This window comes from Dreissena polymorpha, chromosome 16 (assembly GCF_020536995.1).
Source record: "Dreissena polymorpha isolate Duluth1 chromosome 16, UMN_Dpol_1.0, whole genome shotgun sequence".
Taxonomy (NCBI): Eukaryota; Metazoa; Mollusca; class Bivalvia; order Myida; family Dreissenidae; genus Dreissena; species Dreissena polymorpha.
The window spans coordinates 8505141-8770943 of NC_068370.1; the positions used below are offsets into that span (position 1 = coordinate 8505141).

General features: G+C 34.6%; 7 protein-coding genes across 22 annotated transcripts; all 7 read right to left on the reverse strand.

Moving 5' to 3' along the window:
* Positions 1-13171: 13171 nt before the first annotated feature.
* Positions 13172-94348, reverse strand: LOC127863027 (leucine-rich repeat-containing protein 40-like). 10 transcript variants are annotated; one of them, XM_052402437.1, is made up of 15 exons: positions 94249-94348; positions 29124-29364; positions 28441-28622; positions 28084-28157; positions 27601-27730; positions 25005-25128; positions 19509-19651; positions 18983-19155; positions 17872-17962; positions 17048-17223; positions 16585-16692; positions 15786-15896; positions 15110-15187; positions 14268-14453; positions 13172-13972 (listed from the first exon to the last, which is right to left on the reverse strand). In XM_052402437.1, exons 2-15 carry the CDS (start codon positions 29266-29268, stop codon positions 13867-13869), a joined length of 1827 nt encoding a protein of 608 aa, XP_052258397.1. In that variant the 5' UTR covers positions 29269-29364; positions 94249-94348; the 3' UTR covers positions 13172-13866. The 10 variants fall into 10 exon arrangements, with proteins under 10 accessions (XP_052258397.1, XP_052258398.1, XP_052258395.1 ...); XM_052402438.1 differs by lacking the exon at positions 94249-94348 and adding an exon at positions 35525-35612 and having other exon boundaries at positions 29124-29287; XM_052402435.1 differs by lacking the exon at positions 94249-94348 and adding an exon at positions 30718-30768 and having other exon boundaries at positions 29124-29284.
* LOC127863038 (hippocalcin-like protein 1) lies at positions 44042-157587 on the reverse strand. 4 transcript variants are annotated; one of them, XM_052402458.1, is made up of 2 exons: positions 156946-157515; positions 44042-44694 (listed from the first exon to the last, which is right to left on the reverse strand). In XM_052402458.1, the coding sequence occupies exons 1-2, from the start codon at positions 157351-157353 to the stop codon at positions 44518-44520; spliced, it is 585 nt and encodes a 194-aa protein (XP_052258418.1). In that variant the 5' UTR covers positions 157354-157515; the 3' UTR covers positions 44042-44517. The 4 variants fall into 4 exon arrangements, with proteins under 4 accessions (XP_052258418.1, XP_052258419.1, XP_052258416.1 ...); XM_052402459.1 differs by lacking the exon at positions 156946-157515 and adding an exon at positions 47266-48023; XM_052402456.1 differs by lacking the exon at positions 156946-157515 and adding an exon at positions 47260-48010.
* LOC127863037 (neurocalcin-delta B-like) lies at positions 62951-84340 on the reverse strand. 3 transcript variants are annotated; one of them, XM_052402454.1, is made up of 2 exons: positions 83443-84340; positions 62951-63643 (listed from the first exon to the last, which is right to left on the reverse strand). In XM_052402454.1, the coding sequence occupies exons 1-2, from the start codon at positions 83848-83850 to the stop codon at positions 63461-63463; spliced, it is 591 nt and encodes a 196-aa protein (XP_052258414.1). In that variant the 5' UTR covers positions 83851-84340; the 3' UTR covers positions 62951-63460. The 3 variants fall into 3 exon arrangements, with proteins under 3 accessions (XP_052258414.1, XP_052258412.1, XP_052258413.1); XM_052402452.1 differs by lacking the exon at positions 83443-84340 and adding an exon at positions 65955-66679; XM_052402453.1 differs by lacking the exon at positions 62951-63643 and adding an exon at positions 77559-78250 and having other exon boundaries at positions 83443-84327.
* LOC127863040 (hippocalcin-like protein 1) lies at positions 134446-142167 on the reverse strand. The gene is made up of 2 exons (XM_052402461.1): positions 141613-142167; positions 134446-135098 (listed from the first exon to the last, which is right to left on the reverse strand). Exons 1-2 carry the CDS (start codon positions 141703-141705, stop codon positions 134916-134918), a joined length of 276 nt encoding a protein of 91 aa, XP_052258421.1. The 5' UTR covers positions 141706-142167; the 3' UTR covers positions 134446-134915.
* Positions 157588-171547: 13960 nt separating the features above from the next.
* Positions 171548-215477, reverse strand: LOC127863031 (neuronal acetylcholine receptor subunit beta-2-like). Of its 2 annotated transcripts, XM_052402444.1 has the most exons (3): positions 215297-215477; positions 202716-202823; positions 171548-173708 (listed from the first exon to the last, which is right to left on the reverse strand). In XM_052402444.1, the coding sequence occupies exon 3, from the start codon at positions 173699-173701 to the stop codon at positions 172349-172351; it is 1353 nt and encodes a 450-aa protein (XP_052258404.1). In that variant the 5' UTR covers positions 173702-173708; positions 202716-202823; positions 215297-215477; the 3' UTR covers positions 171548-172348. The 2 variants fall into 2 exon arrangements, with proteins under 2 accessions (XP_052258404.1, XP_052258405.1); XM_052402445.1 differs by lacking the exons at positions 202716-202823; positions 215297-215477 and adding an exon at positions 174189-174313.
* A 12469-nt stretch (positions 215478-227946) lies between these two features.
* Positions 227947-232209, reverse strand: LOC127863029 (tripartite motif-containing protein 2-like). The gene is made up of 2 exons (XM_052402442.1): positions 231111-232209; positions 227947-230659 (listed from the first exon to the last, which is right to left on the reverse strand). Exons 1-2 carry the CDS (start codon positions 232018-232020, stop codon positions 229812-229814), a joined length of 1758 nt encoding a protein of 585 aa, XP_052258402.1. The 5' UTR covers positions 232021-232209; the 3' UTR covers positions 227947-229811.
* Positions 232210-256393: 24184 nt separating this feature from the next.
* LOC127863030 (neuronal acetylcholine receptor subunit alpha-2-like) lies at positions 256394-259295 on the reverse strand. The gene is made up of 2 exons (XM_052402443.1): positions 259141-259295; positions 256394-258171 (listed from the first exon to the last, which is right to left on the reverse strand). Exon 2 carries the CDS (start codon positions 258162-258164, stop codon positions 256776-256778), a length of 1389 nt encoding a protein of 462 aa, XP_052258403.1. The 5' UTR covers positions 258165-258171; positions 259141-259295; the 3' UTR covers positions 256394-256775.
* Positions 259296-265803: the final 6508 nt, after the last annotated feature.

Here is a 265803-nt window from a genome sequence, read left to right on the forward strand (position 1 = left end):
TTGCATATATTTTATATATAAAATGGTATATCTACTTGCGTTATTTATAGTGTGTGTATCGTTATGTCACCTATTTTCTCGTTCTTTCGATTTCACATCGCGAAATTGTATTACCGTATATACTGAAAATATGAACTTTTTTCAAGTAATGTAATATACCAGTCGTTATATTTTAATCAATATAAACTAATAATTGTAAAAGAATACGGTATATTAGAACTTTTCTTTTTCGTAAATCTGGTTGACGACCCCTTTAACTTGTAACTTTTTCTTCAAAGTGCACTTGAGTCTGTTTTGTGTCGTGGTCGTCTTGCGATATTTTAAGACTCTTTACGGTTCGAATGTAGAGTAAATTTATGTATACTTCTTTTATAGTGTATGAATGCGTGTTATATTTACCTTTAATATAGATCTATAATTAATCAAAAATACTTGAATTGCGAGTCTGAAGTTTGCCATTGATCATTGAATTTTGGGTTTTGAGGTCAATGCTCTTTTGCATTGCAGATCGCGATGAAAATGTCTATTTTCGTAAATCGTAAATACAGCTCATTTTGTCCGTATGTTGTAATTTTATCCACTTTCTTACAATCGAAAAAATCCTTACCCAGGGAGTAACTGAAGTTTAAACATACAATAATGCAGTCACCAATCATGCATCGTTAATGTTTATCTTACCGTTATCTTTACCACGGTTCAAATGTATGACACCAAACCGTCATATCGTCTACGTAAACAATAGATCATTTAGGGACAATTTTACTGGAGGTCTACAGTTCTTTTAAGGCGTTTGTATCAGTGCTCGTACAATGCGGATAACATGACATGTCAATATCATGTCTTGATATTAGACTTTTTTATTTCAATGTCTGCTGTCATGATACGCAAATAGTATTATAGATTCGAATCCAATATAGCTTCGGATAGACATATTCACAAGCTGTGTAGATCGAATTTTTGTCACCAATGTGGTTTTGTGGACTGCATTCTTTTAACAATTTTAAATTTCAAAACGCTCTAAAACTTAATTTTAAATTGCTTATTCACAACATCATCAAGTTAAAATGACTGTGTAAACTAGGGCGTTACATGTTTTTTCTTTGGTTATGTCATATTGTTTTTATTCAAGTTTCGCTAAACCGTAACCAAATATATAAGAGAATATTGCAGAATCCTTTGATAATGACCTAATATGTATACAATCTTATTTTAACAACCGAATAACAGGCGTCAAAACAGACATTTGGAATGACTGGATTTAATAGTTTATTTCTTAAGCTCATAGCTTCGTTGGGAACTAGCTAGATACAAATATCCATTACATTTACAATATGTCTATAAACATCCGGATAAAAATACAGTTCAAACCTTCGAAATTTATTGTATACAGCACAACACTTTCATTTATATAATATCGCTTCTCTTTGAAATACTGTGTATAAGTGTATAAAGAAATCACATCTAGTTAGTATGTAGTAATTTAGTGTTCACTATGTGGCGAAGTGTTCAACATGCCTTGGTGTGAAGACCCTTTGGAATATACCATGCAAATACAAAAGACACAATGATATACATCAAACTGTCTGGGAAATAAAGAATGCTTGATTATGTCACATGTCGATGTACACTAACAAAGTGTCCAGATAAAGCTATTATAGACCTGATTGTGTTCATATGAACATACTACAAATAATAATTTAAAAAAACATTGGGTTAGTTCTGATGAATTTTTTTTTTCGAGATGCTTCAAAATAGCACGTATGTTAACATATATATATGTAGACCAATTGTTTGAGTTAATACAGCCAACTTAAGTTGATTCCGGTGGAGTTATATCCTTATGTGATATCGAGCATTAAATAATCTTAAAACGACTCATTTATACAATTAATCAAAGTACACATGCACGAAAACCCATACATACATTAACCAGCGTGGCAGAGCAAATATATAACATGTTCAGGTTGATATGAAGGAAAAGTCATATATCCGGATGGACAGAATCCTCCGGTCGGCACCACATGTAGACCAATATGAAGATGACGACACCGAGGTTGATGATGCCGGGCAAGGTAAACACGAAGGCAGACCAACCAATCCTGTCGTACTTGGCAGATATCGTTATTATCATTGCCAATGTGAGGATCTCTGAAAAAAAATGTTTTCATCACTCTTTTTTATTGTTATGAAATTATCTCTAAACAAATGCAAATACATTTTACGTCGATTGTTATTAAATTTCACGTTAAAATTATCAAGATAACTTAAAAAACATTTAACAGAATTACATAGTTTTATAAATTATTTTATAATTATATATACAAATAGCTTAAACGTATATCTAACAATGTAACTTTCATGGGTCGGTAAGAAATGCTGTTAACAAACCAAAAACTCAAAACGCATTAAATATATATGAATTTCACTAAATCTCAATCATGTTAACGAATGTATGGGATATAATTTGTGTTGTTTCAATCATTAAATTACAAAAAAACTATAACATAATTTTGCATTTGCTTTTCAATTTACTAATACCAACATGTTTGAACCCAAGAAAAACACATTATATGCCAAGTTCGGCGTACCTTGAATTGAAAACCACGCGCCAAGACCGAGCGCGAGCCCCGGTGTGAGCGTCTTGTACCGGAAGTGTGAGCAGCAGAATATGCAGCAGGACAGGAAGAGAATGGTACCACTGGAGACGAGCACGATCACCGCCAGCGTCAGCATACTGTTGTCTGGAACTGGAATACGTACAATAGTGTTAGAATAAGTTTTGTTAATAAGTAAAACAGGATATTGTGGGTGCGGTTGCTTAGTGGATATAAAGTCCGCCTGGCGATCAGGAGTTCATGGGCGTGATCCCCACTCTTCAGAGCTCTCGTGATCTTCTCGTAAAACACAGAGTACTAGTTCTATCTTGGAAAAGAACGCGAGAATGTCTCAGTAAGCCTTAGGCGTTCGATGCAATCGAAGTTAATATTATGTATATACTCAACTAAACGGACATTCAGTAGAATAAATCTTAATGAAGAGATTGAAAATGCTCATGTACAAATCAAATTATGAACTTGTGTACAATACCAGTAATTTAGCTTTTTAATAGTAAGTGGTGAATTAAAAATATAAACAATAGGCTATAAGAACAGTGCAGTGGGCTGTTAGTGCAACTCTTTAACTACAAGCGCAAGACCTCGACATCAAAGACTGATTTTGTTGGTTGTACATATAAAGAAACTAAAAATGTAAGTATGTTGGTGTAACGCGTCATATTTAATCAAAGCGGCATGTCTCGACATTTGCGTTGCATTACGCCTGTATACTTTATTTTTAAAGTTATACCAAAAATTATCAACAGGTGAATGTTAATCTCGTTAAATGTAGACATCTTTAGATTTTTTAATCATTCAAATATATTGAAAAAAAAGAATTACGCGGGAGAAATCGAATACATTAGGTTTTAAGGTAGACAAAACACAGTGTTAAGTGTGCATGAAAATAACACATTTCATAGCACATTTAAACAAATAAAACGCCAATAGTAATAAAAAATGAACATTCACAAAACCACTGTATCAATAAAAATGCACTTTCTCAAATTTAGCCTGCATTCACTACCTGGCATGTGTTCAATTCAGTTGCGCTCTGGAAAAACCGCGCTTAATACATGTCTTTAAAGTGTCATTCCAGATTAGCATGTGCATTTCCTACAGTTTAATAAGGGACGAAACTTTGCGCTTTTATGGACCTTTTCTTTTAAGAAAGTCCAGTCAAAGCGGACAGTGTCGTCCATAATAAGCCTTTGTATAAAGCACTTCACGCATATGCATTAGGCCCTGTATTCCCAAAGCGCGACTCATTTATCTCCGTTCTATACCTCCCCTGTAGCATGAGCTGTCCATGCACGTGTAAAAGAGACCCATGTGCTTGCAGTCTATACCACTACAGAACCAGATAGGGCTCACTATCCCGAACGACTGCGAATAATAACAACGTAAATACTGGTAAATTGCTTATTATTATGTATCTTGCTTATGTCAATTGAAGTTATTTGATAAACGGTAAAATGATAAACGCGTGTTTACACCATATAAGTTTAAAATAACTGTAGACATTTTTTTGTATAATGCGTTTTTGTTAATCATTAATGACATTTTTTTACAGAACAAACCGATTATACTGACATGTTGCCATGGCGTACATTAAACTAGGCGGAAATGGCTTACGTGGAATGAGAACGTGATGCTGATGACGAAGCTTAGCAGGTTGGAGCAGAAGCCCGAGCCGCTACACGAGATACACAGGCACACCATTACTTCCGGATGCCTCGAGTCCGCGTAGCAACAGTGATCTCTGGGTGTGAACTAGGCTAATGTATGATAACTGCAAGAATGATCGTATTTGTTATATGATTTAAATCGTATGATAATCGTTTTCTCATAACTACAATCATACTAAAACAAATATTAATATCGCTGCAGCAATTCCTGCATCTGCAATACTTAAACTTCTATAATTACTATTAAGCGTACCAAGTAGAACATTTTTTTGGACAGAAATTACCGAATATGGAAAGCTAGTCATTATTATCTTCCATTATATTCAAACTTTTTTGTTCTTGGAATGTGTATGAGAGCGTCCTGGTGCGAGGTCGACATTTAAAAACAAAAATAAATTACTAAATAAAAACAACATGTCGTTATAACATCGTAGGATCCCCTAATGCACCTCGTAATACGACATGGTATACAGTAATTACGAATACGTATCTAGAAATTACGACTTATTATCTTGTAATTATGATATTTTATTTCTTAATTACTACTTTTAATTTTTTAATTTCGACTAAGTATCTTGCAAATGCGACGTTCATCTCGTTAATACGACTTTAAGACATTGACGGTGTTACATGCAACACGTGATTGTGCATTATAACATTCATACACCCATTTATTTTATATGTGAAATATGTAATGACAAGTAGACGAACAAACAGATAGACGGACAAACAGACAGACAAATGACTAAACAGAAAGACAGACAGAATGACAGACAGACATACATAAAGACAGACATACATATAGACAGACAGATAGACAGACAGACATACAGACAGACAGACAGACAGACAGACAGACAGACAGACAGACAGACAGACAGACAGACAGACAGACAGACAGACAGACAGACAGACAGACAGACAGACAGACAGACACAGACAGACAGACAGACAGACAGACAGACAGACAGACAGACGGACAGACAGACAGACAGACAGACAGACAGATATAATAAGTCAGTTTGACAGACAGACAGATAGATGGATAGACAAACCGACACAGGCGTGTATAATAAGTTTAAGATCATATCTTATGCAGTTGTTAAAGAATAACGCTAATAAGTTTTGTTCATTTTTGTAGCAATGACATTACCTCCGTTCATATTAATCGCATTGCTCTATATACGTTTTACAGCCAGCCAGCCAGCCAGCCAGCCAGCCAGCCAGCCAGCCAGCCAGCCAGCCAGCCAGCCAGCCAGCCAGCCAGCCAGCCAGCCAGCCAGCCAGCCAGCCAGCCAGCCAGCCAGCCAGCCAGCCAGCCAGCCAGCCAGCCAGCCAGCCAGCCAGCCAGCCAGCCAGCCAGCCAGCCAGCCAGCCAGCCAGCCAGCCAGCCAGCCAGCCAGCCAGCCAGCCAGCCAGCCAGCCAGCCAGCCAGCCAGCCAGCCAGCCAGCCAGCCAGCCAGCCAGCCAGCCAGCCAGCCAGCCAGCCAGCCAGCCAGCCAGCCAGCCAGCCAGCCAGCCAGCCAGCCAGCCAGCCAGCCAGCCAGCCAGCCAGCCAGCCAGCCAGCCAGCCAGCCAGCCAGCCAGCCAGCCAGCCAGCCAGCCAGCCAGCCAGCCAGCCAGCCAGCCAGCCAGCCAGCCAGCCAGCCAGCCAGCCAGCCAGCCAGCCAGCCAGCCAGCCAGCCAGCCAGCCAGCCAGCCAGCCAGCCAGCCAGCCAGCCAGCCAGCCAGCCAGCCAGCCAGCCAGCCAGCCAGCCAGCCAGCCAGCCAGCCAGCAGCCAGCCAGCCAGCCAGCCAGCCAGCAGCCAGCCAGCCAGCCAGCCCAGCCAGCCAGCCAAGCCAGCCAGCCAGCCAGCCAGCCAGCCAGCCAGCCAGCAGCCAGCCAGCCAGCCAGCCAGCCAGACAGACAGACAGACAGACAGACAGACAGACAGACAGACAGACAGACAGACAGACAGACAGACAGACAGACAGACAGACACAGACAGACAGACAGACAGACAGACAGACAGACAGACAGACACAGACAGACAGACAGACAGACAGACAGACAGACAGACAGACAGACAGACAGACAGATATAATAAGTCAGTCAGACAGACAGACAGATATATAGATAGACAAACCGACACAGGTGTGTATAATAAGTTTAAGATCATATCTTATGCAGTTGTTAAAGAATAACGCTAATAAGTTTTGTTCATTTTTGTAGCAATGACATTACCTCCGTTCATATTAATCGCATTTCTCTATATACGTTTTACAGACTGACATGCAGAAGAACAAAAGGACGGACGGACGGAGGGTAAACCTAACATACCCTCTATTAAAACTTTAATAAGAAGTAATAACGAGAAAAAAAGTCGTTATTACATCATTCAAAAGTCGTAATTATGAGACAAACAGTTCTAATTGGGAAATTTCGAGATACTAAGTAGTAATTATGGGCTAAAAAGTTGCAATCAACAAAATTCAAAGTCGTAACTTGGAGTTAATGTTTAATATTTAGGCATTTATTTTAGTTTTTAATTTTAACCTGGCATCAGGACGCTTCCTGTATTTGACTAGAATGCTCGCATAATATTGTCTTCAGAAAAAAAAAGAACAAAATTTCCTTAATTCAACTACATACGTCATTAACAACGCAAACGGACGTTAGCATAACGTTGATAAACTCAAATGTATATCTCATTGCAATTGCTTAAATATAAGGTTCTCTGTTAGAATCGAAATTTTCGAATTGCCATTATCTTTCTTTTAAGTGACTATTAAACTAATTTGGAATATTAAAATACGACCTTGTGGTTAAATTGGTACGCATAATAACAAATTATTTTTTAAACATTTAAAAACGATAACGTGAATATAATTTTAGACATTAGAAATCTCATATTCAGAATACCTGTTATAAATCTGACTGCAACTGCAAAACCATCGTTTGTATGTCACTCGCGAATGTGTGGATGCTCCCTACAGGCAGTCATTGAAACGGATTGTATATATCAGATTGCACCGAAAATCCAAAAATAAATACTAGGAATTGCCTAATATAGTAATTAATTCCACGAACAAAATAATACACTGTCGATCGTGTATCGCGAACACTGCTCGATAGTATGGAAGCGTATTCAGCCAGTTGTTAATTTAAAAACTTAACTAAATTTCTAAATATTAAACAAAAAATCCCTTAATTACGACATAGTATCTCGTATTTACGACTTAGTATCTCGTAACTAGGACTTACTATCTCGTTACAAAGACTTGTTATCTCGTAATTACTAATTTGTATCTCGTAATTATGACATATTATCACATATCACGTAATTGCGACTTTAGAATATACAAAGAGACGTAAATACCGGATAAAAAGTCGTAGTTGCGAAATACTTAGTCATAATTACGATATAAAAAGTCGTAAGTACGAAATACTAATTAAAATACTAACAACTAATTAATTATGATTTAAAACGTTGTAACAACGACTTAATTGATTCCTTTTTAATTTATACCTGGCATCAGAGCGCTTCTATACCCCCATACGATATTGAAATAAAGACTATTGTTTAAAATGTTTAAGACACCGTTCACGTATTTGGCAATGATTTTATTGAAGATCTGTTATATGATCTTCAGAATGAACAACTGATTAAGTTAATGAACTTAGTACTTATTTAAAAGGAGCGTATTGTAAACAAACATATTACAGTAAAGTTGAGCATTTGTTTATTTACGTGTCATGTAGCGGGCGCTTTAGAGAAAGGCGATTGGTATCGCTGGAATATACCGGCTGCCGAGTGTGCTAACAGCCATATCACGGTGCCTATACCACGTGACTTTTTAAGATCTGTGTGGGGAGTAAAATATCAACAAAAGCGCGACGAAGGTAAGCATTTTAAGGATAACTTTTTTAATATGTCACCATTTTTAATTGGATAAAGTGGAGAGCCCGCTCATTCATGAGAGTTTTCTATAGGTATCATGATTTTATAAAACAAATAAGTATTTTTTCAGTAAAGTGCAACCGCGCGTTTGAACGGTAAGAAAAGGGTAGGATCAGTGTGGGGACATTAATTTTTTTTACACAAAAACATCACCTCTGGTGCAATTAAGAAATAAATTTTATGGGCGGAGCTTACACTATATCATTTTGCATCCATTTTCAGGTCTCTGTTATTTATTTACGAAACAAAATTCAAGAAAACTATTCTTACAGTAATATGATCTGTGTGGTATACGCTTTTCAACGGATCTGTGTGGTATACTGTTTTTAAGTTTTTCAGTTCTATTTAGTTGTTTAAAAAAATGCTTGTCAACAATGTATTTTAAACTGGATTTTTAAATGCGCTAGCTTGTTAAACACATAATGGCTATACACTACGCTTGCACCGCTTGTTGAACTAATACATAATTATGATTTACAGGCATGCTGTACAATCCCCATTATAATATTAAAATCTTACGCTGGAGCATCTTAAATCGATGACAAGTCCATGCTTACCTTAAATAAGTGTACACTTTATTTTATTGTATCAAATTCCATTTTTATTTTGGCGCCAAACACTACTGTCAGGTGAAGTAATGTATCGTATATTATTTTTGATATTATATTTACTTTAAGGTATGGCTCAATGCTCCGAATGCGGAAAAATGTCGAAGACCAGAGCTGGATTGTTGCGCCACATTAGGGGACACGCTAACTCTGGAAACTATAACTGCTGTGGGAAAGCATTGCAGGTAAGATTAAATACCTTAAAAATAGTTAAATTTTTATACAGTTATGCTAACAAACAGATGAACGGATTTTCTTGAAACAACACAAATATACAATATATCTCATCTCTCAGGTTAACATATATTTTGAAATAACTCAATTATCGTCTAATCGTTTGTAATTTTAAACTAACGAACGCGTGTCCTAAGATACTTACATTTTTGAAATAGCGTGTGTACGCATTGAAATGTCACGTGAATAAAATATGTTATTTTTTTCTCAGGATGCCTACAATCTTAGAAGGCTTCAACGAACAAAGAACCCCAATGTCACGTGTGTGTACAGTGCGGCAGGAGCTTTGCGGACAAGTACCTACATGTACTCGTGGCTAGAGAGAAAAGTGCAAAAAAGAGGGATTGGTGAAATGTAACCAGTGTGGGTTGGCAGTTAGGAGTGAGAATGACCTCAGAGAGCACGTCAATACCCACATGCATGACAAGTGTTACAGTAGTGAGGAGTGTTTCAAAACGTACAAATGCAAAACAAACCTTTCTCGATACGTAAGGACTTCACATAAATCCGTGAATACTGATTATAAATCATTATAGTTTACAGTTTGTCTGTGTAACTTCATTATCGTTTTACGTTATTTTATTCGTTGTTTTACTTTTACTTTACTTTTCAAAATGATTCTAAAGTTATCCGAATTTGATTAATTTTTAGGTTTCGTTTAGTTCGTTTGTGTGTTTGAAATCATTCTCAAATAATTGTGCAATAATTTGGATTTACGTTATTCATTAATATATCGCATCTGTGATTTGTATTATCGAATCTGTGATTCTTTTTTAATTATAACTTGATTAAAGTTTTGCGATGTTTTTTCGTGGTTTCAATTTTAAATACCGCTGTCACGAGCTAGTTTGATAATCATAAGCAGCCAGGGTTTCTAATTCTAGGGATTTTCACGATTGCTTTACATAATTAACTGCCTGCTTATAATTACTCTAGCCCGTGGTTATTGACAGTAAACAATGTATGCAATGTGGTTGTGTATACAATACAATACTCTTTAATTCGAAATACGTCTTGACATTCTTCAGAGCTGCATCCATCCACGACACAAGAGGAGAATCGTACATATATAATCATATAATATAATATTTATTCATTAACTTTTATGTTCTCTTCAAAATAATTAACGCTAAAGATAAGCATACACTTGTTACACTGAATACAACGACATAATTTATAACATGACATTATCACCAACACATGGCGAATGATTGTCAATATCTATACTATGTAATAAACTAATGCAACAATATAAATTCCATATATGAAATAAAACACACAAACACACACATATATATATGTTTCTACTATGACCAGTATTTTGTTTTTAATAAACATACCGTTTACCTTAAACTTTAAATAACAACAAAATGACAAGCCAATACGACTGGCGGATTCTGTTTTATCAGTTTGTATTTCAAATTTGATTTTAAAACATACGTATTACTCAGGTCAACCTGTGTAATATTTGACACAATTTCTATTGCAGAATTTGTGTCAGAATTAAAATGTCCATTGTGTTCGTCTATCCGCATTCTTATTGTTGGCAACAGTTTGCTATCGTTTCGTCTCACCCGCTCCCACCTTACTCCTAGTGTCCCCTTCTGTATAGCATTCCTGTCTCGTGAAACTGTTTCCTCTATTTTTTCTTCCCTTAACCCTTGTCCGCTCACTAGTGCCAAATAGGTGATTACTGAAATGTATGAATTTTTAAATAATAATAATAATAGATCTACTACTACTACTATTACTATTAGCAGAAATAGTAGTAATAGTAGTAGTAGTAGTAATTGTTGTATTGGAATAATTGAAATTAATTTAAAAATATATATATTGTCGTTATTAACTCAATTTATCCGTAAATTGTAGAAACACGGATACCACACAGATCCTTCTAAACACGTATACCACACAGATCATATTACTTTTAGAATATTTTTCGTTATTTTGTTTTCATAAATATATGAAAGAAACCAAAAAAAAAGAATGCAAAATGATATAGTGTAAGCTCCGCCCATAAAGTTTATTGCTTTATTTCACGAGAGGTGATGTTTCTGTGTCATAATAAAATAATGTCCCCACACTGATCCTACCTTTTTCGAACCGTTCAAACGCGCGGTTGCACTTTACTGAAAAAATATTCATTTGTTTTACAAAATCATGATACCTATAGAAAACTCTCATGAATGAGCGGGCTCTCCACTTTATCCGATTGAAAATGATGACATATTAAAAAAGTTATCCTTAGAAATGTTACCTTTGACGTGCTTTTGTTGACATTTAACTCCCCACACAGATCTTAAAAAGTCACGTGGTATAGGCACCGTGCATATCAGAAGGAGCTCTGTACGAGACTGACTCTAAGGGCTTAACATGCTTTCATGAAAGCTTTGCTTGAATCAATTGCGTGGTGTCAGTAATTTAACCTATTCACACATTTCTCAGCCATTTATTATCAGTTTAACCCATTTATGCCTAGCGTCTAGAAAAAAGGGCCTTTGCAAACAGCGCTGTTTGCATAAGGAATTTCTGTATGAAATATTCTAAATATAGAAATAAATATACTAGACATCCCCAATACTGGAAATAAATTGCTCCAATTTAGATGAATGGGAGTCCACTAGGCATAAATGGGCTAACAGTACTACTTGCACATGTGATTCCTAGAGATTCCGTTTAAGGTTCTAATTGCTGTTTTATGAAAGAAGTGGAACATAAACTTTGATAGTGATAAATAGTGACCATGTTAAATGTTCAGTCGGATTAACTCATGAACAATTTGAATTGCGCTAAATATAATTGAATGAAAAAGAGCATGTTTGTATCTGTATTCATCAATTGCTTGATTCTATTTTAAAGGTCAAGTTATAACATGTGTCGTGTTCTGAGAAAACTGGGCTGAATGCATTTGCGTAAAATATCGTCCCAGATTAGCCTGTGCAGTCCGCACAGGCTAATCAGGGACAACATTTTTCGTTGTTATGGTATTTTTAGTTTCAAGGCAGTCCCTTCTTACCGAAAATCAAGTTTAGGCGGAAAGTGTCGTCCCTGATTAACCTGTGCGGACTGCACAGGCAAATCTGGGATGACACTACGCACATGCATTAAGCCCAGTTTTCTCAGAACGCGGCTCAAATAATTTCATGATGATTGTGTTACAGTCCGAACAAGCTGTTTATCGCCAGTGTCGAGACGGGTGTTACTCGCGACAAGAGTTCACATCATGGTAAAATTTTGTGGAAAGTTATTTACCAAGAGCACCGCATAGCGGGTGCCAACGCTCGGCTGTGGGTGCAGTTTTGAATAAATGAAAGCTTGTCAGAAGTGACCTTGACCTTTGACCTAGTGACCCAAAAATGGGTGTGGTGTGTAGAACTCATCAAGGTGCATAAACATATGAAGTTGTTTCAAAGTTGTATGTGGAAGCACTATGATTTTAGAGCCTATGTTAAGGTTTTAGCACGACGCGGAAGGCAGACTCCGGACGACGAGCTGGCAATGGCAATACCTCGGGTTCTCTCCGAAAACAGCCGAGCTAAACATTGCACGATGAAATTAGGTTTCACACACGCACATACATAGATATGACTAAATTAACCCTTGACCCCTAAGGTTAACCTTGAATTTTGAGGGAGACGGGTGTTAAACGTTACACGTCGTCTAATGATTGTCAACATTGGTAGCCAGTTTTTTTATTGCAGATGAATGAAAAAGTAACAGTTCAGTTCAGTAAAAGTCCAGATAAGGTTTGACACACGCAAACACATACACTCAAACATTGCGGCTGCTATATTGAGTTTTCCCCATGCGGGCTCGACAAGTCATTGAAAAGCAGCAGGCCAAATGTACGTAAGTATATCAAGTATATTCACAATACTTTTTCAGAGAATGTCATGCATTTTGGTATTGTAACAAGAATTCAACCAGTAAAAATGCGCAGCCTTGTTTATAATAGAATACACACACATATTTTATCACAACAATAAGAAGACTGTGTTCGTGCAAGAACAACTTTATTATGCAAAATTTAAAACTTTGAACACAGTGATATTTCATAATGATTTATATAAATATAAACTGGTAAATTGAAAATCACATAACAAGTACAAACAGAACACATGTGTAAGATAAAATAACAATAATTCAATCAGTGGATTCGAACAACATCGTTTCTAAACAGCAGAATTAATCAGTTTCGAAATTTCAACTAATACAAGCAGCTCATTTACATATGCAACTAAATTTAATACATAACAACTGCATATTGATACTGCAATGACTTTATGGAAATAAACACATAATAACATTGCAAAATAGCAGAAACAATGTAAGGAAAGTAGCACTTTTAACAGGCAAGTCACCCATGGCAAAGAACTGTTTAAAATTCAAATGAACATTTTATGAATGTACATAATGTATAGAGCTTTTATCACATGGACAATTATTGAATAAAGAAAACAAATCATTTACCCGCTGTCATGTATTAATTCAGCCGTATGCAGTCTCAACTATACAAATTAGTTGATAAATTAAACAACGCAAAATAATGTGAAAATGATTTCCTAGTAAACCTAGATTCACAATACATTACATTAAATATATAGAGTTAGAATATAAATTCACGACAAGTTTGCATGCTCTGCACCTGTTCGACTTCGAAAGTGCCCCCCCCCCCCCAAAATGATTTTTTTTCTTGTTTGGTTCTTGATTTCAAAAAGAATACACGCAATTTCCAAATCGCATGCCTGTCAATGGTAGAAATTTATATAGAGCTTCATACTTTCTAGGTAACGATCTCATGCTATGCAACAATTCTACTCCTTAAGTGCTCCAGTATGGCATTTGTTCCCTTGGCAAGAATGGCTGGACTTGGTATACGGAAGAGATTGCCACTTAATTGTAAGGACCTGAAATAATAAACATTTTGAAGTACAGCCAGGGTTTACAATTAAGCACATGTAATATTTAGTATTAAAACGCATAATGGTTGATAAATCATACAAAGTGATATTTGTGTTGATTGGAATAGACAGTCTTTTTTAAATTAGACTTAGTTTGTAAAACCTCATATGAATTTCTTTATGCAACAGATTGTACAGTACTTAAATAACCCATACAAATACATGGCTGTGCAAGTCAAATTTTCAACCATATAAATTCAGTCTATGGAAAATAACATAACCATTCACCAACTCCACTCACTTGATGTGTGTACAGTTGCCAAGCTCTGGGGGCACCTGGCCGATGCTGTTGTTCTGTAGATCTAGGGTTGCTAGGCAACTAAGGCGATTAATGCCGTCTGCTTCTATTGACCCTAGCTTGTTGTCGTTGGCAAAAAGGATCTCCAGCTTGGGAAGTGAGTAGACAACACTGGGCAACTTTGTGAACCTACAAGTCAATGAAATTAACAAGTGTCATCGTTTGGAATAGCTGTTTAGCATACAACATGAGCTTTTTCACAAACATGACAAATACTCTTAAAAGATTTTTCAGATATGTTCAAGGACAAATACCTCAGGAATGTAGATCATAAGGAGTAAATATTGTGTCTTGTACTTCTACATTTTAAGGTGATGACATATTTGAAATGTCAATTCAATCACTTGACAACAGTGATTTCCTTCACAAACTTATAACAATTAACGCATACTGACCAACCAACAACTCAAACGACAAACGGAGCAGTTTCAAGGGTATACAAAGGACATGTAACAAGTAAGTTCCTTATATGTTAGACCTTTTTCCACTTCTCTATAGTTCAACATCCCTTGTTATGGTAGATCTATTACAAAATCAAATCAATGTTGTTTTTTTCAAGCAAAAGTATCTTAGATCCCAGATAAAATGGATAACAAAAACGGTGATGACATACTTGAAACAATAAGCAATCAATCACTGAAAAAATAAATTAGTAAACCATATTGTTATAAACATTTTACAAAGCTCAATTAAAGAATTGAACATAAAACAATAAAAACAATTAAGTCAATGGGCCATATTTCCCCATAAATTCTGAAGATTATATTACATAAACTATATGATACCTGTTGAAAGACAGTATAATTTCTCTTAACTCCTTTAAAGATGACATGTCACTTGGTAAATCTGTCAGCAGGTTGTTCCTTTAAATAAAGAAAGCACATATTTTCCAGTAAATATGGCACAATCATAATTAACCAAGTGAGGAAAACGTCCAACACCTTCATGTGATTTTAAAGTATAATAGAAAAAGAATGTTTACAAATAATCATCATTTTCTTGAGATACAGGAGTACAGTCATAAACATTTATGAAAGTGACGTCAATTTATAGTCGGTGGTGCATTTTAACTCAGGACAAAAAAGTGTGTGTATTTGGAAATTGTAAAAGTCTTCCCACAATAGAGGCTGCTGTATGTGAGGACCCTGAAATTTTTCCTAGTTTGCCTCAGAGTCTAACTTTCTACACATACTATAGGGGAGATTTTTTTAGTTGTAGCTACATTACAGAATAATTAATTGGCAGGCATTCAATTTTGATGGTTTCTTGTGCTATGAGGAAAGTTGTGAGAACTTTAAGGACACCCAAACTTCCAGTACAGCGACCACCAAACAAACTTACATGTGCTGGGATAAAAGGATAGAGGGCCAGTCGCATAGGTGTGAAGCAGGTGTACCAATCATCGCTAACATTACAGTTTTGCCTTGTATTTACAGTGCCTGCAGTGTATCGAGTAAATACCTTAAATCCAGGAAGGTAAGCCTGAAGTAGAGACCAATGTCTGGATGCAGTTTGGGCAGCCTATTGAAGCCCAGATTTAACTCCTTCAGGTGGTCCGACACCAACATGATCCTGAACATCAGAATGGTCAGATAATCAACAGGGACATATGCAATGTTATATACTGCAGGAGTTTCATTAAGTTTTAAAGTAGAGGATGATTTCCAAAAGGTTAATAATGGTTAATTTATAAACAAAGCTTAACAGAGAAGCTGAGAGTTTTTAAATTTGATAGTCAAAATACAAGGGATAATAATCCATCTCCTGGGTCTTCATAGAACCTCTAAAATTGGTGAGTATAGTTAGCATTTGAAATGCATCTTGGTCATAAAACAAGCATACTGATGTTCTGGACCGGAATTGTCATTAAATCAAGGTCATGATGTCATTTGTTAGGTATTTGAACAGCATGAACAGAAAATGATGGGATAAATAAAACACCATGTATGTATTTAATAAAGCTCGAAAAGTAGAATTATTTTCTTGGCATGAAAACCTGAACAACTTGCCAAGGGTCATCATTTATGTTTTACAAAGCCTCACAAAATAAATTTTTCTGCATTTTACTCCAACCAGGCATTTTTTCTCAAATCTTTTACACCATCAGATATTTTACATACCAGAGTTTGGTCTGTTTTTTTATCAGTATAAAATTGATACATACTTTAAAATCATAACCTAGCTGCACAATTGCATGACTAAGATTAGAAACATAAAATATTCTTAACATTATTGACACAAGCATGAACAATGTATTCACCCTTCAGGAAGTTCAGTGAAGCAGTTCTTGCTTAGATTCACAGAAGTTACCTCGCCCTCGGCAGCCACTTTCAGCACATCCTCAGGAATAAGTTTACACTGTTTATTGCTGAAATTCAGATATTTAAGAAATGAACTTTTGTCTGACTTGCTCTGTGAAATTGTGCCGGCACACAGCAAAATCTTTTTCACAAAACATTCATTGTTAAAGGTTAGTTTAATAAAATCAATAAACAGCACTGTCTTGTATTCTTGATTTTATCATGTTTCCATATATAGCATTTACCCGTAGAAGTTATTGAACAAAACTGAAACACATCAAAGGTCCACATAGTTCTTGCACAGATCATGTTATGTTAAGACTTTTAAATGTCTCAATTAGCAGGCCAAAATAATGTATTACCTAAATCAGATGCAGAAAAAACACATAACATGAAAAAGAGACACAAAAATGTTTGATGCACCTGTAGTCTAATAACTTGAACTGTTTGACATCATGAGCATTGACCCCTTCTCCGGAACCTCCTATTACCCCTGATTGACCTTTACTAGACTGAACCCCATTAGACGTCCCGTTATTAATGGTGACAGGCTCCTCTATGCGACTTCGCAGGTACTTCTTCACCTCCTGTGTTCCTCGCTGGTTTAAAACAAGATATGTGTTTGTCAGAAACACAATGCCCCCTAATGCGCCGCTTTTGTTGTTGTTGACCTTTGACCTTGAAGGATGACCTTGACCTTTCACCACTCAAAATGTGCAGCTCCATGATATACACATGCATGCCAAATATGAAGTTGCTATGTTTAATATTTCAAAAGTTATTGCAAAACTTTACTGTAATATTAAAGTTTTTTTTTTTTACCTTTGACCTTGAAGGATGACCTTGACCTTTCACCACTCAAAATGTGCAGCTCCATGAGATACACATGCATGCCAAATATGAAGTTGCTATGTTAAATATTTCAAAAGTTATTGCAAAACTTTACTGTAATATTAACGTTTTGGGACAGAATGACAGACAGACAGGCCAAAAACAATATATATCCGATCTATCGATCCGGGGGCATAAAAAACAAAGGTAATGCTATAGACAATACTGATAACATGAAAAAATATCACACACATTGTTCTGTTAAATGAGAATCAGCTAGCTTAACTGGGATATGTGTAAACTATATTTTAATTTGAATATAATTATTTTGAAGTTTTGAAGACTGAACAATATGTTTTACACAAGTAAGAGCTATAGTTGAAACAATACCAACTTAATACATCTATGGCTTTTACCATGACTATGTCTCGCCTAATTGACTTCATAGGGTTACCATCCACTACAATGGATTTCAAAGAAGTTATAGCCCCCAATCGGAATGGCAGTCTGAAAAAAAAGTGTTATTAAAAGATTTCTCAACATCTGAAGAAAACAACACAAAAGAAAACTAATATTGCTATAAATACATCAAATTTCAAAGCATTGAAGGCAAGATATGTGTTTGATTAACACCTTTCAGTGCGGGAACCGAATTTTGAAGACCTTTGCAAACAGTTTGGATCCAGATGAGACGCCACAGAATGTGGCGTCTCATCAGGATCCAAACTGTTTGCTATTCTGATAATATTCTTTGAAAAAAATCGAAGAAAATGCTAATTTTAGAAATTCAGCAGACGACATTTTAGCAGACGACAAATTTCCCAGCATGCAAAGGATTAACACCTTTGCCATCTGTGGAACCCTTAGTACAAGAGTAGGTGAATGTCAAGGCAAAAATGAGGTCCAGTTAGTGTGCTTAATGTTTATAAATAGCATTGAAACAAGTGCCAAAGCTTTGTAGCATGTGATATTGATGTTAGATGAAAATAGTTGTTTTGGATTTACCAAGAATTTGGACATTCTCAATTAGTCTAGTAAGTCAAAAAGAACTTCAATGAAAAGATCAAAATGAGGTCAGATGATGTTGGTGTGTTTAGAGAATGTATAGATATCACCATTCAGAAATCAAATCTTTGTATTTTTTATTTTAGACAAAGCTTGTCATTTTGGGTTAACCAAGAACTTTGACCTATTAAATGCGTCCGAAAGTTTGTCATTCTCAAGGTCAAAATTTGGTCAGAGGATGTGATTAAGTATCCAAGCTAAGTATAAAGCATAAATGGCGTTATACAAAATCATATCATTTTGGGAAAACCTTGAGGGGATGAAAGAATGAACAAACAGACAGACCAATCGCAAATTGATTCCAAGCATGAACAGATGCTGGGGATATTAAAAGAAAACAGGCTTTATAAAGAGTAAGGAGGAAAGAAAGTCCCTGCATAGGCATATTGTGATGCAAAAAGTTGTTACTTATATGACAAAGATATACATTTAAACAAAATGAGCATCTGTTAGGAGTGTTACCCAGTGAGGTCATTATTAGTGACATCCAGCCTCTCCAAAGATTCTAGGTTGCCCATTTCCTCTGGCAGGGCTGTGAGCTTGTTGTCTCGCAGGTCCAGGATGGATATAGCAGGCAAGTGGGCGACATGGGCCGCAGTGATCTCTGAGATCTGGTTGTTGCCAAGGTGTAACTCCTGAAGTGGTTGGCATGGAAACCAAAAATGTTCAATCCAATCTTTGGATATAATAAAGGGAAAATGTAATACAAACATTTGTCAACAAGCATTGTGATTTTCATTTTCAACATCAGATAATTAATTTTCATCATCAATATTGCATTCAGTATTACACATTTTCATCCTGAATTTATCAAAACAGTAATCAAAATACTTGAGTACTAAGTGGCTGGTCCAGCATTCATTTTACAGACAGCATACTTCATATCAATAAAAGTGTTACAAACCTCTTATTTAAGGACAACGAACACAAACACTTGCCTTTGTGCCTGACACCAAATTTATGAATTAACACTTTTCAAAAACATTACCTTTAAGTTCACACAATTTTTCAGGACCGGTAAATGTAACAGCCTGTTATGTCTCAGGTAGAGCTGTTCCATGCTCTGGAGTGACCCAAACTCTGTTGGAAGCTCTGTCAGCTCATTGTGTGTTGCATCAAATTGTTTTAGAGCTAAAAAAGAAAGTATAACATAGAGCCTGGATAATTCAAAGAAATAAATATAATTGATTAATATACCATGATAAGATTGACAGTTTTCTAAAAAAAAAATTCTGTAGAGAAAATAAAAAATAAAGTTATTTTGTTCTTATTAATGACAAACCCTTTGCATTGTTGATGAAATCATTTAAAGTATATTAGATCTTACATACACATTTAACATGGCCAGACAAATTTAGGCAACCTATCAGTAACTGTATTAAAAAAAACTGAACCCGAGCACAATCATAATTTTGTAAGCAAATCTTAACATGAAACATACAGATTCTCCTTATTTATAACTGGTTCTTATTGAATCAGGAAGGCAAAAACCATATTAAAACAAGACTATTGGCAAGCAATATGGTCCCCTACCGGTGAAACTCCACCATTGTCAGATTTTTTTTTATTTGTTGCCATAGCAACCAGAATTTTAAACGTAGGAACAAAATGAAATGACGTGCATAATCTCCATATTGCCATCTATCCATGTTTTAAGTTTCATGACAAAAAAGAACTTTTAAAGTTATCGCAGGATCCAGAAAAGTGTGACAGACTGACTGACTGACGGATGGATGGACGGACACAGAGCGCAAACCGTAAGTCCCCTCCGGTTTCACCGGTAGGGGACAATAATAGTAGTATCGAACGGGCATTTATATTTGAAGAAAACGAGATACACGTCCATAGAGCACATCACCCTCATCCAACTTTTGTCTCAAAACTCCACATACATAAAAAACTCAGCTTTTTTAACAACTCTAATTGTAAATAAATTTTGAAGACCCAGGTTATATCTTTACATCATACCAAATATAAGATCAGAATCTTAAAGCATTTTGAAAAAAATCCTAAAAATTCATATGTTCAATGGCTGTCACTTTGTAAAAGGATGTGAAAAAAATGCAAACTTGATCTGTAAATCATGCAGGTTTACTAACATACTAAATCTCAGGTTGATATCTAAAATTGTTTAGAAAAAGACTCAAGAAATGAAATGCTTCAACAACAGACAAACCAACTGACAGACTATTCTATTATACGACGTCAAAAAGCTTTGAGTCTGCCACTTAGAACTCAAACTGGAAATATGCTGGTCAAAATATACCACTACATGAACGTTATTGCCTTTGTTGTAACTAATTGGATGACGAAGATTAGTTTCATTTCGTTTGTAAATGTCCTTTTAAATTATACACTGATATGAGAAGAAACTACCTTAAGAAATCTTATAACATTAGAGCCTCTGTTTATAAATTCCACCATTTGCTGAATACAACAAATAAGATTGAACTTATTGAAGTAGCATACAAGTAATTTGCAAAAGAAGCTCTGAGTAAAAAAATAAATATTTCTAATGTTGTAACTAAACTTCAAATAGAAATCTCCCATATATAACAAGACTATTGCCAAGCAATTTAAGTCCCCTACCGGTTCCACCATTGTCAGAAATTCCACCATTTTCAGATTTTTATATATATATATAATTGTTGCCATAGCAACCAGAATTTTAGACGTAGGAACAAAATGAAATGACGTGCACAATGTCCATATTGCCATCTATCCATGTTTCAAGTTTCATGAAAAAATAACAAGAACTTTAAAAGTTATCGCAGGATCCGGAAATTTAGGGAAAACCACCATTTTTAGCAGTATTTCTAGCCTATTTGTTGCCATACAACCAGAATTTTTGACGTAGGAACCAAATGAAATGACGTGCATGATGTCCATATTGCCATCTATCCAGGTTTCAAGTTTAAGTTAAACTTGAAGTTTCATGAAAAAATATTGAGAACTTTAAAAGTCAGGGGTTTTTCGGCGTAAGCTGAATAAGCCAGCTTTTCACCCTGACTTGACCTTTGTAAGTGTCCAATAATACTCAAATAAAATTTCCCGCGGCTAGGTACGAATGAATACACTTCATTTATTCCATTGGCTGATTTGAGTATAACACCAGAACATTGGAAACATATCCGCGTCTTTGTAACACTGTTTTACTGCATGAAACAATTTTATCTCTAATTAAAAGGCCCAATAGATAGAACAGTTTTACAATCAATTTTCGACATAAATACAGTTTGTGCGTTCACCTTTTATTTTCAGAGAATTACCAGCGCAAAAACGTTTAACTAAAGGCTATGTTGTCATATTTAGTACTTACTTGCATTGCATTTCAACCCGCGAGGTTTCGGGTCAATACGCGGTCATTTTGTGAAAGTCAGAGTTTATATACAGTTCATCACCGGAGTTCGCAAAAGGGGTTGCGATCATTGTGTCTTACTGACAATAACGTAGTGACTGTAATGCATTGCATTCCAATCCGCAAGTTATCAAGGTCAGTTTGCGGTCAGTTGCAGAAATCTTTATATAAACGCCGTCTCGTAAACTTTGTGCACTTGAAGTCTGTTTTGATCAGAAAGATACTAAATAAAGATATTCGGCGATATTATTGTGGTATGTCAATCATCGATTTTTAATATGGTTTCAAAATTTGATAAGGACCAATTTTGATAAAATTAATTAGAAATATTTATCCATTTAGACCAGTTTATTAAGCATGACCACAATAATTCGCTATACTATAATTATGCAATTAAATAAGATTCGAGTATTGCCGGCTGACCTATATGCACTCGTTTATTTTCATGTTTCTTGTGTTTTTCTATTCTGTAAATATAGATATCTGAGTAATAATATCACATAAAGCAAAATAAGCCACGAAATCTGGCGCAACCCCCCGTAATTGATTTGCTTATGATGTAGCTAACAACTGCGCAGAAAAAAGGCATCCGCTACTTTTTATCTCATAGAGATAACTTTTGATCGTTCATAAACATCGACCACAATCAACGCCGTATATCTTTTTTAAAGATATTTCTTGTTTTTACTAAGAAAGTGACGCCGATATCCGGCGTCTTCCCCTACCAGAATTTTTCCCCTCAAAATACAATTTCCCCACCAAAAATATCAATTTTTACCCAAAATAAAATATTTTCTCTCAAAGAAATGTTTATTTTTCCTTTGGGCATTCGACAATTATCCAATTTGCACCATGTACAACGATCTTTCTCTCTCTCTCCAGACGAACACAAAAAATCTGGGAATCCCAGTTATTCTAAATATAGCTCTTAAATAACGTTATGTAAACTGGGCAACTAACGTAATAATCATGTGACTATTTAACTGGTTACCGGTCTTGCGCGAGAAGGGTGTTTCGTCAATAAATTACCAGAAACCAGTCGAATTTTCATCCGGGCTATGTGCAAGCCAAGATATAAACGTGAAAACAGAAAAAAATGTCTCACAATTGGCGTTCTTACACAAACAAAATAAAACATTCGGACTCGGAAGATATTGAACGCATCAAGGCATTTTTTAAGAAAGAATCATCGAAAACCGTTATAACCCATCAGGATTCTGAGGTAATCAACATCGAACATTGTGAAAGTGAAAGTAGACAATCGGCAGCTGCTGCTCCTTTCCCTTCCAATACTGTAGCAGATCAAGATCGTCAACCCATTCATCATGAAATTGAAATCACAAAATTGACATCGTCCCCCGGCCCAAGTACAGAAATATAGTTGAAAACATTTCCCATAATTAGATCTACACCTGCAACTTAATTAAGGACTTTGACTTTAATACGTGTTAAATGTGTTTTAGAACAAAAAGGACAGAGACAAGCCTCTTTTGATGAGTTATAGACATTGAAATGAACAGTTTTTATTTTTTCCCCTAATATGTCTCTTTCGCACTCTTTTTTCCCCTTTCACCCAGCGTCTTCCCCTTTCTCTAAAAAAAACCCCTGAAAGTTATTGCAGGATCCAGAAAAGTGTGACAGACTGACTGACTGACAAACGTTGCAAAAACGTCCCCTCCGGTGAAACCGGTAGGGGACTAACAAGTATTTTACCTAGCCAATGATAAAATACATGAACAAGAAACCGTCGGAGACAGGTGATGCTCCCCAAAGGTTTTTTTTGGTCACAATATTGCATTATATATTCAGATAAAAGGAAACCTCTTGAGGGCACAGTAGTTGGGGGGACAATAATTTTTTTTATAGAAAATTTCAAAGGGCCATTCCTCTGTGAAAAATCATCCAACCAGAACCCGCTGATAATATGAACATCTCCTCTTGGTAGTGAAGCTTCCCATAAAGTTTCATTGAATTCCGGTCATTAGTTGCTGAGAAATAGCCCGTTCAAATATTGTGCACGGCCGGAGAGACAGACACACACACGGACAGACAAAGCAGCGACTATATGCTCCCCCCAATTTTGGGGGAGCATCAAAACAAGGGACAAAATATTCACAAAACCAGGTTTTCAATTTCAAAAAAAGTCTGATAAAGGGAGACAAGTCAAACTGAATGATTGTTTAAAATTAACCCCCTTTGTTTCAAAATAAATTTATTTTTAGTTGTGGTGACCTTGACCATGGAGATATTGACGTTATTCTTTCGTGCGACACACCGTCCAATGATGGTGAACAAATGTGCCAAATGATTTTAAAATCTCACAATGAATGACATAGTTATGGCCCAAACAAACTCATTTATGGCCATTTTTGACCTTTTAACTCAGTGTGACCTTGACCTTGGAGATATCGACGTAATTCTTTCGCGTGACACACCGTCGAATGATGGTGAACAAATGTGCCAAATGATTTTTAAGATCTCACAATGAACGACAAAGTTATGGCCCTGACAAGCTTGTTCCGGCCTCCCGCCAACATTCGCCAATCTAATAACCAGTTTTTTCCTTCGAAAAACCTGATTAACAACCTTACAGTGTTCAAGACGAATGTTGATTCTATATATAACAGAATATTAGTTTAATCTTCAGGTTGCCATGGTATAGTGCATATAATGTCCACCTAGCAACAGGGAGGTCGTAGGTTAAATCCCCACTCTGGAAGCATTCTTTAGATCTCACCTGACAACACCAAGTACTGGTCCTAAACAGGAAACAGACGCAAGAGCCTTTTAAGTCTTAGGCTTAATACAAACAAGAACAAGAAATGTGTTTGTCAGAAACACTATGTCCCCTTCTGCGCCGCTTTGACTTAGTATTTTTGACCTTTGACCTTGAAGGATGACCTTGACCTTTCACCACTCAAAATGTGCAGCTCCATGAGATACACATGCATGCCAAATATCAAGTTGCTATCTTCAATATTGCAAAAGTTATTGCAAATGTTAAAGTTGGCGCAAACCAACAGACCAACCAACCAACTAACAGACAGGGCAAAAATAATATGTCCCCCACTATAGTGGTGGGGGACCTAAAAATTAATTGGTTAAAACAAATCTTCATATATCTACCATTCATGGACCCTAGTTGAGCCGGTATGGATACGAGTTTGTTGTTGGAGACATTCAGTTTCACTATCTTGCTCAGGTATCCAATACTGGCAGGCAGTGCGGTAAGCTGATTGTTGGAAACCTCCTGTGGTATAAATAATCATAAAATTATCATACCTTGAAACTGATATCGACCTTTTACAAATGTTCCTATCAGTTTGTATAACAGGTAAGTAGTTGTTGATATCAGTTATTGGTCGGATGTACAATTCTAGGGCCATTATTTATCCTAAGCCTCATCTGATAAATTACAAAACAGTAATCTGCTATTTTCTATATCATATGTGTATTGTTCATTCAGGTATGCATACTGCAAGAAACTTAAACAAAACAGCCATGTATCATTACATATATATTGATAATGTGAAAATCGTCCCGTACATTAACTACAGTAACAATGCATCCAAGAGACAGCTATATGCCCATACATTATTCTTTTGACCATCATGTTTTTACCTTGACTACGAGGTGGCTGGCACCCATATACTCAAAAAGAGAAACATTTTAGGCTTAAGAGATAAGGTATAGACTTTAAGATAGAAGCTCAACTATTTAACTGTCAAAGACTTATACATTTGAGCATAATTCATGAGTGAATAGATATTGAAAAACAATGAAGTTGTTTCTCTGTTTTATATTTATAGGTTATTAGACGTTTCACTGTACAATACGGAGATATATTTGGACCAGCACACAGTTTGACGTCATATTTGACGAGCCGTTAGGCGAGTCCAATATGACTTCAAACTGTGTGCGAGTCCAAATAAATCACGTATTGTACAGTTTAAACGTCTAATAAGCTTTTTATTCTATATCCCTTTCTTCAGCTCTTTGTTTCATTTTAATTTTGATTTTAAAATGCTTTAATTGCATCTATGCTATTTTCAAGACCGTGTGAGTCGATCATAGTACATTCGGATACTTTTTCTCGGTAACGGCTTTTATCGTTATAAAACAATTGCTTAGTGCACTTGTACTCAATTGTCCAATATGGAAAAAATACAGACTTTTTGGATCCAATACCGGAATATATTGGACGGTCACGTGGTACATATGAAGAATGCCGATTGGATGAATTTATTGGATATAGAATAAAATTATTTATTGAGCATAATTCATTGAAATTCCTACAGGGTATGGAAAATGTGGAGAGGACACAAAAAATTAAGCTCAAACTTTTGATTTTCAAGAACGACCTATGACCTTGTTCATTAGCTGGCGTGACGGACTTGTTTCTTCTGTAAATCATCTTAATTACCGTAACATGTCCACTTCAGTTTCAGGATATTGTTTCAAAGGGTATAAGAGATATGGAACGTAAACAAATATGGAATCTTAAACAATAGACCTTCAACTGTGAACTTCAGCTTAAGTTGACTTAACAGACTTGTTTTTGTGCACATCAACGTCATGATCTTAACCATTAGCAAAGTTTCATGAAAAAGGTTCAAAGAGTGTAGGAAATACGGAGCAAATACAAATAAAGCTAAAAACTTTTGACCTTAAAAAATGACCTTGATCATGGGTTAGCATGACTGTCTCATGGTTTCTGCTTATTGTCTCAATGAACAAGATGTGTGAACAGTTTTATGAAAATCTTTCAAAGGTTATAGGAAATATAGAGCAGACACTAAAGTATTAAGTAGACATATGGACTTATGGACAAGCAATCCTATAAAGATCCTCTCCCACTTATCTGTGCTGGATTAATTATTTAAAAGATAATTTGTATGCTCATGTTTAAGAAAGTAAGTGTAACATTAAAGGTTTACATAATTAAAATGTCTTGGCCATAAGGCCATTTATCTATTGCAGCACTTTTTTCGGAAATGCATTCATAAATGATCCCACCATACCAATAGAGGCTCTAATAAAGAAAATTTGTGAAAATAGAACAGAAATTATGAAGAAAGTGGGTTTTATTAATTTTTTAATTACACATGTGTTACTTTTATGGAAATACAGCAATTCAAAATGGATGTACATTGTGTATTCCTCTTAATTGGACGCCAATATATATAACCATAAGACATTACTTACCAAGAGGACCTTTAAAAGTTTTGACATTGTGGAAAATGAAAAAAACAACACTATTGGTGAAGAGTTAATTTACACCAGATTGTATAAGTTATTATTTAAACAAGCAAATTCGTTGAATTGATATCCCCCTCTAATATGCTTCTGGACACTCATACCAAGTTTTAACGAAATCCACCAAAGCACTTCCAAGATATGGCTCCAGACACACAAACAAGCATTTTTTCAGTATACAAAGAGCCATAACTCTGTTATTAACATATGGTGTACAATGCCATTTGGCATGCATCATCCTATTATCAATACATACATGTATACTCATACCAAGTTTCAATGAAATCCACCAAAGCACTTCCAAGATATGGCTCCGGACAGACGGACGGATGGACAACACAAAAACAATATCCCTCTGCCCATGGCGGGGGATAATAACTTGCTTTCAGAATATTATAATTTACTGAATCACCAAATACATTACAATCCCCAAACACCCCATTTGTGACCTCCCTTTTACACTAACCAGTTCTTCCAGGAACATGAGAGTTCCTATGTCCTCTGGTATGGAGGTCAGCTGATTGTGCTCCACATGAAGGCTCTTCAAGCTCTGTATCTTGGCCACACAGATGGGAATCTCGGTCAACCTGTTTCGGCTGTAATAATTGAGATGTGTTCTGAGAAAACAGGGCTTAATGTATGTGCGTAAAGTGTCATCCCAGATTAGCCTGTGCAGTTCGCACAGGCTAATCAGGGACGCAACTTTCCGCTTCTATGGTATTTTTGGTTGAAAGGAAGTCTCTTTTACACGAAAATCCAGTTAAGGCGGAGTGTCGTCCCTGATTAGCCTATACAAACTGATAATACAACCAAACAACAATTCTTAAAATTAGCAGATTTAAGAAAATAATTTTAAATAGACTGAGGTTTCATATAAAAACTGTATCATTAGCAATCCTTTTTAAAGATGTACAAATAGTCCATATGGGTGTTATTAAACTACAGGTACCTCACATCAAGTCTTTGAAGGTTTTGTAAAGTCCCCAATGCCTGAGGAAGCCTCTCCAGCCTGTTGTCATGAACCTACAAACAGCATGCATCTTTTTGATTTTAAATAAACACATCAATAGTAAAAACCAGTACACTTATGTTCTGACATGTTCATACTATTGGTGTAAAAGTTATTTACAAGTACATGTTTTCAACAAATGCCACAAAACCCTGCATTTTATACTAAACCCAGTCTATTTCATAAATGCTGATCAAATATGGTCATCAAGTGATACATAGAAAAAAAAAACATATCGAAATTTTTCTACAGAATCCCTTTAAGGAAACAGAATATATTATGGACATGTTTGCTTACATCTAGAACAGTGAGAGCTGGCAAGTTACTGATGTCTTCTGACAGTTCTGTCAGCCAGTTGGAGGCCAGTATTAGTTTGGTGAGGTCTGTTTGCTCCCACCATCTGTCGTCAGGGTCGTCCATGGACACTGTCTTACCTTCCTCAGGTGTGTCAATGTTGATTCTCCACACTGTTTCTGGAACTATGGACAAAATTGATGCCAAAGATTAAGAAACATTCAGGTTTGTTTTCTGCCATTTTATTCTATTTTGAAGAAAACATAACATAATGATTCCAAAATTTTCACTCTGTATTATTTTATGGAGGTGGGAAAAAACACTTTAAATGGTGTTATGTTAGGTAATATTTCTAGCCTCAATAATTTGTACACAAGGTACATGTACAAAGATGCACAGGTAGCTTAAAAGGAAATAGACTTGTTTTAAAGGAATTGTTGCTAAAATAAAAGGCAATACCTGTAAATGTCTCGCACCATGCAATAATGAGTCTTTAAATATACCATAAGCCATTCTTAAAGGTCCTGACCAGACTGACCAGCATATGCTTGTTTGGATCAAAGTCATTGGCATATGGAATAAGACACATTTGCCGATGCCACGACTCTAAATAACCCTTTTTTATGTATATAATAAGTAACATTCATCAGCATCATGGTATTAGTACTCTAAGAGATGACTCCTACCTGATGTTAAACTGCGACCAGAGATGTTCAGCTGTCCTGATTTTCTTGCTTGTTTTAGGATACTTGCATGCACACCATCACTGGCTTCTTGTTTGGCTCCAAAACCTGCTTTGGGTGGGATTGGTCTTCTGCCTCTTGCAGCCATGGTGGACTAAGGATCTCTGCTGATGAATTCATTACTATTCTCAGAAATGACTACTCAATTAAATAATTTTTATGGGTTATTTTATGGTATAAAAACCTGTACATGGTGCCTAATTAAATCATGTAAATAAAGTGTTTTCCCTAACTACTTTGGGAATGGTACCAGAAGCAGTCAAACTGAGTGCAAGAGCTGCCCCAAGACATCATGCTTGACTTTTATTTAGCTTTGACTATATAATGTACAATTTCTGCCAGTCACCTGATTTCATACCACCAAATGACATAATTGGCCTCTAAAAATGTAAAAAAAGTTTATTGAGGGGACAGTCCTCCATCTGTGGTATCGGCCCTCTTAATGAATACATATGAATTTTGGAAGTGAACAAATACAAAAACACGCATGCGTTACATGTCAATCTATTGTAAACTGTGTATTCTTGGACATAACTACGAACACTGAATTTAAATCAGTAATGTTTTTACAAAATACTGGCTAGACTAACATCCATGTAGAACATATGTTTCATGTACAATTGTCTCATAGCTAGTATTTGCCCTTCTGATTGGTTGCTAAGATTTGTTGCTATGCGCATGCGCTTTTTCTTAAAAAGTTACTCTATTGAAAAACAAAACTCTTGCTCATGTTGTTTTTTTAATATTTTTATATTTTATTCAAAAATAAGTGGCATACAAAACATTTGATAAAGCTACTATTAATCCATAAACAAACTAACATAAGTGTGTGTTACGTAATTAAAAATCATAGCATCATCCTGGAATAAACATAACCTACTTTCCACGAACACCGGAAATCATGACAATGATCGTCTTAATAGTCATGGATAACCTTCTAAAAATTGAAAACACATTAACTTTCCACCACTTCTTGAAGGTTTTCGTTAGAGGCACGATACTATGTGGAGGACCGATACTTAGTTCTGGCTACCATAACTTTAAATGTTGCTTTTTATAATTTTCAACTGGCGCGACATTAAAGTACAGGTCTGTCAATACTTTATAAACTGTACGCTGAAGTTTCTTTAGCTAACCTATACTATGAGAGTAAGGGATATAAATATTCCTGTGGAAAGCGCTGGCAAAAACATATGCTGCTAGTCAGTTGCTTGTCAAGGAAAAGGTCTACGAAACTGGTGAGCTAGATTTTAGCGACAATCATTTAATTCATTGACAGATCGTGTTTGCTATTTCTTGTGTAAGACGGGTCCATAGGCAATCCGAATACCGCTTATCCGAATAAATATAGCACACAACGTATTAATGAAAAACAAGTAACGCTCGTACTCAGCAGACATAAATAAATATAATTTTTGTAGATGGTTATTATAAAAAGTAATAACTTAAAAAATATTTAGTAATAAGAAGTATGGTCATATGAAATTCATCGTCAAAATTATGCAGACCGTTGCGGGGGATTACTTTACATACGCACCGTTTATTTTGTTGGACTGTTGTCGACAAGCGTGTTGGAAAAGCACACACATTCGCGTAGCGCCCCATACTCGTACAAGTAAACCAAAGACCTATAACATTTTATAGGTCTTTGAAGTAAACATTGAAAATTAGTCTGAAAAAAGAGTAATTACTTTTATAGATGAATACACATTTTGTGCCAAAACACGGTAGAGGTAAACTTACTCTCACAAATCTACACATTGTTTTTTCTCTCCGCTCCGTGTGTGTGTATTTTTACAACAAGCTAATATTGTATGCTCAGTTTTGTAAAGATTTATTCACATTTTGTTTCCAAACATCAATCGATCACACACATCAAATATTATTAAAAGTTTTCAAATAAATAATATCGCGGGAGCGGTTGATTTAGTTCTTGGCAATTATGTCCTACCAGTATGTCATTGAAACAAAAACATAGTGGCATGTTTATAACAGACTTTAATGTATTTATAAAATAGATTGGTTATTTCATGGCATACAGATGTTTTTTTTAAATAAAATAATATTCTTAAATTACCAAATACATGAAAACCAATTTGAAAATATAAATTAATTCCGAGTGTCCCATTCTGGTCGACACTCACCAAAATCTAGCTCTTAAACGCAGCTGCATTTATGGACAGACCACTCTCCCTTGACGGATGTGGTAGTAGACGAACTTGCAAAGTTATTCATATACCCGTGTGTTGCCCTCTCCCTGATATGACACATTTTAGGTATAACGAAACACTTGCAAAATTGAGGGTTTAAAAAAATAAATATTGAAAACAATAAAGCGCCATGGATACCTATCCGTATGTTTTTTGGTCAGCATGACCTCACCGGAAATACGGCTTATACTTCTGGATGGCTGTTGCCTTGTCCCATAACCAGACTCTGGAGTGATGGAAAAAGTCGCGAAACAAGCTTTGCGTAACACCACCGGTGCACCGAGTTCAACGCTTATAAGGAATATTAAAAAAAACACGGGAATTCGTCGACTAGATAAAAGAATGGAAAGCAAAGCCTGAATACAAATACCAGATTCTCATATGTTCACCTGACGCGACTGAACAGATCGACCTTTTTCCAAGAGAGCGAAAAAATGACGAAGAAGCATCAATATTAGTTATCGGCAGCTGTAGAGACCCTGGTCGACCCGTTCTGACGATCTGTCCAATCTGGAAAAATACGCAGAGAAGCATTACCATCGGTAACACAGTCCCCTATCTCACTACAATATACAAGCTCAAAGACGCGAGCAGCAAAGCCATGATGCTGGCCACGATTGAAGGATATGCTATACTCATATGGTTATGCTACCCATATGAGGCCTAGGTGAGTGCCTACACAGCTGTTTCAGCAAAAGGTGCAGTCGTGAAAGGAAAGCTGGAGCTTTCATGCAAGCGTCTACTTCACAAATTCTCAGAGATACTGTAGAAGCGTTGATCAATCCTGCAAATGATTTCAGCAGCAAGCGAACGAAACCAAACCTCAAAGATAGATTTTCTATCAGATGCTTTCTCTCACCTGGAAGCAGCAACATCCAACAAACAGTCATGCCTCACAGTAGCACCACAAAACATCGAGTGAATCAGAATCGTACTGCAGTGGTTCAATTTTCATATAAATGGTGAGATTTACGGAATGGAAACGCTGGGTTTAAAAAGACCATCAGAAGAACATAGTCAGTCTGCAAAAGAAGAAAAGCATCATGAAGTTTTTATTCCGAACTAAAGAACAGCTATATCATAACCTGCACAAACTTGACCAGTTGGTGATCAACTCCAGACTACGTACAGGGAACATTAGACTACACCGGTATGTGTCGTTTTGTTTTAGAAGTGCCCATGTGGAGAAGCCGACTAAAAAGCCAAACACAAACTCCAGAAATTCAGGCAGCTAAACCGCACGAAAGAAAACATATGGCCAGAACATGTGAACATGAGAGAGAAGCTTTGCGGGCAGGTGGAGGCTCTACAGAAGACCACCTGTTTCGCCCTTAGCCTCCGGTCCCCATATATATAGGCGATCGTTAAGAAGAAGTTTGTTCGCCTGTCTGTCCGAGACATAAACTCCGTTCTTCTACACGTTTCAACGGTCATATTTCAATACGTCAGGCATTGTTTATTTTGATGATATGTAACTTATGTGCGATTTGTATTTTTATCGAACGTAAACATTACAACAGTTATTATTCTACAATAAAAAAAACAAAAGGAATGTTCAAATTAGACATTATATAATAACAACATGGTCATTTAATTACTATAAGCAAAATAACTATTCTGGAAAACAAGGTCAACTGGTGGTTTATGCTATTTGGTATGAAACATCATATTGTAGTGAATATGGTAAAAACCGGCCAAGCCTTAGGAAGAAAAAGATTAATATAGACTTAAATTATGTTCACAATAATTTTAGCATATTTTCATCTGCAAACCATGGGCAAAGAGGTTATTATCTGGTAAGTAACATATTTTGAACGTCCTTTTTGTGAAGTAATGCTCTTATATTTGAAAAAAATAGAACGCGCATTCAGACCCTGGTTTGCAAGTACGCCATCGGAGGCTTCTAGGGTTAGAAGCCTAGGGTTTCACGCGGACACAGAATGCAGGGTACAGGCATTTATACATAAATATCTCCGAAGACTGCTCCGCATCTCCGTCTTATACTTAGCACAAGACCAACGAGTTCGTCCGAAACATGACTGCAACACTCGTTGGTCCACAAGAGCCCCGGCCTACGACGAAAGTTGGCTTTGATTGGGCACGTCACAATGCACGATTCTCTGTGCAAAACTGTTATCCAGGGCACGCTAGAGGGAGGTCAACGTCGAGGCCGTCAGAAGAAAAGTTGGATGGATAATGTACCCAGTGGGCATCCAACGTTGCTGCAACGTTGTATTTAGGTTGCATTCGAACGTTGCAGTTTGGTTGTACGAAGGGTCTAAATGAAAGTTTTCCCGACGTTTTTTGCAACGTTGTATTTAGGTCGCATTAAAACGCATTATTTTTTAAATTCTATTTGTTTTAATAATATAAAAATTGAAAACTATTTACTGCCAACCGTTCTTTCGATTATTATCGGCAGTTATATAACATTATCGAGTTCGTTTCATACAAACAACCATTATTTGATGTCTAGAGAAAGTTACCTGAAACGCTCACCGAGTGGGAGTCGAACCCACCAACTCCCGATCACTCGGCAGATACCTCATCCACTACACTATGGCGACAATTGAAGACAAAAATGTTGACTATTAATTTTTGGTTGAAACTTTGAAACTAGATTCTACCATTTTAATGCATAATACAACTTAAGTAATATATTTTATCCGGCGATTTTGAGTTAGTTTATATTAAGCATCGTACAGTTTAAGCAACTGATATGTTACATTAAAAAATAAATAATTTCTAAAATGTACAAGAAATCATATGCATGAACTGTATTATTATAAAGTACGATTCCTACTCGGGGAGCGTTTCATTATCCCCTCTGTAGACATCAAGTACTGGTTCTTTCTAGGAAACGGACTCGACAGTGTGCATATCTGCCGAAAATACTCGAAAGAGCGGTTGGCAGTAAATAGTCTGTTTATTATTTTTTATATTATTGAAAACAGAAATACTACGTTTGAATGCAACCTAAATACAACGTTGCAGCAACGTTGGAAAAAAACGTTGAAGCAACGTTGGAAAAAAACGTCGAGAAAACTTTCATATTGACCATTGGTACAACCAAACTGCAACGTTCGAATGCAACCTAAATACAACGTTGCAGCAACGTTGGATATTTTGACAACCAAACTGCAACGTTTGAATGCAACCTTAATACAACTTTGCAGCAACGTTGGAAAAAAACGTTGCAGCAACGTTGGAAAAAAACGTTTGGAAAATTTTCATTTAGACCATTGGTACAACCAAACTGCAACGTTCGAATGCAACCTAAATACAACGTTGCAGCAACGTTGGATATTGTGACAACCAAACTGCAACGTTTGAATACAACCTAAATACAACGTTGCAGCAACGTTGGAAAAAAACGTTGCAGCAACGTTGGAAAAAAAACATCGGGAAAACTTTCATATAGACCATTGGTACAACCAAACTGCAACGTTCGAATGCAACCTAAATACAACGTTGCAGCAACGTTGGATGCCCACTGGGAAACTGCAGCGTTTGAATGCAATCTAAATACAACGTTGCAGCACCGTTGGAATAAAACGTTGCAGCAACGATGGAAAAAAACGTCGGGAAAACTATCATATACACCATTGTGACAACCAAACTGCAACGTTTGATGAAGCCTGAGGCATAGCCATTTTTGAACCCCGTGGGCATGATTCGAACAAACGTTATATTGAACAGCTGTACGATATTAGACACCAAATTAATAAATGACCCTTTGCATTCCCCCTGTCCGTTTCAGAGCTTGTTTTTATTGTATTTTGTTAAGCGGAGCTTAAAGATTTGGACACATTTTAAAAAGGGTCTTAATAATAATTCATGTAAATTTTCGTCCTTAAGTAGGAGCTGTCGTTTAATTAAGACGTTTACGCATGTAGGACGACGCATGATGCTAGAGGAACAAATCTCAACCCGTAAATATCGCATGCGAGTTAAAAACTAACTTTGTAAAGGGAAATAAATTCAAATGTTTTGCACCAATGTAAGACAGGATTGCTTTCCTTAAAAAATCAGTATATTGGTTCGAAACCACCTGATTAATAGATGACTTATAAAGAACTTATAAAACACATTTCCACTAACTACATTTTACATTAACAACACATACAAATGTACCTCTTAATTACTCTTCCTGCGTCGCTGCGTTATTTGCACAAGCGTTTGTTGAGGCGTAATTTAAAATGTTTGTTTCAGTTTACTAGACCTACTATAGCACAAAAAACAGTTTTTTTCCATTTGCACATAAAAATAGCGTTAGTAGGTCAGCCAAACTTTTTTTATTGCGACCGTTTTTGTGTGTGCTATACACGAGATAACTTTAATAAGAACATTAAATGCAGATATCTTCCGAATTTCTGTGCAACATTTAGTATAAAAAACGTTTTATTTAACAAGCATTATTCCCGGAACCTAGAAAACGTCATTGAATTGTTCATTTTTTTCCATACGGTTAACTAATAATTATACTCATTTCGATAGAATTCACTTCCAACGAATGCTTAAGGGAATACCCGATATGTTTATAATGTGTACTTATGTGTAATAACAACATGCAGTAAACATTTTTTTTAATACTACTGATAAACGTACCATCGGCGCTATGAGTAAAGGCCCCTTTATCTGAGCTCCATATAAACAATTCACATATACAAACATCATGTACATAAGTGGCAAATATAATCCCGATATTTAAGTGTACATGTACCAATGTGACAGAATCATTGCATTAAATGACAGCCGCGAGAACAAATAAAAAATGAAGATCAGTAATGTCAGAACCACTTATTAAAATACAATGAAATGCATTATTAATGCACGTCAGAAACTTAAAATCTTCACTGAAACCCGTATGAAAGGCAGATGTCATGTAATACCGCACAATACACCTTAGGGTGGCGCCATGATTTATAACGCAATACTGTCAGGATATGAAATTGAATGGAAGCGTGTGGAAGGTAAGCTGATTAAAATACCTTTACTGACATAAGCCAAAAACACTTAATAATTATCTACTTCAAACCGTTTAAAGGCGCCTTTTCGCGTTTTGGTAAATTGAGAAAGTTAAAAAATGTTGTTTCAGGTTCGCAAATTTTCGTTTTAGTTTTGATATTTGCGAGGAACTAGTAAAACTGAACATTAACCATACTTTAAAATATCCATTATATGCATCTTTTGACGATTTGAAAACCTGAAAATTATAAAGCGTTGCAACGATTGAATAATTTGGAAAGTTCTGTTGTTGTCGTTATATTTTGGGAAACTACGAGGATATCTTATATAAGTAAAAAAAATACATCCTCTCATAGCCCGAGCAGGTTTGGTCGAGTGGTCATATTACGGAAAAGCTATGTTAAAAAGTCATCAAAGTGGCATGTATGCACGATTTTTTCACCACCCTCGTCATCATTCCATCTTCGATAGAGTTTGTGATAAGTGTTTGGACCTGCGGAATACTGTGAACCTGTAGCTGGATATATGCTTCAACTCATGGACCACCTCTTTTTATGCACAAATGTGTTTAAGGGTTTTAATTTTAGATTTTCTTATCTGTTTTGTGATTTACGATCATCCATTTTTCATGTTTATAACAGAGAGGCAGCCGAGAACGAACAGAGAGGCAGCATTTTGACAGAGAGGCAACCGATATGCGTCTACACCGTGTATACGAGTTCCACATCGTATTGTTTACGTTTACAAAAACAAATCCTACAAAACTGTTGGTTCCTATGCAGCTATACAATACGCACATCCAAAGCAAATTTAAATGTATTCGCAGTTTTACATCCGACTGCCTTCTGGTTGTGTTTTCAAATAAACAACACACAGACCATTGCCAGACACCAAATGCAGAGCAACCGAATCGATGATTCATTCGACGACATTATTTCACTGTATGAATAACATTCGCTTTTCTTATTGTTTTTTTTTTAAACTTCAAAATGGTCTTTGCGATATCCATACAGGTGCGGGGAGTCACACTCACAAGCGCCACGTTGGGTTCGGAAACGTTTCGGAGCTCCTCGAACGTTATCTTGCCATACTTGTTTTCGTCTGCTTCTTCTTGTAGATTTTCCGCAAACTCGTCTGGCGGCTCGCCATCAAAAACGCACTGAATGTAACCACGCGTGCCACGGCCTGAAAGCATAACGAAAGGGGATTTTTATACCCAATTATTAAGAAAAAAAGCACGTTCTATGTTTAATTGTTGATTTGAAAACTAACCAATGATTTAACTTTTTCATGCGCATGAATAAAAAACGAGAACATTATTTTGGAATGCATATTAAAGGCCAGTCAGATAAAAACTCGTTGTTGATTGAATTAGATAGAACTCATTTAGAGTTGTTGAACGAGTGAATGCTGTGCCAGAATGTTCAATCTAACTCGAAACTTGCAGGTCATCCAATGCCAAGTATAGTTCTCGTATTTTTCAGATCATGGGAGAAACGAAATAGTGCAAACTCGAGGATTACGTGGTTATTACGTGGTGGTTATTTAACAGCTCTGGCTAACGGATCAGAACTTCAAATTGTTGTTAATTTGCCATTGTATGAATCCGTGTGTACTCATTTAACAAACGATTAAACGTAATTGTATAGTACATTCGTATCTTCAAAAGCTAGCTGATACTGCCGTTTAAAATTTCTTCTCGTCAACAATGAATTCGACCATATGACAACGCAACACTTATTAAATTGCACATTTATTGACCTTCATGGCATGCATTTTCATAACGCCTTTTATATTTATTATGCGAGCGTAAATAAGAAAGATGTGTCATGTCTTTTCGTGGAAAAGATGTAACGATTATTTTTGCGAAATTTTCTTTTATATAAACACGGAAGCGGTGTTTATAAATTGATTTTTAAAGAATGATTTCATAATTCACTGTATGGGGAATACATAACTGTATTTTTGTATTTAAACCGTATATGATCAATCCGAAACTTAAAGAAATAAAGGGTGAACTTATCGTAAAGTTAAAACACTAAACCACATACACGAGTAATTACTAGCATATCATGCCTTTTAATAGAGTCGCTGTGTCTCTGTCATACACGTTGAACACTCATCTCAGTGTTAAAATCTGCGTCAGTCACAATACACTCGTAGACTTTAACAACACATCGCAGTCATCTCAGTTCGCCCCCCTCCCTCCGGTTCTTCTCTGCTCATACTTGCATAAGCGATACTCAGTCAAACAAAAAGCACTCCGAAGTCAACAAAACCGATGCTGTGCGAATAAAACGCTTGGAATATGTTCTCATCAAGGATCGTTACCGCGGTTTTACTATGGACTGTATTCTTTTAAACTTAAAGTCCTATTCCCAAATCTTTCCTGTTATGGCATGGTGCGCGTTGAAAGTCTGTATGAATAGAAAACACTTCACCCATATGCAGGTATGGAATTTCGGTTAAAAGTACTATTGGACACCTGCCCTTTATGCTGTCATTATAAATACATACACAAACAAACCAAAAACAAAATAAATTAATAGGAAAACAAACACAACGGAATTGGACATACAGATTAGGAATGTTCTCGTGAAGACATAAAAGCAATCTCTGACCTTACCGAGAATATAGAGAATAACAGGTTACTGTCCCATCGTTTTGTAATTTATCATACCACCGCATTGATATCTACCTGATATAACGTTGCCTTATATATTTTTTATATCATGGTCAACAGGAAATTCTTATATAAGTCAATGTTTGGAGTTACGTGGGATTTGCAATAAAGTCAACACTTTCTGTCAACATGAATCAGGTTCAACAAAACAACCAATTTGATACCAAGAACGTACATATTTTATTCAAGTCGAAAGTCATAAATCACAAAAAAACGTTTAGTTTTTTAAAATCACCACAGCCCGCACTACAGAAGTTAAATAACGTCACTAATGGGCCAATAAATCTTAAATATCGATATAATCATTACATTCGGAAGTGTTGCACTGAAAGTCAAGACAAATGCTAACTGTATGCTAATCCTCAACTATTTAAACAAACGATTAAACACGCTTATATCAATATTAACACCATCATCAAAATGCCAATGTCAATACACATCTCCAAAATGGCGTCTCCAAACTATTAGGTGAAGCATGTTCGTCGATTAAATTAATCGCTGCAGTCAATTCCTGATCTCCAATTCAAGACGTTTATAATTTAAGCGGATGTACTCTTCCCATTCGTAGTGCAAACAACTTTTTTTCTCATACGATGTTGAAAAAAAGCGATTATTCATGTCGTCTTTTCGAACGCCGTTGTTACATGTATGCCAACGTGTAAAAGCCGGATCAGCAAAATCAGCGGGGATCCATACAGTTTAAATATAAAAAATGGATTGGTTTGCAGATTTTTAGGAAAATGTGGTATTATAAACAGAAAAACAGATTACTGTCCCATCGTTTTGAAATATATCAGGCTCGGCACGCACAAAATAACCCTTGCCTGATATATTACAAAAAGATCAGGCAGTAACCTGTTATTCTCTGTATATCAGGCGAGGCTAAGAATAATATGACGGCGATGCTTGCCGAGTCGATATTTTATTCGTGCCGAGCCTGATTTATTGACTGATATAAGAACTTCCTGTTGACCATGATATAAAAAATATATCAGGCAACGTTATATCAGGCATATATCAATGCGGTGGTATGATAAGAATACTTCCTTGTTTTGTTTTTACCATTTTTAAAAGTATGAATGTATGAATTAATGAACGTTTTAATGCATGGATGTATTAATGAATGAATGTATTTATGTTTAATGTATTAATGTTGTATTAATGTATTCATGTTTTAATGTATTCATGTATATATGTATTAATCCATTTATTTACTGATCGATTTTTCGATTTATCAATTTATTTATTACCTATTATAAGAGATAGCAGCAGAATATAATAAACAAATGATGTATTAAAAGCATAATAATGATAAGGTTCATATAATGTGTATGTATTTACATAATATTACTTTCAATTAACGAATATAACGCCAACTGGTTTATGCATACATGCCAGTAATTTTGACTTTTTTCAGTCGTTCAAATATACGTATCTACTTTAATCTTTTATTCAACAGTGGTTTATTTTGTATGTGCATGATTGATCTTTGTTCAGATAGGAATTTGGTATTCGAAAATACAAATTGAGTTTTACCATTAATAACATAATCGGTTCCCATGATAAATGTAAAATAAATATTTCAATTAGCAACACTTTGGTTATAAAAATATAACGCGATCGACATCCGCATTGATAGTATAAATACATTTTGTATCAGTCATCTGATAAAAAGACCACGGCGATGTATTTGAAGTCGAATATCTGTAGTAGTTATAAAAATATGTAAACTTTATGCTGAACATTTATAAATTGAAACAATAAATGTGACAATGCCAAGAACGCAATTTTTTTTTTTTTTTAATTAAGTTTAATTTGATAAACTTTAAAGCAAGTTTTGTATATAAGTTACATTTGTACATTTTCTTCATTGACGCTTGCGAACCAGTAATGTCCATAGCATTGGATTTAATTACAATTAATCTTGTATGTGTTTAACATTTCTATATGAGATACACAAGTTTCACACGAAACCCTTATTCGCGCAAAGATAGGAGTTTCATTTGAAGTGAGTAGCGATAATCAAAGTTTTACATTTTGAGTTTGATTAAAATGTTAAGAAGACTTTAATTTTTATTATTCGTATGGGTTAATCTATGAAAACATTCAGCGGCAACAGAAACTTTATAGCATGGATGAATGACTTCAAAACAGTGAGATACAAAACGTTCAAGTAACGTGGTCAAACCTTGAGAGAATCATCAAGCGATTTTACATAACAAAATTTGTGTTAAAAAGTTCCTTATACGTGGAGATAAGAATAACCGTTTTGATATGATATAATATTTCAAACGCATGAATCGTTTTGAGGAGGAAGTTGATTACGCTTTAAAGGGATCTTTTTACGGTTTGGTAAATAGACAAATTTGAAAAAAGTTGTTTCAGATTCGCAAAGGTTCGGTTTAGTTATGATATTTGTGAGGAAACAGTATTACTGAACAGTTACCATGGTCTAATATAGCCATTACATGCATCTTTTGACGATTTAAAAACCTAAAAATTATAAAGCGTTGCAACGCGAAACGATTGAATAATTTGGAGAGTTCTTTTGTTGTCATTTAAATTTGTGGAACTACGAAGATTGCTTATAGAACGTATAAAATACTCATCTTATGTATGCTTGGCAGGATAGCTCAGTTGGCTAATGCGTTTTTATTTCAGAACTCCGGGGGTCACTGGATCGAGCTTGTAACGGGCTACTTTTTTTTTCCTTTTTTAAATTTTATTTTTGATTTTTCACCGGAGCTTTTAAAATTTAATGTTTACATTTATCAATATAAAGCGTTTAATGACAAACTTAAAAACATGCGAAAATCAGTGAAAAGGCCCCTTTAATAGGTTTAAACAGTTTCAATATAATTTTTTTATTGATTTGCGCGCATGCTTTACTTTTAAGTAACAATAACTGAAATTATACAATGCTGAGATCGTCCGCTCACTAAATCATTTAGTCATTTACGTTTAGTCGATGAATGTGCTGTTTACATAAGGTAAACACAGGTCATACCTCTTTAATATTCATGCTGAGACATGTGCTTTGAATTAATACATTAAAGCAATTGCATTTTAATACATGTTGACAGTCAATGTTCGTTGTACACATACAATAGTGTTAACGAATTCGAACTTAAGCAACACTATTGAGGTCAGATAAATTTAGTTACGCATGACTTAGGTAAACATTAAGTTGCCATCGAGGCGATTCATTTAATAGAAATGATTAGATATATGAACGATTGTTTGTATTAAGACATGTAAACAGTTTACTCAAATTATAACTGTTGAACCGCAAGTGCATGATTTAACAATTATTCATGGATGAAAGTAAAGAATGTATTGAATAAATACACTGCACAGATTGTATTTAAAAGCAATAGCTGAAACGAACCCCTCACCATTTTAGAATTTAATTTGTATACGTTTGTGCTACTTTTGCAAAAAAGAATGGTGTCAACACAACCTTGATGCTCGTCTCCCATTGCTTTAGGGAAGCGCTTTGCTTTCAACCAGATTTTGGTATTTAACACGTGTACTGTAGTCGATGTTTGGTGTAACTGATCGTAAAATATTAAGCGGGTCGAAGTGGTCAATTATCCATCTTTTCAACATCATCATTTTCTTATCCTTATCCTAATCACAGCCATCATTTTCATCGTCATCAGAAGCAATAATTCAGAAACTTGACATCATTATTCCTGATATGTTCATATCAAAGTGAAGGGATATTGATATTGATCGATTATTAAAATATTGAAAATCTAGTGATTAGAAAATTGCTTTTGTCAATGATGATGTTGATGACGATGATTATGATGGAGGCATTATGGTATGATGACGGTGAAATTATTGATTATGATACTCATAAAGATGATATAGACATTGATGATGATGATACTAATGTTGAATTATGACATAGACGATTATAATGATTACGACGACTATGATGATCATGACTGTACTGTAAAAATGAGGATTACTAGACACGCCCAACGTGCGTTTTGTTTTAAATACTACTTAAACGCAATTTGGTGTTGACCAAGCAGCTAAAGCACTTCGGGTTTGAAGACCGAAGTTGTGTTTACACCAAAGTACAGTGTCTCTGTTTATACGCAAGTAAACAACTTCAGTGCATTCAGCGCTTTTATGTTAATATATGCGATAGATAGAGAAACTTAAGTTGTTGCACGCAATCGTAAACTTGAAGTTACGTAGACAAAAAGGCGAATAATTGTTCTGATTGGCAGGAGAACGTAATGAGCCAAAATACATGTGCAGTCTTTTCAATTGCAAATCTGTTGTAGTAACAGAGATATTTACGTATTGCATATGGCAGTGGTTTCGATTGCAAATCTGTTATAGTAACAGAAATATTTACGCATTGCATACGGTAGTGTTTTCGATTGCAAATCTGTTGTAGTAACGGGGATATTTACGTATTGCATATGGCGGTGATAACAATTGCAAGTCTGTTGTAGTAACAGAGATATTTACGTATTGCATATGGAAGTGTTTTCAATTGCAAATCTGCTAAAGTAACAGAGATATTTACGTATTGCATATGTCGGTGTTTTCAATTGCAAATATGTTGTAGTAACACAAATATTTACGCATTGTACACGGTAGTGTTTTCGATTGCAAATGGGTTGTAGTAACAGGGATATTAACGTATTTTGCATATGGCAGTGTTTTCAATTGCAAATCTGTTGAAGTAACAGCAATATTTACGCATTGCATACGGTAGTGTTTTCGATTGCAAATCTGTTGTAGTAACAGGGATATTTACGTATTGCATATGGCAGTGATTACAATTGTAAATCTGTTGTTGCAACAGAGGTATTTATGTATTGAATCAGAACTTAAATCTAAATTTCAACTAACATGAACTTGCTTAGTACAAATGGGGTATACTGCTTCTAAAATGATGCTATTTATCGTGGTCAGTAATTATTTATAAAGTCTAAGAACACATTTGAAAATTTATTTGAAATGGAACACTTATTACACACAAATAAACACCGAAAATGAACACATCTGACGTTATCGAATTGGAACGGTCAATGCAAAAACACACGGAGGCCTGTTTTACAGAATTGTCGTCTAACGCGTTGAACATCACATGTCATCCATACATACAGCATTAATGAAATCAAAACATTTTCAGATTGCATGATTGTCAAGTATAATAAGACAATATAAGAATACAATACTTGTACGTCTCTCTGACCAGGCTTTTGATCTAGAAAATCTGTTTTAGGTCAAAATTGTTAGCATGAGATACAAACAACTTCAATTTCAATTTTGTTTTCGTTAATAAAGTGATCTTTAGATTTATAATGGTGAAAACTTGAGGAAGTGTACGGTCGTTCATTGCCGGTTCAAATACTAATTTGTGAGATTATGTCACATTTTTTTTGCTAAATGGTCCTGTGGCATTGTTCTCTTCCATACGGTCAAAGTATCAAATGGTAGTCTCTACTCATACTGGTGCGGGAAGTAACATGTTCACAAGCGTGTCGTTGTGTTCGGCAGCTTTTTGGAACTCCTCGAACGTTATCTTGCCGTCCTTGTTTACGTCTGCTTCTTCGAAGAGGCGATCAGCAAACTCGTCTGGTGTCTCGTCACCGAGAAACAATTCAACCACGTCTGCAACGGCCTTAAAAGTCAAGCGGAAGGCGGTATTTATACCAAATTGCACTACAGATATTGATAGACATAGAAAATAATTATAGTTGCCAAACACCTCATGGGCGTTACCGGAACATATGTTCAACCTATTTATTTCAGCTCAATTTAATTTAAAGCCTAAGACGTTTTTTTTAATGGTCTCGAGTCCATTTCTAGGATAGAACCAGTACTTTGCGTCCTTTGGTACAGATTAAATGAACACTCCTAGAGTGGGGATTGAAATCGTGACCTCCGGTATCTAGGCGAACATCATATCCACTACGTTACGGTGATTATATATCCAATAAGTCACGACGACGAAAGTTGTTCTCAAACTTTTAAATATTTCAAAAGGGTCATTAAAATAATAAACTTACAAAACATTCACATTTAGACTAATATAAAATAATACAAATATCAAGGAAAAGTTGAAAGATATTTTTTTTTTAAGAATTCAAATCCGGATCCTTTATGAACAAATCTTACGCGATACCACTGTGCCATTTAGAATGTTAACGTCCTATTACATAAATTAGAACCTGCATCCTCCTTTCCTGTCAGTACAACTCGTTTGTTCCAAATTATATTGAAAGCGTTGAAAACTCAAACATATGTTTATTTATTTTAATTGCTGATTTTTTAATGAAAATCTTTTTGGAATACAACTTGGTCCAGAATGTTATCTATCAATAAACATGATCCTTTGAAATAAATCTCTTACCCGTAAGCATGGTAAATAAAGTTCTCAATTCAATACAAACATATATTTCTCAAATTCTGTTTGAATATGTCCACATTATGATTGTTTACAGGAAAAAAGTTCGATACGTGGTTATTAAACAACTGGAAATACCGCATCAAAGCGCCAAATCGTTGTTAACTGATCCAATAATTTATTAAAAATCGAATGCTTATTCTTAAATAAATGCGTGTCGAATTTTCTAATTCCTTTAAGACTTTGTAATAATGAAACCAACAGTTAATGTTCAACATATCAACGCAGTCGACGCGACGACCCTACTTATTTATTAACAAAAATTATCGATGCTAGATATAGCGTTATCAAGAATAGGGCAACTTTTACATGTCGAAATTCGTATGGCCATGTGTATGCTATGGGCCCGCAAATCAGATATTTTGTCGTTTTGTAACGAGTCATCTTTCACGAAACGAAACACGTGCATTTAAATACAGTTTTCGCAATATAGAATTTATATGCAAAAACAGTTAAAGCATTCTGATGCATTTGAAGCAGAATTTTACATTTATATCATCCTGTATAGCGAGCGTGCCGTTTTGTATGATAATATGTAAAAAGGGATGTCTCGGCATGCGTTTACTTTAAAGATATATACGTGTTTCATACTGTGCATCGAAAGGTTCTATGCATATGTTTGCATAAATGTGTGCATTTACCTCCATGTCGAGTCGCAGCTCATATGATGCAGTAACTAACGATAGGTTGAATATATTTCATTCTAAGATATGAACGTTATAACAATGATTAAATAGTACCGCTAATCTTCAGTGATATTATCATTTTAAAGCATTCATTATTATTTTTATAACAAAATACAAAAAAAACAACAAGAATCATGTGGACACCTGATATGTGTTAGTAACACAATCTTAAAAAAGAAAGATCGAAAGAAAGTAAACACGTAAGTATGTGTTCATTTTAAATGAAATTAGCTAGTTGATGTAGAAAGTATATGTGTACATTTCGTGCTATCTATTGTAATATCTAATTGCAATTAATTACAGCTGATTATTTTATTAAGGGAAGTTTTTAGAGTATAGATAGATAGTTTTTTTATATACGATTCAGCAAAATTTATTTTTGTCTCTCTACAAGTGTAAGGTGCTTTAATATGGTAGTTTATTTTGAATACGCATACATGTTGCAAACACATAGCGCTTCGATATCTACGTATATACCATATGTGTAATAGCATGTAACAAACTATGTTTGACTTTTATTTGCATTTCATTTAATAATTCGTATTTTTTAATTACGCTTTTAAATTGAATTACAAATGTGTGCTTTCTTTAATGTTCATTTGGGCATATATTAACACAATTAGTTTACGGTTTGTCAATATGGCAGATACAAATTTACACATATACATGCATATTTACAAAAGTATGGATAACGCACTCATTAGAGTAAAAACTTGTATGTTATACACTCAGCTTAACATGAGACGATAACATTTTAGCTACGATTGTGAACGGTGTGATTTGGTTTTTAACTCGTAATATTTTTCACTAACAACGAACACATTATAACGTTTATGTCATTATGAAGGCAGTTCGACCGGCCGTGTATCTATTTGTACGATATTAATTACACATAGACTACAAGCAAAGCACTTTTTAAAACTGAATCTATACTTTTTATTGTGTTGCGGAATCCATGAGCCGAAGCGCATAATGAGAATAAATTAAAATAATTTGAGCATAATGAACAACTTCACATGTGTCACAAATGCCATGTTATTTAACCCGGTGTGAAGTATATACAAAAATAACAGACACAGGAAAAAGTTGTTACCCGTACGATAAGACGCATCTCATGGCGGTCTATAGTGTTACTCCTGTCCTTGTCATAAACGTCAAAGGCCCATTTCATTTTCTTTATTCTCATCTCTTGGTCCGCTTCCACAAGACATGCTTCCGTGACGCTCAGCCCGACGACGAATTCCTCGAACTCCACGAAGCCATTATGGTTTGTATCGAAAGCATGGAAGATGTTTCTGGCAAGAGCGGAAATTTCGCTCTTTCCATTAAAAGCTTCAATGTAGACTGTAACAAAATCGTCTTCACTAAGCTTGCCTTTCCCTCCTGATTGCCGCTGGAAATCCTTGAAGATTTGAAAGGCATCGTCAGTTTCCAAGTTCGTACATTTTGAAATGATTTCGTTTAAGTATTTTCCCTTTGGTCGCGTACTTGCGTTACCCATATTTATAACCTTAAAAATATATACTCAATGTACAAAGTGTGTATTTCAATAACACAAATGGCCTTATGCTATAGAAGCGTTCAGCGTCCTCTTTAAACGGATAGACTGATATCGCAAACACAATCCTCGTAAGCCATTTAGTTGTATAAACCCCCTGCTATTTAACTGTTTTCTTCTGTCAAGTTTTACCGATGTGATGTTATAACTCTTTTACTTCCTGATCCTAAAATATCGGCGTTTCCTCTGTTAAGATTTTACATAATATGCATGTTCAAACTAGGCCTCACCCGCCCATTAAGACTCATCAACTCTTCTATTTGGTAAGTGAATCTTTCGGTTTTCGGAACTGTACTTGTTTCGAAAAAGAATACGCCCAGTATATAGTCAAATAAATATCACAAACTATTCAAAACTGTTAGAATTAGGAATGCCATTACATTAATAATTTACAGAACCGTTTCACTATATGCATGCCTGCCTTCAGACGTTACAGGCAATGTTCGTGCTAATGTTTGAACCATAATATTAAAGTTGTAATTATCTGTTCGTTCTGTACTCCATAAGCTCCGTAATATTTTTTTGTAAAAGAACATTTACATATTGTCAATATACAACACTGATATATGTTTTGTAATATGTCAACCTTATATATTATTGATTTTTCTTAAAATATGATATCGCGAATTCCAAACGTATTTGCATCGCATGAATAATAACCGACAAGGACAATCAATATTATATTAATTTCTAAACAGTATTACTTGTACACACAGGCGATTGAGCTTCGACTGTATTCAATGACTGTTACCGGGAAGCAAACATATACAAACTCTGTCCTTAGTCAGTTCAAATGCTTCATCATTTGAGTTTAACAGCAAGTGAAATTGCAAAATCGAGGGTTATCATTTACAAATATCACCTAAAGGTTATGGTATTTGCAATTTATTTAAGTATAGGTGTTCACAAAAATATATAACATTTTTGAAAAGGGAAGATATCGGTAAGAGTTAAGGTTGGTATTTGCTTTCGTTTTTTACGACTAAAATCCAAATGTGTTTTAAAGATAACCACATTAAAAGAAACCAAAACATTAATTATGTCTTGTTGAACTCGTTGTATTATTCAATTGAAGAGGACACATCGTAGTGAGATAAGAACTAATATCGTATACAAATAAATATCACATTTTACAAATAAAGAGGATACGTTCGTTTTTTTAGGATACGAATGGTACGTTCCAAAAAAAGACTCGTATCCGTTATAAAAGCTAATTGGATCTTTACAGTTAACAAACTATGAAAGTTTAAAACGATGTATACATGTAGCAACATTAAAATGCATGATAAATTGTGCGTTTTATACATGCAATTGGTTATATTTTTGTGTAGGAAGCTGAAGCGAATGATGAGACATTCTGAAAGTTAACAGCCTGTGTGCCTTAAGTTAGAACTTAAGTATTATTTTGCCGGTCTGGTTAATCCCACGACCCAATGCCTGAAAAACATCCATCCACTTAGCACATATTGAAATGTTTTAATACAATGTATATCTAAGCAAAGAGTGACATGATCGAAAAGATGTCTTCAACATCGTTTTATATCATGATGCATTTTTTTAATTGCTTCTAGTTTGAAAAACTATTTTCCGCGCTCTTTAGTTCTTTACAACATAGTTAGCAGCACATACGTACACGTTGTTATACATTTATTATTTGAAAAACATGGGAATAGCACAAATTGTAAATCAATATTGTTACGTGAAATTCCAGTTTATTTGAACAGAACTTCATTCATATATTCGCATCACTTACTCTCGCATAATGAATTTCAATTTGGAGACTATTTAAAGGGGCCGTCCAACAGATTTTGGCATGTATTAAAGCTTGTCATTAACTGCTTTAAATGCTTTATATTGGTAACTTTAAACATTTGAACTAAAAATGTCCATTAAAAAATAAGAATACAATTTAAAAAAAAAAAGAAAAAACGTTAACCTCTACAGGGCTCGAACCACTGACCCCTAGATTCATGGAGTCTTGGAGTAAAATGTCTCCCGACTTTACCACTCGACCATCCACGCTCACGTCAACTTCGAAGGTATTTTTTGCTATCTAAGCAATCCTTGTAGTTTCCCAAAATATCGATTCGCGTCGAACGACGCGTTAATCTGTTGGACGGTCCCTTTAATAGTGACGTTTTAGTATTTCAGCATTCATTAATGTATTGTTTGCAAAACCGGAGATTAAGCAGAGACGTAGATGTTATCTACGTCTCTGGATTAAGTAAACACTTCCTCAAAACTTATTTATCAGCAAGCCTGAATATGTCAAACATTAAATACAACATTAGTGGCATATGCATTATTCAAATGAAATATATGTTTTTAATGCCTTTAAATGTACACATGATGTTCCCCAATATCTAGACGGTTGATAAAACGTTATTTCATTACAATGTATCCGTTGTAAAGCTTTCCAATGACGATATACACGATTATAGAAGCGTTTTAAAAATGTATTCGGATATTTCTTTATAGAAAGTTGACAGTTTGCCATTTATTTAATGCTTTACGTAAGGATATAATACGGATTTTAAAAGAGTACTTTTGTCGTTAAAACCTTTCATAAAGTAAACGCATATATTGTAATATTTTATATCTTGTTTAATGTGCGTACAATCTTCGAGGCTAATTTGAGAACGTGAATAGGAGATTGGTATCTTGACTTTTTGTTGAAGTACCTTTTATAAAATAAATGTGCGAACGCCTTTTTGAAAACAAAATGAAACGATGTCTGTATGCTGGTATTCTACAGTTCCGATGTTACAACTTACAATTGAAGACACTTACTGACGAGCTTTCGTTCAATTAGTCACAGCAAACTTTTTACGATAATCACCGTGTTGATTCAGATAACGAGATAGAAAAGACATAACTCTTTAAGCACAAATGTTTAAATGATAATCGATATGCTTGTTCATAGAAAAAATTGAATGTCAAGTATCGTTATAGGGTTGATTGTTGAAAAAAGGAAGTGACGAGGTAAATAAATGTGTTCAAGGTCGGCAAAAAAGAAAAAGGTCTGTCATCGTGAAGCACGTTTGTGTGAATAAAACATGGTCGGTGTTTCCCCGATATGATGATAATCGAAGATAATTAACAGGTCTTAAAGACATACGGTAATAACTTGATCGTCATTTAATTCGCAAAATACATGTGCAATGTTCGAGGGACTTGTTCACAGTTTTAAAAAGAATGTATGTACTATATTCAAACAAAGAAAATTAACACACCTGACATAAATTAAAAAAATATGTTCGTTGATAATAATCAATCGAAATCGTAAATAAAAATGTATAGCATTTCACCGCTGTTCGTCCATAATTTATCCAGAACGTGTATTGCCTATATATGAGGTTTGACCTACATCAACACTTGTGTAATCCCACGTGCGGTCGTGGTAACGAGTTGCTCCTAGAGGTCCCGCTCTTTGTTGCGCACGCGATAGCCATGACGTGGACACGCGAAAGCCATAACATGGAGTAGCGATAGCTATTACGTGCGCAAGCGATGTTTATTACGTGCTAAATCAATAGCTATTACGTGTGCCCGCGATTGCTTATCAATAATGATAAATTGATTAATTGATGACGTATAAATAACTTATAAAACACCTTTGAGCTATTTCATTTACAACATAAACACGTGTACCTCTTAATAACTCTTCTTCGAGGTTATTTGCACAAGCGTTTGTTGATGCGTAATTTAAAATGTTGGTTACAGATTACCAGACCTACTACATGTATAAGGCTTAAACATGTATATATTTGTTTCCGATAACACAACAAATAGCATGCGTAGGTCAGCCAAACTTTTTTATTGCCACCTTTTTTGTCTGTGTGCTATACACGAGATATCTTAAATAAGAATATTAAATGCAGATATCGTCCGCATTTCTATCCAACATTTAGTTTAAACACACACGTTTTATTTTATTTCCATTATTCCCGAACCTAGAAAACTTCATTGAATTGTTCACTTTTTTTCATACGGTTAAATAATATACTCATTTTAGATAGAATTCACATCGAACGAATGCGTAAGGGAATACCCGATATGTTTATAATGTGTACTCTTTTCGAGAATCGTCAATGTCGCTATAGTGGCTAAATAATAAAAACATGCAGTAAACAAAAACTTTTGAAATACCTATGATAAACGTACGATCTGCAATACTGAGTAAAGGCCCGTTTATCTGATCATTATATAAACAATTCACATGTGCATACATCATGTATAAGTGGCAAATATAATCTCGATATAAGTGTACATGTACCAATGTGACAGAAGCATTGGAAGAAATGACAGCCGCGAGAACAAATCAAACATGAAGGTCAGTAATGTCAGAACAACTTGTTTAAATACAATGCAATGCATTATAATTGCACGTCATCAACTATAAATCTCTCTTCAAACCCGTATGTAGTCATGTTATACCGCACAATTCATATAAGTTTGGACTGGCGCCAGAATTAAATACGGAATACTGTCAATTATATGAAATTGAATGGAAACGTCTTGAAGGTTTGAAGATTATAATACCTTTATTGTCGTAAGCCCGAAACACTTAATTATTATCTACTTCAAACCGTTGAACTGATTACAAGATGGCAATAGTTTGCCTCCCGATCCAATGATTATTCACAAACATACCCTAATAAAAACGTATACGAGTTCCACATCGTATTGTTTACGTTTAGAGAAAAAAACTACAAAACTGTTGGTTCCTGTGCAGCTATACTTCGCACATTCAAAGCAAATTCAAATGTATTCGCATTTTACATCTGACTGCTTTCCGGTTGTGTTTTCAAATAAACAACAAACACACAGACCATTGCCAGACACAAAATGCAGAACAACAGAATCGATGATTCACTCGACTAAATTATTTCACTGTATGAATTACATTCGCCTTTCTTAATGTTTTTTTGTTTACTTCAAAATGGTCTTTGCGACACCCATACATGTGCGGGGAGTCACATACTCACAAGCGTGGCATCAGGTTCGGAAACGTTTCGGAACCCCTCGAACATTATCTTGCCATACTTGTTTTCGTCTGCTTCTTCTTACAGACGATCCGCAAACTCGTTTGGCGGCTCGCCATCAAAAATGCTTTGACCGTAACCACGCGTGCCACGACCCGAAAACACAAGTGAAAGGGGATTTTGATTCCCAATTATTAAGAAAAAAATCACGTTCTATTTTTAATTGTTGATTTTTAAAAATAACCAATGATTTTACCTTTTCATTCGCATGAATTAAAAAAAAACAAGAATATTATTTGGGTATGCATATAAAAGGCCAGTCAGACAAAAACTCATTATATATTGAATTAATTGGCAGTGATTTTAAAGTTGTTGAACGAGTGAATTCTGTGCAAGAATCTAACTAGAAGTTTGCAGGTCATCCAATGCCAAGTATAGTTCTCGTATTTTTCAGATCATATGAGAAACGAAATAGCGAGTGCACTATCGATGATTAACAGCCAGTAAAAAACATTCCGATACGTGGTTATTTAATACTTCTGGCTAACGGATCAGAACTTCAAATTGTCGTTTATTAGCCATAGTATGAATCATTATGTACTTATTTCGCAAACGCTTGTCTAATTGTATAGTACATTCGTATCTTCGAAAGCTAGCTGATACTGCCGTTTAAACTCTTCTCGTCAACACTGAATCCGACGAGCAAAAGTTATTGATTTGCACATTTGCACAATTCTCATAGCACGATTTGAAAAAAAACCTGTTAATTTGATGTTGTATTATCGCGGATAATAACAGGATGTCAAATGTAACCGGTAAGATGCAGATTCCGTATGGATCATATATACAGTCATTGCGTTGAAAGTCATATTTTACGAAGCGAAAACATTAAATATAGTCACTTGGTTACAGTCTTCGCTGAACAGAATTTAAATAGAATATTATTTAAGCATTGTGTTGCAACAGCAGCGGAAATTCACACCTTTAACATCCATAATTGCTGAATTGGTAAAAAAACATTTTGCATACATATGTTGTTAAATGAGAAAAGATTGTGACTAGGTGTGTGCAAATGCATGTGTTTTATCATCATTTACAATCCCCATCAATATGATAAAATTTGTTTATATAGGTTGAATTCGTATTAATTCAAGGATGCGCATGCTATTTGTATGCTATTTATTTTAAGTATGGTTAAAAAATTGTTTTTTCTTTTCATTTTTTGAGCGAATCACCGAGTCGACGTGTTTGTTTTAAAACAATAAATGCAGATTCGATTTTTCTGTTTACAACAAAAGCACGATGCATTGACAAAGTCTCATGTGGACCTGTGTATTTCACAAATAACTTATCTAAATCTAAAGAAAATTAACAATGAAGTCTTTGTTGAAATCGAAAGTAATTGCATATGTAGAAGCTAACAAAATAAAAACTTGCGCCGTTCGCGTTGTGCTACAAACTTAGAAGCAAAGTTTATACCTTACTGAACTATAGACATATGATTTAATTGTTAAACACATACATTTCGTGGCTACGGCCAAACATGTTATAAAAATTACTTAATTTCAATTTGAAACTAATTTGAAATTAAACTACAATCAGGGTCTTTTAACTTTGAAAAATATGCAGAAATCGTTTTAAAACATCTTGCCGAGCAAAGTCTTAAATCAATGAAAACGGACTAATACTGTCGATTTGGTGATAATTAACCACAGTCTTTCCATACCTGCAATAGCGTCAATAACCTTACTAAATCAACATAAATCTATAAATCTATATAGTATACTACGTACCAAACGAACCGTAAATTATACTGGTACTTGGTACATTCGAGCATATTTTTTTATGTATTATTTACAATCGTAATAGTGTTGAGCGGAATAAATAAATCATCATTCGTTGAATTATCCTCAAAAGACAAGGATTTTAAAGTGTTGCAACTTTAAAAAAAATAACGTTTGAGAAACTGAAACATGAGCATTCGCCCTCTATAAGCCGCTTAATTTTTCTCAACGTCCCCTTGAGTAATAAAAAGAAAAGAAAAATGATACACGTTATATTTTTATTATTTAAATGAATTGCCTGTTCAAGTTTTGTGATGCTAAGTTGTGTTGATACAGAAACCCAAACAATATTGTCTCCAATTTCGAAATTGAATATATCACGTTATCTTGTTACAATTTATGACTTGTCAGGCATTGAAATAGCGAAATTCAATATTAAGGCAATGTCAATTACATGTTATGGAACATATCTTTACAAGCGGTTGACACCTTGTTATAAAATGATTCAAGCTAGTAACTTATATGACTGCTCAGAAGACCCTTTTCTATTCTAACAGCACGATCTTGTAAATAGCTGTCAAAAAGTAAACACATATATTGGCCTTCATGGCCTTCATGGCATTCATTTTCATAACGCTTTTTGAATAACTCCTGTTTTGCGAACGTAAATAAGAAAGAGGTGTCATTTCTTTCCATGGAAAAGATGTAACGAATACGAAATTGTCTTTTATATAAAAACGGAAACGATGTCTATAAATGGATTGTAAAAGAATGATTTCATAATGCACTATATGGTGAATAAATAACTGTATTTTAATTTAAACCGTTTATGACCAATCCAAAACTTAAGGAAATAAAGGGTGAAATTATTGTATAGCTAAAACACTTAACCACATACACGAGTAATAACTAGCATATCATGCCTTTCTATGGAGTCGCTGTGTCTCTGTCATACGCGTTGAACACTCATCGCAGTGCTTACATCTGCGTCAGTCACAATACACTCGTAGACTTTGACTACCCATCGCAGTCATCTCATTTTCCCCTCCGGTTCTTCACTGCTCATACATCAGCGATACTCAGTCAAACAAAAAACTCGTCGAAGTCATCATAACCGATGTTGTCCGAACAAAACGCTTGGAATATGTTCTCAGCAAGGATCGTTACGTCAGTTTTACTATGGACTGTTTTCTTTTAAACTTAAACAAAGTCGTATTCCCAAATCTTTCCTGTTATGGCATGGTGCGCGTTGAAAGTCTGTATGAATAGAAAACACGTCACACATATGCAGTTATGGAATTTCGGTAAAAAGTACTATTGGACACCTGCCCTTTATGTTGTTATTTTAAATACATACAAAAACCAAAAACAAAATAAAGTAATAGGAAAAAAACAACGGAATTGGACATAGAGATAAGCAATTTTATCGTGAAGACATAAAAGCAATCTCTGACCTTACCGAGTATATAGAGAATGACAGGTTACTGTACCATCGTTTTGTAATTTATCATACAACCGCATTGACATCTGCCTGATATAACGTTGCCTTATATATTTTTTATATCATGGTCAACAGGAAGTTCTTATATCAGTCAATGTTTGGAGTTACGTGGGATTTGCAATAAAGTCAACAATTTCTATCAACATGAATCAGGTTCAACAAAACAAACAATTTGATACCAAGAACGTACATATTTTATTCTAGTCGAAAGTCATAAATAAAAAAAAAACTTTTTTTTTTAAATCACCACAGCCCGCACTACAGGAGTTAAATGACGTCATCAATGGGCCAATAAATCTTAAATATCGATATAGTCATTACATAAGCAAGTGTTGCACTGAAAGTCAAGACAAATGCTAACTGTATGCTAATCCTCAACTATTTAACAAACGATTAAACACGCTTATATCAATATTAACACCATCATCAAAATGCCAATTTCAATACACATCTCCAAAATAGCGTCTCAAAACTATTCGTTGAAGCATGTTCTTCGATTAAATTTATCGCTGCAGTCCATTCATCATCTCCAATTCAAGACGATTATAATAAAAGCGGGTGTACTCTTCTCATTCGTAGTGCAAACAACTTTTTTTCTCCATACGATGTTAAAAATAAGCGATTATTTATGTCGTCTTTTCGAACGCCGTTGTTACATGTATGCCAACGTGTAAAAGCCGGATCAGCAAAATCAGCGGGGATCCGTACATTTTCAATATAAAAAATGGATTGGTTTGCAGATTTTTAGGAAAATGTGGTATTATAAACAGAAAAACAGATTACTGTCCCATCGTTTTGTAATATATCAGGCTCGGCACGCATAAAATAACCCTTGCCTGATATATTACAAAAAGATCAGGCAGTAACCTGTTATTCTCTGTATATCAGGCGAGGCTAAGAATAATATAACGGCGAGGCTTGCCGAGTCGATATTTTATTCGTGCCGAGCCTGATTTATTGACTGATATAAGAACTTCCTGTTGACCATGATATAAAAAAAATATATCAGGCAACGTTATATCAGGCATATATAAATGCGGTGGTATGATAAGAATACTTCCTTGTTTTGTTTTTACCATTTTTAAAAGTATGCATGTATGAATTAATGAACGTTTTAATGCATGGATGTATTAATTAATGAATGTATTTATGTTTAATGTATTAATGTTGTATTAATGTATTCATGTTTTAATGTATTCATGTATATATGTATTAATCCATTTATCTACTGATCGATTTTTCGATTTATCAATTTATTTATTACCTATTATAAGAGATAGCAGCAGAATCGAATAAACAAATGATGTATTAAAAGCATAATAATGATAAGGTTCATATAATGTGTTTGTATTTACATAATATTACTTTCAATTAACGAATATAACGCCCACTCGTTTATGCATACATGCCTGTAATTTTGACTTTTTTCAGTCGTTCAAATATACGTATCTGCTTTAATCTTTTATTTAACAGTGGTTTATTTTGTATGTGCATGATTGATCTTTGTTCAGATAGGAATTTGGTATTCGAAAATATAAATTGAGTTTTACCATTAATAACATAATCGATTCCCATGATAAATGTAAAATAAATCTTTCAATTAGCAACACTTTGGTTATAAAAATATAACGCGATCGACATCCGCATTGATAGTATAAATACATTTTGTATCAGACATCTGATAAAAAGACCACGGCGATGTATTTGAAGTTGAATATCTGTAGTAGTTATAAAGATATGTAAACTTTATGCTGAACATTTATAAATTGAAACAATAAATGTGACAATGCCAAGAACGCAATTTTTATTTTTATCAATTTAATTGAATTTGATAAACTTTAAAGCAAGTTTTTTTTTTCTATATAAGTTACATTTGTGCCTTTCCTTCATTGACGCTTGCCAACCAGTAATGTCCATAGCATTGGATTTAATTACAATTAATCTTTTGTATGTGTTTAACATTTCTATATGAGATACACACGTTTCACATGAAACCCTCATTCGCGCAAAGATAGGAGTTCCATTTGAAGTGAGCAGAGATAATCAAAGTTTTACATTTTGTTAAGAAGACTTCAATTTTTATTATTTGTATGGGTTAATCTATGAAAACATTCAGCGGCAACAGAAACTTTATAGCATGGATGAATGACTGCAAAACAGTGAGATACAAAACGTCCAAGTAACGTGGTCAAACCTTGAGAGAATCATCAAGCGATTTTACATAACAAAATTTGTGTTAAAAAGTTCCTTATTCGTGGAGATTAGAATAACCGTTTTGATATGATATAATATTTCAAACGCATGCATCGTTTTGAGGAAGAAGTTGATTACGCTTTAATATGTTTAAACAGTTTTAATATATTTTTTTTATTGATTTGCGCGCATGCTTAACTTTTAAGTAACAAGAAATGAAATTATACAATGCCGAATTCGTCCTCTCACTAAATGATTGAGCCATTTACGTTTAGTCGGTGAATGTGCTGTTTACGTAAGGTAAACACAGGCCATACCTCTTCAATATTTATGCTGAGACATGTGTTTTTAAGTAAATACATTAACACGATTGCATTTTAAAACATGTTGACAGTCAATGTTCGTTGTACACATACAATAGTGTTAGTGTTAATTCGGATTTAAGCAACACTATTGAGGTCAGATAAATTTAGTTACGCGTGACTTAGGTGAACATTTAGTTGCTATCGAGGCGATACATTTAATTGAAACGAATAGATATATGAACGATTGTTTGTATTAAGGTTCATGTAGAGGCTTCATTTTGAAAAATGTGGGACCCCTAGCATTGAACTCAAATTTGACTAAAGGAAGAGTGCCACATTGAACATGTATACATATATGCTTTAAAGGATGTTTTTCCTTCAAACAGCTACCAATTTTGTACATCAACGTATCATAACATCCACAAAATCAATCAAAATACAAAGCGATTTTAACACTAAAATATACATTATTTTCAAAAATCTGAATCATGTTTATTCCACGTATTTCGGCGGAAAATTATATAACTAGTGAATAATATCGACATTGACGAGGGCAAGTTACGCTTAAATAGTAAAAAAGGTTACATATCTAGAAATATCAAAACTCGAACACATGTCATTTCATCACCATGGGGGCAGCCATTTTTGAATTAATAAAATAGAAAGAAACATGCTAAAAACTCACTCATCGCCTAATTGACATTCCAAACGGTATACGATGACAAATGCATTGGATTGTAATCTTTCCGTTGATGTTTGCAAATTTCACGATCAGACCTCATAAACACTCAAAAGAATAACTATGTAAGAAGCATTTCACCAATGTTTACAATCGTTGTCGAATCACATGTATTATATTATTGCGCATAAAATAGTACGCTTACAGACTGACAGAAAGATCGATACGTAACTCCGTTCAATTCATCACGGTATACTATTCTATTGATAATATATAATAATACATCGCTTTAACAATCTAAAAGTAGAAATAATTCTTTTAAACGGAGTTTTTAATAACGAAAGTGAAAACAACGGAAGTTGGGTGGGTATTCTGTGAGATGCACTACGGCTCCAGAAAAGCAATACAAATAAACTAAAAAAGACGTGTGGGGGACAATTTTCAGCTGGAAAATATTTGAAATAGGGTAAGTGATGATATCTCTACGTGGTCATTTCTGTTATTTAGTGCGATCTCTTGCTGATTAATGTGAATAGTTTTTTTACTAGTTGCCACCCAACTATCAAAATAAGTATGTGTTTTGTCAGGTATGTGTATACACATACCCGGTTTACTCACCACTGCACGTGGTTTCGACCGATTTGTTTTGCACGTTTTTCTACGGATCACAGCGATGGCCACGCTTTCAAAATGGGTAGAATGAATCGAAATATAAAATCAATCGTTTTGCCAATTTCTTTATATCTTTACAATTTTATATGTCGTCTGCAATCTATTTCAATTTGAGATGGTTTAAATTTGCAATTTGGTTGAGAGATAAATAACAAATTTGTTAAGCCTTTGAAATAGAATTGTGACTCTTATTATCCACCATACCTGGATTTTTAAAAAGTAGTTATTTTTAGAACTTTGTTTAGGATATTTATCCTAAAAAGGCAGTTGAATAAAAACTCATTTGTTGTTTTATGACAATAATTTTCTGTGAAATGTTGCTAACTTGACCTTGTATATGTATATAGCTTTGTATTTATTCAACTTAAGGTAGTGCATATCCTTCCTAACTTTAGATTGAGATTTTGTAAATTAGTGTAAAAATGTATTGGTTTTAAACCAAAATATGAATAAAGCACACAAATATTGAATGTCAAAAATGTGTTTATGTTATTCTATCCGTCTTTAGCTTTAAAATGATATATAGTTTGACCATATTGTACCACATTCAATGAAGAAAAACCAAAGCGAAGTTTTAATGAATTTTATCCCCCCCCCCATGAACCTTAAAACATGTAAACAGTGTACTAAAATTATAACTGTTAAACCGCAAGTGCATGATTTAACAATTATTTATGGATGAACGTAAAGAATGTATTGAATAAACACTGCGCAGATTGTATTGAAAAGCAATAGCTCAAACGAACCCCTCACCATTTTAGATTTTTATTTGTATACGGTGTTGATACTATTGAAGAAAAAAAAAGAATTGTGTCCTGTTTAACCGCAAGCCAAAATTGATGTTCATCTCCTATTACTGAATGGAAGCACTTTGCTTTGAACCAGATTTTGGAATTTAACACGTGTACTGTGGTCGGTGTTTGTTGTAAGTGATCGTCGACTATGAGCGGGTCGCAGTGGTAAATAATCCATATGTTCATCTTCACAATTTTTCGGCATAGCTGTTTAACGTCATTTTGACCTTAGATGACCTTCATTCATGATAGATCCGAAATGAATAAACCCGAATTGTGCATTGGCTAATAATACAAAAATCACCGTAAACATTGGTAGTCTGGTTCCCAGACTAAAACATTGGATGCATATCATTTGAACTGAAATATGAATATATTGTAAATTACTTGTAAATTACAATAAATTAAAACTGCCATGATACAAAACATTACATCGAAACGTTTCTCCTTAGTTTACGAAGCAGTATAGCATTAATCACATTTCTCTACAACTAAAAGAATCTATTGTTTACATGCCGTAGCGGCCACACTAAACAGTAAAAAAACAAGCTAGATTGCACTTTACCGGCACGCAGTTGTATGCCACTATCGACAAAGCGGGTGTTTGGGGGCGGTAGCCCGCGATACTAAGGAAATATATAGGTGTTGGAAATATATCTGTCTTTGATTTATTATAATCCATAGTTGCGTTTATTAGTGTAAATATGTTTCTTTGTACTTTGTTTTGTTCATTTTTTAAGTTCTGTTTTTCTGCAAAAATTTCATATCACTATGATGCTTGCAATATTGAGTCTTTTATGTTTACATTCTACTAACACCTGTACACATTATAACACACTATCTTTTATTTCATTCCAACATTATGTTCATAGTATTTCAGTGGCGAATATGTTTTCTTTTCCTATTGAAACTAATGTATTACTCGTTCAATTATGAAAACCTAGTCATTACAATACTTATTGACAATGAAACAGACAATCTCACCTCTTCTCGTTCTTCATTTGTATTTGTTAATACATTACAATATATTATCTTAATATCACTCACTACTTTCATTAAAATACATGGTCGCATCAACGCCGTATATCTTTTTAAAGATATTTATTGTTATTGTTATCCTTATCCTTATCACAGCCATAATCTTCATCGTCATCAGAAGCAGTTATTCAGAAACCAGAATGATTATTCCTGAAATGTTCATATCAAAGTGAAGGGATATTGTTCATCTTTCTTTATTAAAATATTGGTAATCTAGTGACGGGAAAATTGCTGTTGTCAATTACGACGTTGATGATGATGATGATGATGATAATGATGGAAACATTATGATATGATGATTGTGAATTTAGTTATTGTGATAATCATTAATATGATAGGGACTTTGATGATGATGATGATGATGATGATGATGATGATGATGATGATGATGATGATGATGATGATGATGATGATGATGATGATAATGGTAATGATGATGATGATGAAGATGAAGATGATGATGATGATGATGATGATGATGATGATGATGATGATGATGATGATGATGATGATGATGATGATGATGATGATGATGATGATGATGATGATGATGATGATGATGATGCTGATGATGATGATGACGACGAGAATGATAATCATGACTGAACTGTCAAAATGAGGATGTAATAGGCATATGTGTGTTTAACGTAAACGCACTGTGGTGTTGACTAAAAAACTAACGCACTCCGGGTTTGAAGACCAAAGTTGTGTTTACAACAAAGTAAAGTGCCTCTGTTTATACGCAAGAGAATAACTTTAGTACATTCAGCGCCTGTATTTCAATATATGCGATAGATAGAGAAACTTCGAGTTGTTGATCGAAAACATAAACTTGAAGTTACGTAGACACAAAAAGACGTATAATTATTCTGATTGACAGTGTTTTCAATTGCAAATCTGTTGTAGTAACATAGATATTTACGTACTGCACATGACAGTGATTACAATTGCAAATCTGTTGTAGTAACATAGATATTTACGTATTGCATATGGCAGTGATAACAATTGCAAATCTGTTGTGGTAACATATATATTTTCGTATTGCATATGGCAGTGTTTTCAATTGCAAATCTGTTGTAGTAACATAGATATTTACGTATTGCATATGTCAGTGTTTTCAATTGCAAATCTGTTGTAGTAACATAGATATTAACGTATTGCATCCGAACTTTAATCTAAATTTCAACTTACATGAACTTGCTTGGTACAAAATGGGGTATAATTCTACTAAAATGCTATTTATCTTGGTCAGTAATTACTTATAAAGTCCAGGAACACATTTGAAGGTTTATTTGAAATGGAACACTTACACCACACAAATAAACACCGAAAATGAAGACATCTGATGTTATCGCATTGGAACGGTCAATGCAAAAACACATGGAGGCCTTTGTTTACAGGAGTGTCGGCCAACACGCTGAGCATCACATGTCACCCATACACATAGCATCAATGAAATCAAAACATTTCCATATTGCGTGATTGTCATGGGTAATAGGGAAAATAAAATAATAAGATACTAGTACATCGCTTTAACAAGACTTTCAGTCTAGTAAATGTTTGTCAAAATGGTAAGCATGCGATACAAACACATTCATTTTCCATTTTGTTTTCGATAATTAACCAATCTTTAGATTTAAAATGGTGAAAACATGAGGAAGTGTACGGTCGTTTAATTTCCGGTTCAAGTGCTAATATGTGAGATTATGTCACATTTATTTTGCTAAATGAGCTTGGGGCATTGTTCTCTTCCATACGGTCAACATGTTAAATGGTAGTCTCCACTCATACTGGTGCGGGAAGTAACATGTTCACAAGCGTGTCGTTGTGTTCGGCAGCTTTTTGGAACTCCTCGAACGTTATCTTGCCGTCTCTGTTTTCGTCTGCTTCTTCGAAGAGACGATCAGCAAACTCGTCTGGTGTCTCTTCACCGAGAAACAATTCGACTGTTACCACGTCTGCAACGGCCTTAAAAGTCAAGCGGAAGGCGGTATTAATACCATAATTAATAAATATAGTTCTCAATTCTATACAAAAATAAATTAAATTTGTCAAATTCTGTTTGAATATGTTCGCATTTTGATTTTTTACAGAAAAAAGTTCGATACGTGCATTAAAGCCCCAAATCGTTGTTAATGGTTCCAATATTATATTAAATCGAAAATCGAAAGCTTATTTTTGAATAACTGCTTCTCGAATTTTCAAAATCCTTTAATACTTTTTAATCTTGATTCCAACTGTTTATGTTCAACATATCAACGAAGTCGACGAAACGACCCTATCTATTGATTAACAAAAATTCTCGATGCTAGATCTACCGAAAACGGAAGTTGAAATGCAGCATTCTCAAGAATATGGCAACATATGCATTTTTTAAATACAGTCTTCGGAATGTAGAGTTTTAATGTAAAATAGTTTAAGCATTGTGATACTTTTAAAGCACACTTTTACATTTATATCATACTTAACAGAGAGCGTGCCGTTGTGTATGTTAATTTGTAAAATTAGCGATGTCTCGGTATGTGTTTACTTTAAAGTTATACATGTGTCATACTGTGCATGGTGAGGTTCTATGTATATGTTTGCATATATTTGTGCACTTACCTACATGTCGAGTCACATCTCATATGATGCAATAACTTACGATAGTTTTTTTATATAGATTTCGTTCTAAGATATTAACGTTATTTCAATGATTAAATAGTACTGTTAATCTTCATTGATATTATCATTTTAAAGCATTCACGATTATTTTTACAGCAGAATAAAAAAAATTACCACGAATCATGTGGACACCTGATATGTGCTAGTAACAAAATCATTAAAAAGAAAGATCAAAGGAAACACATAAGTATGTGTTCATTTATAATTAAATTAGCAAGTTAATGTAGAAAGTATATGTGTAAATTTCGTGCTATCTATTGTAAAATCTAATGGCGATAAATTACAGCTGCATATTTTATAGATGGAAGTGCTTAGTGTAAGTTTTTCTTATATACAATTCAGGAACATTTTAGTTTTGTCTCTCTACAAGTGTAAGGTCCAATAGTATGGTAATTTATTTTATATACACATACATTTTGCAAACACACAATGCTTCGAGATCAACGTATTAATTAAATTTGTAATTTCGTGTAACAAACAATATTTGAATTTAATTAGCATTTTATTTAAAAAAATCATATTTTTCATTTTTTTTCATCGAATTACAAATGTGTGCTTTATTAAATGTTCACTGGGCATATAGTAATACAACGTCGCTGTCGTTCTCAAACCTCGTAGCTCCAAAATTTTCAAAATATTTTTATCGTCTTTTCCGAATATATGAAGTCTGGCGCGTGTTTTGTGCTATATCTCGTAGCTCTACGCCAATCAGAGCCCTTGAAAAAGCCACGTGACGAAATGTTGTAGAATGATTGTTGGCTTTTTTCCTGGCGAAAAGTCGTAGCGACGCCATTTCACATATAGGTACGTCGTTTCGTTTTGACAAATTTACAAAAACGTTTTTATATATTTTTTTATTTGCAACTACGAGGTTTCCTATCAGGACGAATTGTCGTACCTCATAAAAATGACAAAACTGTGGTGACAAAATATCGTAGCTACCATGTCTGACTGTCAGTATGACTTATCAGTATGACTTACGCGTCTACGGCTTATACCGTATTTTGCAGCTTCATTTGTTTGGTATTTTTTACAGAATTTCAATTTATACAACATCGTTATAAAAAAATGAGAAGGTTTTTTCTCTCTCCTGAAAAGTTGGCATTTTGTAGCTACGAGGTTTGAGAACGACAGCGACGACAATTAGTGTATGGTTCGTCATTATGGCAGATAAAAATATACACATATACATGTATATGTACCAAACTATGGACAAAGCACTCGTTAAAGTTAATAAATGCCGGTAATATATATTGTACAACAGGAGACGATAACTTTATACACACGATTACCAACGGGGGTATTTGGTTTTAAACTCGTAATATTTCTTATTCACAGCGAACACATAATCACGTTGTTTTTTTGTCGTAATGAAGGCAGTTCGACCGGCCGTGTATCTGTTTAAAGATATTAATGACACGAAGACTACAAGCACAATACTATTTTACATAATCTATATTTTATATTGTGTTGCGGCATCCATGAGCCGAAAGGCATAATTACAATAAATTAACATAATTTAAGAAAAATGTATCAACTTCACAGGTGCAGAAAATGCCATTATTTAAGCCGTTACAGAATTAAAAAAATTACAGAAACATAAAAATTTCGTTACCCGTACGATGAGACGCATTTCATGGCGATCTATAGTGTTACTCCTGTCCTTGTCATAAACGTCAAAGGCCCATTTCATCTTCTTTATTCTCATCTCTTGGTCCGCTTCCACAAGACATGCTTCCGTGACGCTCAGTCCGGTAACGAATTCCTCGAACTCCAAAAAGCCATTATGGTTGGTATCGAACGCATGGAAGATGTTTCTGGCAAGAGCAGAAATTTCGCTCTTTCCATGAAAAGCTTCAATGTAGACTTTAACAAAATCGTCTTCACTTAGCTTGCCTTTCCCCCCTGATTGCCGCTGGAAATCCTTGAATATTTGAATGGCGTCGTCGATTTCCAAGTTCGTACATTTTGAAATGATTTCGTTTAAGTATTTTCCCTTTGGTCGCGTACTGGCATTACCCATATTTAAAACCTTAAACAAAAATAATCAATATACAAAGTGTGTATTTCAATAACACAAGCGTTCAGCGTCCGAACATCTAACACTGCAGTCCTCTTTTGACGGATAGACTGATATCGCAAACACAATCCTCTTTAGCCATTCAGTTGTAAAAACCCACTGCTATTTAACTGTATTCCTCTGTCAAGTTTCAAGGATATGATGTAATAACTCTTTTACCTCCTGATCCTAAAATATCGGCGTTTCCTCTGTTAAGATTCTACATAATAGGCATGTTCACAATAGGCCTCACCCGCCCATTCAGACACATCAAAGCGAGGCAAAGTTTATATTTCGGTTTCCAGACCTGTATTTGTTTCGAAAAATAAAACGTCCAGTATCTAGTTAAATAAATATCACAAACTATTCGAAACTGTTAGAATTAGGAATGCCTTTACATAAATAATTTAGTGAACCGTTTCACTATATGCAAGCCTGCCTTCAGACGTTACAGGCAATGTTCGTGCTAATGTTTGAACCATAATATTAACCCATTTATGCCTAGTGGACTCTCACATCCTTCTAAATTGGATCAATTTATTTCCAAAATTAGGGATGTCTAGTTTATTTATTTCCATATTGAGAATATTTCTTACAGCAATTCCTTTAAGCAAACAGCGCAGACCCTGATGAGACGCCGCATGATGCGGCGTCTCATCAGGGTCTACGCCGTTTGCCAATGCCTTTTTTCTAGACGCTAGGCATTAATGGGTTTAAGTTGTAATTTTCTGTACGTTCTACTCGATAAGCTCCGCAGTATTTTTTTGTGAAGAACATTTATATATTGTCAATATACAACACTGATATATGTTTTGTTATATGTCATCATTCTATATTCTTGATTTTTCTTAAAATCTGATATCGCGAATTCCAAAAGTATATGCATCGCATGAATAATAACCGACAAGGACAATCAATATTATATTAATGTAACTAAACAGTATTAATTGTGCTTACAGGTGATTGAGCTTCGATTGTATTCAATGAATGTTACCGTAAGCAAAAATATACAAACTTTGTCCTTAGTCAGTTCAAATACTTCATCATGTGATTTAACCGCAAGTGCAATCGTACAATCAAGGGGTATCAATTACAAATATCCCCTACAGGTTCTGGTATTTGTCATTTATTTAAGTATAGGTGTTTTTTAAAATATAAAACATGCTTGAAAAAAAGGAAGATATCGATTAGAGTAAAGGTTGGTATCCGCTTTCGTATTCTTACGACTAAAAACTAATTGTTCTGGTATTTGTCATTTATTTAAGTATAGGTGTTCATTAAAATATAAAACATGCTTGAAAAAAAGGAAGATATCGATTAGAGTAAAGGTTGGTATCCGCTTTCGTATTCTTACGACTAAAAACTAATTGTGTTTTACAGATAACCACATTAAAAGAAACCAAAACCTTAATTATGTCTTGTTGAACTCTTTGCATTATTCAATTGAAGAGGACTAATCATAATGAGATTAGAACTAATATCGTATACAAATAAATATCACATTTTACAAATAAAGAGGATACGTTCTTTTTTTAGAATACAAATGTTACGTTCCTAAAAAAGACTCGTGTGCGTTATAAAAGCAAATTGGATCTTTAACAATTAACAAATATGTAAGTTTAAAACAATGTATATATGTAGCAACATTAAAATGCATGATAAATGGTGCGATTTATACATGCACTTTGTTAGATTTATTTGTGTGGGAAGCTGAAGCGAATGATGAGACATTCTGAATGTTAACAGGATGTGTGCCCTAAGTTAGAAATTAAGTATTATTTTGCCGTTCTGGTTAATCCCAGTACCCAATGCCTGAAAAACATCCACTTAGCACATATTGAATTGTTTTTATACAATGTATATCTTAGCAAAGAGTGACATGATCGAAAAGATGTCTTCAACATCGTGTTATATCATGATGCATTTTTTTGCTTCTAGTTTGAAAAACTATTTTCCGCGCTCTTTAGTTCTTTACAACATAATTAGTAGCACATACGTACACGTTGTAATACATTTATTATTTGAAAACATGGGAATATCACAAATTGTAAATCAATGTTATTGCGGGAAATGCCAGTTTATTCGAATAGAACTTCATTCACATATTCGAATCACTTGTTCACGCATACTAAATTTCAGTTTGGAGTCGATTTAATCATGACATTTTAGTATTGCAGCATTCATGAATGTAATGTTTGCAAAACCGGAGCATAAGTAACAAATTACTCAAAGCAAATGTTTCAGTTAGTCTGAATATAACAAACATTTAACAAGACATTAGTAACATAATGCATTATTAAAATAAAACGTATTTTTGTGATGCTAATTGGTTTGCATTAATAGCACGCATGATGTTCCCCAATATCTAGACGGATGATAAAACGTTATTTCAATACAATGTATCCTTTGTAAAGCTTTCCAATGACGATACCCACGATTGTGGAAGCTTCTTTTAAATGTAATCGGATATTTTTTTTATAGACGGTTGACAGTTTGCCATTTATTTAATGCTTAAGGTAAGTATGTAATACGGATTTTGAAAGAGTACATATGTCGTTGAAACCTTTCATAAAGTAAACGCATATATTGTAATATTTGATATAATGTTTTATTGTGCCTAAAATCTTTGAGGTTAATTTGAGAACGTGAATAAGAGATGTGTATCTTGACTTTTTGTTGAAGTGCCAATTATAAAATAAACAACTTAAAAAAAAAAACAATTAAACGATGTCCGCATGATGGTATTAGACAGTTCCGATGTAAGAGCTAACAATTTAAGACCTTTCTGGCATGTTTTCGTGTAAACTTCAAACGATATTCACCTTGTTGATTCAGATAACGAGATAGATTAGACATAACTCTTTAACCACAACTGTTAAAATGATTATCGATACACTTGTTCATAGAACAAATGGAATATCAAGTATCATTAAAGGGTTGATTGTCGAAATAGGAAGACTAATAAAACTGCCAATGTTTTCAAGGTCGGCAAACAAGGAAAATGTCTGTCACCGTGAAGCATATTTGTATGCATAAACATAGTCGGTGTTTCCCCGATATGATGATAATCGACGATAATTAACAGGTCTTAAACACAGGTAAACAGGAAATACATTGATCGTCATTTAATTCGCAAAATACCTGTGCAAGGTTAAAGGGACTTGTTCACAGTTTTAAAAAGAATGTATACACTATATTCAAACAAACAAAATAACACAACTGACAAACATTTTTATAAATATATGACTATGTTCGTTTATTGATAATCCTCAATCAAAATCGTAAAAAATGCTTAGCATTTCACCGCTTTTCGTCTACAATTTACCATAAACGTGTATTGCTGATATATGAGGTTTTACCTACATCATCACTTGTGTTATACCACGTTTGGTTATGGTAACGAGTTAGCTTTTGTTTCTAGAGTTCCCGCTTTTTGTTGCGCACGCGAAAGCCATGACGTGGACACGCGAAAGCTATTATACGCCAAGCGATGTTAATTACGTGCTTACCCGATAGCTATTACATGAGCTCGCGATTGCTGATCAATCAGGATAAGTATCAGAACAGCAATTATCAAACATTCCAATTTTATCTTACAGAAGAGACTCGTACCCGTTATAAAAGCGAATTGCATTATTAAAATAATTATAATATGAAAGTTTAAACAGATATATACATGTAGATACATTAATGTGCATGATAAATGGTGCGTTTTATATATGCACTCGGCTAGATGTATTTGCGTGGGAAGCTGAAGTGAATGATGGGACATTCTGAACGTCAACAACCTGTGTGCCCTTAGTTAGAAATTAAGTATTATTTTGCCGCTCTGGTTAATCCCACGACCCAATGCCTTTAAAACATCCACTAAGAACAATTTAAATTCGTATAATACAATGTATATCCAAGCAAAGAGTGATATGATCTCAAAGATATTTTCAACATCGTGTTAATTCATCTTCTAATTTGACAAACTATTTTCCGCGGTCTTTAATTCTTTACAGCATAGTTACTAGCACACCGAACACGTTTTAATACATTAATTACAGTCGAAACCCGATGGCTCGAACTCGGTTGACTCGAATTTTCGGTTGGCTCGAACTCTCCTCGAAGCACAGATTTTTTATTGCTATATATTCATATAAATTTATGTCGGATGGCTCAATTTTGCGAGGGTCGAATTATAGGATGGCTCGAACTGTTTTCACAAAACTGTAGTAAAGCATCGGAACCAGGTAAAGGGATGTAAGCATCATAAATATATTTAAACTGTACATAAAGAGTTGTCTTCCTTCCTGAGATCTAAAGGTCATAGGATTAAATTTTATCAGCGAGGATTTAGTATTTGTTTGTTTTGTTATATGCTGTATTAGGTTGTTTGGCCCTTTTTTACAAATAAACTATTATCTTTTCTGTATATATAGCATGTGAGCCAGTCATGATTTGAACAATTGTTGTTGAGGACCGCATTACATGCCCATTACTAAATCTTTATAATTTGTGATTTCCGAGTACTAATTACAAACTTTTAGAGCTATATATAAGTTTATATAAGGCGATGTCCTATTTTCGCCGAATGCATAATTTGAGAAGAAGTTTGGAGAGCAACATTATACAATTTTACATGCCAAATATATTACATGTAGCGGCTCTAGTGTTTTTCCCAGGATGGCAAAGGGGCATGGCGCATTACTTTCAAAAAGGGCATTTTAACGCGCAGTTTATGCAAATAAAGGGCAAAACGTTCCGTGAATACCTGGTTTAGGGAGAAACATTTAATCGCATCAGAGGCAGTTGTGGAGACAATATAAACACGCACATTAAATGGTAATTGATGCATTAAACTTAATTTAATTAATATAAATATATTTACCTTGCAATGACCATTTAAGTTCCATGCTGTTTCAGTTAACTATACAACACGACAAACATAATAAAACAATATATGCATATGAATCTGATTATACACAGATTGACTAACATACAAATGAAACCATGTTTGTCTTTTCCCATTTTCCAACGATAATCTTGTCAGATGTATTTACTTTGCGAGTACACTGAACACTAACAATTTACAAACACTCGTTTCCGTAACATGCATCCACTGATAAGATTACTAATTTATAAATCGTAATGCATGTGAAGTAGCTTATAAAATAAAGACTTGCGCAGTAAGCATTTTGCTACAAACTTCGAACAAAAGTTTTAACTTAACTATAGACATATGCTTTAATTTTAAAACACATACATCTTGTAGCTACGGCCAAAAAGTTATAAAATATACTTAATTTCAATATGAAGATAATTTGAAAGTAAGCTTAAAGTTAAGGTCCACTAACTTTGAAAAATATGAAGAAATCGTTTAAAACATCTTTCCGACCAAAGTCTAAAATCAATTAAATTGGAATTATACTGTCGATTTGGTGATAAAAAACCACAGTCTTTCCATTCATGCAATAGCGTCAATGACCTTACTAAAATGACATAAATCAATAAAGTACACTACGTACCAAATGTACCGTAAATTATACTGGTACTTGGTACATTCGAGCATATTTTTTATTGTGTATGTATCATTGACACTCGTAATGAGGTTGAGCGGAATTAACATACGTTTCCTATTTAAAAGAAATGTTATTTCATCATTCGTTTAATTATCCTCAGTAGACAGGGATTAAAAAGTGTTGCAACTTTCAAGAAAATAACGTTTGAGAAACTGAAACATGAGCATTCGCCCTCTATAAGTCGCTTATTTTTTCTCAACGTCCCCTTGAGTCATAAAAAGAAAAGAAAAATGGAACATGTTATTTTTTTATCATTTAAATGAATTACATGTTTTGTGATGCTGAAGTTGTGTAGATACAGAAACCCACACTGTATTGTCTCCAATTTCTAAATTTATTGTATCACGTTATCTTATTACAGTTTATGACTTGTCAGGCATTGAAATAGCGAAATTCAACATTAAGGCAATTTCAATAAAATGCTATTTGACATATCTTTACAAGCAGTTGACACCTTGTTATTAAATGCTTCAAGCTGGTAACTTATATGACTGATCAGACGACCCGTTTCCATTATATCAGCAAGATTTTTGTACTTAGCTGTCAAAAATTAAACACACATATTGACCTTCGTGGCATTTATTTGCATAACGCATTTCCGATTATTTTGCGAACGTGAATAAGAAAGGTGTGTCAGGTCTTTTCGTGGAAACAAATGTAATGAATATTTTTCGAAATTTTGTTTTAAATGAAAACGGAAACGATTGATATAAATGGATTTTATAAACATAATTCACTGTATGGGTATTTTAATTTGTATTTAAATTTAAACCGTATATGATCAAACCGAAACTTAAAGGGGCCTATTCACAGATTTTGGCATTTTTTAACTTATTCATTAAATGCTTTATATCGATAAATGTAAACATTGGATCGTAAAAGCTCCAGTAAAAAATCAAGAACAAAATTAAAAAAAGGAAAAGAACATTGCCCGGACCAGGTTTCGAACCAGTGACCCCTGGAGTCCTGCCAGAGTCCTGAAGTAAAAACGCTTTAGCCTACTGAGTTATTCCGCCGAGTACACATGCTGAACGTATTTTATACCTTATATAAGCAATCTTCGTAGTTTCACAAAATTTAACGACAAAAACAGAACTCTCCAAATTATTCAATCGTTTCGCGTTGCAACGCTTTATAATTTTTAGGTTTTAAAATCGTCAAAAGATGCATATAATGGCTCTATTAGACCATGGTAAATGTTCAGTATTACTGTTTCCTCACAAATATCATAACTAAAACGAAAATTTGCGAATCTGAAACAACTTTTTTCAATTTTGTCAATTTACCAAAGCGTGAAAAGATCCCTTTAAAGAAATAAAGGGGGAATTATTGTATAGTTAAAACATTATATCTCACCTCCTACAAAAATGACCTTAGAGCGGTCACGTGCCCATGGACTATTTTCCATTCACCCCGAGTAATTTGCATACTGCTCGAGTAGTCGGTTGAGATATAATTGTTACACCATTAGTAACTGACGGTGTATGGGATATAAACTCTCAGTAATTTAATACCATACTCGAGCTTCGCTCTTGTAATGTATGAACTTACTGAGGGTATATATCCCATACACTGTCAGTTACTAACGGTGTACCTAATAATACCACATATACGAGTAATTACTAGCATATCTTGCCTTTCTATGGAGTCGCTGTGTCTCTGTCATACACGTTGAACACTCATCGCAGTGCTTACATCTGCGTCAGTCACAATACACTCGTAGACTTTGACTACCCATCGCAGTCATCTCAGTCCCCCCCTCCGGTTCTTCACTGCTGATACTTGCATCAGCGATACTCAGTCAAACAAAAACTGTTCGAAGTCATCATCACCGATTCTTTCCGTATGAAACGCTTGGAATATGTTCTCAGCAAGAATCGTTTTGTCAGTTTTACTATGGACTTCTTACTTTAAAACTTCAACAACGTCGTATTTGCAAATCTTTCCTGTTATGGCATGGTGCTCTTTGAAAGTCTGTATGAATAGAAAACATTTTAACCATAGCCAGGTTAGGAATTTCGGGGAATGGAACTGTTAGGCACCTTTCCTTTCAAAATAACAACAATAACGAGGAAAAATCAACGGCATTAGACAAACAGATAAGGAATGTTCTCGGGAAGAAACAAAAGCAATCTCTGACCTTATCAATACTTCCTTGTTTGGTTTTCACCATTGTTTAATGTATTAATGTATTATGAATTTATATATCAATGTTTTAATGTATTGATGTATTGATGAATTAATGTATTAATGTATTAATATATTAATGTATTAATGTATTAATGTATTGATGTATTAATGTATAAATGTATTAATGTATTAATGTATTAATGTAGTAATGTAGTTATGTAGTAATGTAGTAATGCATTAATGTATTAATGTATTCGTATATTCGTGTATTCGTGTATTAATGTGTTAATGTATTAATGTATTAATGTATGCATGTGTGCATGTAATCATGTATGGATGTATTTATGTATTCATGTATTTATGTATGCATGTATGGATGTATTCATGGATTCATGTATTCATGTATTTATCTATTTATCTTTCTATCTATCGATATATCAATCTATTTATCTATTTATCTATTTATCTATTTATCTATTTATCTATTTATCTATTTATCCATTTCTCTATTTATCTTCTTATCTACTTATCGATTTATTTATTAACAATTATAAGAGATAGCAGCAGAATATAATAAACAAATGGGTATTATAAAAAGATAAAATGATAAGGTAATGTACATTTAATATGTATGTATTTACATAATATTATTTTAAATTAACGAATATAACGCCCACTTGTTTTTGCATTCATCACAATATTCTGTTACTTCTGCACATTTTATTTTATCATTGATATACATGCCAGTAATTTGGACTTTTTTCAGTCGTTCAAATATACGTATCTGCTTTAAGCTTTTATTTAACCGTGGTTTATTTGTATGTGCATGACTGATCCTTGTTCAGATAGCAATTGGGTTTTCGTACATATAAATAGAGTATTACCATAAATAACATAATCGGTTCCAATGATAAATGCAACAAAATTCTTTTAATAAGCAACATTTTGGTTATAAAAAATATAAAGCGATCGACATCCGCATTGATAATATAAATAAATTTTGTATCAGTCATCAGATATAAAGACCACGGAGATGTATTTGAAGTTGAATATATGTTGTAGTTATATAGATATGTAAATTTTATGCTGAACATTTTTAAACTGGAACAAGAATGACAATGCCAAGAACACAATTTTCATTTTTTTATCAATTTAGTTGAATTTGATAAACTTTGAAAGCAAGGGTTGTATATAAGTTATATTTGTACCTTCCCTTCATTGACGCTTGCGAACCAGTAATGTCCCTAGCATTGGATTGACCATTCATTTTTTTTATGGGGTTAGCATTTCTATATGAGATACAAATGTTTCACACTAAACCCTTATTCGCGCAAAGATAGGAGTTTCAATTGAAGTGAGTAGAGATTATCTAGTTTTACATGTTGAGTTTGATTTAAATGTTAAGAAGTCTTTAATTCTTATTATTCGTTTGTCTTAATCTAAGAAAACATTCAGCGGAAACAAAAACTTTATATCATGGATGAATGACTGCAAAACAGTGAGATACAAAACGTCAAGGTAACGTGGTCAAACCTTGAGAAAATCATCAAAAGATTTTACCGTACAAAATTTGTGATTAAAAGTTTCTTATACGTGGAAAAAACAATACCGTTTTGAAATAATATTATATTTCAAACGCATGAATCGTTTTGAAGACGAAGTAGATTACGCTATAAAAGGTTTAAAACAGTTTTAATATAATCATTTTATTGATTAGCGCGCATACTTAACTTTTAAGTAACAATAACATAAATTAGTATCGTACAATGCTGAGGTCGTCCTCTCACTAAATGATTTAGTCCTTGACGTTAAGTCGGTCAATGCGCTGTTTACGTAAGATAAACACAGGCAATACCTCTTCAATATTCATGCTGAGACATGTGTTTTTAAATTAATACATTAAAGCGATTGCATTTTTTTATTACATGTAGACAGTCAATGTTCGTTGTACACATACAATAGTGTTAACGAATTCGGACTTACGCAACACTATTGAGGTCAGATAAATTTAGTTACGCGTGACTTAGGTGAACATTTAGATGCCATCGAGGCGATTCATTTAATTGAAATGTTAAGATATATAAACGATTGTTTGTATTAAAACATGTTAACAGTGTACTAAAATTATAACTGTTAAACCGCAAGTGCATGATTTAACAATTATTCATGAATGAACGTAAAGAATGTATTGCATAACATTGCACAGATTGTATTTAAAAGCAATAGCTCAAACGAACCCCTCACCAGTTTAGAGTTTAATTTGTATACGTTTTAGCTACTTTTGCAAAAAATAATGATGTCTTGTTTAACCTCACTTGTGTCAACGCAACATATATGTACATATCCCATCACTGTAGGGAAGCACTTTTCTTTCAACCAGATTTTGGAATTGAACACGTGTACTGTGGTCGGTGTTTGTTGTAAGTTGTATGAGCGGGTCGCAGTGGTAAATAATCCATCTTTTCAACATCACCATTTTTGTTGTTATCCTTATCCTAATCACAGCCATCATCTTCATCGTCATCAGGAGCAATAATTCAGATACCAGACATGATTATTCTTGATATTTTCATATAAAATGAAGGGATCTTGGTCGATTATTAAATATTGATTATCTAGTGATGAGAAAATTGCTGTTGTGAATGACGATAATGAGTATGATGGAGACATTATTATATGATGATGGTGAATTTAGTGATAATGATAATCATAAAGATGATATAGACTTTGATGATGATGATAATTATGTCGAATTATGACAGAGACGATTATAATGATGACGACGACTATGATAATCATGACTGAACTGACAAAATGAGGATTGCTAGACACACCCAACGTACGTTTTGTTTCAATATACTACTTAAACGCACTTTGGCATTGACCAAACAGCTAACGCACTTCGAGTTTGAAGACCGAAGTTGTGTTTACACCAAAGTACAGTGTCTCTGTTTATACGCAAGTGAACAACTTCAGTACATTCAACGCTTTTATTTTAATATATGCGATATATAGAGAAACTTCAAGTTGTTGCACGCAAACGTAAACTTGAAGTTACGTAGACACAAAAAAGGCGAATAATTTCTATGATTGGCAGTTCAACGTAATGAGCCAAAAGACATGTGCAGTGTTTTCAATTGCAAATCTGGTGTAGTAGCAGAGATATTTTTACGTATTGCATATGGCAGTTATTACAATTGCAAATTTGTTGTAGTAGCAGAGATAATAACGTATTGCATATGGCAGTGTTTTTAATTGAAAATCGTTTGTAGTAACAGAGATATTTACGTATTGCATATGTCAGTGTTTTCAATTGCAAATCTGTTGTAGTAACAGAGATGTTTACGTATTGCATCCGAACTAATATAAATTTCATCTTACATGAACCTGCTTAGTACAAAATGGGGTATAATTTCACTAAAATGCTGTTAATTATCTTGGTCAGTAATTATTTATAAAGTCCAGGAACACATTTGAAGTTTTATTTGAAATGGAACACTTACACCACACAAATAAACACCGAAAATGAACACATCTGATGTTATCGCATTGGAACGGTCAATGCAAAAACACATGGAGGTCTTTTTTACAGGATTGTCGGCTAACAAGCCTGAACATCACATGTCACCCATACATATCTATGAAATCAAAACATTTCCATATTGCGTGATTGTCATGGATAATAGGGAAAAGAAAATAATAAAATACTAGTACATCGCTCTGACAAGGTTTTCAGTCTAAGAAATCTGAGTTTTGTCAAAATGGTTAGCATGCGATACAAACACATTCATTTTCCATTTTGTTTTCGTTAATAAATTGATCTTTAGATTTATAATGGTGAAAACATGAGGAAACGTACGTTCGTTTATTCCCGGTCCAAATGCTAATATGTGAGATTATGTCACATTTATTTTGCTAAAATATTCTTAGCATTGCTCTCTCCAAACGGTCAAAGTTTCAAATGGTAGTCTCAACTCATACTGGTGCGGGAAGTAACATGTTCACTAGCGTGTCGTTGTGTTCGGCAGCTTTTTGGAACTCTTCGAAAGTTATCTTGCCGTCCTTGTTTTCGTCTGCTTCTTCGAAGAGACGATCGGCAAACTCGTCTGGTGTCTCTTCACCGAGAAACAATTCAACTGTTACCACGTCTGCAACGGCCTTAAAAGTCAAGCGGAAGGCGGTATTAATACCATATTGCACTACAGATATTGATAGACACAGAAAATAATTATAGTTGCCAAACACCTCATTGGCGTTACCAGAACATATTTTCAACCTAGTCATTTCAGCTCAATTAAATTTAAAGCCGACGGCCTTTTTGAAACGGTCTCGAGTTCATTTCTTGGATAGAACCCGCATATGATGTCCTTTGGTTCAGATCGAAGAAACACTCCCAGAGTGGGGATTGAAATCGTGACCTACGGTATCTAGGCGGACACCATATCCACTACGTTACGGTGATTATATATCCACTAAGTCACGACGACGGAACTAGTTCTCAAACTCATACCGGTATGTATTTCAAAAGGGTCATTAAAATAATAAACTTACAAAACGTTTATGTTTAGAATAATATAAAATAATCATAACATCAAGAAAAAATTGATAGATAAATTTTGCTTTTCGCGAGGATTCAAATCCGATTCCTTAATAAGCAAATCTCACGCGATACCGCTGTGCCATTTAGAATGTTAACGTCGTATAAAATAAATTAGCACCTGCATCGTTCTTTCCTGTTACTACTAGTCATTCGTTCCAAATTATATTATAAGTGTTACAAACGCAAATATATGTTCTTGTTTTTCTATTTTAATCGCCGATTATTTAATGAAGCTTTATTTGGAATAAAACTTAGTCCAGGTTATTCAGCCTGCATGAATGTTACGTTTTATTTCACTTAAGAATGTATGTTTTTTTTGTTTTTTTTGGGAGGGGAAGTTAATTAATAATTTAAACAATTTGTGAACATGATCATTTGATATAAGTCTTTTACCTGGCAGCATGGTAAATAAAGTTTTCAATTTAATACAAAAAAAATATTTGTTCAATTATGTTTGAATATGTTTGCATCATGATTGTTTACAGGAAATAAGGTTCGATACGTGGTTATTTAACATCTGGAAATACCGCATCAAAGCCCCGAAGCGTTGTTAATTGTTCCAAGAAGAATTTAAAACTGAACGCTTATTTTTAAATAACTGCTTGTCGAATTTTCAAAATCCTTTAATACTTTGTAATCATGATACCAACAGTTTATGTTCAACATATAATCGAAGTCGACGAAACGATCCTACCTGTTGTTTAACAAAAATGTTCGATGCTAGATCTACCGAAAACGGAAGTTGAAATGTAGCATTCTCAAGAATATGGCAACATTTACCTGTCAAAATTCGTGTTGCCATGTGAGCTAGCAAATCAGATGTTTGGTCGTGTTGTAACTAGCCATTTTTCACAAAACGAAACATATGCATTTTTAGTTTTTCGCGTAGCGAACAGCTAATGTTGTTACTGAAAATTTCAAGTCAGTTCGGCTTATCTACGGAAAGCCTACTACCCGCCACACCTGCCGTATCCGCGCGAGAAAGAGTTGTATAATTTATGCAAGAAGTTTGAGTACTCCAATTATATCGATTCACAAATGGAAACATTATTTGAATATCGTGTTAAATGGAATATTTTTGAACGGAGCTTATATAGAAAAGAATCAATAAACAATGTTTGTATACGTGTCGCGGAAGAAATTATTTATGAATGATTAAAATAGTCCACTATCTGCTGCGTCTTAATGACGTAGTACAGGTCATTCATGATCTGAGGCTATTAATAGATTCCGGAAAACAACGCAATTGTATAAGGTTACGCTTGTTTATATTCTCAATTAATAAAACGTTGAACATAAGTTCAACAATAACTTCAGAGATACGACAGACAACAACAAAAATGCTTCATAATCGCTTAAACCGAATATAAAAAAAAACAATTAATTATAACAAGAATTATCTGTTTCGTAATCTCGTTCATGCTTCTAAAGCGGGGTTAAATTTGCTATTTCTGAGAAACGTTCTTTTGTTCTCAACAAATAGCGGCGATCTTTTGTATTTACGGGTGCTAACAACGCAATAGTAGAAGGTTAAGCTTGTTTATATTCACAGTTCTCAATTTATAAAACGTTGAACATGAGTTCACCAATTACTACAGGTATACTATAGACAACCTCAAAAATGCTTTAAAATCGATAAAACCGAATATTTAAAAACAACTAAATATAACAAGAAATATCTTTTAAAAAGGTAGTCGGCGTAAATGCTGAATTTGAAATAAAGTTTGCAATTTACGTTTCTAAATAAATAAACTGAAAAAAAAGTTTAACTATTGTTTGGTTTTGTTTTTCACTTGTAAGTCGCATATTCACCGCATGAAATGTGTGTCATCATTGTCAAACCACAAATTAGTGTAAGTAGATAAAAATTATACTACGGGAGTGCACATCATATGTGTCCTCACATGCCTTATTATGAGTATATTTCTTCACTTTCGAAATATATCGTATCTTAATATTTGATTTAAACGCAGTTTTCTTTCGACACATTTAAATCCCACTTTCATAGCCGCGTCATGCGAAAATGGGTCTTATGCGTTTCGGCCAGCGTATCTTAAACCTTACACGTGCATTTGCACAGTCTGGTCAGAGGCGATGCTGTTCGCTATAAAATCACTCAATGTGTCATGGTCTCATTATGTATCACCTGACCAGACTGAGAGATGCGCAGGCTGAATAGGCTATATATATGATGGGCGCATATGGAAACAGACCCATTTTCGCATGACGAGGGTCATTAAAAATCTCATTGCGAATTGTAAATAGCACATTTTCGAACAATGCTTTTCGATACAAAATTGAATTCATAATAGCAAACTTGTAAATAAGGACAGCCTATCAAGGCGTTCAGGAACGATTTCCAGACGTGCTGACCGAGTACGGCAAACATTGTGGTTGGATAATTAAACGATTTTTCTCTTATCGTGACACTATACTTTTCAGGTAATGTTTGTTTTCTCATCTTGAAAACAAAACTGTGTTTAGCGATAGTCAATTATATATTCCCCGGACGATTTAGTGAACGAGTACTGACCCTGAAATTCTGCGAGATGGGTTTTAATGCGTAATTGTAACTGGGCCACAATTTGTGTCGTTTGAACATACAGAGAGTAGACCGGAATTCCTTACACTGAACAGTGCTACATCATTTGCGCTGAGCACAGCCACTGTGATGTAGTCAAAATTCAGAGGTTTTATCTCGAATCAGCATATGAAATATTTGAAAATATTCACGCGTGTCTGCTGGCGTTATGTAAAAGTCATTTAAGGTGAAAAGCTGGGTAAAACAGCTATGCCGAAAACGCGCATTAGTGCTCTATACCTATGTTTAGGTCAGAGTTATTGACACCGTGTGAACTGCTAGTGTAACAAGTATATGCATAAACAACAAAGTACGGATCAACAGGGCTGTCTTTATGACTACCTAATTCGCGAGTAAAAAGTATTGCTCGCAGATTTATGTTTTATTTATTTTCATCAATTATCTAATTGTATATTTTGAATTTGTATATGGTGTCAAAAATCAAAAGTTTTGTAAAGGGAATTTTTATCATGAAATTATATTCTTAGTAAGATATTTATTCGATATTCCAACAATATTCATTTAATATGATGGTGATTGCAAATTGTCTTTATATTCAGTTCTCATTTCCATTTTCATCATACTTTCTATGCTTTCAGAACTTCCAAAACGAGCCATGTTTTTGTTATTTTATCTCTATAAAATGAATAGGATGGTACAAAGTGCACACAAATCTCGACCCGTGCGTTATGACACACTCTTTATAAATTTGAATGGCGTGTGTTCATTTCAAACTTGTGATTAATTTTGAAAAATGAGTTGCGTCTTAAATTAAGCAATAGCGAACAACTTCAGTGCCTTCAGGCTTTGATTAAATACAGTCTTCGGAATGTAGAGTTTTAATGTAAAATAGTTAAAGCACAATTTTACATTTATATCATCCTTTACAGTGAGCGTGCCGTTGTGTATGTTAATTTGTAAAAAAGCGATGTCTCGGTATGCGTTTACTTTAAAGATATACATGTGTCATACTGTGCATGGTGAGGTTCTATGCATATGTTTGCATATATTTGTGCATTTACCTACATGTCGATTCACAGCTCATATGATGCAGTAACTTACGATAGGTTTTATAGATTTCGTTCTAAGATATTAACGTTATTTGAATGATTAAATAGTACTGTTAATCTTCAGTGATATTATCTTATCATTTTAAAGCATTCACGATTATTATTTACAACAAAATTAAAAAAAAATAGCCACGAATCATGAGGACACCTGATATGTGCTAGTAACACAATCATTAAAAAGAAATATCGAAAGAAAGTAAACACATAGGTATGTGTTCATTTATAATTAAATTAGCAAGTTCATGTGGAAAGTATATGTGTAAATTTCGTGCTATCTATTGTAAAATCTAATGGCGATAAATTACAGCTGCATATTTTGTAAATGGAAGTGTTTAGTGTATAGTAAGTTTTTTTATAATCAATTCAGATTTTTTTTTAGTTTTGTCTCTCTTGAAGTGTAAGGTCCAATAGTATGGTACTTTATTTTATATACACATACATGTTGCAAACACACAATGCTTCGAGATCTACGTATAAATTAAATTTGTAATTTCGTGTAATAAACAATGTTTGAATTTAATTTGCATTTTATTAAAAAAAAATCATATTATTCATTTTTTTTCATTGAATGACAAATGTGTGCTTAATTAAATGATCACTGGGCATATAGTAATACAATTAGTATATGGTTCGTCATTGTGGCAGATAAAAATATACACATATTCTTGTATATGTACCAAACTATGGACAAAGCACTCGTTAGAGTTAGTAAATACAGGTAATATATTTTGTACAACAGGAGACGGTACCTTTATACACGCGATTACCAACGGGGGTATTTGGTAAAACTCGTAATATTTCTTACTAACAGCGAACACATAATCACGTTTTTTGTTTTGTTTTTGTCGTTATGAAGGCAGTTCGACCGGCCGTGTATTGATTTTAAGATAATAATTACACAAAGACTACAAGCAAAGCAATTTTTTTTACATAATCTATATTTTTTATTATGTTGCGGAATCCATGAGCCGCAATGCATAATAAGAATAAATTAACATACTTTTAGCATAATGAATCACTTTCACATGTGTCACAAATGTTATTATTTAAGCCGTTTTGAAGTGTTAACAAAAATAACAGAAACAAAAAATGTCGTTACCCGTACGATAAGACGCATCTCATGGCGGTCTATAGTGTTACTCCTGTCTTTATCGTAAACGTCAAAGGCCCATTTCATTTTCTTTATCCTCATCTCTTGGTCCGCTTCCACAAGACATGCTTCCGTGACGCTCAGCCCGACAACGAATTCCTCGAACTCCACGAAGCCATTATGGTCTGTATCGAAAGCATGGAAGATGTGTCTGGCAAGAGCGGAAATTTCGCTCTTTCCATGAAAAGCTTCAATGTAGACTTTAACAAAATCGTCTTCACTTAGCTTGCCTTTGCCCCCTGATTGCCGCTGGAAATCCTTGAAGATTTGAATTGCGTCGTCAATTTCCAAGTTCGTACATTTTGAAATGATTTCGTTTAAGTATTTTCCCTTTGGTCGCGTACTTGCGTTACCCATATTTAGAACCTTAAAAATATATATTCAATATACAAAGTGTGTTTTTAATAACACAAATAGCCTTATGCTAAAGAAGCGTTAAGCGTCCGGACATCTAACGCTGCAGTCCTCTTTAAACGGATAGACTGATATCGCAAACACAATCCTCTGAAGCCATTCAGTTGTATTTACCCCCTGCTATTTAATTGTATTCCTCTGTCAAGTTTAACCGATGTGATGTAATAACTATTTTACTTCCTTTTCCTACAATGTCGGCGTTTCCTCTGTTAAGATTCTACATAATATGCGAGTTCACACTAGGACTCACCCGCCTATTTAGACACATCAACGCTTAGGCAAAGTGAATCTTTCGGTTTTCAGAACTGTACTTGTTTCGAAAAAGAATACGCCCAGTATCTAGTTAAATAAATAACACAAACTATTCGAAACTGTTCGAATTAGGAATGCCATTACATTAATAATTTAGTGAACCGTTTCACTATATGCAAGCCTGTCTTCAGACGTAACAGCCAATGTTCGTGCTCATATTGAAACATAATATTGAAGTTTTCATTTTACGTTCTACTCGACAAGCTCCGTAGATTTTTTTGTAAAGAACAGTTATATATTGTCATTATTCAACACTGATATATGTTTTGTAATGTGTTATCATTATATATATTCTTGATTTTTCTTAAATCTGATATCGCGAATTCAAAAATTGTTTGCATCACACGAACAATAACCGACAATGACAATCAATATTATATGAACTGCATGTACTAAACAGTATTAATTGTGCTCACAGGTGATTGAGCTTCGACTATGACTGTATTTAATGAATGCTACCGGGAAGCAAACATATACAAACTTTGTCCTTAGTCAGTTCAAATACTTCATCATTTAACCTCATGTGCAATAGTAAGGACTAAAAACCAGTAATGTTTCACAGATAACCACATTAAAAGACGGGCCAACCAAAACCTTAATTATATCTTGTTGATCTCGTTGTATTATTCAATTGAAGAGGACTGATTGTAATGAGATTAGAACTAATATCGTATTCAAATAAACATCAAATTTTACAAATACAGAGGATACATGTATTTTATTTTATTTTTTATGAGATACAAATGTTATGTTCCAAAAAAGACTCGTACCCGTTATAAAAGCAAATAAGATTATTAAAATTAACAAAATATGAAAGTTTAAACAGATGTATACATGTACAAACATTACAATGCGTGATAAATGGTGCGTTTTATGCATGTAGTCGGCTAGATCTATTTGTGTGGGAGCTGAAGCGAATGATGAGACATTCTAAACGTTAACAGCCTGTGTGCCCGCAGTTTGAAATTAAGTATTATTTTTCCGTTCTGTTTAATCCCACGACCCAATGCCTGAAAAACATCCACTGAGAATAAGTTTAATTTGTATAATACAATGTATATCTAAGTATAGAGGGACCAGATCTAAGAGTTCTTCAACATCGTGTTATACTAGTATCATGGTCATCTTCTAATTTGACAAAACTATTTTCCGCGCTCTTTAATTCTTTACAAAGCACATCCGAACACGTTTTAATACATGAATTATTTGGAAAACATGGCAACAGAACATATTGTAACTCAGTGTTGTTACGGGAAATGCCAGTTTATTCGAATAGAACGTTATTTACATCTTCGCATCATTTATGCACGCATACTAAATTTTAATTTGGAGACCATTTAATAGTGACGTTTTAGTATTTCAGCATTCATGAATGTTATGTTTGCGAAACCGGAGCTTAAGTTAAAACTTCCTCAAAGGTAATTTATCAGCAAGCCTGAATATGTCAAACATTAAAAATGACATTAGTGGCATATGCATTATTCAAACGAAATATATTTTTGTAATGCTTAGTCGTGTGCCATTAATAGCACGCATGATGTTCCCCTATATCTAGACGGATGATAAAACGTTAGTTTATTACAATGTATCCTTTGTAAAGCTTTCCAATGATGATTCCCACGATTATGGAAGCTTCTATTAAATGAAATCGGCTATTTCTTTATAGAGGGTTGACAGTTTTTTGAATAATATAGAGAGTTCTGTTTTTGTCGTAATAATATTTTGTGATACTACGTGAATTACTGATATAAAGTATACATCACATCACTGATCGTATAAGCACGGATGGCCGAGTGGTCTAAGCGATAATGTTTTACTCCAGGTGTCAGTGGTTCGAGCCCAGTTGAGCGTTACTTTTTTTTTTTTTTTTTATTATTTTTTTAATGGAGCTTTTTAGATCCAATGTTTATATTTATCAATAAAAAGCATTTAATGACAAACTTCAATACATCCCAAAATATGTGACAGGCCCCTTTAATGCTTTAGGTAAGTATGTAATACGATTTTTAACAGAGAACATATCTCGTTAACACCTATCATAAAGTAAACGCATATGTTGTAATATTTGATATAATGTTTTCATGTGCGTAAAATCTTCGACGTAAATTTGAGAACGGGAATAAGAGAGTGGAATATGGACCTTTTGTTGAAGTGCCAATTAAAAAACTAAATGTGCGAACACCTTTTTAGTAACAACAAACTTAATAAGATATTCACTTTGTTAATTCAGATAACCAGATAGAAAAGACATAACTATTTAAGCATAAGTTTTTAAGTGATATACCTGTTCATAGAAAAAAATGGAATGTCAAGTATCATTGAAGGGTTGATTGTCGAAAGAGGAAGTGAAGAGATAAATAAAAAATTCGATTATGATCCGATCTTTATAAAACTATCAATGTTTTCAAGGATGGCAAACAAGGAAAAGATCTTTCACGTTTGTATGAATAAAACATGGTCGGTGTTTACCCAATATGGTGATAATTGAAGATAATAAACAGGGCTTAAACACAGGTAAACAGGTAATACATTGATCGTCATTTAATTCGCAAAATACCTGTGCAAGGTTAAAGGGACTTGTTCACAGTTTTAAAAAGAATGTATACACTATATACAAAAAAACAAAATAACACAACTGACATACATTTTATAAATATATGACTATGTTCGTTTATTGATAATCCTCAATCAGAATCGTAAGAACATATAAAGCATTTCACCGCTTTTTGTCAGTAAATTTTGAAGTGCAAGGTTATATCTTTGCCATACATCAATGGACAGGAAAGAAACTTAAATATGATCTGTAAGTCATGCAGGTAGACAACATACCAAAAATAAGATCAGTATCTTAAAGCATTTTGAAAAAAAAAACATGAAAATTCCCATTTTCAATGGCATTCACTTTGTAAAAGATCAATGGACCTGAAAGAAATGCAAAATTGATATGTAAGTCATGCAGGTGTTCTCACATACCAAATATCAGATAGATATTTAAAATTGTTTAGAAAACGACTCCAAAAATGAAATGCTTCACGTACAGACAAACCAACTGACAGACCACTCTATTATACTAGGTCAAAAAGCTTTAAACTTTGAGTCTGCCACTTAGAATTTCAACTGGAAGATATGCTGGTCAAAATATACCACAATATGAATGTTATTGCCTTTTTTGTAACAAATTGGATGATGAAGATGAGTTTCGTTTTGTTTGTAAATGTCCTTTACACACTAATATGAGAAGAAACTACCTAAAGAAATCTTATAATATAAGACCATATGTTTATAAATTCCACAAATTGCTGAATACAACGAATAAAGTTGAACTTATTGAAGTAGCCAAATTTGAAAAGAAGCTCTGATTTTAAGAAATAATATTTCTAACGTTGTTACTTAACTTCAAATAGTAATCCCCCATACATAACAAGTATTTTACCTAGTCTTTTCGCAAATGCTACCAATAAAAAAAACAACCTTACAGTGATTTAGACGAATGTTGATTCTATATATAACAGAATATTAGTTTAAACTTCAGGTTGCAACGGTATAGTGCATATAATGTCCACCTAGCAACAGGGAGGTCGTAGGTTAAATCACCACTCTGGGAGCATTCTTTAGATCTCACCTAACAACACCAAGTACTGGACCTCAACAGGAAACAGACGCAAGAGCTTTTTAAGACTTAGGCTTAATACAGCCAAGCCAAAATAAATAGGTTAAAACAAAGCTTCATATATCTACCATTCATGGACCCTAGTTGAGCCGGTATGGATCTGAGTTTGTTGTTGGAGACATTCAGTTTCACGATCTTGCTCAGGTATCCAATACTGGCAGGCAGAGAGGTAAGCTGATTGTTGGAAACCTCCTGTGTTATAAATTATCATAAAATTATCATACCTTCAAATTGATATCGACCTTTTACAAATATGCCTATCATTTTGTATATCAGGTAAGTAGTTGTTGATATCAGTTATTTGTCGGATGTACAATTCTAAGGCAATTATTTATCCTAAGCCTCATCTGATCAATTACAAAACAGTAACCTGCTATTATCTATATCATATGTATATTATTTGTTAAGGTATGCATAGTGCAAGAAACTTAAACAAAACAGGCATGTATCATTATATTGATAATGTGAAAATCGTCCCGTACACTAACTACAGTAATAAAGCATCTAAGAGACAGCTATATGCCCATACATTATTCTTTTGAACGTCATGACGTTGTTACCTTGACAAGGACGTGGCTGACACCCATATACTCAATTAAGAGAAACATTTAGGGCACAAGAAATAAGGAATAGACTTTAAGATAGAGGCTTAACCATTGAACCTTCAAAGACTTACACATTTTAGCATAATTCATGGAAATCCCTATTAAAAGGGTATGGAACATGTGGAGAGGACACAAAAACTAAAGCTTAAACTTTTCATTTTCAAGAACGACCTATGACCTTGTCCATTAGCTGGCGTGACTGACTTATTTCTTCTGCAAATCATCTTGATGACCTTTACATGTCCTCTTCAGTTTCAGGATATTTTTTCAAAGGGTATAAGAGATATGGAACGTACACAAATATGGCATCTTAAACAATAGACCTTCAATTGTTGACTTAAGCTTATGTTGACTTAACAGACTTGTTTTTGTGCATATCACCGCCATGATCTCAACTATTAGCAAAATTTCATGAAAAAAGTTCAAAGAGTAAAGGAAATACGGAGCAAATACAAATAAAGCTAAAAACTTTTGACCTTAAAAATGACATTGACCATGAGTTAGCATGACTGTCTCATGGTTTCTGCTAATTGTCTCAATGAACAAAATGTGTGAACAGTTTCATGAAAATCTTTCAAAGATTATAGGAGATATAGAGCAGACACTAAAATGTTAAGTCGACTAATGGACAGGCAATCCTATAAAAATTCCCTCCCACTTATCTGTGCTGGATTTATTGTTTAAAAGATAACTTTATGTACGTGTTTAAGAAAGTAAGTGTAACATAAAAGGCTCACATAATTAAAAAGTCTTGGCCATAAGGCCTTTTATCTATCGCAGCACCTTTTTTGTAAATGCATTTATAAATGAGCCAACGATACCTCTAAAGTGTGTATAATAAAGGGTAAGTTGTGAAAATAAAACATAAATTATGAAGAAAGTGGGTTTTATTAAACAATTTATTACACATGTGTTACGTGTAGGGAACATTCATTGTGTATTCCTCTTAATTGAACGCCAATATATAATATATATATATAATTGAACGCCAACCATAAGTCATTACTAACCAAGTGGACCTTTATAAGTTTTGAAGTGGTGGAAAATAAAAAAATAAAAACTAATTGATGATATTGCTAGTATGAAGAGTAAATTTACACCAGATTGCATAAGTAATTATATAATTTATTTGCTTTCAGAATATTATTATTTACTGAATCACCAAAAACATTACAATCCGCAAACAACCCATTTGTGACCTCCCTGTTACACTGACCAGTTCTTCCAGGAACATGAGAGTACCTATGTCCTCTGGTATGGAGGCCAGCTGATTGTGCTCCACATGCAGGCTCTTCAAGCTCTGTATCTTGGCAACAAAAATGGGAATCTCCGTCAATATGTTTTGGCTGTGAAAATAATACATTGCAAGTGTGCACATGTTACATTTAATAACTTACTTTTATAAATAGGTGAAATAAAATATTCAATGTTTTTTTATTTACATCTTCCAAAGCCTGACCACTACACATGGCTTGCTTCATATCTGACATAATAAATTGATTCTTACACAATAAAAATAAAGAAAAAAACATATGTAAGCTAATTTTATTTTCAAAACATTTAATCAATAAAATGATAACAATAAACAACCTGATTATACAACCAAACAACAATTCTTAAAATTAGCAGATTTAAGAAAATAATGTAAAAAAGACAGAGGTTTCATATGAAAACTGTATCATAAACAATCACTTTTAAAGATGTGCAAATATTTTGTATGGTTGTAATTAAATTACAGATACCTCACATCAAGTCTTTGAACGTTTTGTAATGTCCCCAATGCCTGAAGAAGCTTCTCCAGTCTGTTGTCATGAAGTAGCATGCACCTTATTTGATTTTAAATACACACATCAATAATAAGAACCAGTAAACTTATGTTCTGACATGTTCATACTATTGGTGTAAAAGTTATTTACAAGTACATGTTTTCAACAAATGCGACAAAACCCTGATTTTATACTAAATCCTCTATTTCATCAATGCTGATCAAATATGGTCATCAAGTGATACATAGAAAAAACAAGAGATGTGTTTGTCAGAAACACAATGCCTCCTACTGCGCCGCTTTGATTTATTAATTTTTGTTATTGATTATATCCCTTAAAAATATATTACTTCCCTTATACAAATGATCTGTGCCTGCCAAATGATAAATAAAAATTATCTCCCTTTAAAGCTTGTTACTTCCTTTGGATTTGATCTTTGACCTTTGACTTTGAAGGATGACCTTGACCTTTCACCATTCAAAATGTGCATCGCCATGAGATACACATGCATGCATCAAGTTGCTATCTTCAATATTGCAAAATTTATGGCCAATGTTTAAGTTTCCTGACGGACGGACGGACTGACAGAAAGTTCAAATGCTATATTCCACCCTACCTGGGGCATAAAACAAACAATTTGAAATTTGTCTACAGAATCCCTTCAAGGAAACAGAATATATTATAGAAATGTTTGCCTACATCTAGTACAGTGAGAGCTTGTAGGTTACTGATGTCTTCAGACAGCTCTGTCAGCCAGTTGGATGCGAGTATTAGTTTGGTGAGGTCTGTTTGCTCCGACCATCTATCGTCAGGGTCGTCCATGGACACTGTCTTACCTTCCTCAGGTGTGTCAATGTTGTTTCTCCACACTGTATCTGGAACTATGGACAAATGACGCCAAAGATTTAGAAACACATTTTTTTCTGCCCTTTTATTCCATTTTGAAGAAAACATAATGACTCCAAAATTTTCACTCCGTATTATTTTATGAATGTGGAAAGAAAACTTTAAATGGTGTTTGGTTAGGTAATATTTCTAGCCTCAATAACTTGTATCAAGGTAAAACGATGCTCAGGTAGCTTAAAAGGAAATATACTAGTTTTAAAGGACTTGTTGTTAAGATAAAAGGCAATACCTGTAAATGACTCGCACCATGCAATAATGAGTCTTATACCATAAGCCATTCTTAAAGGTCCTGACCAGACTCCACATTAGCATATGCTAGTTAGGATCAATTGTAAACAGACTTCTGCATTTTTAATGACCTCGTAATAGGTGGCACCATCTACCCCCACGGAAGGATCCACAAGACCACTTGGACTTCACCTGATGGGAAGACGGAAAACCAGATTGACCACTTCATCATTGACCGAAAAAGGTCCCGGAAGTCAGAGTAAGACGCGGCGCTGACGCAGCCTCCGACAATCAGTTGCTAGTGGCAACACTAAGGACCAAGCTGAGTTCCTTCTGTGACTCTTCAGGAAGAGCATACCACACATACGACATACAGTTTTTAAAGGACTAAAAGAAAGCGGAAGAGTTCAACTGTGAAATCAAGAACAGGTTCGGGCGCTGGTACAGTTGGGCGAAGAGACATTAGAGTTCCACTGGACAGAGTTACAGAAGACCTGGAAGGATGCATGCACCAAAGTTCTGGGGAAGAAAGTGAGGGAGCAGAAGAACTGGATGACGACGGGAACATGGAAGAAGATAGAGAAGAGGAGGGAGCTGAAACAGAAAATTTACAGATGCGATGACCAACAACAGAAAACCAACATCAGAGCACAGTATTGGAAAGCGAACCGAGAAGTGAAGAAGAGCGCAAGACATGACAAAAGGCAATTTGTACACGACTTGACAGAAGAGGCAGAAACAGCAGCTAAGCAGAACAACATGAAGAGAGTCTACGAGATTACCGGGCCTTGTCAGGGATGATTCTCAATCCGAGTAAGCCAGTCAAGGACAGGAATGTGAGAACCATCACAAGTGATAAGGGGCAAAGGAAAAGATGGACGGAACATTTTGAAAAAATTCTCAACAGACCACCGCCGCAAACAGTTCCTGGCATACCATCAGCAGTAGAACCCATATGCATCAACACAAACCCACCAACCAAGGCAGAAATCATCAAAGCCATCAGGTCCCTGAAGAACGGCAAGGCACCAGGCCCTGATGGCCTCCCCCCGGAAGCCCAAAAGACAGATGCGACAGCAGCAGCAGATATGTTGCACCCCTTCATGGCGAAAATATGGGAGCAGGAGAAAGTGCCAACTGACTGGAAGCTTGGGTACTTGGTAAAGCTTCCAAAGAAAGGTGACCTTTCTCAGTGTGAAAACTGGCGAGGAATCATGCTGATGTCCATCCCCAGCAAGGTTCTGACCAGAATCATCCTAGAGAGACTGAAAGAGGCTTTAGACAAGAGGTTGAGAACAGAACAAGCAGGATTGAGACAAGATCGATCATGTACAGACCATATCGCCACTGCGTATCATCATTGAACAATCCATCGAATGGCAGTCTCCTTTGTACACGACCTTCGTTGACTTCGCAAAAGCGTTTTACAGCGTCTACAGGGATACCATCTGGAAGTTGATGGATCACTACGGAATCCCGCAAAAGCTCATAAACATCATCCATCAGCTTTATCAGGACTCATCTTGCCAGGTCATCCACAATGGGAAGCTGACAGACACCTTCATAGTAAAGACAGGATTTAGGCAACGTTGTATGCTCTCGCCGACAATTTTCCTGATCGTCATAGACTGGATCATGAAAAGAACCACTGAGGGCAGCAACACTGGCATCCAGTGGACCTTTACCAAACACCTAGAGGAAATGGACTTTGCGGATGACATCGGTCTCCTTTCGCACAAGCAACAGCATGCTCAGTCTAAGCTAACGCGGCTAGCGGAATAGGCAGAGAAGACTGGCCTGAGAATTAACACCAAGAAAACAGAGCTGATGAGGATGAACAATCGACAACATCAGCCACTGCAGCTACGGGGAGAAGATCTGGTAGAGACCAAGGAAGTGTGGTCAACATTGATGGCGGCGCAGATGAAGACGTTAAGAACCGGGTTAACAAAGCAAGGGTAGCTTTCAACATCCTGCGTCCCATCTGGAACTCCAAGGCCTTATCCCAGCGCAGCAAAGTCCGCATCTTTAACACCAACGTGAAAGCAGTCCTCCTCTATGGATCCGAAACATTGCGGAATACCAACACCATCACCAACAATATACAGACATTTGTCAACAAGTGCTTGCGCTACATTCTCAACATCAGGTGGCCTGAGAAGATTTCTAACACAGACCTATGAAACAACCAGAATCCCGTCGGTCAGGACATCAAGAAAAGAAAATGGGGATGGATAGGCCACACACTTAGAAAACCAGTCAACAACGTCACAAGGCTAGCACTAGACTGGAACCCACAGGGAAAAAGGAAAGTGGGACGGCCCAAACAGTCGTGGAGAAGGTCAGTCGGGGGCGAAGCGAGGGACGCCAGAGTGACATGGACCCAGCTTAAGAGAGCAGCCCAGAACAGAGTGCGTTGGCGTGGTGTTGTTGCAGCCCTATGCTCCAATAGGAGTCTCACGGAATAAGTCAAGTAAGTAAGTGATGATCAATGTAATTGGCATATGGCGTAAGACACATTTTTGTCATGCCGCGGCTCTTATTGCCCCTTTTTATATGTACATAATAAGTAACATTCATCAGCGTCATGTTACTAAGACTGTAAGAGAAGAGAAGATATTAAACTGCGACCAAAGATATTCAGCTGTCCAGATTTTCTTGCTTGTTTCAGGATACTAGAGTGCACACCATCACTGGCTTCTTGTTTGACCCCAAAACCAGCTTTGGGTTGGATTGGCCTTCTGCCTCTTGCAGCCATGGTGGACTTAGGATCTCTGCTGATGAAATCATTACTATTATCAAAAATGACTACTAAATTATATAATGTTAATGGAAAAGTTTATGGTATAAAAACCTGTACATGGTGCCTAATTAAATTATGAATAATTTAAAACAGTGTTTTCCCTAACTACTTTGGGAATGGTACCAGAAGCAGTCAAACTGAGTACAAGAGCTGCCCCAAGACATCATGCTTGACTTTTATTAAGCATTGACAGCATAATGTACATTTTCTGTCAGTCACCTGATTTAATGACCCAAAAGGCATATGTCATACTGAACATCTGTAGTAGTTGTATAGTTTTATTCTGTAAAAAGCTAAAAATGTATTATACGTGAATTTTTTTTATCATACAATGACAGGAAAGTATATTTTCAACTTTGTAATAATAACTTTAGTTGAATGTAAATACATTTGAAAGAAAGGTCTGCTGCTAAGCTACTTATGAACACAATAAAAGTATAATACCTTCATCCAAATGCAAGGTATTGAGTGAATACTATTTTCATATTTTCAGTAAAAAAAGATCTTGACCCATTACTGGCCCCATATTCAATCCAACCCTAGTTGAAAGCAACTAACAAACAAAATTCGAAGCAGAATATCCTCCATCAAAAATGAAAGTTATTGTAAAAAAAGTCTTTTCTATTCTAAGTAACAATGACATTGGAATGACTGTAATGGAAACAAATGTAATACCTTGTTTAATCAGCCTGTTACCCACCTTCACAAACATTTTCTGCAAAATATCTCTTTTTCTTACTAAAGTTATTGATGGCATTTTTTTCTATTTTTTGCAAAAGTGACTTTTTTTTTATAAATAAACTGCAACATTTAGTTAGTTTCCCTATGCATCTCTATGGCTTGAACCTAAGTTAATATAATATTGACAACTTGACAACAGTTAATTATCAATTTTAAAGTATTTGGGAGCAAAGGGTCCGTACATGCAATCCAAATAACGCTTATCCGAATGCATATAGCACTAAACGTATTAACAAAAAAAAAGTAACGCTCCTACTAAGCAGATATAAATAAATACATTTTTGTAGGCGGGAATTGTCAAAAGCAATAACCTAAAAAATATATTGAGTAATAACAAGTATGCTAATATTAATGCATCGTCAAAATTAAGCAACTATAACGCCGTTGCGGGGGATTAAATTACATACGCACCGTATATTTAGTTGGACTGTTGTCGACAAGCGTGTTGGAAAACCTCACACATTCGCGTAGCGCCCAATACTCTTACAGGTAAACATTGAAAATAAATCTGAAAAAACTGTAATAACTTAAAGAGATGGATAAACATTTTGTGCCAAAATGCGTTAGAGGTAAACTTACTGTTACAAATCTACACAGTGTTTTTTTCTCATCGCTCCATGTTCGTTTAGTTTTAAAACAAACGAATGTCTTATGATCAGTTTTGTAAGGAGGTATACACACTTGGAGGTATACACACTTTTTTTTCTAATATCAATCGGCCCTATCAAGTATTATTATAAGTCTTCAAATAAATAATATCGCGGGGGCGGTTCATTTACTTCATGGCAATTGTGTCCTCCCATTATATGTCATTGAAATCAAAGACCTATTCTATAGGTCTTTGTTGAAATGAAACATAGTGTCATGTACATTACATACTTTTTATCTATATATAACATATATTGGTTATTTCATGGCCGTTTCAAAAAATGTTTTTTTACACACACTTCATAAAAGTTCAACAGATCCGTAGACATTCTTTTTTAACAAAGCATTATCAACACTCTTACAACCCAGTATACAGTGTAACATTATTCTTCATTTCAACCTATTTGCTATTAACATCATCAAGATTGGTAGCCGGCAGTATATGCGAATTATATTTCATGTGTCTAGGTTTCTTCTGTATCCCTAAATTTTATATGTTGGGCAATAAGGGTCTTTGTAATGCTCATAAGCTTAATATGTACACTTTCAAAGTGAAAGCATGAACTTCATGAACTCATTAGACTAGATTATGTCATAAATTTAAATATGTATGTGGTAAAACGTTGCTTTTATGTTAAATTAATTTATATTTATAGCGTTGAATATATATTTGTTGTGGGTCAAGCAGATATCACTGTACATTTTATATTTACATGTTTGACGATAAATGTTAATTAAAAAAAACGTATGATCGAGCTCTGGCTTCTTTCTTATTTACATTGTAAGTTACGTTCATAATGAAGCTTTATCAAATTTGATTACACAGAAAAATATGCTAAACATATGATACTAAAGTACTGAATCATTTAAAAGATGTTTATTAACGAACACGAGTATTGGAATATTAAGTGACACTCCAAACTTCTCAATGAATAAACAAGTCTGTATGTTAGGAATAGCGTTTTGAGGGTTATACAATGTTAAATTTTTGATAGTTGCCTGGAGCCTCCAGAATCCCCCTCAACCAGGGATTAATATTTTGCTTCATGAAATAGTATTCTTAAATAACAAATACATGAAACCAAAATGGAAAATGCATGTAAGTTAATTTCGAGTGTCCCTTTCTGGTCGACTCTCACCAAAGCTCTAGCTTTCCAACGCAGCTGCAGTTATGGACAGACCATTATCCATTGACGGATGTGGTAGTATAAAAACTTGCAAAGTAATTCATATACCCTTTTGTTGCCCTATACATAGTATGAAACATTTTAGGTATACCGAAAAACTTGGTTCATCAGTTTTATTAACGTTCATATATGTGCGAAAAGCTTGCAAAATTAAAGTTAAAAAACATCCCAACAATAAAGTGCCATGGACGTCTAACCGTCTGTCTTTTAGTCAGTATGACTTAAACTGAAATACGGCTTAAACTTCTGGATGGCGGGTGCCTAGTCATTTAACCAGACTCTGGACTGATGGAAAAAGTCATGAAACAAGCTTTGCGTATTTTCACCGTTGTACAGAGGCCCACGCCAATAAGGAATATGGAATAGACCACGGGAATTCCTCGACTAGATAAAAAAATGGAATGCAAAGCCTGAGCACAAATACCTGTTTATTATAGGTTCACCTGACGCTCAAAAGAGTGAACAGCCTCGGAGTAGGAATAGATCTAGCTTTTTCCAAGAGAGCGAATAAATGATAAAGAAGCATCAATATTTGTTGTCGGCAGCTGTAGAGACTCTGACCTGTCCTAACGATCTGTCCCATCTGGGTAAATACGCAGAGAAGCATCACCATCGGTACCACAGTCCCCCATCTCACCACAATATACAACCTCAATGACGCGAGCAGCAAAGCCATGATGCTGGCCATTCTTGAAGTAAGGTACCCATACGAGGCATGGGTGAGTGCCTACACAGCTGTGTCAGCAAAAGATGCAGTCATCAAAGGGTTAGCTGGAGCGTTCATGCAAGCGTCCACTTCACAAATTACAGACCTAATGTGGAAGCCTTGATCAATCCTGCAAAGCAGCAGCCTGGGAAGGAGACCAAACCACCACGAAAGTTTTCCTAACAGATGATGTGTCACTCCTGGAAGCAGCAACATCCAACAAACAGCCTACCCTAACAATAACATCACAAAACATCAAGTCCGTCAGAATTGTACTGCGGTGGTTCAATGTTCATAGAAATGATGAGATTTACAGAATGGCAAAGCTGGATTTAAGAAGACCATCAGAAGAAAACGATCAGTCTGCAAGAGAAGAAAAAACATCACCGAGCGTTTATTCCGAACTAAAGAACAACTATAACATCACCTGCCCAAACTAGAACAGTTGGTTATCAACTCAAGACCCCATACAGGAAACAATAGACTAGACCAGCAAGATAATCCGCTTTGTGTCGTCTCAAAAATGCCCACGTGTAGAAGCCGACTAAAAATCCAAACACAACCACTGGGAATTCAGGGAGCTGAAACGCAATAGAGAAAAAATGTATGACCTGAACATGTGAATCTGACAGAGAAGCTTTGCGGACAGGTGATGGCTCTACATAAGACCACCCATTTCGTCCTTGCTTCCGGTCCCCATGTAAATAGGCGATCGTTAAGGAGAAGTCTGTTCGCCAGTCTGTCCGAGACAAAAACGCCGTTCAACTACGCGTTTCAACGTTCATATTTCATTCTATCACGAATTGTTTATTTAGATGATATGTTACTTATGTGCGATTGTTTTAATCGAACGTTAAAATAACAAAAGATATCATTCTACAATAAAAAAAAATAAGATAAGTCCCATTTTTAAATTAGATATTATATAATAACAACACGGTTTTTTATTCGCTATTAGAAAATTAACTATTCTGGAAAACAAGGTCAACTGGTCGTTTATGCTATTTGGTATGAAACATCATATTGTAACCATCTACAACATTTTCTTAAATAATGTGAATAGGGTAAAAACTGACCAAGCCTTAGGAATCACAAGAATAATATAGACTTAAATTATATTTACAATAATTTTAACATGTTTTCATCTGCATCTCATGGGCAAAGAGGTTAATATCTGGTTATTAACGAATTTTGAAGGTACTTTATATGTAGTAATATTGTTTATATTTTTAAAGAATGGAACGCTTATTCAGACCGTGGTCTGAATGTACGCTATTGGTGGCTTCTAATTGATTTTGATTCTTAAAGGCGGTATTGAACATAACCAACACCAACTTGACCTCCTCCACAACTACATTTACTTTAAGAAAGCTTGCCTATGGCATGTTATGAGAGGATTTAACATTGACATAGGACTGGTTCAAGTCATTCAAGAACTCTATGTTAATGCCAGCAATGCAGTACTTCTCAACGGACAGCATGAGGACTTCTTAAGAACTTAAGTGGGTCAGGGATGTCTGCTCTCTCCCTTTCTGTACAACATTTTCCATAAGAAGATAATGCAGGAGACTCTACATGACCACCACACCTTTATTTCCATCGGTGGAAGACCCATCTCGAACTTGGTATTCGCTGATATTGACCTCATGGGTGACATCGGCAATGAACTTTAAGATCTCACCAACAGACTCTATTAAAGAGCTAAAGCATACCGGATGGAGGTCAGCACGGAGAAGTCGAAGATCATGGTGAAAAGCACGACCAACACCAGCGCAGACATCACCATGCACGACGAGAAGCTAGAAGAAGCGACCCGCTTCAAGTACTTGGGCGCAACCCTGTCCAGGCATGGTACCAGTACCACTGAGGTCCGAATAAAATTGCCATGTCGACCGCAGCGATGGCCAGACTGAGCAGGTTGTGGACGAGCAGTTCCGTCAGCTTCCCCACCAATTACGGGATCTTCAAGTCCCTCGAAGTCTCCATCCTACTCTACGACTGCGAGACCTGGACGCTTCACGTTGACACAGAACGCAGGATACAGGCATTTGAACATAAATGTCTCAGAAGACTGCTCCGCATCTCCTATACAGAGCACGAGACCAACGAGTACGTCCGTAACATCACTGCAACACTTGCAGGCCTTTAATAGTCCCTTCGACGAAAGTTGGCTTTGTTTGGGCATATCACCAGGCACGACACTCTGTTCAAGACTGTTCTCAAGGGCAAGCTAGAGGGAGGTCGACGTCGAGGCCGTTAGAAGAAAAGCTGGATGGATAATGTAAAAGAGTGGACATCCCTTCCAATGAATGAATTACTCTCAGCATCACACAAGAGACCTGACTGGAGGAGGATTTCTGTATCGTTCTCCCCCATTCTTCATCCCCCCTTCCTAAACGGCAAAACAGGTCAATGGATTCATGATTATGATGCGGATATCAATAATGAAATTGTTTGATGATGTGCAGGTGTTCGACCAATAAATATACCGCTATATTCTATGCCCACCTATATTCTATGGTATTTCGAAAAAATAAACAAAAAATTAAAATCTTCGTTAACCCCTTTTTAACAAATAAGATGTTACTACTATGGTGATAGCATCTCGGGCTAAACAAATACATGTACGCTCTGTTTTAACGTTTTATTGTATTGACCATTGGTATGTTTAGCGAAGTTGTAATATGAATGCAGTAGGTAAGCACTTTTCGTGCAAATTTTGACGGGCAGTATGTATTTTAGCGCTAGTTCCGTCTTTTGCATTTGCACTACGTGACATTGCTGAGACAATATTTTCGTTAAGAATCCAGGGGCAGTTTTGACACCTGGGTCATTATTTTAACAATCTTGTAGAGCGGAAATATCTGTTGGCAGTTACTACAAAATAAAAGCTTTGCACATTCTGGGTTTAATTGCATTCTACATAAGTCTTTATAAATCATGTGACCCATGGAGAATGGTCAGTTTTTACTGTTCGAGCAAAAAGTAAACAAGCTGTGTACACGACCATATTTTAATGTTACAAACCAAGAATCAAATATCTGAGACGTATGGTTTCGGGGAAGATGATGTCAGTTATTGGCTGTTAGTCTTTATAAATCATGTGACCCATGATGACCCATGATGCATGGACAGTTTTAATCCACAGGGGCGTGATTAAAAAAATACTTGACCAATACATGTATACAACATTACCCGCTAAATATTTAACAACTGGGGGTTACAAAGAATTTTTGTTCTATATAAATGTATATAAATTGTGTGTAGCCGGAGGCATAGTCAGTTTTTAACCCCAGGGGCATGATTCGAACAAACGTAGTATTGAACAGCTGTACGATATGAGACACCAAAGTCTTCACACAACTAAGCTCAAAACACAACTCGTTTTGCATTGGGCAAGACTTGCGATCAGTTTATCGACAACATACATCCACGAATATTACATATTCGTAATATATAACAAGCAAGTATAATCGTAGAATAACATGACAGTACAACTTTGATCTATAAATTTTATAACACAGTATAACTATGATTTGTATACATCATCCATTCTTAATCCTTAAATGGTGTTTTCAAGGCCAGGGTAAAAACCAGAGAAAAAAATTCATCAGAAGCCCAATGTAAAATAACTCTGGAAAACTGTACCTAAAAACAACCAATATTAAGATGTAACTGTGAACTGTAACACAAACATAACGTGTCATTTTAGCCAACTTATTAATGCGGTTCGAATTTAAACTAGAACTCCGCGAGTTGGATGTGTCGCCTGATGGTAGCATACCTGTGTTACTTGTTTACTATTATATCGGGGATGGGACATTAATTCTTAATGTTGTTACAATCAAACTTTTACCCTTTTTGTCCTATTTAGCAAAATATTGAATAAGCAAAACTTTTTTTAATGAATGACCAAAATAATTTTGTATGAATATTGTATATCTAATAGCAAACAGACAAAAACACACAGACAGACCAAACACAATATGCCCTCCTTTGTGCTATAATTTGTGAATTCTCTTCAATTCTAAACTGCTATCCACACAGGTTTGAGGTGGCTGAAGTACGTTTCTAGTTCACCAACATCTTTATAACTGTCAAAGTTCACAAATATCAAATCGTTTATTATTATTATTATTAAAAATGTTTAAAGTAAAGCTCAAAACATAGTTGTTATGAACCTTTTTAGGGTTGAGGTCGCAGATTTCGAAATCTTAACGCAGACCCTAAGTTCAAGGTCAAGGTCACAGGGGTCGAAACTTTTATGCGCATGGAAAGGTGTTGACCAGATACACATGCATACCAAATATGAAAGCAATATCTGAAAGGACACAGTAGTTATGAGCCCTTTTCGAATCGCGGTCGCAGATTTCGAAACCTGAACGCTGACCTCAAGTTCAAGATCAAGGTCACAGGGGTCAAAAAGTGTATGCGCATGGAAAGGTGTTGTCCAGATACACATGTGTACCAAAAATTAAAGCAATACCTGAAGGGATACAGAAGTTATGAGCCTTTTTCGAATCGCGGTCGCAGATATCAAAACATGTACGCTGACCTCAAGTTCAAGATCAAGGTCACAGGGGTAAAAAATTGTATACGCATGGAAAGGTGTTGTCCAGATACACATGCATACCAAATATGAAAGCAATATCTGAAGGGACACAGAAGTTATGAGCCTTTTTCGAAAAGTGTGACGCCGCCGCCGACGCCGACGCCGCCACCGACGCCACCGCCGACAAAGTAACACCTATATGTCCCCTGACCATAGTCATGCGACACAAAAAGTAAAAGTTTACTGATCGATGTCTAGCCTTAAACTGACCAAACAATGAACACCCCGTGCACATTCCCACCTTTGTCCGCCTGAGTGACCATCACTCACGTGACAACCACACGCATGAATGAACCGCACATATACCTGTTTTGTGCGGTGCGTTATATTTAGACATACGTTCTGTGCTATACTCCGTAACACACAGAACTGAAAATTAATACATGACCCTTTGCTGTCCTCCTTTCCGTTTCAGAGCTTGTTTTTATACATAAACTGAAAGAACTTACAATGACCGAACTTGTCATTTACCGAAACTTCCATAACTCGGTTGTTAACATGCTATTTGTATTACGTAAAAAGTACACTTTTATAACAGCATAAAGTACTAGTTAGCAGTAGTGCAATACTTTATGCAGATAATTTTAAAAATGTGTTATTCTAGTGACTATATGAATTAAACTGCCATAATATTTGAGGTTTTAAAAACAGATCATCAAAATTAAATAGCACTGTATATTTGAAAAGTTATCAATAATACTTGTCCATGAAAAAATAAGCGAATATCATGTTTTTATAAATTAAAAATCTTGGGATATTTAAGCATATGCATTTAAATGATCATATAATAATAAACCTAAACTTGTACTTTTTCAAAAGCCGTCAAGCAAGTCTTTCTGAACACAAACAGTAACATGGAGTTTTTCATAAAAGCATTGCTTCGAATGCCAGTGGCTGCCATGAGGGAGGGTGCATCAAGTCTTCGACGATGACATCAGCCATGGCCAAAGAACATTATGATGATTAGTTAACTTGCTATATGACTGTCAATTGTGTTAATAGTTACAACTAATAAGGTTTACAATTTTAATTTTACCTTATACACTTTAAATTATGACTTTTATTGTGTCATCCTCAAAATAAGACTGCCTTTGTTTCATTATATATATATTCTTAAATATTAAGGCGTTAAGTTAATATAATAACATGAATAGAATTTAAAATAGTTAAGTATTAAGAACAACTTTTGCCGTTATCGGGACTCGAACCATTGTATGTCATTATATTGATTAAACAGTTATTGCTGTTAACACTCGGCAAGCCGGACTGCTATACAAAGTCTGCTTTTGATACTTTATTTATATAAGTGATGTACGTGTACTGTTGTTACACAATTTAAAGGAATTTTCAGAAACTAGCTACTTTACAAATTTTAACGGAATTAACAGAAACAAGCTATTCCAACATATTCAATCGTTACGAGTGTGTAACACTAGTTTCGAGTGTGTAACACTTTATAATTTTATCAATTTCATATGATCACTATTAACAAACTAAACTTTATTTCCATCATCATTCTACGCCATATAGTGTCATTTTGCCAATCTGTGAACAATGCCCTTCAAGGCTTTCCTTTCTTTAGCCAAATTTGCATCAATATATATTATACAATCTTGTAACTTTTGCTATTTTATGATAAATGGATTTTAATGAAGAAAATGATGCAGCCAAATATAAATTCCTTAAACAAAGTGTTTCAACTTGCAGTCGTTGGCTAAATTTGGTAAATGTCAGAGTTAGCCCTGCCCTTTTTGGCTGTAGACATTCGTTTTTCCAGTGACCCGGTTTACCACACATGCATGGTCGATGCCTTACGAAACCCGTCTACGCAGACGCCTCATGACCAGTCGATCCTTCCGGGCGGCGATACGGCCAGTTTCGACGCGGCTTCTTCCCCTTGTCGGATTTTGCTTTGGGGATAGCGCGCACCTCCGCCTTTTAAATGCGTTTTTCATCCTCGCTCTCACTGGCGATGGGATTTGTGGTATACTCATTTACCACACGCCAGCCTAGCTCTGACGTGTCTGCCATCAAGATGAGTGTCTGTCTCTGGCGTATTGTCTTTACCGCTTCGATTAGAGCTGCTTCTTTTGCGGACTGAATGGTGTTTGATTCGATTGCTGTGTTTTCCAAATCAATGTTTTCCAATATTTTGGAATTGCTTTTATACTGCTCTTCATAACTTTTTCGTTTAAACGTCTAAAAACGAACATCGTGATTTTCTACTTATCTCATTTATCATTCCGCTTATGCTGCTCAATAACGTGTCGTTGTTGGATTTCACTGCATCCTTTATTCTCTCTTCTATGTAGCACTGTATGCCGGTCGAGTCGCTTGTCTCCATTGCTGAACACGATGTTGGATTTGTACACGAATACAAGTGTACTGATCCAATTAAAGCGTAAAACTGACAGAACAATGAACACCCCGTGCACATTCCCGCCTATATCCGCCCGAGTGACCATCACTCACGTGACAACCACACGCATGAACGAACCGCACATATACCTGTTTTGTGTGGTGCGTTATATTTAGACATACGTTCTGTGCTATACTCCGTAACACACAGAACTGAAAATTAATACATGACCCTTTGCTGTCCTCCTTTCCGTTTCAGAGCTTGTTTTTATACATAAACTGAAAGAACTTGGGTTTTAAGGAAATATTATTGCGTGGATATCCAGCTACTTGTCCAAAGATCTTAGAAAGTTGTTATCGGCTCGTCGTTTTCCCGATCATTGAATATCAATGCAGGCGTTCCACAAGGCTCTGTATTAGGGCCTCTTCTTTTTGTAATTTATGTACCCAGCCAGTACACCACTATCGGATAGATATCGGTAGGAAAACGGTATATCGGCAAATCGGCACGATGTCTATCCGATGTTAATCCGTTTCGCCGCCCGATATATGTAACTACCAAAAAAGTCATTTTACAGGCAACGTGTTTAATGAAATAATACAAAATACATATATTCGTACCATAAAACATAAATATGGTCAATAATTAATATGCAACTTGTACTTGTTTTTGTCGATAGCGAGCCGACAACGGCCCGTTGTGGTTGTAAATGTTTTCGTTCAAAAACGATAATTTCGTTCGGTTAAGGAAATTTTCTGGCGGCCATGTTAAATGAGGCTTTCGAACACAAACATTGCGTCTTGCGTTTTGTTTCGGAGATCTTCATTAAAGTTCAAGTTAGTATTTGTTGATTATAATATATAATTAACTTTAATTTTTTACGCACATGTAGATTTGTTCGTAAATAACGTGATGGTACATAAAGAATTTGAATTATCGATTCGTAATATATATTCGCGAGGTAGTTTTTACCGCGTGTTCATACTTAGCTGTTTTTGTTACTTGGACACTCACTTAAATTGGAAGTGTATACAGTAAAAATGTATTTGTACGAATTTAGAATATTTGTGTTTCGTTGTTTCATTGAAAGATTCACCACTATTTTGACAAGACCCAGCCCTCAACAGCCAACCCACATTTCTAGTGCCGTGGGGAATCGGCAAGGTTGTCTTCTGACTAGTTGCAATAATTCAATTATCAGCTTTATAACCCAATGGGTTGCTGATAGTTGCAATGCGCTCTCTCTTGGCCACGGGTGCAAAATGTTATCAATAATGCAAGGGTTAAGGAACACTGAAACTACAAGAAATATACAACTTTACCTATCTAAACCACAAACTCATCCAACTGGTACCATTAAAGCAAGAAATAATTGATTTTATTGACTTAGGTTTTGTTTTGTACGCTGTATCCGCCATATTGGAAAATTTACCCAATATTGGTTAGGTCGCAGTACACCATTATTTTGCACGTCGGGTTATGTGCTCCAGCCTATAAAGTCGATAACGATGTGGTATTCGATACAGAATACACTGTTTCAAATTTAAACATAAACATGTCAGCGAGAAAAGTGTGTTGAAACATCGTCGTTTTTATAGGGTGCATGCAAAGGATGACATCCGTAGGTTGCCATTCAGGTAAATGTAACATGTTTATGAAGTTTATTCATTATTTTCCTCAATTTGTCTCGAACGACGTCTGTTTAGTGAAGCGCACGGATTCGCTGCGCTGAACTGCACCCATGTTTATGAAGGGTGCATATGGACTGCCAGAGACGCCATAGCAAAAATTATCAAAGGCTCTGGGAGTCCGTTTATATGGACTATCTTCTGACAGACCACACAGACACGATAGTTCCAGGTTACGTACTATTCCTGAAGTTTTTTCCTTGGTTGTTAAGGGTGCTGGAAGTTTCGGTAAATGACAAGTTCTGTAAATTGGATTTATTTAGTAAATGCCGTGGAGGTTTCGGTAAATTGGTTTTTATATAGGTGGTATACCTACAATGGGGTGTTAATGACACCTATTATTGGCTTACAATAACATCAGGGGCATATATTTGCAAACTGTGGATTAATTTTGAGTAGAGTAATTAATGCTATGCCTACGGTAAAGAATTAAGGGGCATGAATTAGCTACATGTGAACTTTTAAAACGAATTCTTTTAGAAATTGTAGGTACCAAACCAAAGAAAATATAGATTGACTTTAACATGTAACTCTATTGAAAGTAAATTTACGACTTAAATAACTCAATTCTATTTTTTTAATAGTATTTTAGACCACCGAAAAGCACTCAAGTTCTCAATATATATACATGAGGTAGTTTGCCAACATAATGAATAGGTTGCCCAGCTCTTGCCACGTGGAGGCAACCTCTTGTAAGAGCCAAATGTTGAATTTTATATTACATATTACAATACACCATCAGCGACAGAGCGCAGACTACGCTACAAAAATGGTGGATTGCTTCAAATTAATGGTCAAATTCCGAGTGCGCTTTATATATAACAATGTTTTATTATTTCTTTCTGGTTGAGAAAAACACAAGAAAAAAAAACAATATATAACATATAATACGTGTACGTAATTTATAAAAAGAAATAAAGAAAAGTCTATGCCAACCTGTAATTATAATAAAAACAAATGATTATACTTAATAACATTATTATGTCATTTGTATCAGTTTTTAATAACATTATTATGAAACACATGCTTAATACCGATATGTTATACTATGAAAGTATAATATTAATATACTAATAATATCCAATGTGAAATTGTAAATTGTATTTTAAAACAAAAAAAATCATGACCTAGAGATAAACTTTTAATTACAATATATAAATAACCTCACTTGGTTAGAATATTGCAAGCCTGGATATTTAATATTAATGCTTTGCAAACATCTCTTAATTTATAACATCAACTCGGTACATTTTAATCAGATGATTTAATTAGTGCCAAACAATTCAATTAATGTACACGCTTATCGACTTAAGGTGCGATAATCCCTATTTATACCAATTTACCGAAACCTCCACGGCATTTGTTATATAAATCCAATTTACCGAACTTGTCATTTACCGAAACTTCCATAACTCGGTTGTTAACATGCTATTTGTATTACGTAAAAAGTACACTTTTATAACAGCATAAAGTACTAGTTAGCATTAGTGCAATACTTTATGCAGATAATTTTAAAAATGTGTTATTCTAGTGACTATATGAAACAGATCATCAAAATTAAATAGCACTGTTTATTTGAAAAGTTATCAATAATACTTGTCCATGAAAAAATAAGCGAATATCATGTTTTTATAAATTAAAAATCTTGGGATATTTAAGCATATGCATTTAAATGATCATATAATAATAAACCTCAACTTGTACTTTTTCAATAGCCGTCAAGCAAGTCTTTCTGAACACAAACAGTAACATGGAGTTTTTCATAAAAGCATTGCTTCGAATGCCAGTGGCTGCCATGAGGGAGGGTGCACCAAGTCTTCGACGATGACATCAGCCATGGCCAAAGAACATTATGATGATTAGTTAACTTGCTATATGACTGTCAATTGTGTTAATAGTTACAACTAATAAGGTTTACAATTTTAATTTTACCTTATACACTTTAAATTATGACTTTTATTGTGTCATCCTCAAAATAAGACTGCCTTTGTTTCATTATATATATATATTCTTAAATATTAAGGCGTTAAGTTAATATAATAACATGAATAGAATTTAAAATAGTTAAGTATTAAGAACAACGTTTGCCGTTATCGGGACTCGAACCATTGTATGTCATTATATTGATTAAACAGTTATTGCTGTAACCACTCGGCAAGCCGGACTGCTATACAAAGTCTGCTTTTGATACTTTATTTATATAAGTGATGTACGTGTACTGTTGTTACACAATTTAAAGGAATTATCAGAAACTAGCTACTCTACAAATTTTAACGGAATTAACAGAAACAAGCTATTCCAACATATTCAATCGTTTCAAGTGTGTAACAATAGTTTCGAGTGTGTAACACTTTATAATTTTATCAATTTCATATGATCAATATTAACAAAATAAACTTTATTTCCATCATCAGTCTACGCCATATAGTGTCATTTTGACAATCTGTGAACAATGCCCTTCAAGGCTTTCCTTTCTTTAGCCAAATTTGCATCAATATATATTATACAATCTTGTAACTTTTGCTATTTTATAATAAATGGATTTTAATGAAGAAAATGATGCAGCCAAATCTAAATTCCTTAACTTGCAGTCGTTGGCTAAATTTGGTGAATGGCAGAGTTAGCCCTGCCCTTTTTGGCTGTATATTGTTCCAAATAGGTAGTTGAGATTAGATTGTTGGTGAAAAGTGCATTTTTATACTAATTATGTACATTTTGTTAAAATCAATTGTCCTTAATTCCTGTTTCATGCAAGCTGTGTGTTATACTTAATTACACACAGTCGCTTTTTTACACATTTTATACATCAGTACGTTTAATAGGTTACTTTTAAACTGCTAAAAATTAATATTTTTAATATATCAGCAGGATTGTTTTTGTTCCTTTTTGTATTCAATCCTGTTGTTGCCTAAAGAAGGCACATTGTGTCAACATATTGCTGTTTTTCAATTTCAACCATACCTGAATATTTGTCATGTAAACAAATTTCGATTAAGTTTATCAAACGTATGCATTTTATCATATAGATTAAATATTGAGACAGGTAGATGGCTAGACCTGTGTCTATTCCATTAGATCAAAGAAAGTGTATTTATTTGTTGTAAACTCGAAAATGAGTTTAATTTTATTCTTGAATGTAAATTACCGGTATATATGGAACTGAGATCAAAATTATTTTTTTTAAATATATTCAATTGTATTACAGACAAAGACCAAATATGTACACATTTATCGAGCTAATTACATCAATTATTGGGCTATAAAAGTCTCTATAACACTCAAAATCAACGAAAATTTCGTAAAGTATTTCGTCAAATAAAGTTAACACCTAAACAATCAGTGTTTCATATAGGTATAGCCACAATTTCAACGCAAGATGTGGTAGATTACATAGATTTTTGTAGATACAAAATGCTCGTTTTTATTTATTTGTGACCACAATTAAAGCGGATATATACGATTTTTATATGTGCTGAATTGTAAAATATTGATACAAATATGTTATAATAACACACAATATGTAAGAAAAATGATACATTTAAGACGAATTTCATAAAATACAGCAAATACAAATTAGGGCCCTGAGCCGATTGTGACGAAGATAATTCGTAATTATTTTCCTACAATAACCGATGCATTCGTCTTTTTAGTAAGTGTTTGTGTGTCGTATGAATCGATATCGCTGCAGGAATTTCAAATGAACCGTTAAACTAAATTTAGATTCACATCGTACATGCATGATATACATGCTGGCGAATTCGGCTGTACAGCCTTTTTCGATTTCAGAATTAAATATCTGGCTTATTTAGCATTTTTCGACACATGTTCTTCTTAACTTTTATTTTAGTTCATATTGAAATATATGTATAATAAATTTTTACACATTTTATATTAATAAATAAATATTTCACAAGATCGTATATACCCGCTTTAATTATATTTGAATTTCCTGCGAATATATCTATTCATACGACACACGAACACCATGTAAGTGTTCATGTGTCGTATGACTAGATATCATTGCGGGAAATTAAAATGGAAAAACAACGAGCATTTTGTATCTACAAACATCTAATTGACTTGACCACATCTGGCGTTGAAATTTCGGCAATTGCCATAAGGAACACTAATTTTTATTTGGTTAAGTTTATTTTAAGAAATATTATAAGAAAATTGTCGTTGATTTTGAGTAGTAATGTTACTTTAATAAAAAAAATTGGGCTGTTATATTTATCACTCTTCAGGTTCAATCACATAATTCCTTTGTACCATCAACTTAATGTATTCTGGTGTGTTTTGTACCGCATATATCTTCTTGTTACTGTAATTGTATTTGTTATGTACAGCATACATAATGTTGTTACTTACACATTTTAAAGTGGGACCCAATGTGGACTTTATGGATTGTTTGCGATTTTAAAACTGTAAAAATACTTGCTGTCAATTATACTTAAACACCTGTATCAAGAAGGTTATATAATCTATGTTCTAGTCTTATGTTTTGAATTGCAGTGAAGTAAGCCTCAAGACTGTTTATTGTTTCGTTAAGGATTGACAGTCTATACGTGGCGTTAATAGACTACATTTAAATGGTTGCGATTATTTTATTTATTGAATATTATCATATATTTTTTTCTGCTTTACCACTGTCGATTGTATGTGAAATGTTGTTTTATTTTGATTTTTTTAAATGGCTAAGCTATTAATAATGTATGATATTTATTATTATATCAACTTTCAGAAATTGTTATTTTTTATAAATAACTATAACCATAATCCTCGTATTGAAAAACAATGTAATTTGATTTTTAATTATTTCTATAACTTGTTGCTGGATACTAACTTAATTTTCAGTGAATGAATACTGTACTTCTTAACATAACATTGTTGTCAATGTTGAATATATTTTTTTCAAACGAATATATTATATATTTTTTGCACTAACACCATGTGTTCAATTTAACACTTAAGCCATGACTTGTATTACTTGTATATATAAAATGTATATGTGTAGGCTAAGAGCTTGTATAAGCTTTATTTGCTGAAATAAATGTTGTTGTTGTTGTTGTTGTTGTTGTTGTATAGAATAGGTAGTCTTAAATAAGGCGTTAACATCAGTTTATAAACATGTAATTGCTATAAAGTATAATATGATACATGTTCTGTATATTGTTTTACCCCTTAAGTATTATGGTACAGAATAAGTAACATTTCTTCATCTATGTATTTCTATTAAGACTCTTTGAAATAACAGATAATTTAAGAAAACTAGTTATCTGTGATTGCATTGAAATGTATGTTAAATATGAAATACAATTGATATCCTACACTGTCATTAAAATTGTCAAATTGTAATACTCCACTTTCTATTGTTTGTCCATAGTACATTCTGAGGATAATTTAGATTTTTATTTGGTTAAGATTTTAATTGCCATAATTAAATTGTAAACGCAAATGTATGATATATGTGTGTTCATATGTTTTCCATTTGTAAACACTGATGTAAAACTTTGTCCACTTGGGTTATTGGCCTTCTTGGTAGAATTTGTAATAAACCATAAACCTTATATGGTAAAGAAAAACTTCATTCAAATAAAAATAATCATGTAAGTGAATAAATAAAATATTTGTTTTAATGTTATTATGACATAATGCCTTTTGAAAGTAAATGTTTATAAGATAAATCAGTGTTGTTTGTTATATTGTAACACATGTAAACCTTAGTGGGAGGGGTAATATTTATTTACTATTTGATATTTAACCTATGTTTCGAATGCTGTCTGCAGTTAAGTTATAGTATTGTATGAGACTCTAATGATAACAGACTTAAAAAAAATTACCTGGATTACCAGCTACGCGATTGTTGGAGTTTAAATCCAGATTCTTGTAAATTTATTGTACACATGTTCACTTAGTGTTATTTAACCCTAGGTGGCGTTGTAGCTGAGAATGACGTCACTATTACGTAAACAATCTGCTGTAAACTGTTTTTATACTGCATCAATTTTTATTGTTTTAAAATACTATTTGCATTTAAAATAGCAAATATGCAGGTAATTTATGTAGTAGTATATATTATATTGTTAATACATATTGAAATGTTATATTTTTCATTGAACAATCCAAAGTTATTGGTGATTCTGTCAGTCTTCTGCTGTTCACGTTATGACATTCTAATACTTAGTAGAATTCTGCGGTAACATAATTTCTGAGAGTATAAAAGGCCGTGAGTTCTGAGTTTGAATCACTCTAACCAGAACGGTTGGGTCGGTAGGTGATAACGCAAGAATATGAGAATAAAAGAAAGACAAAGGCTTTGAAAGTTGATGGTTTGTAATTGACAACCTCATAAGAAAAAGAAATATAAAAATACAAATATAACAGAAAAACTTGCAGGATTTTAACAAAAAAACTTGCGGAATTTTAACAGAAAACTCACAGAATTTTAACAGAAAACTTGCAGAATTTTAACATAATTATTAACTTATAACTCTTAATTTTCTCATGTAATGTTATCATTGACATAAATGTATTATGTTCATAAATGTGTGATATGATGAAAATAATAAATGATACGTTTGACAAAATTTATAAAAAGTGTTTATTTTTCACTTCTTAACTAAAAGAAATTTATCTTGACACGATTCGCTACCGCTTCCGAAGATATTTACTTTCACAAAAGTCAGAGTCGTGACATATTTTGGTAGCAGCGAAAACTCCATACTACTAATTTTGTATCATTTCTGCAGAATTTAAATGTTCAGATTTAATGGATTTGCATTAGAATAAATGGATAAATTATATTTGGAAAATTATTTATTTTTTTAAAAACCGTTCTCAATCTTTTTTTAACTATGGACAGAGATATGGTGTTAACACGACATAGAGCTCGTGAAGAAAATGATAACATTCAAATTAGGAATGAGAGGCAGAATGTTGAACATTCAAATAGTGAAGAATTACAAATTATTAACACAGATGAACAATGTTGTTCTTCTTATAATGGACAATCACAGTGTATGACTAGTTCAAAGTTACATATGAGTGCTGGCGACACTCATGATAATAAAACAATGAGTCAAAGTATTTCAAACATTGAGGCAAAAGTTGCAAGCCTTGAGAATTCTTTATTACATGTAACCCAGGAGTTAACAAATGCTTAAAAAAATCTAGATTTGCAAAATAATAGGGATAAATCTCTTTACTCGCATAGGCAAAACAGACTTCAAAGTCACAGGTTGGCATACAGTGAGAGTGATACTGATAGTGATAGTATTCCTGACCCAGATAATCTTATGTCCAATTCATCAATGCATGTTAACAGGGGAAACAAACATTATCCGAAATTTCCTCCCTTCACAGGTAAAGAATCATGGAATGTTTGGTTTAACCGATTTGAGGATGTTGCAAAGAGGCAAAGATGGACACTTGATGAAAATTTAGATGAAATATTACCTAGATTACAGGGAATAGCTGGTGAATTTGTTTATGGTCAATTGAACCGTGACACTAGGTCAGATTACAAATATTTATGCAAAGAACTCTCAAACAGATTCAGGATAGTTGAAACCTCTAAAACATTTTGGGTACAATTCAGTCACAGAAATCAAAAATGTGGGGAAACAGCAGAAGAGTATGCTGCTGAATTAAAAATGTTGTATGACAAAGCCCATGTCAATCGTGATAAAGAAACAAGAAAAGAGGATCTTTTAAGAAGATTCCTTGATGGTTTAATTGATGATAAGGCTCGTTTTCATGTAGAATTCATAAAAGAACCAAAAAATATCGATGAAGCTGTTTTTCAAACAGTATGTTTCCAAGAAACAAAACAAAAGAAAAGGTCATATAATGAAAATATTCGACACATATTAACTGATTCAGATAACAGTGATATAGAATGTGATGTTGCAAGAATTGCACCAGGTAAAAATAAAACAAGGCTCATTAAGAAAGAGGTTAACAGTGTTCATGAGAACCTATCAAATAAAATAGAAACCAATGACATGGACAAATTGAGAGAAATTGTCAGAGCAGAATTAAATGCATTGACTGCCAAACAAAACCAATTAGAATTTCACAAAAGTTGCAACACCGCACCAAAAGCCCAATTTATGAAGGATAGGTCACATACAAACAGTTACATTAAAAGCAGAATGAACAATGACAGGAAATGTTTCTATTGTCATGACCCATCGCATATAAAAAGAAATTGCCCAGAATTACAAAACATGCAAAGTCAAATAACTGAACAGTGTAAAATGCCATCAGCATTCCCATCCCAAAGTAATATGCACAAAGTGAGAGAAAAGCATGCCTACACCAATGGCACACAACTGATGAGTCAAAATCAAAGCAATAAAGGCAGTGAAAATCAATGGCACCATCAAAACAACACCAATAGCTACAGTTATGCTACCCCTGGCTCATGTTTAAACTAGATAGGACTGACTTAAATGGCCAAGAGACAGTCCAAAGTTTTGAAGGCCAAAGTAATGTTGCTATTCCAGCAAATAATCCTATTAGGCGAGGTTTTCCATTATCAGAAAGTATATATATTGCTGGATGTGTTCAAGGAGTGCACGTTAATTACGTTGTTGATACTGGTGCAGAAAAAAACTGTAGTTTCCAAAAATATTCATAATAGAATTGATGATTCATGTAAACCATCTTTACAAAAAAAAGGCAAATTACTACATGCAGGTGGGGAACCATTGACAGATTTTGGAAAATGTTATTTAGAATTGCTAATTGATGGATATAAAACACAATTAGAAGTCATTATTGCAGATATAAAAGATGATGTTTTACTGGGTATGGACATTTTAAAAGGAAGTAACGGCAAACCTGCTGATATTATACTTAGTCAGAACAAAATTTTACTCAATGGCGCAGAAATTACATGTCATCAGTACAGTGATAATACTGTACGGAAAGTTAAGTCTGCAGATCATTATTTTATTAATGGCTATACAGAACAAATAATTGATGCATATGTAGACAGATATGAAATGGATGACAATAGAAAGTGTGCTGACATTTTAATTGAGGCATCAGCTAGTTTTAAAAACAATTTCCCTGTTATGATGGCCACAAGTTTAGCAAATATCAATAGTGCCCCAACAGTTAAAGTTAGACTGATAAATCCATTTCCTAATGATGTTTCAATCAATCAAGACACAGTGATTGGTACAGCAGAATTTGTAGCAAATGACCCAGTACAATTACTTGAGTCAGAAAATATGCAGGACCTCAATACAAATTCAATAAGGAGATTACAATTTGTTCAAACACCTGAAAACAAAGTCCTAAGAAATGTTTCTCAGGACAACATTAAAATAGCAAATGATAACAGCATAAGTGAGCAAATACCAGAACATTTAAAAACACTGTACACTGACTCAGTTAAAGACAAAAATCAGTCTGATATTAAAAAGATTGCAAATGTTCTTATAGAATACCAGGATGTTTTCTCTAAGGATGAAAATGACATTGGCCTTACCAATTTAACTGAGCACACTATTGACACTGGCAATGCACGGCCAATCAAACAACCTTTTCGGCGTGTTCCAATTGCTTATCAAAAAGAAGAAAAAAAGGCCATTGATAAACTTCTTGACTAAGGGGTAATAAGACCATCAAACAGCCCTTGGGCTTCACCGCTTTGTTTAGTTACCAAAAAGGATGGCACAATAAGGCCATGCATAGATTATCGTTTGTTAAACAAGGTCACTAAAGTAGATGCATTTCCAATACCAAAAGTGGATGAATGTATTGACACAGTAGCAGGATCTAAATATTTTTCAACACTAGATCTTACATCAGGTTATTTTCAAGTTCCTTTGCATGAAAATGACATTCCCAAATCAGCATTCACATCAAAGTATGGGTTGTATGAGTTTACCTCTATGCCGTTTGGTATGACCAATAGTGGAGCTACTTTTCAAAGAGTTATGGAACTTGCTTTAAAGGGTCTACAATGGCAAACATGTATCATCTATATTGATGACTGTATTGTATTTGGAAGCACAGTGGATGACCACATAAACAGGTTATCTGAGGTTTTAAACAGATTTAGACAGGCAAATCTAAAGCTCAAGCCTAAAAAATGTGAGTTGTTGAAAGATGAGGTTACATTTCTTGGATACAAGGTGTCTGCTAAAGGTGTCAAACCAGATCCATGTAATGTAAGTAAAGTTTTACAATGGAAGGTCCTCGAGAATGTAACAGAGGTTAAACAATTTCTTGGTCTTTGCTCGTATTATCGTAAACATGTAAAACATTTCAGTACTATTGCAACACCTTTGTTTGATCTCACCAAAACTGATAGTTCTTTGAAATGGACAAATGAATGTCAAATAGCGTTTGACAAATTGAAACATTGTCTTACAAATCCAGATTTCATGACTTTACCAATAAATGATGGAGAATTCATTTTAGATTGTGATGCTTGTAATTTTGGTATAGGTGCTGTATTAAGTCAAATACAAGGTGGAAAAGAAAAAGTAATCGCATACGCTAGTCGTACATTGAGTAAAGCAGAACGAAACTTTTGTGTGACAGATAAAGAATTACTTGCTATTCGATATTTTGTCGAATACTTTCGTCATTATTTACTTGGTAGAGAATTTAGAGTGAGATCAGATCATAGGGCGTTACGTTGGCTTTTTAGCCTGAAATCGCCTACAGGCAGAATAGCACGTTGGATAGAAATCCTATCAGGATACACATTCCAAGTTGAATACCGGCAAGGTCAAAAACATGGCAATGCTGATGCTTTGTCAAGGTGTTCCAATCCAAAAGATTGTAATTGTCAAGATATTGATACCGAGGAAATGCTTAAATGTGGACCATGTTTCACGTGTAGAAAAAGAGCGTTAGAAATGGATTCAAACATCCATGATATTTCAAGTCAAAATGTATGTACAAACAAAATATACAATGAGCCTTTAAAGACTTGTTCAGTTACTGATTCAAAGGTCAACGACATACATGTAGTAAATGAGTCTATGTCAAATGTCAAAGTTACAAATACTGGAACAAATATAGATTCAACAAGAAGTGTTGATTGTTTATTATTATTACTGTTGTTCAGCTGTTGTCTGAATGGAATATATTTTTTGTTTGGCCTAATGAAAAGGTCAATGTTTGAGACAATAAGTCTTGTTTTAACAGTACTTATTACAGTGACTGTTTACAGATTGAAATTCAATTCTGTGTATCGTTCAGTGTGTAGATCAATGACTACAAGGTCAAAAACTGGTTCCTTAGATGATTACATTACATGGTCAAACAGTTTTACTATACAAGACATAATAGATTTGCAAATGAAAGATACAGATATCGGGCCTATATTAAAATGGCTGTCATTGGGTAGCAAACCTAATGGGAATATGTCCAATTTAGAAAGTGTGGTTACACGTCACTATTTGCATTGCTGGGATGCATTGATTATAAAGGATGGTTTGATTTTTAGGCGTTTTCATAAGAAGGATAATTCAGGAATATTTTTACAATTATTAATTCCTAAGATATTACAAAAAGATATTTTGTATCAGATGCATAACAGTATCTTATCTGGTCATTTTGGTCGCAAAAAGACACAAGAAAAGTTGTTACAGAGATACTATTGGTATGGTGTTAGGGAAGATATTCATTTAAGGATTGAACAATGTGACAATTGTGGTGCTAACAAGACACCTACAATAAATCCAAAAGCTCCGTTAGGAACACTCACAGTAGGCAATGTTTTAGACAGATTATCCACTGATTTTTTAGGTCCACTGCCTTATACTCCAAGAGGTAATAGGTACATTTTAACAGTGGCAGATCATTTTTCGAGGTGGGTGGAGATAATACCTGTACCTGATCAAACAGCTGAGACAACAGCTCGAGTGATACTAAATGAAGTTATTGCAAGATTTGGATGCCCTATTTCTATTCATAGTGATCAAGGAAGCAATTATGAAAGTAAAATTTTCTCAGAATTATGTGAAATGCTCGAAATTAAGAAAACGAGAACGACAAGTAGAAACCCAAAAGGCAATGGTCAAACTGAGAGATATAATAAAACATTAATACGCATGATCATGGCTTATCTGTCTGATAATCAAACTGACTGGGATTTAAATTTAGGTTGTTTAGCAGCAGCATATAGAGCTACTCCCAATGAAACTACAAAATTGACTCCAAATTTATTAATGTTGGGTAGAGAGGTCAGACTACCTGCTGAGATTGCTTTTGGTAGTTTTGCAAACAGAAAAAAATAAATTGATCTCCTCGTATGGTGATTATGTCTTGAAACTCAAAAATAAAATGCTAACTTGCCATCAAATTTGTAGAGAACATTTACAAAATGCTGCTAAAAGACATACAGATTTGAACGGGTCAGGAAAAACATTTAATCAGTACAATGCTGGTGACATTGTTTGGTATTTAAATGTGAGAAGAAAAGAACCATACACCATACTCCGGTCCATATCTCATCCAAAGTAAAATTAGTGACCAAAATTATATTTTACAATTTTCTAAATCTGTGGCTGATGTGAAAGTTGTACATCATGACAAATTGAAACCTTACAAGGGTACTTGTCCCCCAAAATGGATTTCCAAATAAAAGAAATTCAATGTAGATAAATTCTGCCAGTTTTTCTGCCAGAAACAGAAACTATTATTTGCATGCTGTTTAAGCTCATTAATAACAATGATTGTCATGGTAAAAAGATTAAAAATAATTGTATTACAATATTATAACATGTATTAAAACAAAATTTTGTGTATTTTCAGAATGTCTTACATCAACAATAGAGGCAGGATATTTGAATGCCAACATTGCCTTCCAAAATATCAAGGCGAAAAATCAAAAGTGTTTGATCATTTTTACAAAAAAACACGTCGCTTTGGACAAAGTTCCATTTTATTGTGCAATTTGCAAATTTGTGTGTGCATCCGAAGTGGATTTATATCGTCATGTTAAAAAATGTAACTTTCCTCCACATGAGGCAACTGTAAATGCCATGTTGGCTAATAATGAAAACGTAAATGAAAATGCTTCATTAATCAAAAATGTCAATCCATATGTTCCAACTTCCTTAGACATTGTTCGCTTTTCAAAAGAAGATTCGTGTTTGATTTTTAACAGTCGTCGTAAGTCTTCAGACATTTTGAAATCTGCAATGGAATCGTCCGGCTTAAAAACGAATTCCATTCACAGTACCCCTACTGTTGACATTTTGCCCGAGATGTTAGGTGAACACGATTTGTCACCTTTTGACTTTCCAGAGTCACCATTACATTCTTCCAATAAAAGAATTTTGTGTCCTACAAAATCTCCATGGAGTGTATCTTCCATGTCTTCGTCTTCTTCATCGTTGACGTCAACTTGTTACACTTGCATAAATGATCTCAAATCTGAGATTCTTGAACTGAAATCAGCGGTTCATACGATGGACTTAGCGCTGGGCCAATTAGTTGATGAACTCCGTGAGTTCAAAGCGGAGAAAAGGGCTGTTGTTCCAGCTTTTGTTGTTCCTCCCATTCAAAATAGAAAGGAGAATGAACCAGTGATTGTTCGAAGGCCAACAATCACTGAAAGGTGTCATTACCAGCCATCTCCTGCGAGTTCACGTGGTCGAGGGTATCATCCTTACCGGCAACAAATGCGGAGGCCACCACTGTTCCCGCCAAAGCCAGTGAATACCCACATAAGATTTTGATACAACGTGTTTTGCACAGCACTTATTTTGCACTGGTTTCCTGAAAAAACATAATAAGCTAACCATAAGTAACTTCTTTGTCATTTAAGATCATAAATTTATACTAATTTTCATTGTAACATGCATATGGAAATAATGTCTTAAATCCGAATATGCAAATGCATCCAAAATTACTAACTTAGTGGTCGGCTACATTTAGAAACAGATTCAAGATATAACTAGAATCTTGCCATAGAAACAATTAACGCACTTTAACATTAAATACTAATGAACTGTTAACATACCGAGTTTTGGTATCTCTCCTTCCATTACATGTAAATAATCTAGAAAAAAACGAATCGAAATTTGAATAGAAATTCTAACGGCATGGCTGGTAAAGGGAAGTAACTCTTAAAACCATGCAAACTGTGTAAAACTCGGATCAGCAAAGGTCGTAATGCACTAAATAATTCCGACGGTTACAACCTTAATTGTCATTTTTGTTTTTGGCAACCAATAATTGATACTATGAAATGTGAAGTAAACATAGTCATTTTATTTATTAAAAAATTGCTGCATTATAACAAGATTAATGATAGTCAAAGAGTTTATTTAACATTTGATGTGTTGTTACTGCTGTTGTAGTTTTATTGTTTATGTTGATGTTCAAAGGTAAATTTAAAGAGCATTGGCTCTTTGCATTGTTGTAAAATTGATCTTTAAAAAGATCGGAATTTCCTCCAAATGTTTTAATCACTTTTGACATGCTCTGTTGTTTGAGATGCTTGTGATAGAGGAGGAAACATTCTAGTCTTATCCATGCTCAATTTTGATATATGTACTTAATTTGTTGTTATAAGTAAAATGTCATGAGCATAACAATGTTTAATATATTTGTTTAAAACCCTTGCTCATAACTTACTTGTTAACATGTTTGTTCCTATTATTGTCACTTGTGTTTTACAGCACTAGGTGATAAGTATTGTTATTATCGGAATGTTATATATGCTGAATATATTATCCATTTGTTAATTTGTATTGTATTAATTGTTCAATGTCGATAGTTAGACATTAAATTTATAAATTTTATTTATTGAAAAGGAGTTATTTATTTATTGTGATTGTTTAAATGATTCTATGAACTTAATAGTTTTGTGAGGACACAAACAATCTTAAGAGGGGGGTAATGTAACACATGTAAACCTTAGTGGGTGGGGTAATATTTATTTACTATTTGATATTTAACCTATGTTTCGAATGCTGTCTGCAGTTAAGTTATAGTATTGTATGAGACTCTAATGATAACAGACTTGAAAATTTACCTCGATTACCAGCTACGCGATTGTTGGAGTTTAAATCCAGATTCTTGTAAATTTATTGTACACATGTTCACTTAGTGTTATTTAACCCTAGGTGGCGTTGTAGCTGAGAATGACGTCACTATTACGTAAACAATCTGCTGTAAACTGTTTTTATACTGCATCAATTTTTATTGTTTTAAAATACTATTTGCATTGAAAATAGCAAATATGCAGGTAATTTATGTAGTAGCATATATTATATTGTTAATACATATTGAAATGTTATATTTTTCATTGAACAATCCAAAGTTATTGGTGATTCTGTCAGTCTTCTGCTGTTCACGTTATGACATTCTAATACTTAGTAGAATTCTGCGGTAACATAATTTCTGAGAGTATAAAAGGCCGTGAGTTCTGAGTTTGTATCACTCTAACCAGAACGGTTGGGTCGGTAGGTGATAACGCAAGAATATGAGAATAAAAGAAAGACAAAGGCTTTGAAAGTTGATGGTTTGTAATTGACAACCTCATAAGAAAAAGAAATATAAACATACAAATATAACAGAAAAACTTGCAGGATTTTAACAAAAAACTTGCGGAATTTTAACAGAAAACTCACAGAATTTTAACAGAAAACTTGCAGAATTTTAACATAATTATTAACTTATAACTCTTACTTTTCTCATGTAATGTTATCATTGACATAAATGTATTATGTTCATAAATGTGTGATATGATGAAAATAATAAATGATACGTTTGACAAAATTTATAAAAAGTGTTTATTTTTCACTTCTTAACTAAAAGAAATTTATCTTGACACGATTCGCTACCGCTTCCGAAGATATTTACTTTCACAAAAGTCAGAGTCGTGACAATATACATGGCAAAGTGCTGTATTTGTGGTATTATTGAGGGTGTTACAAAAAAACGACGACGGGCCGACGGCAGGCCGATTTGCCATTTTGCCGATATTGGGCCGACGACGGGCCGATAAATAATTTTGCCGATATCGGGCCGATCAATTGCCGATGGGCAAGCCGATTGCGGCCCAACATCGTTTACGATATCGGCCCGATATAAAAACTATATCGGGCCGACGGCGGCCCGATATAGGTTTGCTGGCTGGGTAAATGATATCTCTGAATCACTTCGTCGCTTTTTTGCTGACGACTCTTCACTATCTGTTTCCTCAAATGATACAGCTATTATTAAGAGTGTTTTAAATCATGGCATAGACTAATTCAACCAATGGGCAAAGAAAAGACTCGTCGAGTTTAATCCCTCGAAAACGGAAGTAATGTTTTTCAGTCTCTTGAAAAGTCAAAACCGTCCAAATTTAACTTTCGACCAAACCCATTTATCCTTTGTAAATGACCATAAACATTTCGGTATTACGCTAAGTGAAGACGGTTCGTGGCACAAACATACAATATTACAAAATCAGCTTCCCAAATACTTGGATCCAAGAGAATGCTAAAATTCAAACTCAAGCGGGAAACACTAAATCAAATATACGTCTATTATCTAAGACCTTTGTTAGAGAATGCGTCCATTGTCTGGGACAACTGCGCAAAATACGAAAAAGAACTGTTCAATAGGATGCAGCTCGTATTGTAACAGGATTAATAAGACCAACTAAAATTACTCTACTTTTAAAAGAAATTGGTTGGGTTTCCCTCGATGACAGACGGAAAATTCAAAAACTTGTTTTCGTTTATAAACACAATAAAGGTGCCTTACCACAATATTTAAACGATATTTTCCCAGCCACAACAGATAACATTCCTTACTTGTTACGTAATCGTGGCGACTATGCAACAATTGCCCGCAGACTTGCGATTTACTCAAATTCAACTATTCCGTCGTCTCTTAAGTTATTGAACGAACTTGACATCGATACAAGGTCTTTACCAACGCATTCTAGTTTTAAAAGTGCCTGTAAAGCGGAAGTACAATCCTCCTATAGTTCCTTCGTATTTCCTTGTTGGCAAAAGAAAGCAACACATTCTACATGCTCGGCTAAGAAACCACTGTAGCGACTTAAATTCCGATTTACACTTAAACCACCTACGTGACCATCCAAAATGCGCTTGTATTAGTGCTGTCGAAGACGTAGATCATTTCTTCTTCAAATGTCCTCTTTTCTCCGAGCAACGTATCGTGCTTTTTACCAACACTCGTCCATACCACACTCTTAATGCAAACAAACTGTTATACGGTATCCCAGAACTAACTGATAACCAAAACAATATGTTATTTTTGGAAGTTCAACGATATATTAAGACTTCGAACAGGTTCATATAAATATTTGACTGTAAACACATTTTCAATGTTGTTCGCTTGTTCATCTTATGCAACAGAGCTAAAGCATTTTCGCTGCAGATTATGTTCTATATTGTTGTTTGTAGAGCCGGGTTGTGTGGAGCAATTTATTGTAATTTTGTATTCTTTGTTGTGGAGCTATTACTTAATTAATTAATTATTTATAAAAAAAAATAATTGTTTTCTCCTCTTTTGTGTATATATATGTTTAGTTTAGTTAAATATAATAATATAACATTCTCTTTAAACTTAGTTTACATTTTTCTCTTAACCATTTTGAGTGTAAAACTGTGAATGACACTAAACCCCTGGTTAATACATTTTCCTAAATGTTTTTGTCGTCAGCTAAAGTCTATTTATTTACTTACTGAATTGTTAATACACTTACTTTGTTTACTTTGAATGTCCCTATTTACCGAATCGGAAATACTGGGAAGGGTCGTCATCTAATGTTGTTAAAACTTGTAACCCAACCCTTTTGCTTTTTTTATACATTTGATAACATCAATTTGTATTATATCTACTCTATGCACTATGCACTATATGTATATTTGTATGAATGCATGTACGAAAGAAAATGCAATAAAATATTATTCAAGTAGAGCTTGTTTTTACTGTACTTTCTTAAGCGGAGCTTAAAGATTTGAACACATTTTAACGAGGGTCTAACAATAATAATTCCTGTAAATTTTCGTTAAAATGTGTCAAGTCCTTATGTAGGATATGTCGTTTAAATAATATTTTTTGTTCCATTAACACATTAAAAATAGCATTAGTAGGTTGCAACCGATTTTTTGTGTGTGCTATACACGAGATATCTTTAATAAGAAAATTAAATGCAGATATCTTTCGAATTTCTATAGACAATCCCGTTTTATTTAACATATATTATTCCCGGAACCTAGAAAACTTCATTGAATTGTTCACATTTTTTCCATACTGTAAACTAATAATTATACCCATTTCGATACAATACCCGATATGTTTACAATGTGTACTAATGTGTAGTAAAACATGCAGTAAACACAATTTTTTTAGAATACTACTGATAAACGTACCATTGGCGCTACGACTAAAGGCCCCTCTATCTGAGCTCCATGAAAACAATTCACATATGCAAACATCATGTGCATAAGTGGCAAATATAATCCCGATATTTAACACAGTGTATTAACAAATTGTATCATCCCAGGATGTTGCGGTGTGATTACCGTGGCGTAACGGCAATATTTACATACCGCTGTAAATTTTGATACAAATCAATGGATTAATACTGAAAAAAAGTAAGTAAACTCTGTACTTGAGATGTCGTAGAGAATTAAGTTTCCCTTGAGAACGTAAAAATACGCTTCGAAGAAGATGTTGTTTATGAAAACATTGAAAATCACCGTAGAAAACTGGAAAACACCTGTTGATCTATGCCAAAATATCCTTTTTTGTCTAAAATCTGTTTTGACTAATACATATTTTTGTATGTAATATATTGCAATTGAAGTCAAATAACTGTTATGGTACATATAATCTATCGGCATTTGAATATACTAAGATATTTATTAAAATACACAAGATGTTTTTAAAATGACTGTTGACTATTGCAGTGATGCTGTATCATTGATTGCGATTACATTATATGCATTCTGTATCAATTATTGCGATAAATCTATGCCGATTTTGCTGATTTTTTATCATTTATTGTGATTAACAATATTTGATTAAGTCTTGTATTTTGTCTGTTTTAGGCACAATGGAAGAATTCCAATGCATTTACTGTGATTTTTCAACAAGCGTTTTCGGACACACAATTAATCACTGCACATCAAAACATGAAAGTAGAAACCTGAAAATAAAAATCTCAACATGATGTGCTACCAACAAACAATTATTATCGTATTCAAAAAACTTTCAAATCATACCAAAAAAGTTAAAATCTTCAAGTATTATTCCAAATAATGAAACAAAAACAATACGAATTTCAAAATGTGAAAAAGAATCACCACTGAAACTTTGGTTGGCTGATGGGGGACATGTTTTACTCAGGTCAAGTGGTGTTTCAGCAGAGATAGTTTTCATAGGGGGTGACGTGCAATTTACCGTAGCAAAACTACCGTCCAAGCCAAAAACTTCTTTTTACTCGTCCTCCATATTTCTGTAAAATAGCAATAATTTAGTTCTATATTAATGTTTTCCAAGAAATGCAGAGAGTTAATATAAATCACCAAAATAATCATTACTATCACTCCAATCATGATGATCATCATCATCGTTATCATCAGTAAAGTTGGTATCATCATTAGCAACAGCAACACCACCAGCAGCAGCATAAACTGTTCGTACTGGCAATCTGTGTAAAATAACGTATTACCTGAGAGAGAAACAAGAAACGATATTTTCTTCAACTTTACAATAAAGGGTAACCTTGATTTTGGATGATTTAGAATTCAACTTTATAATGAAAGGGTAACCTTGATTTTGGATGATTTAGAATTTGCATTATTTTTCCAAAACATAGGAAAATGTATATAATGTACACTTACGTGTGCGAATTACTGAAATCCCGTATTACTATAGGCCATGCAACAGCGGCTATATCATGAATGCATATAAACATAGAACGAATTTTCAGCTTAATAAATAATGTACAGAAATACCTGCAAATTATATTCCTTAAACCGAAAAGAGTAATACCAATTCTCCACAGTCTCTTCACATTTATTAACCAACACGTAAGCATGCATGTGTTTGCCAGCTATCTATTTATAGATAACACATTATATCGTTGTTTCTTACCAAGACTAACCGCCAGTGTTAAACATAGGTAATTAATTAAGTGAATGAAACTGTTCGTATGTGTTTAAAACATTTAGGAGGACGAAATAATGACATGTTTACTTCAATCACATATTTAAATCCCATAAATTGATACATAATAATCGCTATTATCATACAAATGATTGATTCAGTTTATGCAATAATTGATACAGACGTAGAAGCACACGTGTAAAGTATTAAATGCATATATCTGATGTAAGAAAGAATCACAAAAATACGTTGTACTGATCGAAAGTGCACATTCTTAATCTAACATCTGATGTATAAATAGTTATTGTTATTTGTTAAAACGCCAGTACAACAAAGATTTCAAAACTAGATCATGACAATCTGACGAGATGTTCGGTGATCAGTAACGCATTTCATCCTTATTTCAATATATACAATGCATAACAGCATGCCCGAGAAATCTGCATTCAAATCTGAATATTAATTACTGTTTGAAGACCATCATAATGACAACAAAGGAAAATAATTGACCTTTCTAGCGACGCACTTATGTCAAATATTCATTTCGCCATGGCAATCACATCGCAGCATCCTGGGATGATACAATTGGTTTATACACTGTGTTTAAGTGTGCATGTACCAATGTGCCAGAATCATTGGATTTAATGACAGCCGCGAGGACACATCAAACATTAAGGTCTGTAATGTCATAACCACGTGTTAAAATACAACGAAATGCATTAAAATTGCACGTCAGCAACTTTAAATCTTCCCTCAAACCCGTATAAAATGCAGATGTCATGTAATATCGCACAATACACCTTTGGTTGGACTTGCGCCATGATTTATTACGGAATACTATCAGGATATGAAATTGAACGGAAGCGTGTTGAAGCTTAGATGATTAGAATACCTTAATTTACTGTCGTAAGCCCGAAACACTAAATAATTATCTACTTCAAACCGTAGAACTGGTTACAAGATGACAATAGTTTAGAGTCCCTATCCAATGTTCACAAACATACTCTAATAAAAACTTAACAAACTGTTGGTTCCTATGCAGCTATACAATACGCACATTCAAAGCAAATTTAAATGCATTTTTACATCTGACTGTTTTATGGTTGTGTTTACAAATAAACAACAAACACACAGACCATTGCCAGACACCAAATACAGAACAACCGAATCGATTATTCACTCGACTACATTATTTCACTGTAAGAATTACACTCGCCTTTCTTTTTTATTTGTACTTCAAAATGGTCTTTGCGATATCCATACAGGTGCGGGGAGTAACACACTCACAAGGGTGGCGTTGGGTTTGGAAACGTTTCGGAACTCATCCAACGTTATCTTGCCATACTTGTTTGCGTCTGCTTCTTTTACAGACGATCCGCAAACTCGTCTGGCGGCTGGCCATCACACATGCCTTGACTGTAACCACGCGTTCCAAGGCCTGAAAACACGAGCGGAAGAGGAGTTTGATTGATTTCACATTGTGGTTAATTGATAAAATTAAAAAAAAATGTTTCACATTCGCAAATTTTCGTTGTAGTTATGATATTTGTGAGGAAACAGTAATACTGAACATTTACCATACTCAAAAATATCCATTATATGCATCTTTAACCTTAAGGTTCTAAAAACCTTAAAATTATAAAACGTTGCAACGCGAAACGATTGCATAATTTGGAGATTTCTGTTGTTGTCGTTATATTGTGTGATACTACGAGGAGTGTTTATATAAAGTATAAAATAAATCACTTATTGTATGAGCCTGGATGGCCGAGTGGTCTAAGCGATAGACTTTTACTCCAGGGGTCATTGGTTCGAGCCTACTTTTTGCATTCTTTAATTGTTTTCTTGCTTTGTACTGGAGCTTTTTAGATCCAATGTTTCCCAATATATAGCATTTAATGACTAACTTTAATATCTGTCAAAATCTGTGAAAAGGCCCCTTTAAGAAAAAACACGTTCTTTTTTTAATTGTTGATTTGAAAAATAATCAATGATTTTAATTTTTCACGCGCATGAATAAAAAACGAGGACATTATTTGGGTATGCATATTAAAGGCAAGTCAGACAAAAGCTCGATTTTTGAGTTGTTGAAAAACTCATTTAACAAACGCTTGTCTAATTGTATAGTACATTCGTATCTTCAAACGCTAGCTGATACTGCCGTTTAAAATTTCTTCTCGTCATCAATGAATCCGACAGTATGACAAAGCAACAATTATTATATTGCACATTTGCACAATTCACATCGCGAGATCTGAAGCAAACGGTTGATTACATGTCGCATTGTCACGAATAATAACAGGGCTATCAAATGTAATCGGTAAAAATGCAGATTCCGTATGGATCAGATGTACAGTCATTGCGTTGAATGCCATATTTTACGAAGCGAAAACATAAAATTTAACATAGTCATGTAGTTACAGTCTTCGCTGAAAAGAATTTAAATAGAACATTATTTAAGCAATGTGTTGCACCTGCAGCGGGAATTCACACATTTAACATCCATAATTGCTTAATTGGTAAAGACATTTTGCATACATATGTTGTTGAATGATAATTTTAAGTTTGTGACTAGATGTGTGCACATGCATGTGTTTTATCATCATTTACAATCCCGATCCATATCATTAAATTTGTTTAGATAGGTTGAATTTGTATTAATTCAAAGATGCGCATGCTGTGTGTATGCTATTTATTTTAAGTAAGGCCAAACATATTTATTTTTTTAGCGATTCACCGAGTCGACGTGTTTGTTTTAAAAACAAAAGTTGAAGATTTGATGCTTCTGTTTACAACAAAAGCACGATGCATTAACAAAGTCTCATAAGGAGAGAGTATTCCTGAACTATCTTATCTAAATCAAACGAAAATAATCAGGGAAGAATTTGATGAATTCAAAAATAATTCCATGTGAAGTAAATTATATTGGAACTAGGTACGTTGGAGCATATTTTTTTAATTTATTACTCACAATCGTAATCGTGTTGAGCGGATAAAAATAATTTTCCTAATAAAAATAAATGGTATTTCATTATTCGTTAAATTATCATCAGAAGACAGGGATTTAAAAGTGTCGCAACTTTCAATGAAATAATGTTTGAGAAACGGAAACATGAACATTCGCCCTCTTTCAGCCGCCTACTTTTCCTCAACGTCTCCTAGAGTAATAAAAAAGAAGAGAAACCTGACACATGTTATATTTTTATGATTTAAATGAATAACATGTTTTGAGTGGATACAGAAAACTACACACTATTGTCTCCAGTTTCTAAATGGATTTTAAAACGTTATCTTATTACAATTCATGCCTTTTCATGCATTGAAATAGTGAAATTTAATATTAAGGCAATGTCAATTAAATGTCGTGGGACATATCTTTACAAGCGGTTGGCACCATGTTATTAAATGCTTCAAGCTGGTAACTTATATGACTGATCAGAGGACCCTTTTCTATTCTATCAGCAAGATCTTGTACTTTCAGATTACTCCTATTTTGCGAACGTAAATAAGAAAGAGGTGTCATGTCTTTTAATGGAAAAGATGTAACGATTATTTTGCGAAATTTTCTTTTATATAAAAACGGAAACGATGTCTATAAATGGATTTTAAAAGAATGATTTCATCATTCACTGTACGGGGAATACATAACTGTATTTTAATTTAAACCGTTTATGATCAATCCGAAACTTAAGGAAATAAAGGGTGAAATTATTGTTTAGTTAAAACACTAAACCACATATACGAGTAATTACTAGCATATCATGCCTTTCTATGGAGTCGCTGTGTCTCTGTCATACGCGTTGAACACTCATCGCAGTGCTTACATCTGCGTCAGTCACAATACACTCGTAGACTTTGACTACCCATCGCAGTCATCTCATTTTCCCCTCCGGTTCTTCACTCCTTATACTTGCATCAGCGATACTCAGTCAAACAAAAAACTCTTCGAACTCATCATAACCGATTCTGTCCGTATGGAACGCTTGGAATATGTTCTCAGCAAGGATCGTAACGTCAGTTTTGGACTGCTTTCTTTTAAACTTAAACTAAGTCGTATTCCCAAATCTTCCCCGTTATGGCATATTGCGCGTTGAAAGTCTGTATGAATAGAAAATACTTCACCCATATCCAGGTAAGGAATTTTGGTTTATTTTACAGACATACAAAAAAAAAATACTAGGAAAAAACAACGGAATTAGACAAACAGATTAGGAATGTTCTAGGAGAAATAAAAGCAATCTCTGACTTTACAGAGTATAAATACATCCTTATTTGGTTTTCACCATTATTTTAAATGAATGTATGAATGTATGAATGAATGAATGTATGAATTTATTAATGTATGAATGAATGAATGAATGAATGAATGAATGAATGAATGAATGAATGAATGAATGAATGAATGAATGAATGAATGAATGAATGAATGAATGAATGAATGTATGAATGTATGAATTTATTAATGTATTAATGTGTTAGTGTATTCGTGTATTCGTGATTTTTAATGTATTTATGTATTTATCCATTTTATACATTTATCCATTTATCCATTTATCTACTGATCAATTTTTCGATTTATCATTTTATTTATTAACTATTATAAGAGGTAGAAGCAGAATAGAATAAACAAACGATGTATAATAAATAATAATAAAAATAAGTTTATGTACATATATTATGTATGTATTTACATAATATTACTTTCAATTAACGAATACAACAACGCCCACTTGTTTAAGCATACATGATAGTATTCTGTTACTTCTACACATTTTATTTTATTATAGCTGTACATGCCAGTAATTTTTTGTTTGACTTGTTCAGTCTTTCAAATATACGTATCTGCTTTAAGCATTTATTTAACCGTGGTTTATTTTTCTGAGCATGACTTTTCCTTGTTCAGATAGAAATTTGGTTTTCGTAAATATAAAGAGAGTTTTACCACAAATAACATAATCGGTTCCCATGATAAATGTAAAATAGTTCTTTTAATTAGCAACACTTTGGTTATACAAAATATAACGCGATCGACTTTTCATCCGCTTTTATAGTATAATTTAATTTTGTATCAGTCATCTGATATAACGACCACGAAGATATATTTGAAGTTGAATATATGTTGTAGTTATACAGATATGTACATTTTATGCTGAACATTTATAAATTAAAATAAAAGATTGACAATGCCAAGAACACAATTTTCTTTTTTTTTTCATTTTTTTTATCAATTAAGTTAAATTTGATCAACTTTGAAAGCAAGGTTTGTATATAAGTTACATTTGTTCATTCTCTTCATTGACGCTTGCGACCTAGTTATGTCCCTAGCATTGGATTTAATAACAATTCATCTTTTGTATGTATACAAATGTTTCACACTAAACCCTTATTCGCGCAAATAAATGAGTCTCATTTGAAGTGAGTAGAGATAATCAATTTTTTTCATTTTGAGTTTGATTAAATTGTCATTATTCGTATGTCTTAGTCTAAGAAAACATTCATCGGAAACAGAAACTTTATATCATGGATGAATGACTGCAAAAAAATAGTCTGGATTACATGCCCCTTTGTATACAAAGATTTGTTTACAATAAAAGCTGGGAACCAGACTATGCAAAACAGTGCGATACAAAACGTCAAAGTAACGTGGGCAAACCTTGAGAGAATCATCCAAAGATTGTGCAGAAAAAAAATGTGTTAAAATGTTTCTTATACGTGGAAAAAAGAATAACCGTTATGATATGATATTACATTTCAAACGCATGAATCGATTTGAGGACGAAGTATTTTACGCTATAATAGGTTAAAACAGTTTTAATATAATCGTTTTATTGATTTGCGCGCATGCTGAACTTTTAAGCATCAATAACTGAAATTAGTATTAAACAATGCTGAGGTCGTCCTCTCACTTAATGGTTTAGTCATTGACGTTAAGTCGGTGAATGTGCTGTTTACGTAAGGTAAACACGGGCAATACCTCTACAATATTCATGCTGAGACATGTGTTTTTAAATTAATACATTAAAACGATTGCATTTTAATACATGTTGACAGTCAATGTTCGTTGTACACATACAATAGTGTTAACGAATTCGGACTTACGCAACACTTATGAGGTCAGATAAATTAAGTTACGCGTGACTTAGGTGAACAGTTACATTTGTAGTTGCCATCGAGACGATACATTTAATTAAAATGATCAGATACATGAACGATTGTTTGTATAAAAACATGTACACGGTGTACTTAATTTTATCGGTTAAACCACAGTTGCATCATTTAACAATTATTTAATGAATATAATGAATAAAGAATGTTGAATAAACACTGCACATATTGTCTTTTAAAGCAATAGTTCAAACAAACCCCTCACCATTTTAGAGTTAATTTATATTCGTTTTTGCTACTTTTTCAAAAATGAATAATGTCTTGTTTACCACACTGGTGTCAACGCAAGATTTATGATCATCTCCCATTACTGTAGGGAAGCGCTTCGCTTTCAACCAGATTTTGGTATTGAACACGTGTACTGTGGTCAATGTTTGGTGTAAGTGATCATAAAATATTAAGCTGGTCGCAGTGGTCAATAATCCATCTTTTCAACATCATCATTTTTTCTTATCCTTATCCTAACCATAACCATCATCTTCATCGTTATCAGAAGCAATAATTCAGAAACAAGACATAATTATTCCTGATATTTTCATATCAAAGTGAAGGGATCTTGGTCGATTATTAAAATATTGATAATCTAGTGATGAGAAAATTGTTGTTGTCAATGATGATGTTGATGGCGGATGGCGATGATGATTATGATGGAGACATTATGATATGATGATGGTGAATTTAGTGATTATGATAATCATAAAGATGATATAGACCTTGATGATGATGATAATAATGTCGAATTATGACAGACGATTTGAATGATGACGACGACTATGATGATCATGACTGTACTGTAAAAATGAGGATAACTAGACAAGCACAACGTGCGTTTTGATTTAATGTACATTGTACTACTTAAACGCACTGTGGTGTTGACCAAACAGCTAGCGCACTTCGGGTTTGAAGACCGAAGTTGTGTGTACACCAAAGTACAGTGCATCAGTTTATACCAGAGAGGGTAATCACGTGACAAACAAGATGGCGACGTTCATGCCGAGGCAGTTATTTTTCGTCGTTTTATACCCTGTATTACTCGTATTATTATTTTCTTTTCCGCTCACTTTCCAGCCATATTAGGAAGACAATTACTTGCTTTCATTTCATAGTAATATTCGCTCTATATATCAACTTTACTCGGTGCAAAATTTCTAAGCTGGATGACTTAAGTAGGGCTCTACTAAGAAAATTTGCGGGGAGTAAAGTCGAGATATAAAGCGAATTTAAATACGAAAACAACGCTAACACCTTTTACTGATATGGCTGGAAAGTGAGCGTCATTTGGAAAAAAAACAACAGAAGTAATAAAGGGTATAAAACGGCGAAAAATAACCGTCTCGGTATGGACGTCGCCATCTTGACTATCACGTGATTACCCCCTCTGTATACGCAAGTGAACAACTTCAGTACATTCAGCGCGTATATGCCATAGATAGGGAAACTTCAAGTTGTTGCACGCAAACGTAAACTTGAAGTTACGTAGAGAAAACGGCGAATAATTGTTCTGAATGGCAGGTGAACGTAATGAACCAAAAGACATGTGCAGTGTTTTCGATTGCAAATCTGTTGTAGTAACAGAGATATTTACGTATTGCATATGGTAGTGTTTTCAATTGCAAATATGTTGTATTAACAAAAATATTTACCTATTGCATATGGTAGTGTTTTCAATTACAAGTCTGTTGTAGCAACATAGATATTTACATATTGCATATGTAGTGTTTTCAATTGCAAGTCTGTTGTAGTAACATAAATATTTACCTATTGCATATGGTAGTGTTTTCAATTGCAAGTCTGTTGTAGCAACAGAAACATTTACCTCTTGCATATGGTAGTGTTTTCAATTGCAAGTCTGTTGTATTAACATAAAATTTACGTATTGAATCCGAACTTAAATCTTAAGTTCAACTTAAATGAACTTGCTTCGTACAAAATGTGGTATAATTCTACTAACAGGCTGTCAGTAAATATTTATAAAGTCTAGGAACACATTTGAAGTTTTATTTGAAATGGAACACTTACACCACACAAATAAACACCGAAAATGAACACATCTGATGTGATCGCATTGAAACGATCAATTCAAAAACACATGGAGGCCTTTTTTACAGGATTGTCGGCTAACGCGTTGAACATCACATGTCACCCATACATTAAGCATCAATGAAATCAAAACATTTCCAGATTGCATGATTGTCATGGATAACAGGAAAAAAATAAGAATAAAATACTTGTACGTCGCTCTGACCAGGCTATCGATCTAGGAAATCTGATTTGGGTCAAAATTGTTAGCATGCCATACAAACAACTTCATTTTCAATTGAGTTTTCGTTAATAAACTGATCTTTAGATGTATAATGGTGAAAACATGATGAAGTATACAGTCGTTTATTCTCAGTTCAAATGCTAATATGTGAGATTATGTCACATTTATTTTGCTAAATGGTCCTGGGGCATTGTTCTCTTCCATACGGTCAAAGTATCAAATGGTAGTCTCCACTCATACTGGTGCGGGAAGTAACATGTTCACAAGCGTGTCGTTGTGTTCGGCAGCTTTTCGGAACTCCTCGAACGTTATCTTGCCGTCCTTGTTTTCGTCTGCTTCTTCGAAGAGACGATCAGCAAACGCGTCTGGTGTGTCGTCACCGAGAAACAATTCGACTGTTACCACGTCTGCAACGGCCTAAAAAGTCAAGCGGAAGGCGGTTTTCATACCAAATTGCACTACAGATATTGATAGACACAGAAAATAATTATAGTTGCCAAACACCTAATAGGCGTTACCGGAACATATGTTCAACCTTTTCATTTCAGCTCAATTTTATTTAAAGCCTAAGACGTTTTTTTAACGGTCTCGAGTCCATTTTTAGGATAGAATTAGTACTTGGCGTTCTTTGCTACAGATTAAATGAACACTCCTAGAGTGGGGATTGAAATCGTGACCTCCGGTATCTAGGCGAACATCATATCCACTACGTTACGGTGATTATATATCCACTAAGTCACGACGACGGAACTAGTTCTCAAACTCACATATATTTCAAACGGTTCATTTAAATAATAAACTTACAAAACGTTTATGTCTAGAATAATATAAAATAATTATAACATCAAGAAAAAAGTTGAAATATAAATTTTGCTTTTCGCGAGGATTCAAATCCGGGTTCTTTATGAGCAAATCTTACGCGACAACGCTGTGCCATTTATACGTTAACGTCGTATAACATAAATTAGCACCTGCATCGTTATTTCCTGTTATTACTACTCGTTCGTTCCAAATTATATGATAAGTGTTACAAACGCAAATATATGTTTTTTTCTATGTTAATCGCCGATTCTTTAATGAAGCTTTATTTGGAATAAAACTTAGTCCAGAAGATTATTTAGCCTGCATGAATTTTACGTTTTCTTTCACTTTAGGATGTATGATTTATTTTTTTTATTTTTTTTTGGGGGGGGGATTATTCATTTTGACAATCTGTGAACATGATCCTATAAAATAGTCCTCAAACCTGAAAACATGGTAAATACAGTTCTCAATTCAATACAAAAATATATTTATCCAATTCTGTTTGAATATGTTCGCATTTTGATTGTTTACAGAAAAAAAAGTTCGATACGTGCATTCAAGCCCCAAATCGTTGTTAATGGTTCAAATATTATATTAAAGATCGAAACATTATTCTTAAATAACTGTTTCTCGAATTTTCAAAATCCTTTAATACTTTGTACTCTTGATACCAACAGTTTATGTTCAACATATCAACGAATCGACGAAACGATCCTACCAAACAAAAATTATCGATGCTAGATCTTCCGAAAACGGAAGTTGAAATGATGGAGAGTAGGTTGGTTCCTTTTCCCTAGTTCCTTATTCCTTATTCACCCGTTACAAATTTGTTACAGAGTTTTAAAGAAAAATAATGCAAACATTTATGAAGTAAAGCAAAACAAAATAACTCGAATACATTTACTTTATGTATTACGTTACATATTCATGTTTTTTCTTCTCGCTTGCATAGGATTTCTTGTTTAAACCGAACCGATATTTTCTAATTCGAATACTAACTTCACATCAACAAAACCTTAAGCATATACTACTTTTTTACTTGTATGTGATATAAAAGTGCAATCTTGAACATTTAAACATGTTTGTTTTATTTATAATACAGTTCCTTATGCGCGGCTGAATAAGGAAAAAGGAACCAGTTCTTTATTCCTTATACAATCCGAATAAGGAACTGGCATTTTCTTACTTAAACATCAATGAAATTGATTAAAAGTTAACCACATATAAATTAACATATTATTTATATATTGGTTGTATATGTAAAATACAAATTGCAATACATTTCTACTATGTTTTAAGTAATGATAATCCAGTTCCTTATTCAGTTTGAATAAGGAATAAGGAACTGGTTCCTTATTCCTTATTCAAATCAAATAAGGAACTGGAATGTTCTTTCTATAAATTATATATCAAAAATAACCAACGAGTCGACGAAAATTATTGTAAATGTATGTAGGGTGTAAAAATATTAATTGCAGTACATTTCTACTTTGTTTATTTAATGATAACATAGTTCCTTATTCGGTTTGAATTAGGAATAAGGAACAAGTTCCTTATTCCTTTTTTAATCCAAATAAGGAACTAGGTTATCATTAAATGAAATTTAGTAGAGATGTACTGCATTTAATGTTTTTGATACCTAACCTATATTAACAATGATTTTCATTGATTAATGGTCTCTTTGGTTCATTTTAATATTTTGTTTAGTATGAAAATGCCAGTTCCTCATTCAATTTGAATAAGGAATTAGGAACCAGTTCCTTATTCCTTTTTCGATCCGAATAAGGAACTAGATTATCATTAAATGAAACTTAGTAGAGATGTGCTTCAATTGATGTTTTTGATACCCAACCTAAATTTACAATGATTTTCATGATTTATTGGTCTCTTTGGTTCATTTTTATAGATTGTTTAGTTTGAAAATATCAGTTTCTTATTCGATTTGAATACGGAATAAGGAACGAGTTCCTTATTCCTTATTCGCACTGAATAAGGAACTGTGTTATTATAAAATAATACTAGGTAGAACTATATTGCAATAAATATTTTTAACTTCTAACCTACATTAACCATGATTTGCACCGACATTTACCAAACTTAGGTAAATTTCAATTTATGTTTGAGTAAGGCAATATCATTTCCTTATTATCGTCTTAATAATACTTGTTTTAGCGTGTATCGTCAAATAGAATATAAAAAGAAATGTGACAGAATACGTCCATATAACATAATCATGCTTAACTAACCCACACGCCATCTAAAATATAACATATCCGAAAGTGATTGACCGAAATACAGGCTTCCGAATAAAGAACTAACTTAACGTCCAATTCCTTATTCGGAGGCCATAATTTCGGATAGTTAAATTCGGATCATTCTAGAATAGCACAGCTTTATATTCGTTATTATTGGCGATGTTTAGTGTAAGATTTGTTATTTATATCTCTGATACAGCTCTTGGGGTCTTATCTGACCCTGAACTTTGGTCAAGCCTATATGATAGCTGAAAACTTAACATGTTTTAGATATCTTGTTCCGATTTCATATGAAAACTGTTACGAAGGGAAATGATTAAGAATGCAAAATGATTTCAACACGTCTCCATAAAAGAAAAACTGCGCCGGAAGCAGCGGTCCAAGTGCCTCTTGAAAAGTTTCATCGAAATGCCGCATTATTTTATTTTATTTTATAATTGAAACGAAAAAGCGCGCATCCTAGCTGTAAACATGTGTTTTCGTCTGATATATTTTAGTGCGAATACGCTTTTTTTTCGCTCATGCAGACCAACGGTACATTCGGCGACTTTCAACCTCGGCACATGACGAATGCAAATGTTCCGGACAGCATTGTCATCAGTGCGACGTCACTGATGTCACATTAAAGTGAGACTGAACCGGAAACAGCGGCCAAGGTGCCTCTATTAGACAGGAAAGTTTCATCGAAATGCCTCTGTATTTCGTTGTTGCAGTTGTGGTTTGGTTTCTTCAGTTAAAAACGGTAACCCAAAACTTACATAGCTGCAATTGGGTGGTTTTATTTCAATAGATTTTCTATCTCAGGAAGCGCGTTTTCTATCTCTAGGATGCCTACGTTACATCCGGCGACCTTCAACATTGGCGCGCGATTAAAAGTCGTGGGAACCGACACAATTGCAACTGTTCTCGGTAGTTATAATTGATATTTTTAGATATTGCAGCTGGTTGCGCTTTCCTTATTCAGCCGCGAAAACGGCACTATGTTATCATTACAAAAGAATACTAAAAAGAAATGTACTGTAATAAATATATATTTTTTCTGCCCAACCTGCATTTACGGTGATTTTCCTTGATTTACGCGTCTCTTTATTCATATTAATTTATTTGTTAAGTAAGATAATGCCAGTTCCTTATTCGATTTAAATAAGGAATAAGGAACCAGTTCCTTATTACTTATTCCAATCGAATAAGGACTATGTTCTAATTAAATACAACATAGTAGAAATGCACTACAATTAATATTTTTATACCCTTCCTACATTAACAATAATTTTCGTTGAGATATTTGTCTCGTTGGTTCATTTTGATTTATAATGTATAAAACAAAACATGCCAGTTCCTTATTCGATTTGAATAAGGAATAAGCAACCGGTTCCTTATTCCTTGTTCAAACTGAATAAGGAACTGGATTATCGTTACTTAAAACTAAGTAGAAATGTATTGAAATTAGTAATTTAAATATGCAACCTATATATAATGATGTTCATTTATTTGTGGTTAACTTTGGATCAATTTCGTTGATATTTAATTAAGAAAATACAAATTTCTTATTCGGCTTGAATAAGGAATAAGGAACTGGTTCCTTTTTCCTAATTCAGCCGCGAAAAAGGAAATGGATTATTAATAAAAACAGACACGTTGAAATGTACAAGATTGCACTTTTATATCACATACATATAAAATAAAAGTATATGCTTTAGGTTTTGTGGATGTGAAGTTGGTTTTCGAATTGGAAATTATGTATCGGTTTAAACAAGAAATCCTATGCAAGCGCGAGGAAGAAACATGAACATGTAATGTAATACATAAAGTAAATGTATTCGAGTTATTTTGTTTTGATTTTCTTAAGAATTGTATGCATTATTTTTCTTTAAAACCCTATATCAAAAATGTTAAGCTTGAATAAGGAATACGTAACAGTTCCTTATTCGAATAAGGAATAAGGAACAAGGAACAAGGAACCAAGTTACTCTCCATGTTGAAATGTAGCATTCTCAAGAATATGGCAACATATGCATTTTTAAATACAGTCCTCGGAATGTAGAGTTTTAATGTAAAATAGTTAAAGCATTTTGATACACTTAAAGCACAATTTTACATTTATATCATCCTTTACAGCGAGCGTGCCGTTGTGTATTTTAATTTGTAAAAAAGCGATGTCGCGGTATGCGTTTACTTAACAGATATACATGTGTCATATTGTGCATGGTGAGGTTCTATGCATATGTTTGCATATATTTGTGCATTTACCTACATGTCGATTCACACCTTATTTCATGCAGTAACTTACGATAGGTTGAATATTTCGTTCTAAGATATGAACGTTTTTTGAATTATTAAATAGTTAATCTACAGTGATATTATCATTTTAAAGCATTCAAGATTTGTTGTACAACAAAATACAAAAAAATAACCAAGAATCATGCGGACATCTAACATGTGTTAGTAAGACAATTATTAAAAATAAATATCAATAAAAAGTAAACACATAAGTATGTGTTCATATAAATGAAATTAGCAAGTCAATGTTGAAAGCATTTTGTGTAAATTTCGCGCTATCTACTGTAATATCTCATTGCGATTCATCACAGTTGAAGGTTTTGTAAAGTGAAGTGTTAAAGGGGCCTTTTCACAGATTTTGGCATGTATTGAAGTTTGTTATTAAATGCTTTATATTGATAAATGTAAAGATTGGATCTAAAAAGCTCCAGTAAAAAAGGATAAAATTAAAGAAAGAAAAAAGTAACCCTCAACTGGGCTCGAACCACTGACCCTGGAGTAAAAGTATATCGCTTAGACCACTCGGCCATCCATGCTCATACAATCAGTGATGTATTTTACACTTTATATAAGCAATCCTCATAGTGTCACAAAATATAACGACAACAACAGAACTCTCCAAATTATTCAATCGTTTCGCGTTGCAACGCTTTATAATTTTCAGGTTTTTAAATCGTCAAGAGATGCCTATAATGGATATTTTAGAGCATGGTAAATGTTCAGTATTACTGTTTCCTCACAAATATCATAAGTACAGCGAAAATTTGCGAATCTAAAAGATTTTTTTATATTTTGTCAATTTACCAAAACGTGAAAATGTCCCTTTCAGTGTAAAGTTATGTTTTTTTTTATATACAATTCAGAAAAATTGTTTTGTCTCTCTACAAATGTAAGGGGCTATAGTATGGTAGTTTATTTTGTATACACATACATGTTGCAAACCCGCAACGATTCGAGATCTACGTATTAACCAAATTTGTAATTCTGTGTAACAAACTATGTTTAAATTTTATTTGCATGTCATTTAATAATTCGTAATTTTTATTGATTTTGTTCACGTTAAATGACAAATTTGTGCTTTATTTAATGTTCGCTCGGCATATATTAATACAATTAGTATATGGATCGTCATTGTGAAAGATACAAATATACACATATACATGTATTAGTACCAAACTATGGACAAATACCTCGTTATAGTTAATAAATGCCGGTAATATATTTTGTTTAACAGGAGACGATATCATTATACGCACGATTACCAACAGGGGTATTTAGTTTTAAACTCATAATATTTCTTACTAACAACGAACAGATAATCACGTTTTTTGTTTTTTGTCGTTTTGAAGGCAGTTCGACCGGTCGTGTATCTATTTTACGATAGTAATGAAACAAAGACAACAAGCTTAGCACTTTTTTTTTAAATAATCTATACTTTTTATTTTGTTGCGGAATCCATGAGCTGCAGGGCATACTAAGAAAAAATTAACATAATTTTAGCATAATTTATCAACTTCACATATGTCACAAATTTCATTATTTAAGCCGTTGTTAAGTATTTACATAAATAACAGAAACATAAATAATTTTACCCGGACGATAAGACGCATCTCATGGCGGTCTATAGTGTTACTCCTGTCCTTGTCATAAACGTCAAAGGCCCATTTCATTTTCTTTATTCTCATCTCTTGGTCCGCTTCCACAAGACATGCTTCCGTGACGCTCAGCCCGACGACGAATTCCTCGAACTCCACAAAGCCATTATGGTTTGTATCGAAAGCATGAAATATGTTTCTGGCAAGAGCGGAAATTTCGCTCTTTCCATGAAAAGTTTCAATGTAGACTTAAACAAAATCGTCTTCACTTAGCTTGCCTTTGCCCCCTGATTGCCGCTGGAAATCCTTGAAGATTTGAATTGCGTCGTCAATTTCCAAGTTCGTACATTTTGAAATGATTTCGTTTAAGTATTTTCCCTTTGGTCGCGTACTTGCGTTACCCATATTTAGGACCTTAACAATATATTCTCAATATACAAAGTTTGTTTGTAATAACACAAATAGCCTTATGCTAAAGAAGCGCCCAGCGTCCGGACATCTAGCACTGCAGTCCTCTTTAAACGGATAGACTGATATCGCAAACACAATCCACTTAAGCCATTCACTTGTATAAACCCACTGCTATTTAACTGTATTCCTCTGTCAAGTTTTAAGGATGTGATGTAATAACTCTTTTACTTCCTGTTGGTACAATATCGGCGTTCCCTCCGTTAAAATTATACATAATTTGTATGTTCACAATAGACCTCACCCGCCAATTAAGACACATCAAACGCTAAGGCAAAGTGAATCTTTCGGTTTTCAAAACTGTACTTGTTTCGAAAAAGAATACGCCCAGTATATACTTAAATAAATAACACAAACTATTCGAAACTGTTAGAATTTGGATGCCTTTACATTAATAATTTAGTGAACCGTTTCATTATATGCAAGCCTACCTTCAGACGTTACAGGCAATGTTCGTGCTAATGTCTGAACCATAATATTAACCCATTGATGCTAAGAGGACTCTCCCATCCATCTAAATTAGATCAATTAATTTCCAAAATTAGGGATGTCTAGTATATTTATTTCTATATTTAGAATATTTCTTACAGAAATTCCTTTAAGCAAACAGCGCAGACCCTGATGAGACGCCGCATCATGCGGTGTCTCATCTGGTTCTACGCTGTTTGCCAAGGCCTTTTTCTAGACGCTAGGCAGAAATGGGTTAAAGTTGTTATTTTCTGTATGTTTTACTCCATAAGCTCCGTAGTATTTTTTGTAAAGAACATTTATATATTTATATATTGTCAATATACAACACTGATATATGTTTTGTAATATGTCATCATTATATATTCATGATTTTTCTGATATCGCGAATTCCAAACGTATATGCATCGCACGAATAATAACCAACAAGGACAATCAATATTATATTCATAATTTAACAGTATTTATTGTCCACACAGGCGATTGAGCTTCGACTGTATTCAATGACTGTTACCGGGAAGCAAACATATACAAACTCTGTCCTTAGTCAGTTCAAATACTTCATCATTTGACTTCAACCGCAAGAACAATCGTAAAATCGAAGGGTATCAATTACAAATATCCCCTAAAGGTTCTGGTATTTGTCATTTATTTAAGTGTAGGTGTTCATAAAAATATAAAACATACTTGAAAAAGGAAGATATCGATTAGAGGTTAAGGTTGGTATCCGCTTTCGTTATTTTACGACTAAAAACCAATTATGTTTTACAGATAACCATATTAAAAGACGGGCCGACCAAAACCTTAACCCATTTATGCCTAGCGTCTAGAAAAAAGGACTTTTCAAACAGCGTAGACCCAGATGAGACGCCGCATGATGCGACGTCTCATCAGGGTCTGCGCTGTTTGCTTAAAGGAATTTCAGTAAGTAATTTTCTAAATATATAAATAAATATACTTGACATCCCTTATTTGGGAAATAAATTGATCCAATTTAGAAGGATGGGAGAGTCAACTAGGCATAAATGGGTTAAATTGAAGAGGACTAATCGTAATCAGATTAGAACTTATATCGTATACAAATAAATATCACATCTTGCAAATACAGATGATACATGCCATTCAACGTTCTTTTTTTGAGGATACGAATGTTACGTTCCAAACAAAGACTCTTGGGTCTTTAAATTTAACAAAATATAAAAGTTTAAAACGATGTATACATGTAGCAACATTAAAATGTATTAAAATGCATGATAAATGGTGCGTTTTATACATGCACTCGGTTAGATTTATTTGTGTGGGAAGCTGAAGCGAATGATAAGACATTCTGAACGTTAACAGCCTGTGTGCCCTAAGTTAGAAATTAAGTATTATTTTGCCGTTCTGGTTAATCCCACGACCTAATGCCTGAAAAACATCCACTTAGAACAAGTTAAATAATAATAATAATAATAATAATAATAATAATAATAATAATAATAATAATAATAATAATAATAATAAAGCCCAAATGGGCTTTATCAAAGTTTACAAATATGAATTTACCACATAGTTATAAAGACAAGACAAGACAGTTATAACTATGTAGTAAATTCATATTTGTAAACTAAGTTTACAAATATGAATTTACTACATAGTTATAAAGACAAGACAAGACAGTTATAACTATGTAGTAAATTCATATTTGTAAACTTTGATAAAGCGCATTTGGGCGAAATATTAGAATAAAAGAGTGTTTTTTACTATGATATACTTGTTCATAGAAAAAAATGAATGTCAAGTATCATTATAGGATTGAAAGAGGAAGTGAAGAGATAAATAAAAAAATTCGATTACGACCCGATCTTAATAAAACTACCAATGTTTTCAAGGTCAGCAAAAAAGAAAAAAGGTATGTCACCGTGAAGCACGTTTGTATGAATAAACATGGTCGGTGTTTGCCCGATATGATGATAATCGAAGATAATGAACAGGTCTTTACCACATACGGTAATACATTGATCGTCATTTAATTTGCAAAATACCTGTACAAGGTTAAATGGACTTGTTTACAGTTTTAAAAATAATGTATACTATTTATTCAAACAAACAAAATAACACACCTGACATAAATTTAAAAAAAGATATATTCGTTTATTGATAATAATCAATCGAAATCGTAAAAAATATATAGCATTTCACCGCTTTTCGTCCATAATTTATCCAAAACGTATATTGCCTATATATGAGGTTTAACCTACATCAACACTTGTGTAATCCCACGTGTGGTCATGGTTACGAGTTGCTCCTAGAGGTCCCGCTCTATGTTGCGCACGAGATAGCCATGACGTGGACACGCGAAAGCCATGACATGGACACGCTAAAGCTATTACGTGCGCAAGCGATGTTAATTACGTGCTAACTCAATAGCTATTACGTGTGCACGCGATTGCTGATCACTCACGATAAATTGATTTATTGATTACTTATTTAGAACTTATCAAACACATTTCAGCTATTTCATTTACAACACATACAAGTGTACCTCTTAATAACTTTTCCTGCGTCGAGGTTGCACAAGCGTTTGCTAATGCATAATTTAAAATGTTGGTTACAGATTACTAGATCTGGTATATGGCTAAAAAATATATATATATTTGTTTCCAATAACACATTAAAAATAGCGTTAGAAAGACAATTTTTTTTTTTTGTGACCGTTTTGTCTGTGTGCTATACACGAGATATCTTAAATAAGAGAATTAAATGCAGATATCGTCCGAATTTCTATCCAACATTTGGTATAAACAAACGTTTTATTTTATTTCCATTATTCTCTAACCTAGAAAACTTCATTGAATTGAATGCGCATTTTGATAGAATCCACTTCGAACGAATGCTTAAGGGAATACCCGATATGTTTATTATGTGTACTCTTTTGTTAACACTTCGAAAATCGTCAATGTCGCTATAGTGGCTTAATAATAAAAACATGCACTTAACAAACACTTTTGGCATACTTATGATAAACGTACCATCTGCGCTATTGAGTAAAGGCCCCTTTATCTGAGCACCATATAAACAATTCACATGTGCAAACATCATGTGCATAAGTGGCAAATAAAATCTCGATATTTAAGTGTACATGTACCAATGTGACAGAAGCATTGGAAAAAATGACAGCCACGAAAACAAATCAAACATGAATGTCTGAAATGTCAGACCCACTTGTTAAAATACAATGTAATGCATTATAAATGCACGTCAGCAACTTTAAATTTTCCATCAAACCCGTATGAAATACAGACGTCATGTAATATCGCACAATTCACCTTAGTGTGGACTGGCGCCATGATTTATTACGGAATACTGTCAGGATATGAAATTGAATCGAAGCGTGTTGAAGATTAGATAATTATAATACCTTTATTGTCGTTAGCCCGAACCACTAAATAATTATCTAATTCAAACCGTTGAACCAGTTACAAGATGGCAATAGTTTACAGTCCCGGTCCAATGGTCATTCACAAACATACCCTAATAAAAACTTATACGAGTTCCACATCGTATTGTTTACGTTTAGAGAAAAAAACTACAAAACTGTTGGTTCCTATTCAGTTATACAATATGCACATCCAAAGCAAATTTAATTGTATTCGCATTTTTCCATCCGATTGCTTTTTGGTTGGGTTTTCAAATCATCAACAAATACACAGACCATTGCCAGACACCAAATGCAGAACAACCGAATCGATGATTCACTCGACTGCATTATTTCACTGTATGAATTACATTCGCCTTTCTTATTGAATTGTGTCTACTTCAAATGGTCTCTGCGATATCCATACAGGTGCGGGGAGTCACACACTCACAAGCGTGGCGTTGGGTTCGGAAACGTTTCGGAACTCCTCGAACGTTATCTTGTCATACCTGTTTTCGTCTGCTTCTTCTTACAGACTTTCCGCAAACTCGTCTAACGGCTCGCCATCAAAAATGCCTTGACTGTAACCACGCGTGCCACGGCCTGAAAACACAAGCGAAAGGGGATTTTGATTCCCAATAATTAAGAAAAAAAACACGTTCTATGTTTAATTGTTGATTTGAAAAATAACCAATGATTTTACATTTTCATGCGCATGCATAAAAAACGAGAACGTTATTTGGGAATGAATATTAAAGGCAAATCAAATAAACACTTGTTTATTGAATTTAAAAGAACTCATTTTAAAGTTGTTCAACGAGTGAATTCTGTGCCAGAATGTTCGATATAACTCGAAACTTGCAGGTCATCCAATGCCACGTATTGTTCTCGTATGTTCCAGATCATGCGAGAAACGAAATAAGTGCAAACTCGAGGATTACGTGGTAATTTAATAGCTCTGGCTAACGGATCAGAACTTTAAATTGTTGTTAAATTGCCATTGTATGAATCCGTGTGTACTCATTAAACAAACGCTTGTCTAATTGTATAGTACATTTGTATCTGCAAAACCTAGCTGATACTGCCGTTTAAAAAAATTCTCGTCAACAATGAATCCGATCATACAACAAAGCAAAAATTATTGAATTGTACATGTGCACAATTCTCATAGCAAGATCTGAAGAAAACGGTTGATTTAACGTCGCATTGTCGCGGATAATAACAGGATGTCAAATGTAAGCGGTAAAAATGCAGATTCCGTATGGATCATATGTACAGCCATTGCGTTAAAAGTCATATTTTACGAAGAGAAAACATAAAACATAGTCATTTAGTTACAGTCTTAGAATTTAAATAGAACATTACTTAAGCAATGTGTTGCACCTGCAGCGGAAATTCATTAACATCCATATTTGCTAAATTGGTAAATAAAAACTTTTTGCATACATATGTTGTTAAATGATAAAAGTTTTTGACTAGGTGTGTGCACATGCATGTGTCATCATTTACAAACCCCATCCACATTATTGGATTTGTTTAGATAGATTGAATTTGTATTAATTCAAAGATGCGCATGCTGTTTGTATCACATTATTTTGTTATTGTTTTTTGCATTTTGCACCGAATCGACGTGTTTGTTTTAAAACAAACGTTGAAGAATCGATGTGGCTGTTAACAACAAAGCACGATGCAATAACAAAGTCTCATGTGGACACGAGTATTCCTGAAATATCTTATCTAAATCAAAATAAAATAAACACAGAAGTCTTTGATGAATTCAAAAATAATTACATGTGTAGTAAATTAAAGTGGAACTAGGTACGTTCGAGTATATTTTTTATATGTATTATTCACAATTGTAATCGTGTTGAGCGGATAAAAATATTTTTAAAATAAATGTTATTTCATTATTCGTTAAATTATCATTAGAAGACAGGGGTTAAAAAGTGTTGCAACTTCCAAGAAAATAACGTTTGAGAAACTGAAACATGAGCATTCGCCCTCTATAAGCCGCTTACTTTTCCTCAACGTCTCCTAGACTAATAAAAAAGGAAGAGATAAATGACACATGGTGTATTTTTATTATTTAGATGAATGACATGTTTTGTGTGGATACAGAAAACCACACAATATTGTCTCCAATTTCTTAATTGAATATATCACGTTATCTTATTACAATTTATGACTTGTCATGCATTGAAATAGCGAAATTCAATATTAAGGTAATGTCAGTTATTGCAATGGGACATATCTTTACAAGCTGTCGACACCTTATTATTTAATGCTTCAAGCTGGTAACTTATGTTACTGATCAGAGGACCCTTTGCTATTAGATCAGCAAGATTTTATACTTAGCTGTCAAACACACACACACGCACGCACGCACGCACTCACGCACGCACGCACGCACGCACGCACGCACGCACGCACGCACGCACACACACACACACACACACACACACACACACACACACACACACACACACACACACACACACACACACACACACACACACGCACACACACACACACACACACACACACACATATTGACCTTCATGACATTCATTTTCATAAAGCCTTTCAGATTATTTTGCAAACGTAAATAAGAATGGTGCGTCAGGTCTTTTCGTGAAAACAAATGATACGATTATTTTGCGCATTTTTCTTTTATATAAAACAGAAACGATGTCTATAAATGGATTTTGCAAGAATTATTTCATAATTCAATGTTTGTGGAATACATATCTGTATTTTAATTTAAACCGTATAATCTATATGATCAACCCGAAACTTAAAGAAATAAAGGATGAAATTATTGTATAGTTAAAACATTATACCACATATACGAGTAATTACTAGCATATCATGCCTTTCAATGGAGTCGCTGTGCCTCTGTCATACACGTTGAACACTCATCGGAGTGATACTTGGTCAAACAAAAAACTCCTCGAAGTCATCATAACCGATGTTGTCCGAATGAAACGCTTGGAATATGTTCTCAGCAAGGATCGTTACGTCAGTAATTTGGACTTTTTCAGTCTTTCAAATAAACGTATCTGCTTAAAGCTTTTATTTAACCGTGGTTTATTTTTATGTGCATGACTGATCCTTGTTCAGATAGGAATTGGGTTATAAAAAAATATAACGCGATCGACATCCGCATTGATAGTATAAATAAATTGTGTATCAGTCATCTGATATAACGACCACGGAGATGTCTTTGAAGTTGAGTATATGTAGTAGTTATAAAGATATGTTAACTTTATGCTGAACATTTATAAATTGAAACAAGAAATCTGACAATGCCAAGAACACAATTTTCATTTTTATCAATTTAGGTGAATTTGATAAACTTTAAAACAAGGTTTGTATATAAGTTACATTAGTTCCTTTCCTTCTTTGACGCTTGCGAACCAGTAAAGTCCCTAGCGGGTTTGATTACAATTCATCTTTTGTATGTGTTTAACATTTCTGTATGAGATACAAAAGTTTCACTCTAAACCCTTATTCGCGCAAAGATAGGAGTTCCATTTGAAGTGAATAGAGATAATTAAAGTTTTACATTTTGAGTTTGATTAAAATGCTAAGAAGACTTTAATTTTTATTATTCGTATGTCTTAGTCTAAGAAAACATTCAGCGGAAACAGAAACTTTATATCATAGATGAATGACTGCAAAACAGTGAGATACAAAACGTCAAAACATGTGGTCAAACCTTCAGAGAATCATCAAACGATTTTACAGAACAAAATTTGTGTTAAAAAGTTCCTTATACTTGGAGATAAGAATAATGATATACTATTTCTGATGCATGAATCGTTTTGAGGAAGAAGTTGATTACGCTATAATAGGTTTAAACTGTTTTAATATTATCTTGTTATTGATTTGCGCGCATGCTTAACTTTTAAGTAACACTAACTGAAATTATACAATGCTGAGGTCTTCATCTCAATATATGATTTAGTCATTTACGTTTAGTCGGTGAATGTGATGTTAACGTAAGGTAAACACATGCAATACCTATTCAATATTCATGCTGAGACATGTGTTTTTGAATAAATACATTAACACGATTGCATGTTAATACATGCAGACAGTCAATGTTCGTTGTACACATACAATAGTGTTAACGAATTCGGAGTTACGCAACACTATAGAGGTCAGATAAATTTAGTGACGCGTAACTTAGGTGAGGCGATACATTTAATTGAAATGATTAGATATATTAAATAATTAGATATATAAAACATGTACATGGTGTACTAAAATTATAACAGCTTAACCACACAGGTGTCAACGCAACATTTATGCTCATCTCCCATTGCTGTAGGGAAGCACTTTGCTTTCAACCAGATTTTGGTATTGAACACGTGTACTGTGTTCGATGTTTTGTGTAAGTGATTGTAAAATATAAGCTGGTCGGAGTGGTCAATAATCCATCTTTTCAACATCACACTTTTTATTCTTATCCTTATTCTTATCACAGCCATCATCATCGTCGTCATCAGAAGCAATAATTCAGAAACCAGACATGAATATTCATGATATTTTTATATCAAAGTGAAGGGATTTTGGTCGATTATTAAAATATTGATAATATATTCATGATATTTTTACATCAACGTGAAGGGATATTGATCGATTATTAAAATATTGATAATCTAGTGGTGCGAAAATTGCTTTTGTCCATGATGATGTTAATGACGATGATGATAATGGAAACATTATGATATGATTATGCTGAATTTAGTGATTATGACAATCATAAAGATCATATAGACTTTAATGATAATGCTTATAATAATATCGAATTATGACAGACACGATTTTAATGATGTAGACGACTATGATTATAATGACTAAACTGTCAAAATGTGGATTACTAGACCCGCCCAACGTGCGTTTTCTTGCAATATGCTACTTAAACGGCCTGTGGTGTTGACAAAAAAGCTAACGCACTTCGGGTTTGAAGAAAGAAGTTGTGTTTACATCAAAGTACAGTGCCTCTGTTTATACGCAAGTGAACAACTTCAGTACATTCAGCGCTTTTATTTTAATATATGCGATAGATATAGAAACTTTAAGTTATTGCACGCAACCGAAAACTTAAAGTTACGTAAACACAAACAGGCGAATAATTATTCTGATTGGCAGGTGAACGTAATGAGCAAAACATACATGTGCAGTGTTTTCAATTGCAAAACTGATGTAGTGAAATAGATATTTACGTATTGCATATGGCAGTGATTACAATTGCAAATATGTTGTAGTAACATATATATTTACGTATTGCATATGGGAGTGTTTTCAATTGCAAATCTGTTGTAGCAACATAGATATTTACGTATTGCATATGGCAGTGTTTTCAATTGCAAATCTGTTGTAGTAACAGAGATATTCACGTATTGCATATGGCAGTGTTTTCGAGTGCAAATCTGTTGTAGTAACAGAGATATTTACGTATTGCATATGGCAGTGTTTTCAATTGCAAATCTGTTGTAGTAACAGAGATATTCACGTATTGCATATGGTGCTGTTTTCAATTGTAAATCTGTTGTAGTAACAGAGATATTTACGTATTGCATATGGTGCTGTTTTCAATTGTAAATCTGTTGTAGTATTAGAGGTATTCATGTATTGCATATGGCAGTGTTTTCAATTGCAAATCTGTTGTAGAAACAGAGATATTCACGTATTGCATATGGTGCTGTTTTCAATTGTAAATCTGTTGTAGTAATAGAGGTATTCGTGTATTGTATATGGCAGTGTTTTCAATTGCAAATATGTTGTAGTAACATAGACATTTACGTATTGCATATGACAGTGTTTTCAATTGCAAATATGTTGTAGTAACAGTGATATTTACGTATTGCACATGACAGTGATTACAATTGCAAATCTGGTTTAGTAACAGGGATATTCACGTATTGCATATGGTAATGATTACAGTTGCAAATCTGTAGTAGTAACCGTGATATTTACGTAGTGCATATGGCAGTGATTACAATTGCAAATATGTTGTAGTAACATAGATATTTACGTATTGAATCCGAACTTTAATGTAAATTTCAACTTACATTAAGTTGCTTATTACAAATGGAGTATAATGCTTCTAAAATACTGTTATGTATCGTGGTCAGTAATTATTTTTTAAGTCCAAGAACACATTTGAAGTTTTATTTGAAATGGAACACTTACAACACACAAATAAACACCGAAAATGAACACACCTGACGTTATCGAATTGGAACGGTCAAAGCAAAAACACATGGATTTACAGGATTGTCGGCTTAAGCATTGAACATCACATGTCAGCCATACATAAAGCATCGATGAAATCAAAACATTTCCAAATTGCATGATTGTCATGGATAATAGGAAAAACATAAGAATACAATTCGTGTACGTCGCTTTGACCAGGCTTTCAATCTAGGAAATCTGATTTGGGTCAAAATTGTTAGCATGCGATACAAACATTTTCATTTTCAGTTTTGCTTTCGTTAATAAACTGATCTTTAGATTTATAATGGTGATAACGCGAGGGAGTGTACGGTCGTTTATTCCCGGTTCAAATGCTAATATGTGAGATTATGTCACATTTATTTTGCTAAATGATTCTGGGGCATTGTACTGTTCCGTACGGTCTTAGTATAAAATGGTAGTCTCCACTCATACTGGTGCGGGAAGTAACATGTTCACAAGCGTATCGTTGTGTTCGGCAGCCCTTTTGAACTCCTCGAACGTTATCTTGCCGTCATTGTTTTCGTCTGCTTCTTTGAAAAGACGATCAGCAAACTCGTCTGGTGTCTCGTCACCGAGAAACAATTCGACTGTTACCACGTCTGCAACGGCCTAAAAGTCAAGCGGAAGGAGGTATTACTACCAAATTGCACTACAGATATTGATAAACATAGAAAATAATTATAGTTGCCAAAAACCTCATTGGCGTTACCGGAACATATGTTCAACCTATCTATTTCAGCTCAATTAAACTTAAAGCCAATGGCTTTTTCAAACGGTCTCGAGTCCATTTCTAGGAAAGAACCAGTACATGGTGTCCTTTGGAACAGATTGAATGAACACTTCCAGAGTTGGGATTGAAATCGTGACCTCCGGTATCTAGGCGGACACCATATCCACTACGTTACGGTGATTATATATCCACTGAGTCACGACGACGGAAGTTGTTCTCAAACTTTTATACATTTCAATAGGGTCATTGAAATAATAAACTTACAAAACGTTCAAATTTAGAATAATATAAAATAATACAAATATCAAGGAAAGGTTGAAAGATTAATTTTGCTTTTCTCAAGAATTCAAATCCGGATCCTTTATGAGCAAATCTTACGCGATACCGATGTGACATTTAGAATGTTAACGTCGTATTTCATAAATTAGAACCTGCATCCTCCTTTCCTGTCAGTACAACTCGTTTGTTCCACATTATATTGAAAGCGTTGAACACTCAAATATATATTCATCTATTTTAATTACCGATTTTTTAATGCAGCTCCTTTTAGAATACAACTTGGTCCAGAATGTTATTTAGCCTGCATGAATGCTGCGTTTTATTTCACTTTAAAATGATTGATTGTTTGGGGCGAAATTTTTCATTTTGACATGATCCTTTGAAATAAATCTCTTACCCGGAAGCTTGGTTAAAAGAAGTTTTCAATTCAATACAAAAATATATTTCTCAAATTATGTTTGAATATTATCGTATTTTGATTGTTTACAGAAAAAAGTTCGATTCGTGCATTAAAGCCCCAAATCGTTGTTAATGGTTCCAATATTATATTAAGAATCGAAAGCTTATTCTTAAATAACTGTTTTTCGAATTTTCTAAATCCTTAAATACTTTGTAATCTTGATACCAACAGTTTAATGTTCAACATATCAACAAAGTCGACGATACGATCCTAGCTATTGATCAAAAATTCTCTATGCTAGATCTACCGAAAACGGAAGTTGAAATGAAGCATGCTCAAAAATATGGCAACATAGGGCCTATGCATTTTTAAATACAGTCATCGGAATGTAGAGTGTTACTGTAAAATTAAAAGCATTGTGATACACTTTAAGCACAATTTTACATTTATATCATCCTTAAGAGCGAGCGAGCCGTTCTGTATGTTAATTTGTAAAAAAGCGATGTCGCGGTATGCGTTTATTTTAAAGATATACATGTGTCATACTGTGCATGGTAAGGTTTTATGCATATGTTTGCATATATTTGTGCATTTATTTACATGTCGAGTCACATCTCATATGATGCAGTAACTTACAATAGGTTTATAGATTTCGTTCTAAGATATTCACGTTATTTGAATGGATAAAACGTACTGTTAATCTTCAATGATATTATCATTTTAAAGCATTCACAATTATTTTTAAAACAAAATTTAAAACAAAACAACCAAGAATCATGTGGACACGTGATATGTGTTAGTAACACTATCATTAAAAAGAAAGATCGAAAGAAAGTAAACACATAAGTATGTGTTCATTTATAATTAAATTATAAAGTATAAATTATTCGAGTGCGCTTAATGAACACCTTTACGCAAAAAGCATAATCGCATCCCCATTGTGCTCCTGTGGAGATAAAGAGTATAATTACCACTTCCTTCTAGAATGTCCTCACTTTAACACTTTACGTATTAAATCAATGAACAGCATTACCAGAATATCCAGCTATGTTGAGCTTGATACTCTACTTGTCGGAAATATACATCTTAACGAAACTGAAAACTCACTCTGAAATTTTCCTACATGTTCATCAATGTATTAAAAAAATCCCGGCGATTCGCTTAACAATCCGGTTACGATTAGTCGTTGTTGTTCATAATCCCTGTCCTCCCATCAACCATCCTTCGTCATTATTCGCTCATTGTTTTTCTTATTTTATTTTTTTCTCTTTTTTTCTTTTTTCTATTTCTTTTGAAACCTTTGTATATTTATCACTCATATTTCCTATGTCTAGCATAAACTAAGTTATATTGTTCTTAATACACTGCGTATAATGTGTAAATATAATCCCAAGGAGAGAAACTATTTAAGAATCATTTCTTTCGTTTCAATCCTTATCTGATATCTATTGTATTGTGTATTTTGATATAATGTACTTGCCAAAAGAAATCAATATGTTTAAACTAAATTATAAAGTAAATGTATAAAGTATATGTGTAAATTTTGTGTAAAATATAATGGCGATAAATTACAGTTGCATATTTTATGAATGGAAGTGTTTTGTGAATAGTAAGTCTATTTATATGCAATTCAGAACAATTTAGTTTTGTCTCTCTACAAGTGTAAGGTGCTAAAATATCTCAGGTTATTTTATATACACATACATGTTGCGAACACACAATGCTTCGAGATCTACGTAATAATGAAATTTGTAATTTCGTGTAACAAACAATGTTTGAGAAAATTTGCATTTCATTAAACAATTCGTATTTTTCATTTTTTTACATTGACTGACAAATGTGTGCTTTATTAACTGTTCGCTGGGCATATATTAATACTATAAGTATATGGATCGTCATTGTAGAAAATACAAATATACACATATACATATATATGTACAAAACTATGGACAAAGCACTCGTTATAGTTAATAGATTCCGGTAATACATTTTGTTTAACTGGAGTCGATACCATTATACACACGATTGCCGACGGGGGTATTTGGTATTAAACTCGTAATATCTTACTAACAACGAACACATACTCATGTTTTTCGGCAAAGCTGTTAAACGTCACTTTTGACCTTAGGTGACCTTTAGGTTACATTAATAAAATGCCCGCGGCTACCCACGAATGAATACACTTCATTTCGTCCATTGGCTGATTTGAGAATACCACCAGAACATTGGAAACATGGCCGCGTCTTTCTAACACTGTTATACTGCGTGTTTAGCATGAAACAATTATATCTCTTATGAAAAGGCATGATAGATAGAACAGTTTTACACTCAAAACTTCACACCAATACAATTTGTGCGTAGATTCTCCTACTTCGTCAGTGCGCGGTTAGTGTGTGTGAATGTCAGAGTTTATATACAGGTCATCGCTGCGTCTTCACGACTACCTTATGTGCTGACCGGAGTTCGCGGCCAGTAAAATAATTGTTATATAATAAAGACGCTATTGCGTGAACTAGGTGAACTGGAATTTTCTTTAGACCAGAAAGATGTTAAATGAAGATATCCAGCGATATAATTATGGTATGTCAATAATAGATTCTTATTGTGTCAACAATACCATGATAAATATTATTTTTAATTAATTTAACAAGAATTATTCCACCATATTGACTAATGTTTTAAGCATGAGCGCGATGATTCACGATACTGTTAATACTCGAATCAAATAGCAATGCCCGACAAAGCACTAAAACAGGTTTGTTCGAAGAACGCGCGTATAAATATTAAAAATAGTTACGGATACTTTGCGTGTGGCCGGTTGACTCATATGTTTTAATTTCACTTCCATTATTCTTTTGGTTTTCTGTTTTGTATCTATAGGTTTATGACCAGCAATATGTAAAAATGTAAAATAAGCCGCAAAAACTCCGCGTAACATCCCGTACTGTGTGTGATGCAGCTAAGAACTACACAGAAAAAGACATTCTCTATCCTTGATCTCATTCATTGAACTCTTTACCTTTCATAAACTCCAACCACAATCAACACCGTATATCTTTTTTAAAGATATTTCTTATTTGTTTGTGTCGTTATGAAGGTAGTTCGAACGGCCGTGTATCTATTTTAATATATTAATGAAAGGAGGACTAGAAGCAAAACACCTTTCTCTTACATAATCTATATTTTATATTGTGTTGCGGCATCCATGAGCCGCAAGGCATTGTTACAATAAATAAAAATAATTTTCTCATAAGGTATCAACTTCACATGTGTCACAAATTCCACTATTTAAGCCGTTGTGAAGTATAAACAAAAATAACCGAAATATAAAACTTTCGTTACCCGTACGATAATACGCATCTCATGGCGGTCTATAGTGTTACTCCTGTCTTTGTCATAAACGTCAAAGGCCCATTTCATTTTCTTTATTCTCATCTCTTGGTCCGCTTCCACAAGACATGCTTCCGTGACGCTCAGCCCGACAACGAATTCCTCAAACTCCACGAAACCATTATGGTTTGTATCGAAAGAATGGAAGATGTTTCTTGCAAGAGCGGCAATTTCGCTCTTTCCGTGAAAAGCTTCAATGTAGACTTTAACAAAATCGTCTTCACTAAGCTTGCCTTTTCCCCCTGATTGCCGCTGGAAATCCTTGAAGATTTGAACGGCGTCGTCGATTTCCAAGTTCGTACATTTTGAAATGATTTCGTTTAAGTATTTTCCCTTTGGTCGCGTACTTGCGTTACCCATATTTACAACCTTAAACAAATATACTCAATATCCAAAGTATGTATTTCAATAACACAAATAGCCTTATGCGAAAGAAGCGTTCAGAGTCCGAACATCCAATGCTGCAGTCTATTTAAACGGATATACTGATATCGCAAACACAATCCTCGTAAGCCATTCAGTTGTATAAACCCCCTGCTATTTAATTGTATTCCTCTGTAAAGTCTCACCGATGTGATGTAATAACTCGTTTACTACCTGTTCCTACATTATCTGCGTGTCCTCTGTTAACATTCTGCATAATATGGATTTTCACAATAGACCTGACCTGCCCATTAAGACTCATCAACGCTAAGGCAAAGTAAATCTTTCGGTTTTCAGAACTGTTCTTGTTTCGAAAAAGAATACGCCATGTATATAGTCAAATAAATAACACAACATATTCGAAACTGTTAGAATTAGGAATGCCATTACATTAATAATTTAGTGAACCGTTTCACTATATGCAAGCCTGCCTTCAGCCTACAGGCAAAATTATATTTAAAACTAAACAGTATTTATTTTCCTCACAGGCGATTGAGTTTCGACTGTATTCAATGCATTTTACCGGGAAGCAAACATATACAAACTCTGTCCTTAGTCAGTTCAAATACTTCATCCATTGAGTTTAACCGCAAGTGCAATCGTAAAATCGAGGGGTATGATGTACAAATATCCCCTAAAGATTCTAGTATTTGCCATTAATTTAAGTAAAGGTATTCATAAAACTATAAAAACGTACTTGAAAAAGGATGATATCGGTTGGTATCCGGGTTTTTACGACTAGAAACCAATTATCTTTTACAGATAACCACATTAAAAGACGGGCCGACCAAAACTCTAATTGTGCCCTGTTGAACTCGTTGCATTATTTAATTGAAGAGGACTAATCGTAATCAGATTAGAACTTATATCGTATACAAATAAATATCACATCTTGCAAATACAGATGATACATGCCAGGCAACGTTCTTTTTTTGATGATACGAATGTTACGTTCCAAATAGAGACACGTATCCGTTATAAAAGCATATTGGATATTAAAAATTAACAAAATATTAACGTTGAAAACGATGAACACTTGTAGCAACATTAAAATGCATGATAAATGGTGCGTTTTATACATGCACTCGGTTTGATTTATTTGTGTGGGAAGCTGAAGCGAATGATGAGACATTCTGAACGTTAACAGCCCTGTATGTTAGAAATAAAGTATTTTTTTGCCGTTCTGTTAAATCCCACGACCTATGCATGGAAAACATCCACTTAAAACAAGTTGAATTGTTTACTACAATGCATATCCAAGCAAAAAGTGACATGATAGAAAAGATGTCTTCAACAGCGTGTTATATCATGATGCATTTTGTTTGCTTCTAGTTTGAAAAACTATTTTCCGCGCTCTTTTGTTCTTTACAACATAGTTAGTAGCACATAGGTACACGTTGTAATACATATATTATTTGAAAAACATAAGAATAGCACAAATTGTTAATCAATATTGTTACGTGAAATGCCAGTTTATTCGAACAGAACTTTATTCACATATTCGCATCATTTATGCACGCATACCTAATTTAGATTTAGAGATCATTTAAACGTGACGTTTTAGAGATGCAGCATTGATGAATGTTTGCAAAACCGGAGCATTAGTAAACACTTACTCAAAGCAAATGTTTTAGTTAATCTGAATATTACAAACATTAAAAATGACATAAGTAACATATGCATTAAAAAAATCAAATATATGTTTGTGATGGTTTGCATTGATAGCACGCATGATGTTCCCCAATATCTAGACGGATGATAAAACGTTATTTCATTACAATGTATCCGTTGAAAAGCTTACCAATGAAGAAACACGCGATAATAAAAGCTTCTTTTAAATGTAATCGGATATTTCTTTATAGAAGGTTGACAGTTGGTCATGTATTAATGCTTAAAAGTTGATATAATGTTTTCATGTGCGTACAATCTTTGAGGTTAATTTGAGAATGTGAATACGAGAGGGATATCTTGGCCTTTTGTTGAAGTACCGATTAGAATATAAATGTGCGAACACCTTTTGAAAACATAAATGAAACGATGTCTGTATGCTGGCATGCTTTCGTTCAATTAGTCACAGCAAACTTCATACGATATTCACCTTGTTAATTCAGATAACGAGATAGAATAGACATAACTCTTTAAGCACAAATGTTTAAATGATTATCGATATACTTGTTCATAGAACAAATGGCATTGAAAAGTGTCATTAAAGGGTTGATTGTCGAAAGAGGAAGACGTATAAAACTACCAATGTGTTCAAGGTCGGCAAACAATGAAAAGCACGTTTGTATGAATAAACATGGTCGGTGTTTCCCCGATATGATGGTAATCGAAGATAATTAACAGGTTTTAAACGCAAACGGTAGAACATTGATCGCCATATAATTCCCAAAATACATATGGAAGGTTAAGGGGACTAGTTCGCAGATTGCCAAATATATTTGTTAAATAATGTATGCAATATATTCAAACAAACAAACAAAAACACCTTATAAAATCAAATTTTAAAAATATATGTTCGTTAATAAATAATAATCAATCCAAATCGTAAAAAAAATGGATAGCATTTCAACGCTTCTCATCTACATTTTCCCCAAAACGTTCATTGCCTATATATGAGGTTTTACCTACATCAACCTGTGTTTCCCACGTGTGGTAATGGCTACGAGTTAGCTGTTGCTTATAGAGCTCTCGCTCTTTGTTGCGCACGCGAAAGCCATTGCGTGAACACGCGATAGCTATAACGTGCACAAGCGATGTTTATTACGTGCTTACTCGATAGCTATTACGTTGGTTCTTTAAAATTAACAAACCATGAAAGCTTAAAAACATACATACATGTAGATACATTAATATGCATGGTGAATTGTTCGTTTTATACATGTACTCGGCTAGTTCTATTTCTTGGCAGGTGAAGCGAATGATGAGACATTCTGAATAATAACAGACTCTGTGCGTTAAGTTAGAACTTAAGTATTCTTTTGCCGTTCGGGTTAATCCCACGACCCAATGCCTGACAAACATCCATTTAGAACAAGTAAAATTCGTATAATACAACGCATATCTAAGCAAAGAGGGACATGATCTAAAAGATATCCTCATCGTCGTGTTATATCATGATCATCTTATTTGACAAAACTATTCTTCGCGGTCTTTAATTCTTTACAACATAGTTAGTAACACACCCGAAAACGTTTTAATACATTAATTACAGTCGAAACCCGATGGCTCGAACTCGGTTGGCTCCAATTTCCGGTTGGCTCAGACTCCTCGAAGCACAGATTTTTATTGCTATGTATTTATATAAATTTCTGTCGGATGGCTCGAATTCGCGAGGGTCAAATTACATGATTGCCGAACTGTTTTCACAAAACTGTAGTAAAACATCGGAACCAGGTAAAGGGATGTATGCATCATAAATATATTTAAACTGTACACAAAGAGTTGCCTTCCTTCCTGAGATCTAAAGGTCACAGGATTTAATTTTATCAGCGAGGATTTAATATTTGTTTGTTTTGTTGCTTTGTTAGGTTGTTGGCGTTTTATATTTACAAATAAACTATTATATTGTCTTGTCTGTATATATAGCATGTGATCCACGGGGCGGGGCCTGTCATGATTTGGAAAAGTGTTGTTGAGGGCCGCAATACATTTTTTTTTTTTTTTATTCAATATAAAACATACAATGTAAATATGTGCATAAGCAAGAACAAAAGTGGTATAATACAACAGTTATAATGTCAAACACATATTATACATGATATGCTAGGATATACTGTTTTTTTTTGTTTGGTTGCCTGTGGTGTATGCTGTTATTTTTAAATGTAATAATCAATCATAGAGATGATTTGCGGAGAGTTAGGTAGAAGACAACTGGACTGGGTTATGAAAGTTTATGCGTTTCCATTTTTGTTCAAAAATATGAAGTTTATCGTTGTTGAGGGCTGTTTCTTTTTCAATTTTGATCTTTAATTTTAAATAGTTTATAAAACAGTTGAAGGTAGGTATTTGTTTTTTGTATTTGAAGCTAAATATAAAATATTTCATGAGTATGATAATGTGGTTCACAGTGTTATTAATTTCTGGTATTTTAAAAGTATTCACACCGAAACTGATATTTAAGAGAGACAGTTTAAATTTTAATTGTTGTTTCTCTAGAAATGTTGTTAACTGGTTCCATAGAATTTGAATATGTTTGCACTCCCAGAACAGGTGTTCTATTGTTTCAATGTGTTCGCTGCATATATCACATAAATTTGTGTTGGATAGGTTGCACTTAAAAAGGTATTTATTTGTTGCTATGATTCTATGCACATATTTATATTGAAAATTTCTCAGTGTGCTATCTATAGTTGTTTTATATGGCATGATAAATATTTGTTTCCAATTAAATTCATGTTCTCGAAGCAGGTTTTGCCATTTATTTTGAATCTTGGAGTTTTCTGCAGGGTGTTTAATTTGTAGTTTGTAAAATATTTTGTTTGTTTTGTTTTGTTTTGCAAGTATGTTTTCCGTGAATGATGTTTGGGTACATGGTGTGTTATTTGTATTAATTGTAGATTTAATATGTATGGGTATGCTTTTAATTAATGTGTAATACATTAGGAAATTGCTTGAAGGTATTCCGTATATATAACATATGTTCTCAAAAGAATAAAAGTCATTTATTCTGTAATCGTACAATTGGTCGACATATTTAATGTTTTGTTCAAACCAATGTTATTAGAAAAAAGTCTTATTGTTTGAAGTTATGTCTTTATTGTTCCATAAAATAGTTTTACTGGTGATTTGGGTTTCTAGATTATGAGTAACATTAGTCCATGCTGATAAAACACTCGATAGAAATATGTTTTCGTTTGCAATTTCATGCAAAATGGTATTGTTGATGTTACATTCAAAAAGTAAGGAGTCACCATATTTTTTTAGGATTTTCTGGTAGAATAATTTCCATTTACTTGTATTGGTTTTATCTAGATATCTTTTAACCCAGCTGCATTTGATTGCATTCAAGAATGAGTCGATGTCCGTTAATTGGATACCTCCATTTTCTACAGATTGAATTAACTGGGTTCGCTTAATTTTATCAGGTTTACCGTCCCATATGAAATTAAATATTGCTGATTGTATATCTTTAATAATATCATTTGGTGGGTTTGGGAGGACTGTTAGTGTATAAATTAATTTAGGGAGTGCAAACGTTTTCAACACCGTGTTTTTTCCAATTAGTGTAAGTTTACGATGCTGCCATGATTTTAAACAATTTTTAAATTTTTGTAATTTAGGCAATATGTTTTTTAGAATTGTTTCATTTTCATTGTTTGTAAAGGTTATTCCTAACGTTGTTGCTTCATCTGATGTCCAGTGGAATTTCATTTCTTTTTTAAGTTGAATATTACTTTGTTTAAATTTACCTACTCGTAGCACAGTGCATTTACTTGTGTTTAGTTTTAGACCTGATGCCGTTCCATAAAGGGTTAGCGATTCTATAAGGTTATTGAATGAGTCACTATTGTCATTTAAAAAATAAGTTGCATCGTCAGCAAATAAGGACTGTTTAATTTCGTCGTCAGGTTCTAGCGATATTCCTTTTATATGTTTATTTGATTGGATATAATGTGATAGATACTCGATGCATATAATAAATAGCGAGGATGAAAGTGGGCATCCTTGTCTTACCCCTCGTTCGATGTTAAAACTGTTTGAAAAAAATCCATTGTTAATAATAATGCTGTTTATGTCGGTGTAAAATAGTTTTACCCATTTAATTAGACTTTCACCAAAATTCATATTTTCTAAACAAGAGAACATAAACGAATGATCTAGTGAATCGAAAGCCTTTTCGAAGTCTGCAAAGAAAATAAGGCCTGAATTGTTTGGTTGGTTGAAATAATGTATGCATTCTTGTATCAGACGTACATTTTCACCAATGTAACGTCCTTTTATGAAGCCAGATTGAGATCTTGAAATGATTGATGGTAATATTTTTTAATTCTGTTGGATATACTTTTTTTGCAATTTTATAATCATTGTTCAGTAAACTAATCGGGCGCCAGTTTGATAAGGATTCTAAGTTTTTTCCAGGTTTAGGAATGAGTGATATTATACCTTGTTTTTGTAGCGTAGTTAAGTTTTCGTTGTTAAATGAATAGTTAAGTGAATTAATTAAATGTGTTTTAATATCGTTCCAGAATATTTTATAAAATTCGATTGTGATGCCGTCAGATCCTGGACTTTTGTTATTTTGCATTTCTTTAAGTGCTAGTCCACATTCATATTCATTAAGTAATCCGTCACACAATATTTTTTCCTCTTGATTTAAAGCATGATGTGTATTTTTAAAAAGGGTGTTAGTTTCAATATGTTTTCGTTTATAGAGGGTTTCGAAAAATAAACGTTGTTCCTCTAGTATTTGTGTTCTGTTTGTTATATCTTTGCCATTAACTACTAATTTGTGTACAGTTTTTTGTTCACTTCTACGTTTTTCGATGTTTGCGAAGTATTTTGTGTTTTTTTCATTGTGTTCAACATGCTGTGCACGCGCTCGTAGTAATATTCCATTGAGTTGTGTATGATAGATTCCTTCTAATACTTGTTTGTTTGATGTTATTTCATCTTCAATGGCTTTGGTATCATTTGTAATTGTTTCATGCAATTGTTTTTCAAGTGTTTCAATTATTTTCATGGTCTCAGTTTCAAGTTTGTTTGTTTCTTTTTGTTTAAATGATGTGTATCGTATTGTTGTGTTACGTATATTACCTTTAATTATTTCCCATAATGTGTTGGGGTTAGCATCTTTGTTATTTTGAGCTGTATTGGTTATTTCCTGTTTTATTTGCGTTTGGTATTGTGTATCTAATAAGATGCTGTTATTAATTTTAAAGTATCCTGGGCCCCTTTCAGGTTGTATATTGTGCAGTTTAAGTTCAACTAGAGAATGGTCGGTCATAAATCCTGGTTTTATGTTGCATGTATTAATAATATTGCAGAGTGACTCAGATATTAAGAAATAGTCCAATCTGCAAAATATTGTTGGTTTAGTGTTTGAATGCCAAGTGAATTTTCTCTCATTCGGATTAACTGTACGCCAGAAATCGATTAAATTGTAGTTTTCAATTATGTTATTCAAAATTTGTCTATTTTTTTAGTGAGAATATAGGTTTCCATTTCTTTTATCTAATAATGGGTTTAGAACAATATTGAAATCATCTCCGACTATAATGTTTTTATCTTGGTTACTTATTATATAGGATTGCAATGTCTCGTAAAATTTGGATTCATCTATGTTAGGGCCGTAAACGTTTATTAATGTTAATTGTGTTTCGTGTATTTTTATATCTATGCTTGCTTGTCTGCCAATTATTATGTCATTGAAGTTATCCACTATTATTCCTGTATTACTTTTTATCAGAAAAGCGATGCCTTGTTTATTTGTATGTTGTCCACTTAGATAAATATCTCCGTCCCATTCATTTTTAAGGTTTGTGCTAAGGTAGGTGTTAGATGACTTTCCTGTAAAAGACATATATTATATTTTTTTTCATCTAACCATTTAAAAATTTTAGTGCGTTTGTCTATGTTATTTAGCCCTTTTACATTTAGAGTACATATTTTAATACTCATACCAAATGATAGTTAAGTAAATGGTAATGTTTTGTGCGCCAGTCCAGTTGGCTGTTAGTACCGTTTGTAAACAAAGGCAAAAATTTAAAGTTAATGATCTACAGTCTAAACGGTGATTTGAACAGCATCCAACAGACATTCTAGTTACAAAGGTTACAGCAATATTGCAAAAGAAACAAAGACCAAAATATAGGTATCTAGACATAATACATATATCTGCAATCATATTGTATATGAACAACACGATACAAAAAATAACGCTATTATGATGTAAAATGTCTTAAGAGAAATGCTAACAAAACAAACAACAACAACAAACAAGTAAACAGCACACAGGCCAATTTTTTAACTTTAGCAATAGTATTGTAGTACGGGTATCAGCTTACTGATTTACAAAAGTTTTCAGAAACAAGCTCAAGTATATGAAGCTGAAAATTGATTTTTTAAGGTAGTTGAAAAAAGTCTTTAAAATATGTAGGTCATTTTATCTAAACGTCACTTTTTGTTGAATACAGTGTATTGCTATGTTATTAGTGTAACCAGTATAAGTTTCTACCGGACAAGAAACGTGGTTATTTTAAGATGTTTTGTACAAAAAATTTAAGATGTGTGGTTATGTAAACATCAGGATTTTTTTAAATAAAGATGGTATATATATTTCGCTCAGCTACATATTATCTATGCACTGAACAGATTTTGTGTTTTTTTTTTATCTTTATTTACTATGATTTTTTTATGTTAGCATTGAAATAGTTTTTTCCCTTCTTAAAAACAATTTGTTTAACAGTATAAACTGTGTATATATAAATGTTATAATGAACGTCTGCATAAACATAAAACAAGTAAGATACAAACAGTGTTTGATTAACAGTATACAATATACAGTATATATAAAAACTATTTTCAATAAGTGTTTATAAGATCGCATGGAAAGATATTTGCGTACTAAAAGTTGTTACTAAAAGCAATTTTTAAGAGTTCACATTTTCACAAAAGATACTTTCAACATAATTGAATACTACTGGATCCCGTGTGCCTTTTGTGCAAGTACACACAGTTAATCATTAAGAAAACAAACTAGATATGCCGATATTAATTTAACTATTTTCAATATGTGTTTCTATGACATATATTCGTTCACTAGGTGTTGCTACTAAGTATAATTTCGATTAATCAATTTACATTTAACAAATGGCAGTTTTGAACATATTGGAAAAATACACATCACTAGATCATAACTAGATCATAACAGTTTTTAGTTCTGATACACAAACATGTATTAGTAACAAAACTAATATTGGTATGAAAATTCAACTAGGGAGACAAGAATAGGCATAATAGTAGTGCACACTTATAAAACAAACGGTTGGTACTTTAATTTACGTGTAATAGTATTTAAAAGAAAGCAAGAAAATAAACACTAATAATATATATGGTACAATTTCTGGTGCGATTATTGGAATTTCAGAAGGTTTTTCATTTGAACATTAATTAATTAAATTCTTATCGTGCACATGAACACATTTAGCTTCAGTTGAAAGCGAAATAGAAGCCTTATTTACACACGAATTGTTATATTAAGATTAATTGTGTTATGTGGATTTGATTTTATTTGAGACACAGATGCACCAGCGATAAGAGTCACTCAAACAAATTAACAGAAATTTTCAGAAGCTTGACAGTTTGAATATAAATTACTTAAATGCTTATCTTACACATTAACACATTTAGCTTCAGTCGAAAGCGAAAATGAGGCATTATTTACATACAAATTGTTATATTAAAATTTGATTTATTGTGTTATGTGGAACTGGTTTTATTTGAGACAATATGTAACAGCGATAAGAGTCACTCAACAGATTAACAGATAAAATCAGCTTTTCTTACACATTAACACATTTAGCTTCAGTCGAAAAGCGAAAACGGGGCATTATTTACATACCAATTGTTATATTAAAATTTGATTAATTGTGTTATGTGGAACTGATTTTATTTGAGACAATATGTAACAGCGATAAGAGTCACTCAACAGATTAACAGCTAAAATCAGCTTATCTTACACATTAACACCTTTTGCTTCAGTCGAAAGCGAAAATGAGGCATTGTTTACATACGAATTGTTATATTAAAATTTGATTAATTGTGTTATGTGGAACTGATGTTCTTTGAGACAATATGTAACAGCGATAAGAGTCACTCAACAGATTAACAGCTAAAATTGAGTTGTTAATTCAACGTTTTAGTGTTTTCATGTACATATGAACAAATATATTATATTGTATTTAGGTTTTTTATTACAAAAAAACAAAACAAAAACACAACAACATGTCACTATGTAAATAAAATTGAATTGTGGTTTCAGTTACTTAAAAATTACTGAACAGTACAGATCTAGTATGTGATTGGCGACAGTAGTACAGTATGCGCATTATAGTTAAAAGTATAATGTACATGTTTATATAAACCTGTTACGTTTTTGTGCTTTTGTTGTAAAAAATGTTTTTAGGATATATTGTTTCATTGATATTTATGTATGATCTCTAATTTATATTGTCTTTTCGAGTAAAAACAACAACTGATACTTGTGCATTATCTATATTTTAATAAAATCTATTGGAAAAAAGGCATCATTTGAAAAACAACAAGCCAAAAAACTGTAAAAGAGAGAAAAACTTGCGTTTTTTTAACAAAGACTATGACCAAAAACATTTATAGTACAGCCTTTATGGGTATAGCATTAATACATCTTTGAAAATAGATAAGTCAGAGCCTTTTACATACCACATGACAAAAAGAAACGTCGATAATATTCCATCTATACCGTAATTCATAAAAATACACTGCCATGATTTGGAGTACTATTTGAGTCTTTCAATGAAGAAAAACATCATTAAACATAGTTGTTGTTATTTTGATTATAATCATGGTAAATTTATAAATAAGGGGTGCAGCTTTTTTTATGCGACAGAAAAAAACACACCAATACGGTTTGCCAAGGGAGATAGAAAGAGTTGACTTGTAGTTAGCAGAGTTACCTTGCCTCTATTGATCGCAATTTATTTTATATATAATGTACACGTTTATTGAAATTAGAGAAACACGAACAATGTGTAAAAAAAAAAACGGTCAAAGAGTTCAATTACTAAATCTCTGTGATTTGTGAGTTCTGAGTACTTATTACAAATTTTTATAGCTATATATATATATATATATATATATATATATATATATATATATATATATATATATATATATATATATATATATAAGTTAATATGAGGCGATATCAAATTATCGCCACAGGCATAATTTGAGAAGAATTTTTGAGTGCAATTTTACATGTCAAATGTATTACATGAAGCCCTTGTGGTAGTTTTATATTCATAATAGAATATAATGTATAGGGAAAATGGTAAAACGTCTGTTGTTTTACATTTACTTGGATGAAATACTTCCTATAATAAGAACAGTGACTACAAGTTTCAATTATGTTCGTTGAAAATATTGAAAAACACCTTGGATAATCATTAAGTTACAGAGTGTCTCAGATGAAATGGGGGCATCATTTTTTTACGTATTATAATTCCAGTTGCACATTTACAGCTCATATCGTACGGGAAAATGCCTATAACATTACTATTCAAAATCAACGAAAATTTCGTACAATTGTTCGTACAATAAACTTAACCAACTAAAAATCAGTGTTCCTAATGGCAATTGCCGAAATTTCAACGTCAGATGTGGTCTGGTAAAATAGATGTTTGTAGATACAAAATGCTCGTTTTTAGTATTGTTTTGCATATCTATTCATACGACACATGAACACTAAAATGGTGTTCGTGTGTCGTATGAATAGATATATTCGCGGGAATTAATTGTGGCCACAAATAAATAAAAACGAGCATTTTGTATCTACAGAAATCTATGTAATCATCCCACATCTAGAGTTGAAAATTTGGCTATTGCTATAAGGAATACTGATTGTTAAGGTGTTAACTTTATTTTACGAAATACTTAACGAAATTTTTGTTTATTTTGAGCGTTATAGAGACTCTAAGGCGTGTATGCTGTCCGTTGACAATTGTAAGAAAACACCTTAGTACAAGTGTGTGTCTACGGACAGTCAAACAAATAGGCAGACAGTTTGACAGACAGATTTACAGAGGTTCATGGCGATGGCCTTATATCCCCCTTTAAAGGGATCTTTTCACGCTTTGGTAAATTGACAAAATTGAAAAAAGTTGTTTCAGATTCGCAAATTTTCGGTTTAGTTATGATATTTGTGAGGAAACAGTAATACTGAACATTTACCATGGTCTAATAGAGCCATTATATGCATCTTTTGACGATTTTAAAACCTAAAAATTATAAAGCGTTGCAACGCGAAACGATTGAATAATTTGGAGAGTTCTGGTTTTGTCGTTAAATTTTGTGAAACTACGAAGATTGCTTATATAAGGTATAAAATACGTTCAGCATGTGTACTCGGCGGAATAGCTCAATAGGCTAAAGCGTTTTTACTTCAGGACTATGGCAGGACTCCAGGGGTCACTGGTTCGAAACCTGGTCCGGGCAATGTTCTTTTCCTTTTTTTAATTTTATTCTTGATTTTTTACTGGAGCTTTTACGATCCAATGTTTAAATTTATCGATATAAAGCATTTAATGAATAAGTTAAAAAATGCCAAAATCTGTGAAAAGGCCCCTTTAATTGTATTGGGTATAATAGTTCGATTGCATTTTTTAAATAATTTTATTCTCGAAAAAACAGTTCATGCTTATATGTTATATTAAGATAGAATATCCATAATGTTTGTGTTATTGTAGGAGACGACGATGATGACGACGATGAAGGAGGAGGAGGACGATGACATTTATTAAAAACATGTATTTGTACATATATATTCAAACAACGTTAGGTTTGGAAAGCGTAATATCAGCGCAGGCCAGTATGTTAGTATTAAGATTTGTGTCGTTTACTAAGAACTGTCAACAAATGTTTAAAGAACGAATGAGAACGTTTTTTTTAAAGAGTTCTTTCTTACGCACATACTAAGTTGCACGGATGAGCAGGAACCTGATAATGAAATGATGCATTTATGTGATCTGTTTCTTAGGCCTTTTTGATGTAATTGCAAAAGGAAGGCCATGGCCGTATTCAAATATTCGTAATCAATTCATAGATTTATGTTCTAAAAATAAAGAATATTGTTTAAACTGTAACGTTCTAAAAATGGTTAAAGGGGCCTTTCCAGGTCTGGATAAATTGACAAAATTGAAGAAAGTTGTTTCATATTCGCAAATAATCGTTTAAGTTATGATATTTGTGAGGAAACAGTTATACTGAGCATTTACCATGCTCTAAAATAGCCATTATATGCATCTTTTGACGATTTAAAAACCCGAAAAGTATAAAGCTTTGCAACGCAAAACGAATTAATAATTTGAAAAGTTCTGTTATTGTCGTTATATTTTGTAAAACTACAAGGATTGCTTATATAAAGAATAAAATACATCGAACATTATATTCGGAAGAATGGCCGAGTCGTCTAGGTGGTAGAATTTTTACTCCATGACTCCAGGAGTCAGTGGTTCGAGCCCTGCTAAGGGTTACCTTTTTTTCTTTTTTTTAATTTTGTTCTTATTTTTTACTGGAGCTTTTTGTATCCAATGTTTACATTTTTCAATATAAAGCATTTAATTACAAACATTAAAACATGCCAAAATCTGTGAAAATGACCCTTTAATTGTTTAGTCTAATTTGACATTTAACACCTTCGTATAAAATATTATGCTTATGACATATTAGGCGGAATTGATAGCGAGCATCTATTCAAACTTGGAATAAGGATGTCTCAAGTCAGTGTCTATTCTTTTTTCTTATGTCTAAGAACGGGTTGCTTAGTACGGGCCCGGATCAATTTTAATAATTATCAGCTACTTCTTATTATATAACATTTCATTCCCATAGTTTTGGTAAGTTGTATTTCAAATATATAAATACAGTAACATATTGTTTGGAAAGCTTTTTGTTAAGGGAAAGAAAAGTTAAAAACAAATGTCGCGTACTTTCGTACCAAGTGTAAAATCTTTGAGAATAACCATTTTAAAATTGAGCAAAACTGTCGAAAAAATTGGGTTAAATTCATGTGCGAAAAGTGTCATCTCAGATTATCATGTGCGGTCATGTTCCGCATGGACTGGATATTCGCTAAGTAGATAACCTCTTAAACATAAAAAAATCAACAATATAATAGCGGATAGTGGTTGATAAGCCCGTGAGGACTGAACAGGGTTACTTGGGACGACATTTTATAAACATGCATGACGCCCAGTTTTCCCAGAACGCGGAACATTTTAATAAAACTCGATTCGCGAAATACATGTTCAATTACAACACTAAATGCAAATAATACCATCCGTGTTTGCTTAATTTTATCTTAAGTCGCATAATTATGTACATAAAGTATAGACTTATATAATATAGATTATGACATATTAAAGCTCAAATTTTTGTTTTTCGTCCACACACGAATACATATCGGCATAAATCTCACCCTCAGCAGTTTGTTAGTTGTGTATACCCATAAAAATATAATAACTGCAACACATGTAAGTTTTATGCTCTGACATCGATTTCGATGTGGAAACATACATTCAACGTAAATGAATAATTGATTTGTAAAACAATCGTGCAAATGGTCTGCATAAAATTCATCGAGTCACATGCTATGCGTTCAAGGTTGTTAGCCCAGCAGATACACACGAATCAAGGTTAATGTTGAACATGTACTTGCCTCCACGTATATCTCAATTTTTAATAATAGTACCTTGTTCCTTCAAAAAGCATCATATAGACATATATATAAACAAATGGCTGGCGCATTCGTGATACAACGACTACTTATTCTCCGCAAGATCACATTTCCAATATGATAGCAAAGTATAGAAAAGTTTAATATTGAAAAAAAAATGTTCCCAAATCATTCGAATTCATAAAAAAATACATAATTTCATTGTGAGATTGACGATAAAAAGTATTCCGACGAAAACAACAACAAAATACCAATGGTGTGCATCCTAGCTCATCGCAAGCATTAATCATCCTTTTGCGAAAAAAACGTATTTCAGACACAAACACTTAATTGGAAATTTCAAACATAGTGTCACAATGAAACATATAAATGTTAACGTAAATTTCTGAGCAAGCGACTCTTTTTAAATTATGTATACTTCATTTAAATTACAGCAATATCCTTATGCCGAAGTTTCTGTGTCCCTTTTTCGGAATACAAAACGTTAAGTGTTCCATTTTATAGTGTTGTGCTGTTGTAAATAATCAACAGAAAGAACACTGATACAGTAACCAAAGTAAGAACAAAAAACACGAAGAATATTTTATCCAAGGCAACGCTCACATCTGCCCACGTAATTTCCACGAATGCGCTACTCGTTTCATCGTCGCGCGTTTCTACCCTCCGACGTTTTGTGGTCTCCGGACAATCTGAAGACAAACCCCCGTAAATATACATTGGTCGGTCCATGATTAATCCACAACGAGTGTATGTCGGGTATGGCATTACATTCATAAAGCGTATTTCCTCGCTTTCAAGCTTTGTGGAGTCCAGAAAATCGGAAGACCGCCGGACAGTGCAGCATTTGAGGCCCCTGGTGATGGCCCTCCACACGGTTCCCGGTTGCTTGCCACTTCTGTGGTACACGTGCAGGCTGCATATGACAGCGACCGTGATGGCGACGCTGATTACGAGCAAGGACAACATATAGTAACTGAACAATGACATCGGGCTCGAGTTCTTCGGGAGGTTGTCTCCCACAAGCGTCAGGATGACCGCAATAGACAGTAGCACCGTCAGGCAGTAAGCGATGCGCTCTCCGCACTCTGTAGGGATCAAAAAGACCAGGATATTCAGCACGGACATTAACAAAAGGGGAAGTATCATATTTATTATCACAAATCCAGGTTTCCTCACTATCTCGATCTCGAAAGACACAATACGATTGTCTAGTTTTGTTCTCGCAGCAGTTCTCACGAGATCCCATGCGCCATTCTCGTTGTAATATGTCAATAACGCTTCCTTCCTGAACGTAAGCACAACCATCTTAGTAGGTTCGTAATACGCCGGCATGAAGTCTATCTCGCATTTCTGTTTATCAAATGGATAGAAAGTAACGTCGACTTCGCAAGACGAACTAAACACGTTGCCAATATAATATAAGCAAAACCCCGAGTTATTGACCCTCACTGCGTGCCAATCTTCGGAAAGACGGTATATTTTCTCGACACTGTTCGTCTGGACCATTTCCGGAGCCCAAATCTGACTGAGGTGAATATTGAGGGTTGAAATACCACCATAACCTTTGGGGTCCCAAACAAGTCGCTCATCGTACCAGTAAAGGTACAATATCGCCGTAAACGATATTTTCTCGTCGACTTCGTCAAAATCTTGAATTTTGACGAGCTCTAAATCAGTATTTATAAAAACCGGTTTCGATTGATTTAACACAGGCCGGAAAGTTTTTTTGTAATCCTGCATTAAGTTGGTTAACAAACGATCGGCATCCGCGATCATCTGAGCATGAAGTCCTCTGTATGACGTCATCAGTACCGTCAGCGTAGTCGCGAGAGCGAAGTAGATTGGCGCCATGGTTTGTCTGTAAAAAGTCATTAAATTATCTAAATAAGTCACAAAATCAGTTTTTATAACGAAATGATAATTCAAATCGAAGTCACCATCAGTCATTAACAGTTGGATCTAATGCCTCCACGAAGTCTGGGTACAATATAGAAAACAACGAAACATGTAAATACTGCACATATACAATACCAATAAAAAAAAACATATAACAAAATGCATACAATTTCAAGACGTCTTACATTATACCATTGTAACATTACGTACTTGTCAGATCTGTAAGTCGAAACAAAAACAAGATGGTTCTGATGCTTAACCTAAACTATACCATTTTTAATACATACAAACCTATAACCATAAATAAATGAACAAAAATAAATCACGGTTATCTTTACGAACAATATAAGTAGATTTAAGTGTTTTCTTTTTTTTTTTCTTTTTTTTCAGTTTCTCTCCCGTTTATTCAAAAACAACGGCACAAAAACAACTCTTGACTTACCAGTATCCGGATTTCTTTTGCTTAACAGATAAAATACACAATAGTCATGGTATTAAAGAACGTGTTCTGTGTAAGTCCACTACACTTATGTACTATCAATCGTCGATGAGGCGATAGTTGTAGACACCTTTTTCTCAAATAACGGCTCTTTTATAATTGATTATCCATTGACAAAAGACAGCAATTTTCGAATGTAATCAAGCTTTAAGTGATTTTAATGAATGGAGCGATCACGCACCGTTGCAGTTTTCATTGTGTTGTAATAATTAATCACCTAGTTACGATACTTTTACTGATGTTAAATATCAATGGGACAATTAATTTAAAGATGAATTTCGTTCAGGAATTATTTCACGACTTCCCTTATTTAATGATAAAAGTTGAAAATATAGCATACTTAATTAAACGTAATAGTTTATCCTTACTGCCTTTAATTTTATTTGGTTTGTTCTTTTCAAAATCGGTGTTTTTCATGGTATATATAATTGTATAATTGATTCGGTTACAATTAATATATTTTGACACGTACAAGTACTGTATTTACAATTGCATGCATGAAAGACGATGTACGTATGTATAAATCTCAATAAACGGTCTGTTCTGTTCTATTCATCTGTTCTTTATCATCAGGTGCTTGCGATGAAGTACCTAGAAGTTAAAATTGTGATCAAGTTTGGGAAAGTGTTGATTAAAGGTCTTTAATCACATGCAATTTAAATTGTGTCTTTGTAAGTTAATAACGATTTTGCATTTCTGTCATACTTTCGATATCTAAGCTAGTGGCGGAATGCGTTCAATAATGTTGAATCAATGACGAATTAATCATACCACTTCATTGATATCTAAATGATATAACGCTGCCTAGTGTATTTTCTATATCACTTCAACATAAAGTTGATATATCAACCATTGTTTGGAGGTAGGTTGTATTTCTCAGAATCAACTATAAAGTACGGTATTCATTTTTGGTACAATTTAATCAGATTCAACAAACGAAACCTTTTTATACTAAATTTTTATACGAAGATATTATATATTTTTAGACACAGAAAGCATTAAGAACAGCAAAAAAGTTTAACAAATATAAAGCGCACGTGCGCATGACGTCATTAGTGACACGTTAAGCTTCACAATCATATTGAAAAGTAAGCTTTTATTCTCTATATATCATACATTCTGTAAAAAAAGTTTGGATTGAATTGTCGCGCTGTCATATCACTTTGCTAAGGTAACACTTGGGCTTCATTTTGATTGCTATGGTAAGGGTTACTACTAGCATTAATTGCCAATCTATCAAAGGAGAAAGGTTCAAACTCTCAAACTGATTTGTTTTGATCGCTGACGTTTGATTACATTTTTATGATAACGGGTTACTGATATAATAAACTATGAATTAGGGACGATAGGGACTATGGACCAAGCCCATAAACATCGTTATATGATGTAGCACTTTAAAAAAAAATACTTAAGTAGCAATGAGTAGACCAATGAAGTGTATCTCCAAAACATATATTAAATATCAGAAAATTACCTTTAAATTGAACCTCAATGTAGAAGACGACTGTGTGCAATGATGTACATTCGAGGTGGGTTGGCTATAAATATGACACCCTTCTGCAGGTCGTGTTAAACTCGATGTCTCAAACAGAATAAATAGTAACGTTCACTTTCCATACCTTCTACAGAATCGTTTGAAGACTTGTGATGTCGAGCTTCGACGGGCCATATCATGCCTTTCAGACTTAATAAAGTGTCACGTAATCGAATGTCAATGTATTTGGTGAAAGTAAAACAAGTCTCTGACTCCTGAAAAGTATTTCTTTTATTTTTCTTACTATTTCTTGACATCAAAAATGTATTTATAGTCTCAAAATTATTTTCTAAGTCTAGCTGTAGTATCTTTCTAACCTAACCGCGGAGTGCCCTTTTACTCTAAACATCCCCATTTTGTCTCTAATTTAATTTGCATATATTTTCTTTTAAAATTTTGATTGGTCTTCAGCTAGTATGGTAATTATTCATTGGTTGATTCGTCAGACTATTCTAGAAGGAACAATTTCTCATGTATTTTCTTGCTTGGCGAATATACTAAAATCTAATCCATTTATATTGGTATAGAGTAATCCCGTTATATTTGTCAGTACCATAACTTGTGTATCCCAGGCAAATAGGTGACCCTTTCATCTGCGCTGTTTGATGACCATGTGTGGGTACTTTTTATCTCGTATCTATATGCTGACCCCGAACTCATTGTTAAGTATATGACCTTTGATTCTTTTATCTAATTGACTTTTCATTTTATTGAACCCCATCCTGGGTGTAAACGTACTTGAAATAAATCTTAAATCAGGTCTTAGTTTATGCAAATATCTCCACAAATGTATTATTAAATTCTCAAACTTCATCTTAACATTGCATATACATATTATTGAAATATCTCCTTATTAATTTCCATCATAAGAATAAACTCATAAGAATAAACGATATGTTATAAGATACATATTATTGAGATATCTCCTTATTACTTTCCATCATAAGAATAAACTTAAAAGAATAAACGATAAACGATATGTTATTAACTGTTACATTACACAAGTATAGCTACACAATTACCAGCTTTTGGATAATTCAATTAAAGTATAGATACAAGGTGAAATAACATGTTAATATTAAAATCGTTCCTGTAAGCCCAGCTAAACTCTCACATAAACAGTTTCCTTTTTGATTTCATAAAATCTATCACAAGTAGTAATTAACTATTTCGTGCGCTGTTTATGTATGATATAGGCCTCTGGCCCTTACGCACTTCTATACATATAACAATCCATGCAAGACAGTTGTGCGTGCACAATTGGTGGGCATAACATGTGAGCAAATTATCGAGTGGTGAACAAGATACACACGCATGCGCGCATGCACGCGCACTCATACAAACACATGTATATATATATATATATATATATATATATATATTCGAATTGTAAAACGGAAGTTAGGTTATATAGGTAGGGCCTACAATAAATTTACAGAAATTGTACACAGAGTAGTAAGCAATACCGAAACGAAATATAGAACTTTCTCGGTAAGAAACTGCATTTTATACATAAGTAAAATTTTAAAGTTATTCGAAAACAAAGTTTAATCCATGTGGAAACCCTTATAACTAGGTTATATCATAGATAAATATGTAATGTTCGCGTTTCAAGTGCTTTAACAATATAAAACGAAATTTGTTTTATTGTCTGTTCATTTTTACTTGACAACATTATAAACAATTTATGTATATTTGGGTTTGTGAAAAAAAACATGCTGCATATATGTTTTTCGTTTATCCTTCAATACAGGGCACTTTAATAAGAAATATAATTCGCTTTCTATTACACCAGTATTGCAAATGGGGCAAAGTCGTTGTTCTCTAGTTATATTGCGATATCTTCTGATTCAATTTGTAGCGGAAGGGTAGCGTCGATTGGAGGCGGTGTGGCTTTTCGTCTACAAGTGACAGTTCTGCGTTGCGAGGTCTGATGTAATCGATCTTTCACGTGCAAATGCCCGTTAAAAAATAGCCAAACTTACCGTGCTCTCGAATGGATCTAAGTGTATTTCTCTGGGTCTTCGTGAGGTCGTCAACTATACGAATGCATTGGTTGCTTATTTTTTGCGACCTCTAAACGCCCGTTTCTTGTCATCCTCATATCGAGAGGTGAAAACTGTCAGAGGTGGGTAGCCATCTTAAGTGGTGTAAAAGGACTTGGATATGTTTAATGTCATCCGGCACCCAGTTTGTAGATGGGCTTGCGATCTTAAGTATGTCTGATATTGCTTTTGATTTATGTTCTTGTTCACCGAACCTTAGATCAATTTACCATCCTAAGATCCGCATGTTCATCGCAATCGCTTTACGGTTTAAAGATTCGATATTTTCTTGGAGAGATTTAATAAGATCACCATGTTCGTCACATTGGTTTTGCAAATGATCAACATCTAGTCGCATGTTTTCTGTAAGGTCCTGTCCGTCTGAAATGTTGCGTTCAATGGCAAAAATGCGAGTACCTGTGTTTCCGCATTTAGTATTGAGTGTTCGTATGTCACCGTGTAAAGCTGTATTTTCTTCTTTAAGAGTGTTTGCATCATGTTTATTTCGGACATTTCTGTGCGAATCAAGCCCATTACGTTTTAAAGATTAGCCTCTGATGACCTTAAAGCCGCGAGCATCGCCTCAAGTTCCCTTGGACCGTGGTTTAATTCAATATCTTCTGCTAATAGAAGCGTAGTTTCCTTTATGTTGTATCCAAGGTTTGCCTGCGCAGGAGTAGGTGGTTGACCAATATTAGCCGGTTGGATTGATTTTACAGTATTTGCACAAACTGGGAAGTCAGCTTCATTTTCCATGGACTGACACGTGCTTTACATGCTAAAGTGTGGGGTAGTTTATAATCAGTAGAATACATATGCTGGAGGCAAAGACGCGTAAGTGGATGTCCGATTATTTCACGTATGGGGAATAATAGTTGTATTTATTTATAAGTATCCTATTTCTTCTCGATGACAAAAACACCCAATCCGAAAGCGGAATGTTACTGCATCGACACCCATTTCGACAGTTTTTCTCGATTAACATCGGGAAAGCTAACTATTGCAAACACCCTGTTTTTTACGGATCCGGATAGTGCCGTCTATAATCTCGCCCTTCTTTTATCAAGGGCGACACACGACGCACGTAGCGATACTCGATATTTAAAACTTAGAATACGACAGTCGCCCTTTTATATGCGATATATCGCCCTTTTTAAAACGACCGTCGCCCTTTATGAACGCGACCGTCGCCCTTTTATATGCAAGATATCGCCTATAAAAGGGCGACTGTCGCGTTCTAAAAGAGCGATATATCGCATATAAAAGGGGCGACGATCGCGTTCATTAATAGCGACGGTCGCGTTCGTTAAGTGCGACTGTCGTGTTCAAAGGGCGAGATATCGCATATAAAAGGGCGACTTTCGCATTCTATCGCGATATCTCACCCTTTGAACACGACCGTCGCCTTTTATGAACGCGACCTTCGCCCTTTTATATGCGAGATATCGCCTATAAAAGGGCGACTTTCGCGTTCTTAAAGGGCGAGATATCGCATATAAAAGGGCGACGGTAGCGTTCATAAAGGGCGACGGTCGCTTTAGTTAAGTGCGACGGTCGCGTTCAAAGGGCGAGATATCGCATATAAAAGAGCGGCTGTCGCATTATTTTTTTTTGAAAACGCCAGTCGACATGCGATATTATTACAGCGATATTTGAACAGTGCAAATATCGCGTGTCGCCGCGACTGTCGCGCAAAATATCGAGTATCGCTTCGTGCGTCGTGTGTCGCGGTCTGAATTCTTACATCAAGGGCGACACACGATACAAGATATTTTGCGCGACAGTTGCGCCGACGCACGATATTTTGCGCGATAGTCGCGGCGACGCATAATATTTTGCGCGACACCCGCGGCGACGTTCGATATTTTGCGCGACAGTCGCGGCGACGCACGATATATTTAACACGATATATAGCCTTTTGGGCTACGGTAGACTTTCATAAATCTGAATTTCATTTGGATCAATGTACTAAGGTAGCTTATTACACTTCGTTAAGTGTATTCTCTAAATTATTTGAGGACTTATTTCATTGCTGATTTAATAAGAAAGCCTATACCGGTAATCCTGTTTTAGAAAGTATTCGTTTATTTACAAATATTGATTACGTACACCTTATAGGTAGGAAAAGATACGCGTAGTTTATCTATGCAAATACACATAAGAAGGAGGCTTGGATTGGGTTTTGACAAATTATGTTTACATTTTGCATATTATTACCCAAAAAGAACGAAAATAAACAGACATTGACACACGTGCATTGTCGGAGATGTTTGCAAAGATGTCATCTTTAAGTCATGCATCATTGATTCAAATATAGTTCAGATTTATGAAAGTCGGGTTTCCGGGGTTGTAGACGTGCAATTCAATTCATGTCGTAATAAATGCACCCGATAAGATAGTATTGACCTATTAAAACTATCAAACAAATACTTTTATAAACGACATAAACATTGCAGAAGATGATACGTTCATTAAAATATTGGTGGCGGGTGTGAGAGTAAATGGGTTACACTTAAATGTCAGTACATGAAAATGAATAAAAATGAAATGGAAATACATTAAATGAAGCATTGAATTTAGACGAAAACTATTAAATAGTTTTTAATGTATTTTGATTTAGAATTTAGTACAATACTCGTTGAAACCAAAATATTTATTATTATAATTATGTTGTGGTTCATTCTTTGTTTGCCAACTCACATATACGTTGAATTTCTTTTATTTTAAATCTCACCACTGTAGATCAATAAAAGTGAATTACATTGGTGTGCATTTTATTTAGGTATGTGAAGTTGGCTGTTAGATGTTAGCTGTTCATCAGATGTTAAAAACAGAAATGCACAGCTGTGCATTGGGTGTTAATCAGATGTTTAAAATAGAAGTGCACAGCTGTGCATTGGGTGTTAATCAGATGTTTAAAATAGAAGTGCACAGCTGTGCATTGGGTGTTAATCAGATGTTTAAAACAGAAATGCACAGCTGTGCATTGGGTGTTAATCAGATGTTTAAAACAGAAATGCACAGCTATGCATTGGGTGTTAATCAGATGTTTAAAACAGAAATGCACAGCTGTACATTGGGTGTTAATCAGATGTTTAAAACAGAAATGCACAGCTGTGCATTGGGTGTTAATCAGATGTTTAAAACAGAAATGCACAGCTATGCATTGGGTGTTAATCAGATGTTTAAAACAGGAATGCACAGCTGTACATTGGGTGTTAATCAGATGTTTAAAGTAGAAATGTACAGCTGTGCATAGGATGTTCGTCGGATGTTTAAAATACAAATGCACAGCTGTGCATTGGGTGTTCATCAGATATTTAAAAAAGAAATTCACAGCTGTGCATTGGGTGTTCGTCAGATGTTTAAATTGGAAATGCATAGCTGTGCATTAGGTGTTCGTCAGATGTTTACAATATAAATACACAGCTGTGCATTGGGTGTTCATCAGATGTTTAATATATAAATGAATAGCTGTGCATTGGGTGTTCGCCAGATGTTAAAATAGAAACGAAAAGCTGTGCATTGGATATTCGTCATATGTTTAAAATACAAATGCACAGCTGTGCACTGGGGGTTCATCAGATGTTTAAAACAGAAATGCACAGCTGTGCATGGGGTGTTCGTCAGATGTTTAAATACAAATGCACAGCTGTGCATTGGGTGTTCATCAGATGTTTAAAATAGAAATGTATAGCTGCGCATCGGGTGATCGGAAGAAGTTTAAAATAAATGCACAGCTGTGCATTGGGTGTTCATCAGATGTTTAAAATAGAAATACATAGCTGTGCATTGGGTGTCCGTCAGATGTTAAAATAGAAACGCAAAGTTGTGCATTGGGTGTTCGTCAGATGTTTAAAATTTAAATGCACAGCTGTGCATTGGGTGTTCGTCAGATGTTTAAAACAGATATGCACAGCTGTGCATGGGGTGTCCTTTAGATGTATAAAATAGAAATGCATAGCTGCGCATCGGGTGTTCATCAGATGTTTAAAAAAGAAATGCACAGCTGTGCATAAGGCGTTCGTCAGATGTTTAAATTAGAAATGCATAGCTGTGCATTGTCTGTTCTTCAGATGTTTACAATTTAAATGCACAGCTATGCATTGGGTGTTCATCAGATGTTTAATATATAAATGCATAGCTGCACATCGGGTGTACGGCAGAAGTTTAAAGTAGAAATGCACAGCTGTGCATTGGGTGTTAATCAGATGTTTAAAATAGAAATGTACATCTGTGCATTGGATGTTCGTCGGATGTATAAAATACAAATGCACAGCTGTGCATTAGGTGTTCATCAGATATTTAAAAAAGAAATGCACAGCTGTGTATTGGGTGTTCGTCAGATGTTTAAATTAGAAATGCATACCTGTGAATTGGGTGTTCGTCAGATGTTTACAATTTAAATGCACAGCTGTGCATTGGGTGTTCATCAGATGTTTAATATATTAATGCATAGCTGTGCATTGTGTGTTTGTCATATGTTTGATATATAAATGCATAGCTGTGCATTAGGTGTTTGTCAGATGTTTAAAATAGAAGTGCACAGCTATGCATAGGGTGTTAATCAGATGTTTAAAACAGAAATGCACAGCTGTGTATTGGGTGTTAATCAGATGTTTAAATTAGAAATGCATAGCTGTGCATTAGGTGTTCGTCAGATGTTTACAATTTTAATGCACAGCTGTGCATTGGGTGTTAATCAGATGTTTTATATATAAATGCACAGCTGTGCATTGGGTGTTCGTCAGATGTTTTAAATAGAAATAAATAGCTGTGAATTGGGAGTCCGTCAGATGTTAATATAGAAATGCGAAGTTGTGCATTGGGTGTTCGTCAGATGTTTAAAATACAAATGCACAGCTGTGCATTGGGTGTTCATCAGATGTTTAAAATAAAAATGCACAGCTGTGCATTTGATGTTTGGCAGATGTTTAAAAACAAATGCAAAGCTGTGCATTGGATGTTCGTCAGATGTTTAAATAGAAATACACAGCTGTGCATTAGGTGTTCGTTAGATGTTTACAATTTAAATGCAAAGCTGTTCATTTGGTGTTCATCAGATGTTTAATATTTAAATGCGTAGCTGTGTATTTCGTGTTCGTCAAATGTTAAAATAGAAATGCATAGCTTCGCATCGGGTGTTCGGCAGAAGTTTAAAATAGAAATGCACAGCTGTGCATTGGGTGTTAATCAGATGTTTAGAATACAAATGCACATCTGTGCATTGGATATTCGTCAGATGTTTAAAAAACAAATGCAAAGCTGTGGATTGGATGTTCGTCAGATTTTTAAAATAGAAATGCACAGCTGTGCATTAGGTGTTCGTTAGATGTTTACAATTTAAATGCACAGCTGTTCATTTGGTGTTCATCAGATGTTTAATATATAAATGCATAGCTGTGAATTGGGTGTCCGTCAGATGTTAATATAGAAACGCAAAGTTGTGCATTGGGTGTTCGTCAGATGTTTAAAATACAAATGCACAGCTGTGCATTGGGTGTTCATCAGATGTTTACAATAGAATTGCACAGCTGCGCATTGGATGTTCGGCAGATGTTTAAAACAGATATGCACAGCTGTGCATTGGGTGTCCTTTAGATGTTAAAAATAGAAATGAATAGCTGCGCATCGGGTGTTCGGCAAAAAACAATAGAGATGCACAGATGTGCATTGGGTGTCAATCAGATGTTAAAAATAGAAATGCACTATAGTGCATTAGATGTTCATCAGATGTTAAAATACAGATGCACAGCTGTGCATTGGGTGTTAATCAGATGTTTAAAACAGAAATGCACAGCTGTGTATTGGGTGTTAACCAGATGTTTAAAATAGAAATGTACAGATGTGCATTGGATGTTCGTCGGATGTTTAAAATACAAATGCACAGCTGTGCATTGGGTGTTCATCAGATATTTAAAAAAGAAATGCACAGCTGTGCATCGGGTGTTCGTCAGATGTTTAAATTAGAAATGCATAGCTGTGCATTAGGTGTTCGTCAGATGTTTACAATTTAAATGCACAGCTGTGCTTTGGGTGTTCATCAGATGTTTAAAATAGAAATGCACAGCTGCGCATTGGATGTTCGGCAGATCTTTAAAACAGATATGCACAGCTTTGCATTGGGTGTCCTTTAGATGTTTAAAATAGAAATGAGTAGCTGTGCATCGGGTGATCGGCAGATTAAAATAGAGATGCACAGCTGTGCATTGGGTGTTAATCAGATGTTAATAATATAGAAATGCACATCTGTGCATCGGATGTTCGTCAGATGTTAAAATACAAATGCACAGCTGTGCATTGGGTGTTCATCAGATGTTTAAAATACAAATGCACAGCTGTGTATTGGATGTTCGTCAGATGTTAAAATACAAATGCACAGCTGTGCATTGGGTGTTCATCAGATGTTTAAAATAGAAATGCATAGCTGCGCATCGGGTATTCGGCAGATGTTAAAAATAGAAATGCACAGCTGTGCTTTAGATGTTCGTCAGATGTTTAAAATAGAAATTCATAGTAGCGCATCGGGTGATCGGCAGAAGTTTAGAATAAATGATAGCTGTGCATTGGGTGTTCATCATATGTTTAAAATAGAAATACATAGCTTTGAATTGGGTGTCCGTCAGATGTTAATATAGAAACGCAAAGTTGTGCATTGGGTGTTCGTCAGATGTTAAAAAAACAAATGCACAACTGTGGATTGGGTGTTCATCAGATGTTTAAAATACAAATGCACAGCTGCGCATTAGATGTTCGGCGGATGTTTAAAACAGATATGCACAGCTGTGCATTGGGTGTCCTTTAGATGTTTAAAATAGAAATGAATAGCTGTGCATCGGGTGTTCGGCAGATTAAAATAGAGATGCACAGCTGTGCATTGGGTGTTAATCAGATGTTAAAAATAGAAATGCACATCTGTGCATTAGATGTTCGTCAGATTTTAAAATACAGATGCACAGCTGTGCATCTGAGGTTCGTCAGATGTTAAAATACAAATGCACAGCTGTGCATTGGGTGTTCATCAGATGTTTAAAATACAAATGCACAGCTGTGCATTGGATGTTCGTCAGATATTAAAATACAAGTGCACAGCTGTGCATTGGGTGTTCATCAGATGTTTAAAATAGAAATGTATAGCTGCGCATCGGGTATTCGGCAGATGTTAAAAATAGAAATGCACAGCTGTGCTTTAGATGTTCGTCAGGTGTTTAAAATAGAAATTCATAGCTGTGAATTGGTTGTTCATCAGATGTTTAAAATAGAAATGCACAGCTGCGCATTGGATGTTCGGCAGATGTTTAAAACAGATATGCACAGCTGTGCATTGGGTGTCCTTTAGATGTTTAAAATGGAAATTAATAGCTGTGCATCGGGTGTTCGACAGATTAAAGTAGAGATGCACAGCTGTGCATTGGGTGTTAAACAGATGTTTAAAATAGAAAAATATAGCTGTGATTTGGGTGTCCGTCAGATGTTAAAAAAGAAACGCAAAGTTGTGCATTGGGTGTTCGTCAGATTTAATGCACAGCTGTGCATTGGGTGTTAATCAGATGTTTAAAATCGAAATACACAGCTGTGCATTGGATGTTAATCAGATGTTTAAAATAGAAATGCACAGCTGTGCATTGGATGTTCGTCAGATGTTAAAATACAAATGCACAGCTGTGCATTGGATGTTCGTCAGATGTTTAAATACAAATGCACAGCTGTGCATTGGGTGTTCATCAGATGTTTAAAATAGAAATGTATAGCTGCGCATCGGGTGATCGGAAGAAGTTTAAAATAAATGCACAGCTGTGCATTGGGTGTTCATCAGATGTTTAAAATAGAAATACATAGCTGTGAATTGGGTGTCCGTCAGATGTTAATATAGAAACGCAAAGTTGTGCATTGAGTGTTCATCAGATGTTAAAATAGAAATGTATAGCTGCGCATCGGGTATTCGGCAGATGTTTAAATAGAAATGCACAGCTGTTCATTGGGTGTTAATCAGATGTTTAAAATACAAATGCACAGCTGTGCATTGGATGTTCGTCAGATGTTAAAATACAAATGCGCGGCTGTGCATTGGGTGTTCATCAGATGTTTACCATTTAAATGCACAGCTGTTCATTGGGTGTTCATTTGATGTTTAATATAAATGCATAGCTGTGCATTGGGTGTTCGTCAGATGTTAAAATAGAAACGCAAAGCTGGGCATTGGATGTTCGTCAGATGTTTAAAATACAAATTCACAGCTGTTTATTGGGTGTTCGTCAGATGTTTAAATAGAAACGCATGGGCGTGCATTGGGTGATAATCAGATGTTTCAAATAGAAATGCACAACTGTGCTTTGGATGTTCATCAGATGTTTAAAATACAAATGAACAGCTGTGCCTTGGGTGTTCATCAGATGTTTAAAATACAAATGCATAGCTGTGCATTGGGTGTTCGCCATATGTTTGCAATAGAAATGCATACCTAGATCGCGATTAGTAAAATACATTTTGTTGAAAACTCAAACAACACATTCGTGATCGAACTTTTGTATTTTAGATTGTAATTTTAAGTATGTAAGTGAATTTGCATATTGTTTCCCTTAATGATCAAGGTTAAAGCGACCCGTTAAAACGAGCCAGACTAAATTAGTATTTATTAAATTAAAAAGCACATATTTCTTTTTTTTGCCACAGACCCATTATATTATATATTATATTATATTATATATTATATTATAAAAAAATATTTATATTATATATTATATATTATTTATTATATTTTATTATGTATTATATATTATATTATGTTATATATTATAATATATATTATATTCTATTAAATATAACATTAAATATTACATTCTATTATATATTATATATTATATATTATCTATATCTATGATATTATATTATTATCTATGTTTTTAGTATGTTATCTCTTATATTCATATTTCTCTTATGTTCTTCTCCTCTCTTCTCCCTTCTCTTCTATTATATTCCTCTCTATCTACTATTCTCTCTTCTCTTCTCTTTCTCTTCTCTATTATATTTCTATTCTCTATATCTTATATATCTCTTATTTTCTCTTGCCTCTTTCCTTATGTCTTAGATCATCTATTCTATTCTATCTTCTCTTACATTATCTTACTCTTTTCTTATATTAAATTATATATTATATATATACTATATTCTATTCTCTCCTCTCATATCATATTTATATTATATATTCTATTATATTATATATTCATATATTATATTATATTATATATTTATATTATCTTATTATAGATCTTATCTATTATGTTATATGTATATTCTATTATGTATTATATTATATTCTTTCATATATCATATTATTTATAAAAATATCTAAAATATTATATTATATATTAATTATTCTTATATTCTCTATTCTATTCTCTTATTTCTCTTATCTCTTATATTATATCTTATATTCTCTTATATTCTTATTTCTCTATTTTTATTCTTTTATATTCTCTCTTATGTTCTCTTATCTTCTATTCTCTCTTATCTTATGTCTTCTCTTTCTTCTCTATTATCTCTTCTCTTCTCTCTTCTCTTCCTCTCTCTCCTTTCTGCTCTCTCCCCTTCTCTCTTTCTTCTCTCTTCCCTTCTCTTCTCTTCTATATTGTCTTCTCTCTGCTCTCCTCTTCTCTCTGCTCTGCTCTTTCTTCTCTTTCCCCTCTCTCCTCCTCCCTTCTTCCTACTCCTCTCTATCTCCTCTCTGCCTCCTCTGCTCTACTCTCTGCTCTCATATCTGTTCCATATTGATAACATATATTATTCTCTTATTTATGTTCTTTTATAAATTGAAAGCCAATACGTTTATCACCATAATGCGCTTCATTAGAAAAGTTTATTTCTCTCTTCCCCTTACGATTTACTGGGGATGGATCTGACCGAGTACTGAACCTGGGAATTCTCGAGATAGAATTTAATGTGAATTGGCACCTGGGCCGAAACATCCGTTGTCGATGTTTCTATGAGTTTGTAACTTACCAGGTGTAACATACATAAGCAGTACTCAGGCAACTCATCCGGAATAGGACGGCAGCAATATAACCATCATTCTGGGGAGGAATTCTCTCAAATCAGCCAATGAAATACTCGGATTTATCCATCGGATCTACTGGCAGGAAAAAATGCCCCCCGGCGTTTCATAAGCGATTGATATAGGTCATTTTACGAAGTCAAAAGGTCTGGTCAGGCTCCGACTTTATTTACTAAGAGTTTATGGTAGGAATATTCTTTAATGGGACGAACTGATTAAAATGCAGTGATGTGTCATCATGTTTGTTTTTATTTGAGGACATTTACTTTATGTAAAGAAATTACCAGGAAACATTTAGTCAATCTGATCACGGACTCCAGATCAATATACACTCCGTGATCTAATATAATACTAAAGTACACAACCCTACTATGGATGTCGGGTCATTCCGAAGGCACCATCATTTAAAAAGTGTTCAACCCGCACATCAGTTGTGGCGCATGGAGTATTGTTCTCAAAGAAATTGGAGCTAGGAACCACCGGTAGGTATCAGTTGCGCTCTGGGAAAACGGAGCTTAATGCATGTGAGTAAAGTGTCGTCCCAGATTAGCCTGTGCAATCTGCAGTGGCCAATCAGGGACGACACCTTATTATGTAATGGTATTTTCGTTTTAAGGAAGTCTCTTGTTAGCAAAAATCCAGACACTTAATCGTTTACTTAACGCACATGCATTAAGCCCTTTTTCGCCGAGTACCACGTAAGCAAATGTTCGAAGCCAATTGCCAATCGATTTAACTTTACTGCATGAGCGTTTTACAGTACATGTCACGTGTCAGTTATACTATAATACTCCCTTTTGGTGATGTTCCATGTATAAGCACAATCAAAATATTCACCAGAAATGTTATGCTTCGTTAAATTTCTTTCCATTTCATCTTCATTCATTCTCATGTATTGGCATTAACGTGTTACTCCGCATCCCCCCCTCATCAATAATTTTAACGAACCTACTATGTAAGTAAATCGCTAATCCTTACTATTCTACCGAAACAAAGTCAAAAGTGAAGTTGAATAAATGTGGTCTATGTTTTTAAGATAGTCAAAATGACAGGCTCGAGTATTGATTTTTTTTTTATGTAATTATAGTATTTATACTAACAAGGGATACACCTGGCCACAAATTAAGTCGACACGGGTTTGCAACAATTATTTTTCTGAATTTCACCCGTGAAAAAGCATTAAGACATAAGATTGCGTGCGATTTCCACGTGTGTGAAGTTTGCCTATTTAGCCTATTTAGTACATAGGTTAAAACATACATCCTATTTAGCTTATTTAGCCTATTAAGCCATTTTAGTACATAAGTTGAAACATACATCATATTTAGCTTATTTAACAGCCTCTTAAGCCTGTTTAGCCCATTAAGCAAGATTATAACATCCTATTAAGCTTTTTTAGCCTATGGAATAACCTGTTCAGCCTGTTTAGCACGTTTAGTACGTCGATTGAAATATACAACCTATTTAGCCCATATTAACCTATAAAGCAGCCCTTTGAACCTGTTTAGCATATTAAATAAGAATATTAAATGGGCAAAAACATTCGCTCTATTTAGCATTTGTATCAGCCCGTTAAGCCTGTTTAGGCCAATTAGCAAGTATATCAAATAAATCACGAAAAAACTTCCGGTCTTGGCTATTTAGTAGCTTCTTCAATATAGTTGTCAGACGATAACTTAAGAACGCATACGCCTAGGATCATAAAACTTCATGGGTTGATTGATCATGACTTGCAGATGATCCCTATTGATTTTGAGGTCACTAGGTCAAAGGTCAAGGTCTAGGTGACCCGAAATAGTAAAATGGTTTCTGGATGATAACTCAAGAACGCATTGCCTAGGATCATGAAACTTCATGGGTAGATTGATCATGACTCGCAGATAACTCCTATTGATTTTGAGGTCACTAGGTCAAAGGTCAAGGTCACGGTGACCCGAAATAGTAAAATGGTTTTCGGATGATAACTCAAGAACGCATACCCCTAGGATCACGAAACTTCATAGGTAGATTGATCATGACTTGCAGATGACCTCTATTGATTTTGAGGTCACAAGGTCAAAGGTCAAGGTCACGGTGACCCGAAATAGTAAAATGATTTTCGAATGATAACTCAAGAACGCTTTTGTCTAGGATCATGACACTTCATAGGTACATTGATCGTGACCCGCAGATGACCCCTATTGATTTTCAGGTCACTAGGTCAAAAGTCAAGGTCACATTGACAAAAATCGTATTCACACAATGGTTGCCACTACAACGGACAGCCCATATGGGGGGCATGCATGTTTTACAAACATCCCTTGTTCAAGCAACATGTCCGTGTTAGAACATGTTGTTTAAACAGGATTTTAAACTGACGCATATCTGTACAAAGTAATTTGAAAACCAAATGTTTAGTTTTGCTGTTGTATATGTTAAGTTATTATTGTTAATTCAATTATGAAGGTTGGAGTTAATATTTATTTAAGTGTTCGATGTAGATTTTCTATCAATGGCTTTGTTTATTTCATTTAAATCACCACCTATTACTTTGATGCCCTGAGAGTTTAGTATTTCTGAAATATTTTTTAGAAACGAATTTCGTAGTGTTTTATTATTTGGCGCATAAACATTCAGAAATGAATATGCATTGTTTTTCATTTCAATATTAAAACAGTTGTACCTGCCATTTTCATCGTGTGAATAGTTAATGACATCGAAATTTAAATTAGTTTGTATTCAAAATAGACACTCATTTTCTGATACTGTTCCCAAATAAGATAAATATAAGCCAATTTGAAAAATCTTGATTCAGTAAAGCAATCATATTATCAGACAAATGGGTCTCTGGCAAAAAAAGTGATATGTGCGTTTAAATTTAATAAATACTGATTTACCTGGCTCGTTTTAACGGGTCCCTTTAACCTTGATCATTAAGGGAAACAATATGCAAATTCTCTTACATACTTAAAATTACAATCTAAAATACAGAAGTTCGATCACGAATGTGTTGTTTGAGTTTTCAACAAAATGTATTTTACCAATCGCGATCTAGCTATTCTAGAAATTTCTATTTCAAACATCTGACGAACACCCAATGTACAGCTGTTCATTTGTATTTTAAACATCTGATTAACACCCAATGAACAGCTGTGCATTTCTATTTAAACATCTGCCGAATACCCGATGCGCAGCTATACATTTCTATTTAAACATCTGATGAACACCCAATGCACAACTGTGCATTTGTATTTTAACATCTGACGAACATCCAATGCACAGCTGTGCATTTGTATTTTAACATCTGACGAACATCAAATGCACAGTTGTGCAATTCTATTTAAAACATCTGATTAACACCCAATGCACAGCTGTGCATTTCTATTTTAAACATCTAAAGGACACCCAATGCACAGCTGTGCATTTGTATTTTAAACATCTGACGAACACCCAATGCACAACTTTGTGTTTCTATATTAACATCTGACGGACACCCAATTCACAGCTATGTATTTCTATTTTAAACATCTGATGAACACCCAATGCACAGCTGTGCATTTATTTTAAACTTCTTTCGATCACCCGATGCGCAGCTATGCATTTCTATTTTAAACATCTAAAGGACACCCAATGCACAGCTGTGCATATCTGTTTTAAACATCTGCCGAACATCCAATGCACAGCTGTGTATTTCTATTTTAAACATCTGATGAACACCCAATGCACAGCTGTGCATTTGTATTTTAAACATCTGACGAACACCCAATGCACAACTTTGCGTTTCTATATTAACATCTGACGGACACCATATTCACAGCTATGTATTTGTATTTTAAACATCTGATGAACACCCAATGCACAGCTGTGCATTTATTTTAAACTTCTTTCGATCACCCGATGCGCAGCTATGCATTTCTATTTTAAACATCTAAAGGACACCCAATGCACAGCTGTGCATATCTGTTTTAAACATCTGACGAACACACAATGCACAACTTTGCGTTTCTATATTAACATCTGACGGACACCCAATTCACAGCTATGTATTTCTATTTTAAACATCTGATGAACACCCAATGCACAGCTGTGCATTTATTTTAAACTTCTTTCGATCACCCGATGCGCAGCTATGCATTTCTATTTTAAACATCTAAAGGACACCCAATGCACAGCTGTGCATATCTGTTTTAAACATCTGACGAACACACAATGCACAACTTTGCGTTTCTATATTAACATCTGACGGACACCCAATTCACAGCTATGTATTTCTATTTTAAACATCTAATGAACACCCAATGCACAGCTGTGCATTTATTTCAAACTTCTTCCGATCACCCGATGCGCAGCTATACATTGCTATTTTAAACATCTGATGAACACCCAATGCACAGCTGTGCATTTGAATTTAAACATCTGACGAACATCCAATGCACAGCTGTGCATTTGTATTTTAACATCTGACGAACATCCAATGCACAGTTGTGCATTTCTATTTTAAACATCTGATTAACATCCAATGCACAGCTGTGCATTTCTATTTTAAACATCTGATTAACACCCAATGCACAGCTGTGCATTAAATCTGACGAACACCCAATGCACAACTTTGCGTTTCTATATTAACATCTAACGGACACCCAATTCACAGCTACATTTTTCTATTTTAAAAATCTGACGAACATCTAAAGCACAGCTGTGCATTTCTATTTTTAACATCTGCCGAATACCCGATGCGCAGCTATACATTTCTATTTTAAACATCTGATGAACACCCAATGCACAGCTGTGCATTTGTATTTTAACATCTGACGAACATCCAATGCACAGCTGTGCATTTGTATTTTAAACATCTGATGAACACCCAATGTACAGCTGTGCATTTGTATTTTAACATCTGACGAACATCCAATGCACAGCTGTGCATCTGTATTTTAACATCTGACGAACATCTAATGCACAGATGTGCATTTCTATATTATTAACATCTGATTAACACCCAATGCACAGCTGTGCATCTCTATTTTAATCTGCCGAACACCCGATGCACAGCTATTCATTTCTATTTTAAACATCTAAAGGACACCCAATGCACAGCTGTGCATATCTGTTTTAAACATCTGCCGAACATCCAATGCGCAGCTGTGCATTTCTATTTTAAACATCTGATGAACACCCAATGCACAGCTGTGCATTTATATTTTAAACATCTGACGAACACCCAATGCACAACTTTGCGTTTCTATATTAACATCTGATGGACACCCAATTCACAGCTATGTATTTGTATTTTAAACATCTGATGAACACCCAATGCACAGCTGTGCATTTATTTTAAACTTCTTTCGATCACCCGATGCGCAGCTATGCATTTCTATTTTAAACATGTAAAGGACACCCAATGCACAGCTGTGCATATCTGTTTTAAACATCTGCCGAACATCCAATGCACAGCTGTGCATTTTTATTTTAAACATCTGATTCACACCAAATGCACAGCTGTGCATTTCTATTTTAAGCTTCGGCCGAACACCCGATGCGCAGCTATGAATTTCTATTTTAAACATCTGACGATCATCTTAAGCACTGCTGTGCATTTCCATTTTTAAGATCTGCCGAATACCCGATGCGCAGCTATACATTTCTATTTTAAACATCTAATGAACACTCAATGCACAACTTTGCGTTTCTATATTAACATCTGACGGACACCCAATTCACAGCTATGTATTTCTATTTTAAACATCTAATGAACACCCAATGCACAGCTGTGCATTTATTTCAAACTTCTTCCGATCACCCGATGCGCAGCTATACATTGCTATTTTAAACATCTGATGAACACCCAATGCACAGCTGTGCATTTGTATTTAAACATCTGACGAACATCCAATGCACAGCTGTGCATTTGTATTTTAACATCTGACGAACATCCAATGCACAGTTGTGCATTTCTATTTTAAACATCTGATTAACATCCAATGCACAGCTGTGTATTTCGATTTAAAACATCTGATTAACACCCAATGCACAGCTGTGCATTAAATCTGACGAACACCCAATGCACAACTTTGCGTTTCTTTTTTAACATCTGACGGACACCCAAATCACAGCTATATTTTTCTATTTTAAACATCTGTTAAACACCCAATGCACAGCTGTGCATTTCTATTTTTAACATCTGCCGAATACCCGATGCGCAGCTATACATTTCGATTTTAAACATCTGATGAACACCCAATGCACAGCTGTGCATTTGTATTTTAACATCTGACGAACATCCAATACGAAGCTGTGCATTTGTATTTTAAACATCTGATGAACACCCAATGCACAGCTGTGCATCTGTATTTTAACATCTGACGAACATCTAATGCACAGAAGTGCATTTCTATTTTTAACATCTGATTAACACCCAATGCACAGCTGTGCATCTCTATTTTAATCTGCCGAACACCCGATGCACAGCTATTCATTTCTTTTTTAAACATCTAATGGACACCCAATGCACAGCTGTGCATATCTGTTTTAAACATCTGCCGAACATCCAATTCGCAGCTGTGTATTTCTATTTTAAACATCTGATGAACACCCAATGCACAGCTGTGCATTTGTATTTTAAACATCTGATGAACACCCAATGCACAGCTGTGCATTTAAATTGTAAACATCTGACGAACACCCAATTCACAGCTATGCATTTCTAATTTAAACATCTGACGAACACCCAATGCACAGCTGTGCATTTAAATTTTAAACATCTGACGAACACCCAATGCACAAATTTGCGTTTCTATTTTAACATCTGACGAACACCCAATGCACAGCTATGTATTTCTATTTTAAACATCTGATAAACACCCAATGCACCGCTATGCATTTATATATTAAACATCTGACGGACACCCAATACACAGCTATGCATTTCTTTTTTAAACATCTGACGAACATCCAATGCACAGCTATTCATTTATATATTAAACATCTGATGAACACCCAATGCAGAGCTGTGTAATTGTATTTTGAACATCTGATGAACACCCAATGCATAGCTGTGCATTTCTGTTTTAAACATCTGATTAACACCCAATGCACAGCTGTGCATTTCTGTTTTAAACATCTGATTAACACCCAATGTACAGCTGTGCATTTCTGTTTTAAACATCTGATTAACACCCAATGCATAGCTGTGCATTTCTGTTTTAAACATCTGATTAACACCCAATGCACAGCTGTGCATTTCTGTTTTAAACATCTGATTTACACCCAATGTACAGCTGTGCATTTCTGTTTTAAACATCTGATTAACACCCAATGCATAGCTGTGCATTTCTGTTTTAAACATCTGATTAACACCCAATGCACAGCTGTGCATTTCTGTTTTAAACATCTGATTAACACCCAATGCACAGCTGTGCATTTCTGTTTTAAACATCTGATTAACACCCAATGCACAGCTGTGCATTTCTGTTTTTAACATCTGATGAACAGCTAACATCTAACAGCCAACTTCACATACCTATTTTATTTTTCGTTGCCGTTCCATTGGCCTAGGTAAAAAAGTCAAACTTCATTACCCGTGACATTAAGTTATATTATATACGTTCAAAGAGCGAACAACCACCTTTAGCGATGTGATATATTTACCTAGATTTTGACTTGACCGTTGTCCACCGTCGGTTAATCAGATTGCCGATACTTGTAACTCTCCAGTGGCTATTTAGGCGGTGTACACTTAAAGTGGGTATATACGATCTTGTCAAATATTTATTAATTAATATAAAATGTATAAAAAACTTATTATACATATATATTTCAATATAAACTAAAATAAAAGTTAAGAAGAACATGTGTCGAAAAATGCTAAATAAGCCAGATATTTAATTCTGAAATCGAAAAGGGCTGTACAGCCAAATTCGCCAGCATGTATATCATGCATGTACGATGTGAATCTAAATTTAGTTTAACGGTTCATTTGAAATTCCTGCAGTGATATCGATTCATGCGACACACGAACACTTACTAAAAAGACGAATGCATCGGTTATTGTAGGAAAATGTGTGCGAATTATCTTCGTCACAATCGGCTCGGGGCGCTAATTTGTATTTGCTGCATTTTATGAAATTCGTCTTAAATGTATCATTTTACTTGCATGTTGTGTGTTATTATAACATATTTGTATCAATGTATTAAAATTCAACACATATAAGAATCGTATAATCTCGCTTTAACATTTTACATGTACTTAATGCAGTTAAATTTAAAACAGTTGAAAATTTTATTTAAAAAAAAAACACCACTTACTTTTCACAAAAATATCAATCTCTGGTATTATGGTCACTGTAAGCACATTAAATCACACAAATATGCGCAGAGCAAAATCTACGTTTGACCTGTGTCCCCCCACACACTTAACCATACAAATTGGAGGGACTACTTGTTTTATCAAAATACAGCCGTAACATTTTTATCCTATGAAATTAAGTTTAACAGTCTTTGGTTATTTGAGTAGCCAATCAAAAAGGAGTGATTGGTTTAGCAGATTTGCCCATAAAACGTTGAGTAAGACTTGAACAAAAACTACCTAGCTAACTAACTTTGGTAAATCACTTTGTTAATTTTCTTCGATACACTAACTAATGAAAAGGTGACATCACATAGTGAAAATATATCTACAGTTCTTGACACCAATTATCTGCGTTTATTACAAGTAAAAGAACATAACTGTTGTCCTGTTGTTGTAAAGACATTAAATGACGTCTGTCAATACGATATTTGGCTAAAGAATGCTTGTTGATTATTAACTATATACATTGATTTCGAACTTTCTAAAAAGTACTTCGACAATTCCCATTTCACATCGCAACACCCTAATAATAATATCGCAATAACTTGTCATTCATATCGCAATATCCTTCGTAATCATATCGCACTAACTTAACAATCACATCGCAATAACTTCACATGCATTTTTACGGCAACAATTATTTTCAGGTATTATTGATAAAATGATTTTTATTCAAGTATTGTACTTGAAAACGCTGTTGGAATATTATGAAGACGTTTTGATTGTTGCTATATAATTTTCCAGAAACAAACGTTTCAAATTAAATTTTAATATAAAAAATATATTCTTTGCTGATTTCAGGAAACAAAAGTTAACGGTGGGAATGCTCATTCGCATGATGCAGATCCCGTTATGATTTTAGCGAATAAACTACGATTTGAAATTATTAACGCTGCACACGCGAACAGGGGTAAGCCAGGACAAATACTTGCCGACAAGATGGTCCACTTTCCAGTACATGTAATTATTTAATAGATATTAGTATACACTATATTTCAATATCAGTTCCTTTTCAATCAATAATTCATGTAAGCCACTAAAAATCTCGCATTTCATAGTTTATTTAAAGGGGCCTTTTCACAGATTTTGGCATGTATTGAAGCTGTAATTAAATGCTTTATATTGATAAATGTAAACATAAGAGCTAAACATCTCCAGTAAAAAAGAAGAATATAATTAAAGAAATAAAAAAGTAACCCGCAACGGGGCTCGAATCACTGACCCCTTGAGCCATGGAGCAAAAGTCTACCGCTCTATCCACTAGACCACCCGCTCTCATGCCAAATTTAGGGTATTTTTTACTTTATATAAAGTCTGACCTGAGTCCCCCCCTACAGACTTTATATAAATCTTCGTAGTATCAAAAAATACAACGATAACAACAGAGCTTTCAAAATTATTCAATCGTTTCGCGTTGCAACGCTTTATAATTTTCAGGATTTTAAATCGTCACAAAAGATGCACATAATGGATATTTTAGGGCATGGTTAATGTTCAATATTACGGTTTCCTCGCAAATATCATAACTTCAAGGAAAATATGAAACAAAAAAATTCAATTTTGTCAATTTACCAAAGCGTGAAAAGGCCCCTTTAAATCATAAACGTAGTACATCAGACATTAATTAAACGTCATATCTATTACAACTCAAACTGAAATGACTTGTATGCAATTCTAAATAATATACTTAACAGATTTGATTAACACGTTAAAGCATGCACCCAGTTAAATGAATCTTTACAAAAAGCATGTTGATGAAGTTGCAAATTAATAAAACACAAGTATAAACTACAGGTCCGAGCGACCTTGGGCCAGACAGGGACCCTGAAGCGTGCCATCAGGCGCGCGAAGCTTGCTACTGAGTCTGTGTCAATGAGCACCATCCCGAACCCACTCGCTTAATATCTGACAACTGAATAACCAGTATCACGTTAAGACTTCTTCTTGATTCAAGCAATAAATGAGTATAACAGAAACAAAAATATTCAGCGTATATCCTGACTTTGAAAATAAGGTAGACAATTTACGTTTTTTTAAATTGTTTCATTGAAACAAATGATTAAGTACTATTGTTGTTGTTTTTTTAAACTAAATAGTAGCATATCCACCGCATTTTATGTTTGTTGTGGAGTGAACGCATAATACACTACATAATAGCGTTCGCAACTACACATTTTACAGCGTGAGATCACATCATAGTAGTCCTCACATGACTTATAATGAATGTTTTCTTCGTCATTGAAATATATTGTATGTTGATATTTTGCGCAGTTTTCATTCCACACATTCAAATTACTCTGTTACATCCGCGTCATGCGAAAATTGGTTTAATGGCAAATGCGGCCAGCGTAGCGCACTGGCACAGTCTAGTTATAGGCTACGCTTTCCGCACTTGCGCAGTCATGAAATACGATTTCCTCTATAAAAAAGCACGCAAGGTTTCGTGGTATCTCCTGTATCCTCGTCAGTATGCATATCCCGACAAGGCACAGCGGATACGCATGCTTCGCTAAAGCTATGCTGGTAGCATATTACATAAGATCCAATTTCGCATGACGCGGGTCATAAAGATCCTCATTGCGTCTTGTAAAGGGAACATGAAATCACGATGCTGGGTAACTAACTTATTTACTTATTTTCGAAAGTGCTTTACACAAAACACATATCTTGCAAATATACATTTGTACCTTCTATAACCATGAAGTCACAAATATGAAACACGTTCATTGAAAACGGGGCATAATGCATGTGCGTAAAGTAATGTCCCTTATTAGCCTGTGCAGGCTAATCGTGGATGACGCTTAACACCTAAACTAGACTTCGCCATAGAAGAAACTTCTTCAAAACTAAAATGTACCATAAATAGTGACGTTCCTGATTTGCCCATGCGGACTGGGGCGGCGCTTAACTCACATGCTTTAGACCCAGTTTTCCCAGAGTGAAGCTCATATTCCATACAATGTTAGTGATTGGTTAACATTTTTTTTTACTGCACTTTTCCTTCGCGGAAAAAAAAACATGGTTGACCATTTCTGCTATTTCCACAAATGTTTTCACAATTATTTAGCTATAACATGTATAAAGCGTAATTCATTAGAAAATAATGGGCGATTGTCGTTACGGAGTATTCAGCATAAATATAATCTAACGTGGTCAATGTAATCTTAGCGCGATTATAATCGACTTTTTAAATTTGATGTGCACAGCTTTTTGTGAAATAATTAGTTTTTAACTTAATTCTCATCGGCTCTTTATTTCAACTCAATAACGAATATCAGAATAGTTGACAGTTTCACTAGGTCGCGAAAATATATGACAATATGAAAATAACACTTTACTTGCACGGCGCTTAACCCCCCTTCAAATCAATATCTGTTTTTTGTGGAAATAACAACTGTCTGCCCTTATTCATATTAAATTTCATAATGATTGAGGACAGACAGTGTTTAAATGTTCAAAAATCAAATCCCTACAGATATTCCGATTTTCCATCCAGTCCATTAACCTCTTACTGAAAGGAAACCGCAACTCCGCATTCAAAAATTTGCTTAATTTGTAAATGCTCATAAGTTATTTAGAATTAAAAATCACTATATTACCAACAAAAACATTTCCCAAAGACATAAGAAGATAAAAAAAACAAAATATGCTGATTTTGATTCTACAGAGTGTGTTTGTGCCCAACCAAGCGTGAAACAAATGCTGTAACATAAAGATAATCTCTCACAGGATGTCACTCTCATCTGGAACAAAGCGGGCATTAGCGATCTGATAACAATCAATGATCATAGGTCTTGTTTGTACGCAATATGTTGACTTGATATGCTTCAGTAATGTACCAGACCAGACATCTTGATATAAAAGATTAGCGCAGACTACCATTATAGTGTCAGTAATGAATTTCGCCAATTACAATATAAGACTTTTTATTCAACCGTTGTTGTAAATAGAATAAAGGAAGTACTGCCACGGGCTATTGCGCAACAAGTTAATTGAAATATTGGCCATCATTTCACCGTTGATTTGACCTACGAAATCTCGGCCAATGATCGGAATATGTATTGTTGGGCGACAATAGTACTGTACACACAAACACAACAGAACAATGTACGACCATGTACTCGTTTTTGACTTTTTAAAGGCGTTTAAAAAGAAGGCCTACCACTTAACGTATTAAAGTTTGTTAAAAGGTTTGCTCTTATGAAGATATTTAAGATCGGTCTTGTATCCTCCTGTGACTTTTTTCCGAGAGTATTGCACAATAGAGTTGACAATATAACAGCAAATACATTTTTAACACATTGAATAAACACACATTCACAGATGGGCATGAAGGATTTTTTTGCCTATTGATTTTTGTAGTAAAATTAAAAGAGTACTAGCGTTATAAATAAAGTTATTGGCTGAACACATATGTTTTTACAGTTTTATTATGATAAACATCGCATTAAAAGTAAAAACAGAAGCAGTTCAGATGATGTACTCAAAACCGTTCAGACGATGTACTCAAACAAAAAACGTTCAGACGATGTACTATTTTCCAAATCCCTCGCCACAGATCTAAAAAAGCTTAAACAACGTGGAAACCTTGTACGTAATATTCTAAGCATGTTAGAAAGCAAAAACTTTGTATGTCATCTTGAATAGCAAAGGCGTCAAAATAAAGTATGTTCAGACGATGTACATTTTTCATTGTTTATTGTGTCTGAATGTTTGAGAAAACTACAGAAATCTAAGAAAAACGACAATTACCAGAGTACATAAGGAGACTAAGCGGGTACTTTGCGCATAGTTATCATTAATTTAGATATTATAAAATATGAGAATACCTTGATTTTCGTCATTAAGCGAGAGCCATTTTGTACGTACGATGTACTTTTGTGATCACGTGATTCCCCGCAGTGTAATGGAAACAAATCCTTTTTTATATAAAACGAAAGAGAAAACATATTTTGTTGAAAGTTAATGTTCTATGCATGCCATAGTGAGATATTGTTGTAGTGCATTAGTAAACACATGATAAGGTATTTTATCTTGTCTGCAGCAACCGTTATGATAGTAAAGTATAGAAAGGTTTAATATGGAAACAAATGGTTCATGCAGATATATAAAGTAATGTACATAATTTTCATTTTTAGAATTACGATAACACGTATTCCGACTAAAACAACAACAAAATAACAATGGTGTGCATCCTAGCTCATCGCAAACATGAGTCATTTTTGCGAAACAAATGCTATCAAAGGTAAAAACAATATTTCAGACACAAACATGTCTGGACATTTTGAACATAGTGTCGTAATAAAATATATAAATGTTAACGCAAATTTATGTACAAGCGAACCTTTTTTAAATGATGTATACCACATTTAAATTACAGCAATATCATTACGCTATAAACTTCGTCGTTATATGAGTCGTGTTCTGAGAAAACTGGGAATAATGCATGTGCGTAAAGTGTCGCCCCAGATTAGCCTGTGCAGTCTGCACATGCTAATCAGGGACGACACTTTCCGCTTTTATGGTATTTTTTCGTTTCAAGGAAGTCCCTCCTTACCGAAAATCAATTTTAGGCGGAAAGTGTTGTCCTTGATTAGCCTGTTCGGACTGCACAGGCTAATCTGGGACGACACTTTATGCACAAGCATTATGCCCAGTTTTCTCAGAACGCGACTCATATTATTCTAAGCCTTGTCTGAAACATTAAAAATAAAATCAGACAGTAACTTGTTATTCCCTACATATAACGTCAAAACAACGTTGTTATATTATTCGTCGTTATATGAGTCGTGTTCTGAGAAAACTGGGAATAATGCATGTGCGTAAAGTGTCGTCCCAGATTAGCCTGTGCAGTCTGCACATGCTAATCAGGGACGATACTTTCCGCTTTTATGGTATTTTTTCGTTTCAAGGAAGTCCCTCCCTACCGAAAATTAATTTTAGGCGGAAAGTGTCGTCCCTGATTAGCCTGTGTGGACTGCACAGGCTAATCTGGGACGATACTTTATGCACAAGCATTATGCCCAGTTTTTTCAGAACGCGACTCATATTATTCTAAGCCTTGTCTGATACATTAAAAATAAAATTAGACAGTAACTTGTTATTCTCTATATACAACGTCAAAACAACGTTGTTATATTATTCATTGTTTGGAGGTAAGTCATATTACTCATAATCATTATAACTTTAACAATGGGACGTAGAGGTATCATAAACAGTTTTATGTTTCACAAATGTTACGAGTGACGATGAGTATTCTCACTTAGTGTATCTTCCAAGCAACAACAACAACAACATTTATTCAGCAGTTAAGCTTATACAAGCTCATAGTCGACATTGCATATGCATTATACAATTTCTAAGTAATGGTAGAAGATATAAATTGGACGCTGGTGTTATGATCTGGTAAACATGGTTAGTTATGAAGGGAATACATAATTGCATCCAATATTGTACCTGAACATAAAGCATCGAAATTTATCACAGTGTTTCTTAGAAAACATCAGAAAATTACCTTTAAATTGAACCTCAATGCTGAAGATGACTGTGTGCGATGATGTTCATTCGAGGTGGGTTGGGTATTAATATGACACCCTTCTGTAGGTCGTGGTAAACTCGATGTCTAAAACAGAATAAACAGTAACGTTCACTTTCCATTCTTTCCACAGAATCGTTTGAAGACTTTCGATGTCGAGCGTTGGCGGACCATATCATGCATTTAAGACTTTATAAAGTATAGCTTCAAATCGGCCAGCGTTTGGAAGATAAATTACAAATATCAATACAATGTGAAATTATCTATAAAATCGCACCTTTTATGTTAGCCCAGCTAAAGTCCATCATAATACGTTCCCTTTATATCACAAATAGTTATTTTCTAGTCCACGCGTAGAACTGAAGAGCATGCATACACATGGAAAAGAATACTCTTTACATCAAATTCAGTCGTATACTTTTTAGCGTATGAAATAAAGTCTAACAGTTTTGGTAATAGACTGTATTCACGCCTCGGTATCGATTATCTCAAAACGAGGCTGATAACGCATGGTTGATTTACACGGTCCGTGCTCAGAAAAAAATGGCGACGGCAAAGCAAGGATTAAGTGATGTTGGTTGGACCCGAAACATGAAACCAATTCCAATTATTTCTATGGGAGAAGTGCAAGAAATTATATAAAAAAAAACACTCAAAGGTTCCAAGCAAGCATCTATATAGAGGATGCAGGCATTTTTTCGGACACTATGTGCACGGTATCGAAGGTAAACACACTAGTCCATATAAACGGACTCCCAGAGCCTTCGATAATTTTTGCTATGGCGGCTCTGGCAGTCCATATGCACCCCTTCATAAACATGGTGCTTCTACCTACAACTTTGAAACTTCATATGTAGATGCACCTTGATGAGTTCTACACGCCACACTCATTTTGGGATCACTAGGTCAGAGTCAAGGTCACTGTGACCTCTAAAAAAATCTGACAAGCTTTCATTTATTCAAAACTGCATCCGTAGCGTGGCACCCGTTATGCGGTGCTCTTGTTATAGCGATGCTTTCACGACAAAGAGCAGGTTCGCGGGAGTAGCAGAAATATCTTGGGGAATGCCTTTCTACGTGTCATGACAGAACACTGCACACCTGAACTTTTTTTAGAAAAGCCAAAACGAGAAGCAGGCGGAGAAACGGGCATAGGTGTCATACGACACGTTATACTCGGGCGGAGGCCAATGAAGTATGCGTACAAGAGGTCGGATAGACTTAAGTGTGTAGGGTAAAAATGAGGGTTGATTGCAGCGAGACGAGAGCCTCCAGATAGCGTCGTAGTGGCGGTATTGTAACATATACGCGGAAAAGCATAAGCTGTGGAATATCAGTTGTTTACAGTACACATGACATCATAATATTGCTTAAACGAAATCAACCGTTTTTGTTTAGAAAAAAATAAAGGTTGATTTATTGCAGCAGTATTTATGCGAGGAAGTGATTCGCCGATGGCAAACCTGGTATATACGGAACTGTTCGGAAGTCTCGGTAACGATATAACCCGGAAACCATTTGTATGCGGTGGGTACAGTTATAAGCTGGGGATTTTTATGCTTAAACAGCATGTAAATGTGATGCTATCCTTGGGCATCATATTAACACGATATTGAGCTTGTCTAGTGTTAAGCTCATAACGCTTTATCAAGATTACAATGGGCAAGGGAAGTAACTCTCGAGGAAATAATTAACTTGCCATATGTTAGGACACTACATTGAGAATCGTTATTGGGGATAACAGTGTTGGTTACTATAAATATTCTAATACTCATGGCACAACTGTCATTAATTAATTAAAAATAAATGAACATTCGTTTAATACCGCAGATAACTTAATTGTAAACGATTTTCAGTGATGATGCCCCGCTTTCTTCTAAAGCAATACTACGCAACATCCGAATTTCCGAAACGGTTAAACAAACAGGGCCACTGATTTTAACCATATACATCATTGTCATATAGCACAAAGGTACGCAAATATTTACACCATCGTTTAAAATGTCACAATTATTGTAATGCATGTGGCTGACCCATTACTTATCAAACGCCTAAAATATCAACAATTTGAACGACATACTGTATCGAAAAGCGACACATTGTTTGACCTAAAATGGAAAGATGCCATGTATATATGTATATCGTAGTTTATTAATTACGTAGATGTATAAAATATTCCCCTAACGAATGTAATTTATAAATTTTAGGATACAATCAATTTGTTTAAATGCAGTTTGGAAGTGTCAGTAAAAGGTAAAAGCTTTATCTTTAACGTGCTAATAGCCAAAATGAATTATTTCAATTCTGTTATTGGAATGGGTTTCGACGTTTACGAGTATTTGACTAAATGGTAACCAAATGTTTAGATGGCCTATATAGCAAACAAACAAACAAACAATCTGTTTTTCTTTTTCGGTACTAGCCGCTGGGACTCGCACACCGGCTGTCCATTTATTACTATACCTAACATGGCAATTATCATCAAACCGTCAGGCATACATCACATACTACAATCTTTCTCCAGTCACCATACAGTCTATGTAAATTTAGTTCAATACATAAATCAATTATTCAATTCCAGTATGCGCATATATAATTTCCATAATTTGAAATATTAACAAATTAATATAAAAATATTATGTTTACCGTGCGAGTTCCGAAGGCTGAATGAAAAAACTGACTACCGTTCAACCATGCACGAATATACTCTTGCTTGGTTACAGCGCCTGTAGCGGCAAGTTCATACTGAATGGAAAGTAATTTTCGACTTATTCAATACATTTCAAACGTCGAAAATTATATTTCGCGTTCAAAGGGGAAAAAATGCTTATAACTACAGGTTTAAATGTTAATGTATCTAAACATGACCTATGTATTAATATTTTGCAAAAGCGAAACTGTAATCTTTCAAGACGCATTAACACATTTGTTCATTTATATTGTTTTCAAGCAATAATATATATTTTAGACCCTTAATTACCCCCGCCCTCACATAGTTGCGACTTTACGACGATCATCCCGATCAAGCCACGATCTGAAAAAAGGATCGAGGCCGATCGGAGTCTAAATCGAGCAACTTGAAAAATTATGGTCTTCATTTCGACCGTTCTACGATGCCACTACGTCAAACGCTTACTGCATTTACTGCCGCGACATTCAAGATCATACTACGACGCTACGCAGAGCTTTTACTGCGTTTTTAGTACGATCATGAAGATCTCTCCACGATGCTTCCGCGCTGCCTGTACGATTACGGCGCTTCTACTACGCTCTTTTACGACTTTACACCGATTCTTGTTGGCTACGATCCTGCTACGCTTGTTTTGAGCATGTCCAAAATAAGCATGGCGAGAGTGTAGAGCTCTCCGATCATGAAGACTCTACCGCGATTATACTGCGCTTATGAAGACTCCACTACGTTTCTCCTTCGATTTTTCACGATCGGCCACGTTTTCGGCCACCTTTTGATCGTAGTAGAAGCGGCGTCTATGTGTGAACGGGGGTTAGAGCAATCTGTATCCGTTCTAAGTAAGTAAAGTGTAGTACAACGACGTTACCAGTTCGATTATATTGTTGTTTGTTTTGTTTTTAATAATTTTTACATAATTGTTGGATTTTCGTCGTCAAAATGTGAAAAAATCGGGTTCAAAATCATCATCGGGCTAAAAATCATCATTAAGGGAAAGTTTATCATCATAAATTTCACCTGGTTATGTTGAATACCAGGTCCTACCTATTACATTTTACACTACTAAGTATGTCGTTTGATTTAATTTTGTGCCACAGTATAACCTATCAATATTTTGGTAAATATGAACAAACAACTACATGTACTTTTGTTTTGCATCAATTTAAATATAACCAATCAAAATTACACGTTAGTATACAGTTGTGAAATGTTCAATAAAGACAGTTCTTTAGGATTGTCTTTTCGTGCAGTGAGGCCTCTTATCACACTGCTGAGATGACGTCACGTCTGAAGTGTCACAGTGTGGCGTCACACTTGATGTAGAGTCGGTGGTCTTGTCCTCTCATCTGGAACGCTTGGAACACAAACCGCGTTTCATGGTCCGTATGAGACAGTATATTTATAAAGTAGTGGGCGTCTGTTTTCGTCAACAGGTTAGGGAAACTGAGCGCAGCATGACCGGCACAGTATTATTTGTAAAAGTTTACATAAGAAGTAATTACAAGTTTGCAGCAATACAGTAGATCTACTTGTCAAAACGTTGCCATTACACAAACATAAACTATCACAATTAATACACATTATTTTAAAATTCTTTAAATAATATAATACGTGAGCAACAACGAAAATAGGAACACTTATACATATTGTATACACGTATTTTAATTGAAAGCATTTGATTATATTGTCTATATGGGCGTACTTGTAAAACCAGCAAGACCAGACTATGTATGCTAAAACATGTTCTATTGAAATAAAATACTCTCTTTTTATTTACTTAAGTTAATGCAATTCACAGTAATTGTTAACGATCTACCGACATTATTTGTTTGAATTAAAAATATTTACAGTAAGAGATTAATATCACATATACACAAGGGCTATACCAGAACATATGACAAATTTTACATTTATTTCAGGAAATAATTAATGCCGTATACACGACACGTCATACGTATGCCAATTCCCAAACCATCTTTAGCGCCGGACCCAATGTAAAATAAACTTTACTAAATTTAGACTTTACATTTCAAACTGGCTCCAAGGATCTTTCCCATCACACGCAACAATCGTATTTTATATGAGCTCCACTTTGGGTTGACTGTTCGAAGACAGTGGCCTCGGCTTACATATAGTGTTTTTATGTGTTTTTCGTGCTGTTGTATGAATTGTCTTTTAATGTATAGCAAATGGTTACTAGTCTGCAATGAAGGGCTTTCGGATTGAGACATGAGTTTAACCGGATGGTGTCATGTGATGTCTGGTATAATCTGGTTATGTCTGGAAATGTTATTAATTATTTACTTCACTGTGAGTTAGGTCACTCAGTCATGATGCTTAAAGCAAAATCATTTGCATAATGAATTTAAAACAATTGTTTGCAAAAAACTGTATTCATATTTGATTATTAGGTACATTAAGCGACATCTCTAAAAATCAAAGCGCTGTAGGCACTGTAGGTGTTCGCTGTTGCATAAGTTCAGACGCAACTAATTTTAAAAATTATGTTATAGCTTTTTATATTGCAAGTTTTAAATGAACACAACCTATTCAAATTTATTAAGTGTGTGCCTTAAAGCACAGGTCCAGAAGTGTTGTTTTTTTTAAATCATTAATAAAAAATATAATTTAAGCTTCATTTTGGGGAAAAAAGGGCTTTATGCATATGCATAAATTGTCATCCCAGTACCAGAGACTCTCTTTAAACGACAATCATTATAGAATCAGAAATGTCGTCATTGATTAGCTCATGCGCATTGCACAGGCTAATCAGTATGCACAGGCTAATCTTATTTGACATGCATTAAGCCCCGTTTTTCCTGAAAGCAGCCAATACGTACATATTTCAATGATAATCACTAGACTGGCCAATCTCGTCTTACAAGCTGTTAAACACTATTAGTCATAATTACCCACTGCCGTGTACCAGTGGTGAACTATAAACAGGCAAATGTGGTGGTTATCTTTCCTAGCAGACGTTCATAGCATTTGTCGTCTGCTGCAACAGGCAGTGGTTGTCTTTCCATAGCGTAGCTTAGGCTTCTAAGCACATACTGATTTGCAAAATATGCTCTGTAACATTAGTGTGAGACGCTCACACTAATAAAACTACACTGTTATTGCCATATGTTTCTCATTTGAAAAAGGAAAACAATCAAACTGCATATACAATACATAGGGGATATTTGCTTCGCTTTGCTGGTAATAATATGAAATTTTTTTATATATTGTCACATAACTGGAAAAAGTAAGTCATTGTTTTATCAAGAAAGTAAATTGGGGTACGAAATCAACAATATAGCGCAATCTTTGATTTCAATAAATACGACGTGGAATTCAAACGTATTTGTATAGGATGCATTTGGCCGCCCTACTAAACCCCATAACAAGGGCGACATTTAAAAAAACGCATATAATTAAACCATGATCTATTTAAAACAAGGCGTTGATACATTAATTAAATAACGCAACGTCACTAGGTGCGTGAAGTTGGCTCGCCGTTCGACGTCCGACATTAGCTCAACATTCAAATTACCGAATGTCGAGCTGGCTCGGCATTCCAGCTCGACATTCAGTTCGACATTCGGATATAGTGTTGTACAATAATTTTCGAATTTTGATATGGTTCGGCATTCCAGCTCGACATTCAGTTCGACATTCGGAGATAAAGTTGTACAATAATTTTTGAATGTCGAGCTGGCTCGGCATTACAGCTCGACATTCAGTTCGACATTCGGATATAGTGTTGTACAGTTATTTTGAATGTCGAGCTGGCTCGGCATTACAGCTCGACATTCAGTTCGACATTCGGATATAGTGTTGTACAATAATTTTTGAATGTCGAGCTGGCTCGGCATTCCAGCTCGACAATTAGTTCGACATTCGGATATAGTGTTGTACAATAATTTGTGAATGTCGAGCTGGCTCGGCATTCCAGCTCGACAGTCAGTTCGACATTCGGATATAGTGTTGTACAATACTTTTTGAATGTCGAGCTGGCTCGGCATTCCAGCTTAACATTCAGTTCGACATTCTGATATATACAACAATATTTGAATTTCGAGCTGGCTCGGCATTCCAGCTCGACATTCAGTTCGACATTCGGATATAGTGTTGTACAATAATTTTTAAATGACGAGCTGGCTCTGCATTCCAGCTCGACATTCAGTTCGACATTCAGATATAGTGTTGTGCAATATTTTTTTAATGTCGAGATGGCTCGGCATTCCAGCTCGACATTGAGTTTGACATTCGGATATAGTATGCTTATTTTCGAATGTTGAGCTGGCTCGGCATTCCAGCTCGACATTCAGTTCGACATTCGGAGATTATATTGTACAATTTTTTTGAATGTCGAGCTGGCTCGGCATTCCAGCTCGACATTAAGTTTGACATTCGGATATAGTATGCTTATTTTCGAATGTTGAGCTGGCTCGGCATTCCAGATCGACATTCAGTTCGACATTCGGAGATTATGTTGTACAATTATTTTTGAATGTCGAGCTGGCTCGGCATTCCAGCTCGACATTAAGTTCGACATTCGGTGCTTATTTTCGAATGCTGAGCTGGCATGGCATTCCAGCTCGACATTCAGTTCGACAATCGGATATAATGTTGTACAGTTACTTTAAAATGTCGAGTTGACCGATGGACGACCGACCGACGACCATCGGACAACCGACGGACGGGAGAGGGACGACCGATGGACGACCGACATACGGATAAGGGACAACCGACGGACGACCGATGGACGGACAAGGGCAGAAAATGGACGACTAATGGACGTCTGACGGTTGGACGAGGGACGACCGATGGACGACGGACAGACGAAGGACGACCGACGACGAGGGACGTCCGAGGGACGACCGATGGACGACCGACTGTTGAACGGCAGACGACCGATGGACGGACAATGGACGACCGATGGACGTCTAAGTGTTGGAAGAGGGACGGCCGATGGACGGACGAGGGACGACCTATGTACGGACGAGGGGCATTAAATGGACGACAGATTGACGACCGATGGACGACCGACTGTTGGACGAGGGACGACCGATGGACGACCGATAGACGACCGCCGGTTCGACAAGGGACGACCGATGGACGACCGACGATTACCCATCGATCGACCCTCGCCCAATAGACGTTTGTCTATCGGTCGTCCATCGGTCGCCCGTCGTTAATGCATCGGTAGTCCCTTGAACAACATTCGGTCGTCCATCGGTCGTCCCTCGTCCAACAGTCGGTGGTTTATAGGTCGTCCCTCGTCAAACCGTCGGACAACCATCGGTCGTCTATCGATCGTCCCTCGTCCAACAGTCGGTCGTCAATCGGTCGTCCAACCGTTTGCCGTCCATCGGTCGTCCATTGTATACCCTTGTCCGTCCGTCGGTCGTCCATCGGTCGTCCCTTATCCGTATGTCGGTTGTCCATGGGTTGTCACTCTCCCGTCCGTTGGTCGTCGGTCGGTCGGTCGTCCATCGGTAAGCTCGACATTTAAAAATTATTGTACAACACTATATCCGGATGTCGAACTGAATGTCGAGCTGGAATGCCGAGCCAGCTTGACATTCAAAAATTATTCTACAACACTATATCCGAATGTCGAACTTAATGTCGAGCTGGAATGCCGAGCAAGCTCGACATTAAAAAAATATTGTACAACACTTTATCCGAATGTCGAACTGAATGTCGAGCTGGAATGCCGAGCCAGCTCGAAATTCGAAAATAAGCACGCAACACTGTATCCGAATGTCGAACTGAATGTCGAGCTGGAATGCCGAGCAAGCTCGACATTAAAAAAATTATTGTACAACACTACATCTGAATGTCGAACTGAATGTCGAGCTGTAATGCCGAGCCAGCTCGACATTCAAAAATAATTGTACAACATTATCTCCGAATATCAAACTGAATGTCGAGCTGGAATGCCAAGCCTGTCCAACATTCGAAAATAAGCATACAACACTATATCCGAATGTCGAACTGAATGTCGAGCTGGAATGCCGAGCCAGCTCGACATTCGAAAATTATTGTACAACACTATATCCGAATGTCGAACTGAATATCGAGCTGGAATGCCGAGCCAGCTCGACATTCAAATATTATTGTACAACACTTCACTTTATCCGAATGTCGAACTGAATGTCGAGCTGGAATGCTTAGCCAGCTCGACATTCATAAATTATTGAACAATATTATCTCCGAACGTCGAACTGAATGTCGAGCTGGAATGCCGAGCCAGCTCGAGATTTAAAAATAATTGTACAACACTATATCCGAATGTCGAACTGAATGTCGAGCTGGAATGCCGTGCCAGCTCGACATTCAAAAATAATTGTACAACATTATATCCGAATGGCGAACTAAATGTCGAGCTGGAATGCCGAGTCAGCTCGACATTCAAAAATTATTGTACAACACTATATCCGAATGTCGAACTGAATGTCGAGCTGGAATGCCGAGCCAGCTCGACATTCAGAAATTATTGAGCACCATTTTCTTCGAATGTCGAACTGAATGTCGAGCTGGAATGCCGAGCCTGTTCAACATTTGAAAATAAGCATACAACACTATATCCGAATGTCGAACTGAATGTCGAGCTGGAATGCCGAGCCAGCTCGACATTCGAAAATTATTGTACAACATTTTATCCGAACGTCGAACTGAATGTCGAGCTGGAATGCCGAGCCAGCTCGAGATCTAAAAATAATTGTACAACACTATATCCGAATGTCAAACTGAATGTCGAGCTGGAATGCCGTGTCAGCTCGACATTCAAAAATAAAAATTGTACAACATTATATCCGAATGGGGAACTGAATGTCGAGCTGGAATGCCGAGCCAGCTCAACATTCAAAAATTATTGTACAACACTATTTCCGAATGTCGAACTGAATGTCGAGCTGGAATACCGAGCCAGCTCGACATTCAAAACTTATTGAGCACCATTATCTCCGAATGTCAAACTGAATGTCGAGATGGAATGCCGTGCCAGCTCGACATTCAAAAATAATTTTTAACACTATATCCAAATGTCGAACTGAATATCGAGCTGGAATGCCGTGCCAGCTCGACATTCAACGTTAATTGTACAACATTATCTCCGAATGTCGAACTCAATGTCGAGCTGGAATGCCGAGCCAGCTCAACATTCGCAAATAAGCATGCAACACTATATCCGAATGTCGAACTGAATGTCGAGCTGAAATGCCGAGCCAGTAGAAGGAGGTGTGCGAAATACTGAAACTGTTGCATTTATGTTAATATGCCGTTCACTTCTATATACGCCTCGCTCTTAGAAAACGGTGTTTAATTCATTTGAGGACGACACTTTCCGCCGAAAATGGATTTTCTTTAAGTAGACAAGACCTTTAAAAAAATCCAGGAAGCGCAAAGTGTCGTACCTGATCAGCTTGTGAGAACTACAAAGGCTAATATGGGACGACACTAAATGCTCATGCATTTAATCCTACTTTTACAGACTCAATTATATTTTAATAATATCTTTTCAACCAGAAATGACACTTGTAAGACCTTAATTTGAGGTCGTATTTGATTGACATTCAGCGCAACAAAATGTGTTCAGATTATGCCATGTGCTTTGAGAAGATGTGTTTACTTCATTTGATCTTCGTTCTTGGAAAACGGGGCTTATTGAAAATGTCGCACCTGTCTGATCTTTCGATAGGCAATTCACAACATGGACGTTTTGTACATATATTAAAGTTCAAGTAATTTAAGTTTTAGTACTTTCCTTTAAGTTAAAACACCAATTTTGTTGTGTATCTATACAGTTACACAGAGTTACTCAGTAAACACTGATTGATATTGTTTTTGAGATTTTTTAAACAAAAATACCTCACAGGTGATTTGAAGTACAACGTAAACATATAATTTATTATGTTATTTATCCATGCCTATAATTTTTTTTAACAACACCAAAAAATACTTGGAGAATGACAGTGTCGTATCATGACTTAATACAATATACGCGATATGAATTGTTCAGGTCATACTAAGAACATATACCTTATTGGATATTTCATGTGGCGTGTCAGTCGGACACTATCGAAATTATGCTGCAGAATCCCGGTAAGAAAAAATAATGTTAGTTTTATTATCCAGCGGAAACAGCGATACGTGTTTATAATTGTTTGTATATTAAAAAGTACAATAGCTTTATTAAATATTTAGTGACAGCGGATGTGCCTGTGTGAGAAAGGCTTACAGTCAAAGATATATGGACACAGTAGACACGCTGGTATCGTTAGTAAACGGATCGAACAGCAATAGTGCTGCAGTTACCCTTCGTATTGCTAGCGCTGGCGTAACTAGAGGTCTTAGATAGAAGAAGACTTCAATGCGCTACCTTGCATACGGTATTCACAATTATTACACCATAACAACTGGACTTATAAGCAAATAGTTTTATAACAATGATACTGACTTTGACAAAAAACATTAATACAATGTTGACGTCAGCTGCAGGAAATAGCATTACTTTCAAATGTGGTATGCCACACCTAGCTTTGTCAATGTGAAGACATGCAGCGACGGTGAAGAAAACTCGTTTTGGCTACTGTAGAGCAAGGTGTCCGCTTCACGAACACTGGCCGCTCAGTTCCAGTGCTCGCTCCTGGATTTATCTGCAGAACAGCGCGGTTACTTGCGTGACAACTTAGGGTCGCGAAGGCTTTCCTTGTTTACGAAAACGGGATTCGTTTTAAGCTATAGCTGGACAAGAACATAAAACATACAACAAAGAAAAATCGAAAATTGTGTAATTCGTGCTGGTTGTTTCATGGTACAATTCATTTATATATATGGAAACTGCAAAGCCTAATACACATATTATTTTTCTTTCATCTCTTTAATTGTATGCATACATTCATGCAAACCTATATCATATTTACAATTTATAGAGAGTTATTCACACAGTAGATTAGATTATTATCATTCTCGACCAGACGAGCATACCGGAGATAGTCGAAGTATCACGATCAGGTGATTGTGTCATGGTAGTAGATAAAGTGTTCTATATTGTGATATGATATCTTCATATCAATATAATGTATGTAAGTTAAACATATAGAGAATACTAGGTTAGCGTTGAATACAGAGAAGTTTATGTTGCAAGGCTTAGAACGCCGGGAGCGCGAGCCTTGGCGAGCGCTTTCGGTGTTCGAGCCGAGCAACATAAACTTCTCTGTATTCAACGCTAATCCTAGTATTCTATTTATACCATTTGATTTTTTTCAACGTGACATTTAACATCAAAAGATCTAATAACCTTAACAATAATTTTAATTCAGTCTTAAAAGCGCTTAAAATGTAAAGAATGTAACCATTCGTAGTGATATAAATGTATTTGTTCTGGTACGCAAAATAGTCTTAAAGAAATTCACACACAAACTGTAAAACAAGTAAAATATCACCATATACCTCGATTCAATTTTACCCAGTATGCGAACTGTAACACATTACGACCGCGAAAAGAAGATTTTACTTTACTATAATTCATTTTATTTTCGAAACAAAATGATCAAAATCCAATATGGCGGCGATTGCCTCCTGACAAAATGATGTCGATGTCAACATAGATCTACATGTACACCATCGACGACCTTGACAATTTCGACGAGTAAACAGACACGACTGACACTTTATTTGACTTAATATACAGGGCAATACGTTTTCCGACTGCGGACGAATTTAAAGACGCGCAGAACGTGTTTTTTTATATAATGTTATGGGTATGCCGTGTGTGATCCGATGCATCAATGGCGCCCATGTTAAAATCATTTCCCCGAGAACAGGGAACGACAAAAGTACAAACAAAAACCAAAACACGTTCGAACTAGTATCTTACCTTTAATTATCCTTTAAAATCCATCTAATAATGCATTTAACTCAATAGTTGACGATTTTGCATCTAGGGTCTTTAATAATTATTTTAGCATAGTTAAATAAAGACCCTTATGCCATCCTATCACTATATTCAAATGAGTTTACGAACTCAATAAACCTTCTTCTTCGTCACACGCTACGTCATGAACTCTACATTATTGCTGTTAAAATGAACCGGAGCAGTTTATCAAATAATAGCCGTTGGTAAACTCGGTTGCATTTGCAGATTTCTGCATACACACATAATTATGTTTAAACTTGCACAATTTTTTATTTGTCTATGGTAAATGCCCTTATTGTACAAGAAAATAATTTAATATATAAATACACAAAGAATGAAAAACATTCCATTACACAACAGATAAAAGAGTGGATAATACCCGTGTACAAAATGGGACGTTCCGAATTCCAGTGTGGTGCTATTTTTACCATCTTATACTTTACACAGCTATATGCCTAACGTGAATTAAATAGGAAAGCATATATTGCAGATTATTTATGAATTGTGCGATATTTGTATGGCTTGTTGTACATTCTTAAATGTCAAAAGTATATGCATGGATTATAAACAATGCACATTACACGAAATAAGGAAAATGTGATAAATTGACAAATCAAATATGTCGATATACAGTACATGTACATGTGAAATAAGTCGCGTTTATAATAAATCGTCAAATTGTTTTGGTGAAAATGATGCAATAAGTATGTCATTTTCAGCTGATTCATTATACGGATGGTGAAAAATTATGTCATATGACTAGATTTAAAGGTTGAAGGTCGTATAATTTTGAAGCTAAAGTTTTCTCGACTTTATTTCTTATGAAAAATCATTCAGTGGTAAAGTAAAAAGTAGTCCGTGCACGCGACAGGTATATCCCACAAGGTTGAATACAGGCTAGCATATTCCATAAGGTGTTATACCGTCAATGTCGCGTTGAAAATGGGCTAAAAGGAATTACTCCTGCTCCATGTGTATCGAGTGATTAAACTGACGGTAAGTTCATTTGTAATAAAAATTCTTGTGCAGTCTTGGTAAAATCTATTTAATGAAGTTTAGTTTCAGTTACACAATTATGAACAATATATAACGTGTAATACTTGCTCTGGATTTTGTGTGCAGAAACATTTTCAAAAGAACGTGTATTTAAATACGACTGTAGCTCAATTGTGAGGCTGTATTGACAGACATATTTTGTTCTGAAAGAAAATCGACATTTTAAAATCACAATCATGAAACATGAGCACTTGACAGTTGTATCTATAATCGGGTTTGGACACGCCTTAACAATACAAATACAAAACTGACCGGAAATTCCATATATTAATTGTGACATATGTTTGAACAGTACGAAAATTCAAATCACAATTAAAACCTTATCGACTGATTGGTGAACCTATAGATCGTAATACACATATCCAGAATTACATAGGGCCGATGTTTATAAGTTAGGTGAGGGTAAAATATATCATTTAAAAATTCGCTTCAAATGTATAAAATGATGCATATCTTCTCTTATTATTTCATTTAAATGTTTGAATACCATTATGTCCACGCAGCCGACTGAACAAGGCAAAAGGAAACATCAATCGAGTCATGTCACATATTTAACGCAATCCAGGACACAGCAGCCTGTACAGTCAACACTCTCAGGTAAGACAGGGACTGAACACTTTCAGAGACACAGCATCCTGTTCAGGCATCAGACACTAGTCACTCGGGGTTTGAAAGCGCTCTTAGACACTAAACCCGTCAATAACGGGTAAGTAATTGAATGAAAGCGTTCCCATATGCATCAACCTGCAAAGTCAATTCACTGAAAAGTCAGGCACTGAAAGCCTTTCTAGATACATAAGCCTATGTAGCCGTTACTTTGGGTTATGCGATGGACTTAAAGCGCTCCTATACATAGCAGCGTCAGATACGGATAAGACAAAGGCTGAAAATGTTTTCAAAAACAGCCATCTGTTTAGTCACAACATTGCAGTCAATCAAAAAGTGAGAGCTTCCTGTGTAGCCGTCCAATACGGTTAACTTAGAGACTGAAGGTTATAGTATACTAAATAATTGAGATGTAAAATGCTATAACCAACTTGCTGGAATACACGTTTTCAATTAATGGCTTTCTTTTCTCGTAAAGCATCGATGGTCACTACAAAATAACAGCTATGTTTTAAGATTTGAGACTTCAGCGGGAAAAGGAAAGGATGGTTACATTAACTTAATACCCGTTAAAAATCGTTAAGAAAAGTGGTACTTTGATATGTCAAATAATTTTCATATGACAAATCAATTTATTACTTAAATGAATTTAGCTTACTAGAATTACATTGTATATTCAAGGAAATGTTTGGTTATGGGGGTCCCAATTTTCCAAATATCGACATTATTTATGACGTAAATTGGATATTTAAATTAAAGAACATAAGGTTTGGAATAATTATAGTTTGACCTGAATACTAAACAAGCACTGATAGCAAATTGGCATTTTTAAAAAGGAGTGACTCTGGAATTGCATGGTTAAATTGACTTAAAGGTGTTAAATGGGAACACTGTATAGTAAAATATAGTGCATGAATAGCTTTGTTTCAGCAAAAATCTCTTCGGTGTGCATGAAAAAAGAATACTAATGCGAAAATTCGCTGGGTGCAAACCAATCCTGACAACAACAAGACATAACAACGTCTTAGACAACATACATGCCTATTATATTCAAGTATTTAAACATAAGTTGGTAATGTTACTAATTGATATCCGTTTGGTTCCTCCTTGCTTCATTGATCCCTTAAAATCAACAGACTGAATAAACGCAAGCCATTTTTGCTTACCAGACAGCATTCTAAAATACATGTTTGAAACATTTATAGTTGTTTGATTGGTCTTACAAAATTATATTCGCAGCAAATATATGTTGATTTTGAAAAATGGAGACGTGTTCCAAGACACAGCAGTCTGTACAGCCGTCACTCTCAGGTAAGTCAGGGACTGAAAGCGATCTCAGACACAGCAACCTGCTAAGTCGTCATTCACGGGTAAGGGATCAATTGAAAGAGTTACCAGACACAGCGCTATGGACAGTCATCACCCGCGTTATAGTACGCAGGGAATTTGTGTTTCCTGAATTACAGTTTTGCAGTTTTCATACGAAACACTTACCTTGATAGAAAACAATATATACAAAATGCTTTATATCTCGTTAAAGTTAGTAATTATGTTGCTGTCTGAATTAATTGTTGAAGCCTTAAGTCCATTTAACAGGTGTATACTCATTACGGAGTCTTACCGAAATTCGTACCGTATAAATCTCGGTAAATATGTTGTACGCGGCACATCATAAACACACACGTACACAAATTCATATTTTAGGGGCATTAATAACAGTTGCGTGCTTTCCTTCTAGTAGAGTCAATATGCCCATACTATGTAAATTAAATTCGGTAATTAATCATTTGATTAAGTTGTCCTCAGATATTAAAACAACAAGTATAATATATGAAAGTGCTCACATTCATACTGATGTGTTATGTTCCTGAAACAAGATTTAGAAAACATAAATCTTAAAGTGTATTTATTAGTTTATAGTTCAAATAGAATGAAATGCTAATGGTAAAACCACATTTATATTGCGCTATTATATTTTCAGAATCATGTCGAAAAGTGTCTATCTACCTTTAAACATGGTATATACACGCGCGCGATTCAATGACGTTACTGAGTCAAACAAAAATGTTATTTTACATGAAAATAATATGATTATAATATAATATTCACCTGTTATTATGAGAAAAAAGCTGACTCTGTAAAAAAAAACAATTATTATTCTCTGTATAATAAATTAAGACAATTAGTATATATAAAATACTGTAAAAAAAATGGATACATTTGTTATTAGTATCTATACTATCATGGGTTGCCTGAATGCCTATAAAACTCTTTATGAAACTTAATAACATACACAACATAAAATAAACATCAAAATGTTGTATTCATTTATTTTTACTTGTACTATTTGTTATATATTATTAAATAATTTAACATTTAATTAAATGGTATATTTTAAGACATTACGCACTTTTATGAATAATTGAAACATAATAATTATATGAAGTGTATTGATTAGTTTTAAGTTCAAATGAAATACTCACTGTTGACTAAAATTAATATTGTGCTATTTTTTTCAGAATCATGTCGAAAGTGTGTCCGTGGAGATCTGTACTATCATGACCCGGCTGGGATACAGCAAGGAGATGAGACGGTGGAGAGTAGAGAAATACAGATAGAAAAATAGGCTGCATAATGCACAACCACGTGATGTAACTTACATCACAGCTTGTAGCAAGGCAGAGGGGCTGACCTGCCTTTTGGAAAGCGACTTCGACCTTTTAATTGTGTTGAACGATGTCATCTGTGTGGAAGCTGGTATCAATCTTCACACAATACCAGCCGACATTGATGTGTTTAGAATGGATACACGCGTATATCCAGGACACTGCATATTATTACAAGAAAGACCGGCGCATAAACGTTGGAAAGTTATTCGAAATCCCCTATGTGATGGTGGATATGGAGCCGTTCTACTTAGTAGTAGTTTATTCCTAGATGAATGTTCGGCATCAACGCCATATCCAAACATAGTTAATCATGAGCGAGCGGGGCCGTCGAGACCGGGGACACTTGGAGGTGTAATTCATGTGAACAGAGTATTAGCACTACGCTGTCACTGCCCCGGCATCTTCCAAAGATTGACTGCCAGACCCAGTCATTGGCCGTCAGCAGTCATAGTTCTTAAAGTCATGTCATTTAGAGCCTATCTAACCCCGGTGGGATTTAAGGGAAGTGAACACGAGCACATGGAGTGGAGGATTTGCTTTAACGCGGGTGAGACTGAACTTGTAGACAATCTTAATGGCACACAAGCGCAAGTGTATGTTATGCTTAAAATGATTCTCAAAGATGTTCTGAGGCCTTGTAAGAAAGAAATTACATCATACGTGATTAAAAATATTGTACTTTGGCAAGCTGAGAGTAACCCACAGGACGAGTTTAATGCGCGGAGTTTTTTCTGCTGGCTTTATGACGGACTGAGAGAACTTAAGACTGCTATTGTCACAAAACAACTTTCATATTACACGATTCCGGAAAGAAATTTAATGGCAGCCAGTGGTTTGCAGGATAAGCAGCAACATAAATGGGAAGCAGATATCAAGGACATGATGACGGAAGGTCCCAGGGATATACTGAGATTGCCGAAGATACGACAGGCCATCTTCGCGTCCCCAGAGCCGATGTTGTGGTTTAGCAAGAAAAGGATGGAGCTGGAAATGCTGTCCCTGGAGTACGTGAACAGACACACGGAATGTCAAAATGAGAATGGAGTGGTTGATAAGTCTGATGAAATCATGCAGGCGATATTGAGACGTCGGATAGAGCTACAGGTGGAGGTGGCACTATGGATGCGCGTGGAAGGCTCTGCTGTTAATGATCTGGAGGATATTTGCAATAGTATGTTAATGTAATATTTAATTAAATAGCAAGAAAGTAATGAAGCTGGAAGAGTTTATCAGAGACCTACAATGTAGAAACGAAAACGGGATGGTGGTTTGAATCGGCTACCATCCTGCACGAAACGAAGAGACGAATGAGCGACGCATCGAGAGAATTTCTTTAAAAATGACATGCCACAAAACCAGGCTCTCAACACTAATTAATTTAATTTAAATCAGTATGCAATCCCAAATGAGTGCAAGCTACCTACGCACTGTAAGAAAGTTTCTTGCATCCGCATTACAATACCATGTGGGAGCAATTTTTTGTTTTAAATGTGTATACATAAGAGTGGACTGAGTGAAGATAGATACTTTATAATTTCAATCTGTTCTAAAGACCACCTCAGTCAAAACGTAGGTATAACATGCGGTGTGATTATTGACCCGAAGATAAAATTAATATGTATTTTCGTCTTGGGTTGTTGCCGAAGGATTCGCAGATAATCAACTTAAGTGTGCGGTCATGTGTTTTTGGTTACCAAAAAAATTTAAATGCATGACTGGTCATGACATCTCGAGACTTGCATACATTATATGTTTGTAAAGTTATTTTAAAATCCTTAAATGCATCGGAGTATTGAACCATCAGCTACATTTGGAGTATAAATATTGTTGTTCTTCAAAATTTGAGCTCAACGTGAGGACTTGAGTTGATTTTGAAGCAAGTTATTAGGATCTTTGTGATGATAAGCGAAGTCTGGTCAGGAGCTACACTGTCCAATATGAAGTCCCATAAGGTCTCCTGATTTCATAAGCGAAAATAATAGCGCATTAGCAGACTGCTTGAAGACACAGGCTGGTATGTAGTGACGCAGGCTACATACGGCATAAAGACCCATTTTTGCTTGACGCGACTCAATTACACGGACACATGCTAACTTCAAAGAAAATTGATAGCAGTCACATAATCAATGGCCCAACAAAGACGTCACGAAATTCGTGACGTCATTAGATTGTTCTCGACTTATTCACTCCATTGTCGAAGCCGTGTTTTAAACGCGGGAACGTTTATATGTCAAATTTAGAAGAAAAACTCAACATATTCATAGAAAATGTGGACTGTCGATAAGACGAGATCAATAGAAAGCTCGAAAGTCGAAATAGCGCGGAAGTGCGCACTTTGGATGGTGTAAATGTGCCTCCCAATGCGGGCCAAGTGGGCACTAGAATTCCGCCCTATCCACCGGGCGCTGCTAGATAAGAACAGTCGGAGCTGCAAGGAGACTTTCAGGCTTTGAGGGATACTCTAAGTCTTAGCAAGGTGAAGCTTCCGCCTGAAGTTAGATTGAATTATTGTAGGCAGGGAATAAAACGAGCAGACCAGCCATTGATGAACGTGTTGTCAAAGTGTGGTCGTTACTGTGAGACAGGCATACAACTTTTGTATTCGCTGGAAGCAGGGATGGAGCTTGATCAAGAGACGTTGGACGGTTTGTTCTTAATCCAGCATGCGCAGATCAAGTTCCTGCAAGAAGAATTTGCTGCTTTATTAGTTGGCGGACAGTTTGATGCTAGTACAGCCAAAATAGTCAGGTCACTGCAGAAAAACGTCTGGTTTTGATTCGCTCGAAACCCTTCGATCAGCGGCAACATTGTCGGCGACGGGTCATCCCTCGGGCGGGGCTCCAGAGGACCGTTACTCGAACAGACGAGGCTTTTCCGGATCCGGGCATGAGCGTTACGGTCACTGACAGCGTGGTGCTTTCAACGGCAGGTCGCAGGATTTGTTCCAGTCCTTTACGAATAGACAATTCCCGAGACGACATTAAAGGGAAGATACCTACGCTGCGGACAGTAATTCGTGAAATTAGTGTTTAATTCCCTTTAGTTGTGACTTTGAGTTTATATGGTTTTATATAATGTCAATTACCGTTTATAAGCTGGAGTGAATACGAGAAAATATGGCAAAAATGTTATTTTGTTTATGAATAAACATTCAAAACTTGTATGTTAGGGTCATTAATCCCAGTCACGTATATTTGCTAAAATCAGAGTCATATGTTGATATGAGACTTTCAACAATGACTTTTACGGTAAAGGGACTCATCATTTTCTAACACATCTTGGTCTGTCTCATTAAAATTATTATTAGTGCACGTAATTTAGGCAAACATACATTTGTGAATTTATCCACACTATTACATGCAATTAGAAGAGTCAAAGTATGAAAATTGACATGAATGTACAATCTTAAGATTAAAGGTAGCAAAGTGGATCTTGCACGGCAAACTGTTCCTTCTACAGGTTTAACGTATTGTTATCTGACTATTACCATTTTTGAAACAAAATAGAATATTGAAATGATAATCCCAATAAAAACTTTATGTTTTACGACATTTGACGCCCATCTTTATGTTTTGTAATCTGGTAATTATTATAGTTAATCAGAGAATATCGATGGCATGTTAACATTTGTTTATAATCACCTAGCGATTAGGAGGTTCGATCTCTACCCTAGAAGGGTTCTCAACATTTTCTCGGAAACGATCGAGCTCAAATGCATTTGATTATATATTCATAAATATATATATATAAACCTTATATGATGAATACAAGTCGTTAGAATGTTAAATTATACTAATATGCATCATATACATTGTCTTTTTCATATTTGTGATGTCATCTTGAAAATCGTATTGTAAAACTATTATAATAGAACTATTATCTTTAGAATATTTAAATATACAATAGAAAAAAATACCATTAATTATATTTAGACGATCTTACATATATAATATATATATATATTGTTATAGATGACGTCATATTTATGATAATTTGTACATGAACAATTTCTGCACACTAGCACCGTGTCACAAGGTCCGACACACACACACCACTTGGTTGTTGTATGCTCTCATCAGTGACTGCTATTGACGTCCCCTTCAGGGTGTCGTACATATACACGGTGTGAGCGAGCTTGTCAATCATTACCAATGTGTTCTTAGCCTGGATATACGTGCATCTACTTTCATCAATTTTGTATATCGTCTTCGGTAATTCAAACTTGTCAAAGTCTTCCTCTACACCGTCATATGATATCATTCGCACTGAGCGGTTATAATTATACGTACTTACTACCATTTTTGATGAGGTCATACACGATATTGAATATATCGGAGAAGAAGTGTTTATTCGTTTTATAAGGCTTGTCGTACATTCAGAATTGATGGACAATATGCAAATTTGCTTCCCAGTCGAAACAGCGATCAGAAAATGAAAGAGGCACCGAACATCGTGCACAGCAGTCTTGAAGTTGTATGGTTGTCCCTTTCTTTGCAGTCTCACATTCATTATGAAGCATTTGTTATTACGATTATCCACCGCTACTAATCTCCCGTCCGACAAAAATTCCAGTCCTGTTACGAAAGGGTCGTTGTTGTCGTCTTTAGATTTAACGACATCTACAGCCTTAAGCAACGGCAGTGTAACGGGTCTGTTTTGCATGGAAGAGTTGTTGATCTCGGGTTGACCTTAAACCAATAAAATTACATGACTATAGTATGCCACAGGTGGTTAGCGTGTGGCTGTGATAATAATTAGTGAAAACATCATTTTGAACGATAAATAATCATATTATAACGAAAAATCAACTTTTCTGAAGAAAAAAATCACTATCAAATATATATTTAACAAGGTATTCAACCCGAAATCAACCGAAAACAGGGTGTATCGCTTTGAACAGCCACTACTTCATCAATTTTGCAGCGATTTTCATGAACCAGGTCAAATCCAACGCAGAAATGAATTTCCTTTCTGGAAATGTATATATCTTGTTATATTTCTACACATGCCGGGTCAAATTTTAAAAAATAACACGATACACAACACCCGTGACCCACTTGAGGTCGATCAGACAGTATTAATGAATGAAATCTCCAGTTGTATAGACACATCTTCGCATTGGACCAATGAAATCACTCGTGTGTTTAAAATGTCAGTTAGTTGAAATGTATGTAAACAAAGGTTTCAAACGGCGCTGGACAGTTAGTTTTGATGCATAATGCAACGGCAAGTACGGTAAGAATGTATTATCATACGTTTTATTGAATTATGGTATCTAGGTCCGTGAACTTTGCAGGAAAAATGCCCTTTACTCCGTGATGATTTCAGTCTAAAATCCTGTCTGATCGACCTCAAGTGGCTCACGCGTGTTGTGTATCGTGTTATTTCTTAAAATTTGACCCAGCATCTGTATATATATATATATAACAAGATATATACATTTCTAGAAAGGAAATTCATTTCTGCGTTGAATAAGACCAAGATCGTGAAAATCGCTGCACAATTGATGAAGTTATGGCTGTTCAAAGCGATGCAACCCGTTTTCGGTTGATTTTGAGTTGGATACCTTGTTATATATATATTTGATAGTGAAAATATTTTTTTCAGAAAGTTGATTTTTCGTTATAATATGATTATTTATCATTCAAAATGATGTTTTCACTAATTAATATCATAGCCACACGCTAATTACCTGTGTAGTATGCGTTGATTATCTGTTTCTGTTCAGCAATATAACTAACACATGTGGCATATTTTCATTAAGAAAATGTTTCATTCTTGTAGAACCACAGTTTGTACGCATCTTAATCGAACTATTTCTATTTAATGTTAACACAAACTATTGAGACAAAACGCAATAAAGGATTTTAAGAGGAAATTTGTCGGCATGGGGTTAAAATTAATTACTCAACAAAGAAAGCCCCAAAAAGTTGAACGGCACATACAATGCAGGCATACTCTGAATAAAGATTACTTATAGTGACCAAGACTGTTAGAGTACTTTACTATCATTACTCATTATAATGTTATTAGTCGTTTTGTGATAAGTAAGTTCAAAGTTGTAGAATAAAACTTATTCTTTTTTATGATACGTTTCTTGACTAAATGCTATGTCAATCAACTTTTGTAGGAAAATAATAAACTGTTGTCAAACAATAAAAATGAGGTGGTGAATACCACCCGAAATTAATATTGTGCACTGACCTTATTCTATCCGCAATTGAGGATGAGCTCTGAAATGCGCGGGTCGCCTTAGTATCACGGGGAAAATGAGGACACAATGCAAATCTATGTAGCAACAGGTTGTGAAAGTGGCGTGTGCTACTTGACCAATTAGTGTTGATTAGCATTGCATTGTACTATCTGGCCAAATTATGCTTGAGATCTGTATTGTTGAGTGTGCGACAATACTTGCTTAGTATGAAATGCCATTACTTAATATAATATATGCCGATAACTACATGATGTTAATATTTTACGGCAAAGTTTTGCTGATGTTACATGAAACTTATTATTATAAATGTATTCGGTTACTTTTCGCATTGTCGTCTTATAAACTATAATTTCTTTTGAAGCTGCGCAAAAACTTTATGTTCTTTACCCAGTGGTATTTGTAACCGGGGTCGGCGGCAGTGTCAATCAGTTATTTTGCAGTCAATAACTTTAATTTGCATTTTAACAACTTGATGCAAATTTGGATACAGAAAGCTTGATTGTGGATCTGGCTCGAGATAGAATTTTGGACAAGTCCGACCAATGTCACTGTTACTAGACCTACAAAAAGATCCCCGCTGATTAACATCAATCATGATTAAGGTATTGTATAATCCAGGAATATATATTTAATTTGCTGCTATTGTTATGCATTGTATAAGTCACCATCACAGTTTATATATCAACTTAAATAATCGAAAACGATGCTAAATTTATTCAATATGGGTTGTAAATATATATTAATAAATTTAAGTTAAATTTAATATACAATCAAATCGATAGTACAATGAAATGTATATGCTTTCAGTCGATTTAAATAAATAAATAAAATAATAAACAAATAAATAGTGGTATAATCAGGGACATATAAAAAAACATCATAGGTCCCGTGTAAAATATAATCCTGATGAGAAAGAATCCCTGTTTATAACACGAAAACAAAAAAGAACAACATTAAAATTTATTTCAAGGAAAAAAAGCCCTTTTACAGATGTCATTGTTCATAAACGCAAACAGAAGTCCACCGAAATCGCGACTGCACCTAGCACGAACATATTGCACAGCTCAAAGATAAAGCATGGATGCCGCGATTAAACATAAGCCGTCGTCTCAAGTCATGCGATTAGTAGTACAGGTCAATTTGCTATCTCCCTTTTCATATAATACACATTCACTTTTTGTATTCACTTTTGTGTGAATTTTGTCCTCTCTATAGTGTGTGTTTACACATGAAAGCTGAAGCAATACATGTACTTGTTATGTCCAAACATAATAATGAATTAGTCCGATACAAGTTGCTCATCGGTCATTCGATTTAACTTGTTTTATTTCATTGTAATTTACTGACCACGCTTGCATTTGCCAAGACTGTCAAGTGGACGTAAGTCCATCCTCGGGGTCTTCCTTTAATCCAACCTGGTAAGTTGTTAAACTGTTTTGTGTGAATTAAATGTTTGTGACTTAGTATCATATTTTGTAATATCAATTGTTTTGTTCTGTTTGTCATATATTGTCATTGTTTTGTTCAGTTTTTTTCCGTTATGAGTACCGGTATATTGGTCTGCGTCTCCAATAAAATGGAAATAATTAGCCATGGACTTCGTATTCCATATGCCTCTCTCCATCCCACACCCACTTCATTTTTATACTTTAGATAGTAAATATTTGGAAATGTTCTTCTCATTAAGAATACTCAGATGTGGTATTTTCTAACTGCTGTCCGTTTTTGAAAATTGCAGCCGCTCGAATTTTATCGGGTTGTACGAAACTTAATAACTATAATTAAAAGGAATTTGTATTTTTTACAATTATGGAATGGACACATCTGCACGTTTAAAGCGAAGGCTGCTAAACAGAAATGGAACACTAAACCTTATTAATTATATGATGTTGATTAACAACAGCAAATGTCCACTCTAAACTCGGAATGAAGTGCAGCCTTTACAATTAAAATATGAACACGCTAATGCACATGTGGTGAAGTCTTATCAGTTACCCTTTTTTCAAATATAAAATGATTAAGCAACAACGAGGATTTTTTCATAAACGTTTTTAATACATCCACAGACATCTCAAACGCTAAACAATATGGTGTATGAAGATTATCATATTGACTATGATAAAAACACTCGAATCTTTTATACAGTTTATTTGCTCATTAAATCTGGTAAAAGATTCGAAACCTTGGTCCGCACTGCGAAAGACTTTCCTTTTGCCAAACGTTTCCTTTCTAGGCGAACCTATGTTAAGCACGCAAGTTCTCTCTGATATTCTAATTTCTGACCTATTCAATGCTCCCTTATCTATGCTCTTTATTTTCCAATACATATGATATCCAATGTTAGTATCTAACAAGCAATATCCTTCCACTAATAGTTATGTTATATACTTGCATTAACCTTGTCTTTTATACGTTTAATCAATGCCCATAAAGGAAACACTCTCAAAAGCTCAAAAGCTCAAAAGCAACTAACAAACACAAAACTAAAGATGTTCTTAAGCACTCAATATACATAATTATATATTTCCGAGGTTGGCCGACATTCCAGCTTAACTTCTAATCTGCTAACAGTAAGGACAAAGTGCCCATCATCTTTATATTCAATCATCTTTATATTTATATTCAATTATTTTATTTCTTTAATTTTTCTAACAATGTTAATTTAAAGATTCTGAGTACGTTGCAAAATTACTAATTTCAAAACCAATTAAACGTTCACAAATAAGACATGGCACTGACTACATCATCATGACAATGTAGTCTTTGCATAATCTGAGATGTGTTTTTTCATGTTGGAAAAGTGCAATCAATATCCTTTCAGTATCTTGATTTAATGCTTGACAACTGTTAACAGCCATTAACATCCCAAATTATGTTAGTTTTTCATTACTTAAACTATACACTTTAATAATTATGATTTACTAATTACATCAATTATGTCACCATGCAAGACCTCACAAACCTTACACTACTGATGGAAAAGAACTATATCCGAATTGACCTTCCGTTCTGGTATAATATGAAACTGTGATTCATTGGGTACTGTATATGAGATGTATATTTGTATAGAGAATATTATGTGAGTTTTTGATAAACTTAATCTTTATCCAAAACTCACACAATACTCTATGTATCCTATTATTTCTCCCTTTTCCATTTATAATTATCAAATATCCCATTTTTTTGAAGGTTTTGTTCTTCCGTAGTTGACAAAACAGATTCTCCAATTTATGGAAAACCCGTTATTGATCAAAATTGCAATGGTATAGAGCTCAAGTTTATACGATCGTTATTATACTTTCGATTTTCACCTGGTTCTAGGATAAATATTTTTCGAGAAAAATGTGTCATGTGTGATCCTCAGCATGTTAACTGTTTTTATTAAAATTATTTTTAGATATTTTCCGCCAAGAAAATGCAATTACTAAAATGTTAGAACACATGAAAGGTAACAAATGAAATTTTGATTAGTCCTTTCGAACAATTGTTCATAAGCCTTTACATGTAATAATAGCCCTGACATAATTGGTTTGCAACTTTACGCTGTATACATGTACTTGTTTCAATTTCCATGGCTACGTACCTTAACACAGCTGTTCCACTATCGACAAGATACTTAAAATTAACTACTTCACTAAGTATATAAGAAAGAAACTGAATATTTTCGTTAGCCTATATTCAAAGCACTCTACACAGATACACTTCAATCAAATATAATTCCATAGTTTAAATTGAGAAATAAATGTACCTGAAGCATTTTGGATTGCAAAAGATTAATTTACTAGTATACAGAATTTGTTTAACTGTTTTCTTAGATTTTATATGTACACCGATGCGTATGTAAATCCTCAATTAAACCGAGAATACCAACCAAATAGCATGAACCTAGATAATCACTTAGGAAAAGCAATTGTTATGGATGATGTCATATTTATGATAATTTGTAGATCAACAATTTATTAATCCCATTCACATTATTCGATACTACCAATTTGCTCCCATCCTTATTCAAACACAGGACATACGGCCACTTCATATCCACTGGATAAGTACCTAGAATGTCACCTTCCACAGAAAGGTGCACGATGCAGCACTTCATCTTACTGCACACTAGCACCGTGTCACCAGGTCCGACACACACACCACTTGGTTGTTGTATGCTCTCATCAGTGACTGCTCTTGACGTCCCTTTCAGGGTGTCGTACATATATACGGAGTGAGCGAGCTTGTCAGTTATTACCAATGTGTTCTTAGCCTGGATATACGTGCATCTACTTTCATCAAGTTTGTATATAGTCTTCGGTAATTCAAACTTGTCAAAGTCTTCCTCTATACCGTCATATGATATCATTCGCACTGAACGGTTATCATTATACGTACTTACTACCATTTTTGATGAGGTCATACACGATATTGAAAATATCGAAGAAGAAGTGTTTATTCGTTTTATAAGGCTAATCGAACACTCAGAATTGATGTACATTATGCAAATTTGCTTCCAAGTCGAAACAGCGATCAGAAAATGAAAGACGCACCGAACATCGAGCACAGCTGTCTTGAAGTTGTATGGTTGTCCCTTTCTTTGCAGTCTTTCATTCATTATGAAACATTTGTTATTACGATTATCTACCGCTACTAATCTCCCGTCAGGTAGAAAATCCAGTCCTGTAACGAAAGGGTCGTTGTTGTCGTCTTTAGATTTAACGACATCCACAGACTTAAGAAACTGCAGTGTAACGGGTCTGTTTTGCATGGAAGAGTTGTTGATCTCGGGTTGACCTTAAAACGAATAAAATTACATGACTATAGTATGCGTTGATTATCTGTTTCTGTTCAGCAATATAACTAACACATGTGACATACTTTCATTAAGAAGAATGTTTCATTCTTGTACAACCACAGTGTGTACGCATCTTTATCGAACTCTTTTAGTTTATGTTAACACAAAATATTGAGACAAAATGCAATGGGAGAAATAAAGGATTTTAAGAGGAAATTGGTCGGCATGAGGTTAAAATTAATTACTCAGCAAAGAAAGCCCCAAAAAGTTAACTCCCACAGCAGTAGCCATATTTTTGAAGGGACAAAACAATATTCGAACTCAGCCCAAGTATTATAAGAATAAATGTTATGAGCAAGTTCCAAGCAGCTGTTGACTTTAAATCAAAATGTAAACGATAAATATAGTTGACATAAGCAATAAGATAAGCGAATAGAATATGTGTTTTACCTTTGTCTATAACTTCTTTGCCGATATTAAGCTTCATTAAATTATCTCCCGCGTGAATAAAGTTAGCAATGTCTCCCGCAAAGTTAACATGCATTTCTAACAAAGGATTGAGATTGGGGTTCAAGCGAAGTTGTTGGTCAACTGCATTAAGTATTTCCGCACTTCTTCGAGAAAAGATAAAAATCTGTTGAGGGGTTCCTTTTTCTAATACATTAGAAAAAACGGGTAATGCCTTAGCAATGTCCGCACGAACACTCAACAATATGTTATTCATCTTTTTGAGCGTCTTCTTTTTCTCTGCTTTAATGGCGTCCACCTCTGCAAACAACTTACATTTTGCATCGTCATATACTTTTAATATATTGTCTCGAGTTGTATCTATAGCTTTAGACATCGCCTCATTAGAGTCTTTTAAGCTTGCTTTCACTTGATTAACTTTTTGTACCAGGAAAAAAGTATCCACGTCAGCTTTAAGGACGGAAGCTTTTACATCCCGAATCTGTATCCTATCTTGCTCCGTACAAACAACAATTTCAATAAAATTATCGCATTTACGATGAACCATAACACATTTTCTGCAACACAACTCTTTGTGGCACTCGCAGTAAAATTCTATGATTTTCGAATGCTCATTGCACATGTCCAGTCCATTCATATCCACACCATGACTGTCTAAACCTTTATAGCGAGCGTCCATGATGACATGTCTCTTGCTGGTGTCTTTAATGTGAATACTGATGCAGCGATCGCAAAGGGACTCGCTGCATGCACTGCAAAACATGGTTGCCTTGTTGGAAAGTAAGTTCTTCACACATAATTCACATATTCTTTCCATAACACGGCCGCCTACCATGTCACTACTCTTATTAATGGAATTATCCATGTGTACAGCAGTCGCCTTTGTGTTCATGTTTAAAATTCGCCTCGCTTATTCTAATCGCCCACATTTCGCGATGCGTTTACCCGCTAACTTAAGTTTTTTATGTAAACGTGTGATTAGATCCTATTGCAAATACCTTCACAGGCAAACGTCCCTATATCGCGTTTGTTCAAATATGAAAGCTTAAATACCGTGTAAAATTCAATCGAACGAACGACAGGAAGTTTTGCTTGCGAACAGTATTGATCGTGCACAGCTATTATGTTCGTAGTATGAAACTAGGAAATCTCAAAATCAAATACTAGTAAAGATAACGCGGAAAACGAGATTTTGTTTTTGAAACTCATTTGCGAGGGTTATCGTTGGATAAATTGAAAAACAAAATACAACCTGATTATTCTGAAATCCATAACGACGTTAAATATCATTTATAGCTCACGTGTTGCAGTATTTCGGAGTACTTTTTATGCAATATGACGAAGCCCTGCATCGTACACCTGACCGTGGAAGGTGAAATATTGTTTGTGTTTAAGCGTCAGTGTTATATTATAGAATTCACGTGAATGAATAAAAAGAGTAGGGAATTGCATTTTATTCGAACATATATTATTTCATCGCAACACGACTCACTCACAATAGCCATACTCGATAATGAGCATCATTTCGCACAAAAACACAACAACACTTATCTTATAAATATAGCAAACAATGATTCTCCAGAAACCATATCATTAGAAAACTGTTGTTGACAACCGCTATTTGTATACCAAAAGACTAACTATAGCCATACAATAACTACAAATAAGATCGCAGATTTGGCACTGTAAATTAAAAGCAATTGGTGTTAAAACCGGTTTAAGGACTTGGAAGCGGACAACGAAAACGAGCGAGGCCTGGTATAGGGAAGATAACCCTGGGTTAGGGTTCCAGGCGAACCTCACACTCAACACACAATAAATTAAAAACCTTACAATGGATCACATTCCATATACAAACTGTTTTCCTTTTAATGAAACTACGTTTAAGTTGTTCTTTTCCAAATATGTGGAGCCCCTGATAATTTTATATATTGCTAAGTCTTATTTCATGCCTTATCATCATTCTGTCTACGTTATCAGCGTTTTGATGACTTAACTTCGATTAGTAGTATTATGCGACTTTAAATAGATCATGGCCATGCTACATTCTAATCAGTGCAAGGTTAAGACTAAAATGCCATTATCAACAAGAATTTGTGTCTGACAAAAACAATGCCTTGCCCCACTCGTTCTAAATAGCCGGCGTTATATTTCAGGAGCAAAGTATAAATAAAGTTAATTGAAGATATACGTGGATTTAACAAATCGTCGAACCAATTAGGTTCTAAGTAATGTTTAGAAGAAGTTGTAAAATCTAAGTACCCCTCTTTGGTTACAAAAAAGGAATGATAAAGGGAATGAAAACGTTATGCCTTCACTATCATGATGCTCGGGCCAAACAAACACACAAGATAGTAACGTGATATAAACAGCTTTTCACCTTCATACTGGCTTATTATGCTCCCCCAAAATTTATTTTGGTGGGAGCATATAGTCGCCGCTTCGTCTGTCCGTGCGTGTGTGTGTGCGTCTGTCTGTCCGTCCGTGCACAATTTTTGTCCGGGCTATTTCTCAGCAACTAATGGCCGGTATTCAATAAACTTTATGGGAAGCTTCACTACCAAAAGGAGATGTGCATATTATCTGCGGGTTCTGGTCGGATGATTTTTCACAGAGTTATGGCCCTTTGAAATTTTCTATAAAAGAAAATCTTGTCCCCCCAACTACTGTGCCCTCAAGACGTTTCCTTTTATCTGAATATATAGTGCAATATTGTGACAAAAACCTTTGGGGAGCATCACCCGTCTCCGACGGTTTCTTGTTAATATAGGTAGAGGTTAAATTATTGTACATATACAGCTATGATGAAAATATGTCTCAGATAAAGGACTACTCAAAATTTATATTCAGATGTTTAAATGGTTCCAGACAGTGTTTAGCTCGTCGGAAATAACTATGGCATGTCATGAAATAAGTTTTTGTGGTGTTGTTGTTTGCTAATAATTTGAATAACAATGTCTTAAATCTAAATCCAAACATATTTTTGTTAAACAAATCACAACACAATAGGAACTCATGCAACGTAATTACACAATGCTTCTTTCACGTAATGGTTTTGACTTAATAAACTTTTGTATCAGATGAGTAATTGGTCATTAATTCGCAGACAGAATTACTTCTTAAGAATGCAGCCAGAATTATTTTCTCCATTTTAGGCGGAATAATATCCTTAATGAAAATGCTTGAACAACTAAATTATTAAACGTAATTTACGGTAAGCTTTTTAACATGGAAACTTAATGAAAAACGGTCCCAATCGTTAAGTTCATAAAGCGACATAACCAGAGTAGCAAAACTATACAACACTCTGCAATATGTTAGTTTCTACGGTTTTAATTACAGTATAATTATTTTGCTTACGTTTCTTTGGACAAGGTTTTTTCTACAGATATATAAAACTCTGAGATTATGTAGTCTACTTCAAAAGCATTCAAGCTGATAAAGATTCAATTTATAGATATGTAGAAATATTCACTTTTTGCCAACCAGCAATAAAATCGTATTGATCAAATAAAGCACTGTTACAAAACTGGTTGCTTCTATTCAATTCGCCGATAAGGTTTGTATACAAATACAAATCGAAAACATGTTGATAACGAGCTCTAAATTAACAAACTATCGTAAACGCACAACGACATGATAAGCGCTTACAGAGAACTTCACTATAAAACTTTAAAACATTTTACCTTCACAGTGTCATGTTAACATTTGAACTTTTGGTTCTGTTTCGAACATGGTATATGATATTGAGTTTCAGATCTGCAATTGCCTGATTGCTTCTTGGCATATTATAAGTCATTCTTTAAGGTTTTATGCGACATTTTGTTTTTCTTTCGTTTTGATTTTTCATCGCATATTTCCTATGACCATGGTATTCTGCATACGAAATAAAGTTTAAGACAAATTAACCGGTTTATGAAAGATTCTAAGACATTACAAGCTGCCAACCATCAACATGTTTTCCCCATTTTGTTATCACCATTTAATTACAAAAATCACTGATATGAACCTAAACATTGCAAACGCAATAATTATTTTGTAAACATGTATACATTAATTCCTTATGTATGCATTCAGGATAACATATAAAGTTTAACCAGTTGAATAAAGAAATATAACCACACAAATATTTCTTAGCTTCCATCAGAAAAAATAACAAATCCCCACCTCTAGTCATAACTCATTAAAAAAAATCTAAAACAATAAAGTAGAAAGAAAATACAAATTTTAGGCATAGCATAGACATTTTTCTGTTGCATCTTTGATCAAAACATAGAAAATATTTTAGCTTCACCGCACAAATTGCAAGTTCCAGCTTCACTTGCAAGGATGGAACAAATGACACTTGCAAGGATGGAACAAATGACACTTGCAAGGATGGAACAAATGAATTTTTCATCTTTCAAAAACGAAAAAAAAATATAGTGTTTATATACAACTATCATAAACTGCTTACGAACATGAATAACATCAGTACATCATTCGTAGACGAAATCAATTGGGCCCGAACATGTTCACATTGATAGGATCATATTGGTCGCCCACGCATTGATTTTCAGAATCACATAGTTTGCATATAGACGATTTAAATTGTGCGAAATGTTTAAATATGTAAATAATTGATTGTTCATAATCAACTCATATCGTAACAAACAATTTGTTAACATGGTATCTAAAAAACAGGAAATAATTATTCATCGAAACCTTGGATTTTAAAACACGTTTTCTATAATGAATGAAAACGGGGGCATTTTGAATTGGGGAAAAAAGTGGTATTTGTGACACTTTTTTAATTTAAAAAGTCGTTTAATGTAATAACTTAAAACACAATACTATTTGAAATAGTCATAAATAAGATTAATAGCAAATACAGTTGATCAAAATAGTTCTCCTCCAGTGGAAACAAACCAGGGACGTTAACATTAACTGATATAAGGTGAACATCAAAAGATATATTTTGTTTGGAATTCGACCAAATTATCGTAGTTTCACGCACATAATCGGAGACCATTCGGGATAATGGCAATGTATGATATAAGGCGATAGTACACGAAGTTCATTAGAGGTCTAAAACTTCAACTCAAACTATTACCGAATCAATCGTATTAAAACATGATATTTTGTATCAACGTTGATTTTATAAGAACGTAAATACATAATATCTACCTGAAATGTCATATACGGATGTGTCAAAATACAATTGTGCTAAAATGCTACTGTTATGTACTGCTAAAGGGTAGTTTAGCTATTTATGTGCGTATCGGTCAAGTTATGCTCGTTCTGAACCAAGTAGGTTTGCAATCTCGCCTATTGAAACGAAACAGTCTGCCCGTCCCTATAGGTTACGCTGCATATATTGATAGCTCCAGAATAGTTTTTTTTTTCAGATGGACGTCAATATGAGTATTATTTTAAAATGCCGTGATTAGAAATTCACTAGGAGTGGACCTTTTTAGGGGTTCGTAAGATGCCACATCAATTCATTAGCGTCAACTGAAATGGGTAAACGTAGGAAGCCATCAGAAGTATCCTCATTCCTCACCATGACATATACTGAATTACTGATACTGGTTGGTCAGACTCAACATTTATACCTTTGTTGGACAAACCAGTTGTCGTTGCTTCAATGCTTCTGGGTACAATTACTGCAGTGGACGTATTTGAAAGTGTAATTATATTTTGGTTCAAACCAATATATGGAGCCGTGATGTAGACTTTGGAGACATGCTTGCTTGCAATGTTCAGACTGATATAGTCTGTTGAGCTATGATATGTCTGTGGTATTCCGAATATGAACTGACTACAAGTTGAATCTATAATTGAAAGCAATCTGATAATGATACATTACTTGCTGGAGAGTATACAATCAAAGTTTTGGTAAACACTTACATTTAACTACTAGACCAATGATGTCTTCTGAAATTATATAATCAACATAATATTTTTATAATGTACAATCCTATTCAGACGTATTAAAGATAAACATCCATTACAATATTTAAATAAAGAACATTTTCTAAAAACATAAGACAACATTAATTACATGCATAGTCAACTGGTAGCATAATATAAAGAAGTGAAACTCCAGCTGCTGGAGCAGTATTGAATTTTCATAAAAAACAATTAATTGGTCCTTTATTTAGGGCAAGTGACCGATTGCCCAAACAGTACAAAACAGCACAATACAGCACAATACAAACCAACATAAACACAAAATATGAATAAAGCTGGGGTCACCGCCTTGAAACGGTTTATGCAAAGCATTGGGGGTTTAAACCTGGTTAGGCAGCAAAGCGATCTGAAAAAAAATATTTTGCTGAAACAATCACAAGTAAATATGACGAAGACTTAACAAGGTGTCACTGCCTTTGTTGAATGTCCTCACGTTAGCATAAATATAATATAGCCTACGTTGAACTCGTTTGATTTACCGTATACTTGCATTGCGGAATATGTGAATCTCACAAAACAGTGATTTAAAAGAAACATAATGATTTATATTTTCACGACGCGTTCATTTCTACTTTGTTTGGCTGTTACATGCCTCGATGAGCTAGCTCCTTTATAAAGGCACGAACATTAACCACGTTAATTGTATATTCAAAACTCGTCTTAAATAAATCTATAGATATATATGATGCTCTTAACAGGCGAAGTAACGATGATGCCATATGTCTCGCCATAAGATGACGTTGTCCAACAGCTAGATCTTATTTTGAAAGATTCAATTGATAAAAAGGGCGGTGCAAAACATGTTTGAAAATCGGCCGCATATCGCATTAGATAAGACCGACGACGGACTTGCTTGTCGCTAATATAAAACATGTATTTGTATATAAGTCGAATTGAATTAAGGCCATTTTAATTTAACACAGCACCGTAAGGTAAATAATGATTATATAGCGAATAATAGGTTAGTGTTGATTATAGATCATATAGGTTTATCGTGCGAGGCTTAGAAAACAAAAGCATGAGCCTTGGCGATTGCTTTTTCGTTTTCGTGCCGAGCATGATAAACCTGATCTATAATCAACACTAATCTATTATTCTATTTTTATCCCACTTTTACAGCGAATTCGCTTGATTAAAGCCCCTTTTATTAAATTTCTGCTATAATCAATGGCACGTGCTACGTTGTTAGGCTACGTTGTAAACAAATGTAGTTCCTTGTATATAACAACTTAATGTTATATTGATGTTATAAAACTTTTAGATTTTCAGTTCAATATGAATAAAATTGTAATAAATAACGCATGACTCTTTGTCACAGAACGAAATTCTGATTTAAAAAAATTATTATTTGATCAGCGGTTATTTTTGGAACGCGGAGTAATACACTGACCTTGGTTACACTACAGTCATTATCAAAGTACGACAAACACTCATGAAAACTAATTTTGTTTTTTTAAAAAGGTTTACTGAATAAAAAGTGGGATAAATAGAATAATCGCCAAGGCTCGTGCTTTTTGTTTTCTAAGCCTCGCATGATAAACCTTATCTATAATCAACACTAATATATTATTTTCTATATTCATGACGATATTGTCATTAGGCTCGTCATTTTCATTACGGATGTGATGTAGAATGATAGAATGTAGAATAAGATACATGGAATCAAATAAAGTAAAAAATTCAGACATCAAACAAACGAAGCAAACTCACTCTTCATTCAATATTTGAATATTAAACTGTGTATGTGCGATGTTTTATCTCACAAATCACAACGTACAGACGAAACATAACAAAACGACAACATAAAAAACCACAATGAATGCATTCTGTGATAGACAATACTTACGTACGGAATAAGTCAACCTGTTATAGCGTCTAATTCATTTATCAACCATTATAAATGCCGTTTAACGTTATCCATCGATCAAGGAACGTTCTTACATGTTAATGACGTTAGAAGTTTAAAGTTAAAGGGGCCGTCCAACAGATAAAGCGTCGTATCGACGTGAAACGATATTTTGGGAAACTACCAGGATTGCTTATATAGCTATAAAATACATCCGTTCAAAATATGAGCGTGGATGGTCGAGTGGTCTAAGCGGAAGGATATTTACTCCAGGAATCCAGGGGTCAGTGGTACGAGTCCTGTTGAGGTTGACTTTTTTTCCTTTTTTAAAATTGTATTCTTGTTTTTTTACAGGAGATTTTTAGTTCAAATGTTTAAATTTATCAATATAAAGCATTTAAAGCATTTAATGACAAGCTTCAATACATGCCAAAATCTGTTGGACGGCCCCTCTAACGTAAGGGGCGGATACAATAATTTAACTTTTAGACATGGATGCACGTCTATATGTACAGTAAAAAAAAGTGTATTTGAGAGTCAAAATGAAACTAATGCAACCTTAATAAATGTATGTGAGTGATATATAAGGAACATACATTTTTCTTTTAAAGTCAAATGTATCTTTAAGGTAGGCTGCATTTAAGATCGAGTGCGGAACTAAGACAAGCATTAGTATACTTTCTCCGATTTGTTCTATACTCGTACTAATCTATGAGTACAAAACGACGATGACTCGTTTGCATTTTTTTGAAAGAAACTAAATGTGATCCATGAAAAAGATTAACGTTTATTGTAACTTTGGGTTCAATAAGATTACAAAATTATGGAAATCCGGATTACAACTATGGACGCCGCCCGATGCTACAACATGACCCGATGTGCGTGCGATCATCGGCCGGCGCCAGCCCGATGAGCGGATAAAAAAACGTCGGCCGCTGATCGGACGGTGATCGGTGTCTATTTGTGACTGAGGTTTTAAACTTTGTCACTCATCGGACGGCGAACGGCTCCGACGTGTCCAGTTTTCCCGATACCTGGAGATCGGACACATCGGCGGGCGACCGGATTATTTGTGACTGAGGCATAAGACGTGTAAGTTTATGCGTTTTACTTTTCACATTGTTATTATTTTACGTTGTACGAGTTTGCGAATTTGACTTTGAAGTGACTTTTTTTAATTTGTTAAGTTTGATATGTTGTTATTTTTCAATTTCAATTAAATTTTCAGGAATTATCAGATATGTGTTGAATTATTCTTGGTCCAAATTTCAACACAATTCGTTTAAAAATAAGAGAGCTATATTGATATGATTGTGATGCGTTAGAAAAGTTCTCAAGTGTATGTGGACAAAAAATATACCGGAGTGTTTATCAGCAAACGGAGAATATGATTATAATTAAATATTTACTTTAGTATATGAGTACCATATAGGCGATACGATAAACACCAAAGTTGAGCGAAACAAAGACAGGAAATAAAGCATTGAAGATGAAGCAATAATAACATTTGAATTCTACTTTGCTCTAAGTCCCGGAGAATGGTGCAGTACAGCATTCACCCGTTTGTAAATATGTGGGAGATAGAGCAAAATGGAATCGAAAAATTCTTCTGTGACTACTGAATCTTGAATCCGATAACGTCATAATAAAGGGATCTTTTCACGGTTCGGTAAATTGACAAAATTGAAAAAAGTTGTTTCAGATTCGCAAATTTTCGTTTTTTGTTATGATATTTGTGAGGAAACAGTATTACTGAACATTTACCATAGTCCAATATAGCCATTATATGTATCTATTGACGATTTGAAAACCTAAAAAATATAAAGCGTTGCAACGCGAAACGATTGAATAATTTGGAGAGTTCTGTTGCTGTCGTTTAAATTTACGAAACTACGAAGATTGCTTATATAAGGTATAAAATACTTAAACTGTGTATACCCGGAGGAAAAGCCGAGAGGGCTAATGTGTTTTTACTTCACACTTACTCCAGGACTCCGGGGGTCACTGGTTCGAGCCCTGGTACCGGCTACATTTTTTCCTTTTTTAATTTTATTCTTGATTTTTTACTGGAGCTTTTAAGATCCAATGTTTACATTTATCAATATAAAGCATTTAATGACAAACTTCAATATATATATCAAAATCTGTGAAAAGGCCCCTTTAAAGATCTCGTTCTCATGAACACAGCGATATATAAAAAAAACTCAATTTCGAAAAAATGGACATAGAGTACTATAGAAATAAAGCGACGAGTTCGCAGCAAAAATAATTGTAAAGCTCATGTTTGTGTCATATTCTTATTAAATATTCCTTTTACAGCTGATGATATAAATATTACTATCACGGAATGAACTTACTCAAACGGTATCGGAGATGACGTTTATCACGTCTTTCATACAAATCTATAATTGGCGACGGAACTGTATAACTCTAACCCTCATGATATCTAAATTAACTAAAAGGTTCGTTGTGTTTTCTTTTAATAATATTAATAATATAAGTCTTTTTCTGCATGGGATTTCCACTAATACATGTACAAACACCTATCTACCATACCAAGTACGAAGTGAATAAATAAAACGTTATCAACTACCGCTAAAGATTAGTTTTTTAACATCAAGTAATGTTTATTTTACACGTGTGTGTCTTGTTATTAATTTTGGGTTAAGAGTCAGTTTTGAAAAGCCTTTCGACAGGTTTAATCCCGAGTTCTGTGCATAAATCGTTCGAAGTCGGTTACTCGAGCTTCAATCAGTGCAATATTACCACACCCTGCTAAATGACCTTCCACATTAATGTCTACAAATATTCTAGAGGACAAAAAATACTAATTTTTACAACGCAAATTTATTATAGATCTCGGGTCTTTTTGATTAAGTGTAATATGTATTGATCTAATTATATTGTTTCGTCAGATGAGGAAATTCGTAAAATGTTTTAACGGCTTAACACTGTCCGACGATAATGGGTATAGCGATAAAATTGTAAATCGGGAGCAGATCGTAACAGCAAGTAGCATCGTACATTAAAGTATTTGCGATCGGATGTTCAAATGCTGATCTCTTCTCATGTTCGCAGTGCGAATCATCATGTGTTTATGTGAGAGTCTCTTTGTGCGTACCATATGAGTTAGTGACTACACGTGTAACGTGTGCACATAAAAATAGCGCTGCACATATTTAAGTCTTATATTCTAATTTTAAAGGGACTGTCAACCACGACGACCAAGAAAAGCATGGTTTTTATCATACCGACTAACATTTAAATCACCTATTTGGCTTCATCGTTTCATGTCGGTGAGCACAGTTTTATTTGTTTTAGCTCTAGTTTTATGTCATGGTAGGTATAGTTTTGTATGAAATGAGAAGTTCTCTACCATGAATTAAATATTCGTAAATGTAATCAACTAAATAACACAGAGTACAACACACGTGAAAATGTTCACGCATAACTGTCAAATTATGAACTTTAGCTGTAATCTGCTTCATTGAATAATAAATGTGTTCTGTGTTGTTTAGTTGGTTACAAATACAAATATGTAATTCTTAGCAGAGTGCTAGTTCACTTTATTGTGTATTTTATTTATTATTTAATGAATCTAATACATACAGTTGAACAACTGCTATTTCGAAAAATCATCTAAAACATAAAGGAAGACTCATTTGAAGAGCAGTTATTGAAAATGAATTTAGGAGGGTTTGAATGCTTATGGACAAATATACATAGAACTATTTATGCAAACGCGTTTAGATACGCATTTGCGCTAGAACTAGAATTTACATTGTCCTAATAATGAAGTGAATTTTTTTGAACTTTAAAAATGTTATTTTCACTTTGAAAATATGTTTTACTCATATTGTGTTGTGTATTAAGATCTACTCTAAAAAGGCGTTTATTATTTGGTTTCTTTTTCGTGAATAAAAAGGGAAAATATGAAGTATAAGTATTGAAAGAATCGGTTTGAATCCCATCAATTTAAAACGTATTTTATGTATTTGCGATCATGTTATTTTGATGGATTAAAATAACTGTTACAGACTCATAATAACTGTTACAGACTCATGGGACATGTCCAGACATCACTTTGTAGGATGCACACGTCGGAAGGGCAGTAAAGGCAAACATTGTATTTAACTCTTCAGATTAACGTACGCACACACAAATGTATCTAATATAATCGATGTAAATCCCAAATGCCATATGTCGTGTTGATCTTTATATGGTTTCAACGACGTGAGTGCAAGGATTTGAACTAAGGTCGGTTCTAAATATAAGTATAAATATTTAAATATACAATATATTTTTATATAAGAACATAGATGCATGTTGAAAATGAACTAAGATCTTGGTTTGCTCTGATTTTGTGTATTTAATTAAAATGTTCGTATGTTATACATACACATTCTTCAGTGCTTCGTTTCGTGTTACTCTTATATATCGATTTTAACTTTAAAAAACATAAACCTAAAATAAACCTTTTTTTCCTTTCATTTTATTCAACAGTACTTTAGACGTATTCGAAACATATTTTTTAAATGTATTTTGTAGCAAAGCTAGATCTAAATTGCAAACGAACGTTGAAGCACGTCACGTAGATCGTAATACATGTAAGTAATGAAAATGTAACTGAAGCTGTTATATTCGAGTGACAACAAAAACTCTACATAACTTGAACTTTATTGTATAATTCGATGACTCAATAATCCAACTTCATGGGTTTCTTATGGACGGCTGACTTCTGAAAAAAGCATTCATTCAAGTAATGAAATTGACGAAGTTTCGTGTGTTTTCATTAATTTTCAGATATTTTACAATATCTACTGTCATGATATATTTTATTTACATTAAAAAGTAAAGTGTATCATACAATGAAATAGCGAATTGTTTTAAAGAACGAGTAAATTTCGAACACGGCAAGAACGCCTGCTTGTATGCAAATGAATTACATTACGAAGGCCCATTGGTTTGACTTTTTTAAAGGCATACACTGTTTCATAATAAATAATGTTTTCTTATCCTATATAAGTCAATACGTGTTTCAATTAAGAAGTGTATAAACATTCATTTAAATTATAGCTTTACCTAATACGGGATGTTACCCCTGCTGAAACATCTGATACTATTCCAAGAACATCTACCTGCCTGCCACTCTCCTCTGTGGCACTGATTTCTGCACACGCAATTATTACCACCACGTGGAAAGTAATTGTTCTGGGCTGTAAAACAATAGAACATCTGAATAGATTGGTACATGCGGTCCGTACTTGGGAGACCCGGGTACAATTGTCCATACACGGTCCATTTGAGTTTGTGGATGTTAACAATTCGAACTATCGAGGTTTTCTCGTGGTAATCATTTAGCGCCAGAAACAGCACGAGCCATTGAAGGAAACACACACCTTTAGAACGTCAAAGTCTAGGTATTATTCAAAAGTTCATCCAAAATCAGTCCTCAATAAATTCATCCTACGACGAGGACAAACCTCGAAACTTCTAAATACACAAACACATTAATGATTCAACAGATTCCACATCACAACGCTCATTTTAGTCACTTAACGTCAGATATGAGTCTAACCAACACAATTCATACTCAATTAATGCATTTTATATATATCCATTTGTCCGTTACCACCAAAAGCATGTTGTTTACGTCGGTGTAGCTGTCAACGATTAATTTAGACCTTGTTTTCTTAAAATAAGTATGCAGGAATTAATCATAATTATTATATGAGTGTTGAAAAACAGTAACTAGCATTGGACACAATTACTGAAGTCAGTGTAAGTCAAACTACATAACAACGAGATGTAGTAGAATGTGTACTTATTATTGAGAGTTTGTTGTTGTTGTTGTTGTTGTTTTTGGAAAATATGAATATAATTATTTACTTAAAAATGAAATATAGGATAAAGTCTATCATATACTTTGTAAAGTGAAATATGCAATAGCAAATTTGATGTATCTAATTGTACCCGTGTTTTATCATTGTATAAAATGTATATACGTCATATCCCACCTGGGGAAAACAGAACTCTATCTGGATAATCATAAACCAAAGAACTGCAAGAATTTCGGAATGTAAATTATAAACTTCCAGAGCATCTACAATATCTTCGTCAAGTCATGAATAGTTCCACTTTGAATAGTTGTTTTCGTTTTTTTTTTTCGGTTACTTGATTACATTCTAGCTGTTGCTCTTACGATTTATGTTGGTCTCTATTAATACCAAGCTAAATTTTTCAATAAATATACACATTATATATGCCTCACAGAAAAGCTATTCACCAATGAGCAAAAATTTTAAATGGCATTTAATCAAAAGTTTAAAAAAAAAAAACAATTAAATATGTGGATGCACGCTGCATGATTTATTATATACAGAAATACGCCTAAGACCATGTCAAAGAAGTTACAATAAGTGAATATTTCAAAATAAAGGCACGTACCTTCAGCATGTGGCATACTGGCAAACAAAACGCACGTGACCAAGAGAACAATTAGGCAAGCAGTCTTCATGATCAAACTTTTCCTTCAGTGTTTGCTATCGTAATATCCCATCACTGATAGGTGAGCGCGCTTTACACTCAATAAAAACAGGATGTTGATCAGTAAAAAGTTTTTTTTCTGTTTTCCAGACGTGGTAACGTGGCTTAGATCATCGTGCTTTTTTAAATCACCAATAATAAATGTTTATGACTCGCAAGCATCCGTATTGTGGTAAAGAGTGTGGTCGTAGTGAGGAAATATATCAGACACACGAGTTCCTATTGGTTGAGAAAGTATGCGTGGTTGTGATGTTGAAATGTACGTTGTTTTTATGTGAAGAAAATAGACATGCACGCAGTGTGCCTAAATCAAGTACATGCACTTGATTTTGCACAATTTTGTCGGCGTGTTGCGACTTCTCGACTGATTAAACACAAATGAAAACGTTCAAGTGTTTAAGTTATTCAAATTAGGATGTTAAATGCCTTGTGCTAAAAGCTGTTATTGTTTATTGATAGAGATATGCCTATACTTTGTCAACATGATAAATATGTTGATTTGTTTAACATTAGTTCATGCAACTAGGTCTCTGATTTAGGGCTGTCATAAATCATCCACAGTAATGTAACAAAACACGCGTTTTAAGCGCGACTTAACCAGCAGCAATGATTTACCCATCCTCATTCGAAACTCAAACGAGCTCATCTTTGTTCGAAGCAGAATGCGTGAGATTCTCTCCAACCTGATATCAAGGTGTCGACCAGACGATACACTGTGTCATATCATCCGATCAAATGGACTGCCAAACCGACCGACCAAACCATCGTAGGTTTGTAAAGAAAAACCTAGAACGACTTTGAGACCAACGTACTGATGTGCATTGTCGATGTTTCTGTCCTCGTTATGCAAAACCTGTGCAATGTAACTGCACAGACACAGTCATGTCGTTTGGTCGTTCCGCAAGTTTGGAAATGTCTTACTGCGCGTGCGCTCCTGTGTCGACTTGTATAGTGAGCCAACTGACGTAAGACCAGTCAATGCGACAAGCCTCCCAGCACCGTCACCGACATCACCGTGGCAGCAGTGAGCTCCAGTACAAATTAAAACATCTTCAAGACTCGTGTGTTTCCGAAACAAATATTACTCGTTTATTGCTCCTACACAGTCGTTCTGACAATGGCCTGTCGCTAGCTGACAATGACAGCCCACTGAAAACACTCGGTCGTCATGGCAATGACCTAACGCAAGCTGACAATCAAAACCCTTTTATAACACACAGTCGTCCTGACAATGACCTGTCGCTTGCTGACAATGACAGTCCATAAAGTAATACACAGTCGTCCTGAAAATGACCTCTAGCTAGCTGACAATGACAGTCTATTAAGTAATACACAGTCGTCCTGGTAATGACCTGTTGGTAGCTGACAATGACAGCCCACTGATAACACACAGTCTTCCTGACAACGACGTGTCGCTAACCGACAATGACAGCACACTGATAACACACCGTCGTCCTGACAATGACCTGTAGCTCGCTGAAAACTACAGCCCACTGATAACATATGTCGTCCTACCAATGACCTTTCGTTAACCGACAATGACAGCCCACTTATAACACACAGTCGTTCTGACAATGACCTGCCGCTAGCCGACAATGACAACTCACTGAAAACACTCGGTCGTTATGTTAATGACCTGTCGCTAGCTGACTTTCAAATCCCTCTTATAACACACAGTCGGCCCAACAATGACATGTCGTTTGCTGACAATAACAGTCCACTTGGTAATACACAGTCGTCCTGTCAATGACCTGTCACTGGCTGACAATGACAGCCAACAGATAACATAAAAGCGTCCTGACAATGACCTATCGCTAGCTGACAATGACAGCCCACTGATAACACACAGTCGTCCTGACTATGACCCGTCGCTGGCTGACGATGACAGTCCACTGATAACCCACAGTCGTCCAGACAATGACCTTTCGCTAGCTGAAAATGACTGCCCACACTGATAATACACAGTCGTCCTGACCATGGCCTTTCGCAAGCTGACAATGACAGCCCATTGATAACACACAGTCGTCATGACAATGACCTGCCGCTTGCTGAAGATGACAGTCCACTGATAACACACAGTCGTCCTGACAATGAACTGTCGCTAGCTGACAACGACTGCCCACTGATAATACACAGTCGTCCTTACCATGACCTGTCGCAAGCTTACAATGACAGCCCACTTAAAAAACACTGTCGTCCTGACAATGACCTGTCGCTGGCTGACAATGACAGTCAACTGATAAAACACTGTCGTCCTGACAATGACCAGTCGAAAGCTGACAATGACAGCCCAATAATAACACACAGTCGTCCTGACAATGACCTACCGCTAGCTGACAATGACACGGAACTGATAACACACAGTCGTCCTGACAGTGCCCTGACGCAAGTTGACAATTACAGTCCACTGATTACACACAGTCATCCTGACAATGACCTGTCGCTAGCTGACGATGACAGTCCACTGATAACACACAGTCGTCCTGACAATGACCTGTCGCTAGCTTACAATGACAGCCCACTGATAACACACAGTGATCCTTACATAACATGTCGCTGGCTGACAATGACAGTCCATTTGGTAATACACAGTCGTCCTGACAATGACCTGTAGGAAGCTGACAATGACAGTCCATTTGGTAATACACAGTCGTCCTAACAACGACCTGTCGCTAGATAACAATAACAAGTAAATGAAAACACACAGTTGGGCTTGCAATGACCCGTACTTTACCGACATGAAATCCCACTTATACCACACGATCAGTCTCATTCTTTAATTAGTATGTCTACTATAAACCCGATCAGATGACGCCAGTAGCAAAATTATTGTTAAAGTTTTTTTAGAAATAATCGACGTGTAAGCGTTGGTTAAATATATTGCGGTATCATGGACGAACCATCTTTCGAACCTCTTAATTTTTGACATATCAAACATACAATTGGAAATAGTGAAACGTATTTGTACGAGTTTTAAGTGATAAATAAATTGTTTCTACATACCTGACAACTTTAATTGTTATGTAAATCCTCTTTTGTTAACAGATTTGCGTGAGTACACCAGCACCACCATATCATGTAAAACTGTCATGGCCGCCAAAACAATCGTACCTGCTTTCGGGCCCTTCATTGTTTACTATTTCAATTCACTATTCTGAGCAGATTTTGTTCAGTTTTTTATGAAACTAGAAAGTAACATTAAAACTTGATTTATAACTTTTTTTTCAATATATGTTTCTATCGCAATTTAGTAGTTTTACTCTTCACTTTTATGACATGGGCATTCGAAGACATCATTCCGCAAAACAACTTTCTGTTTGCAGCAATAAATCAAGTGTGTCCAATGTCCACAGTTTGGGTGATCACACTGTGTCCCTTTTGTAAACACAAGGGAAACACAGTTTTTTTTATTTCCTTGGGTTGAAAAGGTTTACACACACAACTTTTGTCTTCTTCAGAAACAGCATCTTCCGAAGACTGACTATCAGTATCACAGATATTAGAATAACTGCCAATGTGCGAAGGCCCAGGAAGAGGTTCTTGGAGTGGGGCATTACTTTGATTGACATTTGTTGCATTTGTTTTTTTTTTATTATTCTTTTGTTGATCGGAGAAACTGGTGTATCTTTGGAACGTGGTAAAGGCTGTGATAATATTTCTTGATTTAAGCAATCACTGGTTATTTCCTGACCTGACACATTATTTCCTAGAGTCTTTTTTAGTGTATTGTCATGGTGTGATTTCTTCATTTCAATTATGTTTTCAGCAGTTGTAAAATAATTGTCAATGCATGGCTGAATGTCAGAAACCACTGTGTTTTCTTGAGGAACAACATAAGGAATTGATGGCTTAAAAATGTCAGCACTTATCACAGTTCTATTAAATGGAAATATGCCAATCTTTTCAAAGGCAGCCCTCAGGTTATTCACGGATAATGCTGTCACATATGCATTGGGTGCTAATTCTGCAATATTGTATCTTGTGATTTTTGAAGATGGGTGTTCTTTGATAAATTTTTGACATGCATAATTTTATTTTCTGCAGAGGTCCATGGCAGGCTACGTCAATGGGTTGAAGCATGTGAGATGTATGTGCTGGAAGGACAAACAAAATTATGTTGTTTTTCTTTGCCCATTCCAACACAGGGACATTGATATGAGATTTGTGGCCGTCAAATATGATGATAATCTTTGAATGTACTTGATGAAGTGGGATTGTAAATATACCAGAAATATGCTTGAATTAGACCAGCCTGTCTTTGACATAATTGCATCTGATCCTGAAGAAGCACCTTGCATTAATGTTTCATTCATTCTCGCACCCTTAAAAACAAAGTAGGGAGGAATCTGTGTCCCAATTGCGTTACCGCCACCAATGACTGTGGTTGTTGCAGTCCTGGATGGGGTGTTTGCGGGAGCTGATGCATTACCACTAACTATGAATGGTGGGGCATGTACAGTTTAAAACTCTTTTTCATCTATGTTATATATACACTCAGGTTTGTCTATAAGGTTCTTACTTTTCAGTACATTTTCTAAATTTGTAAAATAACTATCAACATCTTGTTCATTTGTAGCTTCTGCCCTACATTTAGCTAACCCCCTTGGTTTTATGACTCTAAGCTCCGGCCACCTGCTGCGCAAGCCCTTAAACCATTTCACTGTCAATGGTTTGTCCCGTGTTCGCTTCTTAAGAAAGACTGCATAGTCACTTGCTTTGTGACCACTTCTGTTATGGTAAAACCGTACCCCAAATCAGCCATCAGTTTAATATGTTCAACTAACTTTGCCTCCTCTTCCAATTTAAATAGTGGACCAGAACCTGTCATCGTGGTTTCTGGATCCACGCGGCCTTTTATCCTATCGCGAAAGGTATTGTGTGGCACTCCATACTGTCTAGCAGCAGTTTTAATAGGGATCCCCGTTTCTTTTACAAGTTTGTTAGCATTTGTGAGTGCTGATTGAGAGTACCCCTTATGTTTTTCAACTCTTTTCATTGGGAATTTCTGAAATTTGTTGGACAAATATTAAATAAAAAGTTACAAAAACACAATCAGAAACATATGTTCTAAGTTGCAACAATTAGTGACATGCAACATTTTACTTCGTTTAAAAATAGCTTTGTCACATGATTTGACCATGGTCACGTGACTTGTTGCCGCAGACGAACAGTGTTTTTTGTCAAGCAAAGTTGAGATCGAAAGTGAGACCATGTTTTATAGGTTTTTACATGAAAATCATAATACAGGTAAAAAGCATTAAGAAAAACAATGTTTTTTACGTATTATAGGTTTAATGTACTTATTTTACCTGTTTGTGTCGCATTTTCGGAGATTGAAGGCTACGCGCAAGTCGTCGTAAACAATGCGTAGGTACCCACAAAACGATGACGTTGTGTGCGTGCGCGCATGCGCATATAATGTAAACAAATGAAAGGTTCGAGAAGAGGCGAGATTCGAGAAGAGGTACTTTCACGATAATAACCAACGGTTTAAAGCGGGTATATACGATTCTAATATGTGCTGAATTGTTAAATATTGATACAAATATGTTATAATAACACACAATATGCAAGAAAAATGATACATTTAAGACGAATTTCATAAAATACAGCAAATACAAATTAGGGCCCTGAGCCGATTGTGAGGAAGATAATTCGTAATTATTTACCTACAATAACCGATGCATTCGTCTTTTTAGTAAGTGTTTGTGTGTCGTATGAATCGATATCGCTGCAGGAATTTCAAATGAACCGTTAAACTAAATTTAGATTCACATCGTACATGCATGATATACATGCTGGCGAATTCGGCTGTACAGCCTTTTTCGATTTCAGAATTAAATATCTGGCTTATTTAGCATTTTTCGACACATGTTCTTCTTAACTTTTATTTTAGTTCATATTGAAATATATGTATAATAAATTTTTACACATTTTATATTAATAAATAAATATTTGACAAGATCGTATATACCCGCTTTAAAGTCCCGATTCATAGTAATTAAGCCACGAGGGCGTAGCCCGAGTGGTTTGGTAATCAAAACGACGGGCCGTTGGTAATTACCGCAATAACCAACGCTTACACGATTTCATTAATAAGTTATCCGCGATTTAAAGGTTATAAATGAGAATTATATAAACCGAACGCCCTCCACTTTTCCGCGAAATTGTGACGTCACCACAACAATGAAAATCAAATGACGTCGTCTTCATTCATAAACAGTGCGCGGACAATCAAAGTAACGTCATACTTATCTCTAAACATAAACAAATATTTTGCTTATTGATTCAAATGAAAGGGAAATAACCGTAACACAAAAACATTAAAGTGGTATTATGCGCATCTAACAGTCTATGCTATGTTTATAGGTGTCTATCGAAACCGTTGTTTATTTTTGGTGTTTTCACTGCATAAACACTTATATTTGTTAATGCAGCTTCAACCACAGGTGGGTAGCGTGTGGCTATGATATTAATTAGTGAAAACATCCTTTTGAATGATAAATAATCATATTATAACGAAAAATTAACTTTTTTGAAAAAAAATATTTCACTATCAAATATATATATAACAAGGTATGCAACTCAAAATCAGCCCAAAACGGGGTGCATCGCTTTGAACAGCCATATCTTAATCAATTGTGCAGCGATTTTCACGATCTCGGTCTTATTCAACGCAAAAATGAATTTCCTTTCTGGAAATGTATATGTCTTGCAATATTTTTACAAATGCTGGGTCAACTTTTAAGAAATAACACGATACACAACTCGCATGACCCAGTTGACAGTGATCATTCAAAATGATGTTTTCACTAATTAATATCATAGCCACACGCTAACCACCTGTGGCTTCAACATACTAAAACAATAACTCGGAAAGAGAAAAATAATACATTTAAATATCAACCGTACTTTCGTTTGACAACTGAGCATGCATGTACGATGTGAATCTAAATTTAGTTTTAGTGCAGATTCGTTAATATCTATTCATACGACACACGAACACTAACTCCGATCTTAATAAAAAGACAGTTCCGTTCGGCTTAGAGGACTGCACAGTCATCCCGGGAGGGGGGGGGGGTAACTTCCTTTATACGGTTTTATAGGGATGTGCCGAAAATATGGGGGTGTTTTTCGACTAAAATTATAGATATGGGTATGGTTTTGACCATCTAAGTATAGATTTGGTTAATGAAATCAGACATTTGCTTGTATATAAATGCATATAGATTTGAAAGTATCAAAATGGGTATGATAAATTTCATTTTTGTATATAAATTTACAAATAAACATATAATAGCAAATTCAATAAGTATACTGTATTGATATGAGAGAGATAAAAATTCTAGTATGAAATAATGTCCACTTTATCAAATTCTAGTATTGAAATGGGTCCAGTTTATCAAAATTCTTGTATTGGAATGGGTCCACTTTCTTAATGGTATCGAATACAAATGGGTCTGCTTTTTCAAAAATCTTGTATCAAAATTGGTCTACTTTGTCAGAGTTCCGGTATAAAAATGGGTCACATTTCGGAAGTGCCAGTGGGACATCCGTACCCTAAAATTTGGGAAGTGACCCCCCCTCCCCCCCTCGGGACAGTCATGTAAAATATCGAATATAATTTTATTTTTTTCTAAACATCTGGTAGCAAGATGAAGATGTGTTGCAGATAATTGGTCATGTATCACATTTTAACTTACTCGTTTGACCTGTTAATTCTTTTCAACTCAATTCAACAGTGGGAAATGCGCATAATATCACTTTAAATGAACGAAGCATGACATTTTAGTACTATTTTGGTTGAAGTGAACTGCAGTACGCGGAAATGTATTTCTTTTCTGAATCGTGCACACGTGCATTTTACTGAACTAATTCTTGGAATTTCCAGAACTATTTTCAAAACAATTGTCTTCGTCCGTGGTTTGTTGCATAATAACCAACTGTAGTTTTCCTTCTTTGTATATAAAAAACAAGTCACGTGCCGTGTTAGAATGAAAAATCGCAATTAAGTACACAATCAGATTATAAAAAAACTTATTTGTATTCCATTAAAAACAAAAGATCAGAAACACAGCATGCATCAATTAACAACTCACAGTTATGAGGAATACCCGACAGGACAGGGATTGGACGTTGACCACGATGTGTGGATGGCTAACGGATCGACATTTCGAATCAAATGATTGAACAAAATATTCGTTTGCTGATGTCGTGTAATATTTGATGAAATTAACTCACTAAGAGAAGTGGCACATTTTTCGCAACAAATTTATTATCGCAATCATGCACAACATTTAAATCGGCAAACATTTGAAATGTTATTATAAATCGTATCAATGGACGACAAATAAACGAACAATTAAAGTGTCTATTTAAAATCAAAAGAAGCCAGGATAAGGGACTAGGATTTGCTTTCAGATTCAAAGTTCAAAAATGTTAAGTATGTTGTAACCAACAAAATTATTGTATTCATAATTTATTTATCCATCAATTTTACCGTTTCTTCATTACATGGCAGTAAATTCTATGTCAAAGGGCGCGTTTTGCAAAGGCAACAATGATGATATACAGTTTCAGAAAGTATTAATACGATAATCCGGCCAATTATTCATTTATTGCCCAATATTGTCTAATTTCATCCTTTTAATGTCTTGTTATTTTTTGTATTAGAATAAACACTTAATTATGTGCTATTTATTGTCTTAAGTAACTCAGACAAACTGTACAGTACAACAGCAGTAATTACCCAACACCAATGAAAAATCATTTAATGCAACTAATCTCGGATAATCTAGTTGATTCCCCATGAAACTGAGAGTTTTGGGATTATATGAAGTTTCGAATACTTATAAATGATAATAATATACGCGCAAATATGTCTTTTAATAACTTCATCCCTGAAGGGCTACCATCATAACCTTACCCTCTTCAGAAAATTCGACAAACATTTAATCGGGTTGTGGTGGCCGAAACTATGTTTAATTTTTGCAATATATTTTTTTCGTGTAAAATATACTACATCACAACCAATATCATTATGAAAGCTAATATTCGTTCCCAGATAAAGTAGAAAACTACGAAAGCCTATAAGTACCACTTTAAATTTAAAACAATAGTTCGAAGTCGTAATAACGCGAAAAAAAGGCCTTACTACGCAAATGAAGACGTAATAACGCAAACAAACGCATTATAACGCTAACAAAGGCGTAATAACGCTAAAACGTCATAATGCTAAAAAAGGCTAAATAACGCTAAACTAAAAGGCGAACAATCGCTAAAAAAGGCGTTATAACGTTAAAAATGGCATTCTTACGCTAAAAAAGGCTAATCATGCCAAACTAAAAGGCGTAGAAACGCTAAAAAAGGTGTTATAACGCCAAACTAAAAGGCGTACAAACGCTTAATCAGGCGTTATAAATCAAACCAAAGGCGTACAGACGCCATTAAAGGCGTTATAACGCAGGCTTAAAGGCGTACAAACGCTAAAAAGGCGTAATTGCGCTAAAAATGGCGTACAAATGCTAAAAAGGGCGTAATAACGTCAATTTCAAAGGCGTACAAACGAACTTTTTGTTTTAATTCAAGTGAAACTAATGGACTTTCGTAGAAAACATACTAGTTCGTTGCAAATACATGCGCAATAAAGCTGTCTTTTGAGAGCTTTACTTTAAAGATTGAAATTATCTTAAACGTGTATGCAGTGAAGCGTAATATCTGAAATCGCGCTTTTATTTGCAATTTATATAAGTCGGTTTGATAGACAGCAAGCGCAGCTATGTTCTGTTGAAATTTTAAATCTGATTTGAGTTGGACGTACGACATGGGAGCATGGTTCGTCCGGGTAACGAACTCATTTACTGACACAATTGCCCAAAAGTGCTTTACACAAAACACTTATGTACATGCCATTGTTTACCATGAAGTTAAATATTAAATATCATGAGCCTCGTTCTGGGAACTTTGACATTATGATTGCGCGTAAAATGTCGTCCCTGATTAGCTTGCGCAGTCTGCACGGGCTAATAGGAATGATACTTTCCTAATAAATGAAATATATATTTTTTAGAAGGTCTTTTCTGAACAATAAGCCTGTGTTTGCGGATAGATTTGCCCCTGATTAACCTGTATGGACTACACGGGCTAATCTGAGACAACGCTTTACCCAGATGCATTAAGCCCAGTTTTCCCAGAACGAGGCTAATATGTTGATATTGTTTGTTATTGGATATCTTGGTTATTTCATTTTTTTTCTTTAACGGCAAATACTCGCTGACCATAGCAGCTATCTCCAATAAATGTTTTCAAAATAAATGATATATGAATTAAAACAATTTTTTGGAAATTAAAAGGGTATCTTTACAACCATTTATCCTCTATAGATGTGGCGTAATGAGAAGTTCGGTGTAATCTGGTCGCCATTATAATCGACTTCTTAAAAGTGCACAGTTGTTTTGAAAAATAATTATTTGTAAACTATATGTTCACCTGCTGTCACAATATATGTATAATGTTTTATGCGACCTGAGAAAAAATTATAAAATTGTGTCGGTTTCTTTTTTGTAAAGTTTTAAAATTAAAGTTAATGTCAATGAAATAAATAACTCATTGGCACGGAATATGACTCGTATATAAATTTGACTCGTTTAACGCGAAGTGTTTTGAAAAAGGCATAACTTTGTAAATATTTAGGTCTGTTAAATGCGTTGTTTGATCGGCCCTTCAGCCTCCGTTTACTTTATTGCCAAGTAATCGAAACAGGTCCGCGTAAATCGAGAGAGAAAGAAAACAACATACATTTCGCTTAACGTTTATTTTGTATGCAAGCCCTTGCGAGACATTGTTACAGAACACGTGATACGATACACCTCATATGAACCTTGCAGCAACTGTTACCATAATCAAGAATAAAAATCTATGGAAAGGAATGTTTCCAATTCATTCAAATTAATACATAAATCTACATTGTTTCATTTAAAAATTTATTATAAATAGTATTCTGACGAAAATAACAGCAAACTACCATTGAGGTGCACCATAGCTAATCGCTAGCATTGGACCTCCTGTTGCGTAAAAATTGCTATACATGAACATATTTCTAAACTAAACTTTAAAATATAAAACAACAAGATAGTGTCAACATGAAACATATCAATGTTCATGTAAATTTTCTAGATTGAGCACCATAATGTAAAATTATATTTTAAAATTATATTTTACATATCATATTTAATTACATACTTACTTTCAAATTTCTGTTTTTGTTTGGAACCATTCAATAAAATGCGTTTATTGTTACACTTTTATAGGGTTACATTGTGGTAAATCATTAACATAAAGAAGAGCGTGTCAGTTATTAAAATAAGAACGAAAAACACGAAAAATACTTTATCCAAGGCAACGCTCACATCTGCCCACGTAATTTCCACGAATGCGCTACTCGTTTCATCGTCGCGCATTTCTGCCCTCGGTCGTTTTGTGGTCTCCGGACGATCTGAAGACAAACCCCTGTTAATATATAATGGTCGGTCCATTATTACTCCACGAGTGTATGTCGGGTACGGCATTAAATTCATATCGTGGGAACCACTGTACTTCGCCTGTTCTGTCCTCTCAAACGGTTCATCATCGCTTCGATTAGTCGTGTATGAACTGCCTGGCGCTGTCCGCCGAGCACAACCGCAGCCAAGACAGCCGGCAATTGCTCTCCACGCGGCCGCCGGTTGCCTGCCACTTCTGTGGTACAAGTGCAGGCTGCATATGACAGCGAGCGTGATGGCGACGCTGATGACGAGCACCGACACCAGATAGTAGCTAAAAAGCGACATCGGGCTTGAGTTCTTCGGGAGGTTGTCTCCCACCAGTGTTAAGAAGACAGCAATTGATAGCAGCACAGTCAGACAGTAGGAGATGCGCTCTCCGCACTCAGTGGGTATCAAAAAGACCATGATATTCAAAACAGACATGAATATCAGTGGAAGTATCACATTTACTATCACAAATCGCGGCTTTCTCTCTACCTCAATCTCGAACACCACCATGTAATCGCCTAGTTGTGTTTTCACACCGGTACTAACGAGATCCCATGCGCCATTCCCAGAGTAGTGGTTCAACAACACGTTGCTTTCGGATGGAGAAAGCTTGATCTTACTGGTGTCGTAATTGGCCGGCATGAACTCAAAACTGCATGTCTGTTTATCCCATGGATAAAAAGTAACGTCGACATCGCAAGATGAAGTAAACACGTTGCCAATATAATAAAAGCAACGTCCCAAGTCAGTAACACTCACTGCATGCCAATCCTGAGAGATACGGTCTATTTTCCCGACACTGTTTGTTAGCATCATTTGCGGAGTCCAAATCATGTTGACGTCAATATTGAGGCTTTTAATACCACCATTATCCTTGGGATTCCAAATAAGTTGCTCATCGTACCATTCAAGTAATAGAATGGCCGTAAACGATATTTTCTCGTCGACTTCGTTAAAATCTTGAATCGAGATGAGATCTAACCCAGTATATACAACAACTGGTTTCGACTGGTTTAACACAGGTCGGAAATTGTTGTCGTAATTCTGCATTAAATTGGTTAACAAACGTTTAGCATCCGTGATCATCTGAGCGTGAAGTCCTCTGTATGACGCCATCAGTACCATCAGCGTAGTCGCAAGAGCGAAGCAGATTGTCGCCATCGAATGTCTGTAAAATATAATTAAATTATCTGAATGAATCACAAATTCCTATTGGATAACGTTATGAGCATTTAAATCGAAGTCACCAACAGTCATTAACAATTCGAACCATGCTACCAGGAATAATATTATTGTGATTTCATACTTATTGACGAAATGGCACAAAGTTTTCGAACACCCCCTTTTTGACCAAAATAATTATTGTTCGTGACTTAATTTTCGGATACGGACGTTTTCGTCTATCATGATATGATAATACATTTTAAGACTTTATATTTACAACAGATTTAGGTACTGTATTCGCGTCTATTGTAACACTTCGATCATGAATTTTTATAAACGGATTAATGCCATAAAACCTGGGAAGCTCATGCCTGATGGCAATGGGCCAGCATTTAAATGATATCTTCCTATTAAGGAAGCAGTATGTTTTTATTTTTTCATTTTATATAATTTCAGGCAAGAGTTAGTAAAACTGTAAAGATGTATTTGTGTTCGAAGTAGAAACACTATAGCGCATTGAATTAGTGATTTTATTTCAATATAACTATACTTTTCTGACATTTAACTTTTGTCTCTACATTTTCGGACACCGAAAATGTTGGAATATTTTCCATATCTAAATTTTCGGACAATAAAAAAATTAATTACTTTCAAGTGTAAGAAAACTTAGAGTAATTACGGTAAGTAAATTTAGTATATCCCAAATTTTATAATTAACTAAAGCCACAACTCTCTAAACGAAGTTTGTCGGACAACATCGAATTATATCAAAGTATTGCTTATATTGCTTACAAATAATGTAACACAATTACCGTTTTATGTTATTACGCGAAAATATGCTTTTTATGTCAAACGTCGGCTTTTCCCATTATGCATTAATGGAATAAATAGATTATAATTACAATTTTATAACAATGTGAAATTACCTGTTTACATGAAAATAACATACAAATAACGTAAAAATAAATCGTACCTTACTCGTAAACCCTGCAAAATGGTATCAGTTTTTTTAAATCGAAGACAATAAGTTAGTTTCTATCACAGGCGCAGAACTGAAAAGCATAAATATGAAACGCACAAGCTATGATTTATACCCAGATTCAGTTGTAACATTTTGTAATTAAAACAAATCTGTCACGACATCTTTGGCCATTTGAGAAGCCAATCAAAAATGAGTGATTGGTTGAGCATATTTTACCTTGACATTTAGAGTAATACTTGACAGGTAACGGCTTGCTTAAGACTCAAACAAAAAGGTGCTAATTAGCATTATCAAATCGCTTTGTTTATTTTCTTTGAAGTACAAACTAATGACAAGGTGAAATCACACAGTTATTGACACCAATTATCTATGTTTATCAACTGTACAACAGACAAATAATTACAGTCATGGTGCCCTACTGTTGTACAGGCATTAATTTTCTATCTATCTATATCTATCTATACTGTCTATACTGCACGAAAAAAATCTTCACAATAACGATACTATTATGACATTCAAATCAAGATTTTAATTTTTAAATATCTCCCTTATGTTTGTATTTAGCTTATTTGAATACGTTAAAAGGTATTCTTCATTTGGCATTCACCATTTAATAATGTGGATTTAATTCTTTCAAATATAGTTTACAAATAATTATTTTTTAAAACAACTGTGCACTTTTAAGAAGTCGATTATAATGGCGATCAGATTACACCGAACTTTTCATTACGCCACATATATGGAGGATACATGGTTGTGACGATACCCTTGTAATTTCCAAAAAATTGTTTTAATTCATATATCATTCATTTTGAAAACATTTTTTCAAATACCCTGCTTGTCATGACACCTAAACAAATGTGTTTGTTTTTATTCTAAATGGTTAGATGATAAATCATTTATGTTTGTCATAAAATGTAATGGAATATAAAACATAAATGTATTTATTATCGTTGTGTGAATGAATAAACTGGTTATACAGGTTTTTGAAGGTGATATATGTCCAATGGTGCGAAAATCAAGATTTCCTCGTGCACAGATTTGTAGGTTTAGTCATTCGACAGGCAAGCAGGGTAGAGCGAAGACTTGATTTAAATCGTTTTATTTATTTATGCTCTGTTTGTGTGTTGATGTTAATATTATGTTTTATGTGTTTCAGTGAGTTTTATGAGAGCAGACGGATGACTGACGTGAGATAGAAAGGGGCATTGGTTCCGGACATTTTACCATGGGATTTACATAGTTTTCTAAAAAGAATACTTAACGTTTACGATATAGTAACAGCTGATTATTTGTAGATTTCTCTAAAATTAGAGGTTTCAGGAGGTGATGAAGGCACCTAGACACCGGTCTTGAGCCATGGGTCCTCATGCGTCCCCCTGCCATTAAAAGAAAAATGAAAAATGAGCAGTAGGGTTGCGTATCCCGCTCGCGGTTACACCTGAATCGTTCGTTACCACCGATTATTGTTTGGGGTGTACGTGAAGTCATGTGCACTTCTCTTAATTGATGGTAATGAATAAATCTTGTAATTATCGCAGCTGTTTTATCAAAACTAATGCTTCACTTTATGTACTTTTCGCAAATAGGCGTTGTGGATGGGCATAGGGGGCGTCCTCGGTGCGCTTTGGGCATCGGCGGCGGACGGGCGGTTGTTAGGGCCGTGGCGTCCTTTTTGGGCTTGTGATTTTGAATTGTGTAGTTAAATTGTGCAATTGTATGATTTTGAGATTAGGCTTGACGTCTGATTAAAAATATTCAATTATTCACATGTAACGCATGAGCATGTTTAATGACACGTATAACGACGTGTTCTACAGAATGGATTTAGTATCGTTTCAGTTCTTAAATATATGAGAAGGATGTCGCAACGTTTACTGACGTCTCGAGACTTTTCAACTGAGCGGTGCCATTGGGGTCGATATCTGTTGCTCATTGAACACATACGATCGTCAGAAGATTTGTTTCTTGCATTTATGTGTAGAAAGCCCTGTCAGATACAAACACCCACTCCGTGCGTGTGTTTCAAGAAATAAAATACCCTGCTTGTCATGACACCTAAACAAATGTGTTTGTTTTTATTCTAAATGGTTAGATGATAAATAATTTATGTTTGTCATAAAATGTAATGGAATATAAAACATAATGACACGCATCTTTTCAATCTCCACGCAGAGTTGTCGTTCCTTTCTCTCGCAAACAATCTCTGCCAATCCCAAGAAAATCCTACCAGATTTGGTAGGATTTTATTTTATTGGTTTTATTATTATATTATAAAAAAGTGTCATTTTTTTAACATTTTGTAAATAGTGTATATGTTTGGGTTAATTATAAAAAAATACCTAAATTAAAAAAAGTAAAAATAATGTAAAAAATGTTTTTAACTTTCAGTATCCCCATAAAGACTAAGTCATTGCATGATATGCAATCGAGATAATCTCTTACTCTGCAATAGAAGTAACCGGACAGAACAAAGTGATGCATTTTGATGATCTTATCTGGGGTTTTTCTTAATCATCAGTAATGTTTGCTTTACCGTTTCGTTAATCACTATTAATGTTGTCAGACAATCCTTCGACAGATACATTTGGTAAAATACATAACATCATTCATGTTATACAGTCTAGAAAACTAAAGTATGACACAATCATTTAATCTGTTTAACTATGTACGACGATTCTAATGCACCACGACAACAATTCTTATTTCAAATGGTGTTCCGCTTTTTGACATAATCAAAACAGCAAAATAAATTGAATGACATCAAGTTTCGCAAAAACAAATAATGTAAAAAGCTGGTAAACAGAATCTCAACTTACCGGAGTGACACTCAGTTTTAGTAACGACAGTACACTTTGGGTGTGGTATTCCACTTAAAGTTTTGTAAAAAGCAGCAACTCGCGTATTAACTGGAACGACATTTGCTCGTGACGCATGCAAAAGAAACCATATACCGGGTATTTGACTTAATACAACTTTCTTTGCTAAAACTTATAACGGTCCTGACGTTTCTAACGGGTTATGCTTGAAGGTTCCGAATATTTGTAGATGAATTAATCTTCGCTGAATCGCACTGAATTGTGCGATTTTACAACTTATGCAAAATATGTTGAATAACATATAAAGCCTAGTCAGACTGTAGAATTATCCGTGTTTTTCAAACACTTCAGGTTCCAACCTTGTATTTAGTATTTGCTCGTGTTTACTGCATTCCAAATAGAGGTGACGCTTTTGATTAATGGCCGTCTTACTGTTATAACCTCGTTCTATTCGTGAAAAACGTGTACGAACGCACCCAATGCAAATATAGGAATAAATGCAAGGGAATAATGTATGCTAATTGAGTTCACGAATGCAAGTTAAATTTGGACTTTGGCTATGCCACTGTTTATGTAAAGCCTGTCAAATAGCATATATGAAGAGAGTACTTGCAGTAATCGCTGTTGCTTTACCCAGGCTGAAAATCTCTGGGCACTGACAATGGTGAAATCGCTGTAAAAACATGTTTAGCTCTGCTGAAAATAATTTCACACTTTCCTTATGACATTTTTCGTTAAAAATCCAATGTAGGCGGAAAGTGTCGTCCCTGATTAGCCTGTGCGGAGTTTTATGCTCATTATGCCCAGTTTTTGCTGGTAACAAAATAGATGTAACATATAATTTAGAAATATTTTACTTAGTAAGAACTGAGTTACTAAGTTACTCAGTTTTATTTAACTTTTTTTTGGTTCTTAACATTAAATTATGAATTGCAATAACAAAATAGATATAATATTTAATTCTGCAATTCAGGGGCTACACTTTCTGCAATTGGGCAGTCTGTTCGTGGGCTACGATTTCCTCTTTAAAAAGGCACGCAAGGTTTTGTGGTATTTCCATGTTATCCTCCTCAGTATGCATATCCTGACAAGACTAAGCGGATGCGCAGGCTGCACTGGAACTACGCTGGCAGCATATTGCATAAGACACCTCTCCGCATGACGCGGGTCTTTACAAATCTCATTGCGTCTTGTAGATAGAACATCAAACCACGATACTTTCCGATTGAAAATTAAAGTCATACTGTATTATTTATAACAAAATGGCAAAAACTGGGCATAATGAGCATAAAACTCCGCACAGGCTAATCAGGGACGACACTTTCCGCCTACATTGGATTTTTAACGAAAAATGTCATAAGGAAAGTGTGAAATTATTTTCAGCAGAGCTAAACATGTTTTTACAGCGATTTCACCATTGTCAGTGCCCAGAGATTTTCAGCCTGGGTAAAGCAACAGCGATTACTGCAAGTACTCTCTTCATATATGCTATTTGACAGGCTTTACATAAACAGTGGCATAGCCAAAGTCCAAATTTAACTTGCATTCGTGAACTCAATTAGCATACATTATTCCCTTGCATTTATTCCTATATTTGCATTGGGTGCGTTCGTACACGTTTTTCACGAATAGAACGAGGTTATAACAGTAAGACGGCCATTTGTAATCCAATTAAAATCACAATCTTATGAAATATTTGTAATATTTAAATTTTCACTTTAACTTATTTAATAATTTTAATTAATCATAATTAATAAAGTTTTAATTAATTTCAATTAACAAAATTTTAAAATAATTATTGCATATTGTTTAAAATAACTAATGCATATTGTTTAAAATAACTATTGCATATTGTTTAGAATAACTATTGTACATTGTTAGAAATACTTAAGGAATTGCGCAGTTCATAAGCCCAGTTTTCACAAAACCACACCGGAATACTTTTTGTGCCAGGTGAGCTACAAACTCTATCATATTGATGTACTATAAGAAAACAGCTTACTAAGCTAACAAAGAATAGCACATTCCAATCTAAATTGTTTACCAAATCAAGAACGCAAACGTAAGCAATAGAAACTTCTGGAAAGTTCCATGACCAAGGGTTAACAACTTTGACCTGAACAAATATAAAAAAGTAGGTGAATCAGCGTACCACGTGAGACCACATAGGATCACGTGAGAAACGTATTAGGAAAAGCCTGATCAGGTTTCAGAAAGTTGCATCTGGAAGAATATTTAAGAAAACACTGCGGGGGACTCACCACAGTGTTTTCTCGGATATTACAGGTGAGCTGTTGATACTTATTTATTTTCAAACCTAAATTATTGTTTGCTGCAAATAAATATATTCATACTTAAATTATTGTTTACTACTTTAATTTGTTTCACCTACATTCAGTGTAGAGTATTTAGGAAAGTTGTTTGACTGCGCAATATCCAAATAAATATATATTGTGTATTAATGATAATTGCTATTTTATAAGTATCATATTAGTAAAACAAATAGTACTGTCTTCTCATAAATAAATAATTTCTTTATTTTATGATTTAACAAAATAATGTTAATGCCTGAAAACTGTTAGTGAAATTGAACAATATTCTGTGTGATTTATTAATATATATTAGAAATCAATATCGTTGCATATGTACGTATATATCATAAATGATATTTATGCATGCAAATGTTTATCTTGTTTAATAAATTAACACAGTGTTTTCTCGGATATTACAGAGAATAAAATGGGCTGTTTACACTGTCGACTTCCTTGATTATTTACATCTATTATGGATTATAGAATATTAGCGCTTAACGCTAATTTACATAAAATGAAGAATGGTAACATTTAATGCTAATTGAAAATGAAACACTACAAATACAACATTCACTAAGACCGTAATGGACAGAATAATTAACTGTTAAGAACTAAATAATGTATCGTACGTGAATAAAGATCCCGTTACCGATTACACTAGACGGAAATAATGAAAACTTCAAGGATATTGAAATAGAAAGTAAAAGCACGTACGATATCTGGTGGAGAATAGGTTCTACAGTTTAATTCCTTTACAATAACATTTTCCACAACAAAAATCGTCAGAAATGTTTCAAGATGTCTCACTACAATTTACGTTCTCGCCTATCAGCCAATCTACCGCCACAGTTGACGCCGCCAACATCCCCACCTGACGAGTCGACAGTTCCGGAGCAACCACTTCACCCATCAACTACCATATCAAAACAAGACACTCCAAAATCATCAAGTGAGTCAAAACCTTATTTACAAACTCCCGAAGATTTTGTTGCAAGTGAAAAACGTCGTAAAAAACAATTACGTTCAGATTTTCATAAACATTTAAATTCTATCAAAACAATTAGAAGAGTAACAATACATGACAGCCCATTTCAAAGTCACCCATTACAATCCGATGCATCAGACACCGAAGAAACCCAAGAAACAACACTCCAGCCATTAACGCAGGACCCACCAAAGGAATCGCTGCTCGAGCCATTATCCAATTTCCGGTACGACCCAGTACCACCGCCATATGGTAATTTTCAGTGCCTTCCCGACGAACGACTACAGGATCCAATTTCCAGTGTTATTTCGCAGAGACCTAACTTTTTCTTAAATACCCCATCACCTAGTGTTAATAGTGCTAATTTTCCATCGCAAAGTGCTAATAGTGACAATATTAACTTACGTAGGCAGACGCCTTCCGCACCTGGCCACCCTCCAGCAGACGGGGAACGACCGGCGAGAAACTCCCACACCACACAGACTTCAGACCCAAGAGGTACAATGTTTAAGCCAAACATAATTAAGTTAGCATGCTT

Coding starts and splice junctions, on each gene's coding strand:
- LOC127863027 (XM_052402437.1), bottom strand. CDS start 29,268: ATGGCTGCAAGAGGCAGAAGACCAATCCCACCCAAAGCAGGTTTTGGA. Junction 16,693..17,047: donor TTCAAGTTATTAGACTACAG/GTGCATCAAACA, acceptor TCTGAATTTCAG/CAATAAACAGTGTAAACTTA. Junction 15,188..15,785: donor CTTACCTTCCTGGATTTAAG/GTATTTACTCGA, acceptor CTTTATTTAAAG/GAACAACCTGCTGACAGATT.
- LOC127863038 (XM_052402455.1), bottom strand. CDS start 157,353: ATGGGTAACGCAAGTACGCGACCAAAGGGAAAATACTTAAACGAAATC. Junction 152,804..156,945: donor AGATGCGTATTATCGTACGG/GTAACGAAAGTT, acceptor CTTGACTTTTAG/GCCGTTGCAGACGTGGTAAC.
- LOC127863031 (XM_052402444.1), bottom strand. CDS start 173,701: ATGGCGCCAATCTACTTCGCTCTCGCGACTACGCTGACGGTACTGATG.
- LOC127863030 (XM_052402443.1), bottom strand. CDS start 258,164: ATGGCGACAATCTGCTTCGCTCTTGCGACTACGCTGATGGTACTGATG.
- LOC127863037 (XM_052402454.1), bottom strand. CDS start 83,850: ATGGGTAACGCAAGTACGCGACCAAAGGGAAAATACTTAAACGAAATC. Junction 63,644..83,442: donor AGATGCGTCTTATCGTACGG/GTAACGACATTT, acceptor TTGACTTTTAAG/GCCGTTGCAGACGTGGTAAC.
- LOC127863029 (XM_052402442.1), bottom strand. CDS start 232,020: ATGAACACAAAGGCGACTGCTGTACACATGGATAATTCCATTAATAAG. Junction 230,660..231,110: donor CAAAGAAGTTATAGACAAAG/GTAAAACACATA, acceptor ATTCGTTTTAAG/GTCAACCCGAGATCAACAAC.
- LOC127863040 (XM_052402461.1), bottom strand. CDS start 141,705: ATGAGAATAAAGAAAATGAAATGGGCCTTTGACGTTTATGACAAGGAC. Junction 135,099..141,612: donor AGATGCGTCTTATCGTCCGG/GTAAAATTATTT, acceptor TTGACTTTTTAG/GCCGTTGCAGACGTGGTAAC.